This window comes from Oncorhynchus mykiss, chromosome 11 (assembly GCF_057628025.1).
Source record: "Oncorhynchus mykiss isolate SJ-2025 chromosome 11, ASM5762802v1, whole genome shotgun sequence".
NCBI classification, from domain to species: Eukaryota; Metazoa; Chordata; class Actinopteri; order Salmoniformes; family Salmonidae; genus Oncorhynchus; species Oncorhynchus mykiss.
This window is the reverse complement of record NC_143032.1, coordinates 88,163,962-88,452,319: the sequence shown is the minus strand read 5'-3', so window position 1 is coordinate 88,452,319 and position 288,358 is coordinate 88,163,962. Positions and strand designations below refer to the sequence as shown.

The window sequence follows — 288,358 nt, the reverse complement described above, 5'->3', positions numbered from 1 at the left end:
CACCGAATTCCACGCAGGACACCAGGCGGACACTTGGAAAATGTAGTCTCTTATGGTCAATCTTCCAATGATATGCCTACAAATACGTCACAATGCTGCTAAGACCTTGGGCGAACGACAGAAAGAGTAGGCTCATTCCTTGCGCAATCACAGCCATATAAGGAGACAATGGAAAACAGAGCTTCAGAAATTCTGCTAATTCCTGGTTGATGCATCATCTTGGTTTCGCCTGTAGAATGAGTTCTGGGGCACTTACAGACAAAATCTTTGCAGATTCTGAAACTTCAGAGTGTTTTCTTTCCAAAACTGTCAAGAATATGCATAGTCGAGCATCTTTTCGTGACAAAATATCGCGCTTAAAACGGGAACGTTTTTTATCCAAAAATGAAATAGCGCCCCTAGAGATCTAACAGGTTAATACAACCTAAAATAGCTCTACCAAACCTCTGAAGGACATCACTCCTGAGACCTCCACCAACACACACTTCTACTCCTGAGAAACAACTAGAACGATGAAGAAATCAAGACCCACCTACTCCAAGCCTCCTTCTCAACCAAGATTCTTTCATCAAAAGACAAAGAAGTCATCAAAAGACCAAGAGCTCCTCTACTCTTTTTCTACTTAGAGGCAACCCCCACCCTTCTTTTTCACCAAAGAACAAAACATCACCACCCTGACACAGTGGAAACAGACTCTTACCCTCCCACAGAAACCCTGACGAACATATTTCCAACTTAAGAGCAAAAATAAACAAAATTATAAAATAGGTCCACCCCACTCACACCTCTGCACCATACACAAACAAACCAAAAACCCAGGTAAGACCCCCACCAATAGGAGACCCACCCACACTACAAGCCTCAACCAGGAATGCCTGTCAACTGTACATCACAGGTACATTACATGGAACAACCAAAAAGGAACCACCTAAAACCACCCATCTGGATCAAAAACCTCTCTCACACAAGTAAACACCCATATTCTACACTGGACCCCCCCCCCCCCCCCCCAAGTATCCCCCACAGGACAGGTTGCATCAACTCCGGAGGACACACATCACTGGAAACAGCATAAAAAAGTTTTTTCGGATCCGTACATCCGATAATCCAAGTGGACTTGAACACAGCAAAACGGCCAAATCTACCGCATATCCGGGAACCCAAGTGGACAGGAACGCGATCAAAGCTAAAACTCCGCTAATAAGCGCCAACTAGAAAAGATAATAACAGCACCATTTTCGATCCGGGTAAAAGGAACACCCCCTAGTAACCCTACCTGCAACTACCCCTCAATAAAGAAACATGGTTCAAGCCCTCTAACACCACAAAAGTACCAAAAAAACACGGCCACAACTTCTCCCTACACATCGCACCTTACTACATATGAGTAAACGTGGCTCTACAAAAATCGGAGGAAAAAATAACTCAACCACATTCAAAGAGCTATAACCAGACCTATGGGTCACCTAGAACCCCAACTAAAAATTCTACAGGAACCCACAGATGTCCACTCTATCCTCTACCTTTCCTGGACCCACAGAACCTCACCTTCGGGTATTTCCAACCCCAACCCCCCTACCAGAGCAGACCGCTCCCAACGCTAACACACAAGTCAATGGTGACACAAAGGTCAAACACACACTTTTTACAGGAGGATCTAACATACTTCTACAAATCACAGGAACTCCACGTATGGCTCCTCTTGACCCCTAGGACGTCTAGTCTTACTTAAAATTACTTAACTTACCACAACCCAAACAGCACCCCAAAAGCAAAGTGTCTACTTCTCCTATACAATTCCCCATTGGAATCAACGACGGAGGCCTTTCCATCACATAACAGACTACTAGGCGCCTCTCCCCAAAAACCAAGCGATCTCATTGGACAAGCCACGGCCGTTCCTCTCACATGAACACCGCATGCACACCTCATGCACCAATCGGATTCGACACCTGGCAAAACCACACCCCCCTCATTCCCTATAAAAGAGGAGCATCCCTCAGCCTCAGTACCATTCTGCCTGAACATCTTTTGAAGACACTTCACCTGGAGAAGACACAAGCTGGACCTCTACCAAAGAACTGCACCCAAGATGACTACTCCAACTGAAAGACCAGAACCCAGCTCCATGCTACACCATGGATACACCTCACCTGGACCAAGCCGCCAGCTGGTACTCCACACTCCCCACGAATATCCTTCTACTCCTTTTGAACAAAAGGCCCCTAAATAGCTTCATGCTACACCCCGAATCTGGACCACTCCGAGCCGCTTTTAAATCCTTGCAATTCCTCCCCTAATCTAGGTACTCCTACACCACGGAACCCACCTCCCAGAGAATCAACGCCCTTTTTGGCCTTTTTTCAACGGACCTTCATAGACCTCCAAGACCATCGAGCCTCAACTACACATATACCCACACACACACCCCATTTTCCCTGGTCCAAAATACGGCCTTCTTACCGTACTACGACCAAGTGCACCTATTTTTGCACCTTTCTTTTCTCCTCCCTGCCACCTGATGAAGCCGAGTAAGGCAGAAACGCGTCGTGGCTGGGCTGCCCCTAGATCCGTGTGATGCTGTAAGGAAGGCAGATTCCACACGGACTTCGGGGGTATCTCCTTTTGGCTACCTATTTTCATTTGTACTTTTCTCTTACCCTTATTTTGAGTTTTACACAGGGACACACTACAACGGATGATCTACGAGACAACAAGGACCCCGGGCACTCTGATGGCAACCCAGACCCCCTACTCCACCTACAAACCGGGCCCAAAAATTTTGATGGGGCATAGATAATCACTTAGACCCTCTACACCTTTAAAAAAGAGACGCTCAGAGGGGCCAGCCGAAAAAAGTTTTGACTGGCAACCTAGTCTCATTGTAGGAACGTCGACTTCGCCTAACATAACGTCTTTTTTTCAGGCTTCAACGAATGGCACAACAGGCTCCCACCACTACAACCCCGACCACACAGGTCAACCCGGCCTCACAAACCCAAGACCAACCGGAACCGAGAACAAAGAAACCCTTCTAAAAAAGCGGCCAAACCCCCACCATACCAGAGGACCCAGAGACCCGGTCATACCCTCACAAGGTTGACATAGGGAAGGGCTCCTTTTGGGCAACACAAACCCTCCTAACCTTCCCCCACATCATACCCTGACCAGGGTGATTGAGGGAACGGAGCAGAGGCAGAGTGTTAAGGTGGCCTCTGCATTTTCATCTCCATCCCATACCCAGACCTGGGTGGTATGGAATGATAATCAGCAGTAACAGGTTATAACTCCACAACCATCTATCTCCACATACTCTTCCCAGTCAACACCATCATTCATGGGATTGCTGGACAGAACCATTGGATGAAATCCCCAGCAGGCAACCAAACCCACAGCCAATCCAACATGATGGGAATCCAGGACCTTCTAGACACCTAGCCCCTCGAGAAGGACACGCCTCAAACCTGCCAAACAGGTCACCCCTTCAAACAGAATACCACCACCGCTCACCACACCATAGGATGGAGAGATAGGACGTGGACACCCCAGAGGACGGTCCCCCACATAGGACCAGAGGGCACCAGTACCGGACCACCTTTATGAGCACTTAGACTCTGCGGGAAACTCAAAGAACACCAACTTCCTTCACCCCAACAGAAACTATCCATTCTTGGACCCTGACTCCGTGCTTTGTCCCCCTCCAGAAACTCCACGGACCGGATTAACCCACCCACTCCATCAAAACAGCAAACCCAGCCAAAAGGCGAAGCCCTCACCAATCCAGTGGAGAGATAGGATGTGGACACCCCAGAGGACGGTCCCCCACACAGGACCAGAGGGCCCCAAAACCAAACCACCTTTACAAACACTAAAGACGCTGCAGGAAATTCCAAAAACACCATAAACTTCCTACAAACCAACAGAAGCTATTGATTTGTGGACCCTGACCCCGTGCTCTGTCCCCCTCCAGAAACTCCACGGACCGGATCAACCCACCTGCTCCATCCAGCAGCAAAACCCAGCGAAAGGCGAAGCCCTCACCGATCCAGTACCGCAGGGTTAATACCTCCACAGGTGGTACAATACCACAGCAAAATATAAGAAACCGTTTGGAACACCAGACCCCCACCACTACCACTCTGAAAAACACGGGTCAACCTGGTCTCACCAACCCAAGATCCACAAGAACCAATGTTAAAGGAACTCTCCCAAGATAGAGGCCTAACCCGACCACACCCGATGGCCGACTTCCACCATACAACTCACCAAACTACCGGGTGGCGACCCACATCCAGAAGAGACTTCGGCCAAAATAACTACTCCCTCTTCACACACCGATCCTGGCCTCCCAAATGAATAACAAAAAAAACCTCAAGGATTCCTTGGTATACAACCACCTCTAAAGACCACAACAAAGGTACCAAAGAATCTCACCGGGACCCACGGACCAAGGATGGACCTCCCAAACCCCTCGAGGACCAACACCACTTCCCACGGGAACCGATGTCTAAAGAACTCTCCCTAGAAGCGGATCAACCCCACCATACCTGATGGCCTACCCCCACCATACAACTCACCCAGCTTCCGAGTGGCTACTCGCATCCCCCCAAAAAATGATGTCTCAAATCCAAAAAACTACTCTCTCTTCAAAGGGAACACAAAAAAAACCTCAAGGATTCCTTGGTCAGCAGCCACCTCCAAAATAAAACCACAACGTAGACATCAAAGAATCCCACCGAGACTCACGGACCAAGGATGGACCTCCCAAAAATAACCCTCCAGGACCAACACCACTACCACGGGCTGGACCACCACTGAGGCTTCCAGTACAGCGGAGGAACATCTGGACATACACTGCACCTGCACCTTACACACCCCACATCCCATACAAAAGACAGGGGGTCATTAAGGCCACAAAAACAGACCTCCAATAGCACCATAGAGTTACCATGACCATGGACTCTCAATAACACTTTCCTTGAGCCACTTTACCAAACACTATAGAGTTACCGTGACCACGGACTCTAAATTTTTTTTATTTTTTTTATTTATTTTTTTTAATTATAGCTATATGATTTTTTCTTTTTTTGTTTCTGGAAGTAAGGGTTACCATGACCATGGACCCTTGACGGAAAGAAAAAATTAAATAGAACACAAATAGACCAAATTTAAACAAAAAACCTTCACCAACCTACCATCCTTCTAAAATATTTTTTGGAGACACCCACCCCCCCAACGGACGAGAACCTTTTTTCTCCAACTACTCTGGGGACCCCGACCTTGGCGACTCCCCCGCAGCGATTACACCCTAAGCAATTGGGCCCTTTCATACACCAAGCAAGAAGACAGGAGGATATGGATAGACCGGACTCCTTCGGGACCTCTCGGGGTTCTGTTGGCAGACCAATCGGCTCAACCCTCCCAGCCCCTTTACACACGGGAGACTCACGTAACGCGCTGGACGACTATCTACCCCAGTTTAGAATTGGATTGGCAGTATGTTCAGTAGCGTGTGGGTGGTCCTAGCGGGTTGGGGCAGTTAAGTCCTCGAAAAGAGGGGCTTTTGGGTAAGGCGCTGCGGCTGGAGGACTCGCATTGGCCGTGTAATCCCTGGGGTGCCCAGATAATGTCTGGCGGAGAATTGGATCCCACGGAATAATTTCCCATGCGGGGATTCCTTACCCCGCCGTACTTAGCCTGGACAACCGATCCAATTTTTTTACATGGACTACGAACAAATTCACTGTCTAGGGAAGATATACCTCTGGAAACGTTACAATCCTGGAAGGGAGTAACTCCACTGGTCACTATCACCCAAAACCACTGAATCACTTACGACTGAGATGGTGGGGATAGAAACACCCAATTAACTTCTACTACTGCCGGACGTTTCATACGTAAGCCAGAGAAGGTTTGCCGGTTCCTAAACCCTCCATACACCGACCGTAACACAGGACGTGACTCCAGGGGCGGATGCATGACAACCGTATAGAGGGCTCGCCTTCTGGGTGTCTGTCTGCTCAAACCACTGGCGGTTATAGACTGACCACTTGACAGGGACACATGGCAACCGAGGTCCGGACCTGCACAAGGTACGCAACTCGATGGTTTTGCCTGATCCTACGCCGAGTATACCCATACAGACCAGCTGGAATCGACTAGACATGGGTTGATTTGGAATTAGGATCCTGGAAGGGAATAACTCCCAATCATACACATGATTGAAAACATCCAGGACCAAAGACTGACGAACACTGAAGTGAATACATAGACAACATGGAGCTAAAAAAGAAGGATCCGAAAGAGAGTAAAACTCCTAGGTTGCACTATGCTTTCCACTTCCGTTGACACAGCGGACCCGGACATCATGACCATACCACTCGACATGGACACATGGCAACCAACCGAGAACCGGACCTGCATAAGGTACGCAACTCAAGGGCTTTGCCTGATCCTAAGTTGAGTTGACAGACCTACCTAAACTTAACCTTTTCTATACCTTACCCCAACCCTAACCCTAACCTTAACCATCCCAAAACCCATACCTAAACTTAACCCTAACCTTAACCCTTCTTAAAAAAACATATCTTACCCTAACCCCAAACCCTAACCCTAACCATTCTAAAACCTTACCTAACCCTAAAGACAGACAGTCCTTTAACCCAACCAACGGGTTAATCTACAAGTGGGCTACCATGGGGCCTACTACTTTGGCCGGCCGCGCCCGTACCCTCCGACCCGCGCGTATATGATGTGGAGTGCAACCCCTCCCTTCCCCCCTCCGGTTTCCACGTGTCAGAGATGGAAGTGGATCAACTGACTCAAAACTAGAAACCTAACCCTAACCCTAACCCTAACACCTAACCCTAACCCTAACCCCTAACCCTAACCCCTAACCCCTAACCCCTAACCCTAACCCTAACCCTAAACTATTCCTTACCCTAACCTTAAACCTAACCTTAACCACTCTAAAAACTATACCTAAACCTAAACCCTACTGACAGACAGTCTTTTAACCCAACCAACGGGTTAATCTACAAGTGGGCAACCATGGGGCCTACTACTTTGGCCGGCCGCGCCCGGACCCACCCGGACCGCGCGTATATGATGTGGAGTGCACACCCTTCCCTTCCCCCACTTCGGCTTCCAAGGGGCAGAGATGGAAGTGGATCAACCGACTCAAAACTAGACAAACAAACACTTGCCAGTCACCTTGCCAGTCACATTGCCTGACGGGGGGTCTGGACGCAGCAAGCCAAGGAAATTTTTATCCCTTTAAATCACCCGGGATCATCTCAAATCAGGCCTTTTCTAGGGGTGTTGATTCTACACCCAGTATACCTCTCTGTGAAATGGTTTGATGGTGAACAGGTTAAAAATAATCATTAGATTTAATACAACCTAAAATAGCTCTACCAAACCTCTGAAGGACATCACTCCTGAGACCTCCACCAACACACACTTCTACTCCTGAGAAACAACTAGAACGATGAAGAAATCAAGACCCACCTACTCCAAGCCTTCTCAACCAAGATTTTTTCATCAAAAGACAAAGAAGTCATCAAAAGACCAAGAGCTCCTCTACTCTTTTTCTACTTAGAGGCAACCCCCACCCTTCTTTTTCACCAAAGAACAAAACATCACCACCCTGACACAGTGGAAACAGACTCTTACCCTCCCACAGAAACCCTGACGAACATATTTCCAATTTAGGAGCAAAAAGAAACAAAATTATAAAATAGGTCCACCCCACTCTCACCTCTGCACCATACACAAACAAACCAAAAACCCAGGTAAGACCCCCACCCATAGGAGACCCACCCACACTACAAGCCTCAACCAGGAATGCCTGTCAACTGTACATCACAGGTACATTACATGGAACAACCAAAAAGGAACCACCTAAAACCACCCATCTGGATCAAAAACCTCTCTCACACAAGTAAACACCCATATTCTACACTGGACCCCCCCCCCCCCCAGGGAAGTATCCCCCACAGGACAGGTTGCATCAACTCCGGAGGACACACATCACTGGAAACAGCATAAAAAAGTTTTTTCGGATCCGTACATCCGATAATCCAAGTGGACTCGAACACAGCAAAACGGCCAAATCTACCGCATATCCGGGAACCCAAGTGGACAGGAACGCGATCAAAGCTAAAACTCCGCTAATAAGCGCCAACTAGAAAAGATAATAACAGCACCATTTTCGATCCGGGTAAAAGGAACACCCCCCTAGTAACCCTACCTGCAACTACCCCTCAATAAAGAAACAAGGTTCAAGCCCTCTAACACCACAAAAAGACAAAAAAAAAACACGGCCACAACTTCTCCCTACACATCGCACCTTACTACATATGAGTAAACGTGGCTCTACAAAAATCGGAGGAAAAAATAACTCAACCACATTCAAAGAGCTATAACCAGACCTATGGGTCACCTAGAACCCCAACTAAAAATTCTACAGGAACCCACAGATGTCCACTCTATCCTCTACCTTTCCTGGACCCACAGAACCTCACCTTCGGGTATTTCCAACCCCAACCCCCCTACCAGAGCAGACCGCTCCCAACGCTAACACACAAGTCAATGGTGACACAAAGGTCAAACACACACTTTTTACAGGAGGATCTAACATACTTCTACAAATCACAGGAACTCCACGTATGGCTCCTCTTGACCCCTAGGACGTCTAGTCTTACTTAAAATTACTTAACTTACCACAACCCAAACAGCACCCCAAAAGCAAAGTGTCTACTTCTCCTATACAATTCCCCATTGGAATCAACGACGGAGGCCTTTCCATCACATAACAGACTACTAGGCGCCTCTCCCCAAAAACCAAGCGATCTCATTGGACAAGCCACGGCCGTTCCTCTCACATGAACACCGCATGCACACCTCATGCACCAATCGGATTCGACACCTGGCAAAACCACACCCCCCTCATTCCCTATAAAAGAGGAGCATCCCTCAGCCTCAGTACCATTCTGCCTGAACATCTTTTGAAGACACTTCACCTGGAGAAGACACAAGCTGGACCTCTACCAAAGAACTGCACCCAAGATGACTACTCCAACTGAAAGACCAGAACCCAGCTCCATGCTACACCATGGATACACCTCACCTGGACCAAGCCGCCAGCTGGTACTCCACACTCCCCATGAATATCCTTCTACTCCTTTTGAACAAAAGGCCCCTAAATAGCTTCATGCTACACCCCGAATCTGGACCACTCCGAGCCGCTTTTAAATCCTTGCAATTCCTCCCCTAATCTAGGTACTCCTACACCACGGAACCCACCTCCCAGAGAATCAACGCCCTTTTTGGCCTTTTTTCAACGGACCTTCATAGACCTCCAAGACCATCGAGCCTCAACTACACATATACCCACACACACACCCCATTTTCCCTGGTCCAAAATACGGCCTTCTTACCGTACTACGACCAAGTGCACCTATTTTTGCACCTTTCTTTTCTCCTCCCTGCCACCTGATGAAGCCGAGTAAGGCAGAAACGCGTCGTGGCTGGGCTGCCCCTAGATCCGTGTGATGCTGTAAGGAAGGCAGATTCCACACGGACTTCGGGGGTATCTCCTTTTGGCTACCTATTTTCATTTGTACTTTTCTCTTACCCTTATTTTGAGTTTTACACAGGGACACACTACAACGGATGATCTACGAGACAACAAGGACCCCGGGCACTCTGATGGCAACCCAGACCCCATACTCCACCTACAAACCGGGCCCAAAAATTTTGACGGGGCATAGATAATCACTTAGACCCTCTACACCTTTAAAAAAGAGACGCTCAGAGGGGCCAGCCGAAAAAAGTTTTGACTGGCAACCTAGTCTCATTGTAGGAACGTCGACTTCGCCTAACATAACGTCTTTTTTTCAGGCTTCAACGAATGGCACAACAGGCTCCCACCACTACAACCCCGACCACACAGGTCAACCCGGCCTCACAAACCCAAGACCAACCGGAACCGAGAACAAAGAAACCCTTCTAAAAAAGCGGCCAAACCCCCACCATACCAGAGGACCCAGAGACCCGGTCATACCCTCACAAGGTTGACATAGGGAAGGGCTCCTTTTGGGCAACACAAACCCTCCTAACCTTCCCCCACATCATACCCTGACCAGGGTGATTGAGGGAACGGAGCAGAGGCAGAGTGTTAAGGTGGCCTCTGCATTTTCATCTCCATCCCATACCCAGACCTGGGTGGTATGGAATGATAATCAGCAGTAACAGGTTATAACTCCACAACCATCTATCTCCACATACTCTTCCCAGTCAACACCATCATTCATGGGATTGCTGGACAGAACCATTGGATGAAATCCCCAGCAGGCAACCAAACCCACAGCCAATCCAACATGATGGGAATCCAGGACCTTCTAGACACCTAGCCCCTCGAGAAGGACACGCCTCAAACCTGCCAAACAGGTCACCCCTTCAAACAGAATACCACCACCGCTCACCACACCATAGGATGGAGAGATAGGACGTGGACACCCCAGAGGACGGTCCCCCACATAGGACCAGAGGGCACCAGTACCGGACCACCTTTATGAGCACTTAGACTCTGCGGGAAACTCAAAGAACACCAACTTCCTTCACCCCAACAGAAACTATCCATTCTTGGACCCTGACTCCGTGCTTTGTCCCCCTCCAGAAACTCCACGGACCGGATTAACCCACCCACTCCATCAAAACAGCAAACCCAGCCAAAAGGCGAAGCCCTCACCAATCCAGTGGAGAGATAGGATGTGGACACCCCAGAGGACGGTCCCCCACACAGGACCAGAGGGCCCCAAAACCAAACCACCTTTACAAACACTAAAGACGCTGCAGGAAATTCCAAAAACACCATAAACTTCCTACAAACCAACAGAAGCTATTGATTTGTGAACCCTGACCCCGTGCTCTGTCCCCCTCCAGAAACTCCACGGACCGGATCAACCCACCTGCTCCATCCAGCAGCAAAACCCAGCGAAAGGCGAAGCCCTCACCGATCCAGTACCGCAGGGTTAATACCTCCACAGGTGGTACAATACCACAGCAAAATATAAGAAACCGTTTGGAACACCAGACCCCCACCACTACCACTCTGAAAAACACGGGACAACCTGGTCTCACCAACCCAAGATCCACAAGAACCAATGTTAAAGGAACTCTCCCAAGATAGAGGCCTAACCCGACCACACCTGATGGCCGACTTCCACCATACAACTCACCAAACTACCGGGTGGCGACCCACATCCAGAAGAGACTTCGGCCAAAATAACTACTCCCTCTTCACACACCGATCCTGGCCTCCCAAATGAATAACAAAAAAAACCTCAAGGATTCCTTGGTATACAACCACCTCTAAAGACCACAACAAAGGTACCAAAGAATCTCACCGGGACCCACGGACCAAGGATGGACCTCCCAAACCCCTCGAGGACCAACACCACTTCCCACGGGAACCGATGTCTAAAGAACTCTCCCTAGAAGCGGATCAACCCCACCATACCTGATGGCCTACCCCCACCATACAACTCACCCAGCTTCCGAGTGGCTACTCGCATCCCCCCAAAAAATGATGTCTCAAATCCAAAAAACTACTCTCTCTTCAAAGGGAACACAAAAAAAACCTCAAGGATTCCTTGGTCAGCAGCCAACTCCAAAATAAAACCACAACGTAGACATCAAAGAATCCCACCGAGACTCACGGACCAAGGATGGACCTCCCAAAAATAACCCTCCAGGACCAACACCACTACCACGGGCTGGACCACCACTGAGGCTTCCAGTACAGTGGAGGAACATCTGGACATACACTGCACCTGCACCTTACACACCCCACATCCCATACAAAAGACAGGGGGTCATTAAGGCCACAAAAACAGACCTCCAATAGCACCATAGAGTTACCATGACCATGGACTCTCAATAACACTTTCCTTGAGCCACTTTACCAAACACTATAGAGTTACCGTGACCACGGACTCTAAAATTTTTTTTAATTTTTTTTATTTAAAAAAAATATATATCTATATGATTTTTTCTTCTTTATTTTTTTGTTTCTGGATGTAAGGGTTACCATGACCATGGACCCTTGACGGAAAGAAAAAATTAAATAGAACACAAATAGACCAAATTTAAACAAAAAACCTTCACCAACCTACCATCCTTCTAAAATATTTTTTGGAGACACCCACCCCCCCAACGGACGAGAACCTTTATTCTCCAACTACTCTGGGGACCCCGACCTTGGCGACTCCCCCGCAGCGATTACACCCTAAGCAATTGGGCCCTTCCATACACCAAGCAAGAAGACAGGAGGATATGGATAGACCGGACTCCTTCGGGACCTCTCGGGGTTCTGTTGGCAGACCAATCGGCTCAACCCTCCCAGCCCCTTTACACACGGGAGACTCACGTAACGCGCTGGACGACTATCTACCCCAGTTTAGAATTGGATTGGCAGTATGTTCAGTAGCGTGTGGGTGGTCCTAGCGGGTTGGGGCAGTTAAGTCCTCGAAAAGAGGGGCTTTTGGGTCAGGCGCTGCGGCTGGAGGACTCGCATTGGCCGTGTAATCCCTGGGGTGCCCAGATAATGTCTGGCGGAGAATTGGATCCCACGGAATAATTTCCCATGCGGGGATTCCTTACCCCGCCGTACTTAGCCTGGACAACCGATCCAATTTTTTTACATGGACTACGAACAAATTCACTGTCTAGGGAAGATATACCTCTGGAAACGTTACAATCCTGGAAGGGAGTAACTCCACTGGTCACTATCACCCAAAACCACTGAATCACTTACGACTGAGATGGTGGGGATAGAAACATCAAATTAACTTCTACTACTGCCGGACGTTTCATACGTAAGCCAGAGAAGGTTTGCCGGTTCCTAAACCCTCCATACACCGACCGTAACACAAGACGTAACTCCAGGGGCGGATGCATGACAACCGTATAGAGGGCTCGCCTTCTGGGTGTCTGTCTGCTCAAACCACTGGCGGTTATAGACTGACCACTTGACAGGGACACATGGCAACCGACTGAGGTCCGGACCTGCACAAGGTACGCAACTCGATGGTTTTGCCTGATCCTACCCCGAGTATACCCATACAGACCAGCTGGATTCGACTAGACATGGGTTGATTTGGAATTAGGATCCTGGAAGGGAATAACTCCCAATCATACACATGATTGAAAACATCCAGGACCAAAGACTGACGAACACTGAAGTGAATACATAGACAACATGGAGCTAAAAAAGAAGGATCCGAAAGAGAGTAAAACTCCTAGGTTGCACTATGCTTTCCACTTCCGTTGACACAGCGGACCCGGACATCATGACCATACCACTCGACATGGACACATGGCAACCAACCGAGAACCGGACCTGCATAAGGTACGCAACTCAAGGGCTTTGCCTGATCCTAAGTTGAGTTGACAGACCTACCTAAACTTAACCTTTTCTATACCTTACCCTAACCCTAACCTTAACCATCCCAAAACCCATACCTAAACTTAACCCTAACCTTAACCCTTCTTAAAAAAACATATCTTACCCCAAACCCTAACCCTAACCATTCTAAAACCTTACCTAACCCTAACGATACAGACAGACAGTCCTTTAACCCAACCAACGGGTTAATCTACAAGTGGGCTACCATGGGGCCTACTACTTTGGCCGGCCGCGCCCGTACCCTCCGACCCGCGCGTATATGATGTGGAGTGCAACCCCGCCCTTCCCCCCTCCGGTTTCCACGTGTCAGAGATGGAAGTGGATCAACCGACTCAAAACTAGAAACCTAACCCTAACCCTAACCCTAAACCCTAAACCCTAAACCCTAACCCTAACCTTAACCCTAACCACTCTTAAAACTATACCTAAACCTAAAATCTACTGACAGACAGTCTTTTAACCCAACCAACGGGTTAGTCTACAAGTGGGCAACCATGGGGCCTACTACTTTGGCCGGCCGCGCCCGGACCCACCCGGACCGCGCGCACATGTGTGGAGTGCACACCCCTCCCTTCCCCCCCTTCGGCTTCCACGTGTCAGAGATGGAAGTGGATCAACCGACTCAAAACTAGACAAACTAACCCTAACCCTAACCCTAACCCCTAACCCCTAACCCTAACCCTAACCCCTAACCCTAACCCCTAACCCTAACTAGCTGACACAAAACACAATTATATTCCAAACCTAACCCTAACCCTAACCCTAACCCTAACCCTTAACCCTTCTTAAAAAACCATATCTTACCCTAACCCCAAACCCTAACCTTAACCATTCTAAAACCTTACCTAACCCTAACCATACAGACAGACAGTCCTTTAACCCAACCAACGGGTTAATCTACAAGTGGGCTACCATGGGGCCTACTACTTTGGCCGGCCGCGCCCGTACCCTCCGACCCGCGCGTATATGATGTGGAGTGCAACCCCTCCCTTCCCCCCTCCGGTTTCCACGTGTCAGAGATGGAAGTGGATCAACCGACTCAAAACTAGCAACCTAACCCTAACCCTAACCCTAACCAAACAAACTAACCCTAACCCGTAACCCTAACCCTAACCCTCTAACCCCCTAACCCTAACCCTAACCCCTAACCCTAACCCTAACCCCAACCAATAACCCTAACCCTAACCCCTAACCCTCTATATATTTATGGTTTGTTTGGTTTTAGTTTGGCATTTCCCCCTTTTATTTAGGTTTTTCCTTTCTTTTAACAGAATAAAACAATACAACCAAATAAATGCACAATAATGCTTTTATGTTCATATTTGACAACACTATTGTTGAATGAATCTCTCACCACATCGGCTCCTGCACTGTCACCCAGAAAAAGAGGCAATTTGGAACTTACTTCAGTTTAATTTATCATCTTAGGAGGACACCTACAGGCCTTTTTTAAGTACTACACCTATTATATTAGATCATCAGAAATGGGAGGGATAAACAGGAGATAGGCCTGTGCACCGTAAAACAAACTAGCTGACACAAAACACAATTATATTCCAAACCTAACCCTAACCCTAACCCTCACCCTCTAACCTTAACCCAACCCTAACCCTACCCTAACCCAACCCTTCCCCCCCTTCAGCTTCCACATGTCAGAGATGGAAGTGGATCAACCGACTCAAAACTAGAAACCAACTAACCCTAACCCTAACCCTAACCCCTAACCCTAACCCTAACCCTAACCCAACCCTTCCCCCCCTTCAGCTTCCACATGTCAGAGATGGAAGTGGATCAACCGACTCAAAACTAGAAACCAACTAACCCTAACCCCTAACCCTTAAACTTGAACCTTAAGCATAACCTTAACCCTAAACCCTAAACCCAACCCCAACCCCTAACCCTCTAACAATAACCCTAACCCTCACCTAACCCCCCCAACACTAACCCTAACCTAACACTAAAACCCTAACCCCACCCTAATCCTAACACTAACAAACAAAAACCTAACCCTAACCAGTGTAGGAAAACGTAACCCTTACTGATGGAAGTAACCCTAACCCTTACTGATGGAGGTAAACCTAACCCTTACTGATGGAGGTAACCCTAACCCTTACTGATGGAGGTGACCCTAACCCTTACTGACGGAAGTGACCCTAACCCTTACTGATGGAGGTAACCCTAACCCTTCCTGATGGAGGTAACCCTAACCCTTACTGATGGAAGTGAAATTAAGCCTTACTGATGGAGGTAACCCTAACCCTTACTGATGGAGGTAAAACTTACTGATAGAAGTGACCCTAACCCTTACTGATGGAAGTGACCCTAACCCTTACTGATGGAGCTAACCCTTACTGATGGAGGTGACCCTAACCCTTACTGATGGAGGTGACCCTAACCCTTACTGATGGTAGTGACTCTTACAGATGGAAGTAACCCTTACTGATGGAGGTAACCATTACTGATGGAGGTAAACATTACTGGTGGAAGTGACCCTAATCCTTACTGATGGAGGTGACCCTAACCCTTACTGATGGAAGTGACCCTAACCCTTACTGGTGGAGTTGACCTTTACTGATGGAAGTAACCCTTAATGATGGAGGTAACCCTTACTGATGGAGGTAACCCTAACTGATGGAAGTGACCCTAACCCTTACTGATGGAAATGACCCTAACCCTTACTGATGGAGGTAACCATAAACCTTACTGATGGAGGTAACCCTAACCCTTACTGATGGAGGTAACCCTAACCGATGGAGGTAACCCTAACCCTTACTGATGGAAGTAACCCTAACCTTTACTGATGGAGGTAACCCTAACCACCCTTACTGATGGAGGTAACCCTAACCACCCTTAAGGATGGAGGTAACCCTAACCACCCTTACTGATGGAAGTGACCCTAACCCTTACTGATGGAAGTGACCTTAACCCTTACTGATGGAGGTGACCCTAACCCTTACTGAAAGAGGTGACTCTAACCCTTACTGACGGAAGTGAGCCTAACCCTTACTGATGGAAGTGACCCAAACCCTTACTGATGGAAGTGACCCTAACCCTTACTGATGGAGGTAACCCTAACACTTACCCTTACTGATGGAGGTAACACTTACTGATGGAGGTCACCCTAACCCTTACTGATGGAGGTAACACTTACTAATGGAGGTAACACTAACCCTTTCTGATGGAAGTGACCCTAACCCTTACTGATGGAAGTGACCCTAACCCTTACTGATGGAGCTAACCCTTACATATGGAGCTAACCCTTACTGATGGAAGTGACCCTAACCCTTACTGATGGAGGTAACCGTAAACCTAGCTGATGGAGGTAACCCTAACCCTTACTGATGGAGGTAACCCTTACTGATGGAAGTGACCCTAACACTTACTGATGGAGGTAACCCTAACCCTTACTGATGGAGGTAACCCTAACCTTTACTGATGGAAGTGACCCTAACCCTTACTGATGGAAGTGACCCTAACCCTTACTGATGGAAGTGACCCAAACCCTTACTGATGAAAGTGACCCTAACCCTTACTGATGGACTTGACCCTTACTGATGGAGGTAACCCTTGATGATGGAGGTAACCATTACTGATGGAGGTAACCATTACTGGTGGAAGTGACCCTAATCCTTACTGATGGAGGTGACCCTAACCCTTACTGATGGAAGTGACCCTAACCCTTGCTGGTGGAGGTGACCCTTACTGATGGAGGTAACCCTTGATGATGGAGGTAACCCTTAATGATGGAGGTAACCCTTACTGATGGAAGTGACCCTAACCCTTACTGATGGAAGTAACCCTTACTGATGGAGGTGACCCTAACTCTTAATGATGGAGGTAACACTTACTGATGGAGGTAACCCTAACCCTTAATGATGGAAGTGACCCTAACCATTACTGATGGAGGTGACCCTAACCCTTACTGATGGAGGTGACCCTAACCCTTACTGATGGAAGTGAGCCTAACCCTTACTGATGGAAGTGACCCTAACCCTTACTGATGTAAGTGACCATAACCCTAATTGATGGAGGTAACCCTAAACCTAGCTGATGGAGGTAACCCTAACCCTTACTGATGGAGCGAACCCTTACTGATGGAAGTGACCCTAACCCTTACTGATGGAAGTGACCCTAACCCTTACTGATGGAAGTGACCCAAACCCTTAGTGATGGAAGTGACCCTAACTGTTACTGATGGAATTGACCCTTACTGATGGAGGTAACCATTACTGATGGTAGTGACCCTAACCCTTACTGATGGTAGTGACCCTTACTGATGGAAGTAACCCTTACTGATGGAGGTAACCCTTACTGATGGAGGTAACCCTTACTGATGGAGGTAGCCATTACTGATGGAGGTAACCATTACTGATGGAGTTAACCATTACTGGTGGAAGTGACCCTAATCCTTACTGATGGAGGTGACCCTAACCCTTACTGATGGAAGTGACCCTAACCCTTACTGGTGGAGGTGACCCTTACTGATGGAAGTAACCCTTAATGATGGAGGTAACCCTTACTGATGGAGGTAACTAACTGATGGAAGTGACCCTAACCCTTACTGATGGAAATGACCCTAACCCTTACTGATGGAAGTAACCCTTAATGATGGAGGTAACCCTTACTGATGGAGGTAACTCTAACTGATGAAAGTGACCCTAACCCTTACTGAATGAGGTAACCCTAACCCTTACTGATGGAAGTGACCCTAACCCTTACTGATGGAGGTAACCCTAACCGATGGAGGTAACCCTAACCCTTACTGATGGAAGTAACCCTAACTGATGGAGGTAACCCTAACCACCCTTACTGATGGAGGTAACCCAACCACCCTTACTGATGGTGGTAACCCTAACCACCCTTACTGATGGAGGTAACCCTAACCCTTACTGATGGAAGTGACCCTAACCCTTACTGATGGAGGTGACCCTAACCCTTACTGATGGAGGTGACCCTAACCCTTACTGGTGGAGGTGACCCTTACTGATGGAAGTGACCCAAACCCTTACTGATGGAAGTGACCCTAACCCTTACTGATGGAGGTAACCCTAAACCTTACTGATGGAGGTAACCCTAACCCTTACTGATGGAGGTAACCCTAACCGATGGAGGTAACCCTAACCCTTACTGATGGAAGTAACCCTAACCCATACTGATGGAGGTAACCCTAACCACCCTTACTGATGGAGGTAACCCTAACCACCCTTAATGATGGAGGTAACCCTAACCACCCTTACTGATGGAGGTAACCCTAACCCTTACTGGTGGAGGTGACCCTTACTGATGGAAGTGACCCTAACCCTTACTGATGGAGGTAACCCTAACCCTTACTGATGGAGGTGACCCTAACCCTTAATGATGTAGCGTGTGGGTGGTCCTAGCGGGTTGGGGCAGTTAAGTCCTCGAAAAGAGGGGCTTTTGGGTCAGGCGCTGCGGCTGGAGGACTCGCATTGGCCGTGTAATCCCTGGGGTGCCCAGATAATGTCTGGCGGAGAATTGGATCCCACGGAATAATTTCCCATGCGGGGATTCCTTACCCCGCCGTACTTAGCCTGGACAACCGATCCAATTTTTTTACATGGACTACGAACAAATTCACTGTCTAGGGAAGATATACCTCTGGAAACGTTACAATCCTGGAAGGGAGTAACTCCACTGGTCACTATCACCCAAAACCACTGAATCACTTACGACTGAGATGGTGGGGATAGAAACATCAAATTAACTTCTACTACTGCCGGACGTTTCATACGTAAGCCAGAGAAGGTTTGCCGGTTCCTAAACCCTCCATACACCGACCGTAACACAAGACGTAACTCCAGGGGCGGATGCATGACAACCGTATAGAGGGCTCGCCTTCTGGGTGTCTGTCTGCTCAAACCACTGGCGGTTATAGACTGACCACTTGACAGGGACACATGGCAACCGACTGAGGTCCGGACCTGCACAAGGTACGCAACTCGATGGTTTTGCCTGATCCTACCCCGAGTATACCCATACAGACCAGCTGGATTCGACTAGACATGGGTTGATTTGGAATTAGGATCCTGGAAGGGAATAACTCCCAATCATACACATGATTGAAAACATCCAGGACCAAAGACTGACGAACACTGAAGTGAATACATAGACAACATGGAGCTAAAAAAGAAGGATCCGAAAGAGAGTAAAACTCCTAGGTTGCACTATGCTTTCCACTTCCGTTGACACAGCGGACCCGGACATCATGACCATACCACTCGACATGGACACATGGCAACCAACCGAGAACCGGACCTGCATAAGGTACGCAACTCAAGGGCTTTGCCTGATCCTAAGTTGAGTTGACAGACCTACCTAAACTTAACCTTTTCTATACCTTACCCTAACCCTAACCCTAACCTTAACCATCCCAAAACCCATACCTAAACTTAACCCTAACCTTAACCCTTCTTAAAAAAACATATCTTACCCCAAACCCTAACCCTAACCATTCTAAAACCTTACCTAACCCTAACGATACAGACAGACAGTCCTTTAACCCAACCAACGGGTTAATCTACAAGTGGGCTACCATGGGGCCTACTACTTTGGCCGGCCGCGCCCGTACCCTCCGACCCGCGCGTATATGATGTGGAGTGCAACCCCGCCCTTCCCCCCTCCGGTTTCCACGTGTCAGAGATGGAAGTGGATCAACCGACTCAAAACTAGAAACCTAACCCTAACCCTAACCCTAAACCCTAAACCCTAAACCCTAACCCTAACCTTAACCCTAACCACTCTTAAAACTATACCTAAACCTAAAATCTACTGACAGACAGTCTTTTAACCCAACCAACGGGTTAGTCTACAAGTGGGCAACCATGGGGCCTACTACTTTGGCCGGCCGCGCCCGGACCCACCCGGACCGCGCGCACATGTGTGGAGTGCACACCCCTCCCTTCCCCCCCTTCGGCTTCCACGTGTCAGAGATGGAAGTGGATCAACCGACTCAAAACTAGACAAACTAACCCTAACCCTAACCCTAACCCCTAACCCCTAACCCTAACCCTAACCCCTAACCCTAACCCCTAACCCTAACTAGCTGACACAAAACACAATTATATTCCAAACCTAACCCTAACCCTAACCCTAACCCTAACCCTTAACCCTTCTTAAAAAACCATATCTTACCCTAACCCCAAACCCTAACCTTAACCATTCTAAAACCTTACCTAACCCTAACCATACAGACAGACAGTCCTTTAACCCAACCAACGGGTTAATCTACAAGTGGGCTACCATGGGGCCTACTACTTTGGCCGGCCGCGCCCGTACCCTCCGACCCGCGCGTATATGATGTGGAGTGCAACCCCTCCCTTCCCCCCTCCGGTTTCCACGTGTCAGAGATGGAAGTGGATCAACCGACTCAAAACTAGCAACCTAACCCTAACCCTAACCCTAACCAAACAAACTAACCCTAACCCGTAACCCTAACCCTCTAACCCCCTAACCCTAACCCTAACCCCTAACCCTAACCCTAACCCCAACCAATAACCCTAACCCTAACCCCTAACCCTCTATATATTTATGGTTTGTTTGGTTTTAGTTTGGCATTTCCCCCTTTTATTTAGGTTTTTCCTTTATTTTAACAGAATAAAACAATACAACCAAATAAATGCACAATAATGCTTTTATGTTCATATTTGACAACACTATTGTTGAATGAATCTCTCACCACATCGGCTCCTGCACTGTCACCCAGAAAAAGAGGCAATTTGGAACTTACTTCAGTTTAATTTATCATCTTAGGAGGACACCTACAGGCCTTTTTTAAGTACTACACCTATTATATTAGATCATCAGAAATGGGAGGGATAAACAGGAGATAGGCCTGTGCACCGTAAAACAAACTAGCTGACACAAAACACAATTATATTCCAAACCTAACCCTAACCCTAACCCTCACCCTCTAACCTTAACCCAACCCTAACCCTACCCTAACCCAACCCTTCCCCCCCTTCAGCTTCCACATGTCAGAGATGGAAGTGGATCAACCGACTCAAAACTAGAAACCAACTAACCCTAACCCTAACCCTAACCCCTAACCCTAACCCTAACCCTAACCCAACCCTTCCCCCCCTTCAGCTTCCACATGTCAGAGATGGAAGTGGATCAACCGACTCAAAACTAGAAACCAACTAACCCTAACCCCTAACCCTTAAACTTGAACCTTAAGCATAACCTTAACCCTAAACCCTAAACCCAACCCCAACCCCTAACCCTCTAACAATAACCCTAACCCTCACCTAACCCCCCCAACACTAACCCTAACCTAACACTAAAACCCTAACCCCACCCTAATCCTAACACTAACAAACAAAAACCTAACCCTAACCAGTGTAGGAAAACGTAACCCTTACTGATGGAAGTAACCCTAACCCTTACTGATGGAGGTAAACCTAACCCTTACTGATGGAGGTAACCCTAACCCTTACTGATGGAGGTGACCCTAACCCTTACTGACGGAAGTGACCCTAACCCTTACTGATGGAGGTAACCCTAACCCTTCCTGATGGAGGTAACCCTAACCCTTACTGATGGAAGTGAAATTAAGCCTTACTGATGGAGGTAACCCTAACCCTTACTGATGGAGGTAAAACTTACTGATAGAAGTGACCCTAACCCTTACTGATGGAAGTGACCCTAACCCTTACTGATGGAGCTAACCCTTACTGATGGAGGTGACCCTAACCCTTACTGATGGAGGTGACCCTAACCCTTACTGATGGTAGTGACTCTTACAGATGGAAGTAACCCTTACTGATGGAGGTAACCATTACTGATGGAGGTAAACATTACTGGTGGAAGTGACCCTAATCCTTACTGATGGAGGTGACCCTAACCCTTACTGATGGAAGTGACCCTAACCCTTACTGGTGGAGTTGACCTTTACTGATGGAAGTAACCCTTAATGATGGAGGTAACCCTTACTGATGGAGGTAACCCTAACTGATGGAAGTGACCCTAACCCTTACTGATGGAAATGACCCTAACCCTTACTGATGGAGGTAACCATAAACCTTACTGATGGAGGTAACCCTAACCCTTACTGATGGAGGTAACCCTAACCGATGGAGGTAACCCTAACCCTTACTGATGGAAGTAACCCTAACCTTTACTGATGGAGGTAACCCTAACCACCCTTACTGATGGAGGTAACCCTAACCACCCTTAAGGATGGAGGTAACCCTAACCACCCTTACTGATGGAAGTGACCCTAACCCTTACTGATGGAAGTGACCTTAACCCTTACTGATGGAGGTGACCCTAACCCTTACTGAAAGAGGTGACTCTAACCCTTACTGACGGAAGTGAGCCTAACCCTTACTGATGGAAGTGACCCAAACCCTTACTGATGGAAGTGACCCTAACCCTTACTGATGGAGGTAACCCTAACACTTACCCTTACTGATGGAGGTAACACTTACTGATGGAGGTCACCCTAACCCTTACTGATGGAGGTAACACTTACTAATGGAGGTAACACTAACCCTTTCTGATGGAAGTGACCCTAACCCTTACTGATGGAAGTGACCCTAACCCTTACTGATGGAGCTAACCCTTACATATGGAGCTAACCCTTACTGATGGAAGTGACCCTAACCCTTACTGATGGAGGTAACCGTAAACCTAGCTGATGGAGGTAACCCTAACCCTTACTGATGGAGGTAACCCTTACTGATGGAAGTGACCCTAACACTTACTGATGGAGGTAACCCTAACCCTTACTGATGGAGGTAACCCTAACCTTTACTGATGGAAGTGACCCTAACCCTTACTGATGGAAGTGACCCTAACCCTTACTGATGGAAGTGACCCAAACCCTTACTGATGAAAGTGACCCTAACCCTTACTGATGGACTTGACCCTTACTGATGGAGGTAACCCTTGATGATGGAGGTAACCATTACTGATGGAGGTAACCATTACTGGTGGAAGTGACCCTAATCCTTACTGATGGAGGTGACCCTAACCCTTACTGATGGAAGTGACCCTAACCCTTGCTGGTGGAGGTGACCCTTACTGATGGAGGTAACCCTTGATGATGGAGGTAACCCTTAATGATGGAGGTAACCCTTACTGATGGAAGTGACCCTAACCCTTACTGATGGAAGTAACCCTTACTGATGGAGGTGACCCTAACTCTTACTGATGGAGGTAACACTTACTGATGGAGGTAACCCTAACCCTTAATGATGGAAGTGACCCTAACCATTACTGATGGAGGTGACCCTAACCCTTACTGATGGAGGTGACCCTAACCCTTACTGATGGAAGTGAGCCTAACCCTTACTGATGGAAGTGACCCTAACCCTTACTGATGTAAGTGACCATAACCCTAATTGATGGAGGTAACCCTAAACCTAGCTGATGGAGGTAACCCTAACCCTTACTGATGGAGCGAACCCTTACTGATGGAAGTGACCCTAACCCTTACTGATGGAAGTGACCCTAACCCTTACTGATGGAAGTGACCCAAACCCTTAGTGATGGAAGTGACCCTAACTGTTACTGATGGAGGTAACCCTTACTGATGGAGGTAACCATTACTGATGGTAGTGACCCTAACCCTTACTGATGGTAGTGACCCTTACTGATGGAAGTAACCCTTACTGATGGAGGTAACCCTTACTGATGGAGGTAACCCTTACTGATGGAGGTAGCCATTACTGATGGAGGTAACCATTACTGATGGAGTTAACCATTACTGGTGGAAGTGACCCTAATCCTTACTGATGGAGGTGACCCTAACCCTTACTGATGGAAGTGACCCTAACCCTTACTGGTGGAGGTGACCCTTACTGATGGAAGTAACCCTTAATGATGGAGGTAACCCTTACTGATGGAGGTAACTAACTGATGGAAGTGACCCTAACCCTTACTGATGGAAATGACCCTAACCCTTACTGATGGAAGTAACCCTTAATGATGGAGGTAACCCCTACTGATGGAGGTAACTCTAACTGATGAAAGTGACCCTAACCCTTACTGAATGAGGTAACCCTAACCCTTACTGATGGAAGTGACCCTAACCCTTACTGATGGAGGTAACCCTAACCGATGGAGGTAACCCTAACCCTTACTGATGGAAGTAACCCTAACTGATGGAGGTAACCCTAACCACCCTTACTGATGGAGGTAACCCAACCACCCTTACTGATGGTGGTAACCCTAACCACCCTTACTGATGGAGGTAACCCTAACCCTTACTGATGGAAGTGACCCTAACCCTTACTGATGGAGGTGACCCTAACCCTTACTGATGGAGGTGACCCTAACCCTTACTGGTGGAGGTGACCCTTACTGATGGAAGTGACCCAAACCCTTACTGATGGAAGTGACCCTAACCCTTACTGATGGAGGTAACCCTAAACCTTACTGATGGAGGTAACCCTAACCCTTACTGATGGAGGTAACCCTAACCGATGGAGGTAACCCTAACCCTTACTGATGGAAGTAACCCTAACCCATACTGATGGAGGTAACCCTAACCACCCTTACTGATGGAGGTAACCCTAACCACCCTTAATGATGGAGGTAACCCTAACCACCCTTAAGGATGGAGGTAACCCTAACCACCCTTACTGTTGGAGGTAACCCTAACCACCCTTAATGATGGAGGTAACCCTAACCACCCTTAATGATGGAAATGACCCTAACCCTTACTGATGGAAATGACCCTAACCCTTACTGATGGAAATGACCCTAACCCTTACTGATGGAAGTGACCCTAACCCTTACTGATGGATGTGACCCAAACCCTTACTGATGGAAGTGACCCTAACCCTTACTGATGGAGGTAACCATTACTGATGGAAGTGACCTTAACCCTTACTTATGGTAGTGACCCTAACCCGTACTGATGGTAGTGACTCTTACTGATGGAAGTAACCCTTACAGATGGAGGTAACCCTTACTGATGGAGGTAACCATTACTGATGGAGGTAACCATTACTGGTGGAAGTGACCCTAATCCTTACTGATGGAGGTGACCCTAACCTTTACTGATGGAAGTGACCCTAACCCTTACTGATGGAGGTGACCCTTAGTGATGGAGGTAACCCTTAATGATGGAGGTAACCCTTACTGATGGAGGTAACCCTAACTGATGGAAGTGACCCTAACCCTTCCTGATGGAAATGACCCTAACCCTTACTGATGGAAGTGACCCTAACCCTTACTGATGGAAGTAAACCTTACTGATGGAGGTGACCCTAACTCTTACTGATGGAGGTAACACTTACTGATGGAGGTAACCCTAACCCTCACTGATGGAAGTGACCCTAACCCTTAATGATGGAAGTGACCCTAACCCTTAATGATGGAAGTGACCCTAACCCTTACTGATGGAAGTGACCTTAACCCTTACTGATGGAAGTGACCCAAACCCTTAGTGATGGAAGTGACCCTAACCCTTACTGATGGAGGTAACCCTAAACCTTACTGAATGAGGTAACCCTAACCCTTACTGATGGAAGTGACCCTAACCCTTACTGATGGAGGTAACCCTAACCGATGGAGGTAACCCTAACCCTTACTGATGGAAGTAACCCTAACCCTTACTGATGGAAGTAACCCTAACCACCCTTACTGATGGAGGTAACCCTAACCACCCTTACTGATGGAGGTAACCCTAACCACCCTTAAGGATGGAGGTAACCCTAACCACCCTTACTGATGGAAGTGACCCTAACCCTTACTGATGGAAGTGACCTTAACCCTTACTGATGGAGGTGACCCTAACCCTTACTGATGTAAGGATTAGGGTCACTTCCACCAGTAATGGTTACCTCCATCAGTAATGGTTACCTCCATCAGTAATGGCTACCTCCATCAGTAAGGGTTACCTCCATCAGTAAGGGTTACTTCCATCAGTAAGGGTCACTACCATCAGTAAGGGTTAGGGTCACAACCATCAGTAATGGTTACCTCCATCAGTAAGGGTTACCTCCATCAGTAAGGGTCAATTCCATCAGTAACGGTTAGGGTCACTTCCATCACTAAGGGTTTGGGTCACTTCCATCAGTAAGGGTTAAGGTCACTTCCATCAGTAAGGGTTAGGGTCACTTCCATCATTAAGGGTTAGGGTCACTTCCATCAGTAAGGGTTAGGGTTACCTCCATCAGTAAGTGTTAACTCCATCAGTAAGAGTTAGGGTCACCTCCATCAGTGATGTTTACTTCCATCAGTAAGGGTTAGGGTCACTTCCATCAGTAAGGGTTAAGGTCACTTCCATCAGTAAGGGTTAGGGTCACTTCCATCAGTAAGGGTTAGGGTTACCTCCATTAGTAAGTGTTACCTCCATCAGTAAGGGTTAGGGTGACCGCCATCAGTAAGTGTTACCTCCATCAGTAAGGGTAAGTGTTAGGGTTACCTCCATCAATAAGGGTTAGGGTCACTTCCATCAGTAAGGGTTAGGGTCACTTCCATCAGTAAGGGTTAGGGTCAATTCCATCAGTAAGGGTTAGGGTCATTTCCATCAGTAAGGGTTAGGGTCATTTCCATCAGTAAGGGTTAGGGTCATTTCCATCATTAAGGGTGGTTAGGGTTACCTCCATCATTAAGGGTGGTTAGGGTTACCTCCAACAGTAAGGGTGGTTAGGGTTACCTCCATCAGTATGGGTTAGGGTTACTTCCATCAGTAAGGGTTAGGGTTACCTCCATCGGTTAGGGTTACCTCCATCAGTAAGGGTTAGGGTTACCTCCATCAGTAAGGTTTAGGGTTACCTCCATCAGTAAGGGTTAGGGTCACTTCCATCAGGAAGGGTTTGGGTCACTTCCATCAGTAAGGGTCACCTCCACCAGTAAGGGTTAGGGTCACTTCCATCAGTAAGGGTTAGGGTCACCTCCATCAGTAAGGGTTAGGGTCACCTCCATCAGTAAGGGTTAGGGTCACTTCCATCAGTAAGGGTTAGGGTTACCTCCATCAGTAAGGGTGGTTAGGGTTACCACCATCAGTAAGGTTGGTTGGGTTACCTCCATCAGTAAGGGTGGTTAGGGTTACCTCCATCGGTTAGGGTTACCTCCATCAGTAAGGGTTAGGGTCACTTCCACCAGTAAGGGTTAGGGTTACCTCATTCAGTAAGGTTTAGGGTTACCTCCACCAATAAGGGTTAGGGTCACTTCCATTAGTAAGGGTTAGGGTCATATCCATCAGTAAGTGTTAGGGTCATTTCCATCAGTAAGGGTTAGGGTCACTTCCATCAGTTAGTTTTCTCCATCAGTAAGGGTTACCTCCATCATTAAGGGTTACTTCCATCAGTAAGGGTCACCTCCACCAGTAAGGGTTAGGGTCACTTCCATCAGTAAGGGTTAAGGTCACCTCCATCAGTAAGGATTAGGGTCACTTCCACCAGTAATGGTTACCTCCATCAGTAATGGTTACCTCCATCAGTAATGGCTACCTCCATCAGTAAGGGTTACCTCCATCAGTAAGGGTTACTTCCATCAGTAAGGGTCACTACCATCAGTAAGGGTTAGCGTCACAACCATCAGTAATGGTTACCTCCATCAGTAAGGGTTACCTCCATCAGTAAGGGTCAATTCCATCAGTAACGGTTAGGGTCACTTCCATCACTAAGGGTTTGGGTCACTTCCATCAGTAAGGGTTAAGGTCACTTCCATCAGTAAGGGTTAGGGTCACTTCCATCATTAAGGGTTAGGGTCACTTCCATCAGTAAGGGTTAGAGTTACCTCCATCAGTAAGTGTTACCTCCATCAGTAAGAGTTAGGGTCACCTCCATCAGTAAGGTTTACTTCCATCAGTAAGGGTTAGGGTCACTTCCATCAGTAAGGGTTAGGGTCATTTCCATCAGTAAGGGTTAGGGTCACTTCCGTCAGTTAGGGTTACCTCCATCAGTAAGGGTTACCTCCATCATTAAGGGTTACCTCCATCATTAAGGGTTACCTCCATCAGTAAGGGTCACCTCCACCAGTAAGGGTTAGGGTCACTTCCATCAGTAAAGGTTAGGGTCACCTCCATCAGTAAGGATTAGGGTCACTTCCACCAGTAATGGTTACCTCCATCAGTAATGGTTACCTCCATCAGTAAGGGTTACCTCCATCAGCTAGGTTTAGGGTTACCTCCATCAATAAGGGTTAGGGTCACTTCCATCAGTAAGGGTTAGCTCCATCAGTAAGGGTTAGCTCCATCAGTAAGGTTTAGGGTCACTTCCATCAGTAAGGGTTAGGGTCACTTCCATCAGTAAGGGTTAGGGTCACTTCCATCAGTAAGGGTTAGGGTTACCTCCATTAGTAAGTGTTACCTCCATCAGTAAGGGTTACCTCCATCAGTAAGGGTAAGTGTTCGGGTTACCTCCATCAGTAAGGGTTAGGGTCACTTCCATCAGTAAGGGTTTGGGTCACTTCCATCAGTAAGGGTTAGGCTCACTTCCGTCAGTAAGGGTTAGAGTCACCTCTTTCAGTAAGGGTTAGGGTCACCTCCATCAGTAAGGGTTAAGGTCACTTCCATCAGTAAGGGTTAGGGTCACTTCCATCAGTAAGGGTTAGGGTTACCTCCATTAGTAAGTGTTACCTCCATCAGTAAGGGTTAGGGTGACCTCCATCAGTAAGTGTTACCTCCATCAGTAAGGGTAAGTGTTAGGGTTACCTCCATCAGTAACGGTTATGGTCACTTCCATCAGTAAGGGTTTGGGTCACTTCCATCAGTAAGGGTTAGGCTCACTTCCGTCAGTAAGGGTTAGAGTCACCTCCTAATGGAAGTGACCTTATTCTTAACTGATGAAAGTGACCCTAACCCTTACTGATGGAAGTGACCCTAACCCTTACTGGTGGAGGTAACCCTAAACCTTACTGAATGAGGTAACCCTAACCCTTACTGATGGAAGTGACCCTAACCCTTACTGATGGAGGTAACCCTAACTGATGGAGGTAACCCTAACCCTTACTGATGGAAGTAACCCTAACTGATGGAGGTAACCCTAACCACCCTTACTGATGGAGGTAACCCAACCACCCTTACTGATGGTGGTAACCCTAACCACCCTTACTGATGGAGGTAACCCTAACCCTTACTGATGGAAGTGACCCTAACCCTTACTGATGGAGGTAACCCTAACCGATGGAGGTAACCCTAACCACCCTTACTGATGGAGGTAACCCTAACCCTTACTGGTGGAGGTAACCCTAACCCTTACTGATGGAGGTGACCCTAACCCTTACTGATGGAAGTGACCCTAACCCTTACTGATGGAGGTGACCCTTACTGATGGAGGTAAACCTTACTGATGGAAGTGACCCTAACCCTTACTGATGGAAATGACCCTAACCCTTACTGATTGAAATGACCCTAACCCTTACTGATGGAAATGACCCTAACCCTTACTGATGGAATTGACCCTAACCCTTACTGATGGAAGTGACCCTAACCCTTACTGATGGAAGTGACCCTAACCCTTACTGATGGAGGTAACCCTAACCGATGGAGGTAACCCTAACCCTTACTGATGGAAGTAACCCTAACCCATACTGATGGAGGTAACCCTAACCACCCTTACTGATGGAGGTAACCCTAACCACCCTTAATGATGGAGGTAACCCTAACCACCCTTACTGATGGAGGTATCCCTAACCCTTACTGGTGGAGGTGACCCTTACTGATGGAAGTGACCCTAACCCTTACTGATGGAGGTAACCCTAACCCTTACTGATGGAGGTGACCCTAACCCTTAATGATGGAGGGGACCCTAACCCTTACTGATGGAAGTGACCCTAACCCTTACTGATGGAGGTGACCCTTACTGATGGAGGTAAACCTTACTGATGGAAGTGACCCTAACCCTTACTGATGGAAATGACCCTAACCCTTACTGATGGAAATGACCCTAACCCTTACTGATGGAAATGACCCTAACCCTTACTGATGGAATTGACCCTAACCCTTACTGATGGAAGTGACCCTAACCCTTACTGATGGAAGTGACCCTAACCCTTACTGATGGAGGTAACCCTAACTCTTACCCTTACTGATGGAGGTAACACTTACTGATGGAGGTCACCCTAACCCTTACTGATGGAGGTAACACTTACTAATGGAGGTAACCCTAACCCTTACTGATGGAAGTGACCCTAACCCTTACTGATGGAAGTGACCCTAACCCTTACTGATGGAAGTGACCCTAAACCTTACTGATGGAGCTAACCCTTACTAATGGAGCTAACCCTTACTGATGGAAGTGACCCTAACCCTTACTGATGCAGGTAACCCTAAACCTAGCTGATGGAGCTAACCCTTACTGATGGAAGTGACCCTAACACTTACTGATGGAGGTAACCCTAACCCTTACTGATGGAGGTGACCCTAACCCTTAATGATGGAGGGGACCCTATCCTTACTGATGGAGGTGACCCTTACTGATGGAGGTAAACCTTACTGATGGAAGTGACCCTAACCCTTACTGATGGAAATGACCCTAACCCTTACTGATGGAAATGACCCTAACCCTTACTGATGGAATTGACCCTAACCCTTACTGATGGAATTGACCCTAACCCTTACTGATGGAATTGACCCTAACCCTTACTGATGGAAATGACCCTAACCCTTACTGATGGAAATGACCCTAACCCTTACTGATGGAATTGACCCTAACCCTTACTGATGGAATTGACTCTAACCCTTACTGATGGAAGTGACCCTAACACTTACTGATGGAGGTCACCCTAACCCTTACTGATGGAGGTAACACTTACTAATGGAGGTAACCCTAACCCTTACTGATGGAAGTGACCCTAACCCTTACTGATGGAAGTGACCCTAACCCTTGCTGATGGAAGTGACCCTAAACATTACTGATGGAGCTAACCCTTACTGATGGAGCTAACCCTTACTGATGGAAGTGACCCTAACCCTTACTGACGGAGGTAACCCTAAAACTAGCTGATGGAGGTAACCCTAACCCTTACTGATGGAGCTAACCCTTACTGATGGAAATGACCCTAACCCTTACTGATGGATATGACCCTAACCCTTACTGATGGAAGTGACCTTATTCGTAACTGATGGAAGTGACCCTAACCCTTACTGATGGAAGTGACCCTAACCCTTACTGATGGAGGTAACCCTAACCGATGGAGGTAACCCTAACCCTTACTGATGGAAGTAACCCTAACCCTTACTGATGGAGGTAACCCTAACCACCCTTACTGATGGAGGTAACCCAACCACCCTTACTGATGGTGGTAACCCTAACCACCCTTACAGATGGAGGTAACCCTAACCCTTACTGATGGAAGTGACCCTAACCCTTACTGATGTAGGTGACCCTAACCCTTACTGATGGAGGTGACCGTAACCCTTACTGATGGAACTGACCCTAACCCTTACTGGTGGAGGTGACCCTTACTGATGGAAGTGACCCTAACCCTTACTGATGGAGGTAACCCTAAACCTTACTGATGGAGGTACCCCTAACCCTTACTGATGGAGGTAACCCTAACCGATGGAGGTAACCCTAACCCTTACTAATGGAAGTAACCCTAACCCATACTGATGGAGGTAACCCTAACCACCCTTACTGATGGAGGTAACCCTAACCACCCTGAAGGATGGAGGTAACCCTAACCACCCTTACTGATGGAGGTAACCCTAACCACCCTTACTGATGGAGGTAACCCTAACCCTTACTGGTGGAGGAGACCCTTACTGATGGAAGTGACCCTAACCCTTACTGATGGAGGTAACCCTAACCCTTACTGATGGAGGTGACCCTAACCCTTACTGATGGAGGGGACCCTAACCCTTACTGATGGAAATGACCCTAACCCTTACTGATGGATATGACCCTAACCCTTACTGATGGAAGTGACCTTATTCGTAACTGATGGAAGTGACCCTAACCCTTACTGATGGAAGTGACCCTAACCCTTACTGATGGAGGTAACCCTAACCGATGGAGGTAACCCTAACCCTTACTGATGGAAGTAACCCTAACCCTTACTGATGGAGGTAACCCTAACCACCCTTACTGATGGAGGTAACCCAACCACCCTTACTGATGGTGGTAACCCTAACCACCCTTACAGATGGAGGTAACCCTAACCCTTACTGATGGAAGTGACCCTAACCCTTACTGATGTAGGTGACCCTAACCCTTACTGATGGAGGTGACCGTAACCCTTACTGATGGAACTGACCCTAACCCTTACTGGTGGAGGTGACCCTTACTGATGGAAGTGACCCTAACCCTTACTGATGGAGGTAACCCTAAACCTTACTGATGGAGGTACCCCTAACCCTTACTGATGGAGGTAACCCTAACCGATGGAGGTAACCCTAACCCTTACTAATGGAAGTAACCCTAACCCATACTGATGGAGGTAACCCTAACCACCCTTACTGATGGAGGTAACCCTAACCACCCTGAAGGATGGAGGTAACCCTAACCACCCTTACTGATGGAGGTAACCCTAACCACCCTTACTGATGGAGGTAACCCTAACCCTTACTGGTGGAGGAGACCCTTACTGATGGAAGTGACCCTAACCCTTACTGATGGAGGTAACCCTAACCCTTACTGATGGAGGTGACCCTAACCCTTACTGATGGAGGGGACCCTAACCCTTACTGATGGAAGTGACCCTAACCCTTACTGATGGAGGTGACCCTTACTGATGGAGGTAAACCTTACTGATGGAAGTGACCCTAACCCTTACTGATGGAAATGACCCTAACCCTTACTGATTGAAATTACCCTAACCCTTACTGATGGAAATGACCCTAACCCTTACTGATGGAGGTGACCGTAACCCTTACTGATGGAACTGACCCTAACCCTTACTGGTGGAGGTGACCCTTACTGATGGAAGTGACCCTAACCCTTACTGATGGAGGTAACCCTAAACCTTACTGATGGAGGTAACCCTAACCCTTACTGATGGAGGTAACCCTAACCGATGGAGGTAACCCTAACCCTTACTAATGGAAGTAACCCTAACCCATACTGATGGAGGTAACCCTAACCACCCTTACTGATGGAGGTAACCCTAACCACCCTGAAGGATGGAGGTAACCCTAACCACCCTTACTGATGGAGGTAACCCTAACCACCCTTACTGATGGAGGTGACCCTTACTGATGGAGGTAAACCTTACTGATGGAAGTGACCCTAACCCTTACTGATGGAAATGACCCTAACCCTTACTGATTGAAATGACCCTAACCCTTACTGATGGAAATGACCCTAACCCTTACTGATGGAATTGACCCTAACCCTTACTGATGGAAATGACCATAACCCTTACTGATGGAAGTGACCCTAACCCTTACTGATGGAGGTAACCCTAACACTTACCCTTACTGATGGAGGTAACCCTTACTGATGGAAGTGACCCTAACCCTTACTGATGGAAATGACCCTAACCCTTACTGATGGAAATGACCCTAACCCTTACTGATGGAAATGACCCTAACCCTTACTGATGGAATTGACCCTAACCCTTACTGATGGAATTGACCCTAACCCTTACTGATGGAAGTGACCCTAACCCTTACTGATGGAAGTGACCCTAACCCTTACTGATGGAGGTAACCCTGACACTTACCCTTACTGATGGAGGTAACACTTACTGATGGAGGTCACCCTAACCCTTACTGAAGGAGGTAACACTTACTAATGGAAGTAACCCTAACCCTTACTGATGGAAGTGACCCTAACCCTTACTGATGGAAGTGACCCTAACCCTTGCTGATGGAAGTGACCCTAAACATTACTGATGGAGCTAACCCTTACTGATGGAGCTAACCCTTACTGATGGAAGTGACCCTAACCCTTACTGACGGAGGTAACCCTAAAACTAGCTGATGGAGGTAACCCTAACCCTTACTGATGGAGCTAACCCTTACTGATGGAAATGACCCTAACCCTTACTGATGGATATGACCCTAACCCTTACTGATGGAAGTGACCTTATTCGTAACTGATGGAAGTGACCCTAACCCTTACTGATGGAAGTGACCCTAACCCTTACTGATGGAGGTAACCCTAACCGATGGAGGTAACCCTAACCCTTACTGATGGAAGTAACCCTAACCCTTACTGATGGAGGTAACCCTAACCACCCTTACTGATGGAGGTAACCCAACCACCCTTACTGATGGTGGTAACCCTAACCACCCTTACAGATGGAGGTAACCCTAACCCTTACTGATGGAAGTGACCCTAACCCTTACTGATGTAGGTGACCCTAACCCTTACTGATGGAGGTGACCGTAACCCTTACTGATGGAACTGACCCTAACCCTTACTGGTGGAGGTGACCCTTACTGATGGAAGTGACCCTAACCCTTACTGATGGAGGTAACCCTAAACCTTACTGATGGAGGTAACCCTAACCCTTACTGATGGAGGTAACCCTAACCGATGGAGGTAACCCTAACCCTTACTAATGGAAGTAACCCTAACCCATACTGATGGAGGTAACCCTAACCACCCTTACTGATGGAGGTAACCCTAACCACCCTGAAGGATGGAGGTAACCCTAACCACCCTTACTGATGGAGGTAACCCTAACCACCCTTACTGATGGAGGTAACCCTAACCCTTACTGGTGGAGGTGACCCTTACTGATGGAAGTGACCCTAACCCTTACTGATGGAGGTAACCCTAACCCTTACTGATGGAGGTGACCCTAACCCTTACTGATGGAGGGGACCCTAACCCTTACTGATGGAAGTGACCCTAACCCTTACTGATGGAGGTGACCCTTACTGATGGAGGTAAACCTTACTGATGGAAGTGACCCTAACCCTTACTGATGGAAATGACCCTAACCCTTACTGATTGAAATTACCCTAACCCTTACTGATGGAAATGACCCTAACCCTTACTGATGGAGGTGACCGTAACCCTTACTGATGGAACTGACCCTAACCCTTACTGGTGGAGGTGACCCTTACTGATGGAAGTGACCCTAACCCTTACTGATGGAGGTAACCCTAAACCTTACTGATGGAGGTAACCCTAACCCTTACTGATGGAGGTAACCCTAACCGATCGAGGTAACCCTAACCCTTACTAATGGAAGTAACCCTAACCCATACTGATGGAGGTAACCCTAACCACCCTTACTGATGGAGGTAACCCTAACCACCCTGAAGGATGGAGGTAACCCTAACCACCCTTACTGATGGAGGTAACCCTAACCACCCTTACTGATGGAGGTAACCCTAACCCTTACTGGTGGAGGTGACCCTTACTGATGGAAGTGACCCTAACCCTTACTGATGGAGGTAACCCTAACCCTTACTGATGGAGGTGACCCTAACCCTTACTGATGGAGGGGACCCTAACCCTTACTGATGGAAGTGACCCTAACCCTTACTGATGGAGGTGACCCTTACTGATGGATGTAAACCTTACTGATGGAAGTGACCCTAACCCTTACTGATGGAAATGACCCTAACCCTTACTGATTGAAATTACCCTAACCCTTACTGATGGAAATGACCCTAACCCTTACTGATGGAATTGACCCTAACCCTTACTGATGGAAATGACCATAACCCTTACTGATGGAAGTGACCCTAACCCTTACTGATGGAGGTAACCCTAACACTTACCCTTACTGATGGAGGTAACCCTTACTGATGGAAGTGACCTTATTCTTAACTGATGGAAGTGACCCTAACCCTTACTGATGGAAGTGACCCTAACCCTTACTGATGGAGGTAACCCTAACCGATGGAGGTAACCCTAACCCTTACTGATGGAGGTAACCCTAACCACCCTTACTGATGGAGGTAACCCAACCACCCTTACTGATGGTGGTAACCCTAACCACCCTTACAGATGGAGGTAACCCTAACCCTTACTGATGGAAGTGACCCTAACCCTTACTGATGGAGGTGACCCTAACCCTTACTGATGGAGGTGACCGTAACCCTTACTGATGGAAGTGACCCTAACCCTTACTGGTGGAGGTGACCCTTATCGATGGAAGTGACCCAAACCCTTACTGATGGAAGTGACCCTAACCCTTACTGATGGAGGTAACCCTAAACCTTACTGATGGAGGTAACCCTAACCCTTACTGATGGAATTGACCCTAACCCTTACTGATGGAAGTGATGCTAACCCTTACTGATGGAAGTGACCCTAACCCATACTGATGGAGGTAACCCTAACCACCCTTACTGATGGAGGTAACCCTAACCACCCTGAAGGATGGAGGTAACCCTAACCACCCTTACTGATGGAGGTAACCCTAACCCTTAATGATGGAGGGGACCCTAACCCTTACTGATGGAAGTGACCCTAACCCTTACTGATGGAGGTGACCCTTACTGATGGAGGTAAACCTTACTGATGGAAGTAACCCTAACCCTTACTGATGGAAATGACCCTAACCCTTACTGATGGAAATGACCCTAACCCTTACTGATGGAAATGACCCTAACCCTTACTGATGGAATTGACCCTAACCCTTACTGATGGAAGTGACCCTAACCCTTACTGATGGAAGTGACCCTAACCCTTACTGATGGAGGTAACCCTAACACTTACCCTTACTGATGGAGGTAACACTTACTGATGGAGGTCACCCTAACCCTTACTGATGGAAGTGACCCTAACCCTTACTGATGGAAGTGACCCTAACCCTTACTGATGGAAGTGACCCTAAAACTTACTGATGGAGGTGACCCTAACCCTTACTGATGGAGCTAACCCTTACTGATGGAGCTAACCCTTACTGATGGAAGTGACACTAACCCTTACTGATGGAGGTAACCCTAAACCTAGCTGATGGAGGTAACCCTAACCCTTACTGATGGAGCTAACCCTTACTGATGGAAGTGACCCTAACACTTACTGATGGAGGTAACCCTAACCCTTACTGATGGAGGTGACCCTAACCCTTAATGATGGAGGGGACCCTAACCCTTACTGATGGAAGTGACCCTAACCCTTACTGATGGAGGTGACCCTTACTGATGGAGGTACACCTTACTGATGGAAGTGACCCTAACCCTTACTGATGGAAATGACCCTAACCCTTACTGATGGAAATGACCCTAACCCTTACTGATGGAAATGACCCTAACCCTTACTGATGGAATTGACCCTAACCCTTACTGATGGAAGTGACCCTAACCCTTACTGATGGAAGTGACCCTAACCCTTACTGATGGAGGTAACCCTAACACTTACCCTTACTGATGGAGGTAACACTTACTGATGGAGGTCACCCTAACCCTTACTGATGGAGGTAACACTTACTAATGGAGGTAACCCTAACCCTTACTGATGGAAGTGACCCTAACCCTTACTGATGGAAGTGACCCTAACCCTTGCTGATGGAAGTGACCCTAAACCTTACTGATGGAGCTAACCCTTACTGATGGAGCTAACCCTTACTGATGGAAGTGACCCTAACCCTTACTGATGGAGGTAACCCTAAACCTAGCTGATGGAGGTAACCCTAACCCTTACTGATGGAGCTAACCCTTACTGATGGAAATGACCCTAACCCTTACTGATGGATATGACCCTAACCCTTACTGATGGAAGTGACCTTATTCTTAACTGATGGAAGTGACCCTAACCCTTACTGTTGGAAGTGACCCTAACCCTTACTGATGGAGGTAACCCTAACTGATGGAGGTAACCCTAACCCTTACTGATGGAAGTAACCCTAACCCTTACTGATGGAGGTAACCCTAACCACCCTTACTGATGGAGGTAACCCAACCACCCTTACTGATGGTGGTAACCCTAACCACCCTTACAGATGGAGGTAACCCTAACCCTTACTGATGGAAGTGACCCTAACCCTTACTGATGGAGGTGACCCTAACCCTTACTGATGGAGGTGACCGTAACCCTTACTGATGGAACTGACCCTAACCCTTACTGGTGGAGGTGACCCTTACCGATGGAAGTGACCCAAACCCTTACTGATGGAAGTGACCCTAACCCTTACTGATGGAGGTAACCCTAAACGTTACTGATGGAGGTAACCCTAACCCTTACTGATGGAGGTAACCCTAACCGATGGAGGTAACCCTAACCCTTACTAATGGAAGTAACCCTAACCCATACTGATGGAGGTAACCCTAACCACCCTTACTGATGGAGGTAACCCTAACCACCCTGAAGGATGGAGGTAACCCTAACCACCCTTACTGATGGAGGTAACCCTAACCCTTACTGGTGGAGGTGACCCTTACTGATGGAAGTGACCCTAACCCTTACTGATGGAGGTAACCCTAACCCTTACTGATGGAAGTGACCCTAACCCTTACTGATGGAAGTGACCCTAACCCTTACTGATGGAGGTGACCCTTTCTGATGGAGGTAAACCTTACTGATGGAAGTGACCCTAAACCTTACTGATGGAAATTACCCTAACCCTTACTGATTGAAATGACCCTAACCCTTACTGATGGAAATGACCCTAACCGTTAATGATGGAATTAACCATAACCCTTACTGATGGAAGTGACCCTAACCCTTACTGATGGAAGTGACCCCAACCCTTACTGATGGAGGTAACCCTTACTGATGGAAGTAACCCTAACCCATACTGATGGAGGTAACCCTAACCACCCTTACTGATGGAGGTAACCCTAACCACCCTTAATGATGGAGGTAACCCTAACCACCCTTACTGATGGAGGTAACCCTAATCCTTACTGGTGGAGGTGACCCTTACTGATGGAAGTGACCCTAACCCTTACTGATGGAGGTGACCCTTACTGATGGAGGTAAACCTTACTGATGGAAGTGACCCTAACCCTTACTGATGGAAATGACCCTAACCCTTACTGATTGAAATGACCCTAACCCTTACTGATGGAATTGACCCTAACCCTTACTGATGGAGGTAACCCTAACACTTACCCTTACTGATGGAGGTAACACTTACTGATGGAGGTCACCCTAACCCTTACTGATGGAGGTAACACTTACTAATGGAGGTAACCCTAACCCTTACTGATGGAAGTGACCCTAACCCTTACTGATGGAAGTGACCCTAACCCTTACTGATGGAAGTGACCCTAAACCTTACTGATGGAGCTAACCCTTACTGATGGAGCTAACCCTTACTGATGGAAGTGACCCTAACCCTTACTGATGGAGGTAACCCTAAACCTAGCTGATGGAGGTAACCCTAACCCTTACTGATGGAGCTAACCCTTACTGATGGAAGTGACCCTAACACTTACTGATGGAGGTAACCCTAACCCTTACTGATGGAGGTGACCCTAACCCTTAATGATGGAGGGGACCCTAACCCTTACTGATGGAAGTGACCCTAACCCTTACTGATGGAGGTGACCCTTACTGATGGAGGTAAACCTTACTGATGGAAGTGACCCTAACCCTTACTGATGGAAATGACCCTAACCCTTACTGATGGAAATGACCCTAACCCTTACTGATGGAAATGACCCCAACCCTTACTGATGGAATTGACCCTAACCCTTACTGATGGAAGTGACACTAACCCTTACTGATGGAAGTGACCCTAACCCTTACTGATGGAGGTAACCCTAACACTTACCCTTACTGATGGAGGTCAACCTAACCCTTACTGATGGAGGTAACACTTACTCATGGAGGTAACCCTAACCCTTACTGATGGAAGTGACCCTAACCCTTACTGATGGAAGTGACCCTAACCCTTAGTGATGGAAGTGACCCTAAACCTTACTGATGGAGCTAACCCTTACTGATGGAGCTAACCCTTACTGATGAAAGTGACCCTAACCCTTACTGATGGAGGTAACCCTAAACCTAGCTGATGGAGGTAACCCTAACCCTTACTGATGGAGCTAACCCTTACTGATGGAAATGACCCTAACCCTTACTGATGGATATGACCCTAACCCTTACTGATGGAAGTGACCTTATTCTTAACTGATGGAAGTGACCCTAACCCTTACTGATGGAAGTGACCCTAACCCTTACTGATGGAGGTAACCCTAACCGATGGAGGTAACCCTAACCCTTACTGATGGAAGTAACCCTAACCCTTACTGATGGAGGTAACCCTAACCACCCTTACTGATGGAGGTAACCCAACCACCCTTACTTATGGTGGTAACCCTAACCACCCTTACAGATGGAGGTAACCCTAACCCTTACTGATGGAAGTGACCCTAACCCTTAATGATGGAGGTGACCCTAACCCTTACTAATGGAGGTGACCGTAACCCTTACTGATGGAAGTGACCCTAACCCTTACTGGTGGAGGTGACCCTTACCGATGGAAGTGACCCAAACCCTTACTGATGGAAGTGACCCTAACCCTTACTGATGGAGGTAACCCTAACCCTTACTGATGGAGGTAACCCTAACCGATGGAGGTAACCCTAACCCTTACTGATGGAAGTAACCCTAACCCATACTGATGGAGGTAACCCTAACCACCCTTACTGATGGAGGTAACCCTAACCACCCTGAAGGATGGAGGTAACCCTAACCACCCTTACTGATGGAGGTAACCCTAACCCTTACTGGTGGAGGTGACCCTTACTGATGGAAGTGACCCTAACCCTTACTGATGGAGGTAACCCTAACCCTTACTGATGGAGGTGACCCTAACCCTTACTGATGGAGGGGACCCTAACCCTTACTGATGGAAGTGACCCTAACCCTTACTGATGGAGGTGACCCTTACTGATGGAGGTAAACCTTACTGATGGAAGTGACCCTAACCCTTACTGATGGAAATGACCCTAACCCTTACTGATTGAAATGACCCTAACCCTTACTGATGGAAATGACCCTAACCCTTACTGATGGAATTGACCCTAACCCTTACTGATGGAAGTGACCCTAACCCTTACTGATGGAAGTGACCCTAACCCTTACTGATGGAGGTAACCCTAACCCTTACTGATTTAGGTAACCCTACTGATGGAGGTAACCCTAACCCTTACTGATGGAAGTGACCCTAACCCTTACTGATGGAATTTACCCTTACTGATGGAGGTAACCATTACTGATGGAAGTGACCTTAACCCTTACTGATGGTAGTGACCCTAACCCGTACTGATGGTAGTGACTCTTACTGATGGAAGTAACCCTTACTGATGGAGGTAACCCTTACTGATGGAGGTAACCATTACTGATGGAGGTAACCATTACTGGTGGAAGTGACCCTAATCCTTAATGATGGAGGTGACCCTAACCCTTACTGATGGAAGTGATCCTAACCCTTACTGGTGGAGGTGACCCTTACTGATGGAGGTAACCCTTACTGATGGAGGTAACTCTAACTGATGGAAGTGACCCTAACCCTTACTGATGGAAATGACCCTAACCCTTACTGATGGAAGTGACCTTATTCTTAACTGATGGAAGTGACCCTAACCCTTACTGATGGAAGTGACCCTAACCCTTACTGATGGAGGTAACCCTAAACCTTACTGATGGAGGTAACCCTAACCCTTACTGATGGAAGTGACCCTAACCCTTACTGATGGAGGTAACCCTAACCGATGGAGGTAACCTTAACCCTTACTGATGGAAGTAACCCTAACCCTTACTGATGGAGGTAACCCTAACCACCCTTACTGGTGGAGGTAACCCTAACCACCCTTACTGATGGTGGTAACCCTAACCACCCTTACTGATGGTGGTAACCCTAACCACCCTTACTGATGGAGGTAACCCTAACCCTTACTGATGGAGGTGACCCTAACCCTTACTGATGGAGGTGACCTTAACCCTTACTGATGGAAGTGACCCTAATACTTACTGATGGAAGTGACCCTAACCCTTACTGATGGAGGTGACCCTAACCCTTACTGATGGAGGTAACCCTAACCCTTACTGATGGAGTTGACCCTAACCCTTACTGATGGAGGGGACCCTAACCCTTACTGATGGAAGTGACCCCAACCCTAAATGATGGAGGTAACCCTAACCACCCTTACTGATGGAAGTGACCCTAACCCTTACCGATGGAAGTGACCCTAACCCTTACTGATGGAAGTGACCCTAACCCTTACTGATGGAGGTGACCCTTACTGATGGAGGTAAACCTTACTGATGGAAGTGACCCTAACCCTTACTGATGGAAATGACCCTAACCCTTACTGATGGAAGTGACCCTAACCCTTACTGATGGAAGTGACCCTAACCCTTACTGATGGAGGTAACCCTAACCCTTACTGATGGAGGTAACCCTTACTGATGGTGGTAACCCTAACCCTTACTGATGGAGGTAACCCTAACCCTTACTGATGGAGTTAACCCTAACCCTTACTGATGGAGGTAACCCTAACCCTTACTGATGGAAGTGACCCTAACCCTTACTGATGGAAGTGACCCTAACCCTTACTGATGGAAGTGACCCTAACCCTTACTGATGGAAGTTACCCTAACCCTTACTGATGGTGGTAACCCTTACTGATGGAGGTAACCCTAATAATGACGAGACCGGAGACAAAGTAATTAGTTCAACCATTCATTAGATCCCCCATGATGCTCTCTGTACAACTACGATAAGTACGGATTAGTACAACCCTAATATATAAAACACTAGCTAGCTTCCTCAATCAATAAAAGCTTTGCATAACATTAGCAGCAATGTCTTTACACTAGAACCGCCTAAGTGCCAACGACCACTGACATTTGATTTTGTAAATAAATACAAAATCTGCAACAAAAAAGCTGTCCTGCTCCTTCCATTACTTTCTGTAAATGCTTCTATTTTATACTGCTCATTTGTCAGAATTTTGAAATCAAACAAAAATGTATTTAGAACCTTTTTTACACCTATTCCTAACTGAATCCGCCAAGACAATGTGCTGCAGGACGTTGATACCCAGCCAGGTGCTATTGCGTCGGTCTCTGCTAATGAATAACCAATTGATGAATGAGCAATAATTGTGCACCTTACTAACTGAATGATTAGGAAGGTGAGGCCGGATGATTTAAGAAAAACAATAGTGTAATGACGAGTTTGTGTTATGCCTATAGTGGGGTAAAAAAGTATTTAGTCAGCCACCAATTGTGCAAGTTCTCCCACTTAAAAAGATGAGGCCTGTCATTTTCATCATAGGTACACTTCAACTATGACAGAAAAAATGAGAAGAAAAAAAATCCAGAAAATCACATTGTAGGATTTTTAATTAATTTATTTGCAAATTATGGTGGAAAATCAGTATTTGGTCACCTACAAACAAGCAAGATTTCTGGCACTCACATTTCTGGCTCTGGAAGACATACCTGTAACTTCTTCTTTAAGAGGCTCTTCTGTCCTCCACTCGTTACCTGTATTAATGGCACCTGTTTGAACTTGTTATCAGGTATAAAAGACACCAGTCCATAAGCTCAAACAGTCACACTCCAAACTCCACTATGGCCAAGACCAAAGAGCTGTCAAAGGACACCAGAAACAAAATTGTAGACCTGTATCAGGCTGGGAAGACTGAATCTGCAATAGGTAAGCAGCTTGGTTTGAATAAATCAACTGTTGGAGCAATTATTAGGAAAAGGAAGACATAAAAGACCACTGATAATCTCCCTCGATCTGGAGCTCCACGCAAGATCTCACCCCGTGGGGTCAAAATGATCACAAGAACGGTGAGCAAAAATCCCAGAACCACACGGGGGGACCTAGTGAATGACCTGCAGAGAGCTGGGACCAAAGTAACAAAGCCTACCATCAGTAACACACTATGCCGCCAGGGACTCAAATCCTGCAGTGCTAGACGTGTCCCCCTGCTTAAGCCAGTACATGTCCAGGCCCATCTGAAGTTTGCTAGAGAGCATTTGGATGATCCAGAAGAAGATTGGGAGAATGTCATATGGTCAGATGAAACCAAAATATAACTTTTTGGTAAAAGCTCAACTCGTCCTGTTTGGAGGACAAAGAATGCTGAGTTGCATCCAAAGAACACCATACCTACTGTGAAGCATGGCGGTGGAAACATCATGCTTTGGGGCTGTTTTTCTGCAAAGGGACCAGGACGACTGATCCGTGTAAAGGAAAGAATGAATGGGGCCATGTATTGTGAGATTTTGAGTGAAAACCTCCTTCCATCTGCAAGGGCATTGAAGGTGAAACGTGGCTGGGTCTTTCAGCATGACAATGATCCCAGACACACCGCCCGGGCAACGAAGGAGTGGCTTCGTAAGAAGCATTTTCAAGGTCCTGTAGTGGTCTTGCCAGTCTCCAGATCTCAACCCCATAGAAAATCTTTGGAGGGAGCTGAAAGTCTGTGTTGCCCAGCAACAGCCCCGCTCTAGAGGAGATCTGCATAGAGGAATGGGCCAAAATACCAGCAACAGTGTGTGAAAACCTTGTGAAGACAGAAAACGTTTGACCTCTGTCATTGCCAACAAGTATTGAGATAAACCTTTGTTATTGACCAAATACTTATTTTCCACCATAATTTGCAAATAAATTCATTAATAATCCTACAATGTGATTTTCTGGATTTCTTTTCTCATTTTGTCTGTCATAGTTGAAGTGTACCTATAATGAAAATTACAGGCCTCTCTCATCTTTTTAAGTGGGAGAACTTGCACAATTGGTGGCTGACCAAATACTTTTTTGCCTCACTGTATATCAGCAACAAATAATTTGACCGCAAGCCTTGCTGGTTGATATCATTCTTTTACCTTGTAAAAATAATCTTATGGGACTGTTTTATTTACTGTAACTCTATTACTAATCAAATGTATTGTAAGGAAACTAAAACATGCTACGTGTCGCAGTAGTCCTTTAGAATAATACTAAACATATCCTTGACTGTATGGTTTCTAGTGTTAAACTCACCAACTCTGATCAGTGTGCTTCAGCATAGTTAGACAGACTACTACCCTATACATATCTCTATGTTCTCTGTGCACATGACTTCACTATTGCTAAATCTAAAGGCTCTATTCAATCCGCATAGCGGAAGTTCAGTTTTACAGAGTTATTGAAATTTAAAGGCAATATTCCCACGTTAGCGGAGACTGCATTCACGGTAACTCTGTATATGCCGGCTCAATTGGAAAGTACCGTTACATTTCTATCCTGGAATCTGTAACGCTTCAGTTTTAGACTAAACAGAGCCCTAAATTATTTGATAGAATTTAAACAATCCTACTTTCTGTTGGTCATAGATGGACAAAATCACTTTGTTCTTACAGTTGAAGTTGTAATGAGTCTGCATACATTTGACTGGTGTCTCTGCACTGCCCAGTGGATGTTTAGCAGTACATGCTCTATCAGCAGTTATATGAAATAGTGCCAATATTGTCCAGTCGCTAAGTATGATCATATTTATTTTACAGTTATAAGCAAAGTGAAATCGCACAGTAAGTCATTTATAATTTGATTGTTACTATATTTAGAAAGCATTTCAGTCATTCCAAGCCCCATTGCCCCACTTTTGTTGAATAAGGAAAAATATCATGTATGTGACCCGTTTCAGGAAGCTAGGCATATGTCGCAGTTCATTACTTCACAGGAGAGGCGTTTTAATGTAATTCCAAAAAATATCTATGTATTTTTGGGCAAAAATGCCTTCTGGAAATCAACATTTTGCACTTTAACTCGTAAAAACCCAACTGTTTCCAGACAGAATACTTCCTGTAGGTTCAGACTTACTTGTCGCCAATCTTTTATGTCTCGTTGGTTTCATAACCACGCCTTACTAAGAATTCAGTAATGATGAGACAGGAGACAGGAATTAGTTCAACCATTTATCTAGAACGTGACATCCACGACATACTAGAATCCCCATGATGCGCTCTACGGTAAATATGGAGGGGCAAATGGTACAACCCTAACAAACTAGCTAGCGTCCTCGATCATTAAAAGCTTTGCATAACATTAGCAGCAATGTCTTAAAGACAGCACATTAACCTTAAATGACAGGGGAAAATAAACTCACTGTAACTCTGAGCACTGTGTGTTTCAGCATAGTTCGAGACACCTACTACCCTCTATGTTCTCTGTGTTCAGTGTCTTGTTGGTTACTAACACAAGATCGTCTAATCTACCCACTCTACGTTTGACTGGCGGACAGCGGGTTGATTCCACTGACGGACAGCGGGTTGATTCCACTGACGGACAGCGGGTTGATTCCACTGACGGACAGTGGGTTGATTCTACTGATGGACATCGGGTTGATTCCACTAATGTTGATCTGAAGTGAAAGCGTTGAGCTGGAATGAGGTGGTTGGTCTTGATGTTGGGTTTAGTTTGGTTATTATTAGAACCTATAATAATAATATTGTTTGGTTATTTCTACAACACCTCGGCAACCAGAAGGCACTGTACAGGAAAAAGAGCAGGACCACTATCTTAATAAATATTGACCTTCTAAATCCTATTTACAAGTACTATAACGACAACACTAGGTCCTATAATGACAACACAGGAGTAAGAATGATCGGTTGCACATTGAACTCAACTGAAACATCATCATCGGTTTGTTCGCTATTGCAGTCAGATGCATTGTGGTTGACAAAATCATTTTACAATAAATAGCTCTCTCTCTCTCCCTCTCTGACAAAGCTAGACATCTATTATCATATGCTCCCTATAAAGATATTTTGTAAGTCCATCTTCACAAAAGCATTGGCATGGAGAGCTCACACAATGTGTGTGTTAAATACTAACAAACCCCCTGGTGGTATAGAATCCATAGATTCCCTCTCTAAAGAGCTTTAGGGATACTATATATCCCTCTCAGATGTGGTGATGGTCTGTTGTCTCTGCCTGTTGTCCCTGTGTGTTCATGAAGACATTAAACAAAGTATTGACAACCTGATGAATATTCTGCTACAACAGCCTGTAGCCGAGTACTGTAGGGAACAAATAATACACCACCTGACATTTCATATTATGGTTCTGGAATATCTGCATGTGGTTCTGGAATATCAGCATATGGTTCTGGAATATCTGCATATGGTTCTGGAATATCTGCATATGGGTCTGGAGATGTTAGTATGTCTGTGGGCCTGTAGTTTAGGAACCAAAAGGTGATTTAACCTGTGACAGAGTCATCTTGCCTTCGTTATAATAATACTGACATTTTAACAATGTTTAATACATGTACTGTATATTATATAGTTTTTACAGTGACTTTTAGAAATAAGAGAGCGCCAGTAAAACAAAAATAGCTGGATATTGAAATTCTATACAACTAGAACAATTTCCTAAGAGTAACGTTGTAACATGACTGGGGCTTCAGTCCAACTGCTCTGGTGATACTGTATATGGTGGGTTTCAACTCAAACAACCTGTCACTGCTGCTTAGGGGGTCTCTAACACAAAAGTGAACCAGCACTTCTCCTTCCTTCCCTCCCTCCCTCCCTCCCGCCCTCCCTCCCGGTGATGTAGTGAGGTGAGAAAGGCAGGGTGGAGTGATATCTGCATGGAGTCCAGAGGAGGAACGATCCCACTTCATCTCTCCGTCTCCGTTAGAGCCACCTTTGTCTCCCTGAGCAACCGGCTCATCCTCAACGTGTCCGTGCTTTGACCCTCCGTGGCATCTGACTGAACCGCGCCACTGGCAGTAAGTGATGACATCATGATGGATAGGTTCCTGACAGCGAGGCTACTGGGGGATGGAACCCTGCGGTGGAAGGAGCTTTTCCTGGGTGGGACCTTGTGGGCGTGTCTGATACTGGGGCATAGCGTTGAGGATCCATGGGGGGTCAGTAGGGAGCGAAGAGACAAATCACGCGTCCCATTGAGTGACTGAGTCTCCAGGAGCTGGGAGGCGGCGGCAAAGCGTACTTCCTGGTCCATCTCGGCGGCTTCTACTAGGAGGGGGGACAGGGTTCCTCTGCGTCTGCTACACGAGTCACAACACAGTTTATTGTATCCCGGGATAGAGCAGTATCTCACCAGGACCTCCATCTGACAGAATATAGATTTATCCCCGTTACACGGCTCATCTGAAACACAAACATAATATCAGGCCTTTAAAACAGAGGATATTCAAAAGATTTGACATGGTAATGAAAACATTCTCTTTTATCATAGATTCACACATCTGTACTTTCGTGTCATTATCTGCTTGGTCCAGTACACAGTGAACCACCACGGTGAAAAGCAGTTAAAGGTTAGGGGATATCTCCTTATACTATATTTGTGAAAATCTCATCAGTTTGGTGTAATCCCCCAATCTGTCATTGTCTTTAGTCTGAATAAAGCAGTGGATTTACAGCCTCCCTCTGCTGAATGCTGTGGAAATAGGCTAATTAATGTCTGCTATAGTTATTCAACTCCCTGCCTGCATCCCTAGTTATTAAACTCCCTCCCTGGTTATTCTACTCTCTCCGTCCCTAGTTATTCAGCTCCCTCCCTCCCTAGTTATTCAGCTCCCTCCCTCCCTAGTTATTCAGCTCCCTCCCTCCCTCCCTAGTTATTCAGCTCCCTCCCTCCCTCCCTAGTTATTCAGCTCCCTCCCTCCCTAGTTATTCAGCTCCCTCCCTCCCTCACTAGCTATTCAATTCCCTCCCTAGTTCTTCAGCTCCCTTCCTCCGTCACTAGCTATTCAATTCCCTCCCAAGTTATTCAACTCCCTAAACTAGATCTTCAACTCCCTAAACAAGTTATTCAACTTCCTCCCTCCCTAGTTATTCAACTCCCTCCCTCCCTAGTTATTAATCTCCCTCCCTCCCTAGTTATTCAGCTCCCTCCCTCCCTAGTTATTCATCTCCCTCCCTCCCTAGTTGTTCATCTCCCTCCCTCCCTAGTTATTCAGCTCCCTCCCTCCCTAGTTATTCAGATCCCTCCCTCCCTAGTTATTCAGATCCCTCCCTCCCTAGTTATTCAGATCCCTCCCTCCCTAGTTATTCAGATCCCTCCCTCCCTAGTTATTCAGCTCCCTCCCTCCCTCCCTAGTTATTCAGCTCCCTCCCTCCCTAGTTATTCAGCTCCCTCCCTCCCTCCCTAGTTATTCAGCTCCCTCCCTCCCTAGTTATTCAGCTCCCTCCCTCCCTAGTTATTCAGCTCCCTCCCTCCCTAGTTATTCAGCTCCCTCCCTCCCTAGTTATTCAGATCCCTCCCTCCCTAGTTATTCAACTCCCTCCCTCCCTAGTTATTCAACTCCCTCCCTACCTAGTTATTCAGCTCCCTCCCTCCCTAGTTATTCAGCTCCCTCCCTCTCTAGTTATTCAACTCCCTCCCTCCCTAGTTATTCAGCTCCCTCCCTCCCAAGTTATTCAGCTCCCTCCCTCCCAAGATATTCAGCTCCCTCCCTAGTTATTCAACTCCCTGCCTGCATCCCTAGTTATTCAACTCCCTCCCTAGATATTCTACTCTCTCCCTCCCTAGTTATTCAGCTCCCTCCCTCCCTAGTTATTCAGCTCCCTCCCTCCCTAGTTATTCAACTCCCTCCCTCCCTAGTTATTCAGCTCCCTCCCTCCCTAGTTATTCAACTCCCTGCCTGCATCCCTAGTTATTCAACTCCCTCCCTGGTTATTCTACTCTCTCCGTCCCTAGTTATTCAGCTCCCTCCCTCCCTAGTTATTCAACTCCCTCCCTCCCTAGTTATTCAGCTCCCTCCCTCCCTAGTTATTCAGTTCCCTCCCTCCCTCCCTAGTTATTCAGCTCCCTCCCTCCCTAGTTATTCAGCTCCCTCCCTCCCTAGTTATTCAGCTCCCTCCCTCCCTAGTTATTCAGCTCCCTCCCTCCCTAGTTATTCAGCTCCCTCCCTCCCTCCCTAGTTATTCAGCTCCCTCCCTCCCTAGTTATTCAGCTCCCTCCCTCCCTAGTTATTCAACTCCCTCCCTCCCTAGTTATTCAGCTCCCTCCCTCCCTAGTCATTCAGCTCCCTCCCTCTCTAGTTATTCAACTCCCTCCCTCCCTAGTTATTCAGCTCCCTCCCTCCCAAGTTATTCAGCTCCCTCCCTCCCAAGATATTCAGCTCCCTCCCTAGTTATTCAACTCCCTGCCTGCATCCCTAGTTATTCAACTCCCTCCCTAGTTATTCTACTCTCTCCCTCCCTAGTTATTCAGCTCCCTCCCTCCCTAGTTATTCAGCTCCCTCCCTCCCTAGTTATTCAACTCCCTCCCTCCCTAGTTATTCAACTCCCTCCCTACCTAGTTATTCTACTCTCTCCCTCCCTAGTTATTCAGCTCCCTCCCTCCCTAGTTATTCAGCTCCCTCCCTCCCTAGTTATTCAACTCCCTCCCTCCCTAGTTATTCAGCTCCCTCCCTCCCTAGTTATTCAGCTCCCTCCCTCCCTCCCTAGTTATTCAGCTCCCTCCCTCCCTAGTTATTCAGCTCCCTCCCTCCCTAGTTATTCAGCTCCCTCCCTCCCTAGTTATTCAACTCCCTCCCTCCCTAGTTATTCAGCTCCCTCCCTCCCTAGTTATTCAGCTCCCTCCCTCCCTAGTTATTCAGCTCCCTCCCTCCCGAGTTATTCAGCTCCCTCCCTCCCAAGATATTCAGCTCCCTCCCTGGTTATTCAGCTCCCTCCCTCCCAAGTTATTCAACTCCCTCCCTCCCAAGTTATTCAACTCCCTCCCTCCCAAGTTATTCAACTCCCTCCCTCCAAAGTTATTCAACTCACTCCATCCCAAGTTATTTAACTCCCTCCCTAGTTATTCAGCTCCCACCCTCCCTCCCTCCCTAGTTATTCAATTCCCTCCCACGTTATTCAGCACCCTCCCTAGTTATTCACAGGGGTGGGAGTTCAATAACTAGGTAGGTAAAAATCAAGGTAAAAATCTGTCGTTCTGCCCCTGAACAAGGCAGTTAAACCACTGTTCCTAGGCCGAAATTGAAAATAAGAATTTGTTCTAAACTGACTTGCCTAGTTAAATAAAGGTATAATAAAAAATACAATAAAAAAAATTCACTTCCCTCCCTCCCTAGTAATTCAGCTCCCTCCGTCCTTAGTTATTCAGCTCCCTTCCTCCCTCACTAGCTATTCAATTACTTCCCAAGTTATTCAACTCCCTAAACTAGATCTTCAACTCCCTAAACTAGTTATTCAACTCCCTCCCTCCCTAGTTATTCAACTCCCTCCCTCCCTAGTTATTAATCTCCCTCCCTCCCTAGTTATTCAGCTCCCTCCCTCTCTAGTTATTCAGCTCCCTCCCTCCCTAGTTATTCAGCTCCATCCCTCCCTAGTTATTCAGCTCCCTCCCTCCCTAGTTATTCAGCTCCCTCCCTCCCTAGTTATTCCGATCCCTCCCTCCCTAGTTATTCAGCTCCCTCCCTCCCTAGTTATTCAGCTCCCTCCCTCCCTAGTTATTCAGCTCCCTCCCTCCCTCACTAGCTATTCAATTCCCTCCCTAGTTCTTCAGCTCCCTTCCTCCCTCACTAGCTATTCAATTCCCTCCCAAGTTATTCAACTCCCTAAACTAGATCTTCAACTCCCTAAACTAGTTATTCAACTCCCTCCCTCCCTAGTTATTCAACTCCCTCCCTCCCTAGTTATTAATCTCCCTCCCTCCCTAGTTATTCAGCTCCCTCCCTCCCTAGTTATTCATCTCCCTCCCTCCCTAGTTATTCATCTCCCTCCCTCCCTAGTTATTCAGCTCCCTCCCTCCCTAGTTATTCAGCTCCCTCCCTCCCTAGTTATTCAGATCCCTCCCTCCCTAGTTATTCAGATCCCTCCCTCCCTAGTTATTCAGCTCCCTCCCTCCCTAGTTATTCAGATCCCTCCCTCCCTAGTTATTCAGCTCACTCCCTCCCTATTCAGCTCCCTCCCTAGTTATTCAGCTCCCTTCCTCCCTCACTAGCTATTCAATTACTTCCCAAGTTATTCAACTCCCTAAACTAGATCTTCAACTCCCTAAACTAGTTATTCAACTCCCTCCCTCCCTAGTTATTCAACTCCCTCCCTCCCTAGTTATTCAACTCCCTCCCTCCCTAGTTATTAATCTCCCTCCCTCCCTAGTTATTCAGCTCCCTCCCTCCCTAGTTATTCATCTCCCTCCCTCCCTAGTTGTGCATCTCCCTCCCTCCCTAGTTATTCAGCTCCCTCCCTCCCTAGTTATTCAGATCCCTCCCTCCCTAGTTATTCAGATCCCTCCCTCCCTAGTTATTCAGCTCCCTCCCTCCCTAGTTATTCAGATCCCTCCCTCCCTAGTTATTCAGATCCCTCCCTCCCTATTCAGCTCCCTCCCTAGTTATTCAGCTCCCTTCCTCCCTCATTAGCTATTCAATTACTTCCCAAGTTATTCAACTCCCTAAACTAGATCTTCAACTCCCTAAACTAGTTATTCAACTCCCTCCCTCCCTAGTTATTCAACTCCCTCCCTCCCTAGTTATTCAGCTCCCTCCCTCCCTAGTTATTCAGCTCCCTCCCTCCCTAGTTATTCAGATCCCTCCCTCCCTAGTTTTTCAGCTCCATCCCTCCCTAGTTATTCAGCTCCCTCCCTCTCTAGTTATTCAGATCCCTCCCTCCCTAGTTATTCAGCTCCCTCCCTCCCTAGTTATTCAGCTCCCTCCCTAGGTGTTCATCTCCCTCCCTCCCTAGTTATTCAGCTCCCTCCCTCCCTAGTTATTCCGATCCCTCCCTCCCTAGTTATTCAGCTCCCTCCCTCCCTAGTTATTCAGCTCCCCCTTCCTAGTTATTCAGCTCCCTCCCTCCCTCACTAGCTATTCAATTCCCTCCCTAGTTATTCAGCTTCCTCCCTCCCTATTCAGCTCCCTCCCTCCCTAGTTATTCAGCTCCCTCCCTCCCTAGTTATTCAGCTCCCTCCCTCCCTAGTTATTCAGCTCCCTCCCTCCCTGGTTATTCAGCTCCCTCCCTCCCTGGTTATTCAGCTCCCTCCCTCCCTGGTTATTCAGCTCCCTCCCTAGTTATTCAGCTCCCTCCCTAGTTATTCAGCTCCCTCCCTAGTTATTAAAGCTCCCTTCCTCCCTCCCTCACTAGCTATTCAATTCCCTCCCTAGTTATTCAGCTCCCTTCCTCCCTCACTAGCTATTCAATTCCCTCCCAAGTTATTCAGATCCCTCCCTCCCTAGTTATTCAGCTCCCTCCCTAGGTGTTCATCTCCCTCCCTCCCTAGTTATTCAGCTCCCTCCCTCCCTAGTTATTCCGATCCCTCCCTCCCTAGTTATTCAGCTCCCTCCCTCCCTAGTTATTCAGATCCCTCCCTCCCTAGTTATTCAGATCCCTCCCTCCCTAGTTATTCAGATCCCTCCCTCCCTAGTTATTCAGCTCCCTCCCTAGGTGTTCATCTCCCTCCCTCCCTAGTTATTAATCTCCCTCCCTCCCTAGTTATTCAGCTCCCTCCCTTCCTAGTTATTCCGATCCCTCCCTCCCTAGTTATTCAGCTCCCTCCCTCCCTCACTAGCTAATCAATTCCCTCCCTAGTTATTCAGCTCCCTTCCTCCCTCACTAGCTATTCAATTCCCTCCCAAGTTATTCAACTCCCTAAACTAGATCTTCAACTCCCTAAACAAGTTATTCAACTCCCTCCCTCCCTAGTTATTCAACTCCCTCCCTCCCTAGTTATTAATCTCCCTCCCTCCCTAGTTATTCAGCTCCCTCCCTCCCTAGTTATTCATCTCCCTCCCTCCCTAGTTGTTCATCTCCCTCCCTCCCTAGTTATTCAGCTCCCTCCCTCCCTAGTTATTCAGATCCCTCCCTCCCTAGTTATTCAGCTCCCTCCCTCCTTAGTTATTCAGATCCCTCCCTCCCTAGTTATTCAGATCCCTCCCTCCCTAGTTATTCAGCTCCCTCCCTCCCTCCCTAGTTATTCAGCTCCCTCCCTCCCTAGTTATTCAGCTCCCTCCCTCCCTAGTTATTCAGCTCCCTCCCTCCCTAGTTATTCAGCTCCCTCCCTCCCTAGTTATTCAGCTCCCTCCCTCCCTAGTTATTCAGCTCCCTCCCTCCCTAGTTATTCAGATCCCTCCCTCCCTAGTTATTCAACTCCCTCCCTCCCTAGTTATTAATCTCCCTCCCTCCCTAGTTATTCAGCTCCCTCCCTCCCTAGTTGTTCATCTCCCTCCCTCCCTAGTTGTTCATCTCCCTCCCTCCCTAGTTATTCAGCTCCCTCCCTCCCTAGTTATTCAGATCCCTCCCTCCCTAGTTGTTCATCTCCCTCCCTCCCTAGTTATTCAGCTCCCTCCCTCCCTAGTTATTCAGCTCCCTCCCTCCCTAGTTATTCAGCTCCCTCCCTCCCTAGTTATTCAACTCCCTCCCTCCCTAGTTATTCAACTCCCTCCCTCCCTAGTTATTCAGCTCCCTCCCTCCCTAGTTATTCAGATCCCTCCCTCCCTAGTTGTTCATCTCCCTCCCTCCCTAGTTATTCAGATCCCTCCCTCCCTAGTTATTCAGCTCCCTCCCTCCCTAGTTATTCAGCTCCCTCCCTCCCTGGTTATTCAGCTCCCTCCCTAGTTATTCAGCTCCCTCCCTAGTTATTCAGCTCCCTCCCTAGTTATTCAGCTCCCTCCCTAGTTATTCAGCTCCCTTCCTCCCTCACTAGCTATTCAATTACTTCCCAAGTTATTCAACTACCTAAACTAGTTATTCAACTCCCTCCCTCCCTAGTTATTCAACTCCCTCCCTCCCTAGTTATTCAACTCCCTCCCTCCCTAGTTATTCAGATCCATCCCTCCCTAGTTATTCAGCTCCATCCCTCCCTAGTTATTCAGCTCCCTCCCTCCCTAGTTATTCAGATCCCTCCCTCTCTAGTTATTCAGATCCCTCCCTCCCTAGTTATTCAGCTCCCTCCCTAGTTATTCAGCTCCCTTCCTCCCTCACTAGCTATTCAATTACTTCCCAAGTTATTCAACTACCTAAACTAGTTATTCAACTCCCTCCCTCCCTAGTTATTCAGCTCCCTCCCTCCCTAGTTATTCAACTCCCTCCCTCCCTAGTTATTCAGCTCCCTCCCTCCCTAGTTATTCAGCTCCCTCCCTCCCTAGTTATTCAGCTCCCTCCCTCCCGAGTTATTCAGCTCCCTCCCTCCCAAGATATTCAGCTCCCTCCCTGGTTATTCAGCTCCCTCCCTCCCAAGTTATTCAACTCCCTCCCTCCCAAGTTATTCAACTCCCTCCCTCCCAAGTTATTCAACTCCCTCCCTCCAAAGTTATTCAACTCACTCCATCCCAAGTTATTTAACTCCCTCCCTAGTTATTCAGCTCCCACCCTCCCTCCCTCCCTAGTTATTCAATTCCCTCCCACGTTATTCAGCACCCTCCCTAGTTATTCACAGGGGTGGGAGTTCAATAACTAGGTAGGTAAAAATCAAGGTAAAAATCTGTCGTTCTGCCCCTGAACAAGGCAGTTAAACCACTGTTCCTAGGCCGAAATTGAAAATAAGAATTTGTTCTAAACTGACTTGCCTAGTTAAATAAAGGTATAATAAAAAATACAATAAAAAAAATTCACTTCCCTCCCTCCCTAGTAATTCAGCTCCCTCCGTCCTTAGTTATTCAGCTCCCTTCCTCCCTCACTAGCTATTCAATTACTTCCCAAGTTATTCAACTCCCTAAACTAGATCTTCAACTCCCTAAACTAGTTATTCAACTCCCTCCCTCCCTAGTTATTCAACTCCCTCCCTCCCTAGTTATTAATCTCCCTCCCTCCCTAGTTATTCAGCTCCCTCCCTCTCTAGTTATTCAGCTCCCTCCCTCCCTAGTTATTCAGCTCCATCCCTCCCTAGTTATTCAGCTCCCTCCCTCCCTAGTTATTCAGCTCCCTCCCTCCCTAGTTATTCCGATCCCTCCCTCCCTAGTTATTCAGCTCCCTCCCTCCCTAGTTATTCAGCTCCCTCCCTCCCTAGTTATTCAGCTCCCTCCCTCCCTCACTAGCTATTCAATTCCCTCCCTAGTTCTTCAGCTCCCTTCCTCCCTCACTAGCTATTCAATTCCCTCCCAAGTTATTCAACTCCCTAAACTAGATCTTCAACTCCCTAAACTAGTTATTCAACTCCCTCCCTCCCTAGTTATTCAACTCCCTCCCTCCCTAGTTATTAATCTCCCTCCCTCCCTAGTTATTCAGCTCCCTCCCTCCCTAGTTATTCATCTCCCTCCCTCCCTAGTTATTCATCTCCCTCCCTCCCTAGTTATTCAGCTCCCTCCCTCCCTAGTTATTCAGCTCCCTCCCTCCCTAGTTATTCAGATCCCTCCCTCCCTAGTTATTCAGATCCCTCCCTCCCTAGTTATTCAGCTCCCTCCCTCCCTAGTTATTCAGATCCCTCCCTCCCTAGTTATTCAGCTCACTCCCTCCCTATTCAGCTCCCTCCCTAGTTATTCAGCTCCCTTCCTCCCTCACTAGCTATTCAATTACTTCCCAAGTTATTCAACTCCCTAAACTAGATCTTCAACTCCCTAAACTAGTTATTCAACTCCCTCCCTCCCTAGTTATTCAACTCCCTCCCTCCCTAGTTATTCAACTCCCTCCCTCCCTAGTTATTAATCTCCCTCCCTCCCTAGTTATTCAGCTCCCTCCCTCCCTAGTTATTCATCTCCCTCCCTCCCTAGTTGTGCATCTCCCTCCCTCCCTAGTTATTCAGCTCCCTCCCTCCCTAGTTATTCAGATCCCTCCCTCCCTAGTTATTCAGATCCCTCCCTCCCTAGTTATTCAGCTCCCTCCCTCCCTAGTTATTCAGATCCCTCCCTCCCTAGTTATTCAGATCCCTCCCTCCCTATTCAGCTCCCTCCCTAGTTATTCAGCTCCCTTCCTCCCTCATTAGCTATTCAATTACTTCCCAAGTTATTCAACTCCCTAAACTAGATCTTCAACTCCCTAAACTAGTTATTCAACTCCCTCCCTCCCTAGTTATTCAACTCCCTCCCTCCCTAGTTATTCAGCTCCCTCCCTCCCTAGTTATTCAGCTCCCTCCCTCCCTAGTTATTCAGATCCCTCCCTCCCTAGTTATTCAGCTCCATCCCTCCCTAGTTATTCAGCTCCCTCCCTCTCTAGTTATTCAGATCCCTCCCTCCCTAGTTATTCAGCTCCCTCCCTCCCTAGTTATTCAGCTCCCTCCCTAGGTGTTCATCTCCCTCCCTCCCTAGTTATTCAGCTCCCTCCCTCCCTAGTTATTCCGATCCCTCCCTCCCTAGTTATTCAGCTCCCTCCCTCCCTAGTTATTCAGCTCCCCCCTTCCTAGTTATTCAGCTCCCTCCCTCCCTCACTAGCTATTCAATTCCCTCCCTAGTTATTCAGCTTCCTCCCTCCCTATTCAGCTCCCTCCCTCCCTAGTTATTCAGCTCCCTCCCTCCCTAGTTATTCAGCTCCCTCCCTCCCTAGTTATTCAGCTCCCTCCCTCCCTGGTTATTCAGCTCCCTCCCTCCCTGGTTATTCAGCTCCCTCCCTCCCTGGTTATTCAGCTCCCTCCCTAGTTATTCAGCTCCCTCCCTAGTTATTCAGCTCCCTCCCTAGTTATTAAAGCTCCCTTCCTCCCTCCCTCACTAGCTATTCAATTCCCTCCCTAGTTATTCAGCTCCCTTCCTCCCTCACTAGCTATTCAATTCCCTCCCAAGTTATTCAGATCCCTCCCTCCCTAGTTATTCAGCTCCCTCCCTAGGTGTTCATCTCCCTCCCTCCCTAGTTATTCAGCTCCCTCCCTCCCTAGTTATTCCGATCCCTCCCTCCCTAGTTATTCAGCTCCCTCCCTCCCTAGTTATTCAGATCCCTCCCTCCCTAGTTATTCAGATCCCTCCCTCCCTAGTTATTCAGATCCCTCCCTCCCTAGTTATTCAGCTCCCTCCCTAGGTGTTCATCTCCCTCCCTCCCTAGTTATTAATCTCCCTCCCTCCCTAGTTATTCAGCTCCCTCCCTTCCTAGTTATTCCGATCCCTCCCTCCCTAGTTATTCAGCTCCCTCCCTCCCTCACTAGCTAATCAATTCCCTCCCTAGTTATTCAGCTCCCTTCCTCCCTCACTAGCTATTCAATTCCCTCCCAAGTTATTCAACTCCCTAAACTAGATCTTCAACTCCCTAAACAAGTTATTCAACTCCCTCCCTCCCTAGTTATTCAACTCCCTCCCTCCCTAGTTATTAATCTCCCTCCCTCCCTAGTTATTCAGCTCCCTCCCTCCCTAGTTATTCATCTCGCTCCCTCCCTAGTTGTTCATCTCCCTCCCTCCCTAGTTATTCAGCTCCCTCCCTCCCTAGTTATTCAGATCCCTCCCTCCCTAGTTATTCAGCTCCCTCCCTCCTTAGTTATTCAGATCCCTCCCTCCCTAGTTATTCAGATCCCTCCCTCCCTAGTTATTCAGCTCCCTCCCTCCCTCCCTAGTTATTCAGCTCCCTCCCTCCCTAGTTATTCAGCTCCCTCCCTCCCTAGTTATTCAGCTCCCTCCCTCCCTAGTTATTCAGCTCCCTCCCTCCCTAGTTATTCAGCTCCCTCCCTCCCTAGTTATTCAGATCCCTCCCTCCCTAGTTATTCAACTCCCTCCCTCCCTAGTTATTAATCTCCCTCCCTCCCTAGTTATTCAGCTCCCTCCCTCCCTAGTTGTTCATCTCCCTCCCTCCCTAGTTGTTCATCTCCCTCCCTCCCTAGTTATTCAGCTCCCTCCCTCCCTAGTTATTCAGATCCCTCCCTCCCTAGTTGTTCATCTCCCTCCCTCCCTAGTTATTCAGCTCCCTCCCTCCCTAGTTATTCAGCTCCCTCCCTCCCTAGTTATTCAGCTCCCTCCCTCCTTAGTTATTCAACTCCCTCCCTCCCTAGTTATTCAACTCCCTCCCTCCCTAGTTATTCAGCTCCCTCCCTCCCTAGTTATTCAGATCCCTCCCTCCCTAGTTGTTCATCTCCCTCCCTCCCTAGTTATTCAGATCCCTCCCTCCCTAGTTATTCAGCTCCCTCCCTCCCTAGTTATTCAGCTCCCTCCCTCCCTGGTTATTCAGCTCCCTCCCTAGTTATTCAGCTCCCTCCCTAGTTATTCAGCTCCCTCCCTAGTTATTCAGCTCCCTCCCTAGTTATTCAGCTCCCTTCCTCCCTCACTAGCTATTCAATTACTTCCCAAGTTATTCAACTACCTAAACTAGTTATTCAACTCCCTCCCTCCCTAGTTATTCAACTCCCTCCCTCCCTAGTTATTCAACTCCCTCCCTCCCTAGTTATTCAGATCCATCCCTCCCTAGTTATTCAGCTCCATCCCTCCCTAGTTATTCAGCTCCCTCCCTCCCTAGTTATTCAGATCCCTCCCTCTCTAGTTATTCAGATCCCTCCCTCCCTAGTTATTCAGCTCCCTCCCTAGGTGTTCATCTCCCTCCCTCCCTAGTTATTCAGCTCCCTCCCTCCCTAGTTATTCCGATCCCTCCCTCCCTAGTTATTCCGATCCCTCCCTCCCTAGTTATTCAGCTCCCCCCCTCCCTAGTTATTCAGCTCCCTCCCTCCCTCACTAGTTATTCAATTCCCTCCTTAGTTATTCAGCTCCCTTCCTCCCTCACTAGCTATTCAATTCCCTCCCAAGTTATTCAACTCCCTAAAGTAGATCTTCAACTCCCTAAACTAGTTATTCAACTCCCTCCCTCCCTAGTTATTCAACTCCCTCCCTCCCTAGTTATTAATCTCCCTCCCTCCCTAGTTATTCAGCTCCCTCCCTCCCTAGTTATTAATCTCCCTCCCTCCCTAGTTATTCAGCTCCCTCCCTCCCTAGTTATTCCGATCCCTCCCTCCCTAGTTATTCAGCTCCCTCCCTCCCTAGTTATTCAGCTCCCTCCCTCCCTAGTTATTCAGCTCCCTCCCTCCCTCACTAGCTAATCAATTCCCTCCCTAGTTATTCAGCTCCCTTCCTCCCTCACTAGCTATTCAATTCCCTCCCAAGTTATTCAACTCCCTAAACTAGATCTTCAACTCCCTAAACTAGTTATTCAACTCCCTCCCTAGTTATTAAACTCCCTCCCTCCCTAGTTATTAATCTCCCTCCCTCCCTAGTTATTCAGCTCCCTCCCTCCCTAGTTATTCATCTCCCTCCCTCCCTAGTTATTCATCTCCCTCCCTCCCTAGTTGTTCATCTCCCTCCCTCCCTAGTTATTCATCTCCCTCCCTCCCTAGTTATTCAGCTCCCTCCCTCCCTAGTTATTCAGATCCCTCCCTCCCTAGTTGTTCATCTCCCTCCCTCCCTAGTTATTCAGCTCCCTCCCTCCCTAGTTATTCAGATCCCTCCCTCCCTAGTTATTCAGCTCCCTCCCTAGTTATTCAGATCCCTCCCTCGCTAGTTATTCAACTCCCTCCCTAGTTATTCAGCTCCCTCCCTCCCTAGTTATTCAGATCCCTCCCTCCCTAGTTATTCAGATCCCTCCCTCCCTAGTTATTCATCTCCCTCCCTCCCTAGTTATTCATCTCCCTCCCTCCCTAGTTATTCAGCTCCCTCCCTCCCTAGTTATTCAGATCCCTCCCTCCCTAGTTATTCAGATCCCTCCCTCCCTAGTTATTCAGCTCCCTCCCTCCCTAGTTATTCAGCTCCCTCCCTCCCTAGTTATTCAGCTCCCTCCCTCCCTAGTTATTCAGCTCCCTCCCTCCCTGGTTATTCAGCTCCCTCCCTAGTTATTCAGCTCCCTCCCTAGTTATTCAGCTCCCTCCCTAGTTATTCAGCTCCCTCCCTAGTTATTCAGCTCCCTTCCTCCCTCACTAGCTATTCAATTACTTCCCAAGTAATTCAACTACCTAAACTAGCTCTTCAACTCCCTAAACTAGTTATTCAACTCCCTCACTCCCTAGTTATTCAACTCCCTTCCTCCCTAGTTATTAATCTCCCTCCCTCCCTAGTTATTCAGCTCCCCCCCTCCCTAGTTATTCAGATCCCTCCCTCCCTAGTTATTCAGCTCCATCCCTCCCTAGTTTTTCAGCTCCCTCCCTCCCTAGTGATTCAGATCCCTCCTTCCCTAGTTATTCAGATCCCTCCCTCCCTAGTTATTCAGCTCCCTCCCTAGTTGTTCATCTCCCTCCCTCCCTAGTTATTCAGCTCCCTCCCTCCCTAGTTATTCCGATCCCTCCCTCCCTAGTTATTCAGCTCCCTCCCTCCCTAGTTTTTCAGCTCCCCCCCTCCCTAGTTATTCAGCTCCCTCCCTCCCTCACTAGCTATTCAATTCCCTCCCTAGTTATTCAGCTCCCTTCCTCCCTCACTAGCTATTCAATTCCCTCCCAAGTTATTCAACTCCCTAAACTAGATCTTCAGCTCCCTCCCTCCCTAGTTATTCCGATCCCTCCCTCCCTAGTTATTCAGCTCCCTCCCTCCCTAATTATTCAGCTCCCCCCCTCCCTAGTTATTCAGCTCCCTCCCTCCCTCACTAGCTATTCAATTCCCTCCCTAGTTATTCAGCTCCCTTCCTCCCTCACTAGCTATTCAATTCCCTCCCAAGTTATTCAACTCCCTAAACTAGATCTTCAACTCCCTAAACTAGTTATTCAACTCCCTCCCTCCCTAGTTATTCAACTCCCTCCCTCCCTAGTTATTAATCTCCCTCCCTCCCTAGTTATTCAGCTCCCTCCCTCCCTAGTTATTCATCTCCCTCCCTCCCTAGTTATTCAGCTCCCTCCCTCCCTAGTTATTCCGATCCCTCCCTCCCTAGTTATTCAGCTCCCTCCCTCCCTAGTTATTCAGCTCCCTCCCTCCCTAGTTATTCAGCTCCCTCCCTCCCTCACTAGCTAATCAATTCCCTCCCTAGTTATTCAGCTCCCTTCCTCCTTCACTAGCTATTCAATTCCCTCCCAAGTTATTCAACTCCCTAAACTAGATCTTCAACTCCCTCCCTAGTTATTCAACTCCCTCCCTCCCTAGTTATTAATCTCCCTCCCTCCCTAGTTATTCAGCTCCCTCCCTCCCTAGTTATTCATCTCCCTCCCTCCCTAGTTGTTCATCTCCCTCCCTCCCTAGTTGTTCATCTCCCTCCCTCCCTAGTTGTTCAGCTCCCTCCCTCCCTAGTTGTTCAGCTCCCTCCCTCCCTAGTTATTCAGCTCCCTCCCTCCCTCACTATCTAATCAATTCCCTCCCTAGTTATTCAGCTCCCTCCCTCCTTCACTAGCTATTCAATTCCCTCCCAAGTTATTCAACTCCCTAAACTAGATCTTCAACTCCCTCCCTAGTTATTCAACTCCCTCCCTCCCTAGTTATTAATCTCCCTCCCTCCCTAGTTATTCAGCTCCCTCCCTCCCTAGTTATTCATCTCCCTCCCTCCCTAGTTGTTCATCTCCCTCCCTCCCTAGTTGTTCATCTCCCTCCCTCCCTAGTTGTTCATCTCCCTCCCTCCCTAGTTATTCAGCTCCCTCCCTCCCTAGTTATTCCGATCCCTCCCTCCCTAGTTATTCAGCTCCCTCCCTCCCTAGTTATTCAACTCCCTCCCTCCCTCACTAGCTAATCAATTCCCTCCCTAGTTATTCAGCTCCCTTCCTCCTTCACTAGCTATTCAATTCCCTCCCAAGTTATTCAACTCCCTAAACTAGATCTTCAACTCCCTCCCTAGTTATTCAACTCCCTCCCTCCCTAGTTATTAATCTCCCTCCCTCCCTAGTTATTCAGCTCCCTCCCTCCCTAGTTATTCATCTCCCTCCCTCCCTAGTTGTTCATCTCCCTCCCTCCCTAGTTGTTCATCTCCCTCCCTCCCTAGTTGTTCATCTCCCTCCCTCCCTAGTTATTCAGCTCCTTCCCTCCCTAGTTATTCAGATCCCTCCCTCCCTAGTTGTTCATCTCCCTCCCTCCCTAGTTATTCAGCTCCCTCCCTCCCTAGTTATTCAGATCCCTCCCTCCCTAGTTATTCAGCTCCCTCCCTCCCTAGTTATTCAGATCCCTCCCTCCCTAATTATTCAACTCCCTCCCTAGTTATTCAACTCCCTCCCTCCCTAGTTATTCAGATCCCTCCCTCCCTAGTTATTCAGCTCCCTCCCTCCCTAGTTATTCAGCTCCCTCCCTCCCTCCCTCCCTAGTTATTCAGCTCCCTCCCTCCCTCCCTCCCTAGTTATGCAGCTCCCTCCCTCCCAGGTTATGCAGCTCCCTTCCTCCATGATTAATGAGCTGAAATAAAAGACCAGACACAGAAATGTTCCATATGCATAAAAAGCTTAATTCTCACAAATATTTTGCACAAATTTGTTACATCCGGCCTCACAACCGCATTTAACCACGCCAGCCCAGGAACTCCACATCAGTCTTTTTCACCTGCGGGATCACCTGAGGCCGGCCACCTGGACAGCTGATGAAACCGAGGAGTATTTCTGTCTGTAATAAAGCTTTTTGTGGGGAAAAACAAATTCTGGTTTGCTGGTCCTGGCTCACCTATAGCTGCGCCGCTGCCCAATAATGTAAAAATCATAGATTAGGGCCTAATTGATGTATTTCAATTGACTGATTTCCTTACATGATAAAAAAAATACTATATTATATGTATTTTTCTTTAGTTTTATTTAGTAAATTTAGTAAATATTTTCTTAACCAAATATCTAAATGATCCATAGCATGACCATCTTAAAACAATTCCATATGTCAGCTTAGCAACCCCCCCTCCCCCCTCTGAGGGGTTAGGGTTAGAACTCGGGTCTCAGGAGTTGTTAGGGTTAGGATTCAGGCTTTGGGGGTGGTTAGGGTTAGGTATGGGAGCCTAAGGGGTTAGGGTTAGGATTCAAACCCTGGGGTTGGTTAGGGTTAGAATAGTTCCAGACAACAGTCCTTCAAAAGGAAAGGTTTAAAGACTAGGCTGGTGATAGCTACAATAATTATAAAACATTTAAAACACACCAACAAATACAAAATGTAATTGATAGTCAGGGTTAATGTTAAGGTCAGGGTTAGAGTTAGGGTTGTATCTCACCGTGACAGGGTCCTGGTTTGCAGGGTCTATGGGCCTCAGGTCTCTCTCCATTACACTGATCTCCAATACGACACGTCACTAAGCGCCTCTCCACCCCCTCACCACATGTCACTGAGCACTGAAACACAACACATATAAATGCAATAGTTATCAGTCACACTGCAATCCAGACACAACACTTACTGTAGTTATCAGTCACACAATAACTACAGCAAAAAACCTAACACTCATAACCTCTGCCCCAGTCCTCACTAAGTATCCCTCCATACCTCTGACTAGACCCCAGTCCTCACTAAGTATCCCTCCATACCTCTGACTAGACCCCAGTCCCCACTAAGTATCCCTCAATACCTCTGACTAGACCCCAGTCATAACTAAGTATCCCTCCATACCTCTGACTAGACCCCAGTCACAACTAAGTATCCCTCCATACCTCTGACTAGACCCCAGTCCTCACTAAGTATCCCTCGATACCTCTGACTAGACCCCAGTCACAACTAAGTATCCCTCCGTACCTCTGACTAGACCCCAGTCATAACTAAGTATCCCTCCATACCTCTGACTAGACCCCAGTCATAACTAAGTATCCCTCCATACCTCTGACTGGACCCCAGTCCTCACAGAGTATCCCTCCATACCTCTGACTAGACCCCAGTCCTCACGGAGTATCCCTCCATACCTCTGACTAGACCCCAGTCCTCACTAAGTATCCCTCCATACCTCTGACTAGACCCCAGTCCTCACCAAGTATCCCTCCATACCTCTGACTAGACCCCAGTCCTCACAGAGTATCCCTCCATACCTCTGACTAGACCCCAGTCCACACTAAGAATCCCTCCATACCTCTGACTAGACCCCAGTCATAACTAAGTATCCCTCCATACCTCTGACTAGACCCCAGTCATAACTAAGTATCCCTCGATACCTCAATGGCTAAATTGAAGTGGAAACCCTGTCACTACCAACTAGCAGAACATTTGGAGTGGCGATACAGCGCTGTTGAAGGGAGCTCCATAGTTAGGGATGTAGTGATTGTTGTAGGGAGCTCCATAGTTAGGGATGTAGTGGTTGTTATAGGGATCTCTCGTATGCTCGCACAGTAGTCATTCATGTAATTACAAACTACATCAATCTTCATAAATCGGAGCAATTAAAAGATGACTTCATAGTGCTCATAGGCAGGCTGAAGGAGACAGGCAAGTGTGTTCTCATTTCCTGGCCTTTTATTTATTTTTTATTTCACCTTTATTTAACCAGGTAGGCTAGTTGAGAACAAGTTCTCATTTGCAACTGCGACCTGGCCAAGATAAAGCATAGCAGTGTGAACAGACAACAGAGTTACACATGGAGTAAACAATTAACAAGTCAATAACACCGTAGAAAAAAAAGAGAGTCTATATACATTGTGTGCAAAAGGCATGAGGTAGGCGAATAATTACAATTTTTCAGATTAACACTGGAGTGATAAATGATCAGATGGTCATGTACAGGTAGAGACACTGGTGTGAAAAAGAGCAGAAAAGTAAATAAATATAAACAGTATGGGGATGAGGTAGGTAAATTGGGTGGGCTATTTACCGATAGACTATGTACAGCTGCAGCGATTGGTTAGCTGCTCAGATAGCAGATGTTTGAAGTTGGTGAGGGAGATAAAAGTCTCCAACTTCAGCGATTTTTGCAATTCGTTCCAGTCACAGGCAGCAGAGAACTGGAACGAAAGGCGGCCAAATGAGGTGTTGGCTTTAGGGATGATCAGTGAGATACACCTGCTGGAGCGCGTGCTACAGGTGGGTGTTGCCATCGTGACCAGTGAACTGAGATAAGGCGGAGCTTTACCTAGCATGGACTTGTAGATGACCTGGAGCCAGTGGGTCTGGCGACGAATATGTAGCGAGGGCCAGCCGACTAGAGCATACAGGTCGCAGTGGTGGGTGGTATAAGGTGCTTTAGTAACAAAACGGATGGCACTGTGATAATCTGCATCCAGTTTGCTGAGGAGAGTATTGGAAGCGATTTTGTAGATGACATCGCCGAAGTCGAGGATCGGAAGGATAGTCAGTTTTGGGGTAAGTTTGGCGGCGTGAGTGAAGGAGGCTTTGTTGCGGAATAGAAAGCCGACTCTAGATTTGATTTTCGATTGGAGATGTTTGATATGAGTCTGGAAGGAGAGTTTACAGTCTAGCCAGACACCTAGGTACTTATAGATGTCCACATATTCTAGGTCGGAACCATCCAGGGTGGTGATGCTAGTTGGGCGTGCGGGTGCAGGCAGCGAACGGTTGAAAAGCATGCATTTGGTTTTACTAGCGTTTAAGAGCAGTTGGAGGCCACGGAAGGAGTGTTGTATGGCGTTGAAGCTCGTTTGGAGGTTAGATAGCACAGTGTCCAAGGAAGGGCCGGAAGTATACAGAATGGTGTCGTCTGCGTAGAGGTGGATCAGGGAATCGCCCGCAGCAAGAGCAACATCATTGATATATACAGAGAAAAGAGTCGGCCCGAGAATTGAACCCTGTGGCTCCCCCATAGAGACTGCCAGAGTACCGGACAACATGCCCTCCGATTTGACACACTGAACTCTGTCTGCAAAGTAGTTGGTGAACCAGGCAAGGCAGTCATTAGAAAAACCGAGGCTACTGAGTCTACCGATAAGAATATGGTGATTGACAGTCGAAAGCCTTGGCCAGGTCGATGAAGACGGCTGCACAGTACTGTCTTTTATCGATGGCGGTTATGATATCGTTTAGTACCTTGAGCGTGGCTGAGGTGCACCCGTGACCAGCTCGGAAACCAGATTGCACAGCGGAGAAGGTACGGTGGGATTCGAGATAGTCAGTGACCTGTTGGTTGACTTGGCTTTCGAAGACCTTAGATAGGCAGGGCAGGATGGATATAGGTCTGTAACAGTTTGGGTCCAGGGTGTCTCCCCCTGGACCCCATGAAGAGGGGGATGACTGCGGCAGCTTTCCAATCCTTGGGGATCTCAGATGATATGAAAGAGAGGTTGAACAGGTTGGTAATAGGGGTTGCGACAATGGCGGCAGATAGTTTCAGAAATAGAGGGTCCAGATTGTCAAGCCCAGCTGATTTGTACGGGTCCAGGTTTTGCAGCTCTTTCAGAACATCTGCTATCTGGATTTGGGTAAAGGAGAACCTAGAGAGGCCTGGGCGAGTAGCTGCGGGGGGCGGGGGGCAGAGCTCTTGGCCGAGGTTGGAGTAGCCAGGAGGAAGGCATGGCCAGCCGTTGAGAAATGCTTGTTGAAGTTTTCGATAATCATGGATTTATTGGTGGTGACCGTGTTACGTAGCCTCAGTGCAGTGGGCAGCTGGGAGGAGGTGCTCTTGTTAGAGCTACAGGATGCAAATTTCTTCCTGAAGAAGCTGGCCTTGGCTTTCCTGACTGACTGAGAGTATTGGTTCCTGACTTCCCTGAACAGTTGCATATCGCAGGGACTATTCAATGCTATTGCAGTCCGCCACAGGATGTTTTTGTGCTGGTCGAGGGCAGTCAGGTCTGGAGTGAACCAAGGGCTATATCTGTTCTTAGTTCTGCAAGAACCAAGAATAGGTCAGGAACGTAACGCTTTAGTCCTCTCCTCTGGCTACACTACTGGCTTAAATCCATGGATGTGGAGGGTTCAATGACTATTTGTGACCTGTTTCAGGAAGCAAGATGTTTGTCGCATGTCCATACTTCACAGGAGAGGCATTTGGACATATATATTTATTTATCAAAATATGTTTTTGGGAAGAAATGCCTTCTAGAACAAGTAAACATTCATGTGCCTTAATAACAGATGACTGCCATCTGTAAATACAAATAAAATAGTTGAATGATGAGCCTAGTTGGTTCAGCCACAGAAAAAGTCAGCAACCTTCCTGCTAGCCATGATTGGCTGAGATAATGAGTGTGCTGGACATGTCTACATCTGCATTGCTTGCTGTTTGGTGTTTTAGGCTGGGTTTCTGTATAGCACTTTGTGACATCTTCTGATTTAAAAAGGGCTTTATAATTGTTTTATTATTTTACCTTTTAGGACATTTTAGGACATTATTATTATTATTATTATTATTATTTTACCTTGAGGACAAGTTCTCATTTACAATTGCGACCTGGCCAAGATAAAGCAAAGCAGTTCGACACATACAACGACACGGAGTTACACATGGAGTAAAACAAACATACAGTCAATAATACAGTAGAAAAATAAGTCTATATACAATGTGAGCAAGTGAGGTGAGATAAGGGAGGTAAAGGCAAAAAAAGGCCATGGTGGCAAAGTAAATACAATATAGCAAGTAAAACACTGGAATGGTAGATTTGCAGTGGAAGAATGTGCAAAGTAGAAATATAAATAATGGCGACCAGCCAACAGCGCTGCTAGAGATCAAAATGTGTTAGACATTTTTGATTTGTAATAAACCCGAGGGCTGAAAGATAGTGAATTAAGTGCTCTCAGGGTAGTGGTTGAGGCCTGCATATATATATATATATATACTGTATATCTCATCACTAAAATCTAAAACCGGCAGTAATGTACATCGTACCAGCTCCTTCCTGGCCTCAAAAGAAAAACAAGCCTTATGCCGGTAATAAAAACTTATTTTCAGCTTGAGCTTCCTTATCAAGTTCTCTACATGCACAGTGAAGCTCAGCTTATCAAGCTCAGACATTACCTCTGACCAGGATTAACTATATTTCATTACCTCTGACCAGATAAAATTGGCTCAAATCAACACTATTACCCTGGAAACTCTAGACCCACTCCAATTTGCATACCACCCCAACAAATCCACAGATGACGCAATCTCAATCGCAATTGCCCTTTACCACCTGGACTAGAGGAACACCTATGTGAGAATGCTGTTCATTGACTACGACTCAGCGTTCAACATCATAGTGCCCAGAAGGCTCATCACTAAGCTAAGGACCCTGGGACTAAACACACACTCCCCCTGCAACAGAATCCTGGACTTCCTGACAGGCCGCCCCCAGGTGGTAAGGGTAGGCAACAACACATCTGCCACGCTGAACCTCAACACTGGGGCCCCTCAGGGGTGCGTGCTTAGTCCCCTCCTGTACTCCCTGTTCACCCACGACTATGTGGCCAAGCATGACTCCAACACCATTATTACGTTTGCTGACAGCAAATGGTGGTAGGCCTGATCACCGACAATGATGAAACAGCCTATAGGGAGGAGGTCAGAGACCTGGCAGTGTGGTGCCAGGAAAACAACCTCTCTCTCAACGTGATCAAGACAAAGGAGATGATTGTGGACTACAGGAAAAGGAGGGCTGAGGGGGCTGTAGTGGAGCAGGTCGAGAGTTTCAAATTCAACTATATCGCATTACCTCTGACCAGCTGATGTCATTACCTCTGTCCAGGTATAACTATAACTCATTACTTCTAACAAAGCATAACTATATGTCTTTACATCTGAAGAGATATGACTATATCTCATTAGCTCTGATCTGATATAACTATAACTCGTTACCTATAAACGGGTATAAATATACGTCATTACATCTGACCAGTTATAAATATAACTCATTAACTCCCACCAGGTTATGTCATTACTTTTGACCAGGCAGAACTGTATGTAAATACCTCAAATCAAATGTATTTGTCACATACACATGGTTAGCAGATGTTAATGCGAGTGTAGCGAAATGCTTGTGCTTCTAGTTCCGACAATGCAGTAATAACCGACAAGTAATCTAGCTAACAATTCCAAAACCTTATAGACACAAGTGTAAGGGGATAAAGAATATGTACATAAAGATATATGAATGAGTGGTGGTACAGAGCGGCATAGGCAAGATACAGTAGATGGTATCGAGTACAGTATATACATATGAGATGAGTATGTAAACAAAGTGGCATAGTTAAAGTGGCTAGTGATACATGTATTACATAAAGATGCAGTCAATGATATAGAGTACAGTATATACGTATACATATGAGATGAATAACGTAAACATTATATTAGGTAGCATTGTTTAAAGTGGCTAGTGATATATTTTACATAATTTCCCATCAATTCCCATTATTAAAGTGGCTGGAGTTGAGTCAGTGTGTTGGCAGCAGCCACTCAATGTTAGTGGTGGCTGTTTAACAGTCTGATGGCCTTGAGATAGAAGCTGTTTTTCAGTCTCTCGGTCCCAGCTTTGATGCACCTGTACTGACCTCGCCTTCTGGATGATAGCGGGGTGAACAGGCAGTGGCTCGGGTGGTTGTTGACCTTGATGATCTTTATGGCCTTCCTGTGACATCGGGTGGTGTAGGTGTCCTGGAGGGCAGGTAGTTTGCCCCCGGTGATGCGTTGTGCAGACCTCACTACCCTCTGGAGAACCTTACGGTTGTGGGCCGAGCAGTTGCCGTACCAGGCGGTGATACAGCCCGACAGGATGCTCTCGATTGTGCATCTGTAGAAGTTTGTGAGTGCTTTTGGTGACAAGCCAAATTTCTTCAGCCTCCTGAGGTTGAAGAGGCGCTGCTGCGCCTTCTTCACGATGCTGTCTGTGTGGGTGGACCAATTCAGTTTGTCTGTGATGTGTACGCCGAGGAACTTAAAACTTACTACCCTCTCCACTACCGATCCATCAATGTGGATAGGGGGGTGTTCCCTCTGCTGTTTCCTGAAGTCCACAATCATCTCCTTAGTTTTGTTGACGTTGAGTGTGAGGTTATTTTCCTGACACCACACTCCGAGGGCCCTCACCTCCTCCCTGTAGGCCGTCTCGTCGTTGTTGGTAATCAAGCCTACCACTGTTGTGTCGTCCGCAAACTTGATGATTGAGTTGGAGGCGTGCGTGGCCACGCAGTCGTGGGTGAACTGAGAGTACAGGAGAGGGCTCAGGACGCACCCTTGTGGGGCCCCAGTGTTGAGGATCAGCGTGGTGGAGATGTTGTTGCCTACCCTCACCACCTGGGGGCGGCCCGTCAGGAAGTCCAGTACCCAGTTGCACAGGGCGGGGTCGAGACCCAGGGTCTCAAGCTTGATGACGAGCTTGGAGGGCACTATGGTGTTAAATGCCGAGCTGTAGTCGATGAACAGCATTCTCACGTAGGTATTCCTCTTGTCCAGATGGGTTAGGGCAGTGTGCAGTGTGGGTGAGATTGCATCGTCTGTGGACCTATTTGGGCGGTAAGCAAATTGGAGTGGGTCTAGGGTGTCAGGTAGGGTGGAGGTGATATGGTCCTTGACTAGTCTCTCAAAGCACTTCATGATGACGGAAGTGAGTGCTACGGGGCGGTAGTCGTTTAGCTCAGTTACCTTAGCTTTCTTGGGAACAGGAACAATGGTGGCCCTCTTGAAGCATGTGGGAACAACAGACTGGGATAGGGATTGAATGAATATGTCCGTAAACACGCCAGCCAGCTGGTCTGCGCATGCTCTGAGGGCACGGCTGGGGATGCCGTCTGGGCCTGCAGCCTTGCGAGGGTTGACACGTTTAAATGCTTTCCTCACATCGGCTGCAGTGAAGGAGAGTCCGCATGTTTTAGTTGCGTGCCGTGTCAGTGGCACTGTATTGTCCTCAAAGCGGGCAAAAAAGTTATTTAGTCTGCCTGGGAGCAAGACATCCTGGTCCGTGACGGGGCTGGTTATCTTTTTGTAATCCGTGATTGACTGTAGACTGTAGACTGTAGACTGTAGACCCTGTACGCCCTGTAGACCCTGAGCCGTTGAATTGAGCCGTTGAATTGAGATTCTACTTTGTCTCTATACTGACGCTTAGCTTGTTTGATTGCCTTGCGGAGGGAATAGTTACACTGTTTGTATTCGGTCATGTTTCCGGTCACATTGCCCTGATTAAAAGCAGTGGTTCGCGCTTTCAGTTTCACGCAAATGCTGCCATCAATCCACGGTTTCTGGTTTGGGAATGTTTTAATCGTTGCTATGGGAACGACATCATCAACGCACGTTCTAATGAACTCGCTCACCAAATCAGCGTATTCGTCAATGTATTCGTCAGCGTATTCGGCAATACGAAACATATCCCAGTCCACGTGATGGAAGCAGTCTTGGGAGTGTGGAATCAGATTGGTCGGACCAGCGTTGAACAGACCTCAGCGCGGGAGCTTCTTGTTTTAGTTTCTGTCTGTAGGCAGGGATCAACAAAATGGAGTCGTGGTCAGCTTTTCCAAAAGGAGAGCGGGGCAGGGCCTTATATGCGTCGCGGAAGTTAGAATAGCAATGATCCAAGGTTTTTCCAGCCCTGGTTGCGCAATCAATATGCTGATACAATTTAGGGAGTCTTGTTTTCAGATTAGCCTTGTTAAAATCCCCAGCTACAATGAATGCAGCCTCCGGATATATGGATTCCAGTTTGCAAAGAGTCAAATAAAGTTCGTTCAGAGCCATCGATGTGTCTGCTTGGGGGGGAATATATACGGCTGTGATTATAATCGAAGAGAATTCCCTTGGTAGATAATGCGGTCGACATTTGATTGTGAGGAATTCTAAATCAGGTGAACAGAAGGACTTGAGTTCCTGTATGTTGTTGTGACCACACCACGTCACGTTAACCATGAAGCATACACCCCCGCCCCTCTTCTTACCAGAAATATCTTTTTTTCTGTCGGCGCGATGCGTGGAGAAACCAGCTGGCTGCACCGACTCCGATAGCGTCTCTCCAGTGAGCCATGTTTCCGTGAAGCAAAGAACGTTACAGTCTCTGATGTCCCTCTGGAATGCTACCCTTGCTCGGATTTCATCAACCTTGTTGTCAAGAGACTGGACATTGGCGAGAAGAATGCTAGGGAGTGGTGCACGGTGTGCCCGTCTCCGGAGTCTGACCAGAAGACCGCTACGTTTCCCCCTTTTACGAAGTCGTTTTTTTGGGTCGCCGGCTGGGATCCATTCCGTTGTCCTGGGTGAAAGGCAGAACACAGGATCCGCTTCGCGAAAGTCATATTCTTGGTCGTACTGATGGTGAGTTGACGCTGCTCTTATGTTCAGTAGTTCTTCTCGACTGTATGTAATGAAACCTAAGATGACCTGGGGTACCAATGTAAGAAATAACACGTAAAAAAACAAAAAACTGCATAGTTTCCTAGGAACGCGAAGTGAGGCGGCCATCTCTGTTGGCGCCGGAGAAGAGCTCTCATTACCTGTGACCAGATATATCTACAGCTCAATACCTCTGACCAGGTATAACTATATATATATATATAAATAACAAACTAACTATAAATATATATATATATATATATATATATATATATATATCTCATTACCTCTGACCAGGCCCCAGGCCTCCAGTGTGCAGGACAGGGCAGTCTGTTACAGGGCCGTCTGCTCTCTGGTTTCTCCCCACTGCAGTACTTGCTGTGGACTGAGCGGTTGGTCCCCTCATTGAGGAACTGGACACAGCGAACCGTCCGGATATGGAAACCCAAACTGCCACAAGTCTTAGTGCAGTGCTCCCAGTCCTCTGAGATCCATCTGGAGAGATAATAACAAACATAGTTAGAACAGGATAGAAGCCATAGAGGGTCCATGCAGTTTCAATGATAAAGTGACAGCCATAGAGGTTCAACCATAGAGTGACACCTACATAGTTACAACAGAAGAGGAATCAGAGTGACCACCACAGAGCGACCACCACAGAGTTACACTAGGAGAGGAACCACAGAGTGAATAGGAGAGGAACCATAGAGACACACTAGGAGAGGAACCATAGAGTGAATAGGAGAGGAACCATAACGTGAATAGGAGAGGAACCATAGAGTTACACTAGGAGAGGAACCATAGAGTTACACTAGGAGAGGAACCAGAGTAACACTAGGAGAGGAACCATAGAGTTACACTAGGAGAGGAACCATAGCGACACACTAGGAGAGGAACCATAGCGACACACTAGGAGAGGAACCATAGAGACACACTAGGAGAGAAACCATATAGTCACACTAGGAGAGGAACCATATAGTTATACTAGGAGAGGAACCATATAGTGAATAGGAGAGGAACCATAGAGTGAATAGGAGAGGACCCATAGAGTGAATAGGAGAGGAACCATAGAGTTACACTAGCAGAAGAACCCGAGTGAATAGAAGAGGAACCAGAGTTACACTAGGAGAGGAACCATAGAGAGAATAGGAGAGGAACCATGGGGTGAATAGGAGAGGAACTATGGGGTGAATAGGAGAGGAACCATGGGGTGAATAGGAGAGGAACCATAGACTGAATAGGAGAGGAACCATAGACTGAATAGGAGAGGAACCATAGAGTGAATAGGAGAGGAACCATAGAGTGAATAGGAGAGGAACCATAGAGTTACACTAGCAGAAGAACCAGAGTGAATAGAAGAGGAACCAGAGTTACACTAGGAGAGGAACCATAGAGAGAATAGGAGAGGAACCATGGGGTGAATAGGAGAGGAACCATGGGGTGAATAGGAGAGGAACCATGGGGTGAATAGGAGAGGAACCATAGAGTGAATAGGAGAGGAACCATAGAGTGAATAGGAGAGGAACCATAGAGTGAATAGGAGAGGAACCATGGGGTGAATAGGAGAGGAACCATAGGGTGAATAGGAGAGGAACCATAGAGTGAATAGGAGAGGAACCATAGAGGGAATAGGAGAGGAACCAGAGTGAATAGGAGAGGAAGCATAGAGTGAATAGGAGAGGAACCATAGAGATACACTACGAGAAGACCTAGGAAAGCTAAGGCTAGGTTTTTCAAGCAGAAATTTGCATCCTGTAGCACAAACTCAAAAAAGTTCTGGGACACTGTAAAGTCCATGGAGAATAAGAGCACCTCCTCCCAGCTACCAACTGCACTGAGGCTAGGAAACACTGTCACCACCGATAAATCCACTATAATTGAGAATTTCAATAAGCATTTTTCTACGGCTGGGCATGCTTTCCACCTGGCTACCCCTACTCGGATCACCAGCCCTCCACTCCCCACAACAACTCGACCAAGCCTCCCCCATTTCTCCTTCACCCAAATCCAGATAGCTGGTTCTGAAAGAGCTGCAAAATCTGGACCCCTACAAATCAGCAGGGCTAGACAATCTGGACCCTCTCTTTTTAAAATTACCTGTCGAAATTGTTGCAACCCCTATCACTAGCCTGTTCAACCTCTCTTTCGTATTATCTGAGATTCCCAAAGATTGAATGCTGCTGCAGTCATCCCCATCTTCTAAGGGGGAGACACTCTAGACCCAAACTGCTACAGACCTATATCTATCCTACCCTGCCTTTCTAAGGTCTTCGAAAGCCAAGTTAACAAACAGATTTGTTATCCCATTGTACCTTCTCCGCTATGCAATCTGGTTTCAGAGCTGGTCATGGGTGCACCTCAGCCACAGTCAAGGTCCTAAACGATATCATAACCGCCATCGATAAGAGACATTACTGTGCAGCCGTATTCATCGACCTGGCCAAGGCTTTACCACATTCTGATCGGCAGACTCAACAGCCTATGTTTCTCAAATGATTGCCTCGCCTGGTTCACCAACTACTCCTCTGATAGAGTTCAGTGTGTCTAATCGGAGGGCCTGTTGTCCGGACCTCTTGCAGTCTCTATGGGGGTTCCACAGGGTTCAATTATAGGACCGACTCTCTTCTTTGTATACATCAATGATGTCGCTCTTGCTGCTGGTAATTCTCTGATCCACCTCTACGCAGACAACACCATTCTGTATAACTCAGGCCCTTCTTTGGAGACTGTGTTAACTAACCTCCAGACGAGCTTCAATGCCATACAACTCTCCTTCCGTGGTCTCCAACTGCTCTTAAATGCAAGTAAAACTAAATGCATGCTCTTCAACTGATCGCTGCCTGCACCTGCCCGCCAGTCCAGCATCACTACTCTGGAAGGTTCTGACTTAGAATATGTGGACAACTACAAATGCCTAGGTTTCTGGTTAGACTAAACTCTCCTTCCAGACTCACATTAAAATTAAGCATATTAATCTGCTTTATAATGGATGTAGAGCCTAATTGGCATACATATGCAGCGCGTGAATTCCATAAAAACGCACCTTTATAACAAAAGCATGTGTAAAACCTGGTTGTTTTTATCTACTAAGTCTGAAACCTGAAGGTGTTTTCATCTACTTAGTCTGAAACCTGAAGGTGTTTTCATCTACTTAGTCTGAAACCTGAAGGTATTTTCATCTACTTAGTCTGAAACCTGAAGGTGTTTTTATCTACTAAGTCTGAAACCTGAAGGTGTTTTTATCTACTAGGATTGTGTAAAACCTGTTTTAGCGTTGTGGTGTGCTGGTGGCTATACTCACTGTGGCTGTGTACAGTCCTGTAGGTTACACATTCTCCTGATGGGTTTTGGCTTCTTGCTGACATCACAGTATCCCCGGTGGACCATCTTGCTGTCACCCTTTTTCCTGCAGCCATACTTAGTGTACTGGAACCCTAGGAGAGGAAATGGAGAGGAAGATGTAGGAATACCACTAAACTATTACAACAAAAGGTGCTATCTAGAAGCTAAAAGGGTTATTTTTTGATGAATGCTTTTTGGTTCCAGGTAGAACCGTGTTGGTTCCAGGTAAAACATGTTGGGTTCATTGTAGAACCATTTCCAGAGTGTGTTCTACATTAAACACAAAAGGGCTCAACCTGGAACCAAGAAGGATTATACAATGGGGACTGCTAAAGATTATATAATGGGGATTGCTAAACCTGAACTAGATCTTGCTTTTTGAGAGACCCACTCACACACACACAACACAGGCTCTACAACACTGAGACCAGCTCTAGAATTTTACCTCCAACACAGGGTCTAGTACAGTGAGACTAGCTTTAGATCTTACCTCCAGAACAGGGTCTAGAACACTGCGACCAGCTCTTCAGGGCCCATTCGTAGGTGTCCTCCTGAATGACGTTGTTGTTGTTGACGGGGACAGAGTCTTCATGGATGATGTATTTATACATCAGGGTCGACCTGGTCTTGTTGTCCTGAGGGATTATCTAAATAGGAAACAGAATCAAGGAAAGGGGAGTTTGAGTTTAGGGAGAAATTACATTCAAACATTCATGAGAGTTATATGCAGATCTATGCTAACCTTATGTCTTAGAAATCAAAAGATATGGGCTGCATGATGTGAATATACTGTAGGCTATTGATGACTTAAGAAAGTTGCAAAAAAGGCTTGCGCTCTGTCCTTGCCTCAGGCTGCACAGCTGTTCTCTTCATCAAGTGATCATATCAGACATATCAGACATATCACCCATCAGACTATTCTCAATTTAATCTTGTCTTTACTAATATGTAAAAAACAATCTTTAAAAATTAAGATTTAGAAGGGCCCTTTATCAAAAGAGCAGGAACATGCGTAGGGGGAAAATACATATAATCGGTGTGCATGCAAATAGCGAATGGATTCCCCTCTCTTTCCCGGTTCGTTTTTCAATGATACAGATTAGGCTACTTTGGAATTATAGTGGAGAATGTGCTTAATATGAGCAGCTGAGAAATAAATATAAGAACACTTATTTCACTCCACACATCAACCACAATTTGAGGAGCATGCTCCCGCTGCATGACAGGTGATATTCCGCCAAACTCTGTATGCCATGGGCTCTCCAACCCTTTTCCTGCAGCTACCCAGTGCTTCATTTGGGAAACCTAGTGAAATATGTTAGGGGACTGAACATATTTCACTAAACTGTTGACAGCCCCTCTGTACGCTCTAGAAAGGAATAAAGGAGAGAGAGGAGGAGATGGAAACGCATGGTGCGGAGACATTCTGTATAAAACATATATTTTTTAAAATTCCCTATTACTTGGCTATTCAAAATCAAATACAAATTCACTATAATTCTAGGCTAACTCTGTAAACTGCCCTGCACAATCAATGAACCAAGAGCATCGCCTAGGGCTATACGTTCTCCCTCAGACTCATGGATAGAAAGTGTGGAGTGTAGCATAAGGTAACCAGTCCATCCAGTATGAATAATAACACAGTCCATACTCAAAGGTGATTACTCCAATTAGTGTAATTTATATAATAATAATTTTATTAAAAATAAAAAATAAATCTTCACATTTTCAAACAGTAGCTTTATATTTTCCAACAGGGTGATACATTTTGTTGAAATATAGGTAGCCTAGTCAAATAATTAACATTGAATCACAACTGTTACTCTCACGGGAAACGTTCACTCTCGCACAGACATTTTAGAAATGAAACATGACCATTTTAAAAATAAACCACGGGAGCCTTTTGAGAGAATAATGACAACTTTCAAGTAGTATGACATGTATAAAAGCAACAGATACCGTTAATATTGTGGAGGACTTCATTATTCCTGCTCCTGCGGTTATGGCTGGGACAATGCTGGCGGAAAAGGCAAAAAAAACTACACCGACAATTCCTTCATCAATCAACACTGTTTCATGACACATCAGTGACATGGCAGTAGATGTTTTGAAATAATTACTGCTTCGCATACAAGCCAGTGAATTATATGCGTTACAGCTGGATGAGTCAACAGACGTGGCGGGCCTGGCTTAGCTCCTGGTATACGTCCATTATGTGTATGGGATTCAATTAAGGAAGAAATCCTCTTCTGCAAACAACTGGAAACAAGGACTGTACTGATGGCGCAAAAGCCATGACAGGGAGAGTGGTACTGCGCGTGCAAGCAGTTGCTCCCTACACCACTTGGGTACACTGCAGCATCCACCGAGAGGCTCATGCTGCTAAGGGAATGCCTGACAGCATGAAAGATGTTTTGGACACTACAGTGGAAATTGTTAACTTTGTTAAAGCAAGGCACCTGAACTCTTGTGTATTTTCTGCATTACGCAATGATATGGGTAGCGACCATGTAATGCTTCTATAAAATTAAGGGGCAAAGTATTGACACTTTTTTAAAATTGAGAGATGAGCTTAAAGTTTTCTTTACTGACCATAACTTTCACTTGTCTGACCGCTTGAATGTTGACGAGTTTCTCAAACGACTGGCCTATCTGGGTGATGTTTTTTCTTGCCTGAATGATTTGAATCTAGGATTACAGGGACTCTCCGCAACTATATTCAATGTGCGGGACAAAATTGAGGCTATGATTAAGTGGTTGGAGCTCTTTTCTTTCTGCATTAACAAGGACAACACACAGGTCTTTCCATCATAGTATGATTTTTTGTGTGAAAATGAACTCAAGCTTACGGACAATGTCAAATGTTAAATAGCGAAGCACCCGAGTGAGCTGGGTGCGCAATTATGCAGGTATTTTCCCGAAATGGATGACATAAACAACTGGATTCGTTATCCCGATATCTAAGAGAGCCTCATCGAAATTGCAACAAAGTGGTTCTGTGAAAATTGAATTGAACCTTTTCATATGTGAGTTCCAAATATCTCTAGCCCCAGCGTGAGTTTAATGCACGTAATGTTAGAACGTTCTCTCCATTCCAGAATGTGATTGTTACTCAACAGTACATTTAATCCACACTGCCCTCAAACCAAGGCACGCAGCCTGTTTTTATTTAGAACCTCTTTTCAACTTGTCAATTTCTAATTATTTTCGAACAAGTTTTTTATTTTCTATGAACAGTTTGAATGGAGGTGTGTTCCGCCTCATTCATTCACATTAAAGTAGTCATTTTTACTTTTGCGGACCAATACATATTTTTGACATTTCTGACCCAGACAAAATTCCCCAAGCATTTCCAAATTGTTTGTGCAGTTCAAGTCTGCAGACATTTGCTCCTCTCACAGACGGCACCATTCTGTATATTTCTGGCCCCTCGTTGGACACTGTGTTAACTAACCTCCAGACGAGCTTCAATGCCATACAACTCTCCTTCCGTGGCCTCCAACCGCTCTTAGACGCAAGTAAAACTAAATCCATGCTATTCAACCGATCACTGCCCGCACCTGCTCGCCCGTCCAGCATCACTACTCTGGACGGCTCTGACTTAGAATACGTGGACAACTACAAATACCTAGGTGTCTAGTTAGACTGTAAACTCTCCTTCCAGACTCACATTAAGCATCTCCAATCCAAAATTAAATCTAGAATTGGCTTCCTATATCGCAAAAAGCATCCTTCACTCATGCTGCCAAACATACCCTAGTAAAACTGACCATCCTACCGATCCTGGACTTCAGTGATGTCATCTATAAAATAGCCTCCAACACTCTACTCAACAAACTGGATGCAGTCTATCACAGTGCCATCTGTTTTGTCACCAAAGCCCCATACACTACCCACCACTGCGACCTGTATGATCTCGTTGGCTGGCCCTCGCGTCATATTCGTTGCCAAACCCACTGGCTACAGGTTATCTGCAAGTCTCTGCAAGGTAAAACCCCGCCTTATCTCAGCTGGTCACCATACCAGCACCCACTCGTAGCACGCGCTCCAACAGTTATATCTCACTGGTCACCCCCAATGCCAATTCCTCCTTTGTCGTCTTTCCTTCCAGTTCTCTGCTGCCAATGACTGGAACGAACTGCAAAAATCTCTGAAGCTGGAGACTCATATCTCCCCTCACTAGCTTTAAGCACCAGCTGTCAGAGCAGCTCACAGATCACTGTACCTGTACATAGCCCATCTGTGAACAGCCCACCCATCTACCTACCTCATCCCCATACTGGTATTTATTTATTTAACTTGCTCCTTTGCACCCCAGTATCTCTACTTGCACATTCATCTTCTGCACTTCTACCATTCCAGTGTTTAATTGCTATATTGTAATTACTTCGCCACCATGGCCTATTTATTGCCTTAACTCCCTTATCTTACCTCATTTGCAGTCACTGTATATAGACTTTGTTTTCTTTTGTTCTACTGTATTATTGACTATGTTTTGTTTATTCCATGTGTAACTCTGTTGTTGTATGTGTCGAATTGCTATGCTTTATCATGGCCAGGTCGCAGTTGTAAATGAGAACTTGTTCTCAACTAGCCTGCCTGGTTAAATAAAGGTGAAATATTTTTTTTATTTTTAAATCTCCGTCCTGCACACACGTGTTCACATTTCTTGTCTGTTGCCTGCATCGCAGTCATAGGTGTCTTCGATACCAATAATAACTTTGGAAATGTGTGTGTTTCTATCAAGGTAAGTGCCTTATTACGTTATAATAGTTTCTGCATGTCGTGTTATGACGCTTCTACTGTAGCACAATATTTTTGTGTATATTCTTTATAACCGCGGACACGCAAGGTAACGTTACTCATTTCATAACCTTTATGGTGTTATACTCAATGCTTAGGTAGCTAGCTACATTCTTCTATTAGCTCTGTAAAACAATGCTAATTGCGTCAGAGAAGTATTAGCATGTGTTGTATTTTGAAGCTACCCTGGCCTTATGACTCCCAAGTGGCGCAGCGGTCTAAGGCACAGCATCTCAGTGCATCTCAGTGCGTCACTACAGACACCCAGGTTCAAATCCAGACTGTGTTGCTATCAAAGTAAGTGCCTTATTACATTATAAAAGTATCTATATGTTGTGTTAAAACATTTCTACTGCAGCTCATTGTATGTACAAAGCATAATATATTTGTGTATATTCCTTATAACCGCGGACACGGGTGGTAACGTTACTCATTTCATAACCTTTATGGTGTTATATTCAATCGTGCGTATGTAGCTAGCTACATTCTTCTATTAGCTCTATAAAACAATACTAATTGAGGTGTCACTACAGACATCCTGGTTCAAATCTAGGCTGTGTTTCTATCAAAGTAAGTGTCTTATTGCATTAATAGTTTCTGTATATGATTTACATGTGAACTGTACATCCAATTACAATAAAATCCATTGTTCAGTAATCATCTCACCTGTTAGTTGACGGTGAACTATGTTGCCTTTGAGGGCTGCGTTGATCAGAGAAGAAAATATCTTATACCACTATGTCGTTTTCTGAGAGCATTCAACAAAGCTGTTTATCATTACCGCCTTATCCACTGCCTCCATCTTGAGGTTATAGTCAAGCACGCAGTCTGGTTTGATTTTTCTCTCTCCCGTCAGGTGGTCCACCTTCCCTGTGGCCAACATGGTTGCTGTATGGACAGTGGAGAGGACATGGATGTCTCGTTTTTCATGCCACTTTACTGCCAGCTGTTGACATTTCTTATTTTGTATAACGGGTCATTTAGGATGGCAGTAGCATTGTTGATGAAATGCAGTCATCGCAGCAGAACTAGGAAGCAGTCTTGGGAAAAGAGGGTGGCAAAGGAGGGAGTTGCAAACATAGGATCTCTGCTCCAGTATTCTCTTAGGGAGTTCTTCTTTACTATCTCTATGAGAAGGACTATCACCAGGAAGGTATACATTTCACTAGTTGTGGTTATCTCCCCCACTCCTGGTTCTCTCTTCTCCTGTAGCCCCAAGGCATAGTGATTGGTCTCTGCTATGTCTCCCACCAGCTCCACTGTCAGAAACAACTTGAAGCACTCTGCCTCAGAGGGAAATGGCAAGGGGCGTTGCACTCCAGACTGGGACTCAAAGCAAACAGCAGGGCCAGGAGGGGTGAAATGGCTGGCGGCTTTCCAGCTACCACAGAACTCCTGTACTTCATCCACTATCGGTCTGCCTCCATCATCACCAGCATCTTCAAAGGGACCTGGGACTTTGTCAGTGGACAAGGAGTCCTCAGACTCAGGGTTCTCAATGGCTACAAGGTTGGGGGGCAGCTCCTCACTGTCACTGTCAGAATCTGATTCCTGACTTTCAGACTCATTGTCAGAATGTTTTAAAATCTCCAGAATTTCCGCATTTGTGAGTTGTCTCCTTTTGAAAGACATTGCTAATGCTACAGCTTATCTCACTAGCTACAGACATATACAACACTGAATGGCTCAGAGTGGGAGTGAGAGGTTACGGGATTGACTGCCTGCACGCGCCATTTGAATCAATAAATCACTATCAGAAACTGTTTTGTGTGGTAATTATTGCTATATTTACTGTTTTATTCACATGTTTTCAAGTTCCGGTGATAGATCATGCATTCCGATTCTTTCATGTATTTTAATGGGCACATATTATGTGCGTAAAATACTTTTTTGAAGGTTGAACTGATTATCATGAGCTAAGCTAATTCCAGCTATGTCTGGAGCCATGTTTATTGACATACAATGCATTCTGGGTTTCACGTAATCGTCTGTCAGACCAAAGGGACAATAGGGCCCTGAGTACCAGGTTATTAGGACCTGATAGAGGGACAATAGAGCCCTGAGTACCAGGCCATTAGGACCTGATGGAGGGACAATAGGGCCCTGAGTACCAGACCATTAGGACCTGATGGAGGGACAATAGAGCCCTGAGTACCAGGCCATTAGGACGTGATGGAGGTACAATAGGGCAGTGAGTACCAGACCATTAGAACCTGATGGAGGGACAATAGGGCCCTGAGTACCACACTATTAGGACCTGATGGAGGGACAATAGACCCCTGAGTACCAGGCCATTAGGACCTGATGGAGGGACAATAGTGCCCTGAGTACCAGGTGATGGAAATGGGAGAGGGAGAATCTCCTTGGTGCTGGACATTCAGTGTAACCTGACTGGTATTATATGGAGACGGAGGAGGGGGAATCTCCTTGGTGCTGGGCATTCCTCTATGACAGGCGGAGACAACACGTAATCTCTGACATGCTGTACAACGACACGTCCTCTCTGACATGTTGTAAGACAGCACGTCCTCTCTAACAGGCTAAGACAGCACGTCCTCTCTACCAGACTGAAAGACAGCACGTCCTCTCTACCAGACTGAAAGACAACACGTCCTCTCTACCAGACTGAAAGACAACACGTCCTCTCTACCAGACTGAAAGACAACACGTCCTCTCTACCAGACTGAAAGACAACACGTCCTCTCTACCAGACTGAAAGACAACACGTCCTCTCTACCAGACTGAAAGACAACACGTCCTCTCTACCAGACTGAAAGACAACACGTCCTCTCTACCAGACTGAAAGACAACACGTCCTCTCTACCAGACTGAAAGACAACACGTCCTCTCTACCAGACTGAAAGACAACACGTCCTCTCTACCAGACTGAAAGACAACACGTCCTCACTACCAGACTGAAAGACAACACGTCCTCTCTACCAGACTGAAAGACAACGCGTCCTCTCTACCAGACTGAAAGACAACGCGTCCTCTCTACCAGACTGAAAGACAATACGTCCTCTCTACCAGACTGAAAGACAACACGTCCTCTCTACCAGACTGAAAGACAACACGTCCTCTCTACCAGACTGAAAGACTACACGTCCTCTCTACCAGACTGAAAGACAACACGTCCTCTCTACCAGACTGAAAGACAACACGTCCTCTCTACCAGACTGAAAGACAACACGTCCTCTCTACCAGACTGAAAGACAACACGTCCTCTCTACCAGACTGAGACAACACGTCCTCACTACCAGACTGAAAGACAACACGTCCTCTCTACCAGACTGAAAGACAACGCGTCCTCTCTACCAGACTGAAAGACAACACGTCCTCTCTACCAGACTGAAAGACAATACGTCCTCTCTACCAGACTGAAAGACAACACGTCCTCTCTACCAGACTGAAAGACAACACGTCCTCTCTACCAGACTGAAAGACAACACGTCCTCTCTACCAGACTGAAAGACTACACGTCCTCTCTACCAGACTGAAAGACAACATGTCCTCTCTACCAGACTGAAAGACAACACGTCCTCTCTACCAGACTGAAAGACAACACGTCCTCTCTACCAGACTGAAAGACAACACGTCCTCTCTACCAGACTGAAAGACAACACGTCCTCTCTACCAAACTGAAAGACAACACGTCCTCTCTACCAAACTGAAAGACAACACGTCCTCTCTACCAGACTGAAAGACAACACGTCCTCTCTACCAGACTGTAAGACAACACGTCCTCTCTACCAGGCTGTAAGACAACACATCCTCTCTAACAGACTGTGAAACAACTCATCCTCTCTACCAGACTGAGACAACACATCCTCTCTACCAGACTGAGACAACACATCCTCTCTACCAGACTGAGACAACACATCCTCTCTACCAGACTGAGACAACACATCCTCTCTACCAGACTGAGACAACACATCCTCTCTACCAGACTGAGACAACACATCCTCTCTACCAGACTGTGAGACAACTCATCCTCTCTACCAGACTGAGACAACACATCCTCTCTACCAGACTGAGACAACACATCCTCTCTAACACGCTGTAAGACAACACATCCTCTTTAACAGACTGAGACAACACATCACCTCTAACAGGCTTAAAGACAACACATCCTCTCTACCAGACTGAGACAACACATCCTCTCTACCAGACTGAGACAACACATCCTCTCTAGCTGACTGAGACAACACATCCTCTCTAGCAGACTGAGACAACACATCCTCTCTAGCAGACTGAGACAACACGTCCTCTCTAACAGACTGAGACAACATCCTCTCTAACAGACTGTGACAACACATCCTCTCTAACAGACTGAGATGTGTCCAGGCTACAGTGCCTTGCGAAAGTATTCGGACCCCTTGAACTTTGCGACCTTTTGCCACATTTCAGGCTTCAAACATAAAGATATAAAACTGTATTTTTTTGTGAAGAATCAACAACAAGTGGGACACAATCATGAAGTGGAACGACATTTATTGGATATTTCAAACTTTTTTAACAAATCAAAAACTGAAAAATTGGGCGTGCAAAATTATTCAGCCCCCTTAAGTTAATACTTTGTAGCGCCACCTTTTGCTACGATTACAGCTGTAAGTCGCTTGGGGTATGTCTCTATCAGTTTTGCACATCGAGAGACTGAATTTTTTTCCCATTCCTCCTTGCAAAACAGCTCGAGCTCAGTGAGGTTGGATGGAGAGCATTTGTGAACAGCAGTTTTCAGTTCTTTCCACAGATTCTCGATTGGATTCAGGTCTGGACTTTGACTTGGCCATTCTAACACCTGGATATGTTTATTTTTGAACCATTCCATTGTAGATTTTGCTTTATGTTTTGGATCATTGTCTCGTTGGAAGACAAATCTCCGTCCCAGTCTCAGGTCTTTTGCAGACTCCATCAGGTTTTCTTCCAGAATGGTCCTGTATTTGGCTCCATCCATCTTCCCATCAATTTTAACCATCTTCCCTGTCCCTGCTGAAGAAAAGCAGGCCCAAACCATGATGCTGCCACCACCATGTTTGACAGTGGGGATGGTGTGTTCAGCTGTGTTGCTTTTACGCCAAACATAACGTTTTGCATTGTTGCCAAAAAGTTCAATTTTGGTTTCATCTGACCAGAGCACCTTCTTCCACATGTTTGGTGTGTCTCCCAGGTGGCTTGTGGCAAACTTTAAACAACACTTTTTATGGATATCTTTAAGAAATGGCTTTCTTCTTGCCACTCTTCCATAAAGGCCAGATTTGTGCAATATACGACTGATTGTTGTCCTATGGACAGAGTCTCCCAGCTCAGCTGTAGATCTCTGCAGTTCATCCAGAGTGATCATGGGCCGCTTGGCTGCATCTCTGATCAGTCTTCTCCTTGTATGAGCTGAAAGTTTAGAGGGACGGCCAGGTCTTGGTAGATTTGCAGTGGTCTGATACTCCTTCCATTTCAATATTATCGCTTGCACAGTGCTCCTTGGGATGTTTAAAGCTTGGGAAATCTTTTTGTATCCAAATCCGGCTTTAAACTTCTTCACAACAGTATCTCGGACCTGCCTGGTGTGTTCCTTGTTCTTCATGATGCTCTCTGCACTTTTAACGGACCTCTGAGACTATCACAGTGCAGGTGCATTTATACGGAGACTTGATTACACACAGGTGGATTTTATTTATCATCATTAGTCATTTAGGTCAACATTGGATCATTCAGAGATCCTCACTGAACTTCTGGAGAGAGTTTGTTGCACTGAAAGTAAAGGGGCTGAATAATTTTGCACGCCCAATTTTTCAGTTTTTGATTTGTTAAAAAAGTTTGAAATATCCAATAAATGTCGTTCCACTTCATGATTGTGTCCCACTTGTTGTTGATTCTTCACAAAAAAATACAGTTTTATATCTTTATGTTTGATGCCTGAAATGTGGCAAAAGGTCGCAAAGTTCAAGGGGGCCGAATACTTTCGCAAGGCACTGTATATGACTGAGTCACTCAGCTTTATGTAGGTGCTGGGCTATATGACTGACTCACTCAGCTTTATGTAGGTGCCGAGGCTATATGACTGAGTCACTCAGCTTTATGTAGGTGCCGACGCTATATGACTGAGTCACTCAGCTTTATGTAGGTGCCGACGCTATATGACTGAGTCACTCAGCTTTATGTAGGTGCCGACGCTATATGACTGAGTCACTCAGCTTTATGTAGGTGCTGAGGCGCTATGACTGGGTCACTCAGCTGTATGTAGGTGCTGAGGCTATATGACTGAGTCACTCAGCTTTATGTGGGTGCTGAGGATATATGACTGAGTCACTCAGCTTTATGTAGGTGCTGCTATATGACTGGGTCACTCAGCTTTATGTAGGTGCCGATGCTATATGACTGAGTCACTCAGCTTTATGTAGGTGTCCAGGCTATATGAGTGAGTCAATCAGCTTTATGTAGGTGCCGACGCTATGACTGAGTCACTCAGCTTTATGTAGGTGCCGACGCTATATGACTGAGTCACTCAGCTTTATGTAGGTGCTGAGGCTATATGACTGAGTTACTCAGCTTTATGTAGGTGCTGAGGCTATATGACTGAGTCACTCAGCTTTATGTAGGTGCTGAGGCTATATGACTGAGTCACTCAGCTTTATGTGGGTGCTGAGGCTATATGACTGAGTCACTCAGCTTTATGTAGGTGCTGCTATATGACTGGGTCACTCAGCTTTATGTAGGTGCCGATGCTATATGACTGAGTCACTCAGCTTTATGTAGGTGTCCAGGCTATATGAGTGAGTCACTCAGCTTTATGTAGGTGCCGACGCTATGACTGAGTCACTCAGCTTTATGTAGGTGCCGACGCTATATGACTGAGTCACTCAGCTTTATGTAGGTGCTGAGGCTATATGACTGAGTCACTCAGCTTTATGTAGATGCCGACGCTATATGACTGAGTCACTCAGCTTTATGTAGGTGCTGAGGCGCTATGACTGGGTCACTCAGCTTTATGTAGGTGCCGAGGCTATATACCTGCACCATGAACTTGATTATTTAGCAGACATCACTTGCTTACACTCAGTCAACACATATATCTTTAGAATATCATGGAATATAATTGAACATTTTAGTTTCTCTAAAAACCTTAGTGTAAAAACAGTTTTAGTAAGTAATATTGACAAGTATAAACAAAAAAATAAGTGTATTTTTCAGGGTGTGTGCATGCAGTACAGAGGAATAGCAATTCTTACACTATTGTTCTAAATTCAATCACCTTCTTCATCCTTATCAGTCAGATAATTGGAATTCAATTTTGAAGTCATGCACAATTATCAGTTTCTATTTGATTTATGTTGCCCATTCATTGTCAGTTAGAGACACATTAGCGCCTTGGGACACAAAAGCATAAATCAGTGCTCTAACTCCCCCTTGTGCTGGTCTGGAGCAGTGACGCAGTGATGCAGGGTACCATACTAAACCACAAATTACCTCCAAATCCCGCAGCATAATTGCAAAACTTTTAGTGTAGCAACCACTGTATTCGTACCCCTTGACTTATTACACATTTTGTTGTGTTACAGCCTGAGTTAAAATGGATTGTATTGTACACAATACCCCATAATGACATAGTGAAAATGTGTTTTTATAAAACTTGCACATTCATTGAAAAATAAATACTGAAATATCAAATGTGCATAAGTATTCACACCCCTGAGTCAATACATGTTTGAATCACTTTGCACACCTTAATTGTAGAATATTTGCACATTATTCTTTTAAAGATTCTTCAAGCTGTCAGGTTGGTTGTTGATCATTGCTAGACAGCCATTTTCAAGTCCTGCCTTAGATTTTTTTTAACCCCACTGAGGAACATTCAATGTCATCTTGGTAAGCAACTCCAGGGTATATTTGGCCTTGCGTTTTAGGTTATTGTCCTGCTGAAAGGTGTCCCAGTGTGTGTTGGAAAGCAGACTGAAGCAGGTTTTCCTCTAGGATTTTGTTTTGTCTGTGCTTAGCGCTAATCTGTTTCTTTTCATAGTAAAAAACTCCCTAGTCCTTGCCGATGACAAGCATACCCACAACGTGATGCAGCCACCACCATGCTTGAAAATATGAAGTGTGGTACTCAGTGATGTGTTGTATTGGATTTGCCCAAACATAACACTTTGTATTCAGGACATAAAGTTAATTTCTTTGCCAAATTTTGGGCAGTTGAACTTTAGTGACTTATTGCAAACAGGATGCATGTTTTGGAATATTTGTATTCTGTACATGCTTCCCTCTTTTCACTGTCATTTAGGTTAGCATTGTGGAGTAACTATAATGTTGTTGATCCATCCTCAGTTTCCTCCTATCATAGCTATTAAACTCTGTAACTGTTTTAAAGTCACCGTCAGCCTCATGGTGAAATCCCTGAGCAGTTTCCTTCCTCTCTGGCAACTGAGTTAAGAAGGATGCTTATATCTTTGTAGTGACTGGCTGTATTGATACACCATCCAAAGTGTAATGAATAACTTCACCATGCTCAAAGGGATATTCAATGTCTGCTTTTTTGTTTACCCAGCTACCAATAGGAGCCTTTCTTTGCAAGGAATTGGAAAACCTCCCTGGTCTTTGTGGTTGAATCTGTGTTTGAAAGTCACTGCTCGACTGAGGGACCTTACAGGTACTGTATGAAGGCGCTACGGTAACCGGCAGCACATCACCGGAAACAAATTAAACATGTTGCTTGGCAAACACCATTTTGACAAATGAGGAATGAGGGTAAAATAATCTTTACCAGAACAACCATGGCGTGCCTTCGTGTGAGTGTGATAGTTACCAGTACGACCACAGCGTCGTGTAGGGGTCCATCAGTGTATAGTGTCTCTTCGTCGTCTTCTATAATGTAATCCCACTCCACTCCCAGGTCTATGAAGCTCCGGGAGCGAGCCTCCTCTCCTCGGCCATTCAGGATGTAGCGGCCTGTCACCTGGTTCTTGACCGCTGGAATAAACAGATTGTTAGGAGACACCGAGAATTAGGGTTACACTGAGTGTACAAAACATTAGGAACACCTTCCTAATATTGAGTTGCACCCCCTTTCGCCTCAATTCATCTGGGCATGGGACTCAACATGGGGTTGAAAGTGTTCCACAGGGATGGTGGCCCATGTTGACTCCAATGCTTCCCACAGTTGTGTCAAGTTGGCTGGATGTCCTTTGGGTGGTGGACCATTCCTGATATACAGGAAACGGTTGAGCGTGAAAAACCCAGCAGCTTGCAGTTCTTGACACACTTAAACTTGTGCACCTGGTAGTGCTGAGTGATTAGTGCTTTTTGTGGGCGGTTCTGTTTCGGTTCTATTATTTTAAAAATTACCACGGGTTTTGATTTCAATATATTTTTTTAACATTAAATGCACTTTGTTGGTTGAATGCTGTAAAAAACAGAATAAGATCATGTACAGAACAGAGGCGTCTATCCCACTTACACCACAGTTACCAAAGAAAACAATACTAAAGCACACATCGGTAGAAATAAAGATATTTTGTTGATATTCATGTTCTCATCTTTTGGTTGCTAGAGTCGTTTGTTCCATTAGTTCTATATTTAAAACAAATCGTTCCATTAGTTCTATATTTATGGACGTGACCCAGTCGTTCATTATATTAGTTCTATGTGGGCTATACTCGGCCTTGTCTCAGGATGGTAAGTTGGTGGTTGAAGATATCCCTCTAGTGGTGTGGGGGCTGTGCTTTGGCAAAGTGGGTGGGGTTATATCCTTCCTGTTTGGCCCTGTCCGGGGGTATCATCGGATGGGGCCACAGTGTCTCCTGACCCCTCCTGTCTCAGCCTCCAGTATTTATGCTGCAGTCGTTTATGTGTCGGGGGCTAGGGTCAGTTTGTTATATCTGGAGTACTTATCCTGTCTTATCCGGTGTCCTGTGTGAATACAGGTGTCCTGTATGCTCTCTCTAATTCTCTCTTTCTTTCTCTCTCTCGGTTGACCTGAGCCCTAGGACCATGCCTCAGGACTACCTGGCATGATGACTCCTTGCTGTCTTCAGTCCACCTGGCCATGCTGCTGCTCCAGTTTCAACTGTTCTGCCTGCGGCTATGGAACCCTGACCTGTTCACTGGATGTGCTACCTGTCCCAGACCTGCTGTTTTCAACTCTAGAGACAGCAGGAGTGGTAGAGATACTCCTAATTATCGGCTATGAAAAGCCAACTGACATTTACTCCTGAGGTGCTGACTTGCTGCACCCTCGACAACTACTGTGATTATTATTTTTTTAACCATGCTGGTCATTTATGAACATTTGAACATCTTGGCCATGTTCTGTTATAATCTCCACCCGGCACAGCCAGAAGAGGACTGGCCATCCCCTCATAGCCTGGTTCCTCTCTAGGTTTCTTCCTAGGTTTTGGCCTTTCTAGGGAGTTTTTCCTAGCCACCGTGTTTCTACACCTACATTGCTTGCTGTTTGGGGTTTTAGGCTGGGTTTCTGTACAGTTACTTTGAGATATCAGATGATGTAAGAAGGGCTTTATAAATACATTTGATTTGATCTATATTTATGGACGTGACCCAGGTGTTCATGTTCCGTGTCCATGCTCGCTGGCATCGTTCTTATCCCTTGCTTGATAGATAGCTAACCAACTAGCTACGGGTAACACAGTCACAACCTCTGCAAACAAAATAAGTAGCTGAACTTGTGTTTGTTTAAGCCGTTTTCTATTGACATTCATTTTGATACATCCATAACAATGAGCTGATGATCCCCAATTTTGCCTGGCATAGTGCCTTCTCACAGAACACTCGTCAACACTGTTCATTACGAGGAGATCACATTGCATATCAAACACTAGGCTAGAGGATAGCTAAATAGTTTGTTGCTAGTGAACCTGCCAATATGACAACCGAACGGTCGCATGTGTAGGAGCATATTGCGCCATGATGTCTGCTACAAAGCTAGTGTTCTTAATGTTTAGTGTATATTAACCATTTAACCAGCACTATCTATAAAGACAGGGGTTTAGTGAGAGGGAGAGATTCATTTTATGGCTATTATATAGTCCTACATTTTTCTTGAAAAGAAAGTGAGTCTAGATTGAGGAATGTAGAAATGCATGTTCTGTAGCATGCTCCATTAATTAGAATCTGATCAAATCTCATTTCAACAATACTGCTCATTGTCATGCATTTCACCAGCCTTGAGTAGTGAAGGAGGAGATGCTGACTTACCAAGCATCTGAGGAGAAGCCTCATGCTCCTGAATGATCACATGTCTAGCCCCGGGAGGAATCAGAAACATCTTAAGGAAACCTTTGCACAGTGTGAGTCAGTCAACAGAGGGGAAGAAGAGGAGAGGATGTGGTTTGGGAAAGATAAGAGGGAGAGGAGGTGGTTTGGGAAAGAGGAAGGAGAGGCAGCAGTTAGAGAGCAGAACACCAGATCTCTGTTTGCAGAGGTGGACGTGGACATGAACCTGAGGCTATGGCTTTGCTCTACTGAAGCTGGCAGCTTGGAGAATCATCTAGACTCATTTAGAATAATTTAGACACCGAAAATCATCTAGAATCATCTAGACACCTAGAATCATCTATAATCATCTAGATACCTACAATCATCTAGAATCAACTAGAATAATGTAGAAACATTTAGACACATCTAGAATAATGTAGAAACATCTAGAATCATTTAGACACATCTAAACACCTAGAATCAGTTAGACATCTACAATCTTCTAGACTTCTTACAGCAGCTTCCACAACAGGGCACACAGGGCTGTGATGGATGAGGGAGCTCTATTGAAGCATGGCTGTTCCACTACCATTTAAAACTAAACGTCAAAAAACTTCATGTAGTACAGGCCTACATTTCAAACTGGGTAGGTGTCCAGTATTGTATATAGCATGTATCATAATTACATTGATAGTAAAGACACTGAATGATGAGTGAATGGGAGAGCTTTGAGCCAGGTGTCAATAAGCAGGAAACAGTAAATACACACGGAAGCTGCAAAACCGTATTTTCTACTCCAAGGATATCCACCACCTCTGCAAACCCATCGAGACTCACCAAGTACATTTCTAAAATCTTCTGTTTCATTCAGATAAACATTCTGAGCTCCTTTAGGCAAGGTAAATGCTCCTCTCGTCTTCCCTTCAAACAAAAAAAAAACAACAAGTTAGTTGTTTACTGATGCCTTCGTTTCATTGACTTGCTGTTGAAACTATCACAATATGATCTCTCTCTCCCCACACCCCCCCTCTCTCTCTCTCCATCACCCTCCATCACCCTCTCTCTCTCTCTCTCCATTCCCCTCTCTCTCCATTCCCCTCTCTCCATTCCCCTCTCTCTCTCCATTCCCCTCTCTCTCTCTCTCCATTCCCCTCTCTCTCTCTCTCCATTCCCCTCTCTCTCTCTCTCTCCATTCCCCTCTCTCTCTCTCTCCATTCCCCTCTCTCTCTCTCCATTCCCCTCTCTCTCTCTCCATTCCCCTCTCTCCCTCTCTCTCCATTCCCCTCTCTCTCCATTCCCCTCGCTCTCTCCCCATTCCCCTCTCTCTCTCCCCATTCCCCTCTCTCTCTCCCCATTCCCCTCTCTCTCTCCCCATTCCCCTCTCTCTCTCCCCATTCCCCTCTCTCTCTCTCCATTCCCCTCTCTCTCTCTCTCTCCATTCCCCTCTCTCTCTCTCTCTCCATTCCCCTCTCTCTCCCTCTCTCTCTCTCCATTCCCCTCTCTCTCACACACATTATTTTACCCTTCTTCCTAGGTTCCTGCCTTTCTAAGGAGTTTTTCCTATCCACCGTGCTTCTACATCTGTATTGCTTGCTGGGTTTCTGTATAGTACTTTGTGACATCTGCTGATGTAAAAAGGGCAGTATGTGTGTCTGCTCTACATTACAGAGATTAAATCTGTCATCAATCAGACGCCTGGGAGTGGCCAATATTCCCTTTATGGTTGGCAGACCTGTCTCACGATGAGCTATGGCACAGAAACAGGACAACATACAGATGTGGGATCTAAATTTGATCAAACTGTTGCAGGAGAACGTTCATGCAAAGCAGGACATTTAAAACATGTAGTGTATTTGAGGTTTAAAAAGCCTTCTGAAATTTCTGATTTCCACTTTGAAATTTCAGACTTGATTTTCTCTTAAGAAAAATGTATCAAAAAAATGTATCACCCCTGCAAAAATGTAAATTAATTATAATCCACATAATAGTTCACATTTCCTGTTGCTGCAGGATTATTTTCTTGCAGTAGCAAACTGGCTCAAATTAAGATCCTATATCTGTATCAATTCTACTGTGTGAAAAGCAGTAGTTTTGTCATAATTCAGTGGTGTTGAAAGTTTCTAAGCTATCTGTAAAGCCTGATTAATAAAATTAGCTACCCAAATTGGTGATCCTGGGTATTTTATATGCTTTAGTATGTGACATACACAGACATGCACAGATTTGCAATTCTAAACTTGATGTAAGTATGAAGGATCACCGTTTTGGGTAGCTACTTGAGTTATTGCCTTGCGTTCGTAGGTAAGGTATAAATTAGGGGACTAGTATGGAGTAGGGGCTAGGGGACTAGGGAGTAGGGGCTAGGGGACTAGGGAGTAGGGGCTAGGGGACTAGGGAGTAGGGGCTAGGTAACTAGGGAGTAGGGGGCTAGGGGACTAGGGAGTAGGGGGCTAGGGAGTAGGGGATTATGGTGTGGGGGATAGGGGACTAGGGTATAGGGGCTAGGGGACTAGGGAGTAGGGGACTAGGGTATAGGGGCTAGGGGACTAGGGAGTAGGGGACTAGGGAGTAGGGGACTAGGGTATAGGGGCTAGGGGACTAAGGAGTTGAGAACAGTAAGGTCTGGAACACTGGATACTTGCAGGTTGTGTCTTCCAAGAAAGGGATATCTTTTTGGCATCTCTTGCTTAACTTTTTTCCTGTTAAAAAAGGTGAGTGGTTTAGTGACAACAGACAGACAGAGGAAAGAAAGGTGAGGGGTTTAGTGACAACAGAGAGAAGAAAAAAAGGTGAAGGGTTTAGTGACAACAGACAGAGGAAAGAAAGGTGAGGGGTTTAGTGACAACAGATAGAGGAAAGAACGTTGAATGGTTTAGTGACAACAGACAGGAAAGAACGTTGAATGGTTTAGTGACAACAGACAGAGGAAGAACGTTGAATGGTTTAGTGACAACAGACAGAGGAAAGAACGTTAAATGGTTTAGTGACAACAGACAGAGGAAAGAACGTTGAATGGTTTAGTGACAGAGGAAAGAACGTTGAATGGTTTAGTGACAACAGACAGAGGAAAGAACGTTGAATGGTTTAGTGACAGAGGAAAGAACGTTAAATGGTTTAGTGACAACAGACAGAGGAAAGAACGTTGAGGGGTTTAGTGACAAAAGACAGAGGAAAGAACGATGAGGGGTTTAGTGACAACAGACAAAGGAAAGAAAGTTGAGGGGTTTAGTGACAACAGACAGTAGAAAGAAAGCTGAGGGGTTTAGTGACAACAGACAGAGGAAAGAAAGCTGAGGGGTTTAGCGACAACAGACAGAGGAAAGAAAGGTGAGGGGTTTAGCGACAACAGAGAGGAAAGAAAGGTGAGGTGTTTAGCGACAACAGACAGAGGAAAGAAAGGTGAGGGGTTTAGTGACAACAGACAGAGGAAAGAAAGGTGAGGGGTTTAGTGACAACAGACAGAAAGAAAGCTGAGGGGTTTAGTGACAACAGACAGAAAGAAAGCTGAGGGGTTTAGTGACAACAGACAGTTAGAGGAAAGGGTTAACAAAGAGCAGGAAGGGGGGGAGGGGCAACACTCATGCAGGGTTTTGTTCCTGCCCTGCTCTAACAAACCTCATTCTACTAACCAGCAGTTCATCAGGAACTTGATGTGTTAGTGAAGTGTTGAAGCAAAGCCCTGCAGTATGTCTCACCAGCATCACCATCAATACCATCACTATCATCAATACCTTCATCAATACCATCATCCCTATCAACATCACCTCCGTCATCCATACCACCATCACTATCAACATCACCTCCATCATCCATACCATCATCACTATCATCAATACCATCATCACTATCATCAATACCATCATCACTATCATCAATACCATCATCAATACCATCATCAATACCATCATCACTATCATCAATACCATCATCACTATCATCAATACTATCATCACTATCAGCAAACCATCATCACTATCAGCAAACCATCATCACTATCAGCAAACCATCATCACTATCAACAATACCATCATCACTATCATCCATACCATCATCACTATCAACATCACCTCCATCATCCATACCATCATCACTATCATCCATACCATCATCAATACCATCATCACTATCAACATCACCTCCATCATCCATACCATCATCACTATCATCCATACCATCATCACTATCAACATCACCTCCATCATCCATACCATCATCACTATCATCCATACCATCATCAATACCATCATCACTATCAACATCACCTCCATCATCCATACCATCATCACTATCATCCATACCATCATCACTATCATCCATACCATCATCACTATCATCAATACCATCATCACTATCATCAATACCATCATCACTATCATCCATACCATCATCACTATCAACATCACCTCCATCATCCATACCATCATCACTATCATCCATACCATCATCACTATCATCAATACCATCATCACTATCATCAATACCATCATCCATACCATCATCACTATCAACATCACCTCCATCATCCATACCATCATCACTATCAACCATACCATCATCACTATCAACATCACCATCATCACTATCAACATCACCATCATCACTATCAACATCACCATCATCACTATCAACATCACCATCATCACTGTCAACATCACCATCATCACTATCAACATCACCATCATCACTATCAACAATACCATCATCACTATCAACATCACCTCCATCATCCATACCATCATCACTATCATCCATACCATCATCACTATCATCCATACCATCATCACTATCATCCATACCATCATCACTATCATCCATACCATCATCACTATCATCCATACCATCATCACTATCATCAATACCATCATCACTATCATCAATACCATCATCACTATCATCAATACCATCATCACTATCATCATCACCATCATCACTATCAATATCACCATCATCACTATCAACAATACCATCATCACTATCAACATCACAATCATCCATACCATCATCACCACCATCACTTTCATCAATATCATCATAACCAACACCACCATCAATACCATCATCAGCTATATATAGGTACCCCCCGTATATAGCCTTGTTGTTATTTTATTGTGTTGTGTTACTATTTTTCCTTCAGTTTATTTAGCACATTTTTTTCTTCCTTACTTTTAAAAAACTCGACATTGTTGGGAAAGGGCTATTAAGTAAGCATTTCACGGTAAGATCTACACCTGTTGTATTCGGCGCATGCGACAAATACAATTACATTTTGATATGAAACACAATGTTGACACAGTGAGAGGACTGTTGCTAGGTAATGGACACAGTGAAATGACTGTTGCTAGGTGATGGACACCGTGAGAAGACAGTTGCTTGGTGATGGACACAGTGAGAGGACTGTTGCTAGGTGATGGACTGATGTGGATGTGTGTTGCAGTGTTATGTGTCCCCTACCAGCTTTCTTGGGGGTGCGGGTGAAGGTTCCCTTGATGGTACGACAGTGAGAATTGTCCCCACCACACACTCCACACTTATCCTCCACCTTGTTGGAACCAATCTCTTTGTCGCAGCCAACTTTCTGGAAGACAGAACCACACAGAAAAGCAAGACCCGTCAAGTCTGTTTTTGGGAAATCAGGAGTGATATTTGTAACAAGCTTGAAGCTGTAGTTTAAACCCTTTAATTGCTAGTGGCAAAACATGACATTCAGTAAAGATGCAGACTAATTCTGAAGGAGAGACATTAAGCTGGTTCTTTCACTTCAAATACATGATTTTATCTTCAACATTAATCTGATACTCTGCTACCTTTTACCTGTAACCTTCTTGAGCATTCATATTTCAGAACATTCACTGTCAATGTTTGTCCAGAATATCACCACACTCTCCCCTAACACAATATCTTTGGGGGGCTCCAGAGGGGCGCAGCGGTTTAAGGCACTGCATCTCAGTGCAAGAGGTGTCACTGCAGTCCCTGATTGAAATCCAGGCTGCATCACATCCGGCCATGATTGGGAGTCCCATAGGGTGGCGCACAACTGGCCCGGTGTCGTTCCGGGTTTGGCCGAGGTAGGCCGTCATTGTAAATAAGAATTTGTTCTTAACTGACTTGCCTAGTTAAATAAAGGTTAAATTAAAAATAATAATACTAATAATAGTATCACAGAGTGGTAGTCAACTCAAGGCACTCCCCTGACAGATGCTGTAGGGTTAGGTTTGGGTTAGGTTAAGGCTAGGTTACTCACCTAACATTCTCCCCTGATATAGTTAGGTTAGGTTAAGATTAGGTTAGGTAACATTAGGTTAGAGTTAGGTTACTCACCACACACTCTCCTCTGACACAAATGCTGTAGGGGTCTTTGTAGGAGCAGCGTGTCCCATCATGCACCAGCTGCTTCATGTACGCCACGTCAGCAGTCTCCTTCGACTGGCAGTACAGGTGGCACCTCTTATTGGCTGAAACACAGTACAGCTGACTTGGCAACTAAAACTCTCATAAACTTTTACAGATGCACTATTGAGAGCATCCTGTCGGGCTTTAAAAAAAAATAAAAACAGCTTTTATCTCAAGGCTATCAGACTGTTAAACAGCCATTACTAGCCGGCTGCAACCCGGTTACTCAACAATGCACCTTTGAGGCTGCTGCCATATTTACATAGACATAGAATTACTAGCCATTTTAATCATCTCATATGTATATACTGTATACTATTCTACTGTATTTTAGTCAATGCCACTCCGACATTGCTACATTTCTTAATTCTATTATTTTACGTTTAGATGTGTGTATTGTTGTGAATAGTTAGATAATACTCCACTTTTGGAGCTAGGAACACAAGCATTTCAATACACCCGTCATAACATCTGCTAAATATGTGTATGTAACCAATCAAATTGGATTTGATGCAATCTAAATCAAGTTAAATAAAGGTTAAGTACAAATTAAACAAAATAAAAAGCATGTTGAGACAAAGTGGTGCTCCGTGACTGGCTAATTGGGCACGTTGAGGCACAGTGGTGCTCCGTGGCTAGCTAATATGGCACGTTGAGGCACAGTGGTGCTCCATCGCTGGCTAATAGGGCACGTTGAGGCACAGTGGTGCTCCAAGGTTGGCTAATAGGGCAAGTTGAAGCACAGTGGTGCTCCGTGGCTGGCTAATAGGGCACGTTGAGGAATAATGGTGCTCCATGACTGGCTAATAGGGCACGTTGAGGCACAGTGGTGCTCCATCGCTAGCTAATAGGGCATGTTGAGACACAGTGGTGCCCCATCACTGGCTAATAGGGCACGTTGAGGCACAGTGGTGCTCCGTGACTGGCTAATAGGGCACGTTGAGGCACAGTGGTGCTCCATCGCTGGCTAATAGGGCACGTTGAGGCACAGTGGTGCTCCAAGGTTGGCTAATAGGGCACGTTGAAGCACAGTGGTGCTCCGTGGCTGGCTAATAGGGCACGTTGAGGAATAATGGTGCTCCATGACTGGCTAATAGGGCAGGTTGAGGCACAGTGGTGCTCCGTGGTTGGCTAATAGGGCACGTTGAGGCACAGTGGTGCTCCGTGACTGGCTAATAGGGCACGTTGAGGCACAGTGGTGCTCCGTGGCTGGCTAATAGGGCACGTTGAGGAATAATGGTGCTCCATGACTGGCTAATAGGGCACGTTGAGGCACAGTGGTGTTCCATCGCTAGCTAATAGGGCATGTTGAGACACAGTGGTGCTCCATCACTGGCTAATAGGGCACGTTGAGGCACAGTGGTGCTCCATGGCTGGCTAATTGGTCACGTTGAGGCACAGTGGTTCTCCATCGCTGGCTAATAGGGCACGTTGAGGCACAGTGGTGCTCCGTGGCTGGCTAATAGGGCACGTTGAGGCACAGTGGTGCTCCGTGGCTGGCTAATAGGGCACGTTGAGGCACAGTGGTGCTCCGTGGCTGGCTAATAGGGTACAGTGGTGCTCCGTGGCTGGCTAATAGGGCACGTTGAGGCACAGTGGTGCTCCATGACTGGCTAATAGGGCACGTTGAGGCACAGTGGTGCTCCGTGGCTGGCTAATAGGGCGCGTTGAGGCACAGTGGTGCTCCGTGGCTGGCTAATAGGGCACGTTGAGACACAGTGGTGCTCCGTGGCTGGCTAATAGGGCACGTTGAGGAATACTGGTGCTCCGTGGCTAGCTAATAGGGCACATTGAGGCACAGTGGTGCTCCGTGGCTGGCTAATAGGGCACGTTGAGGAATAATGATGTTCCATGGCTAGCTAATAGGGCACGTTGAGGCACAGTGGTGCTCCATGGCTGGCAAATAGGGCACGTTTAGGTACAGTGATGCTCCATGACTGGCTAATAGGGCACGTTGAGGCACGGTGGTGCTCCATTACTGGCTAATAGGGCACGTTGAGGCACAGTGGTGCTCCATCGCTGGCTAATAGGGCATGTTGAGGCACAGTGGTGCTCCAAGGTTGGCTAATAGGGCATGTTGAGGCACAGTGGTGCTTGTGGTTGGCTAGTAGGGCACGTTGAGGCCCAGTGGTGCTCCGTGGCTGGCTGATAGGGCACGTTGAGGCAACGTGGTGCTCCATCGCTGGTTAATAGGGCACGTTAAGGAACAGTGGTGCTCCGTAGCTGGCTAATAGGGCACGTTGAGGTACAGTGGTGCTCCATGACTGGCTAATAGGGCACATTGAGGCACAGTGGTGCTCCATCACTGGCTAATAGGGCACGTTGAGGCACAGTGGTGCTCCATTACTGGCTAATAGGGCCCGTTGAGGCACAGTGGTGCTCCGTGGCTGGCTAATAGGGCACGTTGAGGAATAATGGTGTTCCTTGGCTAGCTAATAGGGCACGTTGAGAAACAGTGGTGCTCCATGGCTGGCAAATAGGGCACGTTGAGGTAAAGTGGTGCTCCATGACTGGCTAATAGGGCACGTTGAGGCACAGTGGTGCTCCATCACTGGAAAATAGGGCACGTTGAGGCACAGTGATGCTCCATCACTGGCTAATAGGGCACGTTGAGGCACAGTGGTGCTCCATCGCTGGCTAATAGGGCATGTTGAGGCACAGTGGTGCTTGTGGCTGGCTAGTAGGGCACGTTGAGGCCCAGTGGTGCTCCGTGGCTGGCTAATAGGGCACGTTGAGGCACAGTGTTGCTCCATGGCAGACTAATAGGGCACGTTGAGACACAGCGGTGCTCCATGGCAGACTAATAGGGCACGTTGAGGCACAGCGGTGCTCCATGACAGACTAATAGGGCCCGTTGAGGCACAGTGGTGCTCCCTGGCTGGCTAACAGGGCACGTTGAGGCACAGTGCTGCTCCGTGGCTGGCTAATAGGGCACGTTGAGGAATAATGATGTTCCATGGCTAGCTAATAGGGCATGTTGAGGCACAGTGGTGCTCCATGGCTGGCAAATAGGGCACGTTGAGGTACAGTGATGCTCCATGACTGGCTAATAGGGCACGTTGAGGCACAGTGGTGCTCCATTACTGGCTAATAGGGCACGTTGAGGCACAGTGGTGCTCCATCGCTGGCTAATAGGGCATGTTGAGGCACAGTGGTGCTCCAAGGTTGGCTAATAGGGCATGTTGAGGCACAGTGGTGCTTGTGGCTGGCTAGTAGGGCACGTTGAGGCCCAGTGGTGCTCCGTGGCTGGCTGATAGGGCACGTTGAGGCAACGTGGTGCTCCATCGCTGGTTAATAGGGCACGTTAAGGAACAGTGGTGCTCCGTAGCTGGCTAATAGGGCACGTTGAGGTACAGTGGTGCTCCATGACTGGCTAATAGGGCACGTTGAGGCACAGTGGTGCTCCATCACTGGCTAATAGGGCACGTTGAGGCACAGTGGTGCTCCATTACTGGCTAATAGGGCCCGTTGAGGCACAGTGGTGCTCCGTGGCTGGCTAATAGGGCACGTTGAGGAATAATGGTGTTCCTTGGCTAGCTAATAGGGCACGTTGAGGCACAGTGGTGCTCCATGGCTGGCAAAGAGGGCACGTTGAGGTAAAGTGGTGCTCCATGACTGGCTAATAGGGCACGTTGAGGCACAGTGGTGCTCCATCACTGGAAAATAGGGCACGTTGAGGCACAGTGGTGCTCCATCACTGGCTAATAGGGCACGTTGAGGCACAGTGGTGCTCCATCGCTGGCTAATAGGGCATGTTGAGGCACAGTGGTGCTTGTGGCAGGCTAGTAGGGCACGTTGAGGCCCAGTGGTGCTCCGTGGCTGGCTAATAGGGCACGTTGAGGCAAAGTGGTGCTCCAATGCTGGTTAATAGGGCACGTTAAGGAACAGTGGTGCTCCGTAGCTGGCTAATAGGGCACGTTGAGGCACAGTGTTGCTCCATGGCAGACTAATAGGGCACGTTGAGACACAGCGGTGCTCCATGGCAGACTAATAGGGCCCGTTGAGGCACAGTGGTGCTCCCTGGCTGGCTAACAGGGCACATTGAGGCACAGTGCTGCTCCGTGCCTGGCTAATAGGGCACGTTGAGGAATAATGGTGTTCCTTGGCTAGCTAATACGGCACGTTGAGGCACAGTGGTGCTCCATGGCTGGCAAATAGGGCACGTTGAGGTACAGTGGTGCTCCATCACTGGCTAATAGGGCACGTTGAGGCACAGTGGTGCTCCATTACTAGCTAATAGGGCACGTTGAGGCACAGTGGTGCTCCATGGCTGGCTAATAGGGCACGTTGAGGCACAGTGGTGCTCCATCGCTGGCTAATAGGGCACGTTAAGGCACAGTGGTGCTCCATCGCTGGCTAATAGGGCACGTTGAGGCACAGTGGTGCTCCAAGGTTGGCTAATAGGGCACGTTGAGGCACAGTGGTGCTCGTGGCTGGCTAGTAGGGCACGTTGAGAACCAGTGGTGCTCCGTGGCTGGCTAATAGGGCACGTTGAGGCAAAGTGGTGCTCCATCGCTGGTTAATAGGGCACGTTGAGGAACAGTGGTGCTCCGTAGCTGGCTAATAGGGCACGTTGAGGCACAGTGGTGATCCATGGCAGACTAATAGGGCCCGTTGATGCACAGTGGTGCTCCGTGGCTGGCTAATAGGGCACGTTGAGGCATAGTGGTGCTCCGTGGCTGGCTAATAGGGCACGTTGAGGCACAGTGGTGCTCCGTGGCTGGCTAATAGGGTGCGTTGAGGCACAGTGGTGCTCCGTGGCTGGCTAATAGGGCACAGTGGTGCTCCTGTGCTGGCTAATAGGGCACGTTGAGGCACAGTGGTGCTCCGTGGCTGGCTAATAGGGCACATTGAGGAATAATGGTGTTCCATGGCTAGCTAATAGGGCACGTTGAGGTACAGTGGTGCACCATGACTTGCTAATAGGGCACGTTGAGGCACAGTGGTGCTCCGTGGCTGGCTAATAGGGCGCGTTGAGGCAAAGTGGTGCTCCATGGCTGGCTAATAGGGCACGTTGAGGCACAGTGGTGCTCTGTGGCTGGCTAATAGGGCACGTTGAGGAATACTCGTGCTCCGTGGCTGGCTAATAGGGCACGTTGAGGCACAGTGGTGCTCCCTGGCTGGCTAATAGGGCACGTTGAGGCACATTGCTGCTCCGTGGCTGGCTAATAGGGCACGTTGAGGAATAATGGTGTTCCATGGCTAGCTAATAGGGCACGTTGAGGTACCGTGGTGCTCCATGGCTTGCAAATAGGGCACGTTGAGGTACAGTGGTGCTCCATGACTGGCTAATAGGGCACGTTGAGGCACAGTGGTGCTCCATCGCTAGCTAATAGGGCATGTTGAGACACAGTGGTGCTCCATCACTGGCTAATAGGGCAAGTTGAAGCACAGTGGTGCTCCATCGTTGGTTAATAGGGCACGTTAAGGAACAGTGGTGCTCCGTAGTTGGCTAATAGGGCACGTTGAGGCACAGTGTTGTTCCATGGCAGACTAATAGGGCACGTTGAGGCACAGCGGTGCTCCATGGCAGACTAATAGGGCCCGTTGAGGCACAGTGGTGCTCCATGGCAGACTAATAGGGCACGTTGAGGCACAGCGGTGCTCCATGGCAGACTAATAGGGCCCGTTGAGGCACAGTGTTGCTCTATGGCAGACTAATAGGGCACGTTGAGGCACAGCGGTGCTCCATGGCTGGCTAATAGGTCACGTTGAGGCACAATGGTGCTCCGTGGCTGGCTAATAGGGCCCGTTGAGGAATACTGGTGCTCCGTGACTAGCTAATAGGGCACGTTGAGGCACAGCGGTGCACCATGGCTGGCTAATAGGGCATGTTGAGGCACAGTGCTGCTCTGTGGCTGGCTAATAGGGCAGGTTGAGGCACAGTCGTGCTCCGTGGCTGGCTAATAGGGCACGTTGAGGCACAGTGGTGCTCCCTGGCTGGCTAATAGGGCACGTTGAGGCACATTGCTGCTCCGTGGCTGGCTAATAGGGCACGTTGAGGAATAATGGTGTTCCATGGCTAGCTAATAGGGCACGTTGAGGTACCGTGGTGCTCCATGGCTTGCAAATAGGGCACGTTGAGGTACAGTGGTGCTCCATGACTGGCTAATAGGGCACGTTGAGGCACAGTGGTGCTCCATCGCTAGCTAATAGGGCATGTTGAGACACAGTGGTGCTCCATCACTGGCTAATAGGGCACGTTGAAGCACAGTGGTGCTCCATGGCTGGCTAATAGGGCACGTTGAGGCACAGTGGTGCTCCATCGCTGGCTAATAGGGCACGTTAAGGCACAGTGGTGCTCCATCGCTGGCTAATAGGGCACGTTGAGGCACAGTGGTACTCCAAGGTTGGCTAATAGGGCACGTTGAGGCACAGTGGTGCTCGTGGCTGGCTAGTAGGGCACGTTGAGAACCAGTGGTGCTCCGTGGCTGGCTAATAGGGCACGTTGAGGCAAAGTGGTGCTCCATCGCTGGTTAATAGGGCACGTTGAGGAACAGTGGTGCTCCGTAGCTGGCTAATAGGGCACGTTGAGGCACAGTGGTGCTCCATGGCAGACTAATAGGGCACGTTGAGGCACAGTGGTGATCGTGGCTGGCTAGTAGGGCACGTTGAGGCACAGTGGTGCTCCGTGGCTGGCTAATAGGGCACGTTGAGGCACAGTGGTGCTCCATCACTGGCTAATAGGGCACATTGAGGCACAGTGGTGCTCCATCACTGGCTAATAGGGCACGTTGAGGCACAGTGGTGCTCCATGGCTGGCTAATTGGTCACGTTGAGGCACAGTGGTTCTCCATCGCTGGCTAATAGGGCACGTTGAGGCACAGTGGTGCTCCAAGGTTGGCTAATAAGGCATGTTGAGGCACAGTGGTGCTCGTGGCTGGCTAGTAGGGCACGTTGAGGCCCAGTGGTGCTCCGTGGCTGGCTAATAGGGCACGTTGAGGCAAAGTGGTGCTCCATCGCTGGTTAATAGGGCACGTTGAGGAACAGTGGTGCTCCGTAGCTGGCTAATAGGGCACGTTGAGGCACAGTGGTGCTCCATGGCAGACTAATAGGGCACGTTGAGGCACAGTGGTGATCCATGGCAGACTAATAGGGCCCGTTGATGCACAGTGGTGCTCTGTGGCTGGCTAATAGGGCACGTTGAGGCACAGTGGTGCTCTGTGGCTGGCAAATAGGGCACGTTGAGGCACAGTGGTGCTCCGTGGCTGGCTAATAGGGCGCGTTGAGGCACAGTGGTGCTCCGTGGCTGGCTAATAGGGCACAGTGGTGCTCCGTGGCTGGCTAATAGGGCATGTTGAGGCACAGTGGTGCTCCGTGGCTGGCTAATAAGGCACAGTGGTGCTCCGTGGTTGGCTAATAGGGCACGTTGAGGCACATTGGTGCTCCTTGGCTGGCTAATAGGGCACGTTGAGGCACAGTGGTGCTCCGTGGCTGGCTAATAGGGCGCGTTGAGGCACAGTGGTGCTCCGTGGCTGGCTAATAGGGCACAGTGGGTGCTCCGTGGCTGGCTAATAGGGCACGTTGAGGCACAGTGGTGCACCGTGGCTGGCTAATAGGGCACGTTGAGGCACAGTGGTGCTCCGTGGCTGGCTAATAGAGCCCATTGAGGAATACTGGTGCTCCGTGGCTGGCTAATAGGGGACGTTGAGGCACAGTGGTACTCCGTGGCTGGCTAATAGGGCACGTTGAGGACCAGTGGTGCTCCTTGGCTGGCTAATAGGGCACGTTAAGGCCCAGTGGTGCTCCGTGGCTGGCTAATAGGGCCCGTTGAGGCACAGTGGTACTCCGTGGCTGGCTAATAGGGCACGTTGAGGAATAATGGTGTTCCATGGCAAGCTAATAGGGCACGTTGAGGTACAGTGGTGCTCCATGGCTGGCAAATAGGGCACGTTGAGGTACAGTGGTGCTCCATGACTGGCTAATAGGGCATGTTGAAGCACAGTGGTTCTCCATGGCTGGCTAATAGGGCACGTTGAAGCACAGTGGTTCTCCATGGCTGGCTAATAGGGCACGTTGAGGCACAGTGCTGATCCATGGCAGACTAATAGGGCCCGTTGAGGCACAGTGGTGCTCCGTGGCTGGCTAATAGGGCATGTTGAGGCACAATGGTGCTCCGTGGCTGGCTAATAGGGCACGTTGAGGCACAGTGGTGCTCCGTGGCTGGCTAATAGGGCGCGTTGAGGCACAGTGGTGCTCCGTGGCTGGTTAATAGGGCACAGTGGTGCTCCGTGGCTGGCTAATAGGGCATGTTGAGGCACAGTTGTGCTCCGTGGCTGGCTAATAAGGCACAGTGGTGCTCCGTGGTTGGCTAATAGGGCACGTTGAGGCACAGTGGTGCACCGTGGCTGGCTAATAGGGCACGTTGAGGCACAGTGGTGCTCAGTGGCTGGCTAATAGAGCCCATTGAGGAATACTGGTGCTCCGTGGCTAGCTAATAGGGCACGTTGAGGCACATTGGTGCTCCGTGGCTGGCTAATAGGGCACGTTGAGGCACAGTGGTGCTCCGTGGCTGGCTAATAGGGCGCGTTGAGGCACAGTGGTGCTCCGTGGCTGGCTAATAGGGCACAGTGGTGCTCCGTGGCTGGCTAATAGGGCATGTTGAGGCACAGTGGTGCTCCGTGGCTGGCTAATAAGGCACAGTGGTGCTCCGTGGTTGGCTAATAGGGCACGTTGAGGCACAGTGGTGCACCGTGGCTGGCTAATAGGGCACGTTGAGGCACAGTGCTGATCCATGGCAGACTAATAGGGCCCGTTGAGGCACAGTGGTGCTCCGTGGCTGGCTAATAGGGCATGTTGAGGCACAATGGTGCTCCGTGGCTGGCTAATAGGGCACGTTGAGGCACAGTGGTGCTCCGTGGCTGGCTAATAGGGCGCGTTGAGGCACAGTGGTGCTCTGTGGCTGGTTAATAGGGCACAGTGGTGCTCCGTGGCTGGCTAATAGGGCACGTTGAGGAACAGTGGTGCTCCGTGGCTGGCTAATAGGGCACAGTGGTGCTCCGTGGCTAGCTAATAGGGCACATTGCGCAATAATGGTGTTCCATGGCTAGCTAATACGGCACGTTGAGGTACAGTGGTGCTCCATGGCAGACTAATAGGGCACGTTGAGGCACAGTGGTGATCCATGGCAGACTAATAGGGCACGTTGAGGCACAGTGGTGATCCATGGCAGACTAATAGGGCCCGTTGATGCACAGTGGTGCTCTGTGGCTGGCTAATAGGGCACGTTGAGGCACAGTGGTGCTCTGTGGCTGGCAAATAGGGCACGTTGAGGCACAGTGGTGCTCCGTGGCTGGCTAATAGGGCGCGTTGAGGCACAGTGGTGCTCCGTGGCTGGTTAATAGGGCACAGTGGTGCTCCGTGGCTGGCTAATAGGGCATGTTGAGGCACAGTTGTGCTCCGTGGCTGGCTAATAAGGCACAGTGGTGCTCCGTGGTTGGCTAATAGGGCACGTTGAGGCACAGTGGTGCACCGTGGCTGGCTAATAGGGCACGTTGAGGCACAGTGGTGCTCAGTGGCTGGCTAATAGAGCCCATTGAGGAATACTGGTGCTCCGTGGCTAGCTAATAGGGCACGTTGAGGCACATTGGTGCTCCGTGGCTGGCTAATAGGGCACGTTGAGGCACAGTGGTGCTCCGTGGCTGGCTAATAGGGCGCGTTGAGGCACAGTGGTGCTCCGTGGCTGGCTAATAGGGCACAGTGGTGCTCCGTGGCTGGCTAATAGGGCATGTTGAGGCACAGTGGTGCTCCGTGGCTGGCTAATAAGGCACAGTGGTGCTCCGTGGTTGGCTAATAGGGCACGTTGAGGCACAGTGGTGCACCGTGGCTGGCTAATAGGGCACGTTGAGGCACAGTGCTGATCCATGGCAGACTAATAGGGCCCGTTGAGGCACAGTGGTGCTCCGTGGCTGGCTAATAGGGCATGTTGAGGCACAATGGTGCTCCGTGGCTGGCTAATAGGGCACGTTGAGGCACAGTGGTGCTCCGTGGCTGGCTAATAGGGCGCGTTGAGGCACAGTGGTGCTCTGTGGCTGGTTAATAGGGCACAGAGGTGCTCCGTGGCTGGCTAATAGGGCACGTTGAGGAACAGTGGTGCTCCGTGGCTGGCTAATAGGGCACAGTGGTGCTCCGTGGCTAGCTAATAGGGCACATTGCGCAATAATGGTGTTCCATGGCTAGCTAATACGGCACGTTGAGGTACAGTGGTGCTCCATCGCTAGCAAATAGGGCATGTTGAGACACAGTGGTGTTCCATCACTGGCTAATAGGGCACGTTGAGGCACAGTGGTGCTCCATCACTGGCTAATAGGGCACGTTGAGGCACAGTGGTGCTCCATGGCTGGCTAATTGGTCACGTTGAGGCACAGTGGTTCTCCATCGCTGGCTAATAGGGCACGTTGAGGCACAGTGGTGCTCCAAGGTTGGCTAATAGGGCATGTTGAGGCACAGTGGTGCTCGTGGCTGGCTAGTAGGGCACGTTGAGGCCCAGTGGTGCTCCGTGGCTGGCTAATAGGGCACGTTGAGGCAAAGTGGTGCTCCATCGCTGGTTAATAGGGCACGTTGAGGAACAGTGGTGCTCCGTAGCTGGCTAACAGGGCACGTTGAGGCACAGTGGTGCTCCATGGCAGACTAATAGGGCACGTTGAGGCACAGTGGTGATCCATGGCAGACTAATAGGGCCCGTTGATGCACAGTGGTGCTCTGTGGCTGGCTAATAGGGCACGTTGAGGCACAGTGGTGCTCTGTGGCTGGCAAATAGGGCACGTTGAGGCACAGTGGTGCTCCGTGGCTGGCTAATAGGGCGCGTTGAGGCACAGTGGTGCTCCGTGGCTGGTTAATAGGGCACAGTGGTGCTCCGTGGCTGGCTAATAGGGCATGTTGAGGCACAGTTGTGCTCCGTGGCTGGCTAATAAGGCACAGTGGTGCTCCGTGGTTGGCTAATAGGGCACGTTGAGGCACAGTGGTGCACCGTGGCTGGCTAATAGGGCACGTTGAGGCACAGTGGTGCTCAGTGGCTGGCTAATAGAGCCCATTGAGGAATACTGGTGCTCCGTGGCTAGCTAATAGGGCACGTTGAGGCACATTGGTGCTCCGTGGCTGGCTAATAGGGCACGTTGAGGCACAGTGGTGCTCCGTGGCTGGCTAATAGGGCGCGTTGAGGCACAGTGGTGCTCCGTGGCTGGCTAATAGGGCACAGTGGTGCTCCGTGGCTGGCTAATAGGGCATGTTGAGGCACAGTGGTGCTCCGTGGCTGGCTAATAAGGCACAGTGGTGCTCTGTGGTTGGCTAATAGGGCACGTTGAGGCACAGTGGTGCACCATGGCTGGCTAATAGGGCACGTTGAGGCACAGTGGTGCTCCGTGGCTGGCTAATAGAGCCCATTGAGGAATACTGGTGCTCCGTGGCTAGCTAATAGGGCACGTTGAGGCACATTGGTGCTCCGTGGCTGGCTAATAGGGGACGTTGAGGCACAGTGGTACTCCGTGGCTGGCTAATAGGGCACGTTGAGGACCAGTGGTGCTCCTTGGCTGGCTAATAGGGCACGTTAAGGCCCAGTGGTGCTCCGTGGCTGGCTAATAGGGCCCGTTGAGGCACAGTGGTACTCCGTGGCTGGCTAATAGGGCACGTTGAGGAATAATGGTGTTCCATGGCAAGCTAATAGGGCACGTTGAGGTACAGTGGTGCTCCATGGCTGGCAAATAGGGCACGTTGAGGTACAGTGGTGCTCCATGACTGGCTAATAGGGCACGTTAAGGCACAGTGGTGCTCCATCGCTAGCAAATAGGGCACGTTGAGGTACAGTGGTGCTCCATGGCTGGCAAATAGGGCACGTTGAGGTGCAGTGGTGCTCCATGACTGGCTAATAGGGCCCGTTGAGGCACAGTGGTGCTCCGTGGCTGGCTAATAGGGCATGTTGAGGCACAATGGTGCTCCGTGGCTGGCTAATAGGGCACGTTGAGGCACAGTGGTGCTCTGTGGCTGGCTAATAGGGCGCGTTGAGGCACAGTGGTGCTCTGTGGCTGGCTAATAGGGCACAGTGGTGCTCCGTGGCTGGCTAATAGGGCACGTTGAGGCACAGTGGTGTTCCGTGGCTGGCTAATAGGGCACAGTGGTGCTCCGTGGCTAGCTAATAGGGCACATTGCGGAATAATGGTGTTCCATGGCTAGCTAATAGGGCACGTTGAGGTACAGTGGTGCTCCATCGCTAGCAAATAGGGCATGTTGAGACACAGTGGTGTTCCATCACTGGCTAATAGGGCACGTTGAGGACCAGTGGTGCTCCTTGGCTGGCTAATAGGGCCCGTTGAGGCACAGTGGTGCTCCGTGGCTGGCTAATAGGGCACGTTGAGGAATAATGGTGTTCCATGGCTAGCTAATACGGCACGTTGAGGTACAGTGGTGCTCCATGGCCGGCAAATAGGGCACGTTGAGGTACAGTGGTGCTCCATGACTGGCTAATAGGGCACGTTGAGGTACAGTGGTGCTCCATGACTGGCTAATAGGGCATGTTGAGGCACAGCGGTGCTCCGTGGCTGGCTAATAGGGCACAGTGGTGCTCCGTGGCTGGCTAATAGGGCACGTTGAGGCACATTGGTGCTCCGTGGCTGGCTAATAGGGCACGTTGAGGCACAGTGGTGCTCCGTGGCTGGCTAATAGGGCACGTTGAGGCACAGTGGTGCTCCGTGGCTGGCTAATAGGGCACGTTGAGGCACAGTGGTGCTCCGTGGCTGGCTAATAGGGCACGTTGAGGCACAGTGGTGCTACGTGGCTGGCTAATAGGGCACGTTGAGGCACAGTGGTGCTACGTGGCTGGCTAATAGGGCACGTTGAGGCACATTGGTGCTCCGTGGCTGGCTAATAGGGGACGTTGAGGCACAGTGGTACTCCGTGGCTGGCTAATAGGGCACGTTGAGGACCAGTGGTGCTCCTTGGCTGGCTAATAGGGCACGTTAAGGCCCAGTGGTGCTCCGTGGCTGGCTAATAGGGCCCGTTGAGGCACAGTGGTACTCCGTGGCTGGCTAATAGGGCACGTTGAGGAATAATGGTGTTCCATGGCAAGCTAATAGGGCACGTTGAGGTACAGTGGTGCTCCATGGCTGGCAAATAGGGCACGTTGAGGTACAGTGGTGCTCCATGACTGGCTAATAGGGCACGTTAAGGCACAGTGGTGCTCCATCGCTAGCAAATAGGGCACGTTGAGGCACAGTGGTGCTCCGTGGTTGGCTAATAGGGCACGTTGAGGCACAGTGGTGCACCGTGGCTGGCTAATAGGGCACGTTGAGGCACAGTGGTGCTCCGTGGCTGGCTAATAGAGCCCATTGAGGAATACTGGTGCTCCGTGGCTAGCTAATAGGGCACGTTGAGGCACATTGGTGCTCCGTGGCTGGCTAATAGGGGACGTTGAGGCACAGTGGTACTCCGTGGCTGGCTAATAGGGCACGTTGAGGACCAGTGGTGCTCCTTGGCTGGCTAATAGGGCACGTTAAGGCCCAGTGGTGCTCCGTGGCTGGCTAATAGGGCCCGTTGAGGCACAGTGGTACTCCGTGGCTGGCTAATAGGGCACGTTGAGGAATAATGGTGTTCCATGGCAAGCTAATAGGGCACGTTGAGGTACAGTGGTGCTCCATGGCTGGCAAATAGGGCACGTTGAGGTACAGTGGTGCTCCATGACTGGCTAATAGGGCACGTTAAGGCACAGTGGTGCTCCATCGCTAGCAAATAGGGCACGTTGAGGTACAGTGGTGCTCCATGGCTGGCAAATAGGGCACGTTGAGGTGCAGTGGTGCTCCATGACTGGCTAATAGGGCCCGTTGAGGCACAGTGGTGCTCCGTGGCTGGCTAATAGGGCATGTTGAGGCACAATGGTGCTCCGTGGCTGGCTAATAGGGCACGTTGAGGCACAGTGGTGCTCCGTGGCTGGCTAATAGGGCGCGTTGAGGCACAGTGGTGCTCTGTGGCTGGCTAATAGGGCACAGTGGTGCTCCGTGGCTGGCTAATAGGGCACGTTGAGGCACAGTGGTGTTCCGTGGCTGGCTAATAGGGCACAGTGGTGCTCCGTGGCTAGCTAATAGGGCACATTGCGGAATAATGGTGTTCCATGGCTAGCTAATAGGGCACGTTGAGGTACAGTGGTGCTCCATCGCTAGCAAATAGGGCATGTTGAGACACAGTGGTGTTCCATCACTGGCTAATAGGGCACGTTGAGGACCAGTGGTGCTCCTTGGCTGGCTAATAGGGCCCGTTGAGGCACAGTGGTGCTCCGTGGCTGGCTAATAGGGCACGTTGAGGAATAATGGTGTTCCATGGCTAGCTAATACGGCACGTTGAGGTACAGTGGTGCTCCATGGCCGGCAAATAGGGCACGTTGAGGTACAGTGGTGCTCCATGACTGGCTAATAGGGCACGTTGAGGTACAGTGGTGCTCCATGACTGGCTAATAGGGCATGTTGAGGCACAGCGGTGCTCCGTGGCTGGCTAATAGGGCACAGTGGTGCTCCGTGGCTGGCTAATAGGGCACGTTGAGGCACATTGGTGTTCCGTGGCTGGCTAATAGGGCACGTTGAGGCACAGTGGTGCTCCGTGGCTGGCTAATAGGGCACGTTGAGGCACAGTGGTGCTCCGTGGCTGGCTAATAGGGCACGTTGAGGCACAGTGGTGCTCCGTGGCTGGCTAATAGGGCACGTTGAGGCACAGTGGTGCTACGTGGCTGGCTAATAGGGCACGTTGAGGCACAGTGGTGCTACGTGGCTGGCTAATAGGGCACGTTGAGGCACATTGGTGCTCCGTGGCTGGCTAATAGGGGACGTTGAGGCACAGTGGTACTCCGTGGCTGGCTAATAGGGCACGTTGAGGACCAGTGGTGCTCCTTGGCTGGCTAATAGGGCACGTTAAGGCCCAGTGGTGCTCCGTGGCTGGCTAATAGGGCCCGTTGAGGCACAGTGGTACTCCGTGGCTGGCTAATAGGGCACGTTGAGGAATAATGGTGTTCCATGGCAAGCTAATAGGGCACGTTGAGGTACAGTGGTGCTCCATGGCTGGCAAATAGGGCACGTTGAGGTACAGTGGTGCTCCATGACTGGCTAATAGGGCACGTTAAGGCACAGTGGTGCTCCATCGCTAGCAAATAGGGCACGTTGAGGTACAGTGGTGCTCCATGGCTGGCAAATAGGGCACGTTGAGGTGCAGTGGTGCTCCATGACTGGCTAATAGGGCCCGTTGAGGCACAGTGGTGCTCCGTGGCTGGCTAATAGGGCATGTTGAGGCACAATGGTGCTCCGTGGCTGGCTAATAGGGCACGTTGAGGCACAGTGGTGCTCCGTGGCTGGCTAATAGGGCGCGTTGAGGCACAGTGGTGCTCTGTGGCTGGCTAATAGGGCACAGTGGTGCTCCGTGGCTGGCTAATAGGGCACGTTGAGGCACAGTGGTGTTCCGTGGCTGGCTAATAGGGCACAGTGGTGCTCCGTGGCTAGCTAATAGGGCACATTGCGGAATAATGGTGTTCCATGGCTAGCTAATAGGGCACGTTGAGGTACAGTGGTGCTCCATCGCTAGCAAATAGGGCATGTTGAGACACAGTGGTGTTCCATCACTGGCTAATAGGGCACGTTGAGGACCAGTGGTGCTCCTTGGCTGGCTAATAGGGCCCGTTGAGGCACAGTGGTGCTCCGTGGCTGGCTAATAGGGCACGTTGAGGAATAATGGTGTTCCATGGCTAGCTAATACGGCACGTTGAGGTACAGTGGTGCTCCATGGCCGGCAAATAGGGCACGTTGAGGTACAGTGGTGCTCCATGACTGGCTAATAGGGCACGTTGAGGTACAGTGGTGCTCCATGACTGGCTAATAGGGCATGTTGAGGCACAGCGGTGCTCCGTGGCTGGCTAATAGGGCACAGTGGTGCTCCGTGGCTGGCTAATAGGGCACGTTGAGGCACATTGGTGCTCCGTGGCTGGCTAATAGGGCACGTTGAGGCACAGTGGTGCTCCGTGGCTGGCTAATAGGGCACGTTGAGGCACAGTGGTGCTCCGTGGCTGGCTAATAGGGCACGTTGAGGCACAGTGGTGCTCCGTGGCTGGCTAATAGGGCACGTTGAGGCACAGTGGTGCTACGTGGCTGGCTAATAGGGCACGTTGAGGCACAGTGGTGCTACGTGGCTGGCTAATAGGGCACGTTGAGGCACAGTGCTGCTCCGTGGCTGGCTAATAGGGCACGTTGACAAATAATGGTGTTCCATGGCTAGCTAATAGTGCACGTTGAGGTACAGTGGTGCTCCATGGCTGGCAAATAGGGCACGTTGAGGTACAGTGGTGCTCCATGACTGGCTAATAGGGCACGTTGTGGAATAATGGTGTTCCATGGCTAGCTAATAGGGCACGTTGAGGCACAGTGGTGCTCCATCGCTAGCTAATAGGGCATGTTGAGACACTGTGGTGCTCCATCACTGGCTAATAGGGCACGTTGAGGCACAGTGGTGCTCCATCACTGGCTAATAGGGCACGTTTAGGCACAGTGGTGCTCCATGGCTGGCTAATAGGGCACGTTGATGAACAGTGGTGCTTCATCACTGGCTAATAGAGCATGTCGAGGCACAGTGGTGCTCCATGGCTGGTTAATAGGGCACGTTGAGGAACAGTGGTGCTCCGTAGCTGGCTAATAGGGTACGTTGAGGCACAGTGGTGCTCCATGGCAGGCTAATAGGGCACGTTGAGGCACAGTGGTGCTCCATGGCTGGCAAAAAAAAAAAAATTCTACCTGGAACCAAAAAGTGTTCTCCTATAGGGATAGCTGAAGAACCCTTTTGCAATGCTTTTTTCTAACAGTGAATACACTACTCACAGTCAGGGTGCTCATAGGGCAGCCAGTGGTGTTTGGTGTTCTGGAACTCAAAGTGGGAGTTGCGTAGCTGGCACTGCTGGGCCCTGAAGTCCTCAAAGTGTTTGGGGCAGTCCTCTGTGTTACACAGCTGGTACTCATAATTCACCCCGGGACAGTCCCCACCGCCGTTAGAGGGGCTGAGGAGAGGGGAGAAACATACACTATCAACATTATACATTTTCTAAATTACACAAACATATCTACTATCTGGTAGTGCAGGGGTACTCAAATACTATTTGAGAAAGTTCAGTCACACAAATGTCCTGTGTGTGTGTGGTAAAAGGTCCGGATGGATATTGTCATTTATCAACAAAAAACCCACCGCACGGCCCGTGCCGACCCCAAACTGTTCACACCGCTTCTACACTTTTTGCCATGGGCCGAGAGAACATTTTGAAGTTTTAAAGCTATTTTCCTGCAATTCAACACATTTTGCCAGGTTAAATCAAATCCAATTGTATTGCCATGTCTTATGTGTGTTCATATGATACCTGGGTGACTCAACAAAATCAATGGCGGCTTCCTAGGGGTTGAGGCCCCTGGGCACATAATCTGGCCATGATATTTACAAGATTTAGATAGGCTAACCAGCTAAAATGTGCTAAAACGTACCTACCTAGCTTACTTACCTACTTACCTACCTACCTAGCTAACGTGCTAGATAGTTTACAAATACAGTGCCCTGCGAAAGTAATTGGCCCCCTTGAACTTTGCGACCTTTTGCCACATTTCAGGCTTCAAACATAAAGATATAAAACTGTATTTTTTTGTGAAGAATCAACAACAAGTGGGACACAATCATGAAGTGGAACGACATTTATTGTATATTTCAAACTTTTTTAACAAATCAAAAACTGAAAAATTGGGCGTGCAAAATTATTATTATAACTGTGACCTAACCAAGAAAAAGCAAAGCAGTTCGACCCATACAACAGAGTTACACATGGAATAAACAAACTTACAGTCAATAATACAGAAGAAAAGGTATATATACAGTGTGTGCAAATGAGGTAGGATAAGGGAGGTAAGGCAATAAATAGGCCATGGTGGCAAAGTAATTACAATATATAAAATAAACACTGGAATGGTAGATATGCAGAAGATGAATGTGCAAGTAGAGATACTGGGGTGCAAAGGAGAAAGATAAATAAATAAACACAGTATGGGGATCAGGGAGTTGGATGGGCTGTTTACAGATGGGCTATGGACAGGTGCAGTGATCTGTGAGCTGCTCTGACAGCTGGTGCTTATTGCTAGTGAGGGAGATATGAGTCTCCAGTTTCAGTGATTTTTGTAGTTCATTCCAGTCATTGGCAGCAGAGAACTGGAAGGAAAGGCGACCAAAGGAAGAATTGGCTGTGGGTGTGACCAGTGAGATATACCTGCTGGAGCGCATGCTACGGGTGGGTGCTGCTATGGTGACCAGCAAGCTGAGATAAGGCGGGATTTTACCTAGCAGAGACTTGTAGATGACTTGGAGCCAGTGGGCTTGGCGACGAGTATGAAGCGAGGGCCAGCCAACAAGAGCGTACAGGTCGCAGTGGTGGGTAGTATATGGGGCTTTGGTGACAAAACGGATGGCACTGTGATATACTGCATCCAATTGATTGAGTAGTGTTGGAGGCTATTTTGTAAATGACATCGCCGAAGTCGAGGATTGGTAGGATGGTCAGTTTTACAATGGTATGTTTGGCAGCATGAGTGAAGGATGCTTTGTTGCGAAAAAGGAAGCTGAGTCTAGATTTAATTTTGGATAGGAGATGCTTAATGTGAGTCTGGAAGGAGAGTTTACAGTCTAGCCAGACACCTAGGTATTTGTAGTTGTCCACATATTCTAAGTCAGAACCGTCCAGAGTAGTGATGCTGGACGGGCGGGTAGGTGCGGACAGCGATCGTTTTAAGAGCATGCATTTAGTTTTACTTGCATTTAAGAGCAGTTGGAGGCCATGGAAGGAGAGTTGTATGGCATTGAAGCTCGTCTGGAGGTTTGTTAACACGGTGTCAAAAGAAGGGCCAGAGTTATACAGAATGGTGTTGTCTGTGTAGAGGTAGATCAGAGAATCACCAGCAGCAAGAGCGACATCATTGATGTATACTGAGAAGAGAGTCGGCCCGAGAATTTAACCCTGTGGCACCCCCATAGACACTGCCAGAGGTCCGGACAACAGGCCCTCCGATTTGACACACTGAACTCTATCAGAGAAGTAGTTGGTGAACCAGGCAAGGCAGTCATTTGAGAAATTTAGGCTGGTGAGTCTGCCGATAAGAATGTGGTGATTGACAGAGTCGAAAGCCTTGGCCAGGTCGATGAATACGGCTGCACAGTAATGTCTCTTATCGATGGTGGTTATGATATCGTTTAGGACCTTTAGTGTGGCTGAGGTGCACGCATGACCAGCTCTGAAACCAGATTACATAGCGGAGAAGGTACGGTGGGATTCGAAATGGTCGGTAATCTGTTTGTTAACTTGGCTTTCGAAGACCTTAGAAAGGCAGGGTAGGATAGATATAGGTCTGTAGAAATGTGGGTCTAGAGTGTCTCCCCCTTAGAAGATGGGGTTGACCGAGGCAGCATTCCAATCTTTGTGAATCTCAGACGATACGATAGAGAGGTTGAACAGGTTAGTGATAGGGGTTGCAACAATTTCGGCAGATCATTTTAGAAAGAGAGGGTCCAGATTATCTGGCCCGGCTGATTTGTCGGTGTCCAGATTTTGCAGCTCATTCAGAACATCAGCTGTCTGTATTTGGGTGAAGGAGAAATGGGGGAGGCTTGGGCGAGTTGTTGTGGGGAGTGGAGGGCTGGTGATCGGAGTAGGGGTAGCCAGGTGGAAAGCATAGCGAGCCGTAGAAAAATGCTTCTTGAAATTCTCAATTACAGTGGATTTATCGGTGGTGACAGTGTTTCCTAGCCTCAGTGCAGTGGGCAGCTAGGAGGAGGTGCACGTATTCTCCATGGAGTTTACAGTGTCCCAGAACTTTTTTGAGTTTGTGCTACAGGATGCAAATTTCTGCTTGAAAAAGCTAGCCTTAGCTTTCCTAACTGCCTGTGTATATTGGTTCCTGATTTCCCTGAAAAGAGACATATCACGGGGGCTATTCGATGCTAATGCAGTACGCCACAGGATTTTTTTGTGCTGGTCAAGGGCAGTCAAGTCAGGAGTGAACCAGGGGCTATATCTGTTCTTAGTTCTATATTTTTTGAACGGGGCATGGTTATTTAATATGGTGAGGAAAGCACTTTTAAAGAACAACCAGGCATCATCTACTGAAGGGATGAGGTCAATATCCTTCCAGGATACCCAGGCCAGGTCGATTAGAAAGGCCTGCTCGCTGAGGTATTTTAGGGAGCGCTTGACAGTGATGACGGGTGGTCGTTTGACCGCGGCCCCATTACGGATGCAGGCAATGAGGCAGTGATCGCTGAGATCCTGTTTGAAGACAGCAGAGGCGTATTTGGAGGGCGAGTTAGTTAGGATGATCTTGTCATGACGTTGCCCTCTTTGGGTACAGCGAGCACCATCCCCCCTCTCTCTATACTCCCTACACCAGGCTCTGTTAGGCAGGTCATAAATTCCTGGAGGAGATTCTCTCCTCATGGCCAGAGTATAAGAGAGTGAGTTTTCATAGAGAGAACAAAGGAATTTTTTCCACCTCACAGAACTTGAGAACTGAACAATATTCATGTTCTGGAGAATGTATAAAAGGTTGGTGACGTAGCCAGCTACGAACTGGTCCAATTGGTACAATTTTGTGAAACTCATGAGAGACAATACAGCCACATTACCATAACCCTGTTTATACAAGAATCTCAGTTATGAGGCTTACATCTAATTGTTGTATAAAATGAATGAGTGAAGATGAAACTATTTTTGAAATGATGTGATGCTTTGTAATGATGTTAATGTGAGAGAATTGTTTTTCTGTTTAAAGTTTCACTAAGTCCTTGGCACGCCCCCAGGGGCACAGACAGGACCTGGCGTCATAAAACCCCCACCTTGGGAATTTATCTTTAGACCAAGCTTACCTCAATTACGAGAGGGCTAAGGTTTGAGACCAGACCAGTACCTCATCACAGAGGGAGATTGCTGAATCTTTTAACCATACCACGTGGTTAAACTCTTAGACTATCGATAACGACAAAATAAGAACAAATCCTTGATACTAGTCTGAAGCTAGGAATTCGGTATCATAATTCATTAATAAGAAGACTAAATGATTAGATATTAAAATATCTGAAAGTTATATTAGGAAAATTATAACTTTGTAATCTGAATATTTTCCTTGGTGCCCTGACTTCCTAGTTAATTACAGTTACATGATTAAGTAGTTTAATCACGTAATAATAATTACAGAGAATTTTTGATAAGGATTTATCTTCAGTTTAATGATGCCAAAGACACAAGAATAGCTATGAGGGTGCCCATGTTTACAGATTCCATGATAATTTGTGTGAGATTGAGGGCATCTAGCTTAGATTGTAGAACGGCCGGGGAGCATATCCCAGTTTAGGTCACCAAACAGCACGACATTTTTTTATTTTATTTTTTATTTTACCTTTATTTAACCAGGCAAGTCAGTTAAGAACAAATTCTTATTTTCAATGACGGCCTGGGAACAGTGGGTTAACTGCCTGTGAAAATAGATGGTGGGGAATCAATTCACATATGGTGTCCAGGGCACAGCTGGGGGCTGAGGGGGGTCTATAACAAGTGGCAACAGTGGGAGACTTGTTTCTGGAAAGGTGTATTTTTAAAAGTAGAAGCTCGAACTGTTTGTGCACAGACCTGGATAGTAAGACAGACCTCTGCAGGCTAACTCCGCCCCCTTTGGCAGTTCTATCTTGACGGAAAATGTTAGTAGTAGTTGGGGATGGAAATTGGTCGGGAGAGCTAAGACAACAAGGGGTAAACAGTGATGAATAGAGAGGGTCAGTTAGGTACACAGGACCTGAGTTCGAGGCTGGGGATGACAGATAAACAAAATGAGATACAGTATTAATGAACAGACCAGAAGGCATCAGCTGTATGGCTGAGTGATCATAGGGTCCAATGAGCAGCAATAGGTGAGTCAGGGAGCCATTCAGTATTCGCTACTACGCTAGGCGAGTGAGAGACACGGCATTCAGAAAGCTAGCGGGCCGGGGCTAGCAGATGGGTCTTCAGCGACATCGCAACGGAAAAGCCTGTTGAAACCACATCGGACGATTACGTCGGCAGACCAGTTGTGATGGATCGGCGGAGCTCCGTGTCGACAATAAAGGGTCCAGGCCAAATGGCAAAAGAGGTATTGTAGCCCAAGAAATAGCTGGTATACTCTGTCGGCTGGCCGGGAGATGGGCCTAGCTCGAGGCTAGCTCAAGGCTAACTGGTGCTTGCTTTGGAACAAGAGGCGTCATCCCACAATAGCCACTCAGTTACAGCTAGTTAGCTGCGATGATCCGGTGTAATGGTCCAGAGATTGCGGCAGGAATCCGGTGACGTGGTATAGAAAAGCAGTCTGATATGCTCTGGGTTGATATTGCGCTGTACATACTGGCAGGTAATTGTCCGAGCTAAAGGTGAAGACCGCTAGTAGGGCCTAACAATGACTAGTAGCTAGTTTGCTGGCTAGAGGTTCCAGTTATGAGGTATAAAAAAATAGCAGATCCATACCACATTGGGTGAGGCGGGTTGCAGGAAAGTATATTTAGTTCCTAGATGGAAAGTGAGATTAAAATATATACGAAAAATAATGAAAAACAGACTATTTACAGACTATTAACACGTGACAAGACAAACACATTTCCGACTGCTATGCCATGTTGGAATCGCCATCTTGTTCTCTGATTAGCTTTGTTAAAATCCCCAGCTACATTAAATGCAGCCACAGGATATATGGTTTCCAGTTTGCATAAAGTCCAGTGAAGTTCCTTGATGGCCGTCTTGGTATCAGCATGCAGGGGGATTTTCATGGCTGTGACGATTACCGAGCAGAGTTCTCTTGGGAGGTAATACGGTCTGCATTTTATTGTGAGGAATTCTAGGTCAGGTGAACAAAAGGACTTGAGTTCTGGTATGTTCTTACAATTATACCATGAGTTGTTAATCATGAAACACACACCCCGTCCTTTTTCTTACCAGAGAGACTGAAAATCCCGTTGGCTGTACGGACTCCGACAGCATGTCCCCAGCTAGCCATGTCTCCGTGAAACAGAATATGTTACAATCCTGGAAATCTCTTCGGAAAGCAATTTTGTCGGCTTTGTTATCTAGGGACTGGACATTAGCTGTGAGTAGTGTGCGCGCATCCGAAGCCTCACTAGAAGACCGCTCCGGCTCCCTCTCCTCCGGCGGCGTTGTTTCTGGTGGCCTCTGGAATCAGTTCAAATGCCCTGGGAGGTGCAGACTAAGGATCTGCTTTGGGAAAGTCGTATTCCTGGTCGTAGTGCTGGTAAATTGACGTCTCGCTGATATCCAATAGTTCTCCCCGGCTGTATGTAACAACACTTAAAGTTTTCTGGGCTAACAATGTAAGAAAGAAAATAAAAAATAAAATAAAAACTGCACAGTTTCCTAAGGACTAGAAGCGAAGCTGCCATCTCTATTGGCACCATCTTGCTTGGAAATAGTGAGATGGGGCCGATAGATATGGCATGTGTTATATCTGGTATAATTCTAATGTCTTATCTGGTGTCCTGTGTGAATTTAAGTACAATCCCTCTAATTCCCTCGCTCTCGCTATGGGAGAGGTTAGGGGGAGTGTGGTGCTAGGAGTTAAAGGGAGTGTGGTGCTATGGGAAGGGTTAGAGTTAGCAATTGCATTTTTATTTTACCTTTATTTAACAAGGCAAGTCAGTTAAGAACAAATTCTTATTTTCAATGACAGCCTAGGAACAGTGTGTTAACTGCATTGTTCTAACCAGTAGGCTACCTGCTGCTCCAGTCAGTAATTAGGGAGAGTGTGGTGCTATGGGAGGGGTTAGGAGGAGTGTGGTGCTATGGGAGGGGTTAGGAGGAGTGTGGTGCTATGGGAGGGGTTAGGAGGAGTGTGGTGCTATGGGAGGAGTTAGGAGGAGTGTGGTGCTATGGGAGGTTTTAGGAGGAGTGTGGTGCTATGGGAGGGGTTAGGAGGATTGTGGTGCTATGGGAGGGGTTAGGAGGAGTGTGGTGCTATGGGAGGGGTTAGGAGGAGTGTGGTGCTATGGGAGGGGTTAGGGGGAGTGTGGTGCTATGGGAGGGGTTAGTAGTTAGGGGGAGTGTGGTGCTATGGGAGGGGTTAGTAGTTAGGGGGAGTGTGGTACTATGGGAGGGGTTAGTAGTTAGGGGGAGTGTGGTACTATGGGAGGGGTTAGTAGTTAGGGTGAGTGTGGTACTATGGGAGAGGTTAGTAGTTAGGGGGAGTGTGGTGCTATGGGAGGGGTTAGTAGTTAGGGGGAGTGTGGTACTATGGGAGGGGTTAGTAGTTAGGGTGAGTGTGGTACTATGGGAGGAGTTAGGAGGAGTGTGGTGCTATGGGAGGGGGTAGGAGGAGTGGTGCTATGGGAGGGGTTAGGAGGAGTGTGGTGCTATGGGAGGGGTTAGGAGGAGTGTGGTGCTATGGGAGGGGTTAGGAGGAGTGTGGTGCTATGGGAGGGGTTAGGAGGAGTGTGGTACTATGGGAGGAGTTAGGAGGAGCGTGGTGCTATGGGAGGGGTTAGGAGGAGTGTGGTGCTATGGGAGGGGTTAGGAGGAGTGTGGTGCTATGGGAGGGGTTAGGAGGAGTGTGGTGCTATGGGAGGGGTTAGGAGGAGTGTGGTGCTATGGGAGGAGTTAGGAGGAGTGTGGTGCTATGGGAGGGGTTAGGAGGAGTGTGGTGCTATGGGAGGGGTTAGGAGGAGTATGGTGCTATGGGAGGGGTTAGGAGGAGTGTGGTGCTATGGGAGGGGTTAGGAGGAGTGTGGTGCTATGGGAGGGGTTAGGAGGAGTGTGGTGCTATGGGAGGGGTTAGTAGTCAGGGGGAGTGTGGTACTATGGGAGGGGTTAGTAGTTAGGGTGAGTGTGGTACTATGGGAGGAGTTAGGAGGAGTGTGGTGCTATGGGAGGGGTTAGGAGGAGTGTGGTGCTATGGGAGGGGTTAGGAGGAGTGTGGTGCTATGGGAGGGGTTAGGAGGAGTGTGGTGCTATGGGAGGGGATAGGAGGAGTGTTGTGCTATGGGAGGGGTTAGGAGGAGTGTGGTGCTATGGGAGGGGTTAGGAGGAGTGTGGTGCTATGGGAGGGGTTAGTAGTTAGGGGGAGTGTGGTGATATGGGAGGGGTTAGGAGGAGTGTGGTGCTATGGGAGGGGTTAGGAGTTAGGAGGAGTGTGGTGATATGGGAGGGGTTAGGAGGAGTGTGGTGCGATGGGAGGGGTTAGGAGGAGTGTGGTGCTATGGGAGGGGTTAGGAGTTAGGAGGAGCGTGGTGCTATGGGAGGGGTTAGCAGTTAGGGGGAGTGTGGTGATATGGGAGGGGTTAGGAGGAGTGTGGTGCTATGGGAGGGGTTAGGAGGAGTGTGGTGCTATGGGAGGGGTTAGGAGTTAGGAGGAGTGTGGTGCTATGGGAGGGGTTAGTAGTTAGGGGGAGTGTGGTGCTATGGGAGGGGTTAGGAGGAGTGTGGTGCTATGGGAGGGGTTAGGGGGAGTGTTGTGCTATGGGAGGGGTTAGGAAGAGTGTGGTGCTATGGGAGGGGTTACGAGTTAGGAGGAGTGTGGTGCTATGGGAGGGGTTAGTAGTTAGGGGGAGTGTGGTGCTATGGGAGGGGTTAGTAGTTAGTGGGAGTGTGGTGCTATGGGAGGGGTTAGGAGGTGTGTGGTGCTATGGGAGGGGTTATGAGTTAGGAGGAGTGTGGTGCTATGGGAGGAGTTAGGGGGAGTGTGGTGCTATGGGAGGGGTTAGGAGGGGTGTGCTATGGGAGTGGTTAGGAGGAGTGTGGTGCTATGGGAGGGGTTATGAGTTAGGAGGAGTGTGGTGCTATGGGAGGAGTTAGGGGGAGTGTGGTGCTATGGGAGGGGTTAGGAGGAGTGTGGTGCTATGGGAGCGGTTAGGAGGAGTGTGGTGCTATGGGAGGGGTTAGGAGCTTGGGGGAACGTGTGCCGGGTCTTACACTGGGTTGTTGCACTGGCGAGTTCTGAAGCGAACCCCGGTCCCACAGGAGCGGGAACAGGAACCATATTTCGTCCAAGAGCCCCAGGAGCCATCCTGCGTCACCTGGTTGACATTCTTCCACATGCAGTGACCTTTATAGCACCACTATAGAGGAGACAAAGGACAGTCAGACAGACACAACAACAAGCTGAGCTAATGGTTACGTAGTCATGCATAGTTTAGGAGGAGTTCTCACCTTCCCAGGAACACACTCAGTACCATCCAGAGGAGGGCCTTTTTTGGTCTTGCAGAAGTATGGGTTGTCAGGGTGACTGCACCACAGCTGCTTACATGGGTCAAATGTGCGAAACTGAAAGAAGAAGAAGAATACATTTTAAAACGCTGTCTGTGGTTTACTGGGTTGGAGTTCCAATGGAACGATTGACAGGAGATGTTCAGGAAGCCAGTCAGCCAGCTGCAGTATGGCATATCATTATCTACCTACCTCATCCCCATATTGTTTTTATTTACTTTTTCGCTCTTTTGCACACCAGTATCACTACTTGCACATCATCATCTGCTCATCTATCACTCCAGTGTTAATTTGCTAAATTGTAATTATTTTGCTACTATGGCCTATTTATTGCCTTACCTCCTCACGCCATTTGCACACACTGTATAGAGATCGTTTTTTTGTATTGTGTTATTGACTGTATGTTTTGTTTATTCCAGGTGTAACTCTGTGTTGTTGTTTGTGTCGCACTGCTTTGCTTTATCTTGGCCAGCTAGCAGTTGTAAATGAGAACTTGTTCTCAACTGGCCTACCTGGTTAATATAAAGGTGAAATAAAATTAAAAGGTGAAATAATATAAAGGTGAAATAAAAAAACGATTTTAAAAAATGTATGTGTATGGCTGAATGCATTTTATATTTTATTAGGATCCCCATTAGGAGACAGCTAGTCTTACTGGGGTCCAACACATATATCGAAAAATACATTACAGACAAAATACTTCCATTTAAAAACATGAACATGTAGTGTGTGTGCATCGATCATTTACACATACATGTCAGTAGATACACACAACAAGTAGGTCACATGTCAGTACACACACACACACACACACAACAAGTAGGTTACATGTCAGTACACACACACACACCACAAGTAGGTCACATGTCAGTACACACACACACACACACCACAAGTAGGTCACATGTCAGTACACACACACACAACAAGTAGGTCACATGTCAGTACACACACACACACAACAAGTAGGTCACATGTCAGTACACACACACACACACACAACAAGTAGGTCACATGTCAATACACACACACAACAAGTAGGTCACATGTCAGTACAGACACACAACAAGTAGGTCACATGTCAGTACACACACACAACAAGTAGGTCACATGTCAGTACACACACACACAACAAGTAGGTCACATGTCAGTACACACACACACAACAAGTAGGTCACATGTCAGTACAGACACACAACAAGTAGGTCACATGTCAGTACATACACACAACAAGTAGGCCACATGTCAGTACATACACACAACAAGTAGGCCACATGTCAGTACACACACACAACAAGTAGGTCACATGTCAGTACACACACACAACCAGTAGGTCACATGTCAGTACACACACACAACCAGTAGGTCACATGTCAGTACAGACACACAACAAGTAGGTCACATGTCAGTACACACACACAACAAGTAGGCCACATGTCAGTACATACACACAACATGTATGTCACGTCAGTACATTGGGCCGAGATTGCTGGACAACATTATAACACATTCAGTCTGTACAAACAGGCTCTCAAAGTGCTTGATAGGAAGCCCAACAGCAATCATCACTGTTACATCCTCAGAAAGTATGAGCTCCTGAGTTGGAAAAATCTTGTGCAATACACCGACGCATGTCTTGTATTCAAGATCCTAAATGGCCTGGCTCCCCCGCCACTCAGTACTTTAGTTAAACAGAAAACCCAAAGTCATGGCAGCTGATCCACAAGGTCTGCCATGAGAGGTGACTGTATAGTTCCCTTAAGGAAAAGAAACTTTAGTCAATCTGCTTTCTCTGCGAGAGCTTCCCGTGTCTGGAACACATTGCCATCATACACGCAAAACTGCGTCACCTATCACACCTTCACAAAAAACATAGTTTTAATTACTTAGCTCCATGGTCCTGGAATTCTCTCCTGAACATTTTAACATTTGATGATCTAGTTTCGTTGGTGGCGTATAAACACTTGATCGATGTATATATCATAGACGAGTGTAATTGTTTTTAGGCCAGCTGTTTTTAGTCAAGACTTTCGTGTTTTTAAAGTAAAATGTTTTTGTTGTGCTGTATGTGTGTTTATAGGTTTGTTTAATGTTGTGTTAGTGTTTGCAAGTTGTTTGTCTGAAACATTGTTCCCCCTGCTACTATTGGACCAGGTCTCTCTTGGAAAAGAGATGTTATCTCAATGAGAAAAACCTGTATAAATAAAGGTCAAATAAATAAAATGAAGACATGGCTAAAGACCAATCAGACTTGTGAACATAAAGACATGGCTAAAGGCCAATCAGACTTGTGAACATAAAGACATGGCTAAAGACCAATCAGACTTGTGAACATAAAGACATGGCTAAAGACCAATCAGACTTGTGAACATAAAGACATGGCTAAAGACCAATCAGACTTGTGAACATAAAGACATGGCTAAAGACCAATCAGACTTGTGAACACAAAGTCATGGCTAAAGACCAATCAGACTTGTGAACACAAAGACATGGCTAAAGACCAATCCGATTTGTGAACATAAAGACATGGCTAAAGGCCAATCAGATTTGTGAACATAAAGACATGGCTAAAGGCCAATCAGATTTGTGAACATAAAGACATGGCTAAAGACCAATCAGACTTGTGAACATAAAGACATGGCTAAAGGCCAATCAGATTTGTGAACATAAAGACATGGCTAAAGACCAATCAGACTTGTGAACATAAAGACATGGCTAAAGACCAATCAGACTTGTGAACATAAAGACATGGCTAAAGACCAATCAGACTTGTGAACATCAAGACATGGCTAAAGACCAATCAGACTTGTGAACATAAAGACATGGCTAAAGACCAATCAGACTTGTGAACATAAAGACCCAACACACCAATAACACCATACAGAACCCAACAGTACCAATAACACCATACATAACCCAACACTCCAATAGCACCATACAGTACCAATAACACCATACAGAAGCCAACACACCAATAACACCATACAGAACCCAACAGCACCATACAGAACCCAACAGCACAAATCACACCATACAGAACCCAACAGCACCAATAACACCATACAGAACCCAACAGCACCAATAACACCATACAGAACCCAACACACCAATAACACCATATAGAACCCAACACACCAATAACACCATATAGAACCCAACAGCACCAATAACAGCATACAGAACCCAACAGCAAACAATAACAGCATACAGAACCCAACAGCACCAATAACACCATACAGAACCCAACAGCACCAATAACACCATACAGAACCCAACAGCACCAATAACATCATACAGAACCCAACAGCACCAATAACACCATACAGCACCAATAACACCATACAGCACCTAACACACCAATAACACCATACAGAACCCAACAGCACCAATGACACCATACAGAACCCAACAGCACCATTAACACCATACAGAACCCAACAGCACCAATAACACCATACAGAACCCAACACACCAATAACACCATACAGAACCCAACAGCACCAATAACACCATACAGAACCCAACACTCCAATAGCACCATACAGTACCAATAACACCATACAGAAGCCAACACACCAATAACACCATACAGAAGCCAACAGCACCAATAACAGCATACAGAACCCAACAGCACCAATAGCACCATACAAAACCAATAGCACCACACAGCACCAATAACACCATACATCACCCAACAGCACCAATAAGTCAGTCCAACTCCCCTAGAGGAATGACTCCCCTTTCTTCTTTAAGGTTTCTGACCCTATCATCGCCAAGCTTATCTCCGACCTTTCTCTCCTCTCTGGGGAGGTTCCCATCGTTGGGAAGGCAGCCACGATTCATCCTTTATTTAAAGGGGAGTGACGGACTTGTTGAGGAGTGACGGACTCCATCCTAGCTGGAGGGGTGCTCTCATCTTATCTAAGAACATCGACAGGGTTCTAACTCCCCTAGCTCCACAATGAGATAGGATGCAGGCCAGGCAGCAGGCTGTTAGCCAGCCTACTCAATCACTTTTTATAGCTACTGTTTACAGGCCTCCTGGGCCATATACAGCGTTCCTCACTGAGTTCCCTAAAATTCCTATCGGACCTTGTAGTCACGGCAGATAATATTCAAATTTTTGGTGACTTTAATATTCACATGGAAAAGTCCACAGACCCACTCCAAAAGGCTTTCGGAGCCATCGTCGACTCAGTGGGTTTTGTCCAACATGTCTCTGGACCTACTCACTGCCACAGTCATACTCTGGACCTAGTTTTGTCCCATGGAATAAATGTTGTGGATCTTAATGTTTTTCCTCATAATCCTGGACTATCGGCCCATAATTGTATTACGTTTGCCTACGCAACAAATAATCTGCACGGACCCCAACCAAGGATCATCAAAAGTAATACTATAAATTCTCGGACAACCCAAAGATTCCTTGATGCCCCTCCAGACTCCCTCCACCTACCCAAGAACGTCAGAGGACAAAAATCAGTTAACCACCTAATTGAGGAACTAAATTTAACCCTAGATGCAGTCACACCCCTAAAAACCAAAAACATTTCTCATAAGAAACTAGCTCCCTGGTATACAGAAATTACCCGAGCTCTGAAGCAAGCTCCCAGAAAATTGGAACGGAAATGGCGTCACAACAAACTGGAAGTCTTCCGACTAGCTTGGACAGACAGTACCGTGCAGTATCGAAGAGCCCTCACTGCTGCTCGATCATCCTATTTTTCCAAATTAATTGAGGAAAATAAGAACAATCCCAAATTTATTTTTGATACTGTTACAAAGCTAACTAAAAAGCAGCATTCCCCAAGAGAGGATGGCTTTCACTTCAGCAGTGATAAATTCACGAACTTCTTTGAGGAAAAGATCATTAGAAAGCAAATTATGGACTCCTCTGCGTATTTCTCCAAAGCTCTCCAAAGCTCAGTTGTCCTGTGTCTGCACAACTCTGCCAGGACCTAGGATCAAGAGAGACGCTCAAGTGTTTTAGTACTATATCTCTTGACACAATGATGAAAATAATTATGACCTCTAAACCTTCAAGATGCAAACTGGGCCCTATTCCAACTAAACTACTGAAAGAGCTGCTTCCTGTGCTTGGCCCTCCTATGTTGAGCATAATAAACGTCTCTCTATCCACCGGTTGTGTACCAAACTCACTAAAAGTGGCAGTAATAAAGCCTCTCTTGAAAAAGCCAAACCTTGACCCAGAAAATATAAAAAACTATCGGCCTATATCGAATCTCCCATTCCTCTCAAAAAAAATTGAAAAAGTGGTTGCGCAGCAACTCACTGCCTCCCTGAAGACAAACTCCATCATAACACTGAGACTGCACTTGTGAAGGTGGTAAATGACCTTTTAATGGTGTCAGACCGAGGCTCTGCATCTGTCCTCGTGCTCTTAATGCTGCTTTTGATACCATCGATCACCACATTTGTTTGGAGAGATTGGAAACCCAAATTGGTCTACATGGACAATTTCTGCCCTGGTTTAGATCTTATCTGTCGTAAATATATCAGTTTGTCTCTGTGGATGGTTTGTCCTCTGAGAAATCAACTGTAAATTCCGGTCTCCTCAAGGTTCTGTTTTAGGACCACTATTGTTTTCACTATATATTGGTCATTCAGAAACATAATGTTAACTTTCACTGCTATGCAGATGACACATAGCTCTACATTTCAATGAAACATGGTGAAGCCCCAAAATTGCCCTCGCTGGAAGCCTGTGTTTCAGACATTAGGAAGTGGATGGCTACAAATCTTCTACTTTTAAACTCGGACAAAACAGAGATGCTTGTTCTAGGTCCCAAGAAACAAAGATATCTTCTGTTGAATCTGACAATTAATCTTGATGGTTGTACAGTCGTCTCAAATAAAACTGTGAAGGACCTCGGCGTTACTCTGGACCCAGCTTTTTTCCATCTGCGTAACATTGCAAAAATCTTTCTGTCCAAAAATGATGCTGAAAAATGAATCCATGCCTTTGTCACTTCTAGGTAAGACTACTGCAATGCTCTACATTCCGGCTACCCGGATAAAGCACTGAATAAACTTCAGTTAGTGCTAAACACGGCTGCTAGAATCTTGACTAGAACCAAAAAAAATGATCATATTACTCCAGTGCTAGCCTCTCTACATTGGCTTCCTGTTATGGCAAGGGCTGATTTCAAGGTTTTACTGCTAACCTACAAAGCATTACATGGGCTTGCTTCTACCTATCTTTCTGATTTGGTCCTGCCGTACATACGTACACCTACGCTACGGTCACAAGATGCAGGCCTCCTAACTGTCCCTAGAATTTCTAAGCAAACAACTGGAGGCAGGGCTTTCTCCTATAGAGCTCCATTGTTATGGAATGGTCTGCCTACCCATGTGAGAGACGCAGAATCGGTCTCAACTTTTAAGTCTTTATTGAAGACTCATCTCTTCAGTAGGTCCTATGATTGAGTGTAGTCTGGCCCAGGAGTGTGAAGGTGAATGGAAAGGCACTGGAGCAACGAACCGCCCTTGCTGTCTCTGCCTGGTTGGTTCCCCTCTCTCCACTGGGATTCTCTGCCTCCAACCCTATTACAGGGACTGAGTCACTGGCTTACTGGTGCTCTTCCATGCCATCCCTAGGAGGGGTGCGTCACTTGAGTGGGTTGATTCACTGACGTGATTTTCCTGTCTGGGTTGGCGTCCCCCCTTGGGTTGTGCCGTGGCGGAGATCTTTGCGGGCTATACTCAGCCTTGTCTCAGGATGGTAAGTTGGTGGCTGAAGATATCCCTCTAGTGGTGTGGGGGCAGAGCTTTGGCAAAGTAGGTGGGGTTATATCCTGCCTGTTTGGCCCTGTCCAGGGGTATCGTCGGACGGGGCCACAGTGTCTCCCGACCCCTCCTGTCTAAAGCCTCCAGTATTTATGCTGCAGTAGTTTATGTGTCGGGGGCTAGGGTCAGTCTGTTATATCTGGAGTATTTCTCCTGTCTTATCCGGTCTCCTGTGTGAATTTAAGTATGCTCTCTTTCTTTCTTTCTTTCTTTCTCTCAGAGGACCTGAGACCTAGGACCATGCCTCAAGACTACCTGGCCTGATGACTCCTTGCTGTCCACAGGCCACCTGGCCGTGCTGCTGCTACGTGCTACCTGTCCCAGACATGCTGTTTTCAACTCTCTAGAGACAGCAGGAGCGGTAGAGATACTCTCAATGATTGGCTATGAAAAGCCAACTGACAGTTACTCCTGAGGTGCTGACCTGTTGCACCGTCGACAACCACTGCGATTATTATTATTTGACCCTGCTGGTCATCTATGAACATTTGAACAGCTTGGTCATGTTCTGTTATAATCTCCACCCGACACAGCCAGAAGAGGACTGGCCACCCCCCATAGCCTGTTTCCTCTCTAGCTTTCTTCCTAGGTTCTGGCCTTTCTAGGGAGTTTTTCCTAGCCACCGTGCTTCTACACCTGTATGGCTTGCTGTTTGGGGTATTAGGCTGGGTTTCTGTACAGCACTTTGAGATATCAGCTGATGTAAGAAGGGCTTCATAAAAAAATTGTATTTAAAGGAGAGATCAAGCTGATCCTAATTGTTATAGGCCTATTTCTATTTTGCCCTGATAATCAAAAGTGTTGGAAAAACGTGTCAATAGTCAACTGATTGGTTTCTTGATGTTTATAGTATTCTCTCAGGTATGCAATCTGGTTTCCGCTGAGGTTATGGATGTGTCACCGCAACCTTTAAGGTCCTCAATGATGTCACCATTGCCCTTGATTCTAAGCAATGTTGTGCTGCTATTTTTATTGACTTGGCCAAAGCTTTTGATACAGTAGACCATTCCATTCTTGTGGGTCAGCAAAGGAGTATTGGTGTCTCTGAGGGGTCTTTGGCCTGGTTTGCTAACTACCTCTCTCAAAGAGTGCAGTGTGTAAAGTCAGAAAATCTGTTCTCTCAACCACTGCCTGTCACCAAGGGAGTACCCCAAGGCTCAATCCAAGGCCCCACACTCTTTTCAATTTACATCAACAACATAGCTCAGGAAGTAGGAAGCTCTGTCATCCATATATATGTAGATGATACAGTCTTATACTCAGCTGGCCCCTCCCCGAATTTTGTGTTAAATGCTCTACAACAAAGCTTTCTTAGTGTCCAACAAGCTTTCTCTACCCTTAAACTTGTTCTGAACACTTCCAAAACAAAGGTCATGTGGTTTGGTAAGAATAATGCCCCTCTCCCCACAGGTGTGATTACTACCTCTGGTTTAGAGCTTGAGGTAGTCAACACATACAAGTACTTATGACTAGACGGTACACTGTCCTTCTCTAAGCACATATCAAAGCTGCAGGCTAAAGTTAAATCTAGACTTGGTTTCTTCTATCGTAATCGCTCCTCCTTCACCCCAGCTGCCAAACTAACCCTGATTCAGATGACCATCCTACCCATGCTAGATTACGGAGACATCATTTATAGATCGGCAGGTAAGGGTGCTCTCGAGTGGCTAGATGTTCTTTACCATTTGGCCATCAGATTTGCCACCAATGCTCCTTATAGGACACATCACTGCACTCTATATTCCTCTGTAAGCTGGTCATCTCTGTATACCCTTAGCCAGCACAGTCTGTTCAGATTTAATGATAGCCACCATTACCATTGCTAGGTCGGGGGGATCCGAGTCTGTGTCAGGTGAACCCAAGGCTTCAGCAGAGGCCTGCTCCTTTGTGGCCGTTGTTGTTTCGACATTTTACGATTAAAAGGCCAACATTTTCAGAAAAAAAGCCAGATTAGTAAATTGGGTTCGATTCCAAATTAAATGTTACAAAATTAACACCGTGGGTGTCACGACTTCGGCTGAGGTCGGCTCCTCTCCTTGTTCGGGCGGCGTTAGGCTGTCGACGTCACCGGCTTTCTAGTCATCACCGATCCATGTTTCCTTTTTCCTTTTGTTTTGTCTTGATTATGCACACCTGATTTCTATTCCCTTATTATGTTCCTTATTTAACCTCTCGTCTACCTTTCTCTTTTGTCCGTGATTGTTTTGTGTTACCGTGTGTGTTGGAGGGTTTTCTCGATACGTGATGTTTCCTTGTTGGAGATATACCGTTTTTTTTCTATTAATGTTTTGAGTAAAAACTTTTGTGTTTTTCCTCAAACCTGTGTCCTGCGCCTGACTCCGACAACGAACCCAGCACATTGTTACAGTGGGGGAGGTGATGGTCAAGTATTAATAGAAATTGTTTGGAGCGCATCTTCATATGTTGCTGGTCACCAGCGCCCCCACAGCTAATTCTGTAGAAAATAGTAAATGAACAGTTGAACTCAGTAAATAACGATTGAGATCGGATTCCTCTGGAGTCGCCAGACACTATGGAGCTCGTTAAGAAACAAACACTGTTCACCAGGACTCAGGAATGAAGAACACATTTTAAGCTGCATTTTGATTAAAGCCTTAAATCAACGAAACAGGAAATAATGAACTGGGTTCAGAGAGTGGCATGGAGCAGAGAGCTCTGTCTGGATGTTTATTTCCAGGGATGACCCATGGACCACCCATGGACATGACCAAGTCGCTTTGCGTCTGCTAAATGGCATATATTGTCATACAATGTCATACAATGTCTTCAGATCTATCTTATTAGCATTGGTTCTGGATAGTTTTTAATTACTCTAACTTTTAGCGTCACAATTTTTCTATGCCCCTGCATGATCCCCCACCTCTAATCTCCTTACTGAAACTATTTCCCTGATAAACAGACACAATATACACTTTATATACATCAGTATGTGGACACCCCATCATACACTATATACAGTTGAAGTGTATATATAGTGTGTGTGTACAGTTGAAGTCAGAAGTTTACATACACCTTAGCCAAATACATTTAAACTTAGTTTTTCACAATTCCTGACATTTATTCCTCGTAAAAATTCCCTGTCTTAGGTCAGTTAGGATTACCACTTTATTTTAAGAATGTGAAATGTCAGAATAATAGCAGAGAGAATTATTTAGACCACACAAGCTCACAGAGCAGGACTGCCGAGTGATGAAACACCTAGTGATTAAAAATCGTCTGTCCTCAGCAACACTCACTACTGATTTCCAAACTACCTCTGGAAGCAACGTCAGCACAAGAACTGTTCGTCAGGAGCTTTATGAAATGTGTTTCCATTGCCAAGCAGCCGCACACAAGCCTAAGATCACCATGAGCAATGCCAAGCATCGGCTGGAGTGATGTGAAGCTCACCGCCATTAGACTCTGGAGCAGTGGAAACACGATCTCTGGAGTGATGAATCACGCTTAACCATCTGGCAGTCCGACGGATTCATCTGGGTTTAACAGATGCCAGGATAAAGCTACCTGGCCCAATGCATAGTGCCAACTGTAAAGCAGTTTGGTCACGTGTATTTCCCTCCAACACAGAGGGTATATTTCTCTGCTCTTCAAAGGGATATCAGAGCGGAAGGGAGTCTGAAGTATCAGACAGCTCTATAGGGTATCTCTGTCTCTCTACTAGACGATGTCCGAGACCAAACTTACTGATGTGCAGATTTTATATCCGACTCCGAAGTCGAAGCGACACTGTTCATCCATGGAGTAGTTGATCCCTGGCAGCTCTGGCAGCTGGGGCCAGTCGTGTTTGAACGGGTCATCCAGGAGACAGTCGTACGAACTACGAGACACAAGAAGAGTTTCATTTCATTTTCAGAAATGTTGTTAATTTCATTTTTATTGTTTAACACTTGAACCGCTGTGACTCGAGGGACCGCCCCAAGCTAAGAAGCAGTCATTCTGACTGCAACACTCTAAACACATTCATGAAGGTGTTAGGTAACATTAGAATATAATTTTCTTTTAATGTAAAAAACCAACTGTTCAATAAATTGTACTTGTGGAGTGCCTTTGTTGCAACTATGAAACAGAAACCATGTGTGTTGGAACAAGGTAACAAAGATGCACAGTAAGCAAAATGTGAGGTCAAATAATGAAAACAGCACCGGTGGGTCGGCCCAATTGAGGTAGTATGTACATATGTACATGAATGTATAGTTAAAGTGACTATGCATATATGATAAACAGAGTAGCAGCAGCGTAAAAAGAGGGGTTGGGGGGGGGGGGGCACACAATGCAAATAGTCCAGGTAGACATTTGATTCAGGAGTCTTATGACTTGGGGGTAAAAAACTGTTGAGAAGCCTCTTGGTCCTAGACTTGGCACTCCGGTACCACTTGCCATGCGATAGCAGAGAGAACAGTCTATGACTAGGGTGGCTGTGGTCTTTGATAATTTTTAGGGCCTTCCTCTGACACCGCCTGGTGTAGAGGTCCAAGATGGCAGGAAGCTTGGCCCCAGTGATGTACTGGGCCGTATGCACTACCCTCTGTAGTGCCTTGCAGTCGAATGCCAAAGCAGTTGCCGTACCAGGCAGTGATGCAACCAGTCAGGATGCTCTCGATGTTGCAGCTGTAGAACCTTTTGAGGATCTCAGGACCCATGCAAATCTTTTTAGTTCCTGAGGGGGAAATAGGCTTTGTCGTGCCCTCTTTGTCTTTGTTTGGAATAGGATTAATTTCAGAGAGACAAATTATCATGTTTTTTTAGCAAAATGCTGTACATCTGCCTCCCTCTCAGATAAATAAGTAATACTGCTAGGTTTTACCAATGACTGTATCCATGATTGGACAAAGCCATTGATCAGGTGACACCATGCAAAAGATGCTAAAAGATCCACATATGATGCAATCTCTATTTCACTCAACACTCCCTTTCCCACTAGGACAAAAGGAACACCTATGTGAGAATGCTATTCATTGACTACAGCTCAGCGTTCAACACAATAGTGCCCTCAAAGCTCATCACTAAGTTAAGGACCCTGGAATAAAACACCTCCCTCTGAAACCGGGTCCTGGATTTCCTCACGGGCCGCCCCCAGGTGGTAAGCGTTGGTAACAACACATCCGCCGCGCTGATCCTCAACACTGGGGCCCCTCAGAGGTATGTGCTCAGTCCTCTCCTGTACTCCCTGTTCACTCATGACTGCATGGACAGACACGACTCCAACACCATCATTAAGTTTGCCAATGACACAACAGTGGTAGGCCTGATCACCGACAACGACAAGACAGCCTATAGGAAGGAGGTCAGAGACCTGGTCGTGTGGTGCCAGGACAAAGGAGATGATTGTGGACTACAGGAAAAGGAGGACCGAGCACATCCCCATTCTCATCGATGGGGCTGTAGTGGAGCAGGTTGAGAGCTACAAGTTCCTTGGTGTCCACATCACCAACAAACTAACATGGTCCAAGCACACCAAGACAGTCGTGAAGAGGGCACGACAAAATATTTTCCCCCTCGAGAGACTAAAAAGATTTGGCATGGGTCCTCAGATCATAAAAAAGGTTCTACAGCTGCACCATCGAGAGCATCCGGTTGCATCACTGCCTGGTATGGCAATTGCTCGGCCTCCGACCGCAAGGCACTACAGAGGGTAGTGAGTATGGCCCAGTACATCACTGGGGCAAAACTTCCTGCTATCCAGGACCACTCTACCAGGCGGTGTCAGAAGGCCCTAAAAATTGCCAAAGTCTCCAGCCACCCTAGTCATAGACTGTCCTCTCTGCTACCGCACGGCAAGTCTAGGTCCAAGAGGCTTCTTAACAGCTTCTACCCCCAAGCCATATAACACCTGAACAGCTAATCAAAGGGCTACCCAGACCCCTCTCTTACGCTGCTTCTACTCTCCGTTTATTATCTATGCATAGTCACTTTAACTCTACCTCCATGTACATATTACCTCAATTATTGACTCTCAAAACATTGACTCTGTACCGGTACCCCCTGTATATGGCCTAGCTATTGTTATTTTACTGCTGATGTTTAATTATTTGTTAATTTTATTTGTACTTATATATTTTTTACTTAATCCTTGTTTTTAGTAAAACTTCTTAAAGCATTGTTGGTTAAGGGCTTGGAAGTAAGCATTTCACTCTAGGCAGAGTTACACAGAAAAAGCCATATCTCAGACTGGCCAATAAAGATAAAATAATAAGATGGGCAAAAGAACACAAACTGGACAGAGGAACTCTGCCTAGAAGGCCAGCATCCTTGAGTCGCTTCTTCACTGTTGACGTTGAGACTGGTGATTTGCGGGTCCTATTTAATGAAGCTGCCAGTTGAGGACTTGTGAGGTGACTTGTAATGGCAATACTGTAAGTCTCAGTAGAGTACAGTCCCATGTTAGTACTGTAAACTTTCAGCAGGGTACAGTACCACAGTAGTCTGTAAAGTCTCAGTAGAGTACATACCCATGTTAGTACTGTAAACTTTCAGAAGACTACAGTATTGTGGTCATTTGTAAAATCTTAGTAGAGTACAGTACCATGGTAGTCTTGCACTTTTCCTACAAGCACAGAATTTGCTGATAACTGTTTTGAGGAAAATCTAACTTACTACAACTGTGATATGTGGTTGTCTGAACTTAAGATGAATGCACTTAGTAGTATATTAATTCTAATACTTATAGTAGTAGTAAATACATATGGTTAGTAATAGTCATAGTAAAGTAATATTATTTGTATTATTAATAGTAATATTAATAGTAATATTGTAGTAATAGTAAAGAAATAATACTAGTAACATAGTAATAGTAAAATGATTAGCTTTAGTACCCGTACAGTAATAGTTTTAATAATAGTAATAGTATTGTTTTAGTAACAGTAAAGTACTAGTAACAATATTAGTTTTAGTAACAGTAAAGTAATAGTATTAGTTATAATAACAGCAATAGTAAAAGTATCAGTTCTAGTAACAGTAAAGTAATAGTATTAGTTTTAGTAACAGTAAAGTAATAGTAATAGTATTAGTTATAATAACAGCAATAGTAAAAGTATCAGTTTTAGTAACAGTAAAGTAATAGTATTAGTTTTAGTAACAGTAAAGTAATAGTAATAGTATTAGTTATAATAACAGCAATAGTAAAAGTATCAGTTATAGTAACAGTAAAGTAATAGTATTAGTTTCAGTAATAGTAATAGTATTAGTTATAATAACATCAATAGTAAAAGTATCAGTTATAGTAACAGTAAAGTAATAGTAGTAGTGTTGTTTGTTTTAGTAACAGTAAAGTAATAGTATTGTTTTAGTAATAGTAAAGTAATAGTACACGCATTAGTGATAGTATTAATATTAGTAATGGTAGAGTAAATGTAATGTACTAGTAAAGTAACAATACTTGTAAAAGTAGGTTAATAGAAGGTAACCTACTGTATATATCTCTTGAGCTCCTGTCCACTACACATGGACCAGTGGTATCGGTGGAAGGCAGCTTGAACCAGTGGAGCCATCACACTCCCCATGGCTGTCTCGTCCCCACAACGATTACCCTGACCATCATGCTCCATACCCAGCCTTTACACACACAAGAAAGAGAAAGAGAGAGAGAGAGTTAGGGACGTTGTCATGGACGTTGATTCCTAATAAGATTTAATTTGACTTAGAGAATATGTTACCTGTCCAGCTCCTCTGGGTTCCCCACTACCTCTCCAGCTCCCCACTACCTCTCCAGCACCTCTGGGTTCCCCACTACCTCTCCAGCTCCCCACTACCTCTCCAGCTCCTCTGGGTTCGCCACTACCTCTCCAGCTCCCCACTACCTCTCCAGCTCCTCTGGTGTCCCCACTACCTCTCCAGCTCCCCACTACCTCTCCAGCTCCTCTGGTGTCCCTATGGCCTGCCGCTCTACGGCCTGCCGCTCTACGGCCTGCCGCTCCATGGCCTGCCGCTCTATGGATGTTATGTCAGATTGACGTAATTCGGGAGGAGGCAGGACATGATGTAATATCATAAGGAGGAGAGGCTGTAGAACAGATGGGCCTGTCTCTGAAAGGTGGTTGATGCTAACGTCAGATCACAGAGGAGCCAACTGAACACAAAACCACTGAATAGATTATGGGAAACATTCTATTCCCACACTATGGAACCTTGAACCGCTCCCGTGTAAACACACACACACACAGATAATCAGAATTTACACATGTCCGGTCTCGTGGGCGACAACGAAGGCAGAGGAGAATCCATCCTCATGGTTCAGCGTGCAGCTCCGGACTGTATGGCACATGCCTGTTACGGGGGCGTAGCCTGGAGAAGAGAGAAATCATTCTACAGTGAGGTAGATATGGTGAAAGAGAGAGGAGAGAAATCATTCTACATTGAGGTAGATATGGTGAAAGAGAGAGGAGAGAAATCATTCTACATTGAGGTAGATATGGTGAAAGAGAGATGAGCGAAAGAGAGACAATGGTGCGTACTAGTGCTGCGCGAATAGTGTTTTTTGAGGTCGCTTCAGTATCATTATTAAAAAATAATCCCGGTTTTCAAAAAAAATTTAAGCAATAAATGCACTACGCATTATGTGGGTTGAATGCTGAAACACAGAATAAAACATTGAATAAAAGTCCCATGATGGTAGTCCCATGATGGACTGCCCATTACCGCTCTCTATCCTTTTGTCATTTCTCTCTGGTGCCGTTCGGGCAATTTAAAGTATTGATTGGGGACATATTTGTGGAGGAATGTAACTGTTTTTCTTGGTGATTTGTGATGTTTAATTTGCAATAACAGTAGTTGCAAAGAAAAAGCCATATCTCAGACTGGTCAATAAAAAGAAAAGATTAAGATGGGCAAAAGAACACAGACACTGGAGAGAGGAACTCTGCCTAGAAGGCCAGCATCCTTGAGTCGCCTCTTCACTGTTGACGTTGAGACTGGGGATTTGCAGGTACTATTTGATGAAGCTGCCAGTTGAGGACTTGTGAGGCATCTGTTTCTCAAACTAGACACTCTAATGTACTTGTCCTCTTGCTCAGTTGTGCACCGGGGCCTCCCAGTCCTTTATATTCTGGTTAGGGCCAGTTTGCGCTGTTCTGTGAAGGGAGTAGTAGACAGTGTTGTACGAGATCTTCAGTTTATTGGCAATTTCTCGCTAGGAATAGCCTTCATTTTTCAGAACAAAAATAGACTGAAAAGTTTCAGAAGAAACTAGTTTCTGGACATTTTGAGCCTGTAATCGAACCCACGAATGCCGACGCTCCAGATACTCAACTCGTCTACTTTAATCAGGACAACAGTTTTCAGCTGTGCTAACATAATTACAAAAGTTTTTTATTTATTTTAGTTTTACCCCAATTTCGTGGTATCCAATTGTTTTAGTAGCTACTATCTTGTCTCATCACTACAACTTCCGTACGGGCTCGGGAGAGACGAAGGTTGAAAGTCATGCGTCCTCCGATACACAACCCAACCAAGCAGCACTGCTTCTTAACACAGCGCGCATCCAACCCAGAAGCCAGCCACACCAATGTGTCAGAGGAAACACCGTGCACCTGGCAACCTTGGTTAGCGTGCACTGCGCCTGGCCTGCCACATCGCTCACTACAGGTGAGCGATGAGACAAGGATATCCCTACCGGCCAACCCCTCCCTAACCCGGACGAAACTAGGCCAATTGTGCGTCGCCCCAAGGACGCGGCCGGTTACGACAGAGCCTGGGCGTGAACCCAGAGTCTCTGGTGGCACAGCTGGCGCTGCAGTACAGCGCCCTTAACCACCCGGGAGGCCGCAAAAGGGTTTTCTAATGATCAATTAGCCTTTTAAAATGCTAAACTTGGATTATCTAACACAACGTGCCCTTGGAACATGTCTACACTATTTTTGATTAATTTGATGTTATTTTAATAGACAAAAAAAGTGTTTTGTTTTTTGTTTTTTTAAAGGACTAAGTGACCCCAAACGTTTGAATGGTAGTGTATATAAACCCAGCAAAAAAAGGAACGTCCTCTCACTGTTAACTGCGTTTATTTTCAGCAAACTTAACATGTGTAAATATTTATATGAACATAACAATATTCAACAACTGAGACATAAACTGAACAAGTTCCACAGACATGTTGTCACGACAAAGGTAACTCCTCTCCCTGTTCAGGCGGTGCTCAGCGCTCGGCGTTGCCGGTTTACTAGCCGCCACCGATCCCTTTTTCCCTTTCTGGTTGTTTTGTCTGTGTTCCTTTTCACACCTGGTTTCATTTGCATTAATTTATTTGTGTGTATATAGGGCACCTGTTACCTGCCTTAATTCGTGCAGGAGTAAGTGTGTATTTGCGCTCGATTATCTTTGATGTTTATTGTTTTCGCTATTACGCACGTGTATGTAAGTTTCGGAACTGAGTTTGTTCCTCCGTGCGTTTTGCACGAGTTTCTGTATTGTTTTCACTACAGAATTATCTTTGAAAGACAGGGTCCTGAAAAAGGGACGTTTCCGTTTTTGCTGATTTTATATACACACACAGTAACGGTCAAAAGTTTTAGATCACCTACTCATTGAAGTGGTTTTCTTTCCTTTTTACATAGTAGAATTATAATAAAGACATCAAAACTATGAAATAACACACATGGAATCATGTAGTAGGCAAAAAAAGTGTTAAACAAATCAAAATATATTTTATATTCTTCAAATTGCCACCCTTTGCCTTGATGACAGGTTTCAATTAACAGATGTGCCTTCTTAAATGTTAAGTGTGTGTGGGATTTCATTTCCTCTTAATGTGTTTGAGCCAATTAGTTGTGTTAAGGTAGGGGTGGTATACAGAGGATAGCCCAATCTGGTAAAAGACCAAGCCCATATTATGGCAAGAACAGCTCAAATAAGCAAAGAGAAATGACAGTCCATCATTACTTTAAGACATGAAGGTTAGTCAATACGGAACATTTCAAGAACTTTGAAAGTTTCTTCAAGTGCAGTCGCAAAAACCATCAAGCGCTAAGATGAAACTGGCTCTCATGAGGACCGCCACAGGAAAGGTGTCACGCCCTGACCATAGTTTACTTTGTATTTTCTATGTTTTGATTGGTCAGGGTGTGATCTGAGTGGGCATTCTATGTTACATGTCTAGTTTGTCTAGTTCTATGTTCGGCCTGATATGGTTCTCAATCAGAGGCAGGTGTTCGTCATTGTCTCTGATTGGGAACCATATTTAGGTAGCCTGGGTTTCACTGTGTGTTTGTGGGTGATTGTTCCTGTCTATGTGTTTTTCACCAGATAGGCTGTTTTAGGTTTTCGTTACGTTCATCACGTTCTTTATTTTGTAGTGTTTGCATTGATTCGTGTTTTACGTTTGTTCATTAAAACATGGATCGCAATCTACACGCTGCATTTTGGTCCGACTCTCCTTCTCACGAAGAAAACCGTTACAGAATCACCCACCACAAAGGGACCAAGCAGCGTGTCAACAGGCAAGAACAGCCCAAAGTGGAGTACAGTATGGACTATACTTCTTGGGAGGAGATAGACAGGTGGGCGGTCGACCCAGGGAGAGTGCCGGAGCCCGCCTGGGATTCGCTGGAGCAGTGCGAGGAAGGTTACCGTAGAATGGAGGCGGTGAAAGCAGAGAGGCGCTGGTATGAGAAGGCAGCTCGGCGACGCGGATGGAAGCTTGAGAGGCAGCCCCAAAAATTTCTTGGGGGGGGGCTAACAGGGAGTATGGCTATGCCAGGTAGGAGACCTGGGCAGACTCCCTGTGCTTACCGGGGGGCTAGAGAGACCGGACAGGCACCGTGTTATGCAGTGGTGCGCACGGTGTCTCCAGTGCGGGTGCATAGCCCGGTGCGGTATATTCCAGCTCCGCGTGTCTGCCGGGCTAGATTGAGCGTCGAGCCTAATGCCATGAAGCCGGCTCTACGCAGCTGGTCCCCAGTGCGTCTCCTTGGGCCGGTTTACATGGCACCAGCCTTGCGCTCGGTGTCTCCGGTTCGCCTGCATAGTCCAGTGCGGGCTATTCCACCTCGCTGCACTGGCAGGGCGACCGTGAGCATTCAACCAGGGAAGGTTGGGCAGGCTCGGTGCTCAAGAGCTCCAGTGCGCCTGCACGGTCCGGTTTTTCCAGTACCACCTCCACACCCCAGCCCTCCGGTAGCAGCTCCCCGCACCAGGCTTCCTGTGCGTGTCCTCGGCCCAGTACCACCAGTGCCAGCACCACGCATCAGGCCTACAGTGCGCCTCGCCTGTCCAGCGCTGTCGGAGCCCTCCACCTCTCCAGCGCTGTCGGAGTCTCCCGCCTGTTTAGCGCTGTTAGAGCCTTCCTTCTCTACAGCGCTGCCGGAGTCTCCCGCCTGTTCAGAACTGCCAGTTTGCAAAGAGCTGCCAGTTAGCATAGAGCTGCCAGTTAGCATAGAGCTGCCAGTTAGCATAGAGCTGCCAGTTAGCATAGAGCTGCCAGTCTGCAAGGAGCTGCCAGTCTGCAAGGAGCTGCCAGTCTGCATAGAGCTGCCAGTCTGCAAGGAGCTGCCAGTCTGCAAGGAGCCGCCAGAGCTGCCAGTCTGCAGGATGCCGCCAGAGCTGCCAGTCTGCAAGGAGCCGCCAGAGCTGCCAGTCTGCAAGGAGCCGCCAGAGCTGCCAGTCTGCAAGGAGCAGCCAGAGCCGCCAGTCAGTATGGAGCAGCCAGGGCCGCCAGTCAGCATGGAGCAGCCAGGGCCGCCAGTCAGCATGGAGCAGCCAGGGCCGCCAGTCAGCATGGAGCAGCCAGTCAGCATGGAGCAGCCAGTCAGCATGGAGCAGCCAGAGCTGCCAGTCAGCATGGAGCAGCCAGTCAGCATGGAGCAGCCAGGGCCGCAAGTCAGCATGGAGCAGCCAGGGCCGCCAGTCAGCATGGAGCAGCCAGTCAGCATGGAGCAGCCAGAGCAGCCAGTCAGCATGGAGCAGCCAGAGCTGCCAGTCAGCATGGAGCAGCCAGTCAGCATGGAGCAGCCAGAGCTGCCAGTCAGCATGGAGCAGCCAGTCAGCATGGAGCAGCCAGAGCTGCCAGTCATCATGGAGCAGCCAGTCAGCATGGAGCAGCCAGAGCTGCCAGTCGTCCAGACTCTTCCAGATCTGCCAGTCGACCAGACTCTTCCAGATCTGCCAGTCGACCAGACTCTTCCAGATCTGCCAGTCGACCAGACTCTTCCAGATCTGCCAGTTGACCAGACTCTTCCAGATCTGCCAGTCGTCCAGACTCTTCCAGATCTGCCAGTCGTCCAGACTCTTCCAGATCTGCCAGTCGACCAGACTCTTCCAGATCTGCCAGTCGACCAGACTCTTCCAGATCTGCCAGTCGACCAGACTCTTCCAGATCTGCCAGTCGACCAGACTCTTCCAGATCTGCCAGTCGACCAGACTCTTCCAGATCTGCCAGTCGACCAGACTCTCTCAGATCTGCCAGTCGTCCAGATTCTCCCAGATCTGCCAGTCGACCAGATTCTCCCAGATCTGCCAGTCGACCAGATTCTCCCAGATCCGCCAGTCGACCAGATTCTCCCAGATCCGCCAGTCGACCAGATTCTCCCAGATCCGCCAGTCGACCAGATTCTCCCAGATCCGCCAGTCGACCAGATTCTCCCAGATCCGCCAGTCGACCAGATTCTCCCAGATCCGCCAGTCGACCAGATTCTTCCAGATCTGCTAGTCGACCAGGATCTGCTGAAACCGCCAGCCAGCCAGGTTCTGGTAGTTTCTACTACCTGCCTGGGCTTCCTCTCAGTGCTGAGCTTCTTCTCAGTGCTGAGCTTCCTCTCAGTGCTGAGCTACCCATCTGTCCCGAGTTACCTCTGTCCCGAGCTGTCCCTCTGTCCCATGTTATCATTGTGGTGGGTAACCTATTTAGGGACGTTTAGGAGGGGGATTAAAACTGTCATGGAGTGGGGTCCACGTCCAGCGCCAGAGCCGCCACCGCGGACAGATGCCCACCCAGACCCTCCCCTATAGGTTCAGGTTTTGCGGCCGGAGTCCGCACCTTGGGGGGGGGGGTACTGTCACGCCCTGACCATAGTTTACTTTGTATTTTCTATGTTTTGATTGGTCAGGGTGTGATCTGAGTGGGCATTCTATGTTACATGTCTAGTTTGTCTAGTTCTATGTTCGGCCTGATATGGTTCTCAATCAGAGGCAGGTGTTCGTCATTGTCTCTGATTGGGAACCATATTTAGGTAGCCTGGGTTTCACTGTGTGTTTGTGGGTGATTGTTCCTGTCTATGTGTTTTTCACCAGATAGGCTGTTTTAGGTTTTCGTTACGTTCATCACGTTCTTTATTTTGTAGTGTTTGCATTGATTCGTGTTTTACGTTTGTTCATTAAAACATGGATCGCAATCTACACGCTGCATTTTGGTCCGACTCTCCTTCTCACGAAGAAAACCGTTACAAAAGGAAGCTGCAGAGGATAAGCTCATTAGAGTTGCCAGCCTCAGAAATTGAATCAGTTCAAGTAACCGACACATCTCAACGTCAACTGTTCAGAGGAGACTTTGTGAATCAGGCCTTCATGGTTGAATTGCTGCAAAGAAACCACTACTAAAGGACACCAATAATAAGAAGAGACTTGCTTGGGCCAAGAAACATGAGTAATGGACATTTGACCGGTGGAAATGTGTCCTTTGGTCTGGAGTCCAATTTGGAGATTTTTTGGTTCCAACCTCCGTGTCTTTATAATACGTGTGTGGGTGAACGGATGATCTCTGCATGTGTGGTTCCCACTGTAAAGCATGGAGGAGGTGTGATGGTGTGGGTGTGCTTTGCTGATGACACTGTCGGTGATTGAATTAGAATTCAAGGCACACTTTAACCAGCATGGCTACAACAGCATTCTGCAGCGATATGCCATCGCATCTGGTATGCACTTAGTGGGACTATTATTTGTTTTTCAACAGAACAATGACCCAACACACCTCCAGGCTGTGTAAGGGCTATTTTACTAAGAAGGAGAGTGAGTACTTCATCAGAAGACCTGGCCTCCCGAATCACCCGACCTCAACCCAATTGAGATGGGTTGGGGTGAGTTGGACCACAGAGTGAAGGAAAAGAAGCCAACAAGTGCTCAGCATATGTGGGAACTCCTTCAAGACTGTTGGAAAAGCATTCCTCATTAAGCTGGTTGAGGGAATGCCAAGAGTGTGCAAAGCTGTCATCAAGGCAAAGGGTGGCTACTTTGAAGAATTTGAAATGTAAATATATATTGCTCGCCAGAGGTAGCCTGACTGCCATTAGGTACTGAGATGAGATCCTCAGACCCCTTGTGAGACCGTATGCTGGTGCGGTTGGCCCTGGGTTCCTCCTAATGCAAGACAATGCTAGACCTCATGTGGCTGGAGTGTGTCAGCAGTTCCTGCAAGAGGAAGGCATTGATGCTATGGACTGGCCTGCCCGTTCCCCAGACCTGAATCCAATTGAGCACATCTGGGACATCATGTCTCGCTCCATCCACCAACAGTTGCATCACAGACTGACCAGGAGCATGCCCAGGCGTTGTAGGGAGGTCATACAGGCACGTGGAGGCCACACACACTACTGAGCCTCATTTTGACTTGTTTTAAGGACATTACATCAAAGTTGGATCAGCCTGTAGTGTAGTTTTCCACTTTAATTTTGAGTGTGACTCCACATCCAGATCTCCATGGGTTGATAAATTTGATTTCCATTGATAATTTTTGTGTGATTTTGTTGTCAGCACATTCAACTATGTAAAGAAAAAAGTATTTAATAAGAATATTTCATTCATTCAGATCTAGGATGTGTTATTTTAGTGTTCCCTTTATTTTTTTGAGCAGTGTAGTTATCTTTATGGTAGGGAACAATTTGTTTATGCAAACTGATGTGCATCTACCAGAGCCAAGATATCCTGTGGCGTGCCAAAGGGTTCGATAATTGGACCTTTGTTATTCGTAATCTATATCAATGACCTCGCTGCTGGGTCTTCTACCGTACTTCCCCTTCTCTCTTTGCTGATGATACCAATTAGATTTTATCACACAAGAATCTTGACTCACTAATTAATGTAGCCAACTCAGGCATAGCCACAGTTTCTGAATGGTTCCAGATAAACAATTTATCTTAAAATGTTTTTAAAAAAGTACATATACCTCCTACCTACACAAATTACTCATCATACAATATACAATTGCAAGACTAGCCACCTCAAATTACCCGGTTCCATCTGCAAGTTTGTTTAAGAAACTAATTATATTGTCTATTTATGACATTAATGTACTCCAATTATGCCCTTTCATCTACAAATACTCATACCTCCCAGACAGTTTACCCTTCAATGGATTCTTCCAGGTTAATTCTGAAATACATCTACACAACAAAAGACACTGCGATAACCATCACCCTCCATACTGCTGCACCTCATATAGTCATTTCTCTATTAGATATAGAGCTACCATACTCTGAAATTATTATCTTCACATTACCAAACATCATTATCCCTCAATAACTTCAAGCAAAGACTGGAGGTCAGCCTGACTACTCAGTAATCTCCCCCATATAACTCTCACACACTCACATCCACACGCACATGTAAACAAAACATACAGTTGATTATTTTTGTGATTGCTGGTGAATTCATTTACACATTTATAATTAGCAGTTTTTGTTATTTGTATTTGTATTTATTATGGATCCCCATTAGTTCCTGCCAAGGCAGCAGCTACTCTTCCTGGGGTTTATTATGGATCCCCATTAGTTCCTGCCAAGGCAGCAGCTACTCTTCCTGGGGTTTATTATGGATCTCCATTAGTTCCTGCCAAGGCAGCAGCTACTCTTCCTGGGGTTTATTATGGATCCCAATTAGTTCCTGCCAAGGCAGCAGCTACTCTTCCTGGGGTTTATTATGGATCCCCATTAGTTCCTGCCAAGGCAGCAGCTACTCTTCCTGGGGTTTATTATGGATCTCCATTAGTTCCTGCCAAGGCAGCAGCTACTCTTCCTGGGGTTTATTATGGATCTCCATTAGTTCCTGTCAAGGCAGCAGCTACTCTTCCTGGGGTTTATTATGGATCTCCATTAGTTCCTGCCAAGGCAGCAGCTACTCTTCCTGGGGTTTATTATGGATCTCCATTAGTTCCTGCCAAGGCAGCAGCTACTCTTCCTGGGGTTTATTATGGATCTCCATTAGTTCCTGTCAAGGCAGCAGCTACTCTTCCTGGGGTTTATTATGGATCTCCATTAGTTCCTGCCAAGGCAGCAGCTACTCTTCCTGGGGTTTATTATGGATCCCCATTAGTTCCTGCTAAGGCAGCAGCTACTCTTCCTGGGGTTTATTATGGATCTCCATTAGTTCCTGCTAAGGCAGCAGCTACTCTTCCTGGGGTTTATTATGGATCTCCATTAGTTCCTGCTAAGGCAGCAGCTACTCTTCCTGGGGTTTATTATGGATCCCCATTAGTTCCTGCCAAGGCAGCAGCTACTCTTCCTAGGGTTTATTATAGAGCCCCATTAGTTCCTGCCAAGGCAGCAGCTACTCTTCCTGGGGTTTATTATAGATCCCCATTAGTTTCTGCCAAGGCAGCAGCTGCTCTTCATGGGGTTTATTATGGATCCCCATTAGCTGCTGCCTTGTCAGGAACTACTCTTCCTGGGGTTTATTATAGATCCCCATTAGTTCCTGCCAAGGCAGCAGCTACTCTTCCTGGGGTTTATTATAGATCCCCAATAGTAATTTTTTAAAATCATATTACTCCTGTGCTAGCCTCCCTACACTGGCTTCCTGTCAAGGCAAGGGCTGATTTCAAGGTTTTACTGCTAACCTACAAAGCATTACATGGGCTTGCTCCTACCTATGATTGAGTGTAGTCTGACCCAGGGGTGTGAAGGTGAATGGAAAGGCACTGGAGCGACGAACCACCCTTGCTGTCTCTGCCTGGCCGGTTCCCCTCTCCACTGGGACTCTCTGCCTCAAACCCTATTACAGGGGCTGAGTCACTGGCTTTACTGGTGCTCTTCCATGCCGTCCCTAGGAGGGGTGTGTCACTTGAGTGTGTTGAGTCACTGACGTGATCTTCCTGTCCGGGTTGGCGCCCCCCTCGGGTTCGTTCCGTGGGGGAGATATTCGTGGGCTATACTCGGCCTTGTCTCAGGGTAGTAAGTTGGTGGTTGAAGATATTCTTCTAGTGGTGTGAGGGCTGTGCTTTGGCAAAGTGGGGGGGGTTATATACTGCCTGTTTGGCCCTGCTTGGGGGTATCATCGGAGGGGGCCACAGTGTCTCCAAACCCCTCCTGTCTCAGCCTCCAGTATTTATGCTGCAGTAGATTATGTGTCGGGTGGCTAGGGTCAGTCTGTCTGAGTATGTATCCTGTCTTATCCGGTGTCCTGTGTGAATTTAAGTATGCTAATTTTCTCTTTTTCTCTCTTTATCTCTCTTTCTCTCAGAGGACCTGAGCCCTAGGACCATGCCTCAGGACTACCTGGTGTCCCCAGTCCACCTGGTCATGCTACTGCGCCAATTTCAACTGTTCTGCCTGTGGCTATGGAACCTGTTCACCGGACGTGCTACCTTGTCCCGGACCTGCTGTTTTGGACTCTCTCTACCACACCTGCTGTCTCTAACTCTGAATGATCGGCTATGAAAAGCCAGCTGACATTTACTCCTGAGGGGCGGACCTGTTGCACCCTCTACAACCACTGTGATTATTACAATCTGACCGTGCTGGTCATCTATGAACGTTTGAACATCTTGGTCATGTACTGTTATAATATTTGGTGCAAACAAATAAATACAAAATAAATGGATAACTTGGTATGAAAAATGAGAGCCTGAAACTATAAATGTTGGTGGAAGATACAACAGACTGTTCTTCAGAGCAACTCTGGTATAACAAATGAATCCAGCATGTCTAAAATCAAATACAACTGTGATCACCAGGTTGACTAGCTAACACCTCTGTTGGGCACATTCAACAACTAGCAAATAGAGTTTAACATCAAATAGTGCAACTGGCTGCTTCAACAAATAGTACTAAGAGTAACATTAGGAGGGCTTCTTCAAACACTATGTGACCTAACGTTTTCAGAAAACTGCAGGCCCGGTAGGGAGCTGGAATGAAGTCAGTAAGACTGACAGGAGGAGGAAGCAGTACACATGGGGTAATCCTGGACCAAACCTACATTCCAGGGGGTTAGAGGTACGGGTTAGGGTCAGAGTTAGGGATCAGGGGTCGTGGTCTTACCCTGCATGCCTGTGGGTCCAAAGCCCTGTCTGGTCAGGAAGATGGCGTGATCATGGTGCTCAGAATGGTCATGGTCTGCCTTCTGCTGAACGAACGCCCAGCGACACACGTTCTCCAGACTCCTGGACGGGTTCCCTCGTTCTATCAGGCTGATGGACTGACAGGACAGACAAACTGTTAGAACCTGATAGCATGGTGTTAGCAACACCAAGGTCATGGGTTCAATTCCCTCAAGAATCACAAACACATGCTGTAACCAGTAGTGGTGCATGGGTAAAATCACTGGGGAAGCCAAGACCCCCCTAAAAAGACATATTACAACATGTGTGTTGTGATAATTGTGTTTTCTCTATAACCTGTTAATTTATATGCCTTGACACCGTGATATATAGGCCTAAAGGCAGAGACAATAAATGGCAGAATAAATTAAACCACACCTTTGGTTCATCACAAAACTGGATAGCAACATCTGTCCATTGAAGTCCACAAAGCATATTGACTCACCCAGAAATACCGCCCCCCTCTCTTTCATGACTCTGTCATACAGTACACACTTCTAGTTTTTGTTGTCCTAGGCTACTTGACTAAACTGCTTGCTCGCTAGGCTAATTTCCTTGGGGCAACGGTGCCCCAGGCCAGCTAGTTAACATTAGCCTATTACATCAAGCAACATTTTGAACTTCCATCCTCTCAGACCAGGGGCACAATGCATGAATTTATGGTTGGATCAGAATTGTCATTAAAATCATTGGCGAGTACGGAGAATTAAGTAAAACCACAAATCCCTATCTCCATCTATGGGTAATTTAGGAAAGGGACCATTTTAGCTAGTTAACTATCTATTGGAGACCAATGACACAACGAGATGCAACAATTAAAATTTTTTTGGTAAATTACATTTGGCTTGTGATTGAGTGAAGCCAAATCCAAACTGGCTTCCTTGACACATTTGTTTTGATAAATTAAGCTCACTCAGTTTAGCTCAATGCTGATTGACTAATATTAATATGTTGTCAAGGAAGGCCAAATGCTCGCTGGTTTCTCTTGTATTCAATGCCACGGGCAGCAACAATGTCATACTCTTTTTGACCAGATAGCATCAGATAGATGGCCAACACATACTGAGACAGAGGGGCGCTGTTTCGCTAGCTCGGATGCTTTCTCCAGTAAGATACTTTCAGCCTTTTCCGAATTGAAGGACAACTATGAAACACATTTTTTTTGTGGAAGCCTGGCTTCCCTTGGCATCCATGAATACACACCACTGGCTGTAACTGTATGTACTCACTGTACTGGATAGAATAATTGTGGATAGAATACTATTCTAAGTGGTATCCTATTTAGAGCTTTATCGAAGCGGTATCTTTAAAGCCTACCTTAGCATAGCCCAGCATGATCATCCTCACCAACACCACATTAATATGGACTCCTAGAGACTCATCGTGGTAGATCTCATTCACCTGAAACAAACAGCAAGACAGGATCGAAAACAGATGGCAAGACAGGACTGAAACACTCGGCAAGACAAGACTGAAACACTCGGCAAGACAGGACTGAAACACTCGGCAAGACAGGACTGAAACACTCGGCAAGACAGGACTGAAACACTCGGCAAGACAGGACTGAAACACTCGGCAAGACAGGACTGAAACACTCGGCAAGACAGGACTGAAACACTCGGCAAGACAGGACTGAAACACTCTGCAAGACAGGACTGAAACACTCGGCAAGACATGACTGAAATACTCAGCAAGACAGAACTGAAACAGATTGTAAGACAGGACTGAAACACACAGCAATACAGGACGGAAACAGGCAGTCAGACAGTAAGACAGTATTGAAACAGACGGCAATATGGTATTGAAACAGACAGGAAGACAAAGACAGTTAGACAGCGAGTCGATGCGTGAGGAGGAGACAATTAATTGAATACAAAGTCTCTCTCCTTCACATCTTCTTTATTTTTATTTCACCTTTATTTAACCAGGTAGGCTAGTTGAGAACAAGTTCTCATTTACAACTGCGACCTGGCCAAGATAAAGCAAAGCAGTGCGACACAAACAACACAGAGTTACACATGGAATAAACAAACATACAGTCAATGATACAGTATAAAAAGTCTATATACAGTGTGTGCAAATGAGGTAAGATAAGGGAGGTATGGCAATAAATAGGCCATGGTGGCTAAGTAATTACAACATACCAATTAAACACTCGAGTGATAGATGTGCAGAAGATGAATGTGCAAGTAGAGACACTGGGGTGCAAAGGAGCAAGAAATATAAATAAATACAGTATGGGAATGAGGTAGTTGGGTGGGATATTTAGAGATGGGCTATGTACAGGTGCAGTGATATGTGAGCTGCTCTGACAGCTGGTGCTTAAGGTTAGTGAGGGAGATATGAGGCTCCAGCTTCAGTGATTTTTGCAGTTCGTTCCAGTCATTGGCAGCAGAGAACTGGAAGGCAAGGCGGCCAAAGGAGGAATCGGCTTTGGGGGATGACCAGTGAGATATACCTGCTGGAGCGTGTGCTACGAGTGGGTGCTAATATGGTGACCGGTGAGCTGAGATAAGGCGGGGCTTTACCTAGCAAAGACTTGTAGATGACCTGGAGCCAGTGGGCTTGGCGACGAGTATGAAGCGAGGGCCAGCCAACGAGAGCGTACAGGTCGCAGTGAGCAGTTGGAGGCCACGGAAGGAGGGTTGTAGGGCATTGAAGCTCGTCTGAAGGTTAGTTAACACAGTGTCCAAAGAAGGGCCAGAGGTATACAGAATGGTGTCTCTCTGCGTTGAGGTGGATCAGATAATCACTAGCAGCAAGAGCAACATCATTGATGTATACAGAGAAGAAAGTCGGCCTGAGAATTGAACCCTGTGGCACCCCCATAGAGACCGTCAGAGGTCCGGACAACAGCCCCTCCGATTTGACACACTGAACTCTATCAGAAAAGTAGTTGGTGAACCAGGTGAGGCAGTCATTTGAGAAACCAAGGGTATTGAGTCTGCTGATAAGAATGTGGGGACTGACAGAGTCGAAAGCCTTGGCCAGGTCGATGAATATGGCTGCACAGTAATGTCTTGCAGCTCTTTCAGAACAACAGCTATCTGGATTTGGGTGAAGGAGAAGTGAGGGGAGGCTTGGGCAGTTGATCGGGGTAGGGGTAGCCAGGTGGAAAGCATGGCCAGCCGTAGAAAAATGCTTACTAAAATTCTTCATTATAGTGGATTTATCGGTGGTGACAGTGTTTCCTAGCCTCAGTGCAGTTGGCAGCTGGGAGGATGTGCACGTATTCTCCATGGACTTTAGTGTCCCAGAACTTTTTTGAGTTTGTGCTGTTCCTGTTATAGCCTCCTCGTGCGGAGTCCCCTCGTGTGGTTAGACCAGTCGTGATGGATTAGGAGGGTTAAGTGTAGCAAAGAGGTCCAGTCCAATTGGCAAAATAGGTATAGTGGCCCAAGAAATTGGCCGATGGATCTCTTCAGCTAACAGTCCGATATTCTCTAGACAGCAAGCGGGCCGCAGCTAGCATGCTAGCAGATGGACATTCAGGGGACGCCGCGATGTAGGAGCCAGTTGAATCACCCCTTCGGACAGATTACGTAGGTAGTCCAGTCGTGAAGGAGCACCGTACCGGCAGTAAAAGGGGTCCAGGCCTATTGGCAAAATAGGTATTGTAGCCCAGGAGTGGCTGATGGACCTCTTCAGCTAGCCGGGAAATTGGCCTAGCATGGGCTAGCTCCAGGCTAATTGGTGTTTGCTTCGGGACAGAGACGTTAGCTAGCTATCAGCGATGATCCAGGTGAAAAGGTCCAGAGCTTGCGGTAGGAATCCGGGGATATGGAGAGAAAATAGGTCCGGTATGCTCTGGTTTGAGTCGCGTTGTACAAAGTGGCAAGAGCTTTCCGAGCTAAGGTTAGCTGATGACCGCTAGCAGTGGTTAGCTGACTACTAGCTAGTAGCTAGTGAGCTGGCTAGTTTCTGTTGGGGGATTCCGGTTCAGAAGTAAAGAAAAATACCTTGGGAAAAAAGCAGATCCACACAACATTGGGAGAGGTTGCAGGAGAGTAGTTTGAAGTTGAGGTTTAGAAAAAGATTTAAAAAAGATATGCGAAGAAAAATATATAAAAATATATATACATGGGGCACGACAAGACTAGGACAAAGAAGTCTGACTGCTACGCCATCTTGGAAAGATAACCCACTGTATGAGTCATCTTCTAACCAGATGGCAGAGGTACAGATGGACTTCTTCACACTAGAGAGGACAGGAAATAGAGACAACCCTGATGACCCAGAGTTCTGCCCTACAGGGGTACTGACATTATTATTATATTTCTGTACATTGTATGATGAACAGTGGAGCGCACTGAGAATCCACTTTGCCTCACACCTCTGGTCTCTTCTGTACGTGAGAAGAGAAGCTAGACAATGTAATGGCTGGATGACACCTCTCGCATCAGTACACACAGGTTTAGGGAGGTTCAGAGAGATTCAGACAGGTTTAGAGAGGTGCAGAGAGATTCAGACAGGTAGAGTTTAGTTAAAAACATCACACATGGCAACATAGGAAAAGCAGAATGTATCAGAGAGACAAAGAGATAGACAGAGCTACATGGGACAAGCAACACGTAGAGTGCATTTAGAAATAATTCAGACCCCTTGACTTTCCTACATTTTGTTACGTTACAACTTTATTCTAAAATATATTAAATTGTTTTTTTCCTCATCAATCTACTCACAACACCCCATAATGACAAAGCAAAAAACTGAAATATCACAATTACATACATATTCAGACCATTTACTCAGTACTTTGTTGAAGCACCACCAACCTAGCGATGTTTAATAATAATCATAGAGAATTTCAAAAATCATTTTTCTACGGCTGGCCATGCTTTCCACCTGGCTACCCCTACCCCGATCAACTTCCCAAGCCTCCCCTCGCTTCTCCTTCACCCAAAATCTTCTGAAAGAGCTGCAAAATCTGGACCCCTACAAATCAGCTGGGCTAGACAATCTGGACCCTCTCCCATAACCCATAAAGATTGGAAAGCTGCAACGGTGATCCCCCTCTTTAAAGGGGGTGGCACTCTAAACCCAAACTGTTACAGACCAATATCCATCCTGCCCTGCCTTTCTAAAGTCTTAGAAAGCCAAGTTAACAAACCAATCACCGACCATTTCGAAACCCACCGTACCTTTTCCGCAATGCAATCTGGTTTCCGAGCTTGTAGTGTGTGCACCTTAGCCATGCTCAACGTCCTAAACGATATCATAACCGCCATCGATAAAAGACAGTACTGTGCAGCTGTCTTCATCGACCTGGCCAAGGCTTTCGACTCTGTCAATCACCACATTCTTATCAGCAGACTCAATACCCTTGGTTTCTCAAATGACTGTCTCAACTGGTTCACCAACTGCTTCACAGATAGAGTTCCATGTGTCAAATCGGAGGGCCTGTTGTCCGGACCTATGGCAGTCTCTATGGGGGTGCCACAGGGTTCAATTCTCGGACCGACTCTTTTCACTGTATACATCAATGATGTCGCTCTTGCTGCTGGTGATTCTCAGATCCAAATCTACGCAGACGACACCATTCTGTATACATCTGGCCCTTCTTTGGACACTGTGTTAACAAACCTCCAAACAAGCTTCAATGCCATACAACGCCTTCCAGACCCACATTAAACATCTCCAATCCAAAATCAAATCTAGAATCGGCTTCCTATTTTGCAACAAAGCCTCCTTCACTCATGCTGCCAAACATACCCCCGTAAAACTGACTATCCTACCAATCCTCGACTTCAGCGATGTCATTTACAAAATAGCTTCCAACACTCTACTCAGCAAATTGGATGTAGTCTATCACAGTGCCATCGGTTTTGTCACCAAAGCCCCATATAGTACCCACCACTGTGACCTGTATGCTCTCGTTGGCTGGCCCTCACTACATATTCGTCGCCAAACCCACTGGCTCCAGGTCATCTATAAGTCTTTGCTAGGTAAAGCCCCGCCATATCTCAGCTCACTGGTCACCATAGCAACACCCACCCGTAGCACGCGCTCCAGCAGGTATATTTCACTGGCCATCCCCAAAGCCAACACCTCCTTCGGCCGCCTTTCCTTCCAGTTCTCTGCTGCCAATGACTGGAATGAATTGCAAAAATCACTGAAGCCGGAGACTTATATCTCCCTCACTAACTTTAAGCATCAGCTGTCATTGCGGCGTACCGATCACTGCACCTTTACACAGCCCATCTGTAAATTCCCCACCCAACTACATCATCCCCATATTGTTGTATTTTTGTTGCTCTTTTGCACCCCAGTGTCTCTAACAGCACATCATCATCTGCACATCTATCAATCCTGTGTCAATGCTAAATTGTAACTTTTTCGCAACTATGGCCTATTTATTGCCTTACCTCCCTAATTTTACTACATTTGCACACACTGTACATAGATTTTTCTATTGTGTTATTGACTGTATATTTTGTTTATCCTATGTGTAACTCTGTGTTGTTGTTTTTGTCGCACTGCTTTGCTTTATTTTGGCCAGGTCGCATTTGTAAATGAGAACTTGTTCTCAACTGGCCTACCTGGTGAAATAAGAAAATAAAAAATAAATTAAATAAATAAAAGCGCCTTTGGCAGCAATTACAGCCTCGAGTCTTCTTGGGTATGATGCTACAAGCGTTGGCACACCTGTATTTGGGGAGTTTATCCCATTCTTTAGTTTCTCCCATTCTTCAGTTTCTCCCATTTTTCCTCTCAAGCTCTGTCAGACTGTATTGGATGCGTCGCTGCAAATCTATTTTCAGGTCTCTCCAGAGATGTTTGATCGGGTTCAAGTCCGGGCTCTGGCTTGGCCACTCACGGACATTCAGAGACTTGTCCCGAAGCGACTCCTGCATTGTCCTGTCTGTGTGCTTAGGGTCACTGTCCTGCTGGAAGGTGAACCTTTGCAATAGTCTAAGTCCTGATCATGCTGGAGCATTTTTTCATCAAGGCTCTCTGTGTCACATGCTATGTTGTTGTCTTAGGTCTCTCTTTATGTAGTGTTGTGGTGTCTCTTGTCGTTATTTGTGTTGTCATACATTTTTAATCCCAGCCCCCATCGCCGCAGGAGGCCTTTTGCATTTTGGTAGGCTGTCATTTTAAATAAGAATTTGTTCTTATATTCTTAAATGGAAGAAGTTTGGCACCACCAAGACTCTTCCTGGAGCGGGGAAATGACCAAAAACCCAATGGTCACTCTGAAAGAGCTCCAGAGTTCCTCTGTGGAGATGGGAGAACCTTCCAGAAGGACAACCATCTCTGCAGCACTCCACGAATCAGGCCTTTATGGTAGAGAGGCCAGACGGAAGCCACTCAGTAAAAGACACATGACAGCCCGCTTGGAGTTTGCCAAAAGGCACCTAAAGACTATCAGACCATGAGAAACAAGATTCTCTGGTCTGATGAAACCAAGATTGAACCCTTTGTCCTGAATGCCAAGCGTCACATCTGGAGGAAACCTGTGTCGTGTCTTTGGCTATGCCAGATTAAGTGATTTGACATGCTATTCTATAAAATCCTTTCTCCGTAATTAATATTACCTGATTGAGCTAATCATGTAAATGTAATTAACTAGAGCTGTTATCTTCCGAATAAACTCTTAAAGACCTAGTAATATTTTACATCAATAGCAGTCAATATTAATCGTCACCTTAATTCAGTCTCTTCTGAAAGTTGTACATTCTTGGTTATCTTCACGAACCCTGGCTAACAAGTTGAATCAGCAATACAAAATTGGGTTTCATTATTTATTAACTAAATACCTAACAAATCACACAGAATTACATATACACAGAATGAATTATACCTTGATTACAAATTACGTCATAAAGGAAAACGTCCCTACCGGGCGGAACAGATATGACAGCTGGTTACACAAAAGAAAAAGGGCTGGGTTTGAGTGAAAGATCATGAAGACTGAGGGACAAAGGGAGAAGCTGTGCTATAGTAAATACAGTATCTTATGCATTCTAAATTACCGGCCATTTGGAAAAGGAAAATGCAATAAATATTTACTCTGAGCTGCGCTCCGGTAGGTTGGTGGTAGATGGAAGGCCGTGTTGCCAAACCGAGTCCTTTGTCCTTTGAAGAATGTCTCTGGTGGTCAATTGAATGCATTGTAGTAACGTCGTTGTGTGGTAGACGGGATACTCTGTCTGTTCTTTCGTAGCCCGCGTTTGCAGCTGCTGTTGCTAACTCAATGGCTAGGAGGTATCACTTCTGTAGTGAATAAGAGTTCCAAGTTCATACCATTTGCACCAAAGCTCACGCTGAGGTTGGCTTAGTTCTGTAGTTGACATGTTAGTCCTTTTAACGCAGAGTCTGCAGACCTCAAGTACTTGGAACAGGAGGTAACATTTTCGTCAAGGCTTCATATTGTGGAGCGAGAAGGGTGTGTCTGAAAAGTTGTATAACCTATGTCTGTTCACAGGGGCGGGCCACTGATTGAGCAGAGCCCTAACCTTATGAAAACCCAAATCTCTCATTTGGAAGCTAAAATTACATTTAATCTCTTCACCAATAATTTTATATTCAAACACTTCAGTTGAACAACAATTCCATGTGAATCCGATAACTCTGATGTGTAGACTTTCCACTGTAGAGTTTGTCATCCTATCATTGATGAGAATGTCCCAGATGACAACCGAACCGACATCATATTCATTAAGTACCACCGCATATGTTCAATTGGTCGGATTACCAGAATATAGTTAATTTCCCCCCACCTTCTGATGTTCCCAGAATCTTTATGTTAACCAAGGGGTTTTCAAATGTCACATCAGTAGGGTAGAGAGAGGAAAAAGGGGGTGGAAGAGGTATTTATGACTGTCATAAACCTACCCCCAGGCCAATGTCATGACACCTGATATCATCCCTATGGTGAAGCATGGTGGTGGCAGCATCATGTTGTGGGGATGTTTTTCAAAGGCAAGGACTGGGAGATAGGTCAGGATCGAGGGAAAGATAAACAGAGCAACATAGGACAAGCAACACGTAGCAGACAGATAGACAGAGCAAAAGCACAAAAACTAAATACATAAAAGCAACAAACAGCTCACCAGCTAGGACCAGTGTTTAACAGAAATATAGTAAACAGGCCAACTCTGCTGTGGGTCATGGTACTGAAGGAAGCTAGCACAACTCTGCTGTGGGTCATGGTACTGAAGGAAGCTAGCCCAACTCTGCTGTGGGTCATGGTACTGAAGGAAGCTAGCCCAACTCTGCTGTGGGTCATGGTACTGAAGGAAGCTAGCACAACTCTGCTGTGGGTATTGGTACTGAAGGAAGCTAGCCCAACTCTGCTGTGGGTATTGGTACTGAAGGAAGCTAGCCCAACTCTGCTGTGGGTATTGGTACGGAAGGAAGCTAGCACAACTCTGCTGTGGGTCATGGTACTGAAGGAAGCTAGCCCAACTCTGCTGTAGGTCATGGTACTGAAGGAAGCTAGCCCTACTCTGCTGTGGGTCATGGTCATATTTTTTATTTTTTTATTTTATTTCACCTTTATTTAACCAGGTAGGCTAGTTGAGAACAAGTTCTCATTTGCAACTGCGACCTGGCCAAGATAAAGCATAGCAGTGTGAACAGACAACACAGAGTTACACATGGAGTAAACAATTAACAAGTCAATAACACAGTAGAAAACAAAGGGGGAGTCTATATACAATGTGTGCAAAAGGCATGAGGAGGTAGGCGAATAATTACAATTTTGCAGATTAACACTGGAGTGATAAATGATCAGATGGTCATGTACAGGTAGAGATATTGGTGTGCAAAAGAGCAGAAAAGTAAATAAATAAAAACAGTATGGGAATGAGGTAGGTGAAAATGGGTGGGCTATTTACCAATAGACTATGTACAGCTGCAGCGATCGGTTAGCTGCTCAGATAGCTGATGTTTGAAGTTGGTGAGGGAGATAAAAGTCTCCAACTTCAGCGATTTTTGCAGTTCGTTCCAGTCACAGGCAGCAGAGTACTGAAACGAAAGGCGGCCAAATGAGGTGTTGGCTTTAGGGATGATCAGTGAGATCCACGTGCTGGAGCGAGTGCTACAGATGGGTGTTGCCATCGTGACCAGTGAACTGAGATAAGGCGGAGCTTTACCTAGCAAGGACTTGTAGATGACCTGGAGCCAGTGGGTCTGGCGACGAATATGTAGCGAGGGCCAGCCGACTAGAGCATACAAGTCGCAGTGGTGGGTGGTATAAGGTGCTTTAGTGACAAAACGGATGGCACTGTGATAGACTGCATCCAGTTTGCTGAGTAGAGTGTTGGAAGCCATTTTGTAGATGACATCGCCGAAGTCGAGGATCGGTAGGATAGTCAGTTTTACTAGGGTAAGCTTGGCGGCGTGAGTGAAGGAGGCTTTGTTGCGGAATAGAAAGCCGACTCTTGATTTGATTTTCGATTGGAGATGTTTGATATGAGTCTGAAAGGAAAGGAAGCTAGCCCTACTCTGCTCTGAGTCATGGTCATAAAGGAAGCTAGCCTTGTGGGTCATGGCCATAAAGGAAGCTAGCCCTACTCTGCTCTGAGTCATGTCATAAAGGAAGCTAGCCTTGTGGGTCATGGTCATAAAGGAAGCTAGCCCTACTCTGCTCTGAGTCATGTCATAAAGGAAGCTAGCCTTGTGGGTCATGGTCATAAAGGAAGCTAGCCCTACTCTGCTGTGGGTCATGGTCATAAAGGAAGCTAGCCCTACTCTGCTCTGAGTCATGGTCATAAAGGACGCTAGCCTTGTGGGTCATGGTCAAAAAGGAAGCTAGCCCTACTCTGCTCTGAGTCATGGTCATAAAGGAAGCTAGCCCTACTCTGCTCTGAGTCATGGTCATAAAGGAAGCTAGCCCTACTTTGCTCTGAGTCCATGTTCATAAAGGAAGCTAGCCTTGTGGGCCATGGTCATAAAGGAAGCTAGCCATACTCTGCTGTGGGTCATGGTCATAAAGGAAGCTAGCCCTACTCTGCTCTGAGTCATGGTCATAAAGGAAGCTAGCCCTACTCTGTTGTGGGTCATGGTCATAAAGGAAGCTAGCCCTACTCTGCTGTGGGTCATGGTCATAAAGGAAGCTAGCCCAACTCTGCTGTGGGTCATGGTACTGAAGGAAGCTAGCCCAACTCTGCTGTGGGTCATGGTCATAAAGGAAGCTAGCCTTGTGGGCCATGGTCATAAAGGAAGCTAGCCATACTCTGCTGTGGGTCATGGTCATAAAGGAAGCTAGCCCTACTCTGCTCTGAGTCATGGTCATAAAGGAAGCTAGCCCTACTCTGTTGTGGGTCATGGTCATAAAGGAAGCTAGCCCTACTCTGCTCTGAGTCATGGTCATAATGGAAGCTAGCCCTACTCTGCTGTGGGTCATGGTCATAAAGGAAGCTAGCACAACTCTGCTGTGGGTCATGGTACTGAAGGAAGCTAGCCCAACTCTGCTGTGGGTCATGGTCATAAAGGAAGCTAGCCCTACTCTGCTGTGGGTCATGGTCATAAAGGAAGCTAGCTCTACTCTGCTCTGAGTCATGGTCATAATGGAAGCTAGCCCTACTCTGCTGTGGGTCATGGTCATAAAGGAAGCCAGCCCAACTCTGCTGTGGGTCATGGTCATAAAGGAAGCTTGCCCAACTCTGCTGTGGGTCATGGTACTTGAGGAAGCTAGCCCTACTCTGCTGTGGGTCATGGTCATAAAGGAAGCTAGCCTTGTGGGCCATGGACATAAAGGAAGCTAGCCCTACTCTGCTGTGGGCCATCGACACAAAGGAAGCTAGCCCTACTCTGCTGTGGGTCTTGGTCATAAAGGAAGCTAGCCTTGTGGGTCATGGTCATAAAGCAAGCTAGCCCTACTCTGCTCTGAGTCATGGTCATAAAGGAAGCTAGCCCTACTCTGCTCTGAGTCATGGTCATAAAGGAAGCTAGCCTTGTGGGTCATGGTCATAAAGGAAGCTAGCCCTACTCTGCTCTGAGTCATGTCATAAAGGAAGCTAGCCTTGTGGGTCAAGGTCATAAAGGAAGCTAGCCCTACTCTGCTGTGGGTCATGGTCATAAAGGAAGCTAGCCTTGTGGGTCATGGTCAAAAAGGAAGCTAGCCCTACTCTGCTCTGAGTCATGGTCATAAAGGAAGCTAGCCCTATTCTGCTGTGGGTCATGGTACTGAAGGAAGCTAGCCCTACTCTGCTCTGAGTCATGGTCATAAAGGAAGCTAGCCCTACTCTGCTCTGAGTCATGGTCATAATGGAAGCTAGCCCTACTCTGCTGTGGGTCATGGTCATAAAGGAAGCTAGCCTTGTGGGTCATGATCATAAAGGAAGCTAGCCCTACTCTGCTGTGGGTCATGTCATAAAGGAAGCTAGCCTTGTGGGTCATGGTCATAAAGGAAGCTAGCCCTATTCTGCTGTGGGTCATGATCATAAAGGAAGCTAGCCCTACTCTGCTCTGAGTCATGGTCATAAAGGAAGCTAGCGCTACTCTGCTGTGGGTCATGGTCATAAAGGAAGCTAGCTCTACTCTGCTGTGGGTCATGGTCATAAAGGAAGCTAGCCCTACTCTGCTGTGGAGAGACAGAGCTATACACAGACCTCAATTTAGCAGGAGGACACAGGGCCTAGATATACTAGCAATATTAGAGTCATACACTGATCTCAGCTTAGGAGGAGGAAACACAGAAAACAGACGTTAGAGATATACTCAGAGCTCAGTTCAGCAGGGGGAAACAGAGGAAACAGGGACTAGAGTTACTAGAGATATTAACATACCTCAGTTTAGTAGGAGGAACGGGGCCCAGAGATATACACACACCTCAATTTAGCAAGAGGAATCAGAGGAAACAGGCCCTAGAGTTACTAGAGATATTAACACACCTCAGTTTAGCAGGAGGAACGGGGCCCAGAGATATACACAGACCTCAGTTTAGCAGGGGGAAACAGAGGAAACAGGAACTATAGATATACAGAAACCTGAGCTTAGAAGTCTGAAACAGAGAGCATAGATATTAGAGATTTACACAGACATCAGCTTAGCAGGAGGAAACAGAGGACACGGGAACTACAGGTACTAAAGATACACAGAAACCTCAGCTTAGCAGGAGGAAACAGAGAGTAGAGATATTATAGATATGCAGTACCAGTCAAAATGTTGTACACACCTACTCATTGAAGGGCTTTTCTTTATTTTTACAGTTTTCTACATTGTAGAATCAAAACTATGAAATGACACATGACACATATGTCATCATGTAGTAACCAAAACAGTGTTAAACAAATCAAAGTGTCACGTTCTGACCTCTATTTCCGTTGTTTTGTATTTATTTAGTATGGTCAGGGCGTGAGTTGGGTGGGCAGTCTATGTTTGTTTTTCTATGTTTTGGGGCATTTCTATGTTTTCGGCCTAGTATGGTTCTCAATCAGAGGCAGGTGTCATTAGTTGTCTCTGATTGAGAATCATACTTAGGTAGCCTGGGTTGCACTGTTTGTTGGTGGGTGATTGTTGGTGGGTGAAGTTCCTCGGCATACACATCACAGACAAACTGAATTGGTCCACTCACACAGACAGCATTGTGAAGAAGGCGCAGCAGCGCCTCTTCAACCTCAGGAGGCTGAAGAAATTCGGCTTGTCACCAAAAGCACTCACAAACTTCTACAGATGCACAATCGAGAGCATCCTGGCGGGCTGTATCACCGCCTGGTACGGCAACTGCTCCGCCCTCAACCGTAAGGCTCTCCAGAGGGTAGTGAGGTCTGCACAACGCATCACCGGGGGCAAACTACCTGCCCTCCAGGACACCTACACCACCCGATGTCACAGGAAGGCCATAAAGATCATCAAGGACATCAACCACCCGAGCCACTGCCTGTTCACCCCGCTATCATCCAGAAGACGAGGTCAGTACAGGTGCATCAAAGCTGGGACCGAGAGACTGAAAAACAGCTTCTATCTCAAGGCCATCAGACTGTTAAACAGCCACCACTAACATTGAGTGGCTGCTGCCAACACACTGACACTGACTCAACTCCAGCCACTTTAATAATGGGAATTGATGGGAAATGATGTAAATAGCCACTAGCCACTTTAAACAATGCTACCTTATATAATGTTACTTACCCTACATTATTCATCTCATATGCATACGTATATACTGTACTCTATATCATCGACTGTATCCTTATGTAATACATGTATCACTAGCCACTTTAACTATGCCACTTTGTTTACATACTCATCTCATATGTATATACTGTACTCGATACCATCTACTGTATCTTGCCTATGCTGCTCTGTACCATCACTCATTCATATATCCTTATGTACATATTCTTTATCCCCTTACACTGTGTACAAGACAGTAGTTTTGGAATTGTTAGATTACTTGTTGGTTATTACTGCATTGTCAGAACTAGAAGCACAAGCATTTCGCTACACTCGCATTAACATCTGCTAACCATGTGTATGTGACAAATACAATTTGATTTGATTTGATTGTCTATGTTGATGGCTTGTTTCAGCACAGTCCATATGCACAGTCCATATGATTAGCTTCACGGTTGTTATTTTGTTTACTGGTTTTGTATAGTTTTCAGTGTTCACTACTTTCTTTATTAAAGATTGACCATGGACACTTTCCACGCCGCGTATTGGTCCTCAGATCCTTTTCGCCTCTCCTCTTCAGATGAAGAGGAGGACGACCGTGACAGAATCACCCACCAACCAAGGACCAAGCGGTGTGGTAAAAGGCAGCGACGGCAGCAGCAGCAGCAGCAACAACAGCGGCCAGCTTCACAGGACTACACAACTTGGGAGGAGATAGACAGATGGGCGATCGACCCAGGGAGAGTACCGGAGCCCGCCTGGGATTCGATGGAGCAGTGCAAGGAGGGTTACAGGAGAATGAGGTTGGCGAAGGCAGCACGGCAGTGCGACAGGTACGAGAGGCAGCCCCCCCCCAAAATTGGGGGGGGAACACGAGGGGTGGAGCTAAGCCAGGTAGCAGACCTGCGCTCACTCCTCGTGCTTATTATAAGCAGCGCGTTACTGGTCAGGCACCGTGTTATGCGGTTAAGCGCACGGTGTCGCCAGTACGTGTCCATAGACCGGTGCGCTATTTTGGGGCGCTATTTTGGGGCTGTTTTGGGGCATTTCTATGTTTTCGGCCTAGTATGGTTCTCAATCAGAGGCAGGTGTCATTAGTTGTCTCTGATTGAGAATCATACTTAGGTAGCCTGGGTTGCACTGTTTGTTGGTGGGTGATTGTCTATGTTGATGGCTTGTTTCAGCACAGTCCATATGATTAGCTTCACGGTTGCTATTTTGTTTACTGGTTTTGTATAGTTTTCAGTGTTCAGACCTTCATGGTCAAATTTCTGCAAAGAAACCACTACTAAAGGACACCAATAAGAAGAAGAGACTTGATTGGGCCGAGAAACACAAGCAATGGACATTAGACCGGTGGAAATCTGTCCTTTGGTCTGATGAGTCCAAATTTCTGATTTTTGGTTCCAACTGCCGTGTCTTTGTGAGACGCAGAGTAGGTGAACAGATGATGTCCGCATGTGTGGTTCTCACCAGGAAGCATGGAGGAGGTGTGGGGGTGCTTTGCTGGTGACACTGTCTGTGAAGTATTTAGATTTCAAGGCAAACTTAACCAGCATGGCTACCACAGCATTCTGCAGCGATACTCCATCCCATCTGGTTTGCGCTTAGTGGGACTATCATTTGTTTTTCAATAGGACAATGATCCAACACACCTCCAGACTGTATTTTTAATATTTTTAAATGTTTTAATTAATATTTATTTAACTAGACAAGTCAGTTAAGAACAAATTCTTATTTACAATGGCGGCCTACCCCGCCCAAACCAGGACGACACTGGGGCAATTGTTCACGGCTCTATGGGACCACTGCGCCACTCGGGAGCCTGTGTCAGGGCTATTTGACCAAGAAGAAGAGTGATGGAGTACTGTATCAGATGACCTGGCCTCCACAATCCCCTGACCTCAACCTAATTGAGATGGTTTGGGATGAGTTGGACTGCAGAGTGAAAGAAAAACAGCCAACAAGTGCTCGGCATATGTGGGGACTCCTTCAAGACTGTTGGAAAAGCATTCCAGGTGAAGCTGGTTGAGAGAATGCCAAGAGTGTGCAAAGCTGTCAAGGCAAAGCGTGGCTACTTTGAAGAATCTCAAATATCATATTTTTAGATTAGTTTAACACTTTTTTGGTTACTACACGATTCCATATGTGTTATTTCATCATTTTGATGTCTTCACTATTATTCTCCAATGTAGAAAATAGTAAAAATAAAGAAAACAGCTGGAATGAGTAGGTGTGTCAACTTTTGACTGGTACTGTTACACAGACCTCAATTTAGCAGGAGGAAACAGGGACTAGAGATAGGGATATACACTGACCTCAACTTAGCAGGGGGAAACAGAGACTAGATATACACAGACCTCAACTTAGCAGGGGGAAACAGAGACTAGAGATATACACAGACCTCAACTTAGCAAGGGGAAACAGAGACTAGATATACACAGACCTCAACTTAGCAAGGGGAAACAGAGCCTAGATATACACAGACCTCAACTTAGCAGGGGGAAACAGAGCCTAGAGATATACACAGACCTCAACATAGCAGGGGGAAATACGTACAGACCTCAGTTTAGCAGGAGAAAACAGAGACTATATATATATATATATATGTATAGACCTCAACTTATTAAGAGGAAACGGGGTCAAGAGATATACACAGACCTCAACTTAGCAGGGGGAAACAGAGACTAGATATATACAGCTTGCAGCTCCTTCAGGATTTTCTTTGGTCTCTTTGTTGCCTCTCTGATTAATGCCATCCATGCCTGGTCCGTGAGTTTTGGTGGGCGGCCCTCTCTTGGCAGGTTTGCTGTTGTGCCATATTCTTTCCATTTTTTAACAATGGATTTAACGGTGCTCTGTGGGATGTCCAATGTTTACATATTTTTCTATAACCCAACCCTGATCTGTACTTCTCCACAACTTTGTCCCTGACCTGTTTGGAGAGCTCCTTGGTCTTCATGGTGCTACTTGATTGGTGGTGCCTCTTGCTTAGTGGTGTTACAGACTGGGGCCTTTCAGAACAGGCATATATATACACTGAGATCATGTGACACTTAGTTTGCACACAGGTGGATTTTATTCAATTAATTATGCGACTTCTGAAGGTAATTGGGGTGGCAGGTAGCCTAGTGGTTGGAGCATTGGACTACTAACCGAAAGGTTGCAAAAACTGTCAAGGTACAAAATATATTGTTATGCCGCTGAACAAGGCAGTTGACCCACTGTTCCTAGGCCGTCATTGAAAATAAGAATTTGTTCTTCACTGATCTGTGTAATTAAATAAAAAAGGTACAAAAAAAATTGGTTTCACCAGATCTTATTTAGGGTCTTCATAGAAAAGGGGAGAATACATATGCACGCACCGCACCATTTTTCCATTTTAGATTTTTTTGCATTTTTTTAAACAAGTTATTTTTTTCATTTCACTTCATCAATTTGGACTATTTTGTGTATGTCCATTACATGAAATCCAAATAAAAATCCATTTAAACAACAGGTTGTAATGTATGAAAATAGGAAAAACGCCAAGGGGGTGAATAATTTTGCAAGGCACTGTACACAGAGCTAAATGTATCAGGAGGAGAAAGAGAAGTGACTAACAATGAGGGTTAGAGTTAGATAAGAGAAGCGACTAACAATGAGGGTTAGAGTTAGATAAGAGAAGTGACTAACAATGAGGGTTAGAGTTAGATAAGAGAAGCGACTAACAATGAGGGTTAGAGTTAGATAAGAGAAGTGACTAACAATGAGGGTTAGAGTTAGATAAGACAAGTGACTAACAATTAGGGTTAGAGTTAGATAAGAGAAGAAGTGACTTACAATGTTCATGAGGGTCAGCAGGTAGTTCTGCACATGCTCCTTGCCATGGAAACGCACCACGGAATAGTCGACACCCAGGAGAACTTCAATGTTGTAGTCGTCATCTCCGGCGTGGCGGCGCTTCCTCACCGCCTGGTTCACCTGCCGGGACACCTGGTCTAGAACCCCCGGAACACCTGGCAGGGACAACTGGTCTAGAACCCCCGGAACACCTGGCAGGGACACCTGGTCTGGAATCCCCAGAACACCTGGTAGGGACAGCTCTATTTCTGGTTCTGGAGAGGAAGGATGAACAGACAGTTATCTGTAAACTTTTCACTGACAGCTAACTTTTTAGTTAAAGTTTTTATTTGGGTGGTTTGCTAGCTGACTGCTAACTTTTCATTTGGGTGGTTAGCTAGCCAACAGCTATGTCTTAACTTCAGATTTCAGATAGCCGAGTTTGTGTGTAGAGGTGTTCTTGGAGACCCCTCCGGCTAGAATGCTTGTTTGTTCTAGATTATAACAACATTTTCCAGAAACCTAAATTACGTGACAAATCAGTCAATCAACATCACTTCTGAGCACAGTCTAGGTTGCATTCCAGGTTGATTTTGGAATGCGATAACAGAAAAAGAAGATACATCAATTCCATCTTACAATGTCTTCAGAACATGTAAAAATGTGAATCATTGGTTATAAATCTCATTTTTATATTGAAATAAAAAGTGTTTAGGTTGTTAGCCAGAAAGTTAGCAATGTAAGGTAGGCTACATTGTTATATAACGTTATAACTAGCTATCTAATGTGAGCTAATGGCCTTCCCTTGAATTTCACTGCCTGATAAAAGATTGGATTTCAATCTGACGAGAGCTAGCAAGCTAAATTGGTAGCTACATTAGCTAGCTATCACACTTGTGGAAAAAAAGTTAAACAATATATTTTCATTTTCAAAGCTTTGCATTCACGGAAAATAGCTTGGCTTGGCTTACTTGGTAACATTAGTCCTTTGCCCTTTTGACTCCAATACTTGGTATGGCCCCTTGCATTCTCAAAAGCTGGTAGTCAGTCCTTCGCAAGCTAGCTACCTAGTTAGACTAGCTAGATCTCTAGCAAGATATGTTTTTCAAACTTGTTGGCATTGGGCAATCGGCAGGATCCAGGTATCGACCACAACGAGTACTGTCATGCAACATACAGACACTATGTTGTTTGGCAGTATTGAGCCCTGGGACGAGGGAAAAGAGTGGTGTACCCAAGCTGATGTGTCAATATGTTGTTTGGCAGTATTGAGCACTTGGATGAGGGAACACAGTGGTAATCCCTAGCTGTTGTGACAATATGTTTGGCAGTATTGTGCACTTGGATGAGGGAACACAGTGGTAATCCCTAGCTGTTGTGACAATATGTTTGGCAGTATTGAGCACTTGGACGAGGAAACAGAGTGGTGATCCCTAGCTGTTGTGACAATATATTGATGGGAGTATTGAGTCCTGGGACGAGGAAACAGAGTGGTGATCCCTAGCTGTTGTGACAATATATTGATGGGAGTATTGAGTCCTGGGACGAGGAAACAGAGTGGTGATCCCTAGCTGTTGTGACAATATATTGATGGGAGTATTGAGTCCAGGGACGAGGAAACCGAGTGGTGATCCCTAGCTGTTGTGTAAATATGTTGTTGGCAGTAAGGAGCACTGAGACGAGGGAACAGAGTGGGGATCGATAGCTGTTGTGACAATATGATGTTTGGTAGTATTCCATCTACATGGAATAGTGGGCTGGCTAACGAATCACTAACCAACACCCATCAACATGGAAGTGTAAACTGACAAACCACTCACTAACCCACACCCATCAACATGGAAGTGTAAACTGACTAACCACTCACTAACCCACACCCATCAACATGGAATTAGTATCAATGATGTCGCTCTCACTGCTGGTGTTTCTCTGATCCAACCTCTACGCAGACGACACCATTCTGTATACCTCTGTCCCTTCGTTGGACACTGTTAACTAACCTCCAGATGAGCTTCAATGCCATAAATCTCTCCTTCCGTGGCCTCCAATTGCTCTTAAATACAAGTAAAACTAAATGCATGCTCTTCAACTGATCGCTGCCCGCACCTGTCCGCCCGTCTAGCATCACTACTCTGGACGGTTCTGACTTATGTGGACAACTACAAATACCTAGGTGTCTGGTTAGACTGTAAACTCTCCTTCCAGACTCACATTAAGTATCTCCAATCCAAAATTAAATCTAGAATCAGCTTCCTATTTCGCAACTAAGCCTCCTTCACTCATGCCTCCAAACATTCCCTCGTAAAATGGACTATCTTACCGATCCTCGACTTCGGCGATGTCATTTACAAAATAGTCTCCAACACTCTACTCAGCAAATTGGATGCAGTCTATCACAGTGCCATCTGTTTTGTCACCAAAGCCCCATATACTACCCACCACTGCGACCTGTATGATCTCGTTGTCACCAAACCCACTGGCTCTAGGTCATCTACAAGTCTCTGCTAGGTAAAGCCCCGCCTTATCTCAACTCACTGGTCAACATAGCAGCACCCACCCATAACCGCAAATCCTCACGTCCTTGGAACAGGGTGTTACAATTCTTCCTTTGGCCACCTCTCCTTCCAGTTCTCTGCTGCCAATGACTGGAACGAACTGCAAAAATCTCTGACGCTGGAGACTCTTACCTCTCTCACTAGCTTTAAGCACCAGCTGTCAGAGCAGCTGACAGATCACTGCACCTGTACACAGGTGTACAGCTCATCTGTAAATAGGCCATCCAATCTACCTCATCCCCATACTGTATTTATTTATTTATTTATTTATTTATTTATTTATCTTGCTCCGTTGCACCCCAGTATCTCAACTTGCACATTCAGCTTCTGCACAGCCTACCATTCCAGTGTTTAATTGCTATATTGTAATTACTTTGCCACCATGGCCTATTTATTGCCTTACCTCTCTTATCCTACCTCATTTGCACATGCTGTATATAGATTATTATACTGTATTATTGATTGTATGTTTGTTTATTCCATGTGTAACTCTGTGCTGTTTTATGTGTCGAACAGCTTTGCTTTATCTTGGCCAGGTCACCGTTGCAAATGAGAACTTGTTCTCAACTAGCCTACCTGGTTAAATAAAAGGTGAAATAAAATAAAATGGAAAAGTAGACTCGCTAACCACTCACACCCACCAGATGGAAAAGTAGGCCGTCAAAACACTGACAACCATCTACATGGAACGGTAGTCTAGCAACCCACTCACACCTGCCTACATGGAAAAGTAGGCTGGCTAACCACTCACAACCATCAACATGGAATTGTAGGATACCTAATCACTGTCTTTGGCTATGCCGGATTAAGTGATATGACATGCTATTCTATAAAATAATTTCTCTGTAAATAATATTACCTGATTTAAGCTAATGTAATTAACTAGAAAGTTGGGGCACCACAAAATAATGTTTATAGAGCTGTTATCTTCCGAATAAACTCTTAAAGACCTGGTAATCTTTTACCTCAATAGCAGTCAATATTTAATTGTCACCTTATTTAGTCTCATTTGAAAGTTGCAAATCCTTGGTTATCTTCACGAACCCTGGCTAACAAGTTGAATCAGCAATACAAAATTTGGTTTAATTATTTATTTACTAAATAATCACACAGAATTACATTTACACAGAATGGATCACACATTGATTACAAATTATGTCATAAAGAAAACGTCCCTGGCGGACGGAACAGATATGACGGCTGGTTACACAAAGAAAGGGGGTTGGGTTTTGAATGAAAGAGCGGGAAGACTGAGGAACAAAAAAGATTGTGTCTCTATCGGGCCGTAGGCAGCTTTATCGTTCTAAATAACCGCCCATTTGGAAAAGGAAAATGCAATAAATATTTACTCTGAGCTGCGCTTTGATCAGTTGGTCGTAGATGGAAGGCCGGGTTGTCCTTTAAAGAATTCTGGTGGTAGAACGGACACTTGGTAGTAATGTCGTCGTGTGGTAGAACAGATACTCTGTCCGTCCTCTCCTAGCCCACGTCTAAAGTGGCTGCGCTAACGCAACGGCTAGGAGGTATCACTTTTTAGTGAATAAGAGTTCAATGTTCATACCAAGTTGCCATACTTTTAGCTCATGCTATATTCTGTCTGGTAGTCGAAATTCATATTTTTGGCGTGTGGATCGTCATCTTCACGTTGAAATTTGATGCTAAATTATTTTGGTTCTTGTCGTTCACCCACGCTGATGTTGGCTTAGTTCTGTAGGTGACCTTGTCCTTTTTAACGTGGGGACCGTAAATCCTCACGTCCTTGGAACAGGGTGTTACATTTTCGTAAAGGGGCTTATATAGGGTTGGGAGAGAGGGCCGTGTTTCATAGTTTACAACCAGTGTCTGTTCACATGGGCAGGGCCACTAAAATGAGCATAGTTCACTCATGAAAACCAATCTCATTTAGAAGCTAAAATTACATTTAATCTTTTCACAAATAGTTTCATATTTAAACATTTAAATTGCACAACAATTCCATGTGAATCTGATAACTAGAATGTGTAGACTTTACAAGATACCAATAATGTCGTCCTATCATCAGTAATAATGTCTCAGACGCCAACTGATCTGACATCATATTCATTAAGTACAAAAGCAAGGGCCTCCCGGGTGGCAGAGTGGTTAAGGGTGCTGTACTGCAGCGCCAGCTGTGCCACCAGAGACTCTGGGTGCGCCCTGGCGACGCACAATTGGCCTAGCGTCGTTAGGGAGGGGTTGGCCGGTAGGGATATCCTTGTCTCATCGCGTACCAGCGACTCCTGTGGCGGGCCAGGCGCAGTGCACGCTAACCAAGGTTGCCAGGTGCATGGTGTTTTCTCCGACACATTGGTACGGCTGGCTTCCAGGTTGGATGCGCGCTGTGTTAAGAAGCAGTGCGGCTTGGTTGGGTTGTGTATTGGAGGATGCATGACTTTCGACCTTCGTCTCTCCCGAGCCCGTACGGGAGGTGTAGCGATGAGACAAGATAGTAGCTACTAATAATTGGATACCATGAAAAAGGGGGCAAACATTTTTTTTTAAGTACAAGCGCATATTTTGAATGGTTGGATTACCGAAATATGGTTCCGTTTCCCACCTTTTGATGTTCCCAGAATCTCTATGTTAACAAAGGGCTTTTCAAGAGTCAACTCTATAGAGTAGAGAGAGAAACAGGGGGTGGGGGGGGGGGTGGTATTTATGTATTTATCATCAACCTACCCCAACATGATGAAACCACTCACACCAATCTACATGGAATAGTAGGATACCTAACCACTAACACCAATCTACATAGAATAGTAGGCTGGCTAACCACTCACATCCACCTACATAGGAAAGTAGGCTGGCTAACCACTCACATCCATGGAATAGTAGGCTGGTTAACCACTCACATCCATCTACATGGAATAGTAGGCTGGCTAACCACTCACACCAATCTACATGGAATAGTAGGCTGGTTAACCACTCACACCAATCTACATGGAATACTAGACTGGTTAACCACTCACACCAATCTACATGGAATAGTAGGCTGGTTAACCACTCACATTCATGGAATAGTAGGCTGGCTAACCACTCACACCAATCTACATGGAATAGTAGGCTGGTTAACCACTCACATTCATGGAATAGTAGGCTGGCTAACCACTCACACCAATCTACATGGAATAGTAGGCTGGTTAACCACTCACACCAATCTACATGGAATAGTAGGCTGGTTAACCACTCACACCAATCTACATGGAATAGTAGGCTGGTTAAGCACTCACATCCATCTAAATGGAATAGTAGGCTGGCTAACCACTCACACCAATCTACATGGAATAGTAGGCTGGTTAACCACTCACATCCATGGAATAGTAGGCTGGTTAACCACTCACATCCATCTACATGGAATAGTAGGCTGGTTAACCACTCACACCAATCTACATGGAATACTAGACTGGTTAACCACTCACACCAATCTACATGGAATAGTAGACTGGTTAACCACTCACATCCATGGAATAGTAGGCTGGTTAACCACTCACATTCATGGAATAGTAGGCTGGCTAACCACTGACATCCATCTACATGGAATAGTAGGCTGGCTAACCACTGACATCCATCTACATTGAATAGTAGGCTGGTTAACCACTCACATCCATCTACATGGAATAGACTGGTTAATCACTCACATCCATGGAATAGTAGGCTGGTTAACCACTCACATTCATGGAATAGTAGGCTGGTTAACCACTGACATCCATCTACATGGAATAGTAGGCTGGCTAACCACTCACACCAATCTACATGGAATAGTAGGCTGGTTAACCACTCACATCCATGGAATAGTAGGCTGGTTAACCACTCACATCCATCTACATGGAATAGTAGGCTGGTTAACCACTCACACCAATCTACATGGAATAGTAGACTGGTTAACCACTCACACCAATCTACATGGAATAGTAGGCTGGTTAACCACTCACATCCATCTACATGAAATAGTAGGCTGGCTAACCACTCACACCAATCTACATGGAATAGTATGCTGGTTAACCACTCACACCAATCTACATGGAATAGTAGGCTGGTTAACCACTCACATCCATGGAATAGTAGGCTGGTTAACCACTCACATCCATCTACATGGAATAGTAGGCTGGCTAACCACTCACATCCATGGAATAGTAGGCTGGTTAACCACTCACATCCATCTACATGGAATAGTAGGCTGGCTAACCACTCACACCAATCTACATGGAATAGTAGGCTGGTTAACCACTCGCACCAATCTACATGGAATAGTAGGCTGGTTAACCACTCACATCCATGGAATAGTAGGCTGGTTAACCACTCACATCCATCTACATGGAATAGTAGGCTGGCTAACCACTCACACCAATCTACATGGAATAGTAGGCTGGTTAACCACTCACACCAATCTACATGGAATAGTAGGCTGGTTAACCACTCACATCCATGGAATAGTAGGCTGATTAACCACTCACACCCACCTACATGGAATAGGAGGCTGGTTAACCACTAACCCACCTACATAGAATAGTAGGCTGGCTAACCACTAACCCACCTACATAGAATAGTAGGCTGGTTAACTACTAACCCACCTACATGGAATAGTAGACTGGCAAACCACTTACACCAATCTACATGGAATTATGATAAGCTGTAGACCACACTATCGACCAAGAGAGTTCTCATCTATAATATTCATAGCCGTCTATTTACCACCACAGAACTATGCTGGCACTAAGACCGCTCTCAACCAACTCTATAAGGCCATAAGCAAACAAGAAAATGCTCACCAAGAAGCGGCGCTCCTAGTGGCCGAGGACTTTAATGCAGCCACACTTAAATCTGTTTTACGAAATTTTACCAGCATGTCACATATGCAACCAGAGAAAAAAAAATCCTAGACCACCTTTATTCCACACACAGAGATGCATACAAAGCTCTCCCCCGCCCTCCATTTGACAAATCTGACCATAATTATATTCCTGCTTACAAGCAAAAACTAAAGCAGGAAGTACCAGTGACTCGCTCAATACAGAAGTGGTCAGATGACGCGGATGCTACACTACAGGACTGTTTTGCTAGCACAGACTGGAATATGTTCCGTGATTCATTCATCCAATGGCATTGAAGAGTACACCACCTCAGTCATCGACTTCATCAATAAGTGCATTGACAACGTCGTCCCCACAGTGACTGTACGTACATATCCCAACCAGAAACCATGGATTACAAGCAACCTCTGCATCGAGCTAAAGGCTAGATTTGCCGCTTTCAAGGAGTGAGAGACTAATCCGGACGCTTATAAGAAATCCCATTATGCACTCAGACGAACCATCAAAGAAGCAAAGCATCAATACACGATTAAGATTGAATCCTACTACACTGGCTCTGACACTCGTCGGATGTGACAGGGCTTTGAAAACTTTTACGGACTACAAAGGGAAACCCAGATGTGAGCTGCACATTGACGCGAGCATACCAGATGAACTAAATGCCTTTTATGCTCACTTTGAGGCAAGCAACACTGAAGCATTCACGAGAGCACCAGCTGTTCTGGATGTATGTGTGATAACATTCTCGTTAGCCGATGTGAACAAAACCTTTAAACAGGTCAACATTCACAAAGCCGCTGGGCCAGATGGATTACCAGGACGTGTACTCAAATCATGCGCTGACCAACTGGCAAGTGTCTTCACTGACATTTTCAACCTCTCCCTGACCGAGTCTGTAATACCTACATGTTTCAAGCAGACCACCATAGTCCCTGTGCCTAAGGAAGCGAAGGTCACCTGCTTAAATGTTTACCGCCCCGTGGCACTCACGTCGGTAGCCATGAAGTGCTTTGAAAGGCTGGTCATGGCTCACGTCGACAGCATCCTTCCGGATGCCCCGGACACACACTCCAATTCGCATACCGCCCAGACAGATACACAGATAACGCAATCTCAATCGCACTCCACACTGCCTTTTCTCACCTAGACAAAAGGAACACCAATGTGAGAATGCTGTTTTTTGACTATAGCTCTGTGTTCAACACCATAGTGCCCACGAATCTCATCACTAAGCTAGGGACTCTGGGACTAAACACTTTCCTCTGCAACTGTATCCTGGACTTCCTGACGGGCAGACCCCAGGTGGTAAGAGTGGGCAACAACACGTCTGCCACGCTGATCCTTAACACGGGGGCCCCTCAGGGGTAGGTACATAGTCCCCTCCTGTATTCTGTTCACCCATGACTGCGTGGCCAAACACGACTCCAACACCATCAATAAGTTTGCTGACAACACAACAGTGGTAGGCCTGATCACCAACAACGATGACACGGCCTCAGGAGGTCAGAGAACTGACAGTGTGGTGCCAGGACAACAACCTCTCCCTCAATGTCAGCAAGACAAAGGAGCTGATCGTGGACTACAGGAAAAGGTGAGCCGAACAGGCCCCCATTAACATTGACGGGGCTGTAGTGGAGCGGGTCGAGAGTTTCAAGTTCCTTGGTGTCCACACCACCAATGAAATATCATGGTCCAAACATACCAAGACAGTCGTGAAGAGGGAATGACAAAACCTTTTCCCCCTCAGGAGACCCCCCCAAGCCATAAGACTACGAACAATTAATTAAATTGCCGCCAGACAATTTACATTGACACCCCTCCCCTCCCTTTTGTACACTGCTGCTACTCGCTGTTTAGTATCTATGCATAGTCACTTCACCCCCACCTATTTTTTTTTTTTTTTCACCTTTATTTAACCAGGTAGGCTAGTTGAGAACAAGTTCTCATTTACAACTGTGACATGGCCAAGATAAGGCATAGCAGTGTGAACAGACAACACAGAGTTACACATGGAGTAAACAATTAACAAGTCAATAATACAGTAGAAAAAAGGAGTCTATATACATTGTGTGCAAAAGGCATGAGGAGGTAGGCGAATAATTACAATTTTGCAGATTAACACTGGAGTGATAAATGATCAGATGGTCATGTACAGGTAGAGATATTGGTGTGCAAAATTACCTCAACTAACCTGTACCCCCGCACACTGACTCGGTACCGGTGCCCCCTGTATATAGCCTCATTATTGTTATTCTTATTGTGTTAGTTTATATTATTACTTTTTATTTTAGTCTTTTTAACTTTTTATTTTTTGAACTGCACTGTTGATTAAGGGCTTGTAAGTAAGCATTTCACGGTAAAGTCTACGCAAAGTCGGCGCATGTGACAAATAAAGTTTGATTTGATTAGTAATCTGACTAAACACTCACTAACTACTCATCCATCTACATGGAATAGTACGCTGGCTAACCATTCACATTCATCTACATGGAACAGTAGGCTGGTTAACCACTCACATCCATCTACATGGAGTAGTAGGCTGGCTAACCATTCACATCCATCTACATGGAACAGTAGGCTGGCTAACCACTCACATCCATCTACATGGAGTAGTAGGCTGGCTAACCACTCACATCCGTCTACATGGAGTAGTAGGCTGGCTAACCACTCACATCCATCTACATGGAACAGTAGGCTGGCTAACCACTCACAACCATCTACATGGAAGACTTCTACCATACCTCTAACAGACTCATTATAACATCAGCAGATGTCAGGTGAGTGATGCAGACTACTCTGGGTGCTTCATTAACTATTCATCTGTAGTTTTACACAAACAAACACACACACACACACACACACCACACACCTGATATGCCAGGATAGTGGGTTCAATTACCGGTTCAATTCCCGGCACCATCCACACGTAAAAAATGATGGGGCAAGAATGTAAGTCACTTTGGTTAAAAGTGTCTGCTAAATTATACAATATACTGTACATACACGCACTACCGTTCAAAGGTTTGGGGTCACTTAGAAATGTCCTTGTTTTTGAGAGAAAAGCACATTTTTTGTCCATTAAAATAACATCAAAGTGATCAGAAATACAGTGTAGACATTGTTAATGTTGTAAATGACTATTGTAGCTGGAAACGGCAGATTTTTTATGGAATAACTACATAGATGTACAGAGGCCCATTATCAACAACCATCACTCCTGTGTTCCAATGGCACGTTGTGTTAGCTAATCCGAGGCTAATTGATCTTTAGAAAACCCTTTTGCAATTATGTTAGCACAGCTGAAAACTGTTGTCCTTAAAGAAGCAATAAAACTGGCCCTTTTTTTTTTAGAATAGATGAGTATCTGGAACATCAGCATTTCTGGGTTCGATTACAGGCTCAAAAAGGCCAGAAACAAAGAACTACTTCTGAAACCCGTCAGTCTATTCTTGTTCTGAGAAATGAAGGCTATTCCATGCGAGAGAAAAAAGCCATCTCTGTCAAGTGTGTCATTTTCCCCATATTTTCTTTTTATTGGCCAGTCTGAGGTATGTTTTTTTCTTTGCAACTCTGCCTAGAAGGCCAGCGTCCCGGAGTTGCCTTTTCACTGTTGACATTGAGACTGGTGTTTTGCGGGTACTATTTAATGAAGCTGCCAGTTGCGGACTTGTGAGGCGTCTGTTCCTCAAACTAGACACTAATGTACTTGTCCTCTTTCTCAGTTGTGCACCGGGGCCTCCCACTCCTTTTTCTATTCTGGATAGAACGAGTTTGCGCTGTTCTGTGAAGGGAATAGTACACAACGTTGTACGAGATCTTCAGTTTCTTGGCAATTTCTCACATGTAATAGCCTTCATTTCTCAGAACAAGAATAGATTGACGAGTTTCAGATGAAAGTACTTTGTTTCTGGCCATTTTGAGCCTGTAATTGAACCCACAAATGCTGTTGCTCCAGATACTCAACTGGTCTAAAGAAGGCCAGTTGTATTGCTTCCTTAATCAGGAAAACAGTTTTCAGCTGTGCAAACATAATTGCAAAAGGGTTTTCTAATGATTTATTCGAATTTTAAAATTATAAACTTGGATAAGTTAATACAACACGCCATTGGAACACAGGAGTGATGGTTGCTGATAATGGGCCTCTGTACGCCTATGTAGATTTTACATTTGAAAAAAATCAGCCGTTTCCAGCTACAATAGTCATTTACAACATTAACAATGTCTACACTGTATTTCTGATCAATTTGATGTTATTTTAATGGACAAAACATTTGCTTTTCTTTCAAAAACATGAAAATTGCTAAGTGAACCCAAACTTTTGAATGGTAGTATATATATATATATATATATATATCACACACAAGCATACACACAGCTTACCTTCCAGTTGGTAGTCCAGTGAGATGTCAGAGGGGGCCTGTAGAACAGCAGATCTCCTGTAGACAACATGGACTCTGCCCTGGTCCTCATGTTCCTGAGTCCCTCTCTCCAATGGCTCAATGAAGTACTCATCTGAGTCTGTCCGGATCATACCAGCCTGAAGAGAGAGCGGGAAAATCTATATATGGCCAAATGGGTGATTCTTCAGAAGTGATGGGAATGGAAATGAAAGGGATACCTAGTCATTTGCACAACTGAAAAGTTGAACGCATTTAACACAATCCCTTTGATTCAGAGAGGTGCGGGAGGCTGCCTTAATCACTGTCATCGGCGCCCGGGGAGCAGTTGTTGTTGTTGGGGGTTAACTGCATTGCTTAAGTGAAGAACGGCAGATTTTTCCACCTTGCCAGCTCAGGGATTTGAAGCAGCGACCTTTTACTGACCCAACGCTCTTGAAAGTGCTAGGCAACCACAATTGCAGTCCCACCTCAAAAACAACCATTTAAAAAAGTTAAGTCTCCAATCTTACATTTATTTACATCATGATTTGTTCTAATTCAATCCAATGCAATAACAAGCACATTGTCACGTTCTGACCATAGAGAGCCCTTATTTTCTATGGTAGAGTAAATCAGGGCATGACTGGGGGGTTTTCTAGTTATTATTTTCTATGGTGGGTTCTAGTTTAGTTTTTCTATGTTGGTGTTTGGTATGATTCCCAATTAGAGGCAGCTGGTAATCGTTGTAATCATATTTTAAGTAGCATGTTACATCTCATGTTACATCTCTTTGTTACGGTTCGTTGTTACAATGTGATTTTCTGGATTTTGTTTCTCATTTTGTCTGTCATAGTTGAAGTGTACCTATGATGAAAATTACAGGCCTCTCTCATCTTTTTAAGTGGGAGAACTTGCACAATTGGTGGATAACTAAATACTTTTTTGCCCCACTGTACATATCTACCTCAAATACCTTATTATTATCTATCCTGACACATAGTCACTTTACCCTGCCTTCATGTATTTACCCTGCTTTCATGTACATATCTACCTCAAATACCTTATTATTATCTATCCTGATGCAATGTCACTTTTCCCTGCTTTCATGTACGTACACTACATGACCATAAGTATGTGGACACCTGCTCATCCAACATCCCATTCCAAAATCATGGGCATTAACAAGGAGCTGTTCCCCCCTTTGCTGCCATAATAGCCTCCACTCTTCTGGGAAGGCTTTCCACTAGTTGTTGGAACATTGCTGCGGGGACTTGCTTCCATTCAGCCACAAGAGCGTTAGTGAGGGGTGATTAGCACTGGTGTTGGGTGATTAGGCCTGGCTCGCAGTTGGAGTTCCAATTCATCCCAAAAGTGTTAGAGGGGGTTGAGGTCAGGGTTCTGTGCAGGCCAGTCAAGTTCTTCCACACGGATCTCGACAAACCATTTCTGTATGGACCTCGCTTTGTGCATGGGGGCATTGCCATGCTGAAACAGGAAAGGGCCTTCCCCAAACTGTGGCCAAAAAGTTGGAAACACAGAATCGTCTGGAATGTCATTGTATGCTGTAGCGCTAAGATTTCCCTCCACTGGAACTAAGGGGCCTAGCCCAAACCATGAAAAACAGCCCCAGACCATTATTCCTCCTCCACCAAACATTGCAGCTGGCACTATGCATTGGGGCAGGTAGCGTTCTCCTGATTTCCACCAAACCCAAATGCGTCCATCGGACTGCCAGATGGCGCCGGAAGGGATGGCTGCCGTTTAAAGGGCTCCTAACCAACTGTGCTATTTTGTTCATTTATTTATTTACTTTTTTACTTATTTTGTACATAATGTTTCTGCTACTGTTTCTTATGACCGAAAATAACTTCTGGACATCAGAACAGCGATTACTTACCTCGAACTCGACAAAGATTTTTTATTTAACAAGTCCGACGCAAAGGATATACTGCTTTCTCGGGAATGGGCCAGATCCCCGTCATTTGCATGTAGAAAAGACGGAGAAAAAGGGGGCGGAGGTCAGGCTGCCTTCTGATAATTCGTAGGTGAGTAAACCTCCACTACCATCGGTTCTATTGGCCAACATGCAATAATTTTGCTTGCAAGCAAAAACAGAAGCAGGAAGTACCAGTGACTCACTCAATACGGAAATGGTCAGATGATGTCTATGCTACAGGCCTGTTTTGCTAGCACATACTTGAATATGTTCCGGGATTCATCCAATGGCATTGAGGAGTATACCACCCAACCAGAAGCCATGGATTACAGGCAACATCCACATCGAGATAAAGGTTGGAGCAGGACAATAATCCGGACACATAAGAAATCCCTTAACGCCTTCAGACGAACCATCAAACAGGCAAAGCGGCAATACAGGATTAAGATTGCATCCTACTACACCGGCACTGACGCTCGTCGGTTGTGGCAGGGCTCGAAAACTATTACAGACTACAAAGGGAAACCCAGCCGCGAGCTGCCCAGGGAGTGGTCTGAGTCGGGAAGGGAAAAGTGAAAACTTGTTATTGGTAGAGACATTTAGAACTATTTCTTATTGGTCTATTAACTAATTTACCTCCTGGGGATTTCACCAGGCAGGCCAAAACTCCATTCTACCAAAACAGGCTAACATTTCAGGCAGTCTTTTCAAACAGCTCTAATGCTAATTTTGGAACTCCCAAAAATGGCTGAATTTACAGAGTAGCTCCGAGTCTGAGAATGAGTTTACAGAGAATGAAATAATATTAGTTAGGGAGCCAATAAACCTACTGAAGCCGTTCATGTTCAAGCCGATCGTTGCCCCAGATCAAAGAGTCCTAGTAGCAGTAACAACACAGACATGCTGCCTGAAACACCTCAGCTAGAGGTTCAGCGTAGCCAAACACAAACTGGTGTTAGTGGGGATCCTGTCAGATTTTTGTTATTTCTTATCTTTATTTAACTAGGCAAGTCAGTTAAGAACAAATTCTTATTTACAATGACGGCCTACCCTGGCCAAATCCTAACAACGCTGGTCCAATTGTGCACCGCCCTATGGGACTCCTAATCACAGTCGGTTGTGATACAGCCTGGAATCGTACCAGGGTCTGTAGTGACGCCTCTAGCACAGATGCAGTGCCTTTGACCGCTGCGCCACTCAGGAGCCCCTCAATACAGGCTGGCAGATAATGGCAGCATCATGATTCATGAAATCTCATTCTAACCAATAATGGGGCATGCTCATTATAAATACATTGTGATTTAGTTTCGGTATTAGACTAACTTTTCTTATGAATTTGTTTGCAGAGCATACAGGCTGGCAGTTTATCGCCAGTGCACCCTGTGGGCACAAGGGAGAATTAGACGAGGAGTACGGCATGTCATCCCTGCGTGTGTCGTCTCTTCCATAAAGTGTGCATACCCAGAAGCAAAGGCATTCACATAGGGTTTGAGTTTGCATAAAACCAGTTCACTTAGTAAATCTAGCCCGAATGTCATTATTTTCAAGACATAGACCTAATGACTGCACCTTATGTATAACAACAGGTTCAAGCGTAACCAGATAAACTTGCTTTGAAGATAAAACTACTTTCAACATGCACTAAACCTGTGTCCATGTTGCTAGAGTAGTGACTTCAATTAACTTTGGCTGCTATCCTTGGAAAGGAATGGTAACTACATTGGACAGCTAGTTGGCAGAATCAAAGTAGAATTTAATAATATAGACGCCTTTATCCAAAGTGAACTGTACCATGACAGTGGAAACAGATCATAGAAACAGGATTACAATTTTGATATCATGGATGGTCAGTCCTAGTATCTATAGCTCTGTCTATGAATTTGAGAGTGGTTACATTTCTCCAGCCCCATCCCTCAGGTTTTACTGAAAGAGGAGCAGGGAGACACTTTGTAATTGTTTCTACTGCTGATTGCCACTTTAAGAAGTTAAGATGCAGACAAATTACCAAAATATGTTACAGATACTATATCGCCAAACCCACTGGCTCCAGAACATCTAGAAGTCTTTGCTAGGTAAAGCTCCGCCTTATCTCAGCTCACTGGTCACCATAGCAGCACCCACCCGTAGCACGCGCTCCTGCAGGTATTTCACTGGTCACCCCCAAAGCCAATTTGTCCTTTAGCCGCCTTTCCTTCCAGGTCTCTGCTGCCAATTACTGGAACAAACTGCAAAAATCACTGAAGCTGGAGACTCATATCTCCCTCTTTAAGCACTAGCTGTCAGAGCAGCTCACAGATCACTGCACCTGTACATAGCCCATCTGTAAATTGCCCATCCAACTACCTCATCCCCATGCTGTTATTTATTTTATTTAGCTCCATTGCACCCCAGTATCTCTACTTGCACATTCATCTTCTGCACATCTATCACTCCAGTGTTTAATTGCTATATTGTAATTATTTCGCCACTATGGTCTATTTATTGCTTTACCTCCATTATCCTACCTCATTTGCACACAATGTATATAGACTTTTTCAATTTTATTATTGAGTGTATGTTTGTTTATTCCATGTGTAACTGTGTTGTTGTTTGTTTTGCACTGCTTTGCTTTATCTTGGCCAGGTCACAGTTGTAAATGAGAACTTGTTCTCAACTAGCCTACCTGTTAAATAAATAAAAAATATATACAGTTGAAGTCAGAAGTTGACATACACCTTAGCCAAATACATTTAAACTCAGTTTTTCACAATTCCTGACATTTAATTCTAGTTCAAATTCCCTGTCTTAGGTCAGTTGGGATCACCACTTTACTTTAAGAATGTGAAATGTTAGAATAATAGTAGAGAGAATGATTTATTTCAGCTTTTATTTATTTCATCACATTCCCAGTTGGTCAGAAGTTTACATACACTCAATTAGTATTTGGTAGCATTGCCTTTAAATTGTTTAACTTGGGTCAAATATTTCGGGTAGCTTTGCACAAGCTTCCCACAACAAGTTGGGTGAATTTTGGCCCATTCCTCCTGACAGAGCTGGTGCAACTGAGTCAGGTTTGTAGGGCTCCTTGCTCGCACACACATTTTTCAGTTCTGCCCACAAATGTTCTATATGATTGAGGTCAGGGCTTTGTGATGTCCACTCCAATACCTTGACTTTGTTGTCCTTAAGCCATTTTGTCACAACTTGGAAGTATACTTGGGGTCATTGTCCATTTGGAAGACCCATTTAAGACCAAGCATTTACTTCCTGACTGATGTCTTGAGATGTTGCTTCAAAATATCCACATAATTGTCCTTCCTCATGACACAATCTATTTTGTGAAGTCCACCAGTCCCTCCTACAGCAAAGCACCCCCACAACATGATGCTGCCACCCCTGTGCTTCCCAGTTGGGATGGTGTTCTTCGGCTTGCAAGCCCCACCTTTTTCCTCCAAACATAACGATGGTCATTATGGCCAAACAGTTCTATTTTTGTTTCATCAGACCAGAGGACATTTTTCCAAAAATGTCTATGTGGACATCTTACTTTCTCTATTTGATGACAAATACTGACAGTAGGCCTACATAGTATTTTTCTCAGCACATACAATGCATATGCTGTGACCTGTGATGGGAACTGTGATGTACTGTGGTGTTGGGAGGTATTGGTGGGACTGTGATGTACTGTGGTGTTGGGAGGTATTGGTGGGACTGTGATGTACTGTGGTGTTGCGAGGTATTGGTGGTATAGGACTGGGTCTGAGGTATAGGACTGGTTGTAGAGGGTGGGTCTGAGGGGGAGAGGTGTCGGTCAAGCAGACCGCACCTCCCTGCCAAAACAAACAGCCTGCTGGACTGAAGCGGTCCCGTTCTCTGAGACGGCCTCTCCAGTCTCCACTTCAGAACTTGCTTTATTAAAAAAAAAAAAATCCTGCCACTTTCAAAAAGCCTGGATTCAGACAGGACACTGCCACCTTTCATCGGGTGTGTTGTTTAAAGGTGTATTTAGTTTAGAAATGTGTGCAAACCTTCGTCATCATTACTTGCCATTTTTATCCACCCTTAAAAAGGAACTTTAAAGAAAAACTACAACGGCAAACGTCTTCAGATTTGAAAAAACTAAAAAGAGGTAGAAGTGAAAGTCACCTGTCGGCGGATATAAAATGTATATCTGTATTTCTGGGTGGGAAAATAAAATTAGATCAAGAAAATATTTCACAAACGTACTTAGAAAACTGACCATATTAGAGGGCTCCTCCATAGGAGTTGTAGCTTGGGGAGCATATCACAGGAGCAAAGGAAAATATGTTGGCCAATCAATCTCTCTTCACACAAGAGCTCAGCAGATATCATGTCTTCTCTCCTGAACTACAGGCGGCTCTCTAAACTCTCTCACTCTGTTAATGAAATACAATAACTGGCAGAACTATCCTGAAGGGAATATTCTGGAAATATTTTGAGACCATGAGTAGGAGTCAGAAGTAGTAGGCAGGAGGTCAGGAGGAGACAGTAGGTGGTAGTAGTAGTAGTAGGCAGGAGATAGGTAGAAGTAGTAGTAGGTAGGAGGTCAGTAGGAGTCAGTAGGCCCGTCGGAGTCAGTAGGTAGTAGTAGGTAGGAGGTCAGTAGGAGTCAGTAGGCCCGTCGGAGTCAGTAGGTAGTAGTAGGTAGGAGGTCAGTAGGTAGTAGTAGTGGGCAGGAGGTCAGTAGGAGTCAGTAGGTAGTAGTAGTAGTATGCAGTAGTAGTAGTAGGAAGTAGTAGTAGGCAGGAGTCAGGAGGCAGTAGTAGTAGGCAGTAGTAGTAGTAGGAAGTAGTAGTAGGCAGGAGTCAGGAGGCAGTATTAGTAGGCAGGAGTCAGGAGGCAGTAGTAGTATGCAGTAGTAGGAAGTAGTAGTAGGCAGGAGTCAGGAGGCAGTATTAGTAGGCAGGAGTCAGGAGGCAGTAGTAGTAGGCAGTAGTAGTAGTAGGAAGTAGTAGTAGGCAGGAGTCAGGAGGCAGTATTAGTAGGCAGTAGTAGTAGTAGGAAGTAGTAGTAGGCAGGAGTCAGGAGGCAGTATTAGTAGGCAGGAGTCAGGAGGCAGTAGTAGTAGGCAGTAGTAGTAGGCAGGAGTCAGGAGGCAGTATTAGTAGGCAGCAGTAGTAGTAGGAAGTAGTAGTAGGCAGGAGTCAGGAGGCAGTATTAGTAGGCAGGAGTCAGGAGGCAGTAGTAGTAGGAAGTACTAGTAGGCAGGAGTCAGGAGGCAGTATTAGTAGGCAGGAGTCAGGAGGCAGTAGTAGTAGGCAGTAGTAGTAGGCAGGAGTCAGGAGGCAGTATTAGTAGGCAGCAGTAGTAGTAGGAAGTAGTAGTAGGCAGGAGTCAGGAGGCAGTATTAGTAGGCAGGAGTCAGTAGTAGTAGGAAGTACTAGTAGGCAGGAGTCAGGAGGCAGTATTAGTAGGCAGGAGTCAGGAGGCAGTAGTAGTAGGCAGTAGTAGTAGGCAGGAGTCAGGAGGCAGTATTAGTAGGCAGGAGTCAGGAGGCAGTAGTAGTAGGCAGTAGTAGTAGTAGGAAGTAGTAGTAGGCAGGAGTCAGGAGGCAGTATTAGTAGGCAGGAGTCAGGAGGCAGTAGTAGTAGGCAGTAGTAGTAGTAGGAAGTAGTAGTAGGCAGGAGTCAGGAGGCAGTATTAGTAGGCAGTAGTAGTAGTAGGAAGTAGTAGTAGGCAGGAGTCAGGAGGCAGTATTAGTAGGCAGGAGTCAGGAGGCAGTAGTAGTAGGCAGGAGTCAGGAGGCAGTAGTAGTAGGCAGTAGTAGTAGGCAGGAGTCAGGAGGCAGTATTAGTAGGCAGCAGTAGTAGTAGGAAGTAGTAGTAGGCAGGAGTCAGGAGGCAGTAGTAGTAGGCAGTAGTAGTAGGCAGGAGTCAGGAGGCAGTATTAGTAGGCAGGAGTCAGGAGGCAGTAGTAGTAGGCAGTAGTAGTAGGCAGGAGTCAGGAGGCAGTATTAGTAGGCAGCAGTAGTAGTAGGAAGTAGTAGTAGGCAGGAGTCAGGAGGCAGTATTAGTAGGCAGGAGTCAGGAGGCAGTAGTAGTAGGCAGGAGTCAGGAGGCAGTATTAGTAGGCAGGAGTCAGGAGGCAGTAGTAGTATGCAGTAGTAGTAGTAGGAAGTAGTAGTAGGCAGGAGTCAGGAGGCAGTATTAGTAGGCAGGAGTCAGGAGGCAGTAGTAGTAGGCAGGAGTCAGGAGGCAGTAGTAGTAGGCAGTAGTAGTAGGCAGGAGTCAGGAGGCAGTATTAGTAGGCAGGAGTCAGGAGGCAGTAGTAGTAGGCAGGAGTCAGGAGGCAGTATTAGTAGGCAGGAGTCAGGAGGCAGTAGTAGTAGGCAGCAGTAGTAGTAGGAAGTAGTAGTAGGCAGGAGTCAGGAGGCAGTATTAGTAGGCAGTAGTAGTAGTAGGAAGTAGTAGTAGGCAGGAGTCAGGAGGCAGTATTAGTAGGCAGTAGTAGTAGTAGGAAGTAGTAGTAGGCAGGAGTCAGGAGGCAGTATTAGTAGGCAGGAGTCAGGAGGCAGTAGTAGTAGGCAGGAGTCAGGAGGCAGTAGTAGTAGTCAGGAGGCAGTAGTAGTAGGCAGGAGTCAGGAGGCAGTAGTAGTAGGCAGGAGTCAGGAGGCAGTAGTACTAGGCAGGAGTCAGGAGGCAGTAGTAGTAGGAAGTAGTAGTAGGCAGGAGTCAGGAGGCAGTATTAGTAGGCAGGAGTCAGGAGGCAGTAGTAGTAGGCAGTAGTAGTAGTAGGAAGTAGTAGTAGGCAGGAGTCAGGAGGCAGTATTAGTAGGCAGTAGTAGTAGTAGGAAGTAGTAGTAGGCAGGAGTCAGGAGGCAGTATTAGTAGGCAGGAGTCAGGAGGCAGTAGTAGTAGGCAGGAGTCAGGAGGCAGTAGTAGTAGGCAGGAGTCAGGAGGCAGTAGTAGTAGGCAGGAGTCAGGAGGCAGTAGTAGTAGGCAGGAGTCAGTAGGTAGTAGTAGTAGTATGCAGTAGTAGTAGTAGGAAGTAGTAGTAGGCAGGAGTCAGGAGGCAGTAGTAGTAGGCAGTAGTAGTAGTAGGAAGTAGTAGTAGGCAGGAGTCAGGAGGCAGTATTAGTAGGCAGTAGTAGTAGTAGGAAGTAGTAGTAGGCAGGAGTCAGGAGGCAGTAGTAGTAGACAGTAGTAGTAGTAGGAAGTAGTAGTAGGCAGGAGTCAGGAGGCAGTATTAGTAGGCAGGAGTCAGGAGGCAGTAGTAGTATGCAGTAGTAGTAGTAGGAAGTAGTAGTAGGCAGGAATCAGGAGGCAGTATTAGTAGGCAGGAGTCAGGAGGCAGTAGTAGTAGGCAGTAGTAGTAGGCAGGAGTCAGTAGAAGGCAGGAGTCAGTAGGTAGTAGAAGTAGGCAGGAGGTCCGTAGGAGTCAATAGGTAGTAGAACTACAGTTCTCTGTAGATAGAAGTAGGCAGGATGTCAGTGGTAGATGAGCAATAACTACTAACTACTGACACTGAGATGAGTAATAACTACTGACAGACTACTGACATGGAGATGAGTAATAACTACTAACATGGAGATGAGTAATAACTACTAACAGACTACTGACACGGAGATGAGTAATAACTACTGACACGGAGATGAGTAATAACTACTGACATGGAGATGAATAATAACTACTAACGTGGAGATGAGTAATAACTACTAACAGACTACTCTCATGGAGATGAGTAATAACTACTAACTACTGATATGGAGATGAGAAATAGAGTTGAGAAATAACTACTGACAGACTACTGACATGGATATGAGTAATAACTGCTGACAGACTAAAGACATGTAGATGAGTAATAACAACTAACAGACTACTGACATGGAGATGAGAAATAACTACTGACATGGGGATGAGAAATAACTACTGACATGGGGATGAGAAATACCTACTGACATGGAGATGAGTAATAACTACTAACTACTAACGTGGAGATGAGTAATAACTACTAACGTGGAGATGAGCAATAACTACTAACAGACTACTGACATGGAGATGAGTAATAACTACTAACTACTAACCTGGAGATGAGTAATAACTACTAACAGACTACTGACATGGACATGAATAATAACTACTAACAGACTACTGTCATGGAGATGAGAAATAACTAATAACAGACTACTGACATGGAGATGAGTAATAACTACTGGCATGAAGATGAGTAATAACTACTAACAGAGTACTGACATGGAGATGAGTAATAACTACTGACATGGGGATGAGTAATAACTACTAACAGACTACTGACATGGAGATGAGTAATAACTACTGACATGAAGATGAGTAATAACTACTAACAGAGTACTGACATGGAGATGAGTAATAACTACTGACATGGGGATGAGTAATAACTACTAACAGACTACTGACATGGAGATGAGTAATAACTACTAACAGACTACTGACATGGAGATGAGTAATAACAACTGACATGAAGATGAGTAATAACTACTAACAGAGTACTGACATGGAGATGAGTAATAACTACTGACATGGGGATGAGTAATAACTACTAACAGACTACTGACATGGAGATGAGTAATAACAACTGACATGAAGATGAGTAATAACTACTAACAGAGTACTGACATGGAGATGAGTAATAACTACTGACATGGGGATGAGTAATAACTACTAACAGACTACTGACATGGAGATGAGTAATAACTACTAACAGACTACTGACATGGAGATGAGTAATAACAACTGACATGAAGATGAGTAATAACTACTAACAGAGTACTGACATGGAGATGAGTAATAACTACTGACATGGGGATGAGTAATAACTACTAACAGACTACTGACATGGGGATGAGTAATAACTACTAACTACTGACACTGAGATGAGTAATAACTACTAACAGACTACTGACATGGAGATGAGAAATAACTACTGTCATGGAGATGAGAAATAACTACGAAGAGACTACTGACATGGAGATGAGTAATAACTACTGACATGGAGATGAGTAATAACTACTGACATTGAGATGAGAAATAACTACTGACAGACTACTGACATGGATATGAGTAATAACTGCTGACAGACTACTGACATGTAGATGAGTAATAACTACTAACAGACTACTGACATGGAGATGAGTAATAACTACTGGCATGAAGATGAGTAATAACTACTAACAGAGTATTGACATGGAGATGAGTAATAACTACTGACATGGGGATGAGTAATAACTACTAACAGAGTACTGACATGGAGATGAGTAATAACTACTGACATGGGGATGAGTAATAACTACTAACAGACTACTGACATGGAGATGAGTAATAACTACTAACAAACTACTGACATGGAGATGAGTAATAACTACTGACATGAAGATGAGTAATAACTACTAACAGACTACTGACATGGAGATGAGAAATAACTACTAACAGACTACTGTCATGGAGATGAGAAATAACTACTAACTACTAACGTGGAGATGACTAATAACTACTAACAGACTACTGACATGGAGATGAGAAATAACTACTGACATGGGGATGAGTAATAACTACTAACTACTGACATGGAGATGAGTAATAACTACTAACAGACTACTGACATGGAGATGAATAATAACTACTAACTACTGACATGGAGATGAGAAATAACTACTAACATACTACTGTCATGGAGATGAGAAATAACTACTAACAGACTACTGTCATGGAGATGAGAAATAACTACTAACAGACTACTGACATGGAGATGAGAAATAACTACTGTCATAGAGATGAGTAATAACTACTGACATGGAGATGAGTAATAACTACTGACATGGAGTTGAGAAATAACTACTGACAGACTACTGACATGGATATGAGAAATAACTAATAACAGACTACTGACATGGAGATGAGTAATAACTACTAACTACTAACGTGGAGATGAGTAATAACTACTAACGTGGAGATGAGCAATAACTACTAACAGACTACTGACATGGACATGAATAATAACTACTAACAGACTACTGTCATGGAGATGAGAAATAACTAATAACAGACTACTGACATGGAGATGAGTAATAACTACTGGCATGAAGATGAGTAATAACTACTAACAGAGTACTGACATGGAGATGAGTAATAACAACTGACATGAAGATGAGTAATAACTACTAACAGAGTACTGACATGGAGATGAGTAATAACTACTGACATGGGGATGAGTAATAACTACTAACAGACTACTGACATGGGGATGAGTAATAACTACTAACTACTGACACTGAGATGAGTAATAACTACTAACAGACTACTGACATGGAGATGAGAAATAACTACTGTCATGGAGATGAGAAATAACTACGAAGAGACTACTTACATGGAGATGAGTAATAACTACTGACATGGAGATGAGTAATAACTACTGACATTGAGATGAGAAATAACTACTGACAGACTACTGACATGGATATGAGTAATAACTGCTGACAGACTACTGACATGTAGATGAGTAATAACTACTAACAGACTACTGACATGGAGATGAGTAATAACTACTGGCATGAAGATGAGTAATAACTACTAACAGAGTATTGACATGGAGATGAGTAATAACTACTGACATGGGGATGAGTAATAACTACTAACAGACTACTGACATGGAGATGAGTAATAACTACTAACAGACTACTGACATGGAGATGAGTAATAACTACTGACATGAAGATGAGTAATAACTACTAACAGAGTACTGACATGGAGATGAGTAATAACTACTGACATGGGGATGAGTAATAACTACTAACAGACTACTGACATGGAGATGAGTAATAACTACTAACAAACTACTGACATGGAGATGAGTAATAACTACTGACATGAAGATGAGTAATAACTACTAACAGACTACTGACATGGAGATGAGAAATAACTACTAACAGACTACTGTCATGGAGATGAGAAATAACTACTAACTACTAACGTGGAGATGACTAATAACTACTAACAGACTACTGACATGGAGATGAGAAATAACTACTGACATGGGGATGAGTAATAACTACTAACTACTGACATGGAGATGAGTAATAACTACTAACAGACTACTGACATGGAGATGAATAATAACTACTAACTACTGACATGGAGATGAGAAATAACTACTAACATACTACTGTCATGGAGATGAGAAATAACTACTAACAGACTACTGTCATGGAGATGAGAAATAACTACTAACAGACTACTGACATGGAGATGAGAAATAACTACTGTCATAGAGATGAGTAATAACTACTGACATGGAGATGAGTAATAACTACTGACATGGAGTTGAGAAATAACTACTGACAGACTACTGACATGGATATGAGTAATAACTGCTGACAGACTAAAGACATGTAGATGAGTAATAACAACTAACAGACTACTGACATGGAGATGAGAAATAACTACTGACATGGGGATGAGAAATAACTACTGACATGGGGATGAGAAATACCTACTGACATGGAGATGAGTAATAACTACTAACTACTAACGTGGAGATGAGTAATAACTACTAACGTGGAGATGAGCAATAACTACTAACAGACTACTGACATGGACATGAATAATAACTACTGACACTGAGATGAGTAATAACTACTAACAGACTACTGACATGGAGATGAGAAATAACTACTGTCATGGAGATGAGAAATAACTACGAAGAGACTACTGACATGGAGATGAGTAATAACTACTGACATGGAGATGAGTAATAACTACTGACATTGAGATGAGAAATAACTACTGACAGACTACTGACATGGATATGAGTAATAACTGCTGACAGACTACTGACATGTAGATGAGTAATAACTACTAACAGACTACTGACATGGAGATGAGTAATAACTACTGGCATGAAGATGAGTAATAACTACTAACAGAGTACTGACATGGAGATGAGTAATAACAACTGACATGAAGATGAGTAATAACTACTAACAGAGTACTGACATGGAGATGAGTAATAACTACTGACATGGGGATGAGTAATAACTACTAACAGACTACTGACATGGGGATGAGTAATAACTACTAACTACTGACACTGAGATGAGTAATAACTACTAACAGACTACTGACATGGAGATGAGAAATAACTACTGTCATGGAGATGAGAAATAACTACGAAGAGACTACTGACATGGAGATGAGTAATAACTACTGACATGGAGATGAGTAATAACTACTGACATTGAGATGAGAAATAACTACTGACAGACTACTGACATGGATATGAGTAATAACTGCTGACAGACTACTGACATGTAGATGAGTAATAACTACTAACAGACTACTGACATGGAGATGAGTAATAACTACTGGCATGAAGATGAGTAATAACTACTAACAGAGTATTGACATGGAGATGAGTAATAACTACTGACATGGGGATGAGTAATAACTACTAACAGACTACTGACATGGAGATGAGTAATAACTACTAACAGACTACTGACATGGAGATGAGTAATAACTACTGACATGAAGATGAGTAATAACTACTAACAGAGTACTGACATGGAGATGAGTAATAACTACTGACATGGGGATGAGTAATAACTACTAACAGACTACTGACATGGAGATGAGTAATAACTACTAACAAACTACTGACATGGAGATGAGTAATAACTACTGACATGAAGATGAGTAATAACTACTAACAGACTACTGACATGGAGATGAGAAATAACTACTAACAGACTACTGTCATGGAGATGAGAAATAACTACTAACTACTAACGTGGAGATGACTAATAACTACTAACAGACTACTGACATGGAGATGAGAAATAACTACTGACATGGGGATGAGTAATAACTACTAACTACTGACATGGAGATGAGTAATAACTACTAACAGACTACTGACATGGAGATGAATAATAACTACTAACTACTGACATGGAGATGAGAAATAACTACTAACATACTACTGTCATGGAGATGAGAAATAACTACTAACAGACTACTGTCATGGAGATGAGAAATAACTACTAACAGACTACTGACATGGAGATGAGAAATAACTACTGTCATAGAGATGAGTAATAACTACTGACATGGAGATGAGTAATAACTACTGACATGGAGTTGAGAAATAACTACTGACAGACTACTGACATGGATATGAGTAATAACTGCTGACAGACTAAAGACATGTAGATGAGTAATAACAACTAACAGACTACTGACATGGAGATGAGAAATAACTACTGACATGGGGATGAGAAATAACTACTGACATGGGGATGAGAAATACCTACTGACATGGAGATGAGTAATAACTACTAACTACTAACGTGGAGATGAGTAATAACTACTAACGTGGAGATGAGCAATAACTACTAACAGACTACTGACATGGACATGAATAATAACTACTAACAGAGTACTGTCATGGAGATGAGAAATAACTAATAACAGACTACTGACATGGAGATGAGTAATAACTACTGGCATGAAGATGAGTAATAACTACTAACAGAGTACTGACATGGAGATGAGTAATAACTACTGACATGGGGATGAGTAATAACTACTAACAGACTACTGACATGGAGATGAGTAATAACTACTGACATGAAGATGAGTAATAACTACTAACAGAGTACTGACATGGAGATGAGTAATAACTACTGACATGGGGATGAGTAATAACTACTAACAGACTACTGACATGGAGATGAGAAATAACTACTAACAGACTACTGTCATGGAGATGAGAAATAACTACTAACTACTGACATGGAGATGAATAATAACTACTAACAGACTACTGACATGGAGATGAGTAATAACTACTAACTACTGACATGGAGATGAGAAATAACTACTAACAGACTACTGACATGGAGATGAGTAATGACTACTGACATGGAGATGAGTAATAACTACTGACAGACTACTGACATGGATATGAGTAATAACTGCTGACAGACTACTGACATGGAGATGAGAAATAACTACTAATAGACTACTGAAATGGAGATGACTAATAACTACTAACAGACTACTGACATGGAGATGAGAAATAACTACTGACATGGGGATGAGAAATAACTACTGACATGGGGATGAGAAATAACTACTGACATGGGGATGAGTAATAACTACTAACAGACTACTGACATGGAGATGAAAAATAATTACTAACTACTAACGTGGAGATGACTAATAACTACTAACAGACTACTTGCATGGAGATGAGTAATAACTACTAACAGACTACTGACATGGAGATGAGAAATAACTACTGACACAGAGATGAGTAATAACTACTAACAGACTACTTGCATGGAGATGAGTAATAACTACTAACAGACTACTGACATGGAGATGAGTAATAACTACTAACATACTACTGACATGGAGATGAGTAATAACTACTAACTACTAACATGGAGATGAGTAATAACTACTAACTACTAACATGGAGATGAGTAATAACTACTAACAGAGTACTGACATGGAGATGAGTAATAACTACTGACATGGGGATGAGTAATAACTACTAACAGAGTACTGACATGGAGATGAATAATAACTACTAACAGACTACTGACATGGAGATGAGAAATAACTACTAACATACTACTGACATGCAGATGAGTAATAACTACTAACAGACTACTGACATGGAGATGATAAATAACTACTGACAAGGGGATGAGTAATAACTACTAACAGACTACTGACATGGAGATGAGTAATAACTACTGACATGGAGATGAGAAATAACTACTGACAAGGGGATCAGTAATAACTACTAATAGACTACTGACATGGAGATCACTAATAACTACTAACAGACTACTGACATGGAGATGAGTAATAACTACTAACAGACTACTGACATGGAGATGAGAAATAACTACTGACATGGGGATGAGTAATAACTACTAACTACTGACATGGAGATGAGTAATAACTACTAACAGACTACTGACATGGAGATGACTAATAACTACTAACAGACTACTTGCATGGAGATGAGTAATAACTACTAACAGACTACTGACATGGAGATGAGTAATAACTACTGACATGAAGATGAGTAATAACTACTAACAGAGTACTGACATGGGGATGAGTAATAAATACTAACAGACTACTGACATGGAGATGAGTAATAACTACTAACTACTAACGTGGAGATGACTAATAACTACTAACAGACTAATTGCATGGAGATGACTAATAACTACTAACAGACTACTTGCATGGAGATGAGTAATAACTACTAACAGACTACTGACATGGAGATGAGTAATAACTACAGACATGAAAATGAGTAATAACTACTAACAGAGTACTGACATGGGAATGAGTAATAACTACTAACAGACTACTGACATGGAGATGAGTAATAACTACTAACTACTAACGTGGAGATGACTAATAACTACTAACAGACTACTGACATGGAGATGAGAAATAACTACTGACATGGAGATGAGTAATAACTACTAACATACTACTGACATGCAGATGAGTAATAACTACTGACATGAAGATGAGTAATAACTACTAACAGAATACTGACATGGAGATGAGTAATAACTACTAACTACTAACGTGGAGATGAGTAATATCTACTAACTACTAACGTGGAGATGACTAATAAACACTAACAGACTACTGACATGGAGATGAGAAATAACTACTGACATGGAGATGAGTAATAACTACTAACAGACTACCGACATGGAGATGAGTAATAACTACTAACATACTACTGACATGGAGATGAGAAATAACTACCAACAGACTGACATGGAGATGAGTAATAACTACTGACATGGAGATGAGTAATAACTACTAACAGACTACTGACATGGAGATGAGTAATAACTACTGACATGGAGATGAGAAATAACTACTAACAGACTACTGTCATGGAGATGAGTAATAACTACTAACATACTACTGACATGGAGATGAGAAATAACTACTAACAGACTACTGACATGGAGATGAGTAATAACTACTAACTACTAACATGGAGATGAGTAATAACTACTAACTACTAACATGGAGATGAGTAATAACTACTAACAGACTACTGACATGGAGATGAATAATAACTACTAACAGACTACTGTCATGGAGATGAGAAATAACTACTAACATACTACTGACATGGAGATGAGTAATAACTACTGCCATGAAGATGAGTAATAACTACTAACAGAGTACTGACATGGAGATGAGTAATAACTACTGATATGGGGATGAGTAATAACTACTAACAGAGTACTGACATGGAGATGAGAAGTAACTACTAACAGACTACTTGCATTGAGATGAGTAATAACTACTAACAGAGTACTGACATGGAGATGAGTAATAACTACTGACATGCAGATGAGTAATAACTACTAACATGAAGATGAGTAATAACTACTAACATACTACTGACATGGAGATGAGTAATAACTACTAACAGACTACTTGCATGGAGATGAGTAATAACTACTAACAGACTACTTGCATGGAGATGAGTAATAACTACTAACAGACTACTGACATGGACATGAGTAATAACTACTAACATACTACTGACATGGAGATGAGTAATAACTACTGACATGAAGATGAGTAATAACTACTAACAGAGTACTGACATGGGGATGAGTAATAACTACTAACAGACTACTGACATGGAGATGAGTAATAACTACTAACATGGAGATGAGTAATAACTACTAACAGACTACTGACATGGAGATGAGTAATAACTACTAACTACTAACATGAAGATGAGTAATAACTACTAACTACTAACATGGAGATGAGTAATAACTACTAACTACTAACATGGAGATGAGTAATAACTACTAACAGACTACTGACATGGAGATGAATAATAACTACTAACAGACTACTGTCATGGAGATGAGAAATAACTACTAACAGACTACTGACATGGAGATGAGTAATAACTACTAACTACTAACGTGGAGATGAGTAATATCTACTAACTACTAACGTGGAGATGACTAATAACCACTAACAGACTACTGACATGGAGATGAGTAATAACTACTAACATACTACTGACATGGAGATGAGAAATAACTACTAACAGACTGACATGGAGATGAGTAATAACTACTGACATGGAGATGAGTAATAACTACTAACAGACTACTGACATGGAGATGAGTAATAACTACTGACATGGAGATGAGAAATAACTACTAACAGACTACTGTCATGGAGATGAGTAATAACTACTAACATACTACTGACATGGAGATGAGAAATAACTACTAACAGACTACTGACATGGAGATGAGTAATAACTACTAACTACTAACGTGGAGATGAGTAATATCTACTAACTACTAACGTGGAGATGACTAATAACCACTAACAGACTACTGACATGGAGATGAGAAATAACTACTGACATGGAGATGAGTAATAACTACTAACAGACTACCGACATGGAGATGAGTAATAACTACTAACATACTACTGACATGGAGATGAGAAATACCTACTAACAGACTGACATGGAGATGAGTAATAACTACTGAAATGGAGATGAGAAATAACTACCAACAGACTACTGTCATGGAGATGAGTAATAACTACTGACATGGAGATGAGAAATAACTACTAACATACTACTGTCATGGAGATGAGTAATAACTACTGACATGGAGATGAGAAATAACTACCAACAGACTACTGTCATGGAGATGAGAAATAACGACTGACATGGAGATGAGTAATAACTACTAACAGACTACTGACATGGAGATGAGTAATAACTACTAACAGACTACTGACATGGAGATGAGTAATAACTGACATGGGGACGAGTAATAACTACTAACAGACTACTGACATGGAGATGAGTAATAACTACTGACATGGAGATTAGTAATAACTACTGACAATCACCCACGTGGTATAACCAATGAGGAGATGGTACGTGGGTACCTGCTTCTATAAACCAATGAGGAGATGGGAGAGGCAGGACTTGCAGCGCGATCTGCGTCAGAAATAGAAAGGAGTTCTATTTCTGTGCAATAATTGAATAACATGGATTTCTAAACGTATTTTGCAACGCTTCTTGAGGAAGTTCAACGCTGCAGAAATGTTTTGGTACCGTCCCCCAGATCTGTGCCTATACAAAATCAAATCTCTGAGCTTTATGGCACAATTCCTTCGACCTCATGGCTTGGTTTTTGCTCTGACATGCACTGCCAACTGTGGGAACTTATATAGACAGGCGTGTGCCTTTCCAAATCATGTCCAATCAATTGAACTTACCACAGGTGGACTCTAATCAAGTTGTAGAAACATCTCAAGGATTCACCTGAGCTCAATTTCGAATCTTATAGCAATGGGTCGAAATAATTATGTAAATATGGTATTTCTGTTTTTTATTTGTAATAAATTAGCAAACATTTCTAAAAACCTGTTTTTGCATTGTCATTATGGGGTGTTGTGTGTAGATTTATGAGGAAAATGTTTTTTAAAAATTGGAAAAAGTCAAGGGGTCAATACTTTCCTAAGGCACTGTAGTTTACGTGTGGAAAGATGGACGTCAAGTTAGCAGAGAGTAATGGAGGACCACTCATCCATGACAAACATCAGGACAAAGCCTCTTCCAGCTGTCAGAATGAGGAATATCTGGAGCAGAATGTGCTGTAAACCACCATATATAGAGAAGACTAACCCCTCAGCTATAGACCAGAGCCATAGAGCAGACAGCAGAATTCCAACCATCTAAAACCACTGACCACCACATGATTAGGTCACCAATCATCTCTAAAGCGTTGAGAGTGTCGAGGGGGCAGTGTGTGTGTGTGTTTGCATTAAAGGCTGACGAGAATTTACCAGTCCATCACAGTTGTTAATGGCGACGGAGGCTCCCTTTACGTCAGTGATGTCACCGATAAAGGTGCAGTCTGTTTTCAGCAACCTCCTCCTGAGAATCCTCTCTGTTCCACCGCTGGTCGACTCACTCCCATTCTCTCCACCAACACGGATAGTACCTCTGCTACCACTATTACTAGTGATTGTACTACTGCTGCTGGCGTTGCCTGGTTCAGGAACCTGGTCGTGCCACTCCACCATGGCCCCAGGAGACACCAGGCGGTCGTTGGGACGGAGCCTCAGGTGGAACTCCCTGCCGAATACCGTGATGTTGAAGAACAGCCTATCACTGGCCTGTTCCGAGCCCTCTGCCCCAACCTCCCTCTTCACTCGCTGTTTGTGATTGGCAGAGAGCAGGTGGGACAGGAAGTGACCATGGGAGTCGGTGCTGATGGGGGTGATGAGGCCATACTCTCTCAGGCGGCTACGCAGCTGGTCTGGAATAAACAACAACAACATTAATAATCAATATTTTATAATCAATATACACTGAGTATACCAAACATTAGGAACACCTTCCTAATATTGAGTTGCACCCCCTCCCCTTTCACCCTCAGAACAGCCTCAATCCTTTGGGGCGTGGACTCTACAAGGTGTCCAAAGCATTCCATAGGGATGCTGGCCCATGTTGACTTCAATGCTTCCCAAAATTGTGTCAAGTTGGCTGGATGTCCTTTGTATGGTGGACCATTCTTGATACATACGGGAAACTGTTGAGCGTGAAATACCCAGCAGAGTTGCACTTCTTGACACAAACTAGTGTGCCTGGCAACTACTACCATACCCCGTTCAAAGGCACTTAAATCTTTTGTCTTGCCCATTCATCCTCTGAATGGCACAAAAATCCATGTCTCAAATGTCTCAAACAATCAGTCTCTTCCCCTTCATCTACACCAGGTATTCCCAAACTGGGGCAATGTCGTCAGGGGTACGCCAAATAAAAATGTGATTCACATTTTCAAACAGTCCATTTGAATTTTCCAACAGGGCTATACATTTGAGGGAGGTTTTTTTCTCACCTGAGTCACCTCGTTTCACTGCCAAAAATAACATGAAACCATCTGTTGTTCAGAGAAATAACAACACAATGTCAAATACAGGTAGCCCAGTCAAATAATTAACATCCAATCACGATACAAGTATCCTGTGTATTTATTTTCTCTCCTTCCTCCCCTCACAGGTGGCAATCATCATTCCCCAATCAGTCGCTAATCAGAAGACACCTGCTCCTTTTCTCTTACCCAATCACATCCTTTCCCTTTCCCTAAAAACCGATTCAGTTGTTTTCTCTGGAGCTCGATCTCTCTGTTTCCATCTCTCTGTGTCTATCTCTCCAACTCTATTTGTATGCAGAGATCTCTCTTTTGGTTTTTGCAACTACATTTCACTTTGTCTGTTATTATGTGAGTATTGTATTGTTGTGCTTCATGACTGTTTGTTTGTTGGTGGGAAAAGGGGGTACCAAGTCAAGTCACCCTTGGGCAAACATTACCCGTAGGAATACTTTGTCTAAGAACACTAGTTAGAACTGGGTGGACCACCCGCTGTAATTTTGGTTAGTTAGTTAGCTGTATTGAAGTAGGCTAGTCTAGCTTAGGGGTGTTTTTGGATATTTGTTTCTTTCCTTGGGTCCAGCTCAGCCCCTTTTCCTGCCCCCCTTTACCGTGTGTTTAAAAATAAACCATGAGTGTTTGACGGTAATTTAGTTGTCTGTGGTTTTTCGTTCTCACTGTTACTTTTTCACTATTGTACTTTGCATGAGTTATGTTACGTGTCTCGTTGCCATCCCCCCCTAGACTGCCGGGCAAAAAGGGATTCGTAACAGCGTCCCTCGCTGGAATTCCACTAACGGTCCCGCTGTAGCCAAACTTAACTGCTGCTCATGTTGATATCTGTACTGACGGCGCAAAAGCCATAACAGGGAGACCTAGTGGAGTGGTAACGGGCATGCAAGCGGTTGCTCCCAACGCCACTTGGGTACACTGCAGCATCCACTATGTCTCCCTTGCTGACAAGGGAATGCCTGACAGCTTGAAAGACGTTTTGGACACTATAGTGAAAATGGTTAACTTTGTTAAAGCAAGGCCCCTGAACTCTTGTGTATTTTCTGCATTTTACAATGATATGGACAGCGACCATGTAACGCTTTTACAACATACAGAAGTGCGCTGGTTATCAAGGGGCAAAGTATTGACACGTTTTTTTAAATTGAGAGACGAGCTTCAAGTTTTCTTTACTGACCATAATTTTCACGTGTCTGACTGCTTGCATGTTGATGAGTTTCTCACACGACTGGCCTATCTGGGTGATGTTTTTTCTCGCCTGAATGATCTGAATCTAGGATTACAGGGACTCTCCGCAACTATATTCAATGATTTAAGACAAAATTAAGGCTATGACTAAGAAGTTGGAGTGCTTTACTGTTTGCATTAACAAGGACAACACACAGGTCTTTCCATCATTGTATGATTTTTTTTGTGTGCAAATGAACTCAAGCTTACGGACACAAACAACTGGATTCGTTATCCCTTTCATGCCCTGCCTCCAGTCCACTCATTGAAATTGCAACAAGCGATTCTGTGAAAATTGAATTTAATCAGAAGCCACTGCCAGATTTCTGGATTGGGCTGCGCTCAGAGTATCCTGCCTTGGCAAATCGCACTGTTAAGACACAGATTCCCTTTGCAACCACGTACCTATGTGAGAGTGTATTCTCGGCCATCACTAGCATGGAAACTAAATACAGACACAGACTGTGAGTGGAAAATGATTTAAGACAGACTCTCTCCAATACAACCGAACACTGCAGAGTTATGAGCATCCTTTCAAGCACACCCTTCTCATTGACCTGTGGCGAGTTATTCACAATTTTCTATGAATAAATAAGGTTTTATATGTAAGACGGTTAAAGAAAGAGCAAAATGATTGATTATTATTATTTGTGCCCTGGTCCTATAAGAGCTTTGTCACTTCCCATTAGCCGGGTTGTGACACAAATTCACACTCATTCTAATGTTTAATAAATGTATTGTCATGACGTTACCCTCTTTGAGTACAGCGAGCACCATCCCCCGCTCTCTGCTTCTACAACCAGACTGCTGTGGTCAGAGGTCGTAAATTCCTCAGAAGACCCTGCCTCATGGCAACACATGGCCACACACATTAGAGATAGGGTAAACTTTCAGAGGACAAAGGAAATCCTTCCACCTCACAGAACTTGAGGTACGAACAAATTTCATGTTCCAGAAAAAGTTTAAAAGATCGGTGAAGAATCCAGCTACGAACTGGTCCGTTTGTTACAACTTGGGAAGCTCAAGAGAGATGGTGTGGCCACATTACCATAACTCTGTTTATATAATAGCCTCAGATATGAGGTTTACATCTAATTGTTGTATAAGATGAATGAGTGAGGACGATACTGTTTGTATAATTGTGTAATATGATTGTGGACTGTTTAATGAAGAAAAATACAATTCCCTTTTGATTTGAACTAAATCAGAGGACTGCCCCTGAGCCCAGTTAGGGTCAGACATCCTGGGACAGACCCTTTTCTGCCATTCTGAATAAAACCCAACTTTGAGAAATTATCACCAGACCAAGCTTACCTCAATTTCGAGAGGGCTAAAGGTGTAGACCATTGCTGAATCTTTTAACCATACGACGTCGTTAAACTCTTAGACTATCGATACCGACAGAATGAGAACAAGTCTTTGATACTAATTACTAGTCTGCAGCTAGGAATTTGGCATCTTTGAACGCGAAGAACGACAACCGCAGAAACACCCATTCTATAACGAATGTCACTTTGAACTATCCCCTCTAACCAAGACAGAAAGAGAGAGGGAGGGAGACAGACAATTCTACAAAATAAATACTTTTCACCGACGATCAAGATGACACACTGAGCGTAAATATATATATTTATTGCAATTGTTCCCGAATGAGTGAGCGTTCATGTGTAAGGGATTAGCATTTTAATTGTAATAATTAACTCTGTAGTGACTTCTCAGTCGACCCCCCATTGCCCCTTTGTCTAACAAGCCGCCATGCCGGTTCAGCCCACTAGGGCACATTCTATCATTTCATGTAACCATATTTACTGTTTGTTTATGCATTTCTGTGAATTACTTAGTTAGTAATAAATAAATAATTTAAGACAATTGATGTATGACTCATAGTGAAGACTGGATTTGTGCAGATAACCAACAATTTACGACTTTTGGAATGAGACTATGGTCAAATAAATAAATCATTAATCAGAAGACTATTGATCACATATGAAAAGATCTGAAAGGTTATATTAGGAAATTATAACTTTGTAATCTGAATACTTTCCCTGGTGCCCCAACTTCCTAGTTAATTACAGTTACATGATTATTCAGTTTACAGAGAATCTTTGATAAAAACGAAGTCTTCAGTTTAATGATAGTAAAGACACGACAGTATCATATAGTGTGTGTGGCAGGCTTACAATAATGGAAAAATACATTTGAGAGTGCGCTGACCTTGGTGCTACAGGGGGTGCGCAGCTGGAGGTTGAATGTTTGACGGGGTACGGGACTATAAAAAGTTTGGGAACCACTGATCTACACTGATTGAAGTGGATTTAACAAATTACATCAATAAGGGATCATAGCTTTCATCTGGATTCATCTTGTCAGTCTATGTCATGGCAATACTGTTTCTGGCGGCTACACATCTGGTCTGGAATAACAACAACACTATATTAATCAATATATTACCATCATTGCTTTTCTGAACATATGAAGTAAAGTCAACTAAACTCTTAGTCCTCTCCTGCACTCCCTGTTCACCCACGAGTGTATGACTCCAACACCATCATTAAGTTTGCCGAGGACCTCGGCAAACAGTGGTCCAACAGTGGTCACAACAGCCTGATCACTGACGGGGTTGAGACAGCCTATAGGGAGGAGGTCAGAGACCTGGCTGTGTGGTTCCAGGACAACAACCACTCCCTCAATGTCAGCAATACAAAGGAGCTGATCGTGGACTACAGGAAACGGAGGGCCAAGCACGCCCCCATTCACATCGACGGGGCTCTAGTGGAGTGAGTCGAGAGCTTCAAGTTCCTCGATGTCCACATCACTAAGAAATTAACATGGTTCACACACACACCAACACAGTCATGAAGAAGGCATGACAAATCCTCTTCCCCCTCAGAATGCTGAAAATGTGACCCTTTTTGCACAAACTCTTTTGACTCACATACACTGCTGCTACTGTTTATTATCTATCCTGTTGCCCAGTCACTTTATCCCTATCTATATGGACTTATCTACCCCAACTACCTCGTACCCCTCTACATGGACTGGGTACCCCGTGTATATAACCAAGTTATCCTTACTCATTGTGGTTTTATTCCTCCTGTTACTATGTTTCTATTTTTCTCTCTGCATTGCTGGGAAGGGCCTGTAAGTAATTATTTCACTGTGAGTCTACACCTGTTGTTCACGAAGCATGTGACAAATGAAATGTGATTTGATTTGATGACAGGCAATGTAAAGCCATAACAAGTGAGTTTGTTCAATAACAATTTATATCAATGACATCAAAGGCTGCACTGAAATCTAAAAATACAGCTACGACTATCATCTATCAATACAGCTCCAACTATCATCTATCAATACAGCTCCGACTATAATCTATCAATACAGCTCTAACTAGCATCTATCTATACAGCTCCAACTATCATCTATCAATACAGCTCCAACTATCATCTAAAAATACAGCTCCAACTATCATCTAACAATACAGCTCCAACTATCATCTATCAATACAGCTCCAACTATCATCTATCAATAGAGCTCCAACAATCATTTTTCAATACAGCTCCAACTATCATCTAAAAATACAGCTCCAACTATCATCTAACAATACAGCTCCAACTATCATCTATCAATACAGCTCCAACTATCATTTTTCAATACAGCTCCAACTATAATCTAAAAATACAGCTCCAACTATCATCTAAAAAAACAGCTCTAACTATCATCTAACAATACAGCTCTAACTATCATCTATCAATACAGCTCCAACTATCATCTAAAAATACAGCTCCAACTATCATCTAACAATACAGCTCCAACTATCATCTAAAAATACAGCTCCAATTAGCATCTATCAATACAGCTCCAACTATCATCTAAAAATACAGCTCCAACTATCATCTAACAATATAGCTCCAACTATCAACTATCTATACAGCTCCAACTGTCATCTATCAATACAGCTCCAACTATCATCTATCAATACAGCTCCAACTATCATCTATCAATACAGCTCCAACTATCATCTAACAATACAGCTCCAATTATCATCTAAAAATACAGCTCTAACTATCATCTAACAATACAGCTCTAACTATCATCTATCAATACAGCTCCAACTATCATCTAAAAATACAGCTCCAACTATCATCTAACAATACAGCTCCAACTATCATCTAAAAATACAGCTTCAACTATCATCTAACAATACAGCTCCAACTAGCATCTATCTATACAGCTCCAATTATCATCTAAAAATACAGCTCCAACTATCGTCTAAAAAATACAGCTCCAACTATCTTCTAACAATACAGCTCCAACTATCATCTATCAATACAGCTCCAACTATCGTCTACAAATACAGCTTCAACTATCATCTAACAATACAGCTCCAACTATCATCTATCAATAGAGCTCCAACAATCATTTTTCAATACAGCTCCAACTATCATCTAAAAATACAGCTCCAACTATCATCTAACAATACAGCTCCAACTATCATCTATCAATACAGCTCCAACTATCATTTTTCAATACAGCTCCAACTATAATCTAAAAATACAGCTCCAACTATCATCTAAAAATACAGCTCTAACTATCATCTAACAATACAGCTCTAACTATCATCTATCAATACAGCTCCAACTATCATCTAAAAATACAGCTCCAACTATCATCTAACAATACAGCTCCAACTATCATCTAAAAATACAGCTCCAATTAGCATCTATCAATACAGCTCCAACTATCATCTAAAAATACAGCTCCAACTATCATCTAACAATATAGCTCCAACTATCAACTATCTATACAGCTCCAACTGTCATCTATCAATACAGCTCCAACTATCATCTATCAATACAGCTCCAACTATCATCTATCAATACAGCTCCAACTATCATCTAACAATACAGCTCCAATTATCATCTAAAAATACAGCTCTAACTATCATCTAACAATACAGCTCTAACTATCATCTATCAATACAGCTCCAACTATCATCTAAAAATACAGCTCCAACTATCATCTAACAATACAGCTCCAACTATCATCTAAAAATACAGCTTCAACTATCATCTAACAATACAGCTCCAACTAGCATCTATCTATACAGCTCCAATTATCATCTAAAAATACAGCTCCAACTATCGTCTAAAAAATACAGCTCCAACTATCTTCTAACAATACAGCTCCAACTATCATCTATCAATACAGCTCCAACTATCGTCTACAAATACAGCTTCAACTATCATCTAACAATACAGCTCCAACTATCATCTATCAATACAGCTCCAACTATCATTTTTCAATACAGCTCCAACTATCATCTAGAAATACAGCTCCAACTATCATCTAACAATACAGCTCCAACTAGCATCTATCTATACAGCTCCAATTATCATCTATCAATACAGCTCCAACTATCGTCTAACAATATAGCTCCAACTATCATCTAAAAATACAGCTCCAACTATCATCTAACAATACAGCTCCAACTATCATCTAACAATACAGCTCCAACTATCATCTAACAATATAGCTCCAACTATCATCTAAAAATACAGCTCCAACTATCATCTAACAATACAGCTCCAACTATCATCTATCAATACAGCTCCAACTATCATCTAACAATACAGCTCCAACTATCATCTAACAATACAGATCCACCTATCAACTGTCTATACAGCTCCAACTATCATCTAAAAATATAGCTCCAACTATCTTCTAACAATACAGCTCAAACTAGAATCTATTTATACAGCTCCAACTATCGTCTATCAATACAGCTCCAATTATAATTTTTCAATACAGCTCCAACTATCATCTAAAAATACAGCTCAAACTATCATCTAACAATACAGCTCCGACTATCATCTATCAATACAGCTCTAACTAGCATCTATCTATACAGCTCCAACTATCATCTATCAATACAGCTCCAACTATCATCTAAAAATACAGCTCCAGCTATGATCTAACAATACAGCTCCAACTATCATCTATCAATACAGCTCCAACTATCATCTAACAATACAGATCAACCTATCAACTATCTATACAGCTCCAACTATAATCTAAAAATATAGCTCCAACTATCTTCTAACAATACAGCTCCAACTAGCATCTATTTATACAGCTCCAACTATCATCTATCAATACAGCTCCAATTATAAATGTTCAATACAGCTCCAACTATCATCTAAAAATACAGCTCCAACTATCATCTAACAATACAGCTCCAACTATCATCTATCAATACAGCTCCAACTATCATCTATCAATACAGCGCCAACTATCATCTAACAATACAGCTACAACTATCATTTTTCAATACAGCTCCAACTATCATCTAAAAATACAGCTCCAACTATCATCTAAAAATACAGCTCCAACTATCATCTAAAAATACAGCTCCAACTATCATCTAACAATACAGCTCCAACTATCATCTATCAATACAGCTCCAACTATCATCTATCAATACAGCTCCAACTATCATCTATCAATACAGCTCCAACAACCATCTAAAAATACAGCTCCAACTATCATCTAACAATACAGCTCCAACTATCATTTATCAATACAGCTCCAACTATCATTTTTCAATACAGCTCCAACTATCATCTAAAAATACAGCTCCAACTATCATCTAACAATAAAGCTCCAAATATAATATATCAATACAGCTCCAAATATCATCTATCAATAAAGCTCCAACTATCATCTATCAATACAGCTCCAACTATCATCTATCAATACAGCTCCAACTATCATCTATCAATAGAGCTCCAACTATCATCTAACAATACAGCTCCAACTATCATCTAACAATAGGGCTCCAACTATCAACTATCTATACAGCTTCAACTATTATCTATCAATACAGCTCCAACTATCATCTATCAATACAGCTCCAACTATCATCCACAAATACAGCTCCAACTATCATCTAAAAATACAGCTCCAACTATCATCTAACAATACAGCTCCAACTATCATCTATCAATACAGCTCCAACTATCATCTATCAATAGAGCTCCAACTATCATCTATCGATACAGCTCCAACTATCATCTACCAATACAGCTCCAACTATCATCTAAAAATACAGCTCCAACTATCATCTAACAATACAGCTCTAACTATAAACTATCTATACAGCTCCAACTGTCAACTATCAATACAGCTCCAACTATCATCTAAAAATACAGCTCCAACTATCATCTAAAAATACAGCTCCAACTATCATCTAAAAATACAGCTCTAACTATCATCTAACAATACAGCTCTAACTATCATCTATCAATACAGCTCCAACTATCATCTAAAAATACAGCTCCAACTATCATCTAACAATACAGCTCCAACTATCATCTAAAAATACAGCTCCAACTATCATCTAACAATACAGCTCCAACTAGCATCTATCTATACAGCTCCAATTATCATCTATCAATACAGCTCCAACTATCGTCTAAAAATACAGCTCCAACTATCTTCTAACAATACAGCTCCAACTATCATCTAACAATACAGCTCTAACTATCATCTATCAATACAGCTCCAACTATCATCTAAAAATACAGCTCCAACTATCATCTAACAATACAGCTCCAACTATCATCTAAAAATACAGCTCCAACTATCATCTAGCAATACAGCTCCAACTATCATCTATCAATACAGCTCCAACTATCATCTATCAATAGAGCTCCAACTATCATCTATCGATACAGCTCCAACTATCATCTACCAATACAGCTCCAACTATCATCTAAAAATACAGCTCCAAATATCATCTAACAATACAGCTCTAACTATAAACTATCTATACAGCTCCAACTGTCATCTATCAATACAGCTCCAACTATCATCTAAAAATACAGCTCCAACTATCATCTAAAAATACAGCTCCAACTATCATCTAAAAATACAGCTCCAACTATCATCTAAAAATACAGCTCCAACTATCATCTAAAAATACAGCTAACTATCATCTAACAATACAGCTCTAACTATCATCTATCAATACAGCTCCAACTATCATCTAAAAATACAGCTCCAACTATCATCTAACAATACAGCTCCAACTATCATCTAAAAATACAGCTCCAACTATCATCTAACAATACAGCTCCAACTAGCATCTATCTATACAGCTCCAATTATCATCTATCAATACAGCTCCAACTATCGTCTAAAAATACAGCTCCAACTATCTTCTAACAATACAGCTCCAACTATCATCTAACAATACAGCTCTAACTATCATCTATCAATACAGCTCCAACTATCATCTAAAAATACAGCTCCAACTATCATCTAACAATACAGCTCCAACTATCATCTAAAAATACAGCTCCAACTATCATCTAACAATACAGCTCCAACTAGCATCTATCTATACAGCTCCAATTATCATCTATCAATACAGCTCCAACTATCGTCTAAAAATACAGCTCCAACTATCTTCTAACAATACAGCTCCAACTATCATCTATCAATACAGCTCCAACTATCATCTAAAAATACAGCTCCAACTATCATCTAACAATACAGCTCCAACTATCATCTAACAATACGGCTCCAACTATCATTTTTCAATACAGCTCCAACTATCATCTAAAAATACAGCTTCAACTATCATCTAACAATACAGCTCCAACTATCATCTATCAATACAGCTCCAACTATCATTTTTCAATACAGCTCCAACTATCATCTAAAAATACAGCTCCAACTATCATCTAACAATACAGCTCCAACTATCATCTATCAATACAGCTCCAACTATCATCTAACAATACAGCTCCAACTATCATCTAACAATATAGCTCCAACTATCATCTAAAAATACAGCTCCAACTATCATCTAACAATACAGCTCCAACTATCATCTATCAATACAGCTCCAACTATCAACTAACAATACAGCTCCAACTATCATCTAACAATACAGATCCAACTATCAACTATCTATACAGCTCCAACTATCATCTAAAAATACAGCTCCAACTATCATCTAACAATACAGCTCCAACTATCATCTAACAATACAGCTCCAACTATCATCTAACAATATAGCTCCAACTATCATCTAAAAATACAGCTCCAACTATCATCTAACAATACAGCTCCAACTATCATCTATCAATACAGCTCCAACTATCAACTAACAATACAGCTCCAACTATCATCTAACAATACAGATCCAACTATCAACTATCTATACAGCTCCAACTATCATCTAAAAATACAGCTCCAACTATAATCTAACAATACAGCTCCAACTAGCATCTATCTATACAACTCCAACTATCATCTATCAATACAGCTCCAACTATCATTTTTCAATACAGCTCCAACTATCATCTAAAAATACAGCTCCAACTATCATTTATCAATACAGCTCCAACTATCATCTAAAAATACAGCTCCAACTACCATCTAACAGTACAGCTCCAACTATCATTTTTCAATACAGCTCCAACTATCATCTAAAAATACAGCTCCAACTATCATCTAACAATACAGCTCCAACTATCATCTAACAATACAGATCCAACTATCAACTATCTATACAGCTCCAACTATCATCTATCAATACAGCTCCAACTATCATTTTTCAATACAGCTCCAACTATCATCTAAAAATACAGCTCCAACTATCATTTATCAATACAGCTCCAACTATCATCTAAAAATACAGCTCCAACTACCATCTAACAGTACAGCTCCAACTATCATTTTTCAATACAGCTCCAACTATCATCTAAAAATACAGCTCCAACTATCATCTAACAATACAGCTCCAATTATCATCTATCAATACAGCTCCAACTATCGTCTAAAAATACAGCTCCAACTATCTTCTAACAATACAGCTCCAACTATCATCTAACAATACAGCTCTAACTATCATCTATCAATACAGCTCCAACTATCATCTAAAAATACAGCTCCAACTATCATCTAACAATACAGCTCCAACTATCATCTAAAAATACAGCTCCAACTATCATCTAACAATACAGCTCCAACTAGCATCTACCTATACAGCTCCAATTATCATCTATCAATACAGCTCCAACTATCGTCTAAAAATACAGCTCCAACTATCTTCTAACAATACAGCTCCAACTATCATCTATCAATACAGCTCCAACTATCATCTAAAAATACAGCTCCAACTATCATCTAACAATACAGCTCCAACTATCATCTAACAATACGGCTCCAACTATCATTTTTCAATACAGCTCCAACTATCATCTAAAAATACAGCTTCAACTATCATCTAACAATACAGCTCCAACTATCATCTATCAATACAGCTCCAACTATCATTTTTCAATACAGCTCCAACTATCATCTAAAAATACAGCTCCAACTATCATCTAACAATACAGCTCCAACTATCATCTATCAATACAGCTCCAACTATCATCTAACAATACAGCTCCAACTATCATCTAACAATATAGCTCCAACTATCATCTAAAAATACAGCTCCAACTATCATCTAACAATACAGCTCCAACTATCATCTATCAATACAGCTCCAACTATCAACTAACAATACAGCTCCAACTATCATCTAACAATACAGATCCAACTATCAACTATCTATACAGCTCCAACTATCATCTAAAAATACAGCTCCAACTATAATCTAACAATACAGCTCCAACTAGCATCTATCTATACAACTCCAACTATCATCTATCAATACAGCTCCAACTATCATTTTTCAATACAGCTCCAACTATCATCTAAAAATACAGCTCCAACTATCATCTATCAATACAGCTCCTACTATCATCTAAAAATACAGCACCAACTACCATCTAAGAATACAGCTCCAACTATCATTTTTCAATACAGCTCCAACTATCATCTAAAAATACAGCTCCAACTATCATCTAACAATACAGCTCCAACTATCATCTATCAATACATCTCCAACTATCATCTATCAATACAGCTCCAACTATCATATATCAATACAGCTCCAACTATCATCTATCAATACAGCTCCTACTATCATCTAAAAATACAGCTCCAACTATCATCTAAAAATACAGCTCCAACTATCATCTATCAATACAGCTCCAACTATCATCTAAAAATACAGCTCCAACTATCATCTAACAATACAGCTCCAACTATCATCTATCAATACAGCTCCTACTATCATCTAAAAATACAGCTCCAACTATCATCTAACAATACAGCTCCAACTATCATCTATCAATACAGCTCCAACTATCATCTAACAATACAGCTCCAACTATCATCTAACAATATAGCTCCAACTATCATCTAAAAATACAGCTCCAACTATCATCTAAAAATACAGCTCCAACTATCATCTAACAATACAGCTCTAACTATCATCTATCAATACAGCTCCAACTATAATCTAACAATACAGCTCCAACTATCATCTAACAATACAGCTCCAACTATAATCTAACAATACAGCTCCAACTAGCATCTATCTATACAGCTCCAACTATCATCTATCAATACAGCTCCAACTATCATTTTTCAATACAGCTCCAACTATCGTCTAAAAATACAGCTCCAACTATCATCTAACAATACAGCTCCAACTATCATCTAACAATACGGCTCCAACTATCATTTTTCAATACAGCTCCAACTATCATCTAAAAATACAGCTTCAACTATCATCTAACAATACAGCTCCAACTATCATCTATCAATACAGCTCCAACTATCATTTTTCAATACAGCTCCAACTATCATCTAACAATACAACTCCAACTATCATCTATCAATACAGCTCCAACTATCATCTAACAATATAGCTCCAACTATCATCTAAAAATACAGCTCCAACTATCATCTAACAATACAGCTCCAACTATCATCTATCAATACAGCTCCAACTATCATCTAACAATACAGATCCAACTATCAACTATCTATACAGCTCCAACTATCATCTAAAAATACAGCTCCAACTATAATCTAACAATACAGCTCCAACTAGCATCTATCTATACAGCTCCAACTATCATCTATCAATACAGCTCCAACTATCATTTTTCAATACAGCTCCAACTATCATCTAAAAATACAGCTCCAACTATCATCTAAAAATACAGCTCCAACTACCATCTAACAGTACAGCTCCAACTATCATTTTTCAATACAGCTCCAACTATCATCTAAAAATACAGCTCCAACTATCATCTAACAATACAGCTCCAACTATCATCTAACAATACAGCTCCAACTATCATTTTTCAATACATCTCCAACTATCGTCTATCAATACAGCTCCAACTATCATCTATCAATACAGCTCCAACTATCATCTAACAATATAGCTCCAACTATCATCTAAAAATACAGCTCCAACTATCATCTAACAATACAGCTCCAACTATCATCTATCAATACAGCTCCAACTATCATCTAACAATACAGATCCAACTATCAACTATCTATACAGCTCCAACTATCATCTAAAAATACAGCTCCAACTATAATCTAACAATACAGCTCCAACTAGCATCTATCTATACAGCTCCAACTATCATCTATCAATACAGCTCCAACTATCATTTTTCAATACAGCTCCAACTATCATCTAAAAATACAGCTCCAACTATCATTTATCAATACAGCTCCAACTATCATCTAAAAATACAGCTCCAACTACCATCTAACAGTACAGCTCCAACTATCATTTTTCAATACAGCTCCAACTATCATCTAAAAATACAGCTCCAACTATCATCTAACAATACAGCTCCAACTATCATCTAACAATACAGCTCCAACTATCATTTTTCAATACATCTCCAACTATCGTCTATCAATACAGCTCCAACTATCATCTATCAATACAGCTCCAACTATCATCTAAAAATACAGCTCCAACTATCATCTAAAAATACAGCTCCAACTATCATCTAAAAATACAGCTCCAACTATCATCTAAAAATACAGCTCTAACTATCATCTAACAATACAGCTCCAACTATCATCTAACAATACAGCTCCAACTATCATCTAACAATACAGATCCAACTATCAACTATCTATACAGCTCCAACTATCATCTAACAATACAGCTCCAACTAGCATCTATCTATACAGCTCCAACTATCATCTATCAATACAGCTCCAACTATCATTTTTCAATACAGCTCCAACTATCATCTAAAAATACAGCTCCAACTATCATCTAACAATACAGCTCCAACTATCATCTATCAATACAGCTCCAACTATCATCTAAAAATACAGCTCCAACTACCATCTAACAATACAGCTCCAACTATCATCTAACAATACAGCTCCAACTATCATCTAAAAATACAGCTCCAACTATCATCTATCAATACAGCTCCAACTATCATCTAAAAATACAGCTCCAACTATCATCTAAAAATACAGCTCCAACTATCATCTAAAAATACAGCTCTAACTATCATCTAACAATACAGCTCCAACTACCATCTATCAATACAGCTCCAACTATCATCTAAAAATACAGCTAAAAATACAGCTCCAACTATCATCTATCAATACAGCTCCAACTATCATCTAGAAATCCATGTATTTTAACCAATCATCAGTCATCTGAGTCAGTGCAGTACAAGTTGAGTGCCCTTCTCTATATACACATCCTGAAAGTCAGTAATTAGCTTGTTCTCCTGAAAAATAGCATTGTAAATTATTTGTTCAAACACAATTCTCTCCATCAGTTTACTAAGAACAGGCAGCAAACTGATGGGTGGCGGTTAGAGCCAGCAAAGGATCACTTACACACTCTCACTCACTTTAGGCTTTAGTTAAAGATATAGCAAAAAGGGGTGGCAATACAGTTTGCTACTATTCTCAATAGTTTCCCTTCGAGGTTGTCTATACCTGGTAGCATATCTATATTGATAAATAACACGTTTTCCACCTCTCACACACTAAATTGACCAAATTCAAAATGGCAATCCTTCTCTTTCATTATTAGATCTCTTATTAAAAAAATATCATGGTTCACTGTTCAATGTTGTCATTTCGTGTCTGAGTTTTTCCACTTTACCAGTGAAATAGTCATTGGAAAGATTGTGTGATAAGGTGCGTCTCGGTGAGAGGTGTAGGAGTCAGGCGCAGGAGAGCATGGATTTTTGAGAAGCGTGTTTAATATATATAGTCCACCGATACAAAAATGGCACAGACGAAAATCCAAAAAAACGACCCTCTTGAAGAATCAGAAACTCGTGCCAACACATGGAGGAACAACCACAGTTCCGACACTTACAAACACGTGCCTTAATAGTGAAAACGATACAGAAACTCGTGCAAAACGCACGGAGGACCAGACTCAGTTCCGAAACTTACATACACGTGCGTAATAGTGAAAACAATAAACATCAAAGATAATCGAGGGCAAATACACACTTACTCCTGCACGAACTAAGGCAGGCAACAGGTGCCCTATATACACACAAATAAATAAACGCAGATGAAGCCAGGTGTTAAAAGGAACACAGAAAAAACAACCAGAAAAGGAAAAAGGGATCGGTGGCAGCTAGTAAACCGGGGACGCTGAACGCTGCCTGAACAGGGAACGGAGATTAATTGGGTTTTCTGCCATGATATCATTTAAGGTACTAAGTATTTTTCCATTGTTTTTTATGTCATTTATCTTGGTATGGCAATGCAAATTTCTTCTTATTTTCAATTCATCATCAATCCAGAGGGCTCTAACAGTTCTCTCAGTAGGTAACACTATAGAAATAATATTATAATCTAAATCACTGTAACACTATAGAACTGTAACACTATAGAACTAATATTATAATCTAAATCACTGTAACACTATAGTACTGACAGTATAACCTAAGTCACTGTAACACTATAGAACTGTAACACTATAGAACTGTAACACTATAGAACTAATATTATAACCTAAATCACTGTAACATTATAGATCTGTAACACTATAGAACTGTAACACTATAGAACTGTAACACTATAGAACTGTAACACTTTAGAACTGACATTATAACCTAAATCACTATAACACTATAGAACTGTAACACTATAGAACTGTAACACTATAGAACTGTAACACTATATAACTAATATTATAACCTAAATCACTGTAACATTATAGATCTGTAACACTATAGAACTGTAACACTATAGAACTGACATTAAAACCTAAATGACTGTAACATTATAGAACTGTAACACTATAGAACTGTAACACTATAGAACTGTAACACTATAGAACTGACATTATAACCTAAAGCACTGTAACACTATAGAACTGTAACACTATAGAACTCACATTATAACCTAAAGCACCGTAACACTATAGAACTGTAACACTGTAGAACTGACATTATAACCTAACGCAATGTAACACTACAAATCTGTAACACTGTAGAACTGTAACACTATAGATCTGTAACACTATAGAACAGTAACACAATAGATGTGTAACACAATAGATGTGTAAAACTATAGAACTGTAACAATATAGAACAGACATTATAACCTGACACACTGTCACACTATAGAACTGTAACACTATAGAACTGACATTATAACCTAACGCACTGTAACACTAAAATCTGTAACACTATAGAAATGTAACACAATAGAACTGACATTATAACCTAACGCAATGTAACACTATAAATCTGTAACACTATAGAACTGTAACACTATAGCTCTGTAACACTATAGAACAGTAACACAATAGATGTGTAACACAATAGATGTGTAAAACTATAGAACTGTAACAATATAGAACAGACATTATAACCTAACACACTGTCACACTATAGAACTGTAACACTATAGAACTGACATTATAACCTAACGCACTGTAACACTATAAATCTGTAACACTTTAGATCTGTAACACTATAAATCTGTAACACTATTGAACTGTAACACTATAGATCTGTAACACTATAGAACTGTAACACTTTAGATCTGTAACACTATAGAACTGTAACACTATAGATCTGTAACACTATAGAACTGTAACACTATAGAACTGTAACACTATAGAACTGTAACAATGTAGAACAAACATTATAACCTAAATCACTGTAACACTATAGAACTGTAACACTATAGAACTAACATTATAACCTAAAGCACCGTAACACTATAGAACTGTAACACTATAGAACTGTAACACTATAGAACTGACATTATAACCTAAAGCACTGTAACACTATAGAACTGTAACAATATAGAACTGAAATTATAACCTAAATCACTAACACTATAGAACTGTAACACTATAGAACTGACATTATAACCTAAAGAACTGTAACACTATAGAACGAACATTACAACCTAAATCACGGTAACACTATAGACCTGTAACACTATAGAACTAACATTATAACCTAAAGCACTGTAACACTATAGATCTGTAACACTATAAATCTGTAACAGTATAAATCTGCAACACTATAGAACTGACATTACAACCTAAATCACTGTAACACTATAGATCTGTAACACTATAAATCTGTAACACTATAGAACTGTAACACTATAGAACTGTAACACTTTAGATCTGTAACACTATAGAACTGTAACACTATAGATCTGTAACACTATAGAACTGTAACACTATAGAACTAACATTACAACCTAAATCACGGTAACACTATAGACCTGTTACACTATAGAACTAACATTATAACCTAAAGCACTGTAACACTATAGATATGTAACACTATAAATCTGTAACACTTTAGATCTGTAACACTATAAATCTGCAACACTATAGAACTGACATTACAACCTAAATCACTGTAACACTATAGATCTGTAACACTATAAATCTGTAACACTTTAGATCTGTAACACTATACATCTGTAACACTATAAATCTGTAACACTATAAATCTGTAACACTATAGAACTGTAACAATATAGAACAAACATTATAACCTAAATCACTGTAACAGTATAGAACTGTTACAATATAGAACTGTAACACTATAGAACAAACATTATAGCCTAAATCACTGTAACACTATAGAACTGTAACACTATAGAAATAACATTATAACCTAAATCACTGTAACACTATAGAACTGTAACACTATAGAACTAACATTATAACCTAAAGCACTGTAACACTATAGATCTGTTACACTATAGAACTGTAACACTATAGAACTGTAACACTATAGAAATGTAACACTATATATCTGTAACGCTATAGAACTGTAACACTATAGATCTGTAACAATATAGAACAAACATTATAACCTAAATCACAGTAACACTATAGAACTGTAGCACTTTAGAACTAACATTATAACCTAAAGCACTGTAACACTATAGAACTGTAACAATATAGAACTGACATTATAACCTAAATCACTAACACTATAGAACTGCAACACTATAGAACTGTAACACTATAGAACTGACATTATAACCTAAAGCACTGTAACACTATAGAACTGTAACAATATAGAACTGACATTATAACCTAAATCACTAACACTATAGAACTGTAACACTATAGAACTGTAACACTATAGAACTGACATTATAACCTAAAGCACTGTAACACTATAGAACTGTAACAATATAGAACTGACATTATGACCTAAATCACTGTAACACTATAGATCTGTAACACTATAAATCTGTAACACTTTAGATCTGTATCACTATACATCTGTAACACTATAAATCTGTAACACTATAGATCTGTAACACTATAGAACTGTAACACTATAGAACTGTAACACTATATATCTGTAACACTATAGAACTGTAACATTATAGATCTGTAACAATATAGAACAAACATTATAACCTAAATCACTGTAACACTATAGAACTGTTACAATATAGAACTGTAACACTATAGAACTGACATTTCAACCTAAATCACTGTAACACTATAGAACTGTAACACTATAGAACTAACATTATAACCTAAATCACTGTAACACTATAGAACTGTAACACTATAGAACTGTAACACTATAGAACTAACATTATAACCTAAATCACTGTAACACTATAGAACTGTAACACTATAGAACTGTAACACTATAGAACTAACATTATAACCTAAAGCACTGTAACACTATAGATCTGTTACACTATCCTTCCTGTTTGGCCCTGTCCGGGGGTGTCCTCGGAGTGGGCCACAGTGTCTCCTGACCCCTCCTGTCTCAGCCTCCAGTATTTATGCTGCAGTAGTTTATGTGTCGGGGGGCTAGGGTCAGTTTGTTATATCTGGAGTACTTCTCCTGTCCTATTCGGTGTCCTGTGTGAATCTAAGTGTGCGTTCTCTAATTCTCTCCTTCTCTCTTTCTCTCTCTCGGAGGACCTGAGCCCTAGGACCATGCCCCAGGACTACCTGACATGATGACTCCTTGCTGTCCCCAGTCCACCTGGCTGTGCTGCTGCTCCAGTTTCAACTGTTCTGCCTTATTATTATTCGACCATGCTGGTCATTTATGAACATTTGAACATCTTGGCCATGTTCTGTTATAATCTCCACCCGGCACAGCCAGAAGAGGACTGGCCATCCCACATATGCTCTCTCTAATTCTCTCTTTCTTTCTCTCTCTCGGAGGACCTGAGCCCTAGGACCATGCCCCAGGAATACCTGACATGATGACTCCTTGCTGTCCCCAGTCCACCTGACTGTGCTGCTGCTCCAGTTTCAACTATTCTGCCTTATTATTATTCGACCATGCTGGTCATTTATGAACATTTGAACATCTTGACCATGTTTTGTTATAATCTCCACCCGGCACAGCCAGAAGAGGACTGGCCACCCCACATAGCCTGGTTCCTCTCTAGGTTTCTTCCTAGGTTTTGGCCTTTCTAGGGAGTTTTTCCTAGCCACCGTGCTTCTACACCTGCATTGCTTGCTGTTTGGGGTTTTAGGCTGGGTTTCTGTACAGCACTTTGAGATATCAGCTGATGTACGAAGGGCTATATAAATAAATTTGATTTGATTTGATTTGATTTGATTTAGAACTGTAACACTATAGAACTGTAATACTATAGAACTGACATTATAACCTAAATCACTAACACTATAGAACTGTAACACTATAGAACTGTAACACTATAGAACTGACATTATAACCTAAATCACTGTAACACTATAGAACTGTAACACTATAGAACTGTAACACTATAGCTCTGTAACACTATAGAACTCACAATATAACCTAAAGCACTGTAACACTATAGAACCGTAACACTATAGAACTGTAACACTGTAGAACTGACATTATAACCTAAAGCACTGTAACGCTATCGAACTGACATTATAACCTAAAGCACTGTAACACTATAGAACTGTAACACTATAGAACTGACATTATAACCTAAATCACTAACAGTATAGAATTGTAACACTGTAGAACTGTAACACTATAGAACTGACATTATAACCTAAAGAACTGTAACACTATAGAACGAACATTATAACCTAAATCACTGTAACACTATAGAACTGTAACACTATAGAACTGTAACACCATAGAACTGTAACACTATAGAACTGACATTATAACCTAAAGCACTGTAACACTATAGAACTGTAACACTATAGAACTGTAACACTATAGAACTAACATTATAACCTAAAGCACTGTAACACTAAAGAACTATAGATCTGGGCCCAAAGCTCACAGCTGATGCAGTAGGATGTGGAGGGGATCTAGCTTTGGTCCAGGTGCGTTAGTGTGTGTTCCTCTACTAAAGAGATCGTAGTAAAGGAACGCGCTAACACCCTGGACCAGAGCTAGAGGGAATCCTGATGTAGGATGTTGTGGTGATTTTGGATGGGGAAGTAGGATATGTATTTGGGATCCTGCAGGACATTGTTGCAGCTCACTGCTTCCTGACCTCAGAGTGGCAGCAGATGTAAAGGATTCTAGCAATAGCAGTTTTCCCCTTCTAATAAAACCTTTCAAGCAACTCAGTCATGTCATGAAAGTGAGTGTGTATGGCTGACCAGACACACATACAGAGAGACAGACACACTCCTCCCCTTCCTCCCAGATTAGACATTAGTTACCATATTACGTTGAGTTGATCATGACACTACAGCTGTTGTTTACAAACCAGCTTGTTATATATGAATTAAGTTCAAGTTTTAGTTTTGATTTGTCACATGCACCAGTCTTGCCAGCCCTACCCAACACTGCAGTACTCAATATCAAAATAGTAGAACTAAAAATACAAAATAAAAACCCATGAGAAATAAGTTAGTTAAGTTAATAGATTTGAACGTTAAAAATAAGTTAATTAATAAATGGGGTAAAAAAATAGCAACAAATAGTCTTACCTTCTTTATCTATGGCATCAGCCTGGAGAGGGAGAGAAAAACATTTTAATTTAATCAAAATCAAAGGTTCACATTTTAATAAAGGTTTTTCTATAAAATATGCATGGTCTTTCAACTAGGTTTGCCTACGATATTTTTGGTAAGAAATAACATCTATAGGCCTATCTAAATTCCATACAATTTTACATCAGAAGCTCCAGGTGGAGTCACGAAGTTCCAGACTTTCGTTCAGTGACAGAAAGTATATCTGAAGTTAGATCTAACTTCTCAATATATTTTAGAGAAGCGTTCTGCTACAAGCAACTTTTTTTACTTCTGCTTGCAAAACTTTGTAACTTAAAGGTAGTTAACAAACACAAAGTACCTACAGATTATCCAGATAACGGTAAAGTGAAAGACACTTACGTTGTCGGCTGAAGTCAGACTTCCTATAAATCCTACTAGTACCGTCAGTGACAGGACAACCATCTCGATCGAGTCTTACAGTTTCTCTTCGAGACTAAGAAAATATCAACCAATCCAAAAATAGAGTTTTAACAAGCAATCCGCTCTTCAGCAAAAATAAACAAAAAAGGACAGACAACTTTCGTCAAACTTCAGTGAATGTGCAACTGACTTTTAAACTAATTACCGTTTAGTTAAAGTTAAGAGAGTTACAGCACTTGTGTCAATGTTTGCGTTGTCCTCTGTTTATAAAGTAGTTAGTAAAACATCCCTAGCTGAGTGTATGGGGTGAGCTAGCCCTCTAAATTTCCAGGCAGACACAGCGCACTGTGTGAAGCGAGCTCTTGCAACCTGGCACTTCGGTTTGCCTAATAAACGAGAGACCAACCCTGCCGTGACGTCATCCATTTACTCTTTCCCAGGGAGAGAAAAAACACATAGTCAGGATTGGGTAAATTACTTTCTAAATGTAATCCGTTAGTTACTAGTTACCTATCCAAAATTGTAATCAGTAACGTAACTTTGGGATTACCCAAACTCAGTAACATAATCTGATTACTTTTCCTTAAAGAAGAATTTGAATAATTTTTACTCAACTAGGCAACTCAGTTACGAACAAATTCTTATTTACAAAGACGCCTACCCTGGCCCAATTGTGCGCCGCCCTATGGGACTCCCAATCACAGCCAGATGTGATTCAGCCTGGATTTCAACCAGGGACTGTAGTGTCCCCTCTTGCATTGAGATGCAGTGCCTTAGACCGCTGCGCCACTTGGGAGCCCAGAAGAATATCACTGAATGACATCTATTGCAGTTAGAGTTTACATAGCTGGCCAGAAATGGATATTACATATTACTTTATGGGTTGATTATGTAGGCTTCTTATAACCCATTGCTTTCTACTACAGATAATAGTATATTAGGTTATATCTTTACATTAAAAAGCAAAGTCTGTCAGATTTCCAGTCATTCCAATGAATTGAATATTGCTTGAGCTTCAAAAACAGGACTTGGAAATATGAAAGTATAGATTAGCCTAATTGTTATACCTGAGCATAACCTCAAAACGATGGATATATTAGCCAGCCCTACTCTGTTGTTTATGCTTCCCTAAGCTCTAGACCTCAGCTGAATCTGGTAATAAATTGTGTGGCTGTTGAACAAGTTGAGGAGGCTAAAATGCTCTGTGTTACCTTAGATTGTAAACTGACATGGTCAAAACATATAGATTCAATGGTTGTAAAGATGGGGAGAGGTCTGTCCGTAAAAATAGATTACCTGCTTTTTTGACACCACACTCCACAAAGCAAGTCCTGCAGGCTCTAGTTTTATATGATCTTGATTATTGTCCAGCCATGTGGTCAAGGGCTGCTAATAAAAACGTAGTTAAGCTGCAGCTGGCCCAGAACAAAGCAGCACATTTTGTTCTTCGTTGTAATCAGAGGGCTAATAAACTCAGCAAAAAAAGAAATGTCCCTTTTTCAGGACCCTGTCTTTCAAAGATAATTCGTAAAAATACAAATAACTTCACAGATCTTCATTGTAAAAGGTTTAAACACTGTTTCCCATGCTTGTTCAATGAACCATAAACAATGAATGAACATGCACCTGTGGAACGGTCGTTAAGACACTAACAGTCTACAGATGGTAGGCAATTAAGGTCACAGTTATGAAAACTTAGGACACTAAAGAGGCCTTTCTACTGACTCTGAAAAACACCAAAAGAAAGATGCCCTGGGTCCCTGCTCATCTGTGTGAACTTGCCTTAGGCATGCTGCAAGGAGGCATGAAGACTGCAGATGTGGCCAGAGCAATAAATTGCAAAGTACATACTGTGAGATGCCTAAGACAGGGCTACAGGGAGACAGGACAGACAGCTGATCGTCCTCACAGTGGCAGACCACTTGTAACAACACCTGCACAGGATCAGTACATCCGAACATCACACCTGCGGGACAGGTACAGGATGGCAACAACAACTGTCCACGTTACACCAGGAACGCACAATCCCTCCATCAGTGCTCAGACTGTCCGCAATAGGCTGAGAGAGGCTGGACTGAGGGCTTGTAGGTCTGTTGTAAGGCAGGTCGTCACCAGACATCAACGGCAACAACGCCGCCTATGGGCACAAACCCACCGTTGCTGGACCAGACAGGACTGGCAAAAAGTGCTCTTCACTGACGAGTCGTGGTTTGTCTCACCAGGAGTGAGTACCCTTCCTGCAGGCTCATCCTGACATGACCCTCCAGCATGACAATGCCACCAGCCATACTTCTCGTTCTGTGTGTGATTTCCTGCAAGACAGGAATGTCAGTGTTCTGCCATGGCCAGCGAAGAGCCCGGATCTCAATCTCATTGAGCACGTCTGGGACCTGTTGGATCGGAGGGTGAGGGCTAGGGCCATTCACCCCAGAAATGTCTGAGAACTTGCAGGTGCCTTGGTGGAAGAGTGGGGTAACATCGCACTGCAAGAACTGGCAAATCTGGTGCAGCCCATGAAGAGAAGATGCACTGCAGTACTTAATGCAGATGGTGGCCAAACCAGATACTGATTGTTGCTTTTGATTTTGCCCCCCCCCCCCCCCCCCCCCCCCCATTGTTCAGGGACACATTATTCAATTTCTGTTCGTCACATGTCTGTGGAACTTGTTCAGTTTATGTCTCAGTTGTTGAATTGTGTTATGTTCATACAAATATTTACACATGTTAAGTTTGCTGAAAATAAACGCAGTTGACAGTGAGAGAAGTTTATAATACTATGCATGCCAGTCTCTCTTGGCTAATACTTGAGGAGAGACTGACTGCATCACTTCTTGTTTTTCTTTTCACGTGTTGAAAATTCAAAATGTTTAGTCAACGTACACAGAGCTCTGATACACACACTAACCCCACCAGACATGATACCAGGGGTCTTTTCCAGATGGAATTCAAGAAAGCATACAATATTATATAGCACGATGACTGCATGGAACTCCCTTCCATCTCACATTGCTGAAGTGAACAGCAAACCTGTTTCAAAAACCAGATAAAGCAATGAGCAATGTCAGAGCGGCATAGACAATAGATAGTATAGAATACAGTATATACATATGAGATGAGCAATGTCAGAGCGGCATAGACTAAGATACAATAGATAGTATAGAATACAGTATATACATATGAGATGAGCAATGTCAGAGCGGCATAGACTAAGATACAGTAGATAGTATAGAATACAGTATATACATATGAGATGATCAGCAAATCACTGTAGACATTGCTCTCCTGTTTCCAGCTACAATAGTCATTTATAACATTAACAATGTCTACACTGTATTTCTGATCAATTTGATGTTATTTTAATGGACAAAAAAATATTTTCTTTCAAAAACAAGGACATTTCTATGTGACATCCAAAATTTAGAATGGTGGTGTACATATGAGATGAGTACAAGATATGTAAACATTATTAAAGTGACATTATTAAAGTGACTAGTGTTCCATTTATTAGTGGCCAGTGTTTTCAAGTCTTTGTATATAGGCAGCAGCCTCTCTGTACTAGTGATGGCTATTTAACAGTCTGATAGTCTTGAGATAGAAGCTGTTTTTCACTCTCTTGGTCGCAACTTTGATGCACCTGTACTGACCTCGCCTTCTGGATGATAGCAGGGTTATCAGGCAGTGGCTTGGGTGGTTGTTGTCCTTGATTATCTTTTTGGCCTTCATGTGACATCGGTTGCTGTTGGTGTCCAGGAGGGTGGGTAGTTTGCCACCGGTAATGCGTTATGCAGAACGCACCACCCTCTGGAGAGCCCTGCGGTTGTGAGCAGTGCAGTTGCCGTACCAAGCAGTGATACAGCCCAACAGGATGCTCTCAATTGTGCATCTGTAAAAATGTGTGAGGGTTTTAGGTGACAAGCCACATTTCTTCAGCCTCCTCAGGTTGAAGAAGCACTGTTGCGCCCTCTTCACCACACTGTCTGTGTGGGTGGACCATTTCAGTTTGTCAGTGATGTGTACGCCGAGGAACTTAAACCTTCTCCACTGCTGTCCCATCGATGTGGATAGGGGGGTGCTCCCTATGCTGTTTCCTGAAGTCCATGATCATCTCCTTTGTTTTGATGATGTTGAGTGAGAGGTTATTTTCCTGGCACCACACTCCGAGTGCCCTCACCTCTCTGTAGGCTGTCTCATTGTTGTTGGTAATCAAGACTACTACTGTTGTGTCGTCTGCAAACTTGATGATTAAGTTAGAGGCGTGCTTGGCCTCCAACTCAATGAGCACGCACCCTTGAGGGGCCACGTGTTGAGGATCAGTGAAGTGGAGGTGATGTTTCCTACCTTCACCACCTGGGGGCAACCCGTCAGGAAGTCCAGGATCCAATTGCACAAGACGGGATCGAGACCCAGGGTCTCAAGCTTGCTTGGAACCTTGCGGGAGCCACGCAAAACTGTGCTACACCACTGCCGTAGGCTACATCACTGCTGTCCTCCTTACCTCCAAGCGTTTCTTCATGTTGGATAATCTTTGGATACCGACAGCAGTCGCACCAGTGGAAGACATAGGTTGGACTGTTGCCTCCAAAAGCCTGTTCCTGATCTTTTCCCTGTTCCATCAAACTTGACTTGTGTTCAGATTCACTCAGGCAGAACAAACTTAAACTTGCCCTTTTTCAATGCTAATTTGTATGTCTTTGTAAAAAAGAAAGGTGTGAAAAAAAAAAAGATCTGCAAAAATCCTAGTAGTTTTTCAAAAGTATCTGTAATCTGATTACAATATTTTTGCTGGTAACGTAATGGATTACAGTAAAAAAAAATATAAAAAAGGTTTTAAGTTATCCGTTACTCCCCAACCCCGCACATGGTAGTACTTTTCTTCCTGCGTGATGGACTGCTGTGAAAGCTTGTCCTCTACCCGGGACATTACTAATTTTCCTAAACCTCTTTGGGGTCTAGGCTGGGTTACAGTAAAGCAGTTTGGAACAACTGCTGATGTAAAAATGGGCTTTATAAATAAATGTGATTGATTATAAAAACTCAGGCTTCATAAATTAATGGGGAAAGTTGCTGGGTCTGGGTCAAACTCAGTATAATATGGGTGAAAAACATAGACTTATAGTTTACATGAATTTTGTGAACAAATGTAAAGTATAACCTTTAAGGATTATCTTTCAGACATCTCCAACATTGAGGAAACATGGAAGCCTACCCATTGTAGTTTATATAATATTCTTCACTAGTGCTGATAGTTTCACAGCTGTTTTTCTCAGACTGTCAGATGTTGGAGACATTAATAACTCATGAGGTAGCACTATGTCAGCCTCAGATGCACAACACTGTGAATGCAATGATTCGTAGACAACACAGAGGAAACAATCTATTGAGTGATTCCTCACGAATCACAGACAAAAAAGAACATGATTTAGGGGATTTTCATGAAATAGCTTCATAGAATGGTCCTTTGGAGGAAGGATTGTTGACACACATTTAACATTTGTATCTAGAAGCATAATTGAGAAATATTTAATCAAAGTTGGCATATTTATGACATTACGACCCAGGCCTCCTTTAAGACTCCATAATGTTTCATCTGTAGGTGTTACAGGCCTCCTTAAAAACTCCAAAATGTTTCATATGTAGGTGTTACAGGCCTCCTTTAAAACTCCATAATGTTTCATGTGTAGGTGTTACAGGCCTCCTTTAAGACTCCATAATGTTTCATCTGTAGGCGCTACAGGTCTCCTTTAAGACTCCATAATGTTTCATCTGTAGGTGTTACAGGCCTCCTTTAAAACTCCATGATGTTTAATCTATAAGTGTTACAGGCCTCCTTTAAAACTCCATAATGTTTCGTCTGTAGGTGTTACAGGCCTCCTTTAAAACTCCATAATGTTTCATGTGTAGGTGTTACAGGCCTCCTTTAAGACTCCATAATGTTTCATCTGTAGGTGTTACAGGCCTCCTTTAAGACTCCATAATGTTTCATCTGTAGGTGTTACAGGCCTCCTTTAAAACTCCATAATGTTTCGTCTGTAGGTGTTACAGTACTCCTTTACAACTCCATAATGTTTCATCTGTAGGTGCTACAGGCCTCCTTTAAGACTCCATAACGTTTCATCTGTAGGTGTTACAGGCCTCCTTTAAAACTCCGTAATGTTTAATCTGTAGGTGTTACAGGCCTCCTTTAAAACTCCATAATGTTTAATCTGTAGGTGTTACAGACCTCCTTTAAGACTCCATAATGTTTCATTTGTAGGTTTTGCAGGCCTCTTAAGACTCAGTAATGTTTCATCTGTAGGTGTTACAGGCCTCCTAAAAGACGGCATAATATTTCATCTTTAACCCCTCGACAATATCCGCTGAAATGGCAGAGCGCGAAATTCAAAAATATGTTTTTTGAAATATTTAACTTTCATGTATTCACAAGGCAGTACACCAAATTAAAGCTTAACTTCTTGTTAATCTACACATCGTGTCTCATTTGAGAAAGGCTTTACAGTGAAAGCACACCATACGATTATGTTAGGTCACCGCCTAGTCACAGAAAAACATACAGCCATTTTCCAGCCAAAGAGAGAAGTCACAAAAAGCAGAAATAGAGATCAAATGAATCACTAACCTTTGATCTTCATCAGATGGCACTCATAGGACTTCATGTTACACAATACATGTGTCACGCCCTGGTCTTAGTATTTTGTGTTTTCTTTATTATTTTGGTCAGGCCAGGGTGTGACATGGGTTTATTATGTGGTGTGTTTTGTCTTGGGGTTTTCTGTAGGTATTGGGATTGTGGTATAGTGGGGTTTTCTAGGGACGTCTATGGTTGCCTGAAGTGGTTCTCAATCAGAGGCAGGTGTTTATCGTTGTCTCTGATTGGGAACCATATTTAGGCAGCCATATTATTTGAGTGTTTCGTGGGTGATTGTTCCTGTCTCTGTGTTAGTTTGCACCAGTATAGGCTGTTAGGTTTTCGCGTTACGTTTTTGTTATGTTCGTGTTTAAAAATTACCACGCTGCATTTTGGTCCTCTCCTTCGACGGAAGAAAACCCTAACAACATGTATGTTTTGTTCGATAAAGTTCATATTTATATCCAAAAATCTCAGTTTACATTGACGCGTAATGTTCACTAATGTTGTGCCTCGAAAACATCCGGCGAATTTGCAGAGAGCCACATCAATTTACAGAAATACTCATCATTAAACCTTGATAAAAGATACAAGTGTTATGCACATAATTAAAGATAATCTTCTCCTTAATGCAACCGCTGTGTCAGATTTCAAAAAAGCTTTACGGAAAAAGCACACCATGCAATAATCTGAGTACAGCGCTAAGCCACAAAAACAAGCCATACAGATACCCGCCATGTTGTGGAGTCAGTAAAAGTCAGAAATAGCATTATAAATATTCACTTACCTTTGAATTTCATTAGAATGCACTCCCAGGAATCCCAGTTCCACAAATGTTTGTTTTGTTCGATAAAGTTCATCTTTATGTCCAAATATCTCATTTTTGTTAGCGCGTTTAGTTCACCAATCGAAATTCATAAGACGCTGGCAAGTCCAGATGAAAGTCCAGACAAAAAGTCCAAAAAGTTCTATTACAGTTCAGAGAAACATGTCAAATGATGTATAGAATCAATCTTTAGGATGTTTTCTATCATAAATCTTCAATAATGTTTAAACCGGACAATTCCTTTGTCTTTAGAAATGAAAGGGAACGCAGCTCACTCTCATGGCCGTGCGCATGACTTAGCTCATCGCCTTCTGCCAGACCCCTTTGTCAAACAGCTCGTATCCGCTCCCCTTCACAGTAGAAGCCTGAAACAAGGTTCTAAGGAGGACCTTAGGAAGTGCAATATGACCCCACACTATCTTGGAAAGGCAATGAGTTAAACTACAAACCTCAGATTTCCCACTTCCTGGTTGGATTTTTCTCAGGTTTTTGCCTGCCATATGAGTTTTGCTATCCTCACAGACATCATTCAAACAGGTTTAAAAACTTCAGAGTGTTTTCTATCCAAATCGACTAATAATATGCATATATTAGCTTCTGGGCCTGAGTAGCAGGCAATTTACTCTGGGCACGCTTTTCATCCGAACGTGAAAATACTGCCCCCTATCCCAAACAGGTTAAGACTCCATAATATTTCAACTGTAAGTAATACAGGCCTCCTTTAAGACTCCATAATGTTTCATCTGTAGGTGCTACAAAGTGAAAATTGGTGTCATATGAAGCTTTACTGCTTGCTTTGATAGCTTGCACGATTCTTGTCATTCTCCTTCGACCTCTCCACACCACTGCCACTCTTTGTTGTAATCTATGCATAGTCACTTTAATAACTCAACCTACATGTACATACTACCTCAACTAACTGGTGCCCCTGCACATTGACTCTGTACCAGCACCTCCCTGTATATAGCCTCCACATTGACTCTGTACCGTAACACCCTGTATACGGCCTCCACAATGACTCTGTACCGTAATACCCTGTATATAGCCTCCACATTGACTCTGTACTGTAATACCCTGTATATAGCCTCCACATTGACTCTGTACTGTAATACCCTGTCTATCGCCTCCACACCCCCTGAAAATATTGAGATTTTTTACTGCTCCTCTTTAATTACTTGTTACTCTTATCTCTTATTGTTATTCGTATTTTTTAAACTGCACTGTTGGTTAGAGCCTGTAAGTAAGCATTTCACTGTGACTAATAACATTTGATTTGATTTGATCAACGAGCTGTTTTCTCCCACAGAACTGCCGCTGACTGGATGCTTGTCGCACGATGTGCTAGGTAAACCCTAGACATTGTCCTGCGTGAAAAGCCTAGGGGGCTAGCTGTTTCTGAGATACTGGAACTGGCCATCCTGGCACCAATGATCATACCTCAACGTTGCTTAGAATGCTTCGATACTTGTCTGCCTGCTTTAGGAGGAAACCATTTTTGTGAGCGGGTACCTAATAAACTGGCCACTGGAGTTATCTTCAGGCTAGAAGTCTCAAATAGATACAAACATGGCTGCAGTAGTAATATTCTGTCACAGATTCCAACAGTGTGTGTATGTGTGTGAGAGAGAGAGAGACATGTTGGCCTCTAAACAGGGGGAGTGTTTTCCTTGTGTTCCTGGGCCATTTGCCATGCAGACCCAGAGGTGACGGAGAGCACATAGTTTAAGGCCGAGCGTACAAGTCTTCCCTGGACAGAAACTGTACATGAACAGCCTGTGTCCAATACAGGAAGAAACGGACCACAAGATAGTTTGTCCTTTAGTCTTCAGTCCAGCTTATGGAACCCAACCTCTAGTCCTTGGGCCGATGGCATCAGGAGTTTCTTCCACGGGAGCTTTAGACATGCAAATGTCCCTGGGTAACACATTCCTTCAAACAAGCTCAATAAAACGGTATTATTTGTTAAAGGCAGAGAGAACACAGCAGTTCAATCACATCAAAACATTATTACAGTGAAGAGTTACCAGTCATTGTTTGGCTTTGTATGTTGATCTGGTCAATGGTAACCTCAGAGTTGATCAAGTATTAATCAGATGGATATAAAATGGAATGAAAGACCATTGAATGCATAATTAACATTACACTATCAGAGAAAGAAAGTTCAGATTGAAATAGCCTCCCCCCTCTAGGAGCAGGTTTGCCTTGAAAATATGAAAACCATTAATAAAAACAACTTAAGATGAATTCTTGAGTTTAGATGACTAGAAACAGAACTTAGTAATAAAAGAAACACAACATTTAGTCAGCGACCAATTGTGCAAGTTCTCCCACACTTAAAAAGATGAGAGAGGCCTGGATTTTCATCATAGGTACACTTCAACGATGACAGACAAAATGAGAAAAAAAATCCAGAAAATCACATTGTAGGATTTTTAATGAATTTATTTGCAAATTATGGTGGAAAATAAGTATTTGGTCACCTACAAACAAGCAAGATTTCTGGCTCTCACAGACCTGTAACTTCTTCTTTAAGAGGCTCCTCTGTCCTCCACTCGTTACCTGTATTAATGGCACCTGTTTGATGAATCACGCTTCACCATCTGGCTGTCTGACGGACAAATCTGGGTTTGGCGGATGCCAGGAGAATGCTACCTGCCCGAATGCATAGTGCCACCTGTAAAGTTTGGTGGAGGGGGAATAATGGTCTGGGGTTGTTTTTCATGGTTCAGGCCTCTGAGTTCCAGTAAAGGGAAATCTTAAGGCTACAGCATACAATGACATTCTAGACGATTCTGTGCTTTCAACTTAGTGGCAACAGTTTGGGGAAGGCTCCTTCCTGTTTCAGCTTGACAATGTCCCCGTCCATACAGAAATGGTTTGTCAATATCGATGTGCAAGAACTTAGCTGGCATTGCACAGAGCCCTGACCTCAACCCCATTGAACACCTTTGGGATGAATTGGAACGCTGACTGCGAGCCAGGCCTAATCGACCGACATCAGTGCCCGACCTACCTAATGCTCTGAAGAGGATGCCAGCAACATTCGCAATAAAACTTGATAGTGAGATCCAAAGCTCACCCACTGCTTGTGTAAAACAAGGTGAAGGATATAAGACAGGAATTAGGCTGTGCCTTTCTGACCCCCCCACGACCCCCAACCCAATGTGTCTAATGTCACTTATTGAAGGATATAAGACAGGGATTAGGCAGTGCCTATCTGACCCCCCCACGACCCACAACCCAACGTGTCTAAGGCCACAAAGTGAAGGATATAAGACAGGAGTTAGGCAGTGGCTACCTGAGGTTACTACCCTGCATGAATCTGCAGATAGCTAACCAACCATGTTCAATGTTAGCTAGCAAAGCAAATAGCTCTGAGATACGAATAATAAGATCATGCATGTAACGTTAGCTAGCGAGCCAGCCAGCTAACGTTAGCGCACCCCGCTAACTACCTAGCCATTTCACATCGGTTACTCTATCATACTCGAATTGCACTGATTTCAAAACACGGTCTGCCATAAAGCGGAGAGCAACATGTTTTTTTCAATTGCTTAGACACTATTCCTGGAACAACTCACCATTTTCTCAAATCTTCACACACAATTTAAAAAACTCACACCCAACGGTACAAACATCTAACTTCTGGGTCCCAATTCAAACGTTTACCTCAGACAACACACACAAGCTGTTAAAAACACAGACTACATGACTGTTTGTGACAGACTGGAGGGATTCATTCAAAATACTGCTACCAAAATGTTAAGATTAGATTTTCAGATAAATATTATAGAACTGGGTAAAATCACAGCACTGACTATCCAGATAGCCCTTTCAGAAACACCCTGGCGAGAGAAATTCAAAACAGTACTGTAATAAATACCTCTTACATTAGTGGATAAGGGAATACTACTGGATATGCTGTTTAAGTCAACAACCTGACATTTGAAATGTCACACTGACAAAACATGTAAGGAAGAGTCCATGCACAGTAAAATACCCCATTTCCAAAGGCTTTATGTCCAAATGCAGCAAATGTTCAGGTTACTCAGCATCAGCATCAGCGTTCTCATCATCTCGTCTCAGGTCTGGGTCAGGCCATAATATCTCATCAACGTCACACTGTGTTAACAACCCTCCAGGCAAGCTTCAATGCAATACATCTCTCCTTCCGTGGCCTCCAATTGCTCTTAAATACAAGTAAAACTAAATGCATGCTCTTCAACCGATCACTGTCTGCACCTGCGCGCCTGTCCAACATCACTACTCTGGACAGCTCTGACTTAGAATACGTGGACAACTACAAATATCTAGGTGTCTGGTTAGACTGTAAACTCTCCTTCCAGACCCACATCAAACATCTCCAATCCAAAGTTAAATCTAGCATTGGCTTCCTATTTCGCAACAAAGCATCCTTCACTCATGCTGCCAAACATACCCTTGTAAAACTGACCATCCTACCAATCCTCGACTTCGGCGATGTCATTTACAAAATAGCCTCCAATACCCTACTCAACAAATTGGATGCAGTCTATCACAGTGCCATCCGTTTTGTCACCAAAGCCCCATATACTGCCCACCATTGCGACCTGTACGCTCTCGTTGGCTGGCCCTCGCTTCATACTCGTCGCCAAACCCACTGGCTCCATGTCATCTACAAGACCCTGCTAGGTAAAGTCCCCCCTTATCTTAGCTCGCTGGTCACCATAGCATCACCCACCTGTAGCACGCGCTCCAGCAAGTATATCTCTCTGGTCACCCCCAAAACCAATTCTTTGTTTGGCCGCCTCTCCTTCCAGTTCTCTGCTGCCAACGACTGGAACGAACTACAAAAATCTCTGAAACTGGAAACACTTATCTCCCTCACTAGCTTTAAGCACCAGCTGTCAGAGCAGCTCACAGATTACTGCACCTGTACATAGCCCACCTATAATTTAGCCCAAACAACTACCTCTCCCCCTACTGTATTTATTTTATTTTATTTATTTATTTTGCTCCTTTGCACCCCAATATTATTATTTCTACTTTACACATTCTTCCACTGCAAATCTACAATTCCAGTGTTTTACTTGCTATATTGTATTTACTTTGCCACCATGGCCTTTTTGCCTTTACCTCCCTTATCTCACCTCATTTGCTCACATCGTATATAGACTTATTTTTCTACTGTATTATTGACTGTATGTTTGTTTTACTCCATGTGTAACTCCGTGTCGTTGTATGTGTTGAACTGCTTTGCTTTATCTTGGCCAGGTCGCAATTGTAAATGAGAACTTGTTCTCAACTTGCCTACCTGGTTAAATAAAGGTGAAATAAATAAAATAAAACACACATTATGTTTGCTCTTTCCAGGCAGCGTGGGAAAAATGCCCTTGTGTGCCTTAGAAAACCCTGGATAGACTCCACAGACACATCACCACAGGCGTCTCCAGGAGGTGTTGCTGTTCGTAAGGGTTGCAGTCATACACTCTGCTATCAATTCCTTGGAAGACTACCTGTCTTCAACTATTTGGGTTTGAATTTCCCTCAAACAGATGGTATTATTGGCAATCACCATATTCACCAGGTCAGTCTCCTGCTCAGCTGTGAGAAGTCTCCGCCTACCACTAATAGATGGCTGCCTCTCAGTTCTGCAAAAATGAAATTTGACCATTACTGACCTATGGTCATCCATTACTGTGGTAAAAACTACACTGAGAGCAAAGTGGAGATTCAGTCTATATGCACTACAACATTACATGTATCACGGTAACAACAAGGCAAATGACCTGTTTTCCCTTCTGAAAGTAGAGACAATGGATGCAACCGTGTAACAGCTCAGGTTGGGTTGCACTAACTGTCCAGCTTCTCTCATAGTCCTCCCATGTATGAGCACGTGATGAACTAGGGTGGCACGAATTTCATCTGAGATTACTTGTCTTTGTTGCTGTCGTCCTTGTCCTTGTCCACTTCCTCTCTGTTGTCTTGCAACTTCGACATTGTTTTGATCCGTTGTTCCAAAGCACATGGACATACTTCTAGGCCCTATTAATTGAACCTGCAATTCTGATTGGTGTGTTAACAATTTTGAGACTAACACAGAACCCATCTTACACAGAACCCATCGTGCGCCATCGTGCACCATCGTGCACCAGCGTGCGCCAGCCTGCATACATTTATTTTGTCCCCCCCACACCAAACGCGATCACGACACGCAGGTTAAAATATCAAATCAAACTGAACCAATTACATTAATTTGGGGACAGGTCGAAAAGCATTAAACATTTATGGAAATTTAGCTAGCTGGCTTGCACTTGCTAGCTAACTTGTCCTATTTAGCTAGCTTGCTGTTGCTAGCTAATTTGTCCTGGGATATAAACATTGAGTTGTTATTTTACCTGAAATGCACAAGGTCCTCTACTCCGACAATTAATCCACACATAAAACGGTCAACCGAATCGTTTCTAGTCATCTCTCCTCAACTTTCATAAATTAGGTGCATTACCTCCACCAACCTTGTTCGTATTTCAGTCACCCACATGGGTATTACCAATGAGGAGATGGCACATGGGTACCTGCTTCTTTAAACCATTGAGGAGATGGGAGAGGCAGGACTTGCAGCGTGATCTGCAGCAGAAACAGAACTGTCTTCTATTTTAGCCCTTGGCAACGCAGACGCTCGTTGGTGCGTGCGGGCAGTGTGGGTGAATAATTGAATAATATAGATTTCTAAATGTATTTAGAACACGACACGAGCGGTCATACTGTTAGTGTTTGCACCTGGATAAAGGTGTGCTCTTTGAGTTTAGGTTGAAATGACTTGAGTTAAATATATTGAGAGCATGTGTTTGCTGAATGAATATATAGTGCAATGAATGATTCATTTGGCCACTTATGTGTAAGGTTTTGCAAGATTTTTTAATATTGAAACGTCTGTAAACAGGTGAATAGTGTTTACGGTTATGGAAAATGTGTGTGTGTTTTTGGGAATGACGTAAGGGTATGGGTTTTGTGCTACAGGAACCAGTTTTTGTGTTTAAGCAATCAAGAAAAACTGTAATACACTATACATTTTAAAACAGCTGTGTTTGACAGGTTTACCTAGATATACTGACCAGCTCAAATAAAGGCGTGCTATATGGCCGACCAATCCAAACTCATCTCTTGGTATGTCCAGCCCACTCATTATCTCAGCCAAGCTGTGTGTTATCTGTGTGTTAGCTGTGCTAGTGTGTGCTAATGTGTGTTAGCTGTGTGTTAGCTGTTTGCTAGTGTGTGTTAGCTGAGTGTTAGCTGTGTGCTAGTGGGTGTTAGCTGTGTGCTAATGTGTGTTAGCTGTGTGTTAGCTGTGTGCTAGTGTTTGCTAGTGTGTTAGCTGTGTGCTATTGTGTGTTAGCTGTGTGTTAGCTGTGTGTTAGTAAGCTTGTCACCATCAAGGATCTTGATGAAAAGCCACGGCCTTTTCACTCTGTTATCATCCAGAAGGCGAGGTCAGTACAGGTGTATCAAAGCTGGGACCGAGAGAGTGAAAAACAGCTTCTGTCTCAAGGCCATCAAAATGTTAAATAGCCATGACTAGCCAGCCTCCATCCCAGCAGCCTGCCCTAAACTAAGTCACTGTCACTAGCCGGCTACCACCCGGTTACTCAACACTGAACCTTAGAGGCAGTTGCCCTAAATACATAGACATGGAATCACTGGTCACTTTAATAATGTAACACTGGTCACTTTAACAATGTTTACATACTGCTTTGCTCATTTCATATGTGTAGAGACTGGAATTAGCAAATATAGAAATATTAGGACGAGCATTGTCGGACTCCGGAGTCAATCATCATTACAACAACAAGAAAGCATATGTAAAGAACTCATTAAACCGCCAACTGACTAGCAGAGGGGTGGGACAAAACTCACACACATCTTCACCTACACTACATGACCAAAGTATGTGGACACCTGCTTGTCCAACATCTCATTCTAAAATCATGGGCATTAATATGGAGTTGGTCCCCCTTTTGCTGCTATAACAGACACCACTCTTCTGGGAAGGCTTTCCTCTAGATGTCCTCTAGATGGGGACTTGCTTCCATTCAGCCACGAAAGCATTAGTGAGGTTGGGCACTGGTGTTGGGTGATTAGGCCTGGCTCGTAGTCGGCATTCCAATTCATCCCAAAGGTGTTTGATGGGGTTGAGGTCAGGGCTCTGTGCAGACCAGCCAAGTACTTACGCACCGATCTCGACAAACCATTTCCGTATGGACCTCGCTTTGTGCACGGGGGCATTGTCATGCTGACCCAGGAAAGGGCCTTCCCCAAACTGTTGCCACAAAGTTGGAAGGACAGAATCATCTAGAATGTAATTGTATGCTGTAGCCTTAAGATTTCCCTACAATGTAAGTAACAGGCCTAGCCCGAACCATGAAAAACATTTTTTTATCCTCCACCAAACCTTACATTTGGCACTATGCATTCGGGCAGGTAGCGTTCTCCTGGCTTCCGCCAAACCCAGATGCGTCCGTCGGACTGCCAGATGGGGAAGTGTGATTCATCAGTCCAGAGAACACGTTTCCACTGCTCCACAGTCCAATAGCGGCAAGTTTTACACCACTCCAGCCAATGCTCGGTATTATGCATGGTGATCTTAGGCTTGTGTGCGGCTGCTCGGCCATGGAAACCCATTTCATGAACCTCCCACGAACTGTTCTTGTGCTGACGTTGCTTCCAGAGGCAGTTTGGACCTCGGTAGTGTGTGTTGCAACCGAGGACAGACTATTTTTACGCGCTATGTGCTTTTTGCGGCTGAGCTGTTGTTGCTCTTAGACGTTTCCACTTCACAATAACATCACTTACAGTAGACCGGGGCAGCACTAACAGGGCAGAAATTTGACAAACTGACTTGTTAGAAAGATGGCATCCTATGATGGTGCCACATTGAAAGTCACTAAGCTCTTCAATAAGGCCATTCTACTGAAAATGTTTGTCTATGGAGATCGCATGGCTGTGCGCTCGATTTTATAGACCTGTCAGCAACGTCTGTGGCTGAAATACCCGAATCCACTAATTTGAATGGGTATCCACATACTTTTGTATACTGTATATAGTGTTTCAGATGGACTTGGCCATAGGAACACAAACAAGAGCCACTCAACTAGCACTCTGTATAACCTCGAATAAAACACATTTACAAATGTAACAACAGATTACAAGGGATCAAGCAAATGGCTTATGTGTATGTGCAAGGGATCAACTAATATTGATATGGCAGACATGGCTAAATCCCACCATGATGTGTGCGTGTTCAAGAGGGAGGGGGGCTCAGATAGCCACTTTCTTGTCCCCGACCTTCTGTTTTGTCTCTCCCTCTCCCCCTCTCTTCCTTCCTCTGTCACACCCTGACCATAGTTTGCTTTGTATGTTTCTATGTTTTGTTTGGTCAGGGTGTGATCTGAGTGGGCATTCTATGTTACATGTCTAGTTTGTCTATTTCTATGTTTGGCCTGATATGGTTCTCAATCAGAGGCAGGTGTTAGTCATTGTCTCTGATTGGGAACCATATTAAGGTAGCCTGTTTGGTGTTGGGTTTTGTGGGTGATTGTTCCGGTCTCTGTGTTTGTACCAGATAGGGCTGTTTTGGTTTTGCACATGTCTTGTTTTGTTAGTCTATTCATGTATAGTTTCTTTATTAAAGAACCATGAATAATCACCAAGCTGCGTTTTGGTCCGCCTCTCCTTCGACTCAAGAAAACGTTACATCCTCTCCCTCTCTCTCTTTCTCTCTCTCCCTCCTTATCTCTGTCTCTCTACCACACCTGCTGTCTCGACCTCTGAACACTCAGCTATGAAAAGCCAAGTGACATTTACTCCTAAGGTGCTGACCTGTTGCACCCTCTACAACCACTGTGATTATTATTTGACCGCGCTGGTCATCTATGAACGTTTGAACATCTTGAACGATCGGGCCTTAATGGCCATGTGCTCTTATAATCTCCAACCGGCACAGCCAGAAGATGACTGGCCACCCCTCAGAGCCTGGATCCTCTCTAGGTTTCTTCCTAGGTTCCTGTCTTTCTAGGGAGTTTTTCCAAGCCACTGTGCTTCTACATATGCATTGCTTGCTGTTTGGGGTATTAAGCTGGGTTCCTGAATAGCACTTTGTGACATCTTGTGATATATAAAGGGCTTCATAAATACATTTAATTGATTGATTACCACACAAGATGAAAAGGGTAAAACACACGTTAGAGACTACATTGTCGCAGCCTACCCCGCTATGTTAGAACTACAGTTAGTCTGAGTACCAGCTGCATTTTGAGTTTAAAACATTGGGATAGAGACTGCACCTTTTCTCAAATAGGTCAGGATATTTATCAAAGAGGGTGTGCAGGATAATTTTCTCTATTACAGCATTTCCAAAACTCGGTCCTGGAGACCCCAAGAGCTGCAAGTTTTGATTTTTGTCCCTAGCACTACACAGCTGATTCAAATAGTCAAAGCCTGATGATGAGTTGGTTCTTTGAATCAGCTGTGTAGTGCTAGGGGCAAAAACCAAAACATGCACCTCTTGGGGTCTCCAGGACCAAGTTTGGGAAACGCTGCTCTATAATTACCCGCTCACACCATGCAGTGGGAGGATGTCTAGACATCGTAAAAGTTGAAACCTGTCCTATGCTTAACCAAGACAACACCAGCATAATAAAAACCCATGTTTCCAAAAGAATACTGCGGTCTGTCCAATGATTGCATTGTTGGTTAAAACTTGCTATTCATGTTAAAAAACAAGGAACACTTGACAGATTAGGGTTTCAATGAATAGGAAAATGGCTGAGCTCTGTAGTTTGGCCTGTCTGGTTGCTGGAGAGAGACACAGATGCGGCCGCCACCAGGGACAGACGAGTCCTATTTAAGTCTGGAACTTTTGCTCCATTGTGCCTAGTTTATGACGCATAAAGAAAGGTGGATTCCCAAATCTATGGTCCCACCACTTTGATGATAGATGACCTGTCTTGAGACATGCAGTACATTGACTGGTAGTGGAAGAGTCTACACCGTGGCTGAAATGCCTGAAATGCCCCTCAAGTCCCAATAAGTGTTCACTACACGTTGTGTTCGTTTGCAGTTAGCACACTGTGGGATAACATACAGTGGGGAGAACAAGTATTTGATACAAGTATTTGCCGATTTTGCAGGTTTTCCTACTTACAAAGCATGTAGAGGTCTGTAATTTGTATCATAGGTACACTTCAACTGTGAGAGACAATCCAGAAAATCACATTGTATGATTTTTAAGTAATTAATTAGCATTTTATTGCATGACATAAGTATTTGATACATCAGAAAAGCAGAACTTAATATTTGGTACAGAAACCTTTGTTTGCAATTACAGAGATCATATGTTTCCTGTAGTTCTTGACCAGGTTTTGACACACTGCAGCAGGGATTTTGGCCCACTGTTAAGCATTGAAAATGTAGAGTACCTTTGGGTGTCAGGGGACATGTATAGAGTAAAAAGTACATCATTTTCTTTAGGAATGTAGTGAATTAAAAGTAAAAGGTGTCGAAAAAAACAAATAGTAAAGTAAAGTACAGATACCCCAAAAATACTGAAGTAGTACTTTAAAGTATTTTTACTCAAGTACTTTAAACCACTGACAGCGGCTGGGAGTTTGAATATGGATGCGGCAGAACGTGCCAACACCACTTTCGGTGTGTGAAATGTCACTAGTACCTGAATGGTGAGTCTCGAAGCAGAGCTGTGGGCACAGGGCTCCAGGGTCTTGACTCTTTTTCTGGCACTTACATTCCTGCTTCAAAAGGTTCTCATTCTAAGGAGGAAACATATTCAGCATTCTCACTCTAAGGAGGAAACATATTCAACATTCTCAGTCTAAGGAGGAAACATATTCAACATTCTCAGTCTAAGGAGGAAACATATTCAACATTCTCACTCTAAGCAGGAAATATATTCAGCATTCTCACTCTAAGGAGGAAACATATTCAACATTCTCAGTCTAAGGAGGAAACATATTCAGCATTCTCACTCTAAGGAGGAAACATATTCAACATCCTCACTCTAAGGAGGAAACATATTCAGCATTCTCACTCTAAGCAGGAAACATATTCAACATCCTCACTCTAAGGAGGAAACATATTCAACATTCTCACTCTAAGGAGGAAACATATTCAACATTCTCAGTCTAAGGAGGAAACATATTCAACATTCTCAGTCTAAGGAGGAAACATATTCAACATTCTCAGTCTAAGCAGGAAACATATTCAGCATTCTCACTCTAAGGAGGAAACATATTCAACATTCTCAGTCTAAGGAGGAAACATATTCAACATTCTCAGTCTAAGCAGGAAATATATTCAACATTCTCACTCTAAGGAGGAAACATATTCAACATTCTCAGTCTAAGGAGGAAACATATTCAACATTCTCAGTCTAAGCAGGAAATATATTCAACATTCTCAGTCTAAGGAGGAAACATATTCAACATCCTCAGTCTAAGGAGGAAACATATTCAACATTCTCAGTCTAAGGAGGAAACATATTCAACATTCTCACTCTAAGCAGGAAACATATTCAACATCCTCACTCTAAGCAGGAAACATATTCAACATTCTCAGTCTAAGGAGGAAACATATTCAACATTCTCACTCTAAGCAGGAAACATATTCAACATCCTCACTCTAAGCAGGAAACATATTCAACATTCTCAGTCTAAGGAGGAAACATATTCAACATTCTCAGTCTAAGGAGGAAACATATTCAACATTCTCAGTCTAAGCAGGAAATATATTCAACATCCTCACTCTAAGGAGGAAACATATTCAACATTCTCAGTCTAAGGAGGAAACATATTCAACATCCTCAGTCTAAGGAGGAAACATATTCAACATTCTCAGTCTAAGGAGGAAACATATTCAACATTCTCAGTCTAAGCAGGAAATATATTCAACATTCTCACTCTAAGGAGGAAACATATTCAACATTCTCAGTCTAAGGAGGAAACATATTCAACATTCTCAGTCTAAGCAGGAAATATATTCAACATTCTCAGTCTAAGGAGGAAACATATTCAACATCCTCAGTCTAAGGAGGAAACATATTCAACATTCTCAGTCTAAGGAGGAAACATATTCAACATTCTCACTCTAAGCAGGAAACATATTCAACATCCTCACTCTAAGCAGGAAACATATTCAGCATTCTCACTCTAAGCAGGAAATATATTCAGCATTCTCACTCTAAGGAGGAAACATATTTAGCATTCTCACTCTAAGGAGGAAACATATTCAACATTCTCAGTCTAAGGAGGAAACATATTCAACATCCTCACTCTAAGGAGGAAACATATTCAACATTCTCAGTCTAAGCAGGAAATATATTCAACATTCTCACTCTAAGGAGGAAACATATTCAACATCCTCACTCTAAGCAGGAAATATATTCAACATTCTCACTCTAAGGAGGAAACATATTCAGCATTCTCACTCTAAGCAGGAAACATATTCAACATTCTCACTCTAAGGAGGAAACATATTCAACATTCTCACTCTGAGGAAACATATTCAACATTTTGCTCATGTTTCTTTTCCCAAGAAATGTTTTTGGAACGCATCTCATCAGAGAATAGTTCCAAAGCGCATATATTTTCCTTAAATTTCCTTCAAACTGAATGCAGAGACATAACAAAGGTATCCACGGGTTCATCTGACTCTGGGGAAGTAGATAAAGGGCCTCATTGCCATAATCCTGGACTATCCCTTTGTGTTCCTGACTCAGGCTTGTTTCAAGGCTCTACAAATACATTGCTGTTTTGATTGGCATTGAATCACTTGCTACGACAGGCAGTACAGTACAAGTGGGATTGAAATAGACAAACATTTGAAATATGAAGAGGAAATTGTATCATTTTGTTTGTAGCTTTTGCCCAGGAAGAAGTTTGGAGAGGCTCTTTGGAGAGTTGATATGTCCAGGAGTGACACAATCTCCTCTCCTGATTGGTTCTGAGTTTGGCTTCCCTCCAAAGTGTATACTCCTTCTGCTCCTCAGAATGGACAGATTAAATGTTATGGTTGTTTAAAGGCCCAATGCATCCGCTTTTATCTTAATATCAAATAATTTCTGGGTAACAATTAAGTACCTTACTGTGATTGTTTTCAATCAAAATGGTCAAAAATAACAAAAATAGCTTCTTAGCAAGAGCAATTTCTCAAGCAATCATTTTTCTAAGACTGTCTGGGAGTGGGGAGGGGAAAACTGAGAACTAGCTGTTATTGGCAGAGAGGTTTGGAACTCTCTTTTCTACTGGTCAATTAACAAAATTCACTGCCTGGTGAACTCTTACACTAAAAGTGCATTATTATCATTTTCACAATTTCACAGTATTATTCCAACCTCATGGTGTGGAAATATATATAAAACACAGGAAAATCACATTTTTGGCTGCACTGGGCCTTTAAAGAGGAACTCAGAGGTCCTGAGAAATGGGCCCTGCTCTGGTCGGGCTCTGGTTGGTAAGGTTTAGTAAGCTGTTAGGGTTCTAGCTCTAAGGGTTGGGGTTACATTACAGTGCCTTCAGAAAGCATTCACACACCTAGTCTTTTTCCACATTTCATTGTGTTGCAAAGTGGAACTAAAATGGGTTTAATTGTCATTTTTTTGTCAACGATCTACACAAAATACTCATGTCAAAGTTGAAGAAAGATTCTAACGTGTAAAACCTAATGAAAAATAAAATACTAATACTGTGTACAGTATCTTGATTAGATAAATATTCAACCCCCTGAGTCAATGTGAGTCTTTCTGGGAAGTCTCTAAGAACTTTCCACACCTGGATTGTCCAACATTTGCCCATTATTCTTTTTAAAAAATTCTTCAAGCTCTGTCAAATTGGTTGTTGATCATTGCTAGACAACCATTTTCAGGTCTTGCCATAGATTTTTAAGCAGATTTAAGTAAAAAAGAAAACTCAGAAACATTCACTGTTTTCTTGATTAACCATTGCTGGCCAAAGAAATGAGAACATATAACTCAGAGATTGCCTATAGGCCAATGCAGCAGTAGGCCTATACCTTCCATCGTCAACTAAGTAAAATACATAGGCCTAAAGCCGACAAATAAAAACAGTAGAAAATATCCTGATTAAAATCTGGTTCTTTCAATCTCATTAATTTCTCTTTTCCGCCTGTCTGCCTCCCTTTCTGTCTTGACTTGAGCTATTGTGTCACGGTCTTCCTCCTCTTCATCTGAAGAGGAGAGGCGAGAAGGATCAGAGGACCAAAATGCGGCGTGGTATGTGTTCATAGTGAATTTTTAATAAAGAGAACACTGAAACACTATACAAAAGAGTAACTAAAAACAATAAACCAATGACGACCGTGAAGCTATAAATGAGACCTGTGCTGACACAAGCCACTAACATAGACAATCACCCACAAACAAACAGTGCAACCCAGGCTACCTAAGTATGATTCTCAATCAGAGACAACTAATGACACCTGCCTCTGATTGAGAACCATACTATGCCGAAACATAGAAATGCCCCAAAGCATAGAAAAACAAAAATAGACTGCCCGCCCAACTCACGCCCTGACCATACTAAATAAATACAAAACAAAGGAAATAAAGGTCAGAACGTGACAGTACCCCCCCTCCAAAGGTGCGGACTCCGGCCGCAAAACCTTGACCTATAGGGGAGGGTCTGGGTGGGCGTCTGTCCGCGGTGGCAGCTCTGGCGCGGGACGCGGACCCCACTTCGCCATTGTCTTAGTCCGCCTCATTGTCCGCCTCCGTGGCTTCCTAACCATGGCCACTCTTCTCAATGGACAGAGGGGCAGCTCGGGACAGAGGGGCGGCAGCTCGGGACAGAGGGGCGGCAGCTCGGGACAGAGGGGCGGAAGCTCGGGACAGAGGGGCGGCAGCTCGGGACAGAGGGGCGGCAGCTCGGGGCTGAGGGGCTCTGGCGCCTCGGGGCTGAGGGGCTCTGGCGCCTCTGGGCTGAGGGGCTCTGGCGCCTCTGGGCTGAGGGGCTCTGGCGCCTCAGACTCCGGCAGCAGCGCCGGAGGCTCCGGCAGCAGCGCCGGACAGGCGGGAGGCTCCGGCAGCAGCGCCGGACAGGCGGGAGGCTCCGGCAGCAGCGCCGGACAGACGGGAGGCTCCGGCAGCAGCGCCGGACAGACAGGACCACCTGCAGGGAGGAGACAGAGAGACAGCCTGGTGCGTGGGGCTGCCACAGGAACCACCAGGCTGGGGAGACCTTCAGGAGGCTTGGTGTTAGGCGGCACCTGAAGGACCGGGCTGTGGGGGAGCACTGGAGCTCTGGTGCGCAACCTTGGCACCACTTCCCCAGGCTGGATAACTACTCTAGCCCGGACCCTCCAGAGTGCAGGCACAGGTTGAACCGGGCTGTGGGTAAGCACGGGAGATCTAGTGCTTACTACACGCACCTCTCCCTTAGGCTCCATTCCCACATTCGCCTGGCACGAGCGGAGCGCAGGCAGAGGACGCACTGCACCCTCCCAGCGCCCCGGAGACACAGCACACAGAGCTGGCGCAGGATACCCTGGAACAAAACTGCGTACCGGCGACCAGACCCGCTGAGCAGGCACCATACGCCCTGGCTCGATGCCCGCACTCGCATGACACTCTCGGGGGGCTGTGCTATAGCGCACCGGGCTATGGACACGTACTGGCAACACCGTGCGCTTAACCACATAACAAGGTGCCTGACCAGTAACGGTCAGCCAGAAGCTGTCGCTAACAAACTTGCAACATTGTATCAACTAGTAGTAGTAGTAGAGTAGTGTTGTTGTTTAGTAGTAGTAGTAGTGTTGTTGTTTAGTAGTAGTAGTAGTAGTAGTAGTAGTGTTGTTGTTGTGTAGTAGTAGTAGTGTTGTTGTTGTGTAGTAGTAGTAGTGTTGTTGTTGTTGTTGTGTAGTGGTAGTAGTGTTGTTGTGTTGTAGTAGTAGTAGTAGTAGTAGTGATGTTGTGTAGTAGTAGTAGTTGTTGTTGTAGTAGTAGTGGTGTAGTTCTAGTAATAGTAGTAGTAGTAGTAGTGTAGTAGTAGTAATAGTAGTATTAGTAGTATTAGTAGTAGTAGTAGTAGTAGTAGTAGCGGTGTAGTAGTAGTAATAGTAGTAGTAGTAGTAGTAGTAGTAGTAGTAGTGTTGTTGTTGTAGTAGTAGTGGTGTAGTAATAGTAACAGTAGTAGTAATAGTAGTAGTAGTAACAGTAGTAGTAATAACAGTAGTAGTGGTGTAGTAGTAGTAACATTAGTAGTAATAGTAGTAGTAATAGTAGTAGTAGTAGTAGTGGTGTGGTAGTAGTAACATTAGTAGTAATAGTAGTAGTAGTAGTGTAGTAGTAGTAATAGTAGTAGTAGTAGTAGTGGTGTAGTAGTAGTACCATTAGTAGTAATAGTAGTAGTAGTAGTAGTAGTGTAGCAGTAATAGTAGTAGTAGTAGTAGTGTAGTAGTAGTAACATTAGTAGTAATAGTAGTAGTAGTAGTAGTAATGGTGTAGTAGTAGAAGTAGTAGTGTAGTAATAGTAACAGTAGTAGTAATAGTAGTAGTAGTAACAGTAGTAGCAATAATAGTAGTAGTGGTGTAGTAGTTGTAGCATTAGTAGTAATAGTAGTAGTACTAGTAGTAGTAGTAGTAGTGGTGTGGTAGTAGTAACATCAGTAGTAATAGTAGTAGTAGTAGTGTAGTAGTAGTAATAGTAGTAGTAGTAGTAGTGGTGTAGTAGTAGTAACATTAGTAGTAATAGTAGTAGTAGTAGTAGTAGTAGTAGTGTAGTAGTAATAGTAGTAGTAGTAGTAGTGTAGTAGTAGTAACATTAGTAGTTATAGTAGTAGTAGTAGTGTAGTCGTAGTAATAGTAGTAGTAGTAGTAGTAGTGGTGTAGTAGTAGTAACATTAGTAGTAATAGTAGTAGTAGTAGTAGTAGTAGTAGTAGTGTAGTAGTAGTAATAGTAGTAGTAGTAGTAGTAGTAGTAGTAGTAGTAGTAGTAGTAGTAGTAGTAGTAGTAATGGTGTAGTAGTAGAAGTAGTAACATTAGTAGTAATAGTAGTAGTAGTAGTAGTAGTAGTAGTGTAGTAGTAGTAATGGTTGTAGTAGTAGAGGTGTAGTAGTAGTAACAGTAGTAGTAATAGTAGTAGTAGTGGTGGTGTAGCAGTAGTGACAATAGTAGTAATAGTAGTAATAGTAGAAGTTGTAGTGTAGTAGTAGTGATAGTAGTAGTGGTAGTAGTAGTACCATTAGTAGTAATAGTAGTAATAGTAGTAGTAGTAGTAGTGGTGTAGTAGTAACAACATTAGTAGTAGTAGTAGTAGTAGTAGAAGTGTAGTAGTAGTAATAGTAGCAGTACTAATAGTAGTAGTAGTGGTGTAGTAGTAGTAACAGTGGTAGTAATAGTAGTAGTAGTAGTAGTGGTGCAGTAGTAGTAACATTAGTAGTAATAGTAGTAGTAGTAGTGTAGTAGTAGTAATAGTAGTAGTAGTAGTAGTGGTGTAGTAGTAGTACCATTAGTAGTAATAGTAGTAGTAGTAGTAGTAGTAGTAGTGTAGCAGTAATAGTAGTAGTAGTAGTAGTGTAGTAGTAGTAACATTAGTAGTAATAGTAGTAGTAGTAGTAGTAGTAGTAATGGTGTAGTAGTAGAAGTAGTAGTGTAGTAATAGTAACAGTAGTAGTAATAGTAGTAGTAGTAACAGTAGTAGCAATAATAGTAGTAGTGGTGTAGTAGTTGTAGCATTAGTAGTAATAGTAGTAGTAATAGTAGTAGTAGTAGTAATAGTAGTAGTAGTAGTAGTGGTGTAGTAGTAGTAACACTAGTAGTAATAGTAGTAGTAGTAGTGTAGTAGTAATAGTAGTAGTAGTAGTAGTGTAGTAGTAGTAACATTAGTAGTTGTAGTAGTAGTGTAGTCGTAGTAATAGTAGTAGTAGTAGTAGTAGTGGTGTAGTAGTAGTAACATTAGTAGTAATAGTAGTAGTAGTAGTAGTAGTAGTGTAGTAGTAGTAATAGTAGTAGTAGTAGTGTAGTAGTAGTAACATTAGTAGTAATAGTAGTAGTAGTAGTAGTAGTAGTAGTTGTAGTAGTAGTAGTAATGGTGTAGTAGTAGAAGTAGTAACATTAGTAGTAATAGTAGTAGTAGTAGTAGTGTAGTAGTAGTAATGGTAGTAGTAGTAGAGGTGTAGTAGTAGTAACAGTAGTAGTAATAGTAGTAGTAGTGGTGGTGTAGCAGTAGTGACAATAGTAGTAATAGTAGTAATAGTAGTAGTTGTAGTGTAGTAGTAGTGATAGTAGTAGTGGTAGTAGTAGTACCATTAGTAGTAATAGTAGTAATAGTAGTAGTAGTAGTAGTGGTGTAGTAGTAACAACATTAGTAGTAGTAGTAGTAGTAGAAGTGTAGTAGTAGTAATAGTAGCAGTACTAATAGTAGTAGTAGTGGTGTAGTAGTAGTAACAGTGGTAGTAATAGTAGTAGTAGTAGTAGTGCAGTAGTAGTAACATTAGTAGTAATAGTAGTAGTAGTAGTAGTAGTAGTAGTAGTAGTGTAGTAGTAGTAGTAGTAGTAGTAGTAGTAGTGTAGTAGTAGTAATAGTAGTAGTAGTAGTAGTGTAGTAGGGCGGCAGGGTAGCCTAGTGGTTAGAGCGTTGGACTAGTAACCGGAAGGTTGTGAGTTCAAACCCCCGAGCTGACAAGGTACAAATCTGTCGCTCTGCCCCTGAACAGGCAGTTAACCCACTGTTCCCAGGCCGTCATTGAAAATAAGAATTTGTTCTTAACTGACTTGCCTGGTTAAATAAAGGTAAAATAAAAAATAAATAAAAAAAGTAGTAGTAACATTAGTAGTAATAGTAGTAGTAGTAGTAGTCGTAGTAGTAGTGGTGTAGTAGTAGAAGTAGTAACATTAGTAGTAATAGTAGTAGTAGTAGTAGTAGTAGTAGTGTTGTAGTAGTAATAGTAGTAGTAGTAGTGGTGTAGTAGTAGTAACAGAAGTAGTAATAATAGTAGTAGTAGTAGTAGTAGTGGTGTGGTAGTAGTAACATTAGTAGTAGTAATAGTAGTAGTAATAGTAGTAGTGGTAGTGGTGTAGTAGTAGTAACAGTAGTACCAATAGTAGTAGTGGTAGTGGTGTAGTAGAAGTACCATTAGTAGTAATAGTAGTAGTAGTAGTAGTAGTAGTAGTGTAGTAGTAGTAATAGTAGTAGTAGTAGTAGTAGTAGTAGTAGTAGTAGTAATAGTAACATTAGTAGTAATAGCAGTAATAACAGTAGTAGTAGTAGTAACATTAGTAGTAATAGTAGTAATAGTAGCAGTAGTAGTGGTGTAGTAGTAGTAACATTAGTAGTAGTAGTAGTGTAGTAGTAGTAATAGTAGTAGTAATAGTAGTAGTAGTAGTGGTGTAGTAGTAGTAACAGTAGTAGTAACAGTAGTAGTGGTGTAGTAGTAGTAACAATAGTAGTAATAGTAGTAGTAGTAGTAGTAATAGTGTAGTGGTAATAGTAATAGTAGTAGTAGTAGTAGTAGTAGTAGTAGTAGTGGTAGTAGTAGTAGTAGTGGTGTAGTAGTAATAATAGTAGTAGTAGTAGTGGTGTAGTAGTAGTAACAGTAGTAGTAATAGTAGTCGTAGTAGTAGTAGTAGTGGTGTAGTAGTAGTAACATTAGTAGTAATACTAGTAGTAGTAGTAGTAGTAGTAGTAGTAGTAGTAGTGTAGTAGTAGTAACATTAGTAGTAGTAGTAGTAGTAGTAATAGTGGTAGTAGTAGTAGTAGTAATAGTAACATTAGTAGTCATTGTAGTAATAGTAGTAGTATTAGTGGTGTATTTGTAGTAACATTAGTAGTAATAGTAGTAATTGTAGTAGTAGTAGTAGTATTGGTGTAGTAGTAGTAACATTAGTAGTAGTAGTAGTAGTGTAGTAGTAGTAATAGTAACAGTACTAATGGTAGTAGTAGTGGTGTAGTAGTTGTAACCGTAGTAGTAATAGTAGTAGTAGTAGTAGTAGTGGTGTAGTAGTAGTAACATTAGTAGTAGTAGTAGTAGTATAAATAGTAGTAGTAATAGTAGTAGTAGTAGTGATGTAGTAGTAGTAACAGTAGTAGTAATAGTAGTAGTAGTAGTAGTGTAGTAGTAGTAACATTAGTAGTAATAGTAGTAGTCGTAGTAGTAGTAGTAGTGTAGTAGTAGTAGTAGTAGTAGTAGTAGTAGTAATAGTACCATTAGTAGTAATAGTAGTAGTAGTAGTAGTGGTGTAGTAGTAGTAACATTAGTAGTAGTAATAGTAGTAGTAGTAGTAGTAGTAGTAGTAGTAGTGTAGTAGTAGTAATAGTAGTAGTAGTAGTGTAGTAGTAGTAACAGTAGTAGTAATAGTAGTCGTAGTAGTAGTAGTAGTGAAGTAGTAGTAACATTAGTAGTAATAGTAGTAGTAGTAGCAGTAGTAGTAGTAGTAGTGTAGTAGTAGTAACATTAGTAGTAGTAGTAGTAGTAGTAGTAGTAGTAGTGTAGTAGTAGTAATAGTGGTAGTAGTAGTAGTAGTAATAGTAACATTAGTAGTCATAGTAGTAATAGTAGTAGTATTAGTGGTGTATTTGTAGTAACATTAGTAGTAATAGTAGTAATAGTAGTAGTAGTAGTAGTGGTGTAGTAGTAGTAACATTAGTAGTAGTGGTAGTAGTGTAGTAGTAGTAATAGTAACAGTACTAATAGTAGTAGTAGTGGTGTAGTAGTAGTAACCGTAGTAGTAATAGTAGTAGTAGTAGTAGTAGTAGTAGTGGTGTAGTAGTAGTAACATTAGTAGTAGTAGTAGTAGTATAAATAGTAGTAGTAATAGTAGTAGTAGTAGTGATGTAGTAGTAGTAACAGTAGTAGTAATAGTAGTAGTAGTAGTAGTGTAGTAGTAACATTAGTAGTAATAGTAGTAGTCGTAGTAGTAGTAGTAGTGTAGTAGTAGTAGTAGTAGTAGTAGTAATAGTACCATTAGTAGTAATAGTAGTAGTAGTAGTAGTGGTGTAGTAGTAGTAACATTAGTAGTAGTAATAGTAGTAGTAGTAGTAGTAGTAGTGTAGTAGTAGTAATAGTAGTAGTAGTAGTGTAGTAGTAGTAACATTAGTAGTAATAGTAGTAGTAGTAGTAGTAGTAGTGGTGTAGTAGTAGAAGTAGTAACATTAGTAGTTATAGTAGTAGTAGTAGTAGTAGTAGTAGTGTTGTAGTAGTAATAGTAGTAGTAGTAGTGGTGTAGTAGTAGTAACAGAAGTAGTAATAATAGTAGTAGTAGTAGTGGTGTAGTAGTAGTAACATTAGTAGTAGTAGTAGTAATAGTAGTAGTAATAGTAGTAGTGGTAGTGGTGTAGTAGTAGTAACAGTAGTACCAATAGTAGTAGTAGTAGTAGTGGTGTAGTAGAAGTACCATTAGTAGTAATAGTAGTAGTAGTAGTAGTAGTAGTAGTAGTAGTAGTGTAGTAGTAGTAATAGTAGTAGTAGTAGTAGTAGTAGTAGTAGTAGTAATAGTAACATTAGTAGTAATAGCAGTAATAGTAGTAGTAGTAGTAGTAACATTAGTAGTAATAGTAGTAATAGTAGCAGTAGTAGTGGTGTAGTAGTAGTAACATTAGTAGTAATAGTAGTAGTAGTAGTGTAGTAGTAGTAATAGTAGTAGTAGTAGTGGTGTAGTAGTAGTAACAGTAGTAGTAACAGTAGTAGTGGTGTAGTAGTAGTAACAATAGTAGTAATAGTAGTAGTAGTAGTAGTAGTATAGTAGTAATAGTAATAGTAGTAGTAGTAGTAGTAGTAGTAGTAGTAGTAGTAGTAGTGGTAGTAGTAGTAGTAGTGGTGTAGTAGTAATAATAGTAGTAGTAGTAGTGGTGTAGTAGTAGTAACAGTAGTAGTAATAGTAGTCGTAGTAGTAGTAGTAGTGGTGTAGTAGTAGTAACATTAGTAGTAATACTAGTAGTAGTAGTAGTAGTAGTAGTAGTAGTAGTAGTAGTGTAGTAGTAGTAACATTAGTAGTAGTAGTAGTAGTAGTAGTAGTAGTAGAAGTAGTAATAGTGGTAGTAGTAGTAGTAGTAATAGTAACATTAGTAGTCATAGTAGTAATAGTAGTAGTATTAGTGGTGTATTTGTAGTAACATTAGTAGTAATAGTAGTAATAGTAGTAGTAGTAGTAGTGGTGTAGTAGTAGTAACATTAGTAGTAGTAGTAGTAGTGTAGTAGTAGTAATAGTAACAGTACTAATGGTAGTAGTAGTGGTGTAGTAGTAGTAACCGTAGTAGTAATAGTAGTAGTAGTAGTAGTAGTAGTAGTAGTAGTGGTGTAGTAGTAGTAACATTAGTAGTAGTAGTAGTAGTATAAATAGTAGTAGTAATAGTAGTAGTAGTAGTGATGTAGTAGTAGTAACAGTAGTAGTAATAGTAGTAGTAGTAGTAGTGTAGTAGTAGTAACATTAGTAGTAATAGTAGTAGTCGTAGTAGTAGTAGTAGTGTAGTAGTAGTAGTAGTAATAGTACCATTAGTAGTAATAGTAGTAGTAGTAGTGGTGTAGCAGTAGTAACATTAGTAGTAGTAATAGTAGTAGTAGTAGTAGTAGTAGTAGTGTAGTAGTAGTAATAGTAGTAGTAGTAGTGTAGTAGTAGTAACCGTAGTAGTAATAGTAGTCGTAGTAGTAGTAGTAGTGATGTAGTAGTAGTAACATTAGTAGTAATAGTAGTAGTAGTAGTAGCAGTAGTAGTAGTAGTAGTGTAGTAGTAGTAACATTAGTAGTAATAGTAGTAGTAGTAGTAGTAGTAGTAGTAGTAGTAGTGTAGTAGTAGTAATAGTGGTAGTAGTAGTAGTAGTAATAGTAACATTAGTAGTCATAGTAGTAATAGTAGTAGTATTAGTGGTGTATTTGTAGTAACATTAGTAGTAATAGTAGTAATAGTTGTAGTAGTAGTAGTGGTGTAGTAGTAGTAACATTAGTAGTAGTAGTAGTAGTGTAGTAGTAGTAATAGTAACAGTACTAATAGTAGTAGTAGTGGTGTAGTAGTAGTAACCGTAGTAGTAATAGTAGTAGTAGTAGTAGTAGTGGTGTAGTAGTAGTAACATTAGTAGTAGTAGTAGTAGTATAACTAGTAGTAGTAGTAGTGATGTAGTAGTAGTAACAGTAGTAGTAATAGTAGTAGTAGTAGTAGTGTAGTAGTAGTAACATTAGTAGTAATAGTAGTAGTCGTAGTAGTAGTAGTAGTGTAGTAGTAGTAGTAGTAGTAGTAGTAATAGTACCATTAGTAGTAATAGTAGTAGTAGTAGTAGTGGTGTAGTAGTAGTAACATTAGTAGTAGTAATAGTAGTAGTAGTAGTAGTAGTAGTAGTAGTAGTGTAGTAGTAGTAATAGTAGTAGTAGTAGTGTAGTAGTAGTAACATGAGTAGTAATAGTAGTAGTAGTAGTAGTAGTGGTGTAGTAGTAGAAGTAGTAACATTAGTAGTAATAGTAGTAGTAGTAGTAGTAGTAGTAGTAGTGGTAGTATTAGTAGTGGTGTAGTAGTAGTAACATTAGTAGTAGTAGTAGTAGTAATAGTAGTAGTAATAGTAGTAGTAGTTGTGGTGTAGTAGTAGTAACATTAGTACCAATAGTAGTAGTAGTAGTGGTGTAGTAGTAGTAACATGAGTAGTAATAGTAGTAGTAGTAGTAGTAGTAGAAGTAGTAGTAGTAGTGTAGTAGTAGTAATAGTAGTAGTAGTAATAGTAACATTAGTAGTAATAGTAGTAATAGTAGTAGTAGTAGTGGTGTAGTAGTAATAATAATAGTAGTAGTATTGGTGTAGTAGTAGTAACAGTAGTAGCAATAGTAGTAGTAGTAGTAGTAGTGGTGTAGTAGTAGTAACAGTAGTCATAATAGTAGTAGTAGTAGTAGTAGTAGTGGTGTAGTAGTAGTAACATTAGTAGTAATAATAATAGTAGTAGTAGTGTTGGACACATTTTTGGACACATTTTTGCGAGAGTGAACCCTCTCGCTTCGTGTCTTCCTCTCTGCTGAAAATATATCACAGGAGAAAGCATCTGTGCGAGCGAAGCAGCACCCCTCTGTCTCAGTGGGTGTAGCCCATGTAGCTGATGCTGTCTGGACAGAAATAGTATGACATGCCACATTCTTTTGATCCAGACAGCATCAGATACATGGTCTACACACACTGAGACAGAGGGGTGCTGTTTCACTGACCAGACAGCATCAAAAACATGGTCTACACATACTGAGATAGAGGGGCGCTGTTTCAATGTCCAGACAGCATCAGATACATGATCTATACACCCTCTCTGTCCCTCCTCTCTCCTCTCCTCACCTTTCTACTCTCTCATCCCCCTCTACCTCTCCCCTCTCCATTCTCCTCTCTCCTTCCCTCTTCTCTCCTCACCTCTCTACTCAATTCAATTCAATTCAAGGGAATTTATTGGCAGGGGAAACATATGTTAACATTGCCAAAGAAAGTGAAGTAGAAAATATACAAAAGTGAAATAAACAATAAAAATGAACAGTAAACATTACACTCACATAAGTTCCAAAAGAATAAAGACATTACAAATGTCATATTATGTATATATACAGTATTGTAGTGATGTGGAAATGGTTCAAGTACAAAAGGGAAAATAAATAAACATAAATATGGGTTGTATTTACAATGGTGTTTGTTCTTCACTGGTTGCCCTTTTCTTGTGGCAACAGGTCACAAATCTTGCTGTTGTGATGGCACAATGAGGTATTTCACCCATTAGATATGGGAGTTTATCAAAATCAGGTTTGTTTTTTGTTTAATCTGAGGGAAATATGTGTCTCCAATATGGTCACACATTTGGCAGGAGGTTAGGAATTGCAGCTTAGTTTTCACTTCATTTTGTGGGCAGTGTACACATGGCCTGTATTCTCTTAAGAGCCAGGTCTGCCTAAGGCGGCATTTCTCAATAGCAAGGCTATGCTCAGTGAGTCTGTACATCAAAACTTTCCTTAAATTTGGGTCAGTCACAGTGTACTCTCTGTTTAGGGCCAAATAGAATTCTAGTTTGCTCTGTTTTTTTGTTCATTCAACACTACTACAACTACTACACGACAACAACAACAACACCACTACTACTACTACTACACAACAACACCACCACTACTACACAACAACAACACCACTACTATTACTACTACTACACTACTACTACACAACAACAACAACACCACTACTACTACTACTACTACACAACAACAACACCAACACTACTACTACTACTACTGTTTTTTCGGTAAAGCTTTTTTAAATCTGACACAGCGGTTGCATTAAGTTTATCTAAAGTTCCATGCATAACACTTGTATCTTTCATCAATGTTTATTATGAGTATTTCTGTAAATTGATGTGGCTCTCTGCAAAATCACCGGATGTTTTGGAAGCAAAACATTACTGAACGTAACGCGCCAATGTAAACTGAGATTTTTTAATATAAATATGAACTTTATCGAACAAAACATACATGTATTGTGTAACATGAAGTCCTATGAGTGTCATCTGATGAAGATCATCAAAGGGTAGTGATTAATTTGATCTATATATCTGCTTTTTGTGACTCCTCTCTTTGGCTGGAAAAATGGCTGTGTTTTTCTGTGACTAGGTGCTGACCTAACATAATCAGATGGTGTGCTTTCGTCGTAAAGCCTTTTTGAAATCTGACACTGTGGTGGGATTAACAAGTTCATCTTTAAAATGGTGTAAAATACTTGCATGTTTGAGGAATTTTAATTATGAGATTTCTGTTGTTTGAATTTGGCGCCCTGCACTTTCACTGGCTGTTGTCATATCGATCCCGTTAACGGGATCTCAGCCATAAGAAGTTAAGGGTTTCAGTGACTTCATTAGCTGTGGTTGCTGATGTGTATATGGTTGAATCATCAGCATACATGAACACACATGCTTTGTTTAATGCCAGTGGCAGGTCATTGGAAAAAATATTTTAAAAGTAAAGGGCCTAGAAAGCTGCCCTGTGGTACACCACACTTTACATGTTTGACAGTAAAGAAGTTTCCATTAAAGAAAACCCTTTGAGTTCTATTAGATAGATAGCTCTGAGTTCACAATATGGCAGAGGTTGAAAAGCCATAACACATACGTTTTTTCAACAACAGGTTATCGTCAATAATATCAAAGGCTGCACTGAAATCTAACAGTACATCTCCCACAATCTTATTATTATCAATTTCTTTCAACCAATCATCAGTCATTTGTGTCAGTGAAGTACATGTTGAGTGCCCTTCTCTATAAGCATGCTGAAAGTCTGCTGTTAATTCGTTTACAGAGAAATAGCATTGTTATTTGGCCAAACACCATTTTTCCAACAGTTTGCTAAGGGCTGGCAGCAAGCTTTTTGGTTTGCTGTTAGAACCAGTAAAGGCCGCTTTAGCACTCTTAGGTAGCGGAATTACTTTGGCTTCCCTCCAGGCCTGAGGACAAAGACTTTCCTCTTGGCTCAGATTAAAGATATGACAGATATGAGTGGCTATAGAGTCAGCTACCATCCTCAGTAGCTTTCCATCTAAGTTGTTAATGCCAGGTTTGTCATTATTGATCGATAACGATCATTTTTCCACCTCTCCCACACTGACTTTACAAAACTCAAACTTGAAATGCTTTTCTTTCATTATTTGTTTTTTATGCATTAATCTAATTGCTCAATGTTTGTCGTGGGCGTTTCCTGCCTACGTCAAGTACTCCAAAGTTTTTTTTCCATCATTCTTCATTTCATTAACTTTAGCTTCATAACTTTAGCTTCATAATACAGTTTCTCCTTCTTTTGTTGAGTTCAGTCACATCATTTCTCAATTTGCAGTAAGTCAGCCAGTCAGATGTGCAGCCAGACTTATTAGCCACTCATTTCGCCCCATCTCTTTCAACCATACAGTTTTTCAATTCCTCATCAATCCTTGGAGCCTTAACAGTTCTAACAGTCAGTTTCTTAACATGTGCATGTTTATCAATAATTGGAAGAATCAACTTCATAAATTCATCAAGTGAAGCGTCTGGATGCTCCTCATTAATCACATCAGACCAACAAATATTTGTAACATCATCCGCAGAGTCACAATAAAATATTTATTAAAATACTTATAAACTATTTTAGGCCCAGCTGTTGGAACTTTGGCTTTTCTGTATATAGCCACTATATTGTGATCACTGCATCCAATGCGTACAGATACAACTTTAGAACAAAGTTCTGCAGTATTAGTAAAAATGTGATCGATACATGTGGATGATCTTGTTCCTGTAATGTTTGATAACACCCTGGTAGGTTGATTAACCTAAAAATCTGAACCAGATTTTTGGCACTGGTTACAGTAAACTTCCTATTGTGGGTACAGCTTGTGTGACGTGGTGAGGTTGGACCCAGGTGCAGAGAAGAAACCAGACGAGGAATCAGTAAGGATAAACATACTACTTTACTGAGAAACAGTAACGAAAGGATCACAGTAACACTGGGAAAACAACAAACACTAAGTCTCAAACTCACTCAGGGGACAAACACACACAGAACATAATTCAAGCTTCAGTAAAGGACAACAGAAAACACACCTCTTTTAATAGGGAAATCATAATGAGTAAATAGGACACACCTGAGTGTTGTTAATGTCTCTAGGACGGTCTCTGCTGGTGACAGGTGGATCCATGACAGCTTAATGAAAACCCGTCAATATTCAAGTCCCCAAGAAAGTAGACCTCTGTCACACCCTGACCATAGTTTGCTTTGTATGTTTCTATGTTTTGTTTGGTCAGGGTGTGATCTGAGTGGGCATTCTATGTTGTGTGTCTAGTTTGTCTGTTTCGGTGTTTGGTAGCCTGTTTGGTGTTGGGTTTTGTGGGTGATTGTTCCTGTCTCTGTGTTTGCACTAGATAGGGCTGTTTTGGTTTTTCACATTTCTTGGTTTTGTTAGTCTATTCATGTATAGTTTCTTTATTAAAGAACCATGAATAATAACCACGCTGCGTTTTGGTCCGCCTCTCCTTCGACACAAGAAAACCGTTTATATCACCTCTGTTTATATCACATACACTATCAAGCATTTCACACATATTATTTAGATACTGACTGTTTGCACTTGGTGGCCTATGGAGTAAAAAGTCAATTATTTTCTTTAGGAATGTAGTGAAGTAAAAGTTGTCAAAAAATATAAATATTAAAGTACAGATACCCTATAATGACACAAGGAGACCCAGATGCAGACACGGGAGGCAGATGGTTGGAGCTCTGATATTTATTATAGTCCAAGGGGTAGGCAAAAGACAGGTCGGGGACAGGCAAGAGTTCATAACCAGGTCAGAGTCCAAAACGGTGCATGGCAGCAGGCAGGCTCTAGGTCAGGGGCAGGCAGAATGGTCAGGCAGGCAGGCTCATAGTCAGGACAGGGTCAGAACCAGAAGCACGAGAAAAACAGACTGGGAAACCGGAGCTAGGAGAAAAATGCTGGTCGACTTGGCAAACAAGACGAACTGGCACAGACAGACAGAAAACTCTGGTATAAATACACATGGGATAATGGAGAAGGGGGGTGGAGACAAGCACTAGGACAGGTGTGACATACCCAAAACAACTACTTAAGTAGTACTTCAAAGTATTTTTACTTAAGTACTTTACACCACAGACCGTATCGTAAGTGTAGGTATGTATGGCTGGACCAAATCTGAGCGATACACTATATATACAAAAGTATGTGGACACCCATTCAAATTAGTGGGTTTGGCTATCTCAGCCACACCCATTGCTAACAGGTGTATAAGGTCAAGCAGACTTCTATACAAACATTGGAAGTAGAATGGCCTTACTGAAGAGCTAGAGGCGTCACTACAGACCCACTACCACTACTACTATTAATACAGTACAACACACTACTACAGTACAACACAACACACTACTACTATTACTACTACTATTATAGTACAACACAACACACTACTACTACTACTACAGTACAACACAAAACACTACTACTACAGTACAACACACTACTTCTACTAATACTACTATCAGTACAACACACTACTTCTACTAGTAGTACTACAGTACAAATCAAATTGTATTAGTCACATGCGCCAAATACAACAGGTGTCGTAGACCTTACAGTGAAATACTTACTTGCGAGCCCCTAACCAACAATGCAGTTTCAGAAAAAAAAAAAAAAAAAAGTAACAAGTAATTAGAGAGCAGCAGTGAAATAACAATACTGAGACTATATACAGGGGGACACCGGTCCAAGATGCGTAGCAGTCGGGCGTCTTTTGTCTTCGTCTTGTCGTGTCCCGCGTATATATATTCTTATATATTTTTTCCTTCGCATATATTTTTTTGATTTTTCTTAACCCCAACTTCAACATACTCTCCTGCAATCCGCCTCACCTAATGTGGTATGGATCTGCTATGTTCTTTACTTCAGAACCGGAACCCCCAACAGAAGCTAGCCAGCTAACTAGCTAGTAGTCAGCTAGCCACTGCTAGCAGTCATCAGCTAATCTTTAGCCCGGGCAACTCCTGCCAGTCTGCACAACGCGATTCAACCCAGAGCGTATCGGACTTCTTATTCTCCATAACCCCGGATTCCTACCGCAAGCTCTGAACCTCTTCACCTGGATCATCGCAGCTGGCTAGCGGCTACCCAATTGACTTCTCCTGGCTAACATCTCTGTCCCGAAGCAAGCACCAATTAGCTGGAGCTAGCCCATCTCTAGGCCCATCTCCCGGCTAGCTGAAGAGGTCCATCAGCCACTCCTTGGGCTACAATACCTATTTTGCCAATTGGACTGGACCCCTTTTATTGCCGATACGGAGCCCCGCCGATCCTTCACGACTGTACTACCGACGTAATCCGCCTGAGGGGGTTTTTCAACTGCCTCCCCCGTCGTGATGTCCCCTGAATGCCCATCTGCTAGCCACGGCCTGCTAGCTGTCTAGAGCACACCGGACTGTTAGCTGAAGAAGTCCATAAGCCATTTTTTTGTGCTACTAAACCTATTTTGCCAATTGGCATGGACTCTTTTACTACACGGAACCCTGCTGATCCATCACGACTGATTTTCCAACGTAACCGCACAAAGGGCTACAAATGATTTCTTCCATTGCGGCGTCTCTCTAAGGCCCTTCTGCTAGCCTGCTAACCCCAGCCTGCTAGCTGTCTGAATCGTCGTGTCTCCAGCTCGCCCAGCTACTCACTGGACCCAATGATCATTTGGCTACGCATGCCTCTCCCTAATGTCAATATGCCTTGTCCATTGCTGTTTTGGTTAGTAATTATGGCCTTATTTCACTGGAGAGCTCAATACGCCTTAGCTAATGCTTTAGTTCCACCTTCCACACATGCCACCTTCCACACATGCCACCTTCCACACACACCTCACCTGGTTTAAAGGATGTTATCCTAATACTCCTCTGTTCCTCTGGTGATGTAGAGGTTAATCCAGGGCATGCAGTGCCTAGCTCCACTCCCATTCCCCAGGCGCTCTCATTTGTTGACTTCTGTAACCGTAACAGCCTTGGTTTTATACATGTTAACATTAGAAGCCTCCTCCCTAAGTTTGTTGTATTCACTACTTTAGCACACTCTGCCAACCCAGATGTCCCTGCCGTGTCTGAATCCTGGCTTAGGAAGACCACCAAAAACCTAGAAATGTCCATCTCTAACTATAACATTTTCCGACAAGATAGAACTGCCAAACGGGGGCAGAGTTGCAATCTACTGCAGAGATAGCCTGCAGAGTTCTGTCTTACTATCCATGTCTGTGCCAAAACAATTTGAGCTTCTACTTTTAAAAATCCACCTTTCCAGAAACAAGTCTCTCACCATTGCCGCTTGCTATAGACCACCCTCTGCCCTCAGCTGTGCCCCGGACACCATATGTGAATTGATTTCCCCCCATCTATCTTCAGAGCTCATGCTGCTGGGACATGCTTAACACCCCGGCCTTCCTACAATCTAAGCTTGATGCCCTCAATCTCCCACAAATTATCAATGAACCCACCAGGTACAACCCCAAATATGTAAACATGGGCACCCTCATAGATATCATGCTAACCAACCTTCCCTCCAAATACACCTCTGCTGTCTTCAACCAGGATCTCAGCGATCACTGCCTCATTGCCTGCGTCCGTAATGGGTCTGCGGTCAAACGACCACACCTCATCACTGTCAAACACTCCCTAAAACACGTCATCAAGCAGGCCGTTCTAAATCGACCTGGCCCGGGTATCCTGGAAGGATATTTACCTCATTCCGATAGTAGAGGATGCCTGGTTATTCTTTAAGTGCTTTCCTCACCATCTTTAACAAGCATGTCCCATTCAAAAAATGTAGAACCAGGAACAGTTATAGCCCTTGGTTCACTCCAGACCCGACTGCCCTTGACCAGCACAAAAACACAATGTGGCATACTGCATTAGCATCGAATATCCCCTGCGATATCTAACTTTTCAGGGAAGTTAGGAACCAATATACACAGGCAGTAAGGAAAGCAAAGACTAAACTCCAAAATGTTCTGGGACACTGTAAAGTCAATGGAGAATAAGAGCACCTCCTCCCAGCTGCCCACTGCACTGAGGCTAGGAAACACTGTCACCACCTGGCTACCCCTACCCCGGTCAAAAGCACTGCACCCCTCACAGCAACTTGCCCAAGCCTCCCCCATTTCTCTTTCACCCAAATCCAGACAGCTGATGTTCTGAAAGAGCTGCAAAATCTGGACCCCTACAAATCAGCAGGGCTAGAAGATCTGGACCCTCTCTAAAATTATCAGCCGAAATTGTTGCAACCCCTATTACTAGCCTGTTCAACCTCTCTTTCGTATCATCAAAGATTGAAAATCTGCTGCGGTCATCCCCCTCTTCAAAGGGGAAGACACTCTAGACCCAAACTGCTACAGACCTACATCTTCCTAAGGTCTTCGAAAGCCAAGTTAACAAACAGATCACCGACCATTTCGAATCCCAAGTACCTTCTCCGCTATGCAATCTGGTTTCAGAGCTGGTCATGGGTGCACCTCAGCCACACTCAAGGTCCTAAACGATATCATAGCCGCCATTGATAAGAGACAATACTGTGTAGCTGTATTCATCGATCTGGCCAAGGCTTTCAACTCTGTCAATCACCAAATTGACAGACTCAACAGCCTTGGTTTCTCAAATCACTGCCTCGCCTGGTTCACCAACTACTTCTCAGACAGGGTTCATTATGTAAAATCTAAATTGTCCGGACCTCTGGTATTCTCTATGGGGGTGCCACAGGGACAATTCTCTGGCTGACTCTTTTCTCTGTATACCTCAATGATGTCACTCTTGCTGCTGGTGATTCTCTGATCCGCCTCTACGCAGACGACACCATTTTGTAGACTTCTGGCCCTTCTTTGGACACTGTGTTAACTAACCTCCAGACGAGCTTCAATGCCATACAACTCTCCTTCCGTGGCATCCAACTGCTCTTAAATGCAAGTAAAACTAAATGCATGTGTAACAGTATAATTTTAGACCGTCCCCTCGCCCATACCCGGGCGCGAACCAGGGACCTTCTGCACACATCAACAGTCACCCTCGAAGCATCGTTACCCATCGCTCCACAAAAGCCGCGGCCCTTGCAGAGCAAGGGGAACTACTACTTCAAGGTCTCAGAGCAAGTGACGTCACTGATTGAAACGCTATTTAGCGCCCACGCTAACTAAGCTAGCCGTTTCACATCCGTTACACTCACCCCCCTTTTGACCTTCCTCCTTTTTCCGCAGCAACCAGTAATCCGGGTCAACAGCATCAATGTAACAGTACAAGTTTAGACCGTCCCCTCGCCCATACCCGGGCGCGAACTAGGGACCTTCTGCACACATCAACAGTCACCCTCGAAGCATCGTTACCCATCGCTCCACAAAAGCCACGGCCCTTGCAGAGCAAGGGGAACTACTACTTCAAGGTCTCAGAGCAAGTGACGTCACTGATTGAAACGCTATTTAGCGCCCACGCTAACTAAGCTAGCCGTTTCACATCCGTTACACTCACCCCCCTTTTGACCTTCCTCCTTTTTTCCGCAGCAACCAGTAATCCGGGTCAACAGCATCAATGTAACAGTACAATTTTTAAACCGTCCCCTCGCCCATACCCGGGCGCGAACCAGGGACCCTCTGCACACATCAACAGTCACCCTCGAAGCATCGTTACCCATCGCTCCACAAAAGCCGCGGCCCTTGCAGAGCAAGGGGAACTACTACTTCAAGGTCTCAGAGCAAGTGACGTCACTGATTGAAACGCTATTTAGCGCCCACGCTAACTAAGCTAGCCGTTTCACATCCGTTACACATGCTCTTCAACCGATCACTGCCCACACCTGCCCGCCCGTCTAGCATCACTACTCGGGACAGTTCTGTCTTAGAATATGTGGACAACTACAAATACATAGGTGTCTGGTTAGACACCTTCCAGACTCACATTAAGCATATCCAATCCAAAATTAAACCAAGAATTGGCTTCCTATTTCACAACAAAGCATCCTTCACTCATGCTGCCAAACATACCCTCGTAAAACTGAATATCCTACCAATCCTTGACTTCGGCGATGTCATTTACAAAATACCCTCCAACACTACTTAGCAAATTAGATGCAGTATATCACAGTGTTATCTGTTTGGTCACAAAAGCCCCATATACTACCCACCACTGCGACCATATTCCCCTCGCCAAACCCACTGGCTCCAGGTCATCTACAAGTCATTGCTAGGCAAAGCCCCGCCTTATCTCAGCTCACTGGTCACCATAGCAGCACCCACCCGTAGCACGTGCTCCAGGAGGTATATTTCGCTGGTCACCCCCAAAGCCGATTCCTCCTTTGGCCGCCTTTCCTTCCAGTTCTCTGCTGCCAATGACTGGAATGGCAGTGATGCAAAAATCCCTGAAGCTGGAGACCCTTATCTCCCTCACTAACTTTAATCACCAGCTGTCAGAGCAGCTCACAGATCACTGCACCTGTGCATAGCCCATCTACCTACCACATCTCCCCTCACTAACTTTTAGCACCAGCTGTCAGAGCAGCTCACAGATCACTGCACCTGTACATAGCCCATCTACCTACCCACATCTCCCCTCACTAACTTTAAGCACCAGCTGTCAGAGCAGCTCACAGATCACTGCACCTGTACATAGCCCATCTACCTACCCACATCTCCCCTTACTAACTTTAAGCACCAGCTGTCAGAGCAGCTCACAGATCACTGCACCTGTACACAGCCCATCTACCTACCCACATCTCCCTCACTAACTTTAAGCACCAGCTGTCAGAGCAGCTCACAGATCACTGCACCTGTACATAACGCATCTACCTACCCATATCTCCCTCACTAACTTTAATCACCAGCTGTTAGAGCAGCTCACAGATCACTGCACCTGTACATAGCCCATCTACCTACCCACATCTCCCCTCACTAGCTTTAAGCATCAGCTGTCAGAGCAGCTCACAGATCACTGCAACTGTACATAGCCCATCTACCTACCCATATCTCCCTCACTAACCTTAAGCACCAGCTGTCAGAGCAGCTCACAGATCACTGCACCTGTACATAGCCCATCTGCCTACCCATATCTCCCTCACTAACTTTAAGCACCAGCTGTCAGAGCAGCTCACAGATCACTGCACCTGTACACAATTTTTGGGTCTTTCCTCTGTCATCCCACTACCCTCTGTATTGGCTTTTTATTTTACCTTTATTTAACTAGGCAAGTCAGTTAATAACAAATTCTTATTTTCAATGACGGCCTAGGAACAGTGGGTTAACTGCCTTGTTCAGGGGCAGAGCAACAGATTTTTATCTTGTCAGCTCTGGGATTCGATCTTGCAACCTTTCGGTTACAAGTCCAAAACTCTAACCACTAGTCTACCTGCCACCCCGGTCGGAGGCCGAGCAGTTACTGTACCAGGCAGTGATGCAACCAGTCAGGATGCTCTCGACGGTGCAGCTGTAGAACCTTTTGAGGATCTGAGGACCCATTCCATGGACCATGCTAGTTTGTTGGTGATTTGGACACCAAAGAACGTGTTTAGCTCGTCTGGAAGCAAAATATTGGTGTCCCCAACGTGGCTGGTTTTCCTTTTGTAGTCCATGGATTGTCTGTAGACGATTCCACATACGTCCAGTGTCTGACCCGTTAAATTGCGACTCCACATTGTCTCTAATACTGACGTTTTGCCTGTTTGATTGTCTTGCGGAGGGACTACTACACTGTTTGACTTCAGCCATTTTCCCAGTCACCTTTCCATGGTTAAATGTGGTGGATCGAGCTTTCAGTTTTGCGTGAATTCCGCCATCCATCCACGGTTTTATGGTTATTGTAGTATTTAAATTAATAGTCACAGTGGGTACAACATCTCCTATGCCCTTCCTTATAAACTCACTCACCGAATCAGCAATGAAGAGAAAGACGTAATGACTACTCTGTTTTTATAATTGTTTATTGTTATTATTATTTTATTAATTGTTTTAGGGAGTTGATCAGCTTTAATACTGCGGATAGATTGTCGCTTCCATCAATGTAATTATTTTGAATTCCCCCATATATTTTTGGGGTAAATATATTTATATATTTATATATTATATTTATATATTTATATATATATACATACACACTGTTTAAAGTAAAAATATTTTAAAGTACTACTTATTAATTGGTTGTAGTTACTATCTTGTCTCATTGCTACAACTCCCGTACGGGCTCGGGAGAGACGAAGGTCGAAAGCCATGCGTCCTCCGAAACACAACCCAACCAAGCCGCACTGCTTCTTAACATCCAACCCGGAAGCCAGCTGCGCCAATGTGTCGGAGGAGCACCGTGCACCCGGCGACCTGGTTAGCGTGCACTGTGCCCGGCCCGCCACAGGAGTCGCTAGTGCACGATGAGACAAGGAGGCCAAACCCTCCATAACCCGGACGACGCTAGGCCAATTGTGCGTCGCCCCATGGGCTCGAACCCAGAGTCACTGGTGCCTTAGACCACTGCGCCAACCGGGAGGCCCCGTTACCATAGTTTTTTTTTTTTTTAATATAAGGAATTTGAAATTATTTATACTTTTACTTCTACTTTTGACACTTAAGTATATTTTAGCAATTGCATTTACTTTTGATACTTAAGTATATTTAAAACCAAATACTTTTAGACATTTACTCAAGTAGTATTTTACTGGGTGACTCACTTTTACTTGAATAACCAACTTTGAATTATTTTTTAAACTTTAGTATGACAATTTTTTCTTGACATCATGAGAAAATCTAAAGAAATCAGCCAAGACCTCAGAATTTTTTTTGTAGACCTCCACAAGTCTGGTTCATCCTTGGGAGCAATTTCCAATCGCCTGAAGGTCCCACATTCATACACACAATAGTATGCAACTATAAACACCATGGGACCACGGAGCCGTCATACTGCTCTGGAAGGAGACACGTTCGGTCTCCTAGAGAGGAACGTACTTTGGTGCAAAAAGTGCAAATCAATCCCAGAACAGCAGCAAAGGACCTTGTGAAGATGCTGGAGGAAACAGGTACAAAAGTATCTATATCCACAGTAAAGCAAGTCCAATATCGACATAACCTGAAAATCCACTCAGCAAGGAAGAAACCACTGCTCCAAAACCGCCATAAAAAAGCCAGACTACGGTTTGCAACTGCACATGGGGACAAAGATCGTAATTTTTGGAGAAATGTCTTCTGGTCTGATGAAACAAATATAGAACTGTTTGGCCATAATGACCATTGTTATGTTTGGAGGAAAAGGGGGGGCTTGCAAGCCAAAGAACACGATCCCAACTGTGAAGCACGGGGGTGGCAGCATCATGTTGTGGGGGTGGCAGCATCATGTTGTGGGGGTGCTTTGCTGCAGGAGGCACTGGTGCACTTCCCAAAATAGATGGCATCATGAGGAAAGATAATTATGTGGATATATTGATGCAACATCTCAAGACATCAGTCAGGAAGTTAAAGCTTGGTCGCAAATGGGTCTTCCAAATGGAACAATGACCTCAAGCATACTTCCAAAGTTGTGGCAAAACTGCTTAAGGACAACAAAGTCAAGGTATCGGAGTTGGCATCACAAAGCCCTGACCTCAATCCTATAGAAAATCTGTGGGCAGAACTGAAAAAGCATGTGTGAGCAAGGAGGCCTACAAACCTGACTCAGTTACAACAGCTCTGTCAGGAGGAATGGGCCAAAAAATTCACCCAACTTGTTGTGGGAAGCTTGTGGAACGTTATCTAAAACTTTTGACCCAAGATAAACAATTTAAAGTCAATGCTACCAAGTACACTCAATTCGTATGTAAACTTCTGACCCACTGGGAATGTGATGAAAGAAATAAAAGCTGAAATAAATAATTATCTCTACTATTATTCTGACATTTCACATTCTTAAATTAAAGTTGTGATCCTAACTGACCTAATACAGGGACGTTTTACTAAGATTAAATGTCAGGAATTGTGAAAAACTGAGTTTAAATGTATTTGGCTAAGGTGTATGTAAAGTTCCGACTTCAACCCTCCTCCAATTGGAGTAAACTAATAAACAATAGCACTTAGGCTTCTACTTCCAGCTGACACATACTATACATATTTTACAGGCACAACCTATTTTACAAAAGTTATATTCTGTTTGTTTTTAGTCCTTGCCTTCCTCTATTTCTGATGTCCATCCAGTTTGATATTTATTTGCCATATATTTGTAACTGTGCTATTTCACAAAAGTTCTGAACTTATATACATTTTACAGACCCCGCATGTTTTACATTTGTTATCTTGTTGTTACTAGTCCCACCCTTCAGCTCCATTTAACCCCTCCCATCTATATCTTAACACCATCCATTTTGGATTTCTATTTGCCAAATATTTTTCAACTCTGCTGTGACTGTGCTGTGATGACATTTCTGAACCTTTCTATTCTCATAGTTTCAACAGATTGTGAATTAAAGATAAACATTCCTGGACCTGTGACCAAAAACGAGCAACATATGGACGGTACCAAAATAAATTATCTAGTGACTGCCTCCTTGCAGCAAAATCTGCAGAGCTGGGAAGATTGTATCCCCCATATATATAACATTATATTGGTTGCAAGAATGTTGTATTATAATTTAATTTGAAAAATTAGAAGTTTTGAATCCGGCATCATTTTGCGAGTCAATTTATAAACCATGTGCCATGGAATTGGTAGATCGAATTTCTTTCCAACTATTTTGCAATTTATTTGGCAGAGATGTAAAAAAAAATTGTCCTTTAATGAAACTGGTATATATTTGTATTTATCACAATTTTATTTAACCAATTTTGGTCTTTAATGCAGGGCCGAAACACAAAACTGTTGGTCTGATTAAAGAAGCAATAAAACTGTCCTTCTGTCCTTCTTTAGACTAGTTGAGTATTTGGAGCATCAGCATTTGTGGGTTCGAATACAGGCTCAAAATGCTCACAAAGAAGTGTCTTCTGAAACTCGGCAGTCTATTCCATTAAAAAAATCTGCGTTTCCAGCTTCAATAGTCATTTACAACATTAACAATGTTTACACTGTATTTCTGATCAATTTGATGTTATTTTCATGGACCAAATTATATATATATATATTTTTTAAAACAACAACATTTCTAAGTGACCCCAAACTTTTGAACGGTAGTGTATGTTTGTAAACGTACCATTAAAAATGAACATGATGATAGACTACTCTGTCTGTATTCTTCCATATTCCCAGTCACCTTGCCTTGGTTAAAGCAATCGCGCAAAACGCTTTCAGTTTTGCGCGATTGCTGCCATCTATCCACGGCCTCTGGTTAGGGTAGGTTTTAATAGTCACAGTGGGTACAACATCTTCTATACACTTCTTGATAAACTCCCTAACCGTCTCAGTGTACACATCAGTATTATTCTCGGAAGCTGCTCGGAACATATCCCATTCCGCGTGATCAAAACATTCTTAAATCATGGATTCCGATTGGTCAGACCAGCGTTGAATAGTCCTTAGCACGGGGGGGATATACATGGCTGTGACAATAACCAAAGAGAATTCTCTTGGGAGATAATACGGTCTGCATTTGATAGTGAGGTATTCTAGGTCGGGTGAACAAAAAGGCTTGAGTTCCTGTATGTTATTACAATTATAGCATGAGTCGTTAATCATGAAACATACACCCCCGCCCGTCTTCTTCCCAGATAAATGTTTATTCCTGTCGGTGTGATGAACTGAGAATCCAGATGGCTGGACGACAGACCCGATGTTTCTGTGAAACAGAGTCTGTTCCAGATTGAGGACCTTATTACTTTGTTGTTTATGACTGTGTTGTTCTTTCTGTTTGCATTTTGATGTATTTTCTGTAATTGATGTAATTCTGGGCTTATCTGTAAAAGAGAACTTGGTCTCAGTATAAAATTCAAAATAAAGGTTAAATAAAATAAAAACAAAAAAATCCCTAAAAACAGCAAGTTACAATGTTTCCCTTTGTTTATTTTATTTGATATAACCTTTATTTGACCTTTATTTAACTAGTCAGTTAAGAACAACGCTGGGCCAATTGTGCGCCGCCCTATGGGACTCACGATCATGGCCGGTTGAGACACAGCCCGGGATTGAACCAGAGTCTGTAGTGACACCTCTAGCACTAAGATGCAGTGCCTTAGACCACTGCACCACTCGGGAGCATTGTTTACACTGCGTGAACGTTCGTTGGTCCTGTCGCCATGACTATGACAGGTTAGCTTGACTGGAGCAACTTTAGCCGATGTTAGCTCCTATGCTAACGGAGTTTTGTAAATGAATTAAACTATCAAAACATCAATAAAAATAACAACAATATCATTACACTTCACTTACCTTGGTGTTTCATATTCTATCCTTTATAACTCGCTCACCTTCATGTTAACATTTAAAACATTTATTTTATCTGCATCTTATCTCTTCAGTCTTCAGTTGGCTTAGCTCTCTCACTCAACTGACTCGGCCAGCTAGCGTAAGAGCCACTGTAGAGTGAGAGTGCGGGTAGCGACCACTAGAGGGAGCGGCTCCCTCTGCCGGCTGATATAAGTACAACACCCCTTGACTATACAGTGCCTTGCGAAAGTATTCGGCCCCCTTGAACTTTGCGACCTTTTGCCACATTTCAGGCTTCAAACATAAAGATATAAAACTGTATTTTTTTGTGAAGAATCAACAACAAGTGGGACACAATCATGAAGTGGAACGACATTTATTGGATATTTCAAACTTTTTTAACAAATCAAAAACGGAAAAATTGGGCGTGCAAAATTATTCAGCCCCCTTAAGTTAATACTTTGTAGCGCCACCTTTTGCTGCGATTACAGCTGTAAGTCGCTTGGGGTATGTCTCTATCAGTTTTGCACATCGAGAGACTGACATTTTTTCCCATTCCTCCTTGCAAAACAGCTCGAGCTCAGTGAGGTTGGATGGAGAGCATTTGTGAACAGTGTTTTTCAGTTCTTTCCACAGATTCTCGATTGGATTCAGGTCTGGACTTTGACTTGGCCATTCTAACACCTGGATATGTTTATTTTTGAACCATTCCATTGTAGATTTTGCTTTATGTTTTGGATCATTGTCTTGTTGGAAGACAAATCTCCGTCCCAGTCTTAGGTCTTTTGCAGACTCCATCAGGTTTTCTTCCAGAATGGTCCTGTATTTGGCTCCATCCATCTTTCCATCAATTTTAACCATCTTCCCTGTCCCTGCTGAAGAAAAGCAGCCCCAAACCATGATGCTGCCACCACCATGTTTGACAGTGGGGATGGTGTGTTCAGCTGTGTTGCTTTTACGCCAAACATAACGTTTTGCATTGTTTCCAAAAAGTTCAATTTTGGTTTCATCTGACCAGAGCACCTTCTTCCACATGTTTGGTGTGTCTCCCAGGTGGCTTGTGGCAAACTTTAAACAACACTTTTTATGGATATCTTTAAGAAATGGCTTTCTTCTTGACACTCTTCCATAAAGGCCAGATTTGTGCAATATACGACTGATTGTTGTCCTATGGACAGAGTCTCCCACCTCAGCTGTAGATCTATGCAGTTCATCCAGAGTGATCATGGGCCTCTTGGCTGCATCTCTGATCAGTCTTCTCCTTGTATGAGCTGAAAGTTTAGAGGGACGGCCAGGTCTTGGTAGATTTGCAGTGGTCTGATACTCCTTCCATTTCAATATTATCGCTTGCACAGTACTCCTTGGGATGTTTAAAGCTTGGAAAATCTTTTTGTATCCAAATCCGGCTTTAAACTTCTTCACAACAGTATCTCGGACCTGCCTGGTGTGTTCCTTGTTCTTCATGATGCTCTCTGCGCTTTTAACGGACCTCTGAGACTATCACAGTGCAGGTGCATTTATACGGAGACTTGATTACACACAGGTGGATTGTATTTATCATCATTAGTCATTTAGGTCAACATTGGATCATTCAGAGATCCTCACTGAACTTCTGGAGAGAGTTTGCTGCACTGAAAGTAAAGGGGCTGAATAATTTTGCACGCCCAATTTTTCAGTTTTTGATTTGTTAAAAAAGTTTGAAATATCCAATAAATGTCGATCCACTTCATGATTGTGTCCCACTTGTTGTTGATTCTTCACAAAAAAATACAGTTTTATATCTTTATGTTTGAAGCCTGAAATGTGGCAAAAGGTCGCAAAGTTCAAGGGGGCCGAATACTTTCGCAATTCACTGTATATACTGTAAATTATTACAACTTGCCAAAGACTAGGCTACGATATCTCTCACATACTCCCACATTTCAGGTTGGCAAAACAGGGAACCCAAACATGAGCGACAAATGGTACAATTAATACACAAAGTATTACCCCTTCTACACAGCAACTATTTCCCTTTGATGTTACAGACAAACTAGGACCAACAATAGTCGCATGCCTCTGACTTCATCAGACACTTGCCATATAAATTCAACAATATAATACCAACCATACTTTTTTATTTACCTTGGGTGGGGTTAAATTATTTAATATATATATATACAGTGCCTTGCGAAAGTATTCGGCCCCCTTGAACTTTGAGACCTTTTGCCACATTTCAGGCTTCAAACATAAAGATATAAAACTGTATTTTTTTGTGAAAAATCAACAGCAAGTGGGACACAATCATGAAGTGGAACGACATTTATTGGATATTTCAAACTTTTTTAACAAATCAAAAACTGAAAAGTTGGGCGTGCAAAATTATTCAGCCCCTTTACTTTCAGTGCAGCAAACTCTCTCCAGAAGTTCAGTGAGGATCTCTGAATGATCCAATGTTGACCTAAATGACTAATGATGATAAATACAATCCACCTGTGTGTAATCAAGTCTCCGTATAAATGCACCTATACTGTGATAGTCTCAGAGGTCCGTTAAAAGCGCAGAGAGCATCATGAAGAACAAGGAACACACCAGGCAGGTCCGAGATACTGTTGTGAAGAAGTTTAAAGCCGGATTTGGATACAAAAAGATTTCCCAAGCTTTAAACATCCCAAAGAGCACTGTGCAAGCGATAATATTGAAATGGAAGGACTATCAGACCACTGCAAATCTACCAAGACCTGGCCATCCCTCTAAACTTTCAGCTCATACAAGGAGAAGACTGATCAGAGATGCAGCCAAGAGGCCCATGATCACTCTGGATGAACTGCAGAGATCTACAGCTGAGGTGGGAGACTCTGTCCATAGGACAACAATCAGTCGTATATTGCACAAATCTGGCCTTTATGGAAGAGTGGCAAGAAGAAAGCCATTTCTTAAAGATATCCATAAAAAGTGTTGTTTAAAGTTTGCCACAAGCCACCTGGGAGACACACCAAACATGTGGAAGAAGGTGCTCTGGTCAGATGAAACCAAAATTGAACTTTTTGGCAACAATGCAAAACGTTATGTTTGGCGTAAAAGCAACACAGCTCATCACCCTGAACACACCATCCCCACTGTCAAACATGGTGGTGGCAGCATCATGGTTTGGGCCTGCTTTTCTTCATCGGGGACAGGGAAGATGGTTAAAATTGATGGGAAGATGGATGGAGCCAAATACAGGACCATTCTGGAAGAAAACCTGATGGAGTCTGCAAAAGACCTGAGACTGGGACGGAGATTTGTCTTCCAACAAGACAATGATCCAAAACATAAAGCAAAATCTACAATGGAATGGTTCAAAAATAAACATATCCAGGTGTTAGAATGGCCAAGTCAAAGTCCAGACCTGAATCCAATCGAGAATCTGTGGAAAGAACTGAAAACTGCTGTTCACAAATGCTCTCCATCCAACCTCACTGAGCTTGAGCTGTTTTGCAAGGAGGAATGGGAAAAAATGTCAGTCTCTCGATGTGCAAAACTGATAGAGACATACCCCAAGCGACTTACAGCTGTAATCGCAGCAAAAGGTGGCGCTACAAAGTATTAACTTAAGGGGGCTGAATAATTTTGCTCGCCCAACTTTTCAGTTTTTGATTTGTTAAAAAAGTTTGAAATATCCAATAAATGTCGTTCCACTTCATGATTGTGTCCCACTTGTTGTTGATTCTTCACAAAAAAATACAGTTTTATATCTTTATGTTTGAAGCCTGAAATGTGGCAAAAGGTCGCAAAGTTCAAGGGGGCCGAATACTTTCGCAAGGCACTGTATTTATATATATATATAAAATAAAGGATGTTCGTAGAGCATGGCACTTGCACCATCAGGCTTGTGGGTTTGATGCCCACGAAAAGCCAGTTGGAAAAACATACAAAAATGTATGCACTCACTACTGTAAATCGCTCTGGATCAGAGAGTCTGTTTAATGACTCACTACTGTAGTCGCTCTGGATCAGAGAGTCTACTAAATGACTCACTACTGTAAGTGTCTCTGGATCAGAGAGTCTGTTAAATGACTCACTACTGTAGTCGCTCTGGATCAAAGAGTCTGCTAAATGACTCCCTACTGTAAGTGGCTCTGGATCAGAGAGTCTGCTAAATGACTCACTACTGTAAGTGTCTCTGGATCAGAGAGTCTGCTAAAATGACTCACTACTGTAGTGACTCTGGATCAGAGAGTCTGCTAAATGACTCACTACTGTAAGTGGCTCTGGATCAGAGAGTCTGCTAAATTACTCACTACTGTAAGTGGCTCTGGATCAGAGAGTCTGCTAAATGACTCACTACTCTAAGTGGCTCTGGATGAGAGTGTCTGCTAAATTACTAAAATGTAAAATGGTCTGTGGCTGAGAGTCTGTCTGGAAACAAGATAATTACTGCCTGAGAGATGTTCTCCAGTGTTCAGATCTGTTAATGAGAGATATTCTCCAGTGTTCAGATCTGTTAATGAGAGATGTTCTCCAGTGTTCAGATCTGTTAATGAGAGATGTTCTCCAGTGTTCAGATCTGTTAATGAGAGATGTTCTCCAGTGTTCAGATCTGTTAATGAGAGATGTTCTCCAGTGTTCAGATCTGTTAATGAGAGATGTTCTCCAGTGTTCAGATCTGTTTCTCAGTCAGATCTAAAAAATAAACCATGATATTATAATAAACCATTATAAAGGACCAGCGGTGCGATTGCTCTTGTACCCAGAAGGCATTGCACTGAGGGGCGGACCCTTCATTCCATGTGTACAGTGGGATTCACTAAGGCTGAGATGTCCTTCCCTCTGTCCCTCTCTCCCCCTCTCCCTAAGGATCATGGGAAGGGCTACATTCTGTCTGCATCCCAAATGGAACCCTATTCCCAATTAAGTGCACTACTTTTGACCCATAGTGTTCATATCCCCAGTCCTGGCAGCAGCCTCCGACCACAGGCCAGACACCGCCGCCCAGTGTCACTCTCCCTCTCCCCCTTTCATCAAACCAGCTACACAGGAAAGGCCAATATTTGAACATTTCACTCCCACTGCTATGCAGAGCACTCTGCTCGGCCTGAAGAGATCCAGCTTTGTACATGAGCTGACGGCCAGACTGAGAAAATAGTGTGACGGTCCGGCTGGCTGCTAGGGCTTTGCTGGGCTGCTGCTGGGCACAGGGACTCCCTAAGAACACACCACTTCGATAAAGCTACGACCGGAAGCCATACCCCCCCACACACACACACACTTCGCTGTGGGGTTAAAGAACGTAGAAAATAGTGGCAGACGCAAGTCTGACGAATGCACAGCGTTTACATTGAGGGGTCAGCAGAGAGACAGAGCTGGAGGAGATTGGCCTCGGCATCCTTCAGAAACACAGATCAGTTTTCTGTCTAAAGTTACTTTGTCTGTCAAACTGACAGTAAAAAGCCTACTTCTATATGTCAATGGATGAGTAGGATCCATTGTGGAGGTTTAAATGAATCCAGTGTGGAGGTGTAAATGAATCCAGTGTGGAGGTTTACATGAATCCAGTGTGGAGGTTTACATGAATCCAGTGTGGAGGTTTAAATGAATCCAGTGTGGAGGTTTAAATGAATCCAGTGTGGAGATTTAAGTGAATCCAGTGTGGAGGTTTAATTGAATCCAGTGTGGAGTTTTACACCAATCCAGTGTGGCGGTTTACATGAATCCAGTGTGGAGGTTTACATGAATCCAGTGTGGAGGTTTACATGAAGCCAGTGTGGAGGTTTACACCAATCCAGTGTGGAGGTTTAAATGAATCCAGTGTGGAGGTTTAAATAAATCCAGTGTGGAGGTGTAAATGAATCCAGTGTGGAGGTTTAAATGAATCCAGTGTGGAGGTTTACATTAATCCAGTGTGGAGATTTACATGAATCCAGTGTGGAGGTTTAAATGAATCCAGTGTGGAGGTTTAAATGAATCCACTGTGGAGGTTTAAATGAATACAGTGTGGAGATTTAAATGAATCCAGTGTGGAGATTTAAATGAATCCAGTGTGGAGGTTTAAATGAATCCAGTGTGGAGATTTAAATGAATCCAGTGTGGAGATTTAAATGAATCCAGTGTGGAGGTTTAAATGAATCCAGTGTGGAGGTTTTAAATGAATCCAGTGTGGAGGTTTAAATGAATCCAGTGTGGAGGTTTACATTAATCCAGTGTGGAGATTTACATGAATCCAGTGTGGAGGTTTAATTGAATCCAGTGTGGAGGTTTAAATGAATCCAGTGTGGAGGTTTAAATGAATCCAGTGTGGAGGTTTAAATGAATACAGTGTGGAGATTGAAATGAATCCAGTGTGGAGATTTAAATGAATCAAGTGTGGAGGTTTAAATGAATCCAGTGTGGAGATTTAAATGAATCCAGTGTGGAGATTTAAATGAATCCAGTGTGGAGGTGTAAATGAATCCAGTGTGGAGGTTTACATGAATCCAGTGTGGAGGTTTACATGAATCCAGTGTGGAGGTTTAAATGAATCCAGTGTGGAGGTTTAAATGAATCCAGTGTGGAGATTTAAGTGAATCCAGTGTGGAGGTTTAATTGAATCCAGTGTGGAGTTTTACACCAATCCAGTGTGGCGGTTTACATGAATCCAGTGTGGAGGTTTACATGAATCCAGTGTGGAGGTTTACATGAAGCCAGTGTGGAGGTTTACACCAATCCAGTGTGGAGGTTTAAATGAATCCAGTGTGGAGGTTTAAATAAATCCAGTGTGGAGGTGTAAATGAATCCAGTGTGGAGGTTTAAATGAATCCAGTGTGGAGGTTTACATTAATCCAGTGTGGAGATTTACATGAATCCAGTGTGGAGGTTTAAATGAATCCAGTGTGGAGGTTTAAATGAATACAGTGTGGAGATTTAAATTAATCCAGTGTGGTGATTTAAATTAATCCAGTGTGGAGATTTAAATGAATCCAGTGTGGAGGTTTAAATGAACCCAGTGTGGAGATTTAAATGAATCCAGTGTGGAGATTTAAATGAATCCAGTGTGGAGGTTTAAATGAATCCAGTGTGGAGGTTTAAATGAATCCAGTGTGGAGATTTAAATGAATCCAGTGTGGAGGTTTAAATGAATCCAGTGTGGAGATTTAAATGAATCCAGTGTGGAGGTTTAATTGAATCCAGTGTGGAGTTCTACACCAATCCAGTGTGGCGGTTTACATGAATCCAGTGTGGAGGTTTACATGAATCCAGTGTGGAGGTTTACATGAATCCAGTGTGGAGAATTACGACAATCCAGTGTGGAGGTTTAAATGAATCCAGTGTGGAGGTTTAAATGAATCCAGTGTGGAGGTTTAAATGAATCCAGTGTGGAGGTGTACATGAATCCAGTGTGGAGGTTTAAATGAATCCAGTGTGGAGATTTAAATGAATCCAGTGTGGAGGTTTAAATGAATCCAGTGTGGAGGTTTAAATGAATCCAGTGTGGAGGTTTAAATGAATCTAGTGTGGAGGTTTAAATGAATCCAGTGTGGAGCTTTAAATGAATCCAGTGTGGAGCTTTAAATGAATCCAGTGTGGAAGTTTAAATGAATCCAGTGTGGAGATTTACATGAATCCAGTGTGGAGGTTTAAATGAATCCAGTGTGGAGGTTTAAATGAATCCAGTGTGGAGGTTTACATTAATCCAGTGTGGAGATTTACATGAATCCAGTGTGGAGGTTTAAATGAATCCAGTGTGGAGGTTTAAATGAATCCACTGTGGAGGTTTAAATGAATACAGTGTGGAGATTTAAATTAATCCAGTGTGGAGATTTAAATGAATCCAGTGTGGAGGTTTAAATGAACCCAGTGTGGAGATTTAAATGAATCCAGTGTGGAGATTTAAATGAATCCAGTGTGGAGGTTTAAATGAATCCAGTGTGGAGGTTTAAATGAATCCAGTGTGGAGATTTAAATGAATCCAGTGTGGAGGTTTAAATGAATCCAGTGTGGAGATTTAAATGAATCCAGTGTGGAGGTTTAATTGAATCCAGTGTGGAGTTTTACACCAATCCAGTGTGGCGGTTTACATGAATCCAGTGTGGAGGTTTACATGAATCCAGTGTGGAGGTTTACATGAATCCAGTGTGGAGAATTACACCAATCCAGTGTGGAGGTTTAAATGAATCCAGTGTGGAGGTTTAAATGAATCCAGTGTGGAGGTTTAAATGAATCCAGTGTGGAGGTGTACATGAATCCAGTGTGGAGGTTTAAATGAATCCAGTGTGGAGATTTAAATGAATCCAGTGTGGAGGTTTAAATGAATCCAGTGTGGAGGTTTAAATGAATCCAGTGTGGAGGTTTAAATGAATCTAGTGTGGAGGTTTAAATGAATCCAGTGTGGAGCTTTAAATGAATCCAGTGTGGAGCTTTAAATGAATCCAGTGTGGAGGTTTAAATGAATCCAGTGTGGAGATTTACATGAATCCAGTGTGGAGGTTTAAATCCCATGAAATTCTTCACGGGTAATAAAATGGAAGTCAAATAAATAGTCTGGTGAAACAGAGAGACTGAAAGCTCAGCCAGGTTTCCATTCTGAACAGGGTTGTGTAATGGGCCTGGTACTGTAGGGTTTTGGGTCTATTCAATTACATACAACCTGGCTGTGTTACAAAGGGGACATTTTGAAGGTAGGCTATAAACTGTGGGTTAGGGTTGTGCCCTGTGTAAAACGACCATCCTCGTCTCCTTGCCTAAAGAATGCTGCTTCAGACAGATGATAACAGAATGTTGTCAGAACGTTGTCCGCCTGATGAGGTCCAGCTAACTCTAACCCAGATGGCATGTTGACAATGCAGACACCTGCCATGGCTCTAACCCTCTAACTCTAACCCTGGTCTGTAATCCAGTTTCATTCAGACTTACATTCCTTCTGACCACATCAGGACACAGAGAGAGAGATGGAAAGGAGGGTTTAGAGCGTGAGGTAGTCACCTCATCCAAGTACTTGGGAGTATGGCTAGACAGTACACTGTCCTTCTCTCAGGACAAATAAAAGCTGCAGGCTAAAGTTCAATCTAGACTTGGTTTCCTCTATTGCAGTGGTTCCCAAACTCTTTATAGTTCCGTACCCCTTCAAACATTCAACCTCCAGCTGTACCCCCTCTAGCACCGGGGTCAGCACACTATCAAATGTTTTGTTGTTGCTGCCACACACACTATACAATACATTTATTAAACATAAGAATAAGTGTGAGTTTTTGTCTCAACCCGGCTCGGTGTTGAGACAAAGAGCTAATAATAATAATAATAATCAATAATGTTGCTCTTTATTTAACCATCCTACATATTAAACTTTGTTTGTTCATTGAAAATTGTGAATAACTCACCACAGGTTAATGAGAAGGAAAAGATGCACATACAGTTGAAGTCAGAAGTTTACATACACTCAGGTTGAAGTCATTAAAACTTGTTTTTCAACCACTTCACAAATTTCTTGTTAACAAACTATAGTATTGGCAAGTCGGTTAGGACATCTACTTTGTGCATGACACAAGTCATTTTTCCAACAATTGTTTACAGACAGATTATTTCACTTTCACTGTATCACAATTCCAGTGGGTCAGAAGTTAAATTGACTGTGCCTTTAAAGAGCTTGGAAAATTCCAGAAAATGATGTCATGGCTTTAGAAGCTTCTGATAGGCTAATTGACAACATTTGAGTCAATTAGGGGTGTACCTGTGGATGTATTTCAAGGCCTACCTTCAAACTCAGTGCCTCTTTGCTAAATCAGCCAAGACCTCAGAAAAATAATTGTAGACCTCCACAAGTCTGGTTCATCCTTGGGAGCAATTTCCAAACACCTGAAGGTACCACGTCACCTGTACAAACAATAGTATGCAAGTATAAACACCATGGGACCACGCAGCTGTCATACCGCTCAGGAAGGAGACACATTCTGTCTGTGGATATATGTGGATATATTGAAGCAACGTCTCAAGACATCACTCAAGACATCAAGTTAAAGCTTGGTCGCAAATGGGTCTTCCAAATGGACAATGACCCCAAGCATACTTCCAAAGTTGTGGCAAAATGGCTTAAGGACAACAAAGTCAAGGTATTGGAGTGGCCATCACAAAGCCCTGACCTCAAATCTAAAAATGTGTGGGCAGAACTGAAAAAGCGTGTGCGAGCAAGGAGGCCTACAAACCTGACTCAGTTACACCAGCTCTGTCAGGAGGAATGGGACAAAATCCACCCAACTTATTGTGGGAAGCTTGTGGAAGGCTACCTGAAACATTTGTCCCAAGCTACCAAATACTAATTGAGTGTATGTAAACTTCTGACCCACTAGGAACGTGATAAAATAATTAAAAGCTGAAATAAATCAGTCTCTCTACTATTATTCTGACATTTCACATTCTTAAAATGGTGGTGATCCTAACTGACCTAAGAGAGGGAATTTTTACGAGGATTAAATGTCAGGAATTGAGAAAAACTGAGTTTAAATGTATTTGGCTAAGGTGTATGTAAACTTCAGACTTCAACTGTAACTCTTCAATGTTGGGTTGTATTGGAGATACTCAGTCTTAAATCATTTCCCACACAGCCTGTATTTAGTTTTCACGCTAGTGAGGGCAGAGAATACACTCTCACATAGGTACGTGGTTGCAAAGGGCATCAGTGTCCTAACAGCGTGATTTGCCAAGGCAGGATCCTCTGAGCGCAGCCCAATCCAGAAATCTGGCAGTGGCTTCTGATTACATTTTCACAGAACCGCTTAATACAATTTCAATGCGGCTCTCTTGTTCAGATATCGAACTGTAAGTGGACTGGAGGCAGGGCATGAAAGGGATAATGAATCCAGTTGTTTGTGTCATCCGTTTCGGGAAAGTACCTACGTAATTGCGCACCCAACTCACTCAGGTGCTTCGCTATATCACATTTGACATTGTCTGTAAGCTTGAGTTCAATTGCACACAAAAAATCATACAATGATGAAAAGACATGTGTGTTGTCCTTGTTAATACAGACAGAGAAGAGCTCCAACCTTTTAATCATGGCCTCAATTTTGTTCCGCACATTGAATATCGTTGCGGAGAGTCCCTGTAATCCTAGATTCAGATCATTCAGGCGAGAAAAAACACCACCCAGATAGGCCAGTCGTGTCAGAAACTAGTCAACATGCAAGCGGTCAGACAAGTGACAATTATGGTCAGTAAAGAAAACTTTAAGCTCGTCTCTCAATTAAAAAAGATGTGTCAATACTTTACCTCTTGATAACCAGCGCATTTTTGTATGTTGTAAAAGTGTTACATGGTTGCTGCCTATATAATTTCACAATTTAGCAAATACACGAGAGTTCAGGGGCCTTGCATTAACAAAGCTGTGCCAGGCCCACCTCGTCTGTTGACTCATCCAGCTGTAACGCATAGAATTCACTGGCATGTATGCAAAGCAGTAATTGTTTCAAAACATGTCCTGACATGTCACTGATGTGTCATGAAACAGTGTTATTTGATGAAGGCATTGTCTGTATAGTTTTTTTGGCCTTTTCCTCTAGCATTGTCCCAGCCATAAGACGCTTCTAGCTCCTTCTTATTAATGTCTTACTACACGAAAGTTGTCATAATTCTCACTCAAAAAACTCCTGTGGCTTATTTTTCAAATTTGCATGTTTTGTTCCTAAATGTCTGCGCAAGAGTGAAGGTTTCATTGAGTTGTGAGATAGTACTTTTGAACATATAAACACACTGTGGCTGAGGAAAGTCACTACTCCCAATATAAGTGAACCCAAATTAATGTAGTTCTCATCATATTTGCGCCTCTTTGATGGTCCAATGTCCCTGTCTGTTGTTCGGTGCTTTCCCGGGTAAGGGGGCAGTAGCTCTTCGGCTGCATCAGATTCACAACTGTCAGTGTCCATGCCAGCTGGGCTAACAACAAATGTCGAATTACTGATGCTAGCATTGGATGTGTTCGTGGAAGCAGAACAACTTGTGTTGTCGACAGGTGCAGGTGTAGTACTGCTGGTAGTAGCAGTACCAGTAAAGCTGGTATGTGTCTCTATGGACGCGGGCCTTACTTTTTTTGGACCATTTATCAATTTGTGAGAAAACGGAATGAGCAGTAGCTATGTTTGGCTACATACCGTTAGTGGAATTCCTGCGAGAGAGTAACGGTTAATGTGATTTGATGTTAATTATTTGACTAGGCTACCTGTATTTGACATTGTGTTGTTACTTTTTTTTTTTTTTTTGAGATATAAGTCTCCGACTTCAGCGATTTCTGCAATTCGTTTCAGTCATTGGCAGTAGAGAACTGGAAGGAAAGGCAGCCAAAGGAGGTGGGGATGACCAGTGAGATATACCTGCTGGAGCAGGTATGAAACGAGGCTATGCAGGCAAGAAAAAAACCTCACAGTTGGAAAATATAAATTGACTATTTGAAAATGTGAAATGTTTATTTTATTTTTGAAATATCTATATTTTTTTTATTTGGCGTACCCCCAACGGAGTTGCAGTTTGGGAATACCTGCTCTATTGTAATCCCTCCTCTTTCACCCCAGCTGCCAAACTAACCTTGATTCAGATGACCATCCTACCCATGCTAGATCACGGAGACATCATTTATAGATCGGCAGGTAAGGGTGCTCTCGAGCGGCTAGATGTTCTTTACCATTCGGCCATCAGATTTGCCACCAATGCTACTTATAGGACACATCACTGCACTCTATACTCCTCTGTAAACTGAGAGAATGGCAAGAGTGTGCAAAGCTGTCATCAAGGAAAAGGGTGGCTATTTGAAGAATCTCAATTATAAAATATTTTATCAATCCACTTTAATTATCACATTTATTTATAAAGCCCTTCTCATATCAGCTGACAAAGTGCTGTACAGAAACCCAGCCTAAAACAACAAACAGCAAGCAATGCAGATGTAGAATCACGGTGGCTAGGAAAAACTCCCTAGAAAGGCCAGAACCTAGGAAGAAACCTAGAGAGGAACCAGGCTATGAGGGGTGGCCAGTCCTCTTCTGGCTGTGCCGGGTGGAGATTATAACAGAACATAGCCAAGATGTTCAAACGTTCATAAATGACCAGCAGGGTCAAATAATAATAATCACAGTAGTTGTCGAGGGTGCAACAAGTCAGCACCTCAGGAGTAAATCTCAGTTGTCTTTTCATAGCCGAGTCATAGCCGATCATTGAGAATATCTCTACCGCTCCTGCCGTCTCTAGAGAGTTGAAAACAGCAGGTCTGGGACAGGTAACACGTCCGGTTGAACAGGTCAGGGTTCCATAGCCGCAGGCAGAACAGTTGAAACTGGAGCAGCAGCACGGCCAGGTGGACTGGGGACAGCAAGGAGTCCTCATGCCAGGTAGTCCTGAGGCATGGTCCTAGGGCTCAGGTCCTCCGAGAGAGAGAAAAATAAAGAATTAGAGAGAATTAGAGAGCATACTTAAATTCACACAGGACACCGAATAAGACAGGAGAAGTACTCCAGATATAACAAACTGACCCTAGCCCCCCGACACATAAACTACTGCAGCATAAATACTGGAGGCTGAGACAGGAGGGTTTTATGATTTGTTTAACACCATTTTGGTTACTACATGATTCCATGTGTTATTTCAAATTTCTGATGTCTTACTGTTATTCTACAATGAAGAACATAGTTAAAATAAAGAAAAACCTATCTGGCTCTTCTCCATCTGGCTCGACTCTATCTGGCTCATTATGTCTGTCTCTATTCTATCTGGCTCTACTCTATCTGGCTCTACTCCATCTGTCTCTACTCGATCTGTCTCTACTCCATCTGTCTCTATATTATCTGTCTCTTTTCTATCTGTCTCAATTCTATCTGTCTCCACTCCATCTGTCTCCATTCCATCTGTCTCCACTCCATCTGTCTCTACTCTATTAGGCTCTATTCGATCTGGTTCTATTCTATCTGGCTATACTCTGTCTTGCTCAACTCCATCTGGCTCCACTCCATCTGGCTCCACTCCATCTGGCACCACTCCATCTGGCACCACTCCATCTGGCACTACTCCATCTGGCACTACTCCATCTGGCACTACTCCATCTGTCTCTACTCCATCTGGCACTACTCCATCTGGCACTACTCCATCTGTCTCTACTCTATCTGTCTCTACTCCATCTGTCTCTACTCCATCTGGCTCTACTCCATCTGTCTCTATTCCATCTGTCTCTACTCCATCTGGCTCTACTCCATCTGGCACTACTCCATCTGGCACTACTTCATCTGTCTCTACTTCATCTGTCTCCATATATCTCTGGCTCTAATCTATCTGTCTCTGGCTCTATTCTATCTGGCTCTTTTCTATCTGTCTCTGGCTCTACTCTATCTGGCTCCACTCCATCTGGCTCCACTCCATCTGGCTCCACTCCATCTGGCACTACTTCATCTGTCTCTACTTCATCTGTCTCTACTCCATCTGTCTCTACTCCATCTGTCTCTACTCCATCTGTCTCTACTCCATCTGTCTCTACTCTATCTGTCTGTCTATATTCCAACTGTCTCTATTCCATATATCTCTGGCTCTTCTATTCTATCTGGCTCTTTTCTATCTGTCTCTGACTCTATTCTATCTGGCACTATTCTGGCTCCACTCCATCTGGCTATTGCTCTATTCTATCTGGCTCTATTCTATCTGGCTCTACTCCATCTGGCTCCACTCCATCTGGCTCCACTCCATCTGGCACTACTCCATCTGTCTCTACTCCATCTGTCTCTACTCCATCTGTCTCTACTCCATCTGGCTCCACTCCATCTGGCTCTACTCCATCTGGCTCTACTCTACCTGGCTCTACTCTACCTGGCTCTACTCTACCTGGCTCTACTCTATCTGGCTCTATTCGATTTGGCTCTATTCGATCTGGCTGAATTCTATCTGTCTCTGTCTCTACTCTATCTGTCTCTTTCCATATGATTATTCTATCTGTCTCTATTCTATCTGTCTCTACTCTATCTGGCTCTACTCTATCAGGCTATACTCTATCGGTCTCTATTCCATCTGTCTTGTTCAATTCCATCTGTCTCCGTCTCTATTCTATCTGTCTCTACTCCATCTGTCTCTACTCCATCTGGCTCTATTCCATCTGGCTCTACTCCATCTGGCTCTACTCCATCTGGCTCTATTCTATCTGTCTCTACTCTATCCGTATCTATTCAATCTGTCTCTGCCTCTATCTGGCTATACTCCATCTGGCTTTATCTGTCTCTATTCCATATGTGTCTGGCTCTATTCTATTTGGCTCTTTTCTATCTGTTTCTGCCTCTATTCTATATGGATCTATTCCATCTGTCTATATTATATCTCTCTCTATTCCATCGGTCAATGGCTCTATTCTATCTGTCTCTATTCTATCTGTCTCTACTCTATCTGTCTCTATTCCATC

General features: G+C 44.1%; 1 protein-coding gene across 5 annotated transcripts; it reads right to left on the bottom strand.

The window, feature by feature from the left end:
* Positions 1-46,148: 46,148 nt before the first annotated feature.
* On the bottom strand, positions 46,149-225,129 carry adamts3 (ADAM metallopeptidase with thrombospondin type 1 motif, 3). Of its 5 annotated transcripts, XM_036936581.2 has the most exons (24): positions 224,924-225,106; positions 224,698-224,791; positions 224,293-224,314; positions 201,616-202,091; positions 180,808-180,964; positions 169,044-169,318; positions 152,472-152,555; positions 151,096-151,252; positions 140,098-140,203; positions 139,331-139,474; positions 135,608-135,740; positions 125,039-125,152; positions 124,802-124,947; positions 115,662-115,837; positions 98,755-98,888; positions 97,888-98,011; positions 93,274-93,357; positions 92,437-92,517; positions 90,029-90,192; positions 76,922-77,078; positions 76,391-76,523; positions 73,377-73,584; positions 64,138-64,255; positions 46,149-48,366 (listed from the first exon to the last, which is right to left on the bottom strand). In XM_036936581.2, the coding sequence occupies exons 2-24, from the start codon at positions 224,758-224,760 to the stop codon at positions 47,870-47,872; spliced, it is 3,753 nt and encodes a 1,250-aa protein (XP_036792476.2). In that variant the 5' UTR covers positions 224,761-224,791; positions 224,924-225,106; the 3' UTR covers positions 46,149-47,869. The 5 variants fall into 5 exon arrangements, with proteins under 5 accessions (XP_036792476.2, XP_036792475.2, XP_090047439.1 ...); XM_036936580.2 differs by having other exon boundaries at positions 224,698-225,129; XM_090191313.1 differs by lacking the exon at positions 93,274-93,357.
* Between the last annotated feature and the right edge of the window lie 63,229 nt (positions 225,130-288,358).

What these genes read in the sequence shown, in the direction of transcription:
- adamts3 (XM_036936580.2), bottom strand. Translation starts at nt 224,760, where the DNA reads ATGGTTGTCCTGTCACTGACGGTACTAGTAGGATTTATAGGAAGTCTG. An exon ending in TCATGCTGGGCTATGCTAAG is followed by an intron (nt 151,253 to 152,471) that starts GTAGGCTTTAAA and finishes CTGTCCTGTCAG; the next exon opens with TCCATCAGCCTGATAGAACG. An exon ending in TGGACCCACAGGCATGCAGG is followed by an intron (nt 140,204 to 151,095) that starts GTAAGACCACGA and finishes TCTCTTCTCCAG; the next exon opens with GCTACGCCCCCGTAACAGGC.